Below are 217,295 nucleotides of genomic sequence, written 5' to 3'. Positions count from 1 at the left end.
AAACTCCATAATTCCCATTTTAGCCTCTTAGGGGTCTTAGCCCTCTAAATTTTCCAAAACTTAAGCTTTTTGAAAAATCACCCATCATTTAAAAATAATCTCCTGTACAAATTGACTAAAACAACCCTTTTTAATTTTCTGAAAGAGGCCTACATTTAGCAATTTTAACGCCTTATTAATCAACTGCCTAGGCTTCCAGTTATATTGACACATGTCCAGCAGGATTTTAAAAAATAATGCCACAATTAACTCCATCATATAAAAATTTCAACTGTATACATGACTGTACTTAGCACCCATTAAAATCTAGGATATACCTTTACGTAAGTTAACATAGGAAACCTTTTACATAGATTAATGATGAAAATGTATGTTAAGGTTAGTTATAGTATCGGAACGGATATCGGAACTAGTAGACTAATCTGGCCATAATTAAAAACATAAAACATAGCCAATTTACTCCATAAATTGAACGATAACATTTTATCTCAACACACCTTATATATTACGGAATACAATAACACATGGATTATTGCGTGTTTCTAAGCTCATACTTATTTTCACAAAAAAACCTTTTTTTATATGACTTCTAAAATATAAGAAATAACTTGGAAGTTTTTATACGAAGATAGAAGATGTTAGAGTAAAATAGGGAAGCCCGTTTATACTTTAAAAAAAAGCAAATTCAACTTATCATACATTTCTAATGGACAAATATAAGAAATGAAAAATACACTTATAAAATAATAAATGACATTAATAATATATTTTTTTTAATAAATTATTTTCAATTCACACTTTTTTTCATATACCTACATGAACCTTATAAACATGGATGAAGCAATCAAATGGACTCCTAATTTCGTATAAGACTTTGGTGATACATCAGTCAAATAGGTCTTATGTGTCTGTCACTCCACATATATTGATAAACATTATTTATATCAGTCAAATATTAAATTTGTATGAAAATTTAATAAAATTAGGAGTCCATTTGATTATTTCGTTTTTATAAATGAATATGATTTACAATGATTTTCTACACATATATTATTAAATAATATAGCATATTATTGCATATTTTTTAAACGTAGTTATAACAACCTATATAAAGCATAAACAAAAGTATATATAAACACATCTATGTTATTTTTATGTTTGTATGAAAAGAAAGGCTGATATGTTTTTGTATGTACTCATTTTCCAAAAACACTCAAAAAATTTTGAATTCAATTCTAATTTGATTTAACAAAATATAATTCAACAATTTATATGTTCTACTTATAAAGAGATTAATATAATAATATCAAATTATAAATACATACATATTACATATGTTTGTGCTTAAAAAGAAGAGCGTATTTATATGTAACTTCAACTTTAATATATTATATGCCTAGATCGTCAGTGAAAATAAACAATTGAATTTTTTTTTGTTCACATACACACGATTGTGTGTGTGTGAGAGAAAGAGAGTAGACTAGTCTAGACATATAGAATATCTAAGTTACAACCTATACATCAAAGTTTACAAGTGAATAATAGATACTTGGATTATGTTATACATAATAGAGATGTGTTATGAAGATAGTGTATTATAATCATTTAATAATCAAAGTTTTTAAAAGCAAATAAAAACCAAAGCAGTTTCATGGTTATACAACCAAGATTATAATGGTAGGATGTTTCATTATACAGTTCGCAATGAGTATTAATAATCTATCTATCCAATGTTTTCCTACCAGAGCTCGACATTAGTCAATTCTTCATACTAAACCTTGTCAAAATTCGATGTTAGGTCTGTAAATTCTATCCAGATTGATTATTAACAATAGGCATTATTTAAAAGTTGCAGAATTGTGTCGGTATATTACAGTGACCAGACCAAGATAAAATTGGTTGTATGACCACATATTGACTTTTAGTTACAGAATGTTTAATAATGCTATATAATAGTTATTATTGTACATAGCAAAACTTAACACATTTTTTTATTTTCAACAACAAATAAAGGTTAAATTTGATCACTAATTGTTTTAAGTATAAAACAGATTATAGATTATTAATTTCAAATAATATATGTATTACCTACTACCTAATATATGATGACATACAATAAATAATTAACATTTATATTTTTTCACATATAATTTTGAAAGTGACTAAAGCGAAAATCAAATTTAACCTCGTCGAATAATTCGGGAATATAGCCTTTAATGATTAGGTTGTTATAGCGAGACTATATTAGTGATAAGGAGTGTTTTTTATTCAGTTTTAATAATAATATTATAAAAATAATTTTAATCAGTTAGTGTATGATAAACAATTCCGTTTGAATTATTAGAGATGAAACTAATGTTGCCAGATTTACAATGTGGCTTTTTAATATTGCAATGTCTGCTAATATTATAAATTGCCAGTCAGATTATAAAATGTATAGATGCTTTAGAATTTGACAACAACTAAGGATACCATTTTTATATTAATTATTTTTATGCCAGAATTTTAAACCATCTACACACTCGCCAAACCATCACAAATTCATGTGGATAGTAATATTGACTTGGTTTGCGTATGTTTGCCAGATTTTTTTCCATAGGTTTAGTGACAAACACCATGCAGAATTTGTTGTGTCTGGTTAAATATAATTCTATGTATGGCTTTTCTAGACAATCTGGCAATGCTAGTTATAAAAAGCAATTATCTGGTAAGTAGTCATTATAGTATCCCATTGGATTGGGTTCTGAAAATTATCCAAATTATTATCCATTTCACTCCTTAATTATAATACATGTTTCTCAATATACCAATCCAATTAACAGACTTGACCGGCAACTTACAAATATACATCATGTGCTTAATTATTTACCGATGACCTGTTTATTAATAAATGGTGATGACAGAGATAGATGGAGAGATAGATAAAATATAAATACTGCTTACGTTTTAAGTATCATTATCTATATCTATCCGTATTTAATAGAATTTAATGTGTTTACCTTCAGTAAATATACACAGGTGGCAATCATATCATAGTGAGTAATGACAATTATCATTTAGTTCACAGTTAGAAACAGATTAGAATAATATACTTATATGTAACTAGTTCTTGCATCAACTCACACTTAAACCAGGCAGCCAAAATATGCCAATGATATGAAAGTTGAATATAAATCTTAGTTTTACCAGGCAAATTTCAAATTTTAAATTCTGCTATTTTTAAACACTTATTTCCTTATTCATAAGGAAATAAGTGTTTAAAAATAGCAGAATTCAGGTTATTCATAACCTTGATGTATCTTAGTACTTGACATTATGTTTACAGTCATCACGCAAGTTGCAGAATTATGTCCGGTAGTTATTTTTATGGCATTACTCATAGTCTCCACTTACTACTGACAAATTATGTTAGCATACAAAACTAGTAGATATTAATTGTACTGCATAAGTTAGTATGTTATGACATTTTTTGTAGAGAATTACTGTATAGTTCAAAATGTTGTAATCAATTGTCATAAGTGAATACAAGATTTGGAATTGTTTAATTTTGAAAAATGCTCTATTTATTTTTACTTAATTACAATGTAAAATTTCTTCTTTACAAGTCTCGAGAGAAGATATTATATGCAATGTTTTTATCCTACTTCGATCCTAGGATGTTTTAGATACTCATTATTTTAATAGTGCACAAAATTATTCGGTGTTAGCTTTTGTTAGTATTATAGGATAGTTGTTAAGTCCATGTTGTGATATAAAAATATTAATTCTTGATGTTATTGTAGGAGCACATAATGTAATTTGTGGTTGGGACATACTCGGTTATTTCATCTACTTCCTGGGCTGTTGGATGTGTGGGTTGGGTCTGTTATTGATGTGTGCGGGTGGCTTAGGGCTGTGGGCCACTTGGGCTGCCTCCGGAGTGAAGTCAGCATTACCTCTGTTTGGAGCACCGGATATGGAGACAGGGTTCGAGGGAACGGCAGATGGACCAGAGAGGCCGGTCAGGTCCTCGTTGGGTACTTCCTTGGTGTCCTTGGGGTGTGGCAGCTTGTGTTGAGTTATTCTCATGCCGCCCGCTTTAACTGTTTGAAAATTAAATATGTGAATATTTTGATGATTTATATATTTTGTTTTTGTGGTGTATGCAAATCTAGGCAAATTAGTCTCAAGTTCATATGTCTCTACGGCCACAAGGTAAATGTGGGTTGCGAAAAGTCTGTTCAACTATTTGCCTGGACAAATGTACTTACACATTATTGAGCCAAATAGTATTTGTGACATAACAGATTTATTTAATTGTTCCATTTTATTAGGAAAACTGACAATTGTTTAACACTTTTTGGACAAATTACATAAAAAATAACTTATTAGTGTAATCAATTATTGCATTATATTAATTAGCCCCAGAATGTGCATTCACTTAATCTGATTTCATATGTCAAGGGAATAAAAAGAGAAAAGTATAAAAATATTAAACTAGTTTTTAGTAAATATAACATTGTAATGGAAATAACATATCAACTTTCCAAACAAACAAAAGATTTGGGCTCTTGGACTAAAAACCGGTTTATTTTGTTGCCTCTGACGTTTTTATGACCTTCATACTATCGATCCTTTGTTTGAAAACATTAATTGCGTATGTATATAGATAGGTAGGTATATAATAATAAAAACAAAACATTTTCTTTAAAATTAATACTTTTTTACTAAATATAACCGATGTACGAGCGTCAATATGCACAAATTAACTTAATTCTATCCATATGCCGTGTCTGTCTCAATCAAAATAATAAAGAATAGTTGTAATTATAACAAAGGTAGTTAAATTAAAATTAAACAAAGAGTTTCCATACCAGCGGGGGGATGTCCAGCTTTAAGTTGCGAGCTTTCATCGGAGGACGACATTTTTCAAAAATTTAGTTTGATTTCACACAAATCTGATAAGATTATACTGTAAAAGTCTTATTGGTATACCAATTGCGGTGTCAACGTGTAAGCAGATTCGATGACATGGGCGCTTGAAGTGCACAGATAAGATAATATTTTTTTATATGAAACTAGATACAGATTATGTAGAGGAGTGAATCGTCTTGTACGTTCGGAAAATCGGATTTAAATTCAACCTTGTGATCATGAAATACATACATACATACCTTTTATTTATTTTTTTCTTTTTTTGGTTACCAGGGGGAAACCTTCAAAAGGTACCCTATGCCGTGGGAGCGACACGGGGTTATGTGGGATTCTTACCGCACTAAAACCCCTCAGGTGGCCGTCCTCGGCACTGCGTAGGGGACTCCGGGATCTCCAAAGGAACGCAACCGGAGTCCTCTTAGCGCGTTGCCCCGTCAGGCTCCGCCCAGGCGAGAGTGCTGCTCGCCACTCCGTCTGATGTGCACGACGGTATGCGACAACACATACCGCCGACCTTCCCGGGGTCGCTGGCCGGGCGGTTTGAGCTCCCACTTTCGCCACCCGCAACCCCGGAAGCCCCTTTTAGTCGCCTCTTACGACAGGCAGGGGATACCGTAGCCCTATTCTGGTCCCGGAACTACAGGGACACATACATACATACCTAGGTTATAATAATAGATGTAATCTATATTTATATATAATCTTTGGATGTAATATAGAAATATGTAGGGATAAAACAGTAGATAGCTAATTTTAATTTAGATGTAGAAATTTAGATTGTTTCGGACTAAATTTTTATGAACTCCCTGTAGAGTTTTATCTTGGATGAGTCTTCAAAACTAGACTGCCCACACAACTGCTTATTAGTAAGACCTTCAGAACTTCAAATAATAGCAGTTATTGTTTCAGTGAAATCATGTTTTACTTGTATCTGTTTATCTGTATTAAAAGGGTGTAAGGATAGGAATATAAATAAAATTAATGCCATTTATTTCCAAGCCTTTATTCTGAGTCTCCGTGCTGGCCGGATAACAACATCAGTGTCATCTCGGCCAGGCTTCACCATGTCTTTCTGAATCTCCATCACCATACGTAACATAAAATTCACCACTTGACTGCAAGTTCCATCTCTTAACCTAGCGAAGTCTCTCTGTGTTGGAAGAAAAGTACTGTTGATTGAAACTGTTTGGTGTGTTAATGAGGCGATTAGGCGTTTGATTATGTCAACTTTTTTGTTTGCCGCGAGAGGGCGTAAGCGTGTCACGAAGCGTAGCAGGTACTCGATGAGCATGACATCTTCCTGAAATAGAATAGTGTCAGATTTTGATGTACCAAAGGGATATGGATTAGCTCAAAGAGTATAGTAACCTATATAGCTAGCTGATGAAGGTTGGTATCAGTAAACAATACCCAGAGAAAATTGTAGTTCATCATTCCTTTATTTATTGATATAACATACATGTTTTGTCTCTATGAACTAATGTTGGAACGCCTTATTTTACTGTAGGTACTAAGTACTCTTCAAATAAGGTCAGAGTTACACTGCTTATAGCAGTCGCAATCAGTAAACGGTATTACGGCAGTGTCTTTGCACTCTAACATCAAAAAGTTCTATTGTCTTTTAATAGTTGTCTATCGACATTTACATGTGAGATGTAGGAGTTATATATTTACCATTTCTAAGGCCAGAACACAAGATTCCACATTTGTTGAGCGGCCAACTATGATAGACAAGTCACTTCTGTCTAGAACTGGCTGTTTTAAACCTTCCAGCCACTCGAAAAGTAAACCAGTCAGCATTGTTGGGTCTTCCTGAAAAGATGAACATATAGGTACTTAAATAGAAGCGTCTTGAAAAGGAAGTATTTTATAGTAAGCACCTATACAAGATTTAATATTTGCTTTTTAGGGTTCCGTAAGCAACGGATAAACTTGGACCCTATTATTAAGCCCCTTTTTTGTATACTATGAATGGCTGCTATAAAAATATAAAATAAACCGGTATTTACTGGCATTTGTTACGGAACCCTCTGTTTGCGAGTAGGCATGACTGACACTTTACAGACTTTAGAAAATAACTCTTAGTCAGTTAACTTTATTTTTCTTCTTTTAACCAAGAAATAAATAATTAATACTGTAAAACTTTTACAACAATCATTACTTTTATTATTTTCCCTCCATACCTCCTCATCAATTCTGGCCATTGCTTCTTTCCTCTGATTTATGTCATTGCGTAGCTGCTTTAAATATTTCTGCTTTTCATCTGGAAGACTACGGTGATCTATTATGAATGCCTGTAAATAAACATTGCTTATTAATATCTATATATAATTCAAATTTTAATTTGAAAATCACTAATATGTATAGTTCGCGCCAAACAGCTAGTCCGCTCTGAAGTTCTTGCGAGCTACTCATACAATTTGCTATGGCGACGCGATTCATTTCTATATTCAGAGCGGACTAGCTGTTTTACGCGGACTATACCTAATAAGATTTCAATGTTCAACTAGTATCCTGTGCGGTACTTTTTGGGGCGGCAAATTATTATTATTATTATAATTATTATATAAGATTTTTTATATGTTACATAGTGTTGATATTAATAATTAATTATATTTTAATTCGTGATAGTAGATTTTAAATAGTGTAATTATGATAATACTGCTCCTACAGCTATGTTACTCGTTTTCTGTATTTGCATGCTGTCTTCACCTTTATTGTAATGACACTAACCTCTTTTCTCTGTATTTATGATTGTTGCTTTTATTTGGTGTACATTATGTTGGTGATCATGAATAAATAAATAAATAATGCATTTGATACAAAAGTATACAGTTCTCAGGAGTCAATGCATATGTAATCCAGTTCAATCAAGTCTCTTCTTTTAGTTGTCTTTGGCGCCCCTTACAGACTTTCAGAATGCTAGTGACCAATTAACATTAGGTGGAGTAGATGTCCTACTACTATCAGATTAACTTCTTAGACATTAAATTCTATGTACCTCATGAATGTTTAAAGCAGGGATGACACCCCCATTGGAATTCCCAGTCAGTCTGCTCACAGATTCAAGATTTCTTTCAATGTCTTCTTCGATAGGATCTCGCCACTCCACCATGGGTAGATTCGTTACTTGGTCTACAAAATAATAATGTTTAAAACGGAAATTTTCGATTGTTACCACATTATCTAATATTAATACAGAAGTATTTTGTTTAAAGACGCTTTCTTCAATCACAGCCCCACACTACGATTGCTTTTGAAGTGGGTGCCGTGGACACAAACACAAATAAAGACACAAACACCCAGATTCCGAACATATATCTACATTTACATATCTGTCTGGCCGGGGATCGAACCCGGAATCCTCTGCGCGTCAGATCAGTACGGTGACCGCTCCGCAACGCGAATAACGATTAGAAATCAACTGCTATATAAATATTGAGAGGTAAATAGAAATGATCTAATACAAAAAATAAAGAAATACCTGATACAAGTTCCTCTGGTGTGGTTGGATCTGGTGGCTTGGCTTGTTTCAGTTTATAAGACAGGAAAGATTTGTAGAACGGTCTGTTCTTGATCCGGAAGTCTAGGCCTGCGCTCTGGTGGCTGCCACAAAGCTTCAGCAGACGCTCGCAGAGACAGTAGACTATCTGGAAAACAAGTGGATGCTCATACTGACTTTGATGACTTATTGGTCCATGTTTAGGTCATCTAATTAGTCATTTATCAAGATGTTTGTGCCTTCTACATAATAGGTAGGCTTTTTACTAAATTTCTGCGTTTTAATTAGGGTTTTCTTAACATGGTAATATCCTAAGTCTTCACAATCTTGCATCTAAAGTTTGAAGAGCCTCTGAGACTTTTCTAGAAAAAAATTGTAATCAATAAACTTTGAAAATGGTAACGACATTTTCTCGCTGATTAAAGTTTGTTTTATTGTCATTGATTTCAATCGTGGCTTTATTTTACGTTCAATAATGTAACTGAACATAGCCATCCTCTCAGAACTTTTATGAACTATGAAGATACCTTGGGCAGTTCCCGGAAGGCTCTCTCTTCAAGCCCGTGAAGAGTAGCTCGTTGCCTGTAGAGGTACTGCTTGAGCGTAAACTCCGCTGTTTTGTGGTCTTTCGTCAGCATTAGAGGTTCCCTGAAATTAATAATAATATTTTTTGGTTCCAATTGCGACTTTCCACTTCAAAACCTAACGCTATTCTTCAGTCATATTTTACATGTGTTTAACTTTGCTTGGTGTCTTGGTGTTAACTTTGAATGGTGGGTTAATCTTAATAAATAGGATAATCTTAATAATAGGATAGATGTATAAGATCTTAATTTTCACCACTTGTCAATTCTAGGGTTCTGGCTGACACACTAAAGCCTATTACTATTGTCAATTCGTCACTCACTTGGAGCTGAAGACAACAGTTTGCGGGAGGAGGTAATGCTCGAATTGCTGGACGCACAGGATCTGGCCGGAGGTCTGCACGGAGCGAGGCCTCTTCTTCCTCACCAGCCGGATGGCGTCGTTAGCTCGCACTCGCAAGGAGTACACCAGGTAGCAGGCTATTAGCACGCCGGTTCTGCCAAGACCTGCAAAAGATAGTCCTGCCAAATGAACTGGTTTTTAGACTTGTTACATAATATAGGAGAAGCAGACGAGCATGCAGTCCACCTGATGGTAAGTGGCTACTGCCGCCCATGCACATCTATAATGAACATCAAATACGATTAGATTCCTACTTAAGGTTGGGCACAGATACGCCGCTATCCCTGATAAGTAAGCTGGAATGCCCCGGAAAAGTATGTCTCCCTTACCACACCCTTGAAACCAGAACACAGCAGCACTTAACACTGTTGATATTAGGCAACAATAAATTGAATACGTTATTTACAATACAATACAATGATATTCAATGACATAGGTACATTGTCAATCCCCGAATGGTATGCACTAAAAATTTGCAAGTTAATTAGCTTGCTAATGCTAATGCACATATTCTGATATATTTGCAAATGCATATATTTCTACCTAAGTTCCGGATATGATGTAAAATGACAGATAAATTTTCAATATTAATTTATGTGATTTATCGCTTTTGGATACAGGCCAAAAGTGCCTTTAAAACGGCAATTAGCAAGCAACTCTGAAGTTATAAATGTGTAATACGTGTACCAATTTGATTGTGTGATTTATTAGTTAAAAAATCTATATATAAAGATGATTCTTCAACTTTGGTCATCGTTCACGGACAACTTCTTAAACACAAACATGATGTTTTTATACGAAATATTTTTGTCACTTCTGCTTATAATATTTTGTTTAATAATATTTTTTCTTGTGGTATGCATCTTTTTTCGACTATATTTCGAACCCATCAAAGGCGTGTGCAGATGTAAAACAAAACTTCACGGAAAAGTCGCCTTAGTGACCGGGGGAAGCTGCGGAATAGGATTGGAGACGGCCAGAGACTTGGCCAGGCGCGGCGCAAGAGTCATAATCGCCTGCAGAGACGCCAAGAAAGCCCAAGGCGCAATAGAAGACATTGTGCGAATGACAGGGAACCCTAACGTCGAGTTCCGGTTCTTAAACCTCTTCAAACCAAGCTCTATTCGAGAATTCGCTGCCGGCTTCATCAACACAGTGGACCGTTTGGACATCTTAGTTAACAACGCAGGTTGTTCTGGTGCCAAGTCACGTTTGGCTGATAATGGTGTCGACATTGTGATGCAAGTGAACCACATAGGACCATTTCTCCTCACTAAATTGTTGTTGGACAAGATTATCGCTTCGAAACCCAGCCGCATAATCATCGTGTCATCAATGTTGTACGGTATCGCTAGACTAGACATAAGAAACTTAGCTCAGACAAAATCTGATGGCCATATCTTGAATTACGCGAATAGCAAGCTTTGCAACGTTTTATGGGCGAAAGCCCTGGCGAAACGGTTGCCAGAAGGTGTCACGGTGAACTCCTTGCATCCTGGTGTAGTCCGCACGGATATCTTTCGAAGATTTGGCACTGTTCACATGATTTATGCCTTTAAAGTTATTCTTCGTTTGCTATTCAAGAGTCCTACAGAAGGTGCACAGACAACAATCCACTTGTGTGTGGCTCCAGAGCTACAGAACTGTTCAGGAGGGTACTATACTGACTGTAAGCTACGAGATTGCTACAAAGTAGCTCAAGATGAAGAATTGAGTGAAAAAGTTTGGTTGGAGAGCCTGCGTTTAAGTGAGAAATAAGTACATATTATACTTAAGACCGCCTGGTTGTTTTTATGCAGGAGCTGGTTATAATTTTACGGTAAAAACGGTATTTCAGCAATTTTGAAAGGATCTTAGTTGTCTAGCTTTGTGAAACGTACTTAAGTATGTATTACATACAATATGAACATTAAATGTATATAGTTTGTTTTGTTTTGTTTTGTTTTGTAAACAAAACAAAACAATTTATTTGCTTGGTTGACCTAAATGCTATGAGAGATATCATTTTGGTCGTAAGGTGCATTCTTGAACAATGCCAAACAAGAGATGAGAAATAAACCAAGAAAACGGGGAATGTCAATGATCTGTACCGCACTTAGTGATGGGACAAGCTAAAATAAAAGCTTATCGAAAATAGAAGAAAGAAATAAAAGGTGTATATTTAGTTTTAGTGGCTTCCTTCAAAACTTGTTTAGGCGACCCGTCGCCCAAACAAGTTTTGAAGGAAGCCGAGGAGCATAGGAGGCCGAAAGAGGCCTGCCCCAATGTATTGATGCCTTATATCTATATTACTCGTACAATTGTAGATTGGACTTCACACACCCATGAAATCATTTTTTTTAAAGATCTTCCAGGCCTGTAGGTTTCCTCAAGGTTCCCTTCAAGTTAAAGCAAGCGATTTATTATTTTAATCACTAATATACATGATTTTTAGGATACTTAATCATTTATAATATGTGTACATATTTACAAATGAAATTTTTATGTTAATTGGTGACAAGAATTAAATACTTTGAGAAAAACAACGTTTTGATAAAATTAATGGATTAAAATCTCATTTATTCGGAATGATATTATTAAAAATAGTATCACCAGATATAATTAAATTAATAGTAAAACTTATCTACTTATACAAATAGATAAAAATAGAGTGTACATTTTTAGAGTCAAAATAACAGCTTTTCCGTAAATAAATTTCAAAGTTTATACGGTAGGTATTAAAAACATAACACAAATATTAAATTTTTGTCTGTCTGTTTGTTTGCTTGTGCTCGCTAATCTCAGGAAATGGCTGAACGGATTTTGATAAGACTTTCACTGGCAATTAGGTCACATTATAACTTAGTAGTTTTATTTTAGGAAAGGATTTTTTGAAGGTGGTAGAACTCTGTGCATTGCAGTAATAACAGCAGTGTTAAGCCCTGCTGGGTTCTGGTTTGAAGCGTGTTGTAAGAGAGACATACTTGTCCGAGGCTTTCCAGCTTAGTCCTCAGAGGTAGCGGCGCATCTGTGGCCGACCTAAGGTAGGAATCTAATCCTATCTGGGGTTGATTACAGATCTCCATCAACGGCAGTAGCCATTTACCATCAGGTGGACTACATACTCGTCTGTTACTCCTATATTACAAAAACATAAAAAAGAATTAGGTTTCCAGGTACAAAATGTGTGTACCTATAAAATGTAATAAATATAAAAAGATAAATATAGATAAATGAGTATTTACACTTTAAAAAGCAGATAAAACCGTCATAGCTCATTTGTAATAAACTAATGATAATACAGAAGAATGTCGATTTCGCAATAACATTTTTATCAAACAATTCTGTTTACATAATCATTAATATTATTAGTATAATCTTTATCAGTATGGTAACCTATTTTTATACAGAAATAACATTTTATTTTTCTTAAATAAAAATAGTCTGAGTTACTCCTTATAATATCAACTATTTGCGACTGAAATACCCTTCAAAATGGGTCCAGCAGCTTGTAACATTACCCTGAACAAACAGACAAACAGAAGGAAAAGTTTATATAGTCACTGGCTGGTACGATTGTATGGGTTATAAAAAAGAAAAAGAACGCTCTTGACGTTGGAGTTGTATTTTGGGCGGGAATTAAAAAAGTTGTAAATTGGTTCAAGACATTTTATTCTCTCGGATGCTTTTGCAAGATCTTATTTAAATTTCGTATGTATGTTAGGATCAAAAGTTTTGTTATAAGTATCGTATATACTTTGATATGCATATAACAACATGCTGTAATTTGGGCATTAAAAACAAACACATGAAATTAATTTATTGTATATTATTTTGCTCTACTGCTTAAGATGATTATATCACTTATAAGAAAAGAAAGAAGACTAAATGGTGAATCATTTTTATTTACACATTTTCAATAATAAATAAAATATAAAACCAATTACCTAAATTATCATAAGTAAGTACCCTTTATCTTAATTAGGATGGCAACTAAGTTTACATTAAATATTTCACATTTAATAATAATCTTATATATAAAATTCTCGTGTCACAATGTTAGTTACCGTACTCCTCCGAAACGGCTTTACTGATTTTCCCCAAATTTTATATGCATATTCAGTAGGCCTGAGAATCGGCTACTATCTATTTTTCATACCCCTAAGTGATAAGGGTTGTTCACCCTTAACATTTTTTTTGGAGTTTACTCCTTAAGAAACGATTTGAGTTATAAGGCCCGGTACGGAAATTTTATGAGGAGTAAAATCAAGTGTAACACGAAAAGTTGAGGCGTAACGGAAACCAAAATATGAATCAAGAGTGCTTTTATTAATTTAAAATACAGTAAGTTCAAATCCCATATGAAAGTAATTATTACAATAAAAATAATTAGCAATATATAAAACATTAAAACGTCATTAACTAATTTGTTTACATTTTTGCATAAATTAAGTTATAGGTTTGATCATTTATAAACACTGTGAAAAATATGAACATTGGCGCCATAATATGATTAACAATCTTTTATGAACGTTTTTAATTCATCATTTTAGCAGATGCGTTCATTTACCTACCCTTTTTTCTATTCGATATATATCATAATTATCATTCGTAAGGAGTAAACTCCAATCGTGCGTCGTAGCTGACACACACACACTTTTTTTTAATTTTTGAACATGATTTTTGTTTTTATTTTTCTATAATGTGGCATTAAAAATACATACAACCCTAAATGTTTACTATTTTATCACCAACCCCTATTTTTTAATAGCCATTTCAGTAATTTAAATATTTTTTCATACTGCTCGATGTTAGAATTTTTAAATTATTTTATATGGCAACACAACATTTGCCGCATTATCGAATATTACCCATTTTTAATTTTTTATTTAATATCTGTCGCCTATTATTTTAAATAATATGTTGGACGTTTAGTTTTCCAAGAATTTATGTTACTTTGTTGTTCAAGTTAATTTATGGTAATATACTGTTAATTAAAATGGAATATAAAGTTTTATTCCATACCTACGAATTATAATTGGATCGAATCGGTGAAATTACGTTGACAAATCGAAACAAAGTAATTTCTGCCAAAGAGGTATTGAAAATCATGTTCAACGGAAATAAAAGTGTTAAATTGTAAATTTTTATAAGAAAATTAAATCTTAAGAAATCGGCGGGAACTTAGTTGCCACGAGATTATTTCCACTTACGAGTATCTACATTTCACTCAAACGCACAGCCTCTGTCCAAACCTTCTCCGTCAACTCTTCATCCTGGGCTATTTTGTAGTAGTCTCTCAACTTACACTCTGAATAGTAACCTCCCGAACAATTCTGGAGCTCTGGTGCGACACACAAATGGATTGTTGTTTGAGCACCCTTATCCGCAGTTTTGAATACCAACCTTGCAATCATAGTAACAAAATTCGTATAAATACCCATTCGTTTAAAAATATCCGTTTGGACGAAGCCAGGATGCAAGGAATTCACTGTTATACCTGCCGGCAATCTCTTAGCTAACGCTTTAGCCCACAGAACATTACAGAGCTTACTATTCGCGTACCTTATACAATGATAATTCGTTTTCACGCCCCTTAAGTCTTGTACGTCGATATTGCCGATGTAGTGCATCTTAGAAGACACTATCACTATGCGACTTGGTTTAGATGCTTTGAGCTTGTCTAATAGCAAGTTTGTGAGTAGAAATGGTCCTATGTGGTTCACTTGCATTACTATATCCACCCCATTGTCAGCTAAACGTAGCTTGGGTCCAGCACAACCTGCGTTGTTAACTAAGATGTCCAAACGGTCCACTGTGTTGTTGAAGTCGGCAGCGAATTCTCGAATAGAGCTCGGTTTGAAGAGGTCCAAGTACCGGAACTCGACGTTAGGGTTTCCTGTCGTTCGTGCGATGTCTTCAATTGCTTCTTGGGATCTCTTGGCGTCTCTGCACGCGATTATGACTCTTGCGCCGCGCCTGGCCATGTCTCTGGCCGTCTCCAACCCAATTCCAGAGTTTCCCCCGGTTACTAAGGCCACCTTTCCGTGCAACTTTGTTTTGCATCTACACACAGCATTGATCGGTTCGATATAAAGTCGCGCGAAGACTAACAACGAAATTAATAATAGAAATAAATAAAGGAATCCTTTGAGTAAGTAAATCAATGCGTAATATAAAAGAATCATGTTTACGGTTCAACTTTGTAGCGGCAAGTGGTTGTTGATTGAGAATTGGACCGGACCCACCATCGATATTATGCCGGCTTCCCACGGACCGCGATATTACGGACACACGACTGGCGATGCGTACGAGTACCTACATAGCGGTATACTAGATCCGTCGCGATTTGGTAAGAGCTTCAAATCAAATCAAATCAAATTATTTTTTTTTGTTATTCAAAATAGGTTCTTTACAGAGCACTTTTTGAATGTCAATACAACTACCACCACTTCACAAGGTGTTTCGTTATGGAGAAGAAGCGGCGAAAGAAACTGCATAACACATCTTTTAAAAAAAATTTTTTTTGGCAATATCAACTTAACGTAATGGTACATGTGGAGCTGGAGCTAATTCAGACCACACCGTTTTGTCAGTCAAATAATCACTTACTTTATAGTACACTTTTTTACATAGCGTTTGTTTAACTTCACCAGACATTCTAATCTTAGCATACGAAATCGACAATTTAAAGGCCTTTCGATCTACCTATTTGATTTAGATAACGCGTATCGCTAATGATATAAATAGATAGTGTACTAGAGTAGTGACTACAAAGTGCGTTATCACACTTCTAATCTTCTTCACTATGAATTTTCCAAATTATGAGACCGATAAAAATAGCTTCGACATCGACATGTCCATCTGAACGGCATTGTTGGAAGAATCTTAGTGTGGTCCTTGAATATCCTGTCATCAGCCGTCTGTGCATTCACGGACCGTGGGAAGCCGCCATTATAAATTATAAGGGCTCCGACACATAAACATTTCTCTAACGGAGGCGTTCCATGGACTTAGATGCAGCGCAGACAACGCTTCGGTATTATCGACAAAGTTGTGTCAAGTCAATAGTAATGTACGTTTTTCATTGTGGAAGGTTTTAAAAAAGAAAAGGTTTATTGCCTCGTGATAATGATAACATAACTTTAGATAATTTAGTTTGTACTTTTTAAAGCCAAACCTTATATATATATATATATATATATATATAACCTTATATATATATATATATATATATATATATATATATATATATATATATATATATATATATATATATATATATATATATATATATATATATATATATATATATATATATATATATATATATATATATATATAAGGTTTGGCTTATTATAAACTTACAAATGAAAACAAACTGAAAACCAGAGCTGTGGGTGTTTTTAACCGCTCATGGCATAATTCTGAGTTTGTTCCCTTTCGCGATTGTTGCAGCGCATAGTATTTTAACAGCGCTATATAGGTAATTTAACCTTCTTTGTTTTTTTATTGCCTTTTGATTGTTTTGTTAACGTATTTTTTTAATTATTATTTTTGTGTTATTTTGCGATTTTTGTTTTTTTCTTCAATTAATTTTATTTTTATTTTTGTACTTTTAGTTTTAAAAATTGTAGGTACTATGTGCTGCAGTTCTCTTGAATAAATGATATTATTATTATTATAAATAATACTAAGTTACTTCTGAAATATGACGATTTAGCGGATTCCGATGAATAGTTTTTGGCCTCGATTTTACATGCGATATTGTCGCGATGTCTATGCTCCATACGTACATACTCTACTCTGGATAGACGCTAATGTGTCGGCACCCTAAAACAACCGGACTGTTATGGTCACACACCTCATATAACATATATTATGATAATTATAGCATTGAAGTCGCTGGCAAGGTGAACAGCTGTCATTAAATGTTTCTTTTAACGGTAAATTTTCTTTTTAAATCATTCAATGTATTTTTTTTAGTTAAGAAATAACATCTTAATTTTAACACAATGAATAATTAATAATTAATTAATTAATTTGTGTTATTTTCATGGTGTTATTTTATAATAATATGTTCCCATTTATATAGTCACTGGCTGGTACGATTGTATGGGTTATAAAAAAGAAAAAGAATGTTCTTGACGTTGGAGTTGTATTTTGCGCGGGAATAAAAAAGTTGTATATTGGTTTAAGAAATATTTCAAGTTATTTCGTATGTTTGTGAGGATCAAACCTTGCACCTAATTTTAAACCGGTTAATCGCAACCGAATGATGTGGAATTTTACATACATGTTTGGTTTGGATGATAATGCATATGAAGTTTATTGACATCATTCTAATACGGCGGACGCCGCAATATGGCGGAACATTCTATTAATTTTCCACCCCAATGACATGGGTATCGAATAAAAGGGTTTTTGAGAAGAATACGAGAAAGGCGTTATAAAAAATCTTGTATTGTTTTTAATTTTATTTTACTTAATACAAATGTACCTACTACAAATTCGTGTACTTGTAATACACCAATCAACAGAATTTGGTGTGGAATTTGGAATAGGTATTTTAAATATATGAAAGGTCGTTTTTTTGTTGAAATTTCTACATCTTTTCAAAGCTGAAAAAAGTCATGAATTCTTGAATAGGTGAATACTTTATACTGGGTGAATTTTTCAAGTGCGTGGAAAGCCAAATTTGAAATATTCAAAAAATCATATTAAAAAAAGGTTTAAAAGAATCATGGGGCTGTTGTTAATTTAAAATGCATATGTACCTAATTTTATTTTAAAATCTGTTTTCTTGTTTCCTTAAGCAAGAGTAGAACGAGGTTATTTTGAAAAAGTAACTTTTGAAAATACAATACAATTATGTAATAAAAGATCAAAATTGTGGTAACTATAAATGATGAGTAGAGGATAAAGTTCATTCGTCTCATTATCAGCAATTCCTACAGGTGGTTACCAGTGGGAGGTGAGGAGGAGGTGGGCAACGGCCATACTACGTGGCCCGTTTTCTCTTACCTAATAATTGTTTTGTATATTATATCGATTCATTTTAAAACACAACAGCATTTTTCGTCTTAACTTCGAACCTGTAACTTTTTTGTCACTATTCCATAAAGTACTTACATGTTTATAAAAACTCGCCCTGTGTACCTTCTTAATTAGATAATTTACATACAATAATGTAGCGGAAACGAATTGAAGGTTAAGACGAAGGTCAAGTGTAAATTTTCACTGTATTCATTAGGCATGATGACAAAATTTGAAAATCCCTTCTATAATGTAGGTATACGTCTATTGATTCCAAAAATCGTATTATTTCGGCAATATTTCAGTCTCTGTATTAACGAAAACAATACTATATTTTAAAGCTATTTTGAATTAAGTGCGAAAACGCTCGTGGGTGTCATAACGTCCGTTGCTGACGTCACTCTAGAACAGTGACATACCCAAAAATTACGTCATTCGCGTCCCGATTAGCGTTTTAGACAAGATGGCCGACTGCAGTATTTTATACTTTTATTTTATTGAAAATATAATAAATCTTAAAGGCTTTTTAAAACTGGGTAATTTTTGAGAATCCTTTCAATATATTGTTTTTACTTAGATCATTTATTCTTTGATTTTTTAATATTGCCATCATGCCAATTCTATTGATTCACCCTTCCCCTTTCTATCTTTTGTATAATATTGAAGTAGCCAACAAGCATGTAGTGCATCTGATGGTAAGTGGCTAGTAACTGCCGCCTTTGGATATTTGTAATCAATTCTACATAGGATGCGAGCACCGTGGCTAACCTCAGGTAGGCTAACGTTGCCGCCCCTGAGGACTAAGTTATAACACCTTGAAAAACTGTGTCTTCCTTATCACCATAGATTAGTAAAGATTACTCTAACCTAACAAGAAAATGTAACCAGTTTTGACAATTGAAATTATCACTGTCATCTATTTTCGTGTTTGAAAAATATTAGTTTTTAAAGCATTTAAGAATGAAACGATACTTCTCCGCACTTTTTTTGTTCGATTTCATGTTTTTGCACCACTTTACTGCACAATGTACATGTTCCGCGACAGTCAGACAGTTAGACAGACGTAATAGGAATACAGTCAGCTATTTTACCATAAGTGGCTGTCTATGTGTCAGCCATTTAATGGCTTCCTTCAATTACAAGGCGGTGAGATATCTATACTTATCTATAATTATCACCTACAAACCAGAACACAGCAACGCTTAACACTGCTGTTATTAGGCAGAAAAAGGTGTGGCGGTGGTGCCGCCGGAGTCGAACGCCAAAGGGTTCTACCACCTTATGTGGTGTTTCAGTTACCTGCATGACAGTGTATTGCCACTCTCCCCTCTTGCAACGCGAAGGACAGGACCTTCGCCATATCGAGGAGGCCACTCAGGGTGGCCTCGCCGTAGTCCGGCCACGCAAAGTTGTAGTAATATACTGTAAAAAATGTTAAACAAAAAAATTAATTCTTATGGCGATTTTTTAGTATTCTACTAGAGATAAAAAAGGTGGTTCTACTAGAGAAAAAATCAATTGAGTATGCTTTACTCGAGGAGGTGGCACTGCTACAGCTATCTCTGGGATGAAGCAGTTCTGCAATGGAGCGGAATGTGGATACCGACTAACTTACATAAGTAATATGACGTAACCATTTTATTAAGTTAAGATTAAAACTACTTCGCAACAATCCGCTACAAATATGTATGATGGTATATATTTTAAACCATGCAGTATGTACCACCCTCCTTCCCTCAAAGGATGCGTGCAGATGCAAAAATTAAAAATATACACCACCATACATACCACCATCAACACGTGTTTCGCTCCAAAACGGAGCATCATCAGGGTAAGTTGACTCTACGGCGATTAAATTTTGCATCTGCACGCATCCTTTGAGGGAGGGAGGGTGGTACATACTGCATGGTTTAAAATATATACCATCATTAACTCATGTATGTATCATGTATGTATCAATTAACTATGTAACCGTTTTAATTCAGGAGGGGCAACACATCTGTGATCGGCTTCAAGTAGAGTCCCTGTTTTATATGGAGTTGGTTTTATAATTGTTCGTAGTCAAAATCACTTATCAGTAGGTGGACTGTAAGTTTTCCTGCTACGTATGAAAAAAGCTTTAGTTTTATCGCTCACATATACATACTATCATTAGCCATGAAGATATTGGGGTCGTAGGTGAACCCTGAGCTAGTGAGGGGCGGGCCGCAGCTCGCGTGCTCTCCCGGCGTCTGCAGGTTGATAACCGAACGGATACCCCAACTGGAACCAATAAAGTGTTACAAACCAAACGGTGAAGTTAGGATGAATTTACCTTGGTGAAGATTGAACGTGTCACCTGGGGCATGAAATGGATTTGAAATGAAATGAAATGAAATATATTTATTTTTTGTATAGGCCAACGGCGGCACTTACAAATATTGTAACTGACATTACAATATTTTCTTAAACTACTACCGGATCGGAACGCGACCTCTACTGAGAAGATCCGGTAAGAAACTCAGTGGGTTTGTCTTTTTTAATTTTAAAAATAATTATTCTCTTTTTCATTTTTTTTAAATGCCATTATTATTATTATTATTATTTTTTATTTCCCGCATTTATTTGCCGCAAAGCAGAGGATGAATTGTCCCATAAAGAGCATTGTCGATTTGCCGCCCGGGACGCAGGATCAATTAGCACTCTAGGGCACAGGATTAACTTGCCCCCAGAGATTAAGATATTAAAAATAATTTTCTAGAAATCATTGAACTATTATTACAAAAGAACTGTCAAATTTAGATTGTTTTTCAACGATTCGAGAGCAACGCTTTTTGATTTGTAAAATTTTGAATTCTTAGCCAAAATAGTAGTCTATACATTTGGAGCTTCCAACACACAAAAAAAGTTTAATGCGGATACTTACATGAGATTATTTAAATTTATTACCTGTGGAACTGCTGAATGATGTTCCTGGCTGCTATGTTGGCGGTGCTCGGTCGTGCCATCGCCAAAATGTCGTCTGTGACCCTAAACATGCGAACTTTATTGACAACTGGCTTTGCGATTTCGAATACTAGCCACATGACAATTTTGTATATCTGTGTCGTGTGATAAAGTTGTTAAATACTGCATTTTTGAAGGTCGTAGAACCCTTTGTGTTTCGACTCCGGCGGCACCACCGCCACACCTATTTCTACCTAATAACAGCAGTGATAGGCGCTGCTGTGTTCCGGTTTAAAGGGTGTGGTAAGGGAGACAGACTTTCTACAGACAGACCATCTCTATCCATACGAGCATGTAGTTCATCTGATGGTAAGAAGCTATTTCCGCCCACACTTGTAATCAACCCCCAAAAGATATGTATCCTACACCTAAGAACTATGTTAGATAGCCTCGGATAAGTACGTCCCTTACCACACCTTATACACCGCAATACAGCAAAAGGAGGAGGTTTCGCAATTCGATCGTATATACAGGGTGAATCTCTATAAAGTGCACATATTGAAACAGGTAAAATTAAACCGCATTTTGTCGACAAAAAAAATATTAAAAAAAATTATAAAAATTTTTTTTTGGGTTTTACGACCTTTCGAATTTTTTTTTGGGAATTGTGCACCTGAAGTAAATAAATCGCTATAACTTTTAAACTAAGAGGGTTATCAGGTTCAAACAAAAATAACAATGATTGCCAATGATAGGCCGTACTGATCCATGAAAAAAAAAACAAAAAAAAATCATCTTCCCAGGAAAAAAATGTCAGATTAGTGCAAGAAAGCACTTTTTTTAGGTAAAATTTTCAGTAATCATCAATTTCCTCAAAATAATCTAGGCATTTTATTTTTTTATTATTGTTTAATGCAATTCTACGTCGTATTAGCTTTCAAACACTAAAAAAACCACGCCTCTAACTCAAGTATAAAGTTTGTTAGGAACGTTTCAAAAAAGATACTCATGACGCGACGCACGTGCGCCCTAATAAAACTGGTATAGTCCGACCCATAATTAGATGTCCAAAATATAAACAAAGAAAACTATCAAAAATATGTTTCAATGGTAAATTCATGGTAGTTTCTTATTTTTGACGATATTAAAGTGATAAAACTGTAATAAAATAAATCTTTAATAATTAAAAAAAAAACACTAGTTTGTATTAAAAATGTTATTTATTACCAACACCCTTAAAAACTGCCTTTGTTTAAGCGCTCGTAGGAAAGTGTATACTTAAGTTACAGGCATGCTTTTTTTAGTGTTTGAAAGCTAATACGACGTAGAATTACATTAAATAATAAAAATAAAATAAAAAGCCTAGATTATTTTGAGGAAATTCACGATTACTGAAATTTAACCTAAAAAAATTGCTTTTTTCACACTAATCTGACTATTTTTTTCTGGGAAGATAAGCTTTTTTGTTTTGTTTTTTTCATGGATCAGTACCGCCTATAATTGGCATTCATTGTAATTTTTGTTTGAACATGATAACTCTTTTAGTTCAAAAGTTATAGCGATTTATTTACTTTAGGTGCACAATTCCAAAAAAAAAACTTGAAAAGGTCGTAAAACCCAAAAAAAATTTTTTTTATTATTTTTTTTGTCGATAAAATGCGGTTTAATTTTACCTGTTTCAATATGTGCACTTTATGGAGATTCACCCTGTATATTTATACTAATACTAATCTATACTAATATTATAAAGAGGAAAAATTTGTTTGTTTGTCTGATTGTAATGAATAGGGACAAAAACTATTGGACCGATTTTAAAAATTCTTTCACCATTCGAAAGCTACATTATCCACGAGTAACATAGGGTATATTTTATATGAAATATATTTGATAAATAGATTTGGAGGCGGTACAAAGTTTGCCGGGTCAGCTAGTTTTTAATAAGGGAGAAATAGACATGGCGGTGCCTAAATGTGTACTTTTGTACATCTAGTTTAAGTAAGAAGAGTAAAGTTTTGTGGTCTAATTTGGTGAGTTATTAGGATTAGGAGCAAAGGAACATGCAGTACACCTATGTAAGATGTCACAACCAGGGCGGTTACTACCATCTCTTAAAACAATATTATTTTAATCATACATTGAAATTTCGTACCACGGCGTCGTTAAAGTAAGGTTGTTTTATAATATTACAATAAGCAGTTTTGTATTATGTTGGTCGAAATTATTCTTTTTTTTTACAGGAATTGGTGCGAAAGAGATGACACTAGTTTCGATGTCTCGTTTTCTCTTAGACAAGAAACACAAATTACTAATTATTATACGTCGCTCGGCAGGAATAAAACAAAACTGTTTTAAGGAGGTCGTTGTACGAAACAAAATAATGTTGATACAATAGTATTTTTCCATTCTGACCCACCGCACGATATATTTCCGAACCGAACGTCGGGTTCTTCCGTTCGGAAAACGAACGTATGTGTGCGGCAGTTAAAACATTGAAAACGAATGTATGCGGGCAGCCTTAATCGTAACATAACTACAGTAATCAAACTACATGATGTAGTTATTAATGTAATTGCTGCAATCTAGTAGTTATAACTACTGATTATTTAATTTCTATGGACTTATATTTTGCAATTAAATAAAACGTGGAATAAGAGTACAGCCTGTACACAGAGTTAAAACCCGAAGGTGTGGGTTCGATTCCCGCCTATGGTCTGTTTTGTGGTAGGACTTTTACAGAGTCCTCCACTATTAAAATTAAAATATAACATATAACAATATAACATGTAAATGTACCATAATAGCTTTGGCAGTGTCCCGGAAAAATAATGATGTGGAAACCAGTAGACTTGAAATACAGGCTCAAAGATCAGAGGACTACAGTAGCGCATTGAGCGATGTTTCCTAATCAAGACGTGTCCTTCAATAGAATAAATAGACCATTCGAATATTTATCATATATTAATATTTTTTATGTTGATTGACTTACATGTAATAAAAAAATCAATATTACTCAGCATTATCAACTTAAGTAATTCAAATTATTTGCGAATGAAATAAAAAAAATATAAATAGGCTAATCAATCAAATTAGCCTTTAATACTACACGTTTCTCGAACATCTCATCTGATAGCTTGTGGGATTTCGGATGGTTTATCATAGTTGCGTAAGAAAATAGTCTTTCCACTGGAGGCGAAGGTAGAGGAGTATTGTATTTTATGAATACTTTTTTCACTTCTGGATATCTGTGAAGAGTATTTAGTTCTATTTCCATATCTGATAAATAACAGGAAACTATAAGATCTACTTTTGACGGTTGTACTCGGGATACATCTTCCTCAGTATCTGAACAGCTATCAAATTTAAAAAAGTCATCTTTAGTTTCTTTTTTGATTGCTGAACTCGATTCAGCATTTCTCGAAATTTCTTTAGCAATAGCTGCTTTGAAAACGTTTTCCAACATTTGATGTTCTTCTGTGGGAATACAAGCAAACCATTTGGTTTTAAATCGTGGTAAAGACATCGCAGCGATCGCAGCATTTTGTGCTTCGGAGATAGAAAAATCAAAAACGTCACTAAAACGGTTATTTAAGCTTTCCAAGTGTGTTCTTGTCAGATCGTTGCAGTAGATAAAGTTTTCATTGCACAGTTTTTGTAATTTTCTTCTCAGAGATAATAAACATGGAAGAAGCAAGCCATAGAACATATCCTTTTCACCTTGTAAAATGTCAAGTGCCTCAGCTATTGGTTTAGAACATTTTAAATATTCTTGCATGTAATTGAATTCGTTTTGCTGCAACTGGCTACTGCTGCTGATTTTTAAAGCATCATACAGCGGAATACTTTTATCTTTTATAGCATATATTTGTCCCAGTGCATCGTAAGTACTATTCCACCTAGTGTCTCGTGGCCTTGATAGCGTGTGTCCTAAAACTGTTTGGATTATTTCTGCTGATTTGGGCCGGCCGGCAGCATTCCATAGTTTATTGCATTTATTTAGTACTCGTTCATGCATTTTGGAAAGGGTGGTATTTTGATTTCGAAGCACTTTTCCAGCATCAGTGGTTGCACATAAGTTAAGTTTATGAGCAGAACATCTCAGGTGAGCTGGCAATTCAGGAGACACACGAACATTTTCAAGAGACAAGAGATCGCTTTCAGACTTATCATACGACGTCGTACTAACTTCTGACTGAATATCTTCTGAAACATTATAATTGTCTTCAACGTCTTTATCGTTTAGTTCAAATATTCCAATCGAATCACAAGACTCCATGTCCACACCAAACTCTTTAAGACCCTTTACAAAATTACTTCCGTTATCAGTAACCGTAGATAGCACTTTTCGCGAGTCAATTCCAAATTCGTTGTGGATATCTTCTAGTAGTAAAGCAATTCTATCGTAGCTATGCGTTCCTTTGAATCTTCGACATGCCAATGTCTTAGATATTCTTTGCAAATCAGATGTTATCCAATGTGCCGTTACGCCTATAAAACTTCTTTGTTTTCCACACCAAACCTCTGCTGTGGTACATACATATAAAGTATCTCGAAGCACGGTTTTTATCTCATTTATTTCTTTGATGTAGTAATCTTGCATAAAACTTCCCAAAGATCGTCGACTCATTAAGGTTAAGCCATTTTGACACATACCTGCATTTTCATACGTTTTTTTCAGGTAAGGATCTTCAATTGCTCTCAGGGGTATCATCGAATGTATGAAAAATTTGATAACGTTACCATTAAATTCTTCTTGTGATACCTTCTTAGCCTTTGGCTGTATTTCTGAAGTTGCTTTTTTCGCTTTTTTATTACTGGCAAAATATGTTTTATAGTCGTTGAGTGCACTTTCCCCATGTTTTCTTTTTAGGTGCGTGACAAAGTTAGACGTTGAAGGCAACGTTCCGGATATTTTCACGTGTTTTGGCAAGCACAAAGTACACAGTCCAACTCGTTTGCGATCCGTAGACTCTACTTCACAAAATTGAAAGAACTTGCCATCAAGGATACGTGGCAAGTTTTTGTCATTATTTTCCTCTAAGCTATTAGAACTTGATGCTGAATCTTCGTAGCAGAGTTGTAGAAAGAGAGACTTATCTAACTCGTTCATATTGCACAACTAACTAGTAGTACAATAAAATAACTGGCGCAAGCGCAGTAGCGTTTTCAAACTATAATTCTGTGATCGAACGTATACACTGTAAGACGCAATTGAATACACTGCAAACCAAACTAGTCAAATAACTACTCGTAACGATCATGCAGCGAGCGACTGCGAGAGCGTGCTATAACAAAATAATGGCTCGCTGCTCTCGCTCTAACAGTTGCGCGCGACGCTCTTAATAACTACCTAGCAAACGACAAGTAGGTACATGGACTCGCGCGCGTGTATGCGTTTTTAAAGGCGCAACATCATTATAATGTGTAGTTATGAAAAGTAATCTTGTAATCGTGATTGCAACTACAATTAGTAGTTAGTGGGTGTTCACGTTGACTCGCGGGCGCGTTCACGAAATATCAAACATATGACGTGATATCCAAGTGTTCACGTACGGACAGAGATTAGTAAAGATTACTCCTTTTTTTTTTGTTAACGATGGGGAAACGTTCAAAAGGTGCCGTGGGAGCGACACAGGGTTATGTGGGATTTTTACCGCACTAAAACCCCCCCGGTGGCCGTCCTCTACGTTGCCAAGAGGACTCTGGGATCTCTTACGGAACGCAACCGGAGTCCTCTTAGCGCTTAGCCCCGTCGGGTTCCGCCCAGGCGAGCGTGCCGCTCTCTCTCGTCTGGGGTACGCGACGGTATGCGACCACAAACCGCCGTTCTCCCGGGGTCGCTGGCCGGGCGGTTCGAGCTCCCACACTTGCCGCCCGCAACCCCCGAAGCCCCTTTCAGTCGCCTCTTGCGACAGGCAGGGGATACCGTAGCCCTATTCTGGTCCCGGAACTACAGGGACACGCGCTAACGCCTGGCTGCCAACGTGAACACGATCTCGCGACGTCTACCGCGCCCGCGCCCGCTTCCGCGCCCGCGCTCCAACGTGAACAAGCACTTAGTAATCAAAATGTTTAACTTTTTCCTACGATTACTTTGTGTAATTTGCAGTTATACTGATTATTATATGTAATCGTAGTTAGTAATCAGTAGTTAAATTAAATTTGCCCAACACTGGACAACTGCCTATGAACATCTGTAGTCAGCTCCATAATATAGATATAGACTAATGGAGGATCCGTGTCTTTATCTAAGGACTAAGATAGTTAATTAGTCGGCATCCACTTCTGTGGCGGACTAAGGTCGTCGGAGGCCCAGGGCGGAAAGTTGAGGAGGCCCCCAAAAGTGTAAAAAGTTTATTTGTTTTACAAAATGACAAATGTGTCATAGTTTTTTTTTTCGCTGAGAGACTATTCATAGATTGTTTGGGTCTTTTTTAGCAGCTCTATTTGGAGGCCTCCAGGATTGGAGGCCCGGGTCGGACCACCCCTTCCCTCTCCCCCTTAAGCTGCTAGAGATCCACACCCTTCCAAATAAAGAAGAATTGCTTCAAGCTAGATATATACCTGCATGATAGAATAATGAAACCTTGGGAACAATAAAATTAAAATTAAAAAACACACCATTCTTTATTGTCCGACTGCAGTAAAATGTAATTACCCCGACATTCCAAATGTAAGACTTATTTTAATAAGCAACGTTCTACCCCTTACTACCCCTCGGAAGTCACGCAAGTGTGGACATTCGGTTAAAAATTATAGCTAGCTTTTGTCCCCCGACTTGTCTACCTGCTGATAATGGTTTTTTAGATATTTTTAAATATGCTTTTCTGTGATTGTCAGGTGATGATTATTAAAGAATTTCCCAGTGATATACACATAAATAATAAATAAGTACTTAAGTTTGAAACAACACTTTTTATAGAATTTCAATATTATGTAAATTTAGACTTTGGAGGCTTGAGGATAAAAATATACATTACCCACTATAATTTTTGCTTATTAGAAATTATCAAATTTCGATTTTTGTAACGTTAAAATTGTGTATACGATTTATTTATTAATAATTACAGTCATGATGACTATTCGTCAAAGATGACTTTTACCTCAGATCCTATATGAATTAATTGAAGAGTTACCTATAATATGTTTGGTATAGAGAGACTTATTTTAATTACAGAAAGTGACATCTTAGTAAGGTCAGTGATTGTACCTCATCGCTTATAGAAATCCGGGTTTAAGAATACAAAGACAATTTTTAAATGTTTTACGTAAAACCAGAGACAATTTAGAGAAATATGTAACGTAGAAAATAGTACATTACAATACGAGGACGAAAAATTTTTTTCTGACAAGTGCGAGTTTGCAGGCCGAGCCGCAGGCGAGGACTGCAATCACACGAGTCAGAAAAACATTTTTCGTCCGCGTGTTGTATAAAATTTTATATTACGGGGTCGGAAATTGGGGTTTTGCGCACGCGAAGCGTGCGTAAAACGTCAATTTACGCACGCCGTGATATAAAATAATCTTTATATCACGGCGTGCGTAAATGGACGTTTTACGCACGCTTCGCGTGCGCAAAACCCCCATTTCCGACCCCGTAATATAAAATTTTATACAACACGCGGACGAAAAATGTTTTTCTGACTCGTGTGATTGCAGTCCTCGCCTGCGGCTCGGCCTGCAAACTCACACTTGTCAGAAAAAAATTTTTCGTCCTCGTATTGTAATGTACTATTTAATAAAGTCGTATTTTTAAATCACAAGCAGACAGATGTACCTTCTTATTGTAATATTTGAAGGGTGAAATTAAGGCTGTAATAAAAATAAAGCTAAACCTTGACCCAAAACGTAAAGTTGTTCGTAAACACGAAATAATTAAAATAATGTTTTTCTTTCACTCATAATTTAGTTAGAAATGGGACTGGGGGCCTACCACCATGTTTTAAAAACCATCATAGTTGAGGAATTTTTATTTCCTCCTTAAAACAGTAAAATATTCCGTCATACACAGTTGAACCACAGTATAAGGATATCTTTATACTGTGGTTGAACTAACTTAAACCCTTATTAATTTTTCGCTTATCCATTGTATAAAACCAACTGAAATTGTCATATTTTGCTTAAAAAATTAAATTTCCTGCAAAAAAAGTAAAAGTATGATTAAAATAATATTGTTTTAAGAGATGGTAGTAACCTCCCTGGACTTACCACCTTTACCTAAGTATGTAGTATTGTGATGGGTGTCAGACAAAAAAAACATAGATAAAGTTTTGGAATAAGATATTAAAACAGTAAATAATTAAAGCATGAATCGATCTCTCACACAGAGGGTTCTGTATTACTTTTTTTGGATATTTCGTTATTATGTTAGTCTTTATAGTAAATACATTGTGAAAATTAAAATTATCCTCTTATTACAGTTTAAAAACACCGGTATGAAAGTACGAATTAACCATTTTTATATTTAACTTTTTTATATTTGAAAATGCTATTAAAATACTATTTTGTATTTTACTAGAAAATTCGGCGAGGCGTTGTCTTACATTTCTTATCTGAGCGTAGAGTAAATAGGGTTTTCCATGGAATTACCTAATGAAATATTTATGTTGATATGATTTTATGCTTAATGTGTTCTGGTTTGAAGGGTGTGGTGAGGGAAACATACTTTTCCGAGGCCTTCCAGCTTAGTCCTTAGGGATAGCGGCGCAGCGGTCCACCTCAGGTAGGAAAATAATCTTATCCAGGGTTGATTACAGATGTGCATGGGCGGCAGTCACTTACCATCAGGTGGACTGCAAGTCGAACTCGCACACGGAGGGTTCCGTACCATCAAATTTCTTATGATTTTTTTAAGTATTTATTATTAAAGCAGCGAATGATGTAAAAACATTGTGAAATTTGAACTCTACCTATTACGGTTCAATAGATAAAGCGAAAAATGTCGAGAAATAGATATTGTATGGCAACGCCTATTTACTTTCAATTTTTTTTATTGTTAGTATTTGTTGTTATAGCGGCCCTTTATACATACTGTGTAAAAAAATCAGTTGGCTTATCTATTATGGTTAATGACATAGAGCCCTGTGACAGACGGACAGACAGCTGAGTCTTAGTAAGAGGGTTCCGTTTTTACCCTTTGGGTAAGGAACCCTAAAAGATAGTGGTATACTAACCAGTGTGAGTACAGCCCTTGCACAGCAGCAGAGCGTTGCTGCGGCAGCTCGTACCGGCAGCGCGCACCGCCGCAGAAGAGCGCGCATTGCAACGCAGCTGGTGCGCTGGTTCGCACGCGCTCGCTCAGCGCGCTGTATTGCGCTGAGGGCGGGTGGTTGATGCGCCGACGCGACTCCCGGCTCCTGAGGATGGTTTACACAGTTGAAGGTGGTAGAATCTTGTGATTCGACTCCGGCGGCATTACCGCCACATCTATTTCTGTATCATAACAGCTGCGTTAAACGCTGCTATGTTCTCGTTTGAAGGGTATGGTAAGGAAAACATACTTTTCCGCTCAGTCCTCACATCTGTGGCCGACCTTAGGTAGGAATATCTAATCCTATCTGGGGTTGATTACAATTGTCCATGGGCGGCAGTATCTACTTATCATCAGGTGGACTGCATGCTCGTCTGCTAATTCTATATTATGTAAAAAAAATGCTTTTAAGTATGTAATTAGGTATTGTCGTTGTTGTCGTCAACCTATTACTATCTCACTCCTAGGCACGATTCTACCCCGTCTCGATCGAAGTGTCCAAGATTCATCTCAGTCACCTCTAATTTTTCAAAGTTATGTGCTACACAGAAATTAATTATCATTTCTTTTAACGGTGAAGGAAAACATCGTGAGCGAATCGTTTTTGAGAATGCCACTAGGCATTAAGTTCGCCCTTTGTAACCACTAGGTTTACAATAAAGTTTAAATAAATAAAAAAATCTGGATACGTGTAACATATCTTTCAAAAATTTCAAAGGTATGTGAGGTCTACCAATACGCACTTGGCCAGCGCAGTGGACTATGGCCTAAGCCTTTTCATTCCGATCGGAGACCCGTGTCCAGCTGTGGGATGGTAATAGCTTGGTGATGAAGTAATTATATGAATAAATGAATGATTCTGATTGAATCGCATGCAAATTTATTAAATTGATTATGATTAGTCTGTTCCACAAGACCTTAAGTAAGCGACATGACTAATTTTTACTAATTTTCATTGACATGAATTCTGTTTGAAAATTAATAAACCATGCCCAAAGTGCACAATGGGTTAAGGGAGGAGGTAGGTAACAGTCATAGATCAAGCAATCTGTCAGACAAAGTAATTAATCACTAAACGTTTCTATTTTCTGCCATAAATCAAAAAGCTATTGAAATTATTCTAGGTTTGCATTCACGGTTCATGTAAGCTTGGTTTTTACGTCAAAATTGTTTTGTGACACGGTATTCTGTCGTTAGTGCTTAAGCAATCACATAATCTATTACTAGAACGCTAATTGCTAAAAATGTAGGCAGAGTTTTCAATGGAAAGCTATTTTTACCCTTTTTTATTGCAGAAGGTAATGTTTCTCGAGCGTACCTATGATGTATGTCTCATTCTTTGGTAAAACCTATAGCCTAAACGGCTTGACGCTTTTTAAATCACGGGTGTCGTTATCTTACCTTACCTTCCTTTCCTACCTTCCTTACCCTTCCTTCCTTACTTTTCCTTTACTTACTTACTTTTACTTTTCCTTTTACCTTACCTTATCTTACGTTACCCTTGTATCGCGAAATTTAAATTGTTCACCAAAATGAGTTTTTTTTTACTTTACAGATGCTAGGGGTTTTATTTTATTTAAATTATTTCTTCCAATCCCCAATATACTTAGTGTGTCAAATATAATTTCATTTTTCTATACCATCTGAAAATGAAAACTAACCTGTCCAAGAAGTGGAAGCGGCGAAAATTTTCAAAATTGATGCTCGATTTACGACGATCCTTGTTAAATTTCACTTTTGACATTATGTGACGATTAATTATAATTATTATTCTTAATTTAGTTTAAATTATAAGTATTAATTAATTAAGTAATTATTATACTTATATATTATTATATAAGTATAATAATTAGTTTCCAAAGTACATAAAAAACTCCATCAGAGTTCATAGCGCGGATACCGTAAGTAATTTTTTTTTTGTTTTTGTGGGAGAAACAACAATTTGTCTAATTCATTAAAAATTTGGTACTTTTTTCATATTTAGGGACCCGTGGTGGAAACTAAAATTCCCTGCGCGAGAAATCACAGGAATACAATAATATTAAACTGAGTTACACAAGACCGGTAAAGTTAAGAAGGAATATTTCACTGAATACTTTTTTCATTGTCCTTAAAATGTTTTTCGGTGGACTTACAGTCCAACACTGCTATGAATAAAAATTTATCAACCGCTCACATTAGTTGCAGTACGGTCTGCAAATAAATTGTAGGTTTTTCCCATTCCAAAAACAAAGAGTTTTATCTAATTATCATTTGACGTTTTTTAATGAAACAAAGAATAAAACTAACTATCATTGCTTTCAACAAGTAATTAATTAAAAAAAATCAAAAACCCGACTGCACCAAAAAGGCTGAAGTAGAATTTCCAAAAGCAGTGAAATGGGCATTTCATTATATTTATCCAGAAAGCCAAATACAAAGTTTCATAGTAGGTGTCTGCTTCAAAAACGAAAGATGTTCAAACAATATTATCCTATTTTATCCTCGTAGTGCTCATTTACGCTATATAAAGAACCTATGTCTAAAATTCCAGCACGCTTAAGTTCAGCGGTTTCCCTTTGCGTTGATCTCTGGCACAGCAACTCACTCATTTAGTCAGACAGTCATCTCGATGTGTATATAGAGTATACTAGCTGACCCCCAAACGTTGTGTTGCCATATAATAAAAAAATGTTAAGGGTGAACAACCCTTATCACTTAGGGGTAAAAAAAAATAGATAGTGGCCGATTCTCAGACCTACTAAATATGTATATAAAATTTGGTAAAAATCGGTGAAGCCGTTTCGGAGGAGTACGGTAACTAACATGAGAATTTTATATATAAGATATATTATATATTGTATGTGTAATCTCCCCTTAATTTCCTTTCTTTTGACACCCTACTCGATAGGTTTGGTTAACTTTTTATAAAACGCTTTTTTTAAAACTATTTCGCAAAAAAATCCACCATTTACGGTCTATAAAATATATAAATTCAGTAAATCAAAGTTTCGGTCATTATTTTACCTCGTTAGAGGTAGTATTTCATTATTTTTATCCAACAAGCCTGATACAAAATTTCATAGTGTTTGCTTCAAAATTGACGATCGTTCAAATGAACTTTTAACCCTTATTTTACCCTCTACGAGGTTGATTTTTCAGAGGGGGAAAAATAAGTGCGTCTTTGTTCCTATCCAGAAAGCCAAATACAAAATTTTATAGTAGTTGCTTCAAAATTAAAGGATTTCAAAATAACTGTTTTCCCCCATTTTACCCTCTTAAGGGTAGAATTTCCAAAAGGCCTTTCTTAGTACTTATTCACGCTATATAGAAAACCTATGTGCAAAATTTCAGAACTGTAAGGTCCTTGGTTTAGGCGGTACGTTGATTTCTGAAAAATGAAAAAGTCATTTAGTTAGTCAGTCACCTTGCTGTTTTATATATATACAAATATGTTTTTATAATCTCCGTTTAATTTCCTTTCATTTGGTATCCTACTCGATAGGTTCGGTTAACTTATTTTTTTAAATGTGTTACTATTTCGCGCCAAAAATCCGCCATTTTGATTTTTTTTACTAACACCTATCTAAGGACACTCGGGTCATTGAGACAAATATAAGGACACCTTAACTGTTGAAATTCATCCAGGCGTTTGTTAGATCGGATCAAATAAAGAAAGACAAACATACAAGATACGCGCGAAAAACATAACCCTTCCTTGGCAGTCGGGTAAAAAAGCTTTCATCTTATACTTTTTAATTTAAATTCATCTGCTCCTTCTCTTCTTCTCTTCTCTCTCTATTTTTCAAAAATATTTTTAGATTATACTTATATATTATTATTTATTTGTATTAAACGAGCATGCAGTCTTTCTGGTGGTAAGTGGTAATGTCGACAACAGATGTGTTACTTACTACTCCTGATGTCTAAGTTGAAACGCCTCAGATAGGTATGTCGCCTTTACAACACCTTTCTAACCAGAGCCATAGATTAGTAAAGATACTTCGCCGCCTTGAAATTGAATGAAGCCACAAACGGCTTATTTTAGTAAGTACTTTTTTTTTAATCCTGGCAAATAAAAACATTTTTAGAGAAAATTACGAATAAATAACGAATACTGCGTAATTTACGTAATAAATAAACAATTATTTCAAATATTTTAGGGACATTTTAGCACGGAGACGTGGCAAAACTTTTTTACGCAACTATTTCAATTCTCAAAACTGGGTACATTTTCTTGTGAGTAATCTTTACTAATCTATGATCAGAACAAATCGGGGCTTAACACTGCTGTTACTGCTGCTGGACTGAAATCTTGTTTCCTAAAATTGTGGAAAAAAGGCAGGGGTTGCTTGATTTTTTTTCACCAACCTCCCAAAAAAAATGTTTTTTTTTTCGTGCAGTACTTACGTGCATGAAGGACAGTAAACACAGCGTTGGTAAATACTGTCTATATGACAACCCATTAACAATTCGAATGGAGTGGCCATTTTGTTTCGTTCGCGCCATCACGCGATGACTATGACATTAAGGTACTTTGTTTAATAACTTATTATGTTTAATATTCCCTAGTTTAGGTAATGTTAGGGCCATTATTCTATCACGTTGAAGGTGGTAGAACCCTTTATGGTTCGACTCCGGCGGCACCACCGCTACACCTATTTCTACCTAATAGCAGCAGTGTTAGGTGCTGCTGTATTCCGTTTTGAAGGGTGTGGTAAGGGAGATAGACTTTTCCGAGGCGTTCCAGCTTAGCCCTCAGGGGTAGCGGCGCATTTGTGGCCGACCTCAGGGAGGAATATCTAATCCTATCTGGTGTTGATTACAGATGTCCATGGGCGGCAGTAGCACTTACCATCAGGTGGACTGCGTGCTCGTCTGCTATTCCTATATTATAAAAAAAAAACGTTGAAGGTGGGAGAACCCTTTGTACCTATTTCGACTCTCGCGGCACACTATTTTTGCCTCATAACAGCAGTATTAAGCGCTGTATTCTGATTTGAAGAGTGTGTTAGGGGATATGAACTTGCAACTTAGTCCTCAGGGGTAGCGTGCATCTGTCGACCTCAGGTAGGAATCTAATCTTATCTAGGGTTGACTACAGGTGTCCATAGTACCAGTACAGTACAAATCCTAGTAACGGGCAGAAATTGGAATCATTACCACGCTTTTATTAGCTTGACCATGTATGTATGTATGTAACGGAATCTTTGAACGATCCGATTAATTTAAAAATTTGAACACATGTCACAGACTTGTGACAATAAACGATTTTAATATTTTTCCCATTCTCCTCATTAAGATTTTCCTTGTGCGATTTTAGCGTGGTTTTTAGTTTTTAATCTATATTTTTATTTTTTAAATTAAAACCTGACATTTTAATTTACTATGCACAGATTAAACGTAAAGATGGCGTGCGTGAGCTCTTGTATTATTGTGAAAATTGGAAAAATTATACGAAATTAACTTGTTTCAATACAGATAGTAATTCAAAAGCGGCACTATCTCCTTCTCACTCATTCTCTATAACACGTGAGCGAGAAGCGTATACAAAAGCCGCCATTTTGGATTAATATCTTTATTGGAATTATAAATGGCACGCAATATGCGTGTTGCGTGTTGGCCACTGGGTCAAGTATGAAGAATTGGGACACATAATATTAATTGACAAACATTAACAACAAAATTTAAGATTTAAAGGACGATTAATAAACTGTAATGATTTTAAATTAAAATATTTCATATTATCTGTGAATTATTGATAAAAATATAAACTAAATTAGAGATTTAAGCAACGTGATTTAAAATTAAGTATCTGTGCAATAACATTATTTATAATCTTTTAATATTTTGAAATAAAATATCGCCATGACGACGCATGCATGCATGTTTACTATCTTTTACTTATAATAATCCTTACTAATATTATAAATCCGAAAGTAACTCTGTCTGTCTGGTTGTCTCTTCTTCACGCCTAAACCACTGTACCGATTTTAATGAAATTTTGTACAATAGACTATCTTTGTAACCCGAGAAAGGACATATGATAGTTTTTATGTCGGAAATCCCACGGGAACTAGGGATAGCGATCTAAGATCGATTAATCGGAGAATCGATCTTTTGGACCAAAAAGTCTATCCATTTGATCTTGAGTGATGAACGTGATGAAAGTGATGAACTTTAGCCAAGTGTTGTACATGAGCCCACGAATTTTTCAGAGTTCGTACGATTTTCGCCAGATGGCGCCACTGTCATTCCAATGAAGGTACGAATTATCAGTTTTATGTATGTTAGTATGCCATATTATTTCTTTTTGGGAAAAAAACTAGTAATTAATAAATGTCCAACCAATGCTATCAGATTTTTTGCAAACATAGGTACACGCTGCGAAACAAAACTCTTCAAAACAGAGCATATCAGCGTTTAACACTGTTGTTATGAATCAAAAATAGGCGTCGTGGTGCCTCCGGAGCCGAAAAACTAAAGACTTCCACTTTTAGGTTACTTCCATTAAGTACACAGATGAGTAAAAATACTTCGCCGCCTTGAAATTGAATGAAGCCACAAACAGCTTATTAGTAAGTTCTTTTTTTTTCTTGACTAATAAAAACATTTTTAGAGAAAATTTACGAATAAATAGCTAATACTGTGTAATTTACATAATAAATAAATAATTATTACAAATATTTCAGGGACATTTTAGCACGGAGACGTGGCAAAACTTTTTTACGCAACTATTTCAATTCTCAAAACTGGGTACATTTCCTTGTTAGGAGTGAGTAATCTTTACTAATCTATGGGTTTTGACGACCTTTTTTAGCAACTATATTTGGAGGCCCCCCAGGATCGGAGGCCCGGAGCGGACAGCCCTTCCACCCCCACCCCCTTAAGCCGCTAGAGGTTATACGGCAGAAATATATGGTGGTGCCTTTGGAGTTGAACAACGACTGGCTACCACCTTTAGATTACTTCCATTCTAACTTTTTTACATTAAAAAAAACGTACAATCTTCGCCAAACAATAACTTTCTTCTCTTTCCTAAGGTTAGCACGAAACATACATTTGTACTCTAATTATTACCCTCATTCTCAATTAAACGTGGTAGCTGATTTCGACGAATGTCGTGACGAAGATTAGTTTCCACGTAACCCGGAAACTATTACGAAAGTACCTCAGAATTACAGGGTGGGCTTTGTCCAAACAATATTTTTATTCAATATTAACTGATGCAGTGATTTCTTTATGTTGATTCTTTATTTTTCTGTATTACAAGGAGAAACGTAAGTAGTAAAAATGCATATTTTGGCAAAGGGAGATCTCCCGCCGGGCTAGGTGATCATGCCCGGGGAGCGGTCGAGCTCCGACAGTCTCAGTTCGGTGCTTGTATATATGCAAGATGTTTAAAAAACTTCGATAGCGTGATTCAGAATACTCGTGGCGCCATCTCTTGACGGGTAGCGGGAAGTCGCCACAGTACTAACATAGTTAACCTGATGGTAAATGGCTACCGCTGCCCATCTGTCATCAATCCCAAATAAGATTAGAACTCTACCTAAAGTCGGGCATAGATACGTCGCTACCTCTGAGGATTAATTTGGATTGCCTTGGATAAATATCTTCCTTACCACGCCCTTCAAACCAAAACCCAGCAGCGCTGAATACTGCTCTAATTAGGTAGAAATAAATAAGGAGGTAGTGCCTCCGAAGTCGAAACATAAACATTTCTATTTTACCATTATAAATTTCTTATTGATGCATTGATTCATTTATTCATTCAATTATTCAAATTCAAAATATTGTAGTTTGACTGTTCAATAGTTTAATCGATGGATTAAACTGTTAAAGAATAATAACCATTACATCGTTTAATTATTTATTATAATATATATTTTAATTGTTTATTTGTTAATTGAGTCATTTATTTTATTTTTGTTCAAACATTCGAATTTTTCGTATAAAAAGCATATTTTAAACTACTTTCTACAATTAACGTGCCCACATTCATACGACACATTTATATTTTTTCATTCATTCAACCATTCATACCTACTTACGAGTATATTCATTCATTCAGTCATTCGTTCTTTGTTTAAAAGTATAAAATAATCTTACCGCGTCTTCCCATTGTTCCCGAGTTCAGGTGCCACCTTCCGCCGCAGCCTTCGCCGGCACAACCTGGCGTAGAAGCGGCCGCACGTGAGCCTCTCCCATAGAGGACAAGGCCTCTCCTCTTCACTACTCTCTGTTACTTCTCCGTTCATTGTTTTATAAAGGCTTATTTCACACTAACTTTTAATATCAACTGTTCGTGGCTTGCCTGTTTTTATTAGCCTGAACTGTATGTATGTAGATATGTATGTATGTAACGGGATCTTTGAACCTGATTTATACCCACTTTGAACGGATGACAATATGCGATTTTACTAATTTGATCACATTCTCCTCATCAGGATCGCCAGTATTAACGATTTGTTTTGAGCAATTAAGCATGGTTTTTAATTGTTAAATTACTTATGATCATTAATGCAAAATCTCAATATTTTGACAAAAAATAATATTCATTTATACCACTAAATAAATAAACATTTGTTTTTCTTGGAGCAACATTTACTTCAAAGTTTACACGCTCGCTCAAATAAACAGAAAGAAAATTATTTTAAAAAGGAATCGAGCGAATCGAGCTTTGATATAATAAAAAATAAAAATAGCTTTAGAATAATCTATTTTTATCCTCAGGTTCTCCTTGTGGTGACAGTTTCGACTTTAATGATTGCTTTGCACATATTTGTTTATTACGGTCACGAACCGAACCGACTTTTTTACTTTTTTGGTAGTCTCGAGGGACGAAATTACCGAGTGTCATGGGACTGTGTTAGGGTTGCCACCCGTATACATATGTACTTAGTATTTTATGTGTTTTAGTCAAATGTACTAAATCTACTAATACAGTGGTTTCCAAAATTTCAAATTTCAAATTTTCCAACTGGGAACAAGAAATAAAAAAGTATTTAGAGCTGATATTTATGATTTGCAAAGTTTCTGTAAAAATACAATTTTTCTTAAGTGCCAAACCTAGATTGTGTTGAAGGGTCCGCCTATTATTTAGTTCTATTTACATTTACGGGTTACAGGTTACATGGACACCTATACAATATTGTAGATATCAACACAAAGGCATCGATCGAGACGATTGCTATAAATTATTTCTTATCAAGTTCCTTGCGCACGTGTTATTAATTAAAAATCATGTGTGCGTGAAAGGTACTGCCGACCCTTAGATATTAGGCTTTGGTCACAAGGGAACTGCTTAAATTGTTATTTTTATTAGGGTTTCGTATCCAGGAGGTAAAACGGAACCGTAATATTAAGTATCCGCTATTTGTCCGTCTATGACAGGTTATTACAGAGATTTTTCACAGTATGTAAATCCGTGTCGCTATAACAACAAATATCGTAAATAAAAAAGCTTGAAAATAAATACGGGTCGTCATACAAGAAACCGCCATTTTTGGACGTTTTTCGCTTTATCTGATGAATTGAACCGTAAGGTAAACAGTTCAAATTTTCACATTGCTTCTTCGTTATAATAATTCGTGGCGACGCATGCCGTCGCTACGAACGGTTTTCACATCTGCCAGGCGTCCCGTGACGGCTCACATTATTATTTTTTTATTTATTAACCTTTGTTACATCATGTTTGGTTCAATAAAGTATAAATAAATAGAATAAATAAATAAAAACTCGGGCCAGTTCGACTTGCACTTGGTCAATTACCTATCTAATCTTCAAAACGGTCCTCAGGGGAAGCAACCTTTACGATCGAGGTAATTTCTTGAATTGTTTAGATTATTATCAGGAAGACTCATATTTGCTTCTTTAAAAAGGCTAAGATTTTTATTATAAACAAGTATCAATTAAGCTTCCTGTCCAGCTGATGGTAATTGCCTGATGCCGCTTATGGACATCTGAGACCAATTCACCATTGAGGAGTGTGGTAAGTGAAAGCAAACTAATCCGAGATATCTCAACTTTGTGCTTAGGGGTAACAATGCACCTGTGGCCGACCTTTGGTAGGAATCTAACTAACCTAGATAGTATTATCTAGATTAGCTTCCTACCAGAGATAGGAGTAGCCATTTACCATCAGGTGGACTGTACTCGTATCGTGAGGAAACCAGCATACCTGAAAGATTTATAAAAAAAAAAATCTTAAAGGTATGTGAAGTCTACCAATACGCACTTGGCCAGCGCGGTGGACTATGGCCTAATCCTTCTCATTATGAGAGGAGACCCGTGCCCAGCAGTGGGACGGTAATGGGTTGATGATGATGATGATGATGGACTGTACGCATGCATGTCTGATACTCCTACATAATAAAAAATCACTTTCATGCACGACTTATTACCCAGGTTAAGTTAGCTTATAGCCCTATGTCCTATGTATTTAATCCATTTGTCCTCGAAGCTATACAATTTTAATGGATGATAGTCATGAAAATGACAGTCAGACATCAGAATATTGTAAATTGTGCATGTAAAGTGCTTTTGAATTTTAAATTTGAAACTGTTTTCATTGTTCTGTTAATTTCTGTTAATTCAAAATAAGTATATATTTTTCTCAAATTTAAAATAAGTAGTTACAGTAACTCGTGTATGTAAAATGCTTTTGAATTTTAAATCTGAAACTGTTTTCATTGTTCTGTTAAAATCCAAAATATATTAATTTTACTCAAATTCGAGACTTAAAATAAGTATTTTGTTGTAATCTTTGGTTGTGGATGTCGATTGACTTAGGTACATATGAGGCTATCATTTTAGGACTGGCAACCTGGTTTGATTGAGTTCAGTTATAACTCCTATTTTATAAGAAGTTGTTTACATACGACATAGATTAGTAAAGATTACTCACTCCTAACAAGAAAATGTACCCAGTTTTGAGAATTGAAATAGTTGCGTAAAAAAGTTTTGCCACGTCTCCGTGCTAAAATGTCCCTAAAATATTTGAAATAATTATTATAAATTATTTATTTATTATGTAAATTACGCAGTATTCGTTATTTATTCGTAAATTTTCTCTAAAAATTATTTTATTTGTCAATAATTCAAAAAAAGAACTTACTATAATAAGCCATTTGCGGCTTCATTCAATTTCAAGGCGGCGAAGTATCTTTACTAATCTATGACATACGAGTACATAGTCCATGCCTGGCAGTGACCACTGACCATCATGGGAACTGCATAAGTGGCATGCTAGCTTGTTACTTGAATCTTATAATATTCGCCAAGTATGAGTCGAACTCGCACATAGAGGCTTCTGTATCACTAAATGTTCATTATTTTTTACAGACGGACAGACAGCGAAGTCTTAGTAATAGGGTTCCGTTTTTACCCTTTGGGTTAGTTTTTTACCCTAAAAACATGGTAGGTATAAGTTAAGTTTTAAGGTGTTTTTTAAAGCCATTAAAGTATTAAATCATATTTAAAAAAAACATTAAAAATAAAGAAAAAAATCCTGAAATTCTTTACAGGTATCCTTCAAACAGTTTTTATAACTTGTAAAGCTGAAAGATCTGTCAAAAAATGCTCCGCTATTTCTAAAATTACCTAGAAGTGTCCGAACATAGGTTTCGTGTAGATTAGATAATGTTTTTTTTTGAATCACCACTTTTTAGATATTTATAAAATAGATTAATTTTATTAACGTTGAAACCGACTTTGTTAAATTATGTTTATATTGTTCTCTGGTTCTTACATTTAAAAGTTTTGATTCCACTTTGAAAATCACACTTTCCGAGGTACAAACAACTCACAACTCGTTAAAGTTAACTTTGCGAAAGCTACGCGCAATCTCAGTCAACGCTGCTCGGGTACTAAGAAATATTGACTACACAGCCCACAGCCCTGGTGGCAACCGCCCACTTCCCTTATAAAGGGGTGGGCACATTACCAGGACTGTTTTAGCCAAAGGGCCCTTGGGCATGCAAGGATTTGGGGCCCAGTTTGACAGTAATTTTGAACACAAAACTACGTTGCAGTTATTAGAAAATTTTGTTGATAGATTTAAATTTGTATGTTTAATAATAAACCAAACGTCACTAAATCATATTTTGGCTTTTCAGGGGTCCCGTGAGGTCGGCGGCCCTGGCCGTGGGCCCCAAGTGTCCTTATGGTAAATACTTAACTAATTACATTGTAAGAACAGAACTGTATATTTTTATTAGGATTTAATTTTATTTGGCGATCCGCCTGTCGGTGCGGTCACCATACCGGCCAGACAGATTTCTATATGATGAAATGATTTTTTCTGGGTTTGAGCGTTTGTCTATTCGTTTCTTAGTATGTCCATTGCACCGACGGCACAGTAAAAATATGGTGGGTATGAGTGTAGAAAACGTTATTCATTTATTATCAATATCCGTTCCTAGTTCTATAATGTTTTAATTAACCCGAAACTTATAAAAAATAACTTAACCCATATTGGGTTAAGTTATGTCATCGATATTATGTGATCGACCACAGGTAGAGCTCTAATTTTATCTGAAGCTGATTCTAAATGTCCAAGTTTGTTACTTGAATCTAATAGAATAAAACGATTTCGGCACAAAATACACAGCGTTATCCGAACTGCATTTCTTTTTCGGCAGAAATGAAAAGATTGGTATATTATTAAACTTTATTACAAAAAGTTTGCTTATCGTAAATAGAAGTAAAAAATAACAAAATGAGTAAGTATGAGTAGCACCAAAGATCTAGTACTATCTGAAGTTGCAGAAACTAACTTACTTTTAGTAAATAAAGAAATCAAATTCGGCGGTCTTTCTATTTACATATCTCATTCGCACATAATAGAAAAGGAGCGAGAGAAATGCTGCCTTTCTATTTGATGTTGGAATGCAATCTTTAGTGAAACTGTTGACACCTACCAATGTCCTCATTGTAGTTAAAATTCTTAGCTTGTCGGAGCACGGGCCCCTTTATCTGGGGCCCCTAGGATTTTGCCAGGGCCCTTCAACTATCAGTAAGCAAGTTAGTTCTATATCTCTACTTATTACTTATTTCAACATTTCAGATATGTCTTACAACTTCAGAGCGAACTAGAACTTAGGCATTAATATTAAGATTAGTTTAGAGTTTAAGCCCTCATACACTTCATCCTCTTGGTAGCAGGATCCATTTTGCAGACCTCAGAAGGCCTGCACTTTTCGTTATTGCAATACACGCCAGTGCCGCCAGCTGGAAATATGCAACATACGTGTGTTATTGAAAAAACAGTGGTAAAACATCAGTTGACAAAAAGCAAAAATGACATTGGCTTTGGCAGAACTATGATGAAGTTGGTTTTCTCGCAGATTGATCTGCGCCTTGCTTTTCTCTTCCATGGTCTGCGCACTACAAAATATTGGGTTTGATAAGATCTGATAGTCGAATATGAATCCTTTGTAGTTTAAGTTCGGAGGGATCACCGCCACATTATATACTGATCTGTCGCGTAGTTTCTGGGTTTGATCCCCGGATAGACAGATACCTGAATGATGAATTTAGATTTCTATTCTGGGTCTGGGTGTTTGTGTATTCGTATTTCTATTTGTGTGTATCCATGACACAGGGAATCTTTGAATGCCACAGGGCTTTTAAAAATATATAGATACATATTGCTTCTGCTTTATGTAGTAACTTACATTGTGAGTACTTATTGTTCCCGGTGCTAGCACTGCCGAAGGTAGCCAGGTCGACACAGGACTTCGCGTTGCAAGAGTTGGGGCAGCAGACCTTGCCGTTGCTGCAGTCGTACGTCTGGAGGCACTTCGGGCTGCAGCCGTAGATCTTGGAGGGGAGCGGGCAGCTGGCCGTACCAGCTGGAAGTGGAGAATGTTTTGTGAGAATTATTACTTGTGTTACAGTCACATCACACTGATTCTTGTACTGGTCGCCTAATTTCTGGTTATTGATAATTTACGTCACTTTTAAATACCTTTTTTATATATTTTTAGGTTTGGAATTGGCATAAGTCTTGCTTTGAGTTGTGGAATGTCGTCTGATTTTTACAATGTCTACTGTACAAAAGAAGAAAAAAAGAACAGATGTTACAAATTTAGATGACTGTGGAAGAATATATTGTATTTTAGGAATCACTAGGTATTTTAGTAGCATCAGAATGCTTGACTTATAATGGTCCATTTTGTCAACAGGATTGTCAGTGGCGGACTAAGTTCGTCGGAATCCCGGGACGAAAATGTTGAATGAGGCCCCTAGTCTAAGAAGTTGATTTAATTTTACAAGTTTTTACAAATGTTTACAAGGGAATTTGTAGACATTCGGAGGCGGACCAGAGGCCCGGGGCGCAAAGCCTCTGCCTTAAGTGTACCAACGAGGATTGCCTTACCAGCATCCACGGTGTTGACAATGACCACCACTGCAATGATTGACAGCACAATGGTAACGGAACCTGAAATTGAATATTAATTAAATATTATTAATGAAATTAACAATATACATATAGTGTACATGTCTTTTTTATAAAATACTAGTTATTGCCCGCGGCTTCGCCCGCGTTTAAAAGAAAATAATATAACATACTAACATACATAAAACTGAAAATTCGTACCTTCAAATTTGCTAAAGATCATTACTTGATAAAATGCATAGTTTACGATTCAATCCTTACTAATATCGATTAAAATAATCGATGTTTTGGGTCCAAAAGATCGATTCTCCGATTAATCGATCTTAGATCGCCGTCCCTAGTTCCCAGGGGATTTTCGGGATAAAAACTCTCCTATGTCCTTTCTCGGATCTCAGACTATCTTTGTACAAAATTTCATTAAAATCGGTTCAGTGGTTTGGGCGTGAAGAAGAGACAACCAGACAGACAGACAGAGTTACTTTCGGGTTTATAATATTAGTAAAGATTTTGTTTCTTGCCGCAATATTAAAGATTTAAGCCTTCGATCAACATTGATCGAAGATTTAAGCCGTTCAAAAAAAAAGGCGTTATAAGTTAGTTTGCGCGTCTGTATTTATACTTCCTAAGCAAATGAAACGATTTTGATTTATTTTTGTATTTGAATAGTGACTTGGTTAAAATTAGTCTTAGCTATGTTTAAAGAAAATCGATTCAGCTGCTTCAAATTTATCATGCTTTATTTCTGGTTGGGTGTTTGTGTATTTTTTTCTCAATTTAAAGTTAGTTTCTGTAAGTACACCAAAAAGTGAATGTTCCTTATGAGTTATGGTGCAATTCAAAGAAGAACATAGGTATAACATACTGTGATCCCTTCACACTTCCACTCGAAAGGTTGAAATAAAGATGCGTTCAATTCGACGGTTGGTTTATTAATACCTTACAAAAATGGCCGACACCCGTATTTATAATCTCGGATACAAATTATTAGTTAGTCATTTACAAAACAAATAAAATAAAGTTGGTGATCTAAATTATTATTATTAATTAAATTTAATATCAAATAAATATATTTTAATAAACAGACCGCTAGCGAAGCCCCGGAAGTGGAACTCATAATAATCAAATATTACTTGTAATTGGTTACAAAATTATACAATATAAATAAAATATAATAATCACTCTAAATTCTTATTACACAGTATTAAATACAGACGATTAAATATAAATACGTTAATATAAGATATGCTAGCGAGCTGCCGGAAGTGGAACTTGTAACAATACTGCTTTTATTAGGTAGAATAAGACAATAGAATATGTCGATGGTGCCGTTGTATAAGGAATATATATTTAGACACTAACTAAAGTAGGTACACAATGGATCCTAAATCTAGTTAATAACCATAAATACTAAACAATACGATCATCTTGACACCATGATCGATAGTTATTATACTTATTATTCAAGTCTTTCTCGTATTTACATTATACTGACTACAATACTCGTAAATTAAGTACATTATGTCAAACTTAACATAACTCTGAACTAAGTATGTTTGAATAACCAGTGTAGTACGCAGAGCTGCCAAGAAATGCCGGGCCCTTGAGCACATAATAATTCGAGTGCCCTAATGTGGTAGATAGTAAACGAAAAATTGAGTTAATTTAAAAATGTTGAACGAAAATCTTAGTGTGTCGTGTAAGTGAATATAGGTATTGGCTTATTGGGGCCCCTCTTATGTTGGGGCCCTGAGCATGGGCCCCTGTGCCCTTATGGTAAAGATCAAATAGGGAGTAGTGTACGCAGTAGAGTTATTAGTTTTTAGTTTTCATAACTTTTTATAGTGCATTTGCAGTAATGAAGATGTTGCAATAGAGATTATTGTTAATTGACGACTCTTGTGACGCAGTGGTCACTAGTTAGAAACGCAGGTCCCGGGTTCGATTCCCGGCCAGGCATACATCGAAATTATGCAATAAATTATATTCTCTGTTTGAATATGTATGAGCATATGGCTGTTATGACACATTCGTGGTTTTGTAGAAGCATTTATATCATTCTTGCACAATGTATTTTGTAAATTAAGTTATTTTTAATTAATTCCAAGACCTCCACAATCATCGTCCTTGACATGTGCTTACGTAGTAACTATTTATTAATCTGTGCATCTGCCGTTTCCCGCCATAATACCCTTTTGTTTTTTTTAATCACGAATACAGCGTTATACAATTAAATATGTGCCCAGCATTATTTTTCGAGTAAAAGGTTTTAAACTAATTTTAATTTTATTTATTTTTATAATGTTGAACTAACGCAGTAAGGTATAATAATAAATGTGACCTTACAGTAAGTTATACATATATAAATTACATAGATCATGTCTGGTTGATTGCAAAATTGATATAGCCATTACTTTTAGTAAGTAAGCACATAATGTACCCTTGACTTACTAACATTTTAACAAATTGAATTATAGATGGATCGATAATTAATTTACATTAGGATCCAGTTTGGCAAGATGGATTCGATGGATCATGTAACCCCAAATAAGATACCTTTTCGGTTTCTCTCAGAAGCTCTAAAAATATTCGGCATAAAACCTCATCAGTTATAGTTTGAAAGTGCTATCCGAATCAGTTCAATCATTTCAAAAATTTTAGACAAGTACTAGCTAACCCGGCAAACGTTGTGTTGCCATGTAAATAAAAAATATTAAGGGTGAACAACCCTTATCACTTAGGGGTATGAAAAATAGATAGTAGCCGATTCTCAGAGCTACTGAATATGCATATAATTTGGTGAAAATCGGTAAAGCCGTTTCGGAGGATTACGGTAACTAACATTGTGACACGAGAATTTTATATATAAAATTTTCCATAGTCTACATATGTAGTTCAAGGTAAGTAGGTATTGAAAAAAGTATTATTTCTACAGTAAGTAAGAAATTACTACATCAATGTTTTCCTCTTATTACTAGGTATCAAATGACTTCAATAAATTCTAAGTAAACTAGGTATTTCCTTTTTAAGCTCAATCATTTTTTTACTATGTGACTGTACATAATAAAGTGACAACATGTTTGTTCTTCCCCGTTATGACTACTTAATAAATATAAAATGATTTCAATATTAGTTTATTTTCCTTGGCACTACGAGATGATATCAAAAACCTACACCACCCTCGCACCTATTGCTGCCTAATAACAGCAGTGTTTGTAAGAAGGACATATCTCTGAGGCGTTTCAACTTAGTCCTCAGGGTAGCGACGCATCTGTTGTCTCAAACCCTATTTGGGGTTGATTACCAGTGCCACTTAAAGTCAGGCAGTCCGCCTGACGTGTTACGAAACTACAATAAAAACGACAAACTAAAAATACTGTAGGTACTACTCATACTGTTTTTGTAGTCTCGGGGCCAGAATAAAACGGTATCCCTTGCTTGTCGTAAGAGGAGACTGAAAGGGGACTTCCAGGGTTGTGGATGGCAAGAGTAGGAGCTCGAATCCGACGGGGCAACGGCGCACAGAGGACTCTGGTTACGTTCCTTTGGACATCCCAGGATCCTCCACGCAGCGCCAAGTATGACCACCATTGGTTAGTGGCGTAAAAATCCCACATAACCCCGTGTCGCTCCCACGGCCTCAGTGCCTTTTGAAGGATTCCCCTTCGTAATAAAAGTACTACCTATACCAGAGATTCTCAACCTTTTCTTGGTCAGGAACCACGTTTATGACATTCTTGTTAGCAGGGACCACTATATAGGTCAAATAAAAATAAACTGTAATAATCAGACTGAAACTTTAACTTTCAATGAAAACAATAGGAACATACATAAAAAGAAATAATAATATTATAGCATTAACTTTTGCAGTTTTGTATTAATGTAATTTCTTCATCTTTACAAGTTCAGCTATCCTAAGACTAACATTTTTAACAAAGTTACACGCAAGTCATCACTTACTTTCAAACCATAGATTAGTAAAGATACTTCGCCGCCTTGAAATTGAATGAAGCCACAAACGGCTTATTAGTAAGTTCTTATCTTGAATTCTTGACAAATAAAAACAGTTTTAGAGAAAATTTACGAATAAAAAAGTAATACTGCGTAATTTACATAATAAATAAATAATTATTTCAAATATTTTAGCACGGAGACGTGGCAAAACTTTTTTACGCAACTATTTCAATTGTCAAAACTGGGTACATTTTCTTGTTAGGAGTGAGTAATCTTTACTAATCTATGTTTCAAACGACTAATTTAAGATTTAAGAAACGGCTCGCTAAATTTAAAATCGTTTGCGGACCATAATTTGGCTTCTGCGGACCACTGGTTGGTAACCCCTGACCTATACAATAGCATTTATCAACTTCATGCAATTCCCTGAGATACTGCAAGTAGGTACCTATGACATACCATTAAACAAACAATGTATATTTAGTGAGGTCATGTTATCAATGAGGTTAAAGCAACAAGTTGACCTCTAATGGGTCTAGTGATACCGGTCAGTAGGCGTGCTTAATTAGTCCCATTAGTCGAACTAAAAATATATATGGTATCGTGTTATAATCTGATTTTTCAATGACATGTGCGTATTAGAAATTAATTATCATTTTAACCCCAAAGGAAAATATTGTGGGGAATTCTACACATTTGTCCTATTATATAGGAGTAGCAGACGAGCATGCAGTCCACCTGATGGTAAGTGTTCATGGAAATCTGTAATCAACCTTAGAAAGGATTAGATATTACTACCTGAGGTCGGCCACAGATAAGCCGCTACCCCTGAGGACTAAGCTGGAACGCCTCGGAAAAGTATGTCTACAACCTTCAAGTATGAAGACATTGTTTTAGGCAACACATTTTATAGATTGTTTATTTTATAGATTGTTTAAAATAATAAGTGGCGTTAGTTATCAAGAAAGATAGACGGCCAGAACATGTTCACCCACGCATAATCAGCATCACATATCTAAAGATATTAAAAATCCACCGCTATTTTTTCTATAGATCATGATTTATCTTCCTACTCGTTAACTTTGATTAAAACTGGTCTTACCTGTCTAGTTCAGATAATTTCATAAGTTCATTCTGACTATGTTACTATGTATGGAATAACCCCTGTGGCGGAGCGGTCACATACACAGATTTCCGGGTTCGATCCTCGGCCGTACAGATAAATAATTAATTCTTTTTTGGGTTGGCACAGGCACCGTCAAAACCATAGATGAAAAAATTCTCAGTCTATGGTCAAAACATGGCAACGCGTCTGGATTGTCGAATCCAGCTTCGGATAGAATCCGTTTTATACCTGGAAGGTGGTAGAACACGCCTATTTCAGCCTTATAACAGCAGCGTTAAGCGTTGCTGTGTCCTGGTTTGAAGGGTATAGTAATGATATTAAAAAGGAGACATAATTTTCCGAGGCGTTCCAGCTTAGTCCTCAGAGGTAGCGGCGCATCTGTGGCCGACCTCAGGTAGGAATATCTAATCCTATCTGGGGTTGATTACAGATATCCAAGGGCGGCAGTAGCCACTCACCATCAGGTGGACTGCATGCTCGTCTGTTACTTCAATATTTAAAAAATGACTTGCTAATTGCAATACGGTTTGTCGGTTGGATTGTGGTTAGACTAGCGAATATTCCAGGATTTTCCTGTATACGGTATGCTAAGGAGGACGTATTTCTTGCCAAGTGCCTATTATCTTAAACGATGAACTCATTCAGTAAATAATGCTAATACAATATGAGGAAACAGTTCGAATTACTTTAACCACAAATTATATACTTACGTGTTTTTATTTCGTTATTATTCACACTGCAGGGCTTTTAATACTCGTAATATATAAATTATGCTGACACAGAAGATAATATATCTTAATTAAAATAAAACAAATAGCCTAAACAAATAAAAAAGATACTCTGTAATGTAAAAATAGCAGATTTTATAACTTCGTATGAAAGTAGGTACCTATAGGTATACGGTACTTATTGATAAAAAAAATATTAAAATTTCTGTCTGTTTGTCGCGGCTAATCTTCGAAAAGGCTGGACTGATTTTGACAGAACTTTCACTAGCTGTAGCCGATGTTATAAGTAGACACCATTTGACCCCAAGAATATTAATCATAATATTTTATCTTATTTATCAATCTATCTATATTTTTATCTGAAAACATAATTTTCAATGTTTACACTTTTAAATGCGTGAAATGTCGAGTACAGCTTGTAAGTATATAAAACTGTTTACGATATATTACTTAGGGCACAGTACAAGAATCTAAAGTGGCTTTGTCCGTAACCCTGACCTCTATAGCAATCATCTTCGACTGAAGACTGAAGGTCGACTGGCCACTACTTTCGGAGTCAGACATTATCATCCTTGATAAAGACAAAGAATTATTTTCCTTATATGCAAGTTAATAGATTTGTTCATTTGATAACAATATTATTATGGAGTATTAATTATATACAAACCTACCTACTGTGTAAATTAAGAGATGGTAGATAATTTGGCTAAGATTTTTAAATTATAATAAAATATGATATGGTTAATACAATTTCCCTTTGTCCTTATTAGTGCATATGTATCTACTTATTCTTATTTATTGTCCTATTTATTATTTGAGACTCCTAAAACAATTTATTTTATTTATTTTTTAATTATAAAATAAAAATGTATAATTCAACAGAATAAACTAAAATTAGGTATTTAAAAGCAATATTGAATTATTTTTGTTTATCTATTATTTAATAGCTGACCAGGCAAACTTTGTATCGCTTCAAAATATATTTATCAAATATATTTCATATAAAATATATGTTACTCGTGCATGATGTAGCTTTCGAATGGTGAAAGAATTTTTAAAATCGGTCCAGTAGTTTTTGAGCCTATTCATTACAATCAAACAAACAAACATAGTTCTATAGATGTATTTTCACGAAACCGGTTAGAGGTAAAACCAAACAATTTCATATTTATTTATTTCCATTCTTAATACATTGTTTACTCTATAAATTACTAAATACTACCTACAAAGTGAATGTTATGTACACAAAAGACCTTTAATTAGTAATTCAACTTAAAAAATCAAAATATAACAAAAACTCACCCATTATTTATTATTAAAATTTAGTCTCTCAGTGCACTATCCAGCTACACGTTATGAACGTCGTAATAATACTAACATGGTCTACATTAGCTGCATGGAAATATACACATTATTACCGACTTCATACTATACGCGTATATTACCAATACGTATACTTAAACTTAAGCGAAGTGCTCACTGGAATCTTAAGAATTTTCTTAACTTTTAAATAAATATAATTTCGGGTTAATATTATTAATTTGAAGTCTAAATTCAGCTGTGTCCAAGTTAGTCTGTATTATATGTGCATACAATATTGAAAACGGTATTATTTGTATAACAAAAAATGGGTTAAGTTTTTAAATCGCTCGTATTCATGTAAATATAAATTAATAAGATAACCATAAGAAAATAAACTTATATTAACTTTCTCTACGTGTCTTATCCCTTTACACCCGAGATGATATGAGCGTGAGTTTCACTTTAAAAAAATTCCCACGTGATAGCTTCTTATTTTTCGAAACGCAACCGATGCCGATCGATCGTGAGGAGAGTATCGCACGTGATACCGGCTAAGTGAGCGGGGTGCAGGCGGTCAGTTGTGCTAGGGACTCGTCCAAAGATGGCAGATTTTTTCGACCCGCGCACTGTCACAGGTATATAATTATTTTTGGTATTAAATGTTAAGTATCTATTATTAATTATTGCTAATTTAAAAGCTAAAAGAACACTAAATACGTGGACTTTAGTAGTTTATTCGATTAACTTGCAATTTAGATACAATTAGGTTGCAAATCTCAACTGATACGATCGTGTGCCTTCGGGTGTTGGTGCAGAATAACGTTTGATGAAAATGCTTTTATTGCTATTACCAGTTATGTGTAAGTTTCGTCAATAACAATTTTGTTTGTTTCAATTTTAGGAATACATTTAAATGACAATCAGATTTTGCCAGTGCGGGGTGAGGAGAAATATATCGGACATTGAAGATCTTCATGAAAGTGAAGAGCTTCAACCAAATAGATTAGAAGAGTTTCAATTTAAAGAATTGTGCCCTGAAACAGATCCAGAAGCACATGCAGACCCTCAAATAGAAACTAACCTAGAATTGGATCTGGAACTTGAGCCTGAACCTCAACCATCTACTTCAAAATCATCCCTAGAAATTTCTCGCCGCCGAGCATCTTTACGTCCAACACATCGAAAAATAGCTTGGAAAAGAATACGTTTTCTGTCTTGAAAAGGTCTATACATCCCTACCAACATCTCCAGTAAAGTTTACAAAGAAATATTTTTATTAATATTTTAATTGTGAGGCTCTTGATATGTAACCAGATGCACAAATTTATATTATCTAAGAAGAACTGGTCGAAAACTTAATTTAATTGCAATAGATATGGCTAAAGTTTTCTCTATCTGAATTATCATTGGATGTATTCCCTAGCCAAGAATACCTACGCCTTGGAGACCTGGATTGAAGACGGAGGCAATAACAGAAGAAAGAAGAATGTTGATTTTCATAGAATTACGTAGTTTAGGTTTCATTGCCAAGACAGATTTTTTATAAAGACTAATGAAAATAAAGACAGTGATGTTAAATATCTCCAAATTGTTTTAAACTTGTAATATTTTTTGATAAAAAACTATTTTTTTTTGCAATTTTCACGATCGTGAGTGTGACAGTTCCCACCGGAGACTCACGATCGTGCGGGTCGATTTCTGGATTAAGTATAAACTCTGGATTTTTTTTCCTATTTTTTGTGGATCCCTTAAGCTATATAAAAAGCCGTAATAAACGTTTTGAATCGGAAATTGCGAAAAAAAATCTTCGGGTGTAAAGGGTTAATGTAGAAAGTTGTCTCCAAACACGTACAACTTCTAAAAAGCTGCAAAAAACTTCACGAACTTTAAACTTAGAAAACTTGTTTACGAACTACCGCTAGTGGACAACAGATGGCGTTATGATTACATTTATTCACAAAATGCATCTACTTTAAACTATTAACGGTCTTTTTATTTCATTTTATTCTATACACAAAAAAATGAAAATTGCTTGTTCACTGTAAACTCTGCTTTAGTGTGATAAATAAAATGAGTAATGGCCCTGTGACTTCATTAATTGAATTAGATGTCTACATGGAACAGAAAAAACAAGGATGTCTACTTCATATAGCCGTAGTTCCTGTAGTCTGTATATTGTTTTGGGAGGCGTTGTAATATTCTGACGACCTATTTTCGCACAACTCTGACGATTTTTCTTCGCCAAAGGGTTTGCACACACAAACTCCACTCCTGGCTACGGCTACAATAATTACAGACAATTTGCTTTTGGGGAAGTGTGAGTTTCAGCACTCTTTGTTCAAAACCTCTGAATCCTTTCCCTGGCTTCATGATTTTCTTCCTGTTAAGAGATAGAGGTGAAAATATTAAACATTTTAAATATTTATGAATACGCTTGCTTTTCTCTTCTATGTGAATACCTATATAGATTTAAAATAAAGCAAGCGGCAAACAAGCATGCATTAATGCAATCTGCTACAGAATAAGTGTTCGCCGTTCCAATCCAAAAGTCATGTCCTTGAGAAATAAGTTGAAGCACCTTTAATAGGCTTTAATTATCTTTGTGGCTAGTAAAGAGTTAAAAGTTAGATTGCCATCATCTTTATGTTAATTTTTATTTCAAAATACATTACAATCTAAATGAATAGTGGTATAGCAGACCACAGACCAGGATAAAATCGGTCGTATCCACGGAATACCTTGGTCGTATCATGTATATAATAATACTCTATGGTCGTATCCATCTAAAGGTTTGCGTACATCTCTTTATAGCCGCAGTATCACACACGTTGCAAAAAAATACCATAAATAAAAATAGGTATTTCTGTAAGATTCTCAGAGGCAAAATTACATAAAGTTAAATAGAATTCATAACGGTTAATGAAGTATACTACTTTAAAAAAATATAACGATTGTTATTTATAATTTAGAAATAATAATAACTTTAACCATAGACACAGATATCAACAGTAAACAGCGCCCTCCGCCGGATGTCGCGGGTACTCGATTCAAATATTTCGGTTTGTTGTGAATGTCAAACTTGCAACGGGTGAAATTTTCCCATAGGAGCACAATTATAATCATTGTTTGTGAAGTTTCGTGTTAGTTTGTGTAAAAAAGACTGATTGTGAACGTTCGTAATGCTAGTAGTGTTATTTGCGCCTCTTCTGTGATTGTTATACAATTTTGAATATGGATCCTTTCACTCAGGTAGGTTTTGGTATTCTCATAAATTAACGGCTTGCGAAGCCTTGAATTTTAATGTTCTATTAATAAATTTAAACGTATTCCAGCGTATGTTGGAAAGGGCACGGGCTAGGCAGGAGAAAATCGACCAGAAATTAGCAAATTCTGGGCAAACAGTGCCGAAAAGGAAGCCGTTAACAGAAAACATAGATATAATTAAATCGCAGGCGTCGCCCGTTAAATCTCCGAGTAAAGTTCCGCGGGAAAGCGTAATTTCACCCAAAAAAGGAATAAACAACTCCCCAGCGCGTAAAAGCTCTTTAAAATGTGACAAATTGGTGCAAAAATCTAATGTAGACGCAGGATCGCCGCAGAAAGTTCGTAACGACGTTGTAGTAACTAAAAGGGAGTTCAAGAGCCCTAGGAAAGGGAGTCTGACGAGGCGGAACTCTGATGTGTCCGTGGAAATCAATATATCTCACAGAAATGACATCCAAATTGAGGTGCAGGTTGAGGAAAGGGATGCTCCTATCAGCATCGTGTATGACCGGGGCCTGGAGAGCGGGAATAACGTGATAATTAAAGAAATTGAAGGTAAGCTCATTTGAACATCTATTAAACTCTAAAATGAGGATATTTACTTGAGAACTGTAACTAAGTTTTAACAATGTTACACATCATATTGAGGACATATTTTGTGATGTCTCTGAAAAATTATATCTTATGAATTAGTAGTCCAATTAGTTTTAGTAGTCCAAATGTCTTTAACCTGCATATCTCAACATGTCTCAGATTGAGATTTCATTTAGTAAACTAAAGGGATAAGATAAACTGTAGTAATATCCTAGTGGTTGAAAATGGGCCTCTCAATTAGGTAGTCCAAAGTTCCAATCCAAGTAACATAACATAACTTTCCTTTACATTTATTGTGTTCAAGTTATGTGTGTATCTATAACAGTGAAGGAAAATATTCTGAAGAAACCTACATTTAATTTGATTAAAGATCTTAAACTAACATACAAATAGAATTTAATCAACATTATTATAAGTTTATTAAGTTAATTAAGCTATCCCATTAAATTAATTGAAAACCACAATTTAAGCTATCCCATTACAATAGTTAAAAACCTCAATTAGCTTAATCTTGTGTGTTTACAGTTCTCGAAACTAAAGTACCCATAAATACAAAGGTCATTAACGAAGCCCTATTTTCCTCATTCAATTACTCACTCTAATGATAGCCATTCCACAAACCCTTATGTAAACAAAATTAAGATGATAGTTTTGACAACAATTAATAATTGTTTACGTTAAACGTTTGTCTTGGATTAGTCAAACATTGCAGTTTGATGCAGAATAGTCTTGTTTTTGGCTGTTTTAAAAAATAATTGCTCATTTTTTGCTGTGTAAAAAATTATTAGTTGTTTTTTTTATATTTGTTATTTTATGATGGAAATGGAGCAGAAATTGGGTAAACAACTTTAACTAATATAATATATTATGACTTTATATTTGGTTCTTATATTTTGATGATTATGTTTTTAAATATGTGTTAAATTTCAATTGTCAGTATGAATTATCAGTGTCAGTGATATGAATATCAATTAATTTATTAAATAAATACGTTAGTTGTGTCGCCGTGTCTTTGCGACACAAAGGCCTCCTCCAGCTCTTTTCAGTCTACTCTCGCCTGAGTAGTTCTGAACCACAGTGGACCTGCAATCTTTTTAATGTCGTCAGACCAACATATTCTCTGTCTTCCTGTTTTTCTCTTAGATTGGAATCAAGGGGTCCATTCTGTTATGTGTTTTGTCCATTTGTTATTAGACTCTCTCATCATGTGGCCTACCCATCTCATTAGTTGTTTAGCTTTGACTACGACATTTTCTATTTTCGTAATTTGTGTTATATCTACTGCTCTTTTTCTAACTCTTTTGATGTAATCTAACATACTTTGCTCCATGACTCTTTGGCATGTTAATGTTGTTGATATGAATATCAACCTAATTTTCTGATAATATTTGCACAATAGGAATTATTGTATTTTAAACTCTAATTGTGATAAATTCATAGGGAAATCTACATATTTGAGAGTTTTGCATAGAATAATTCAAAGGTGTATGGACTTTCTTATTCCATACTTAGCCAACTTGTGTTAGCTAGAGTCTTTGCACTCTGAGAGGAGACCCTTGCCCAGCAGTGGGGCAATACTGCTTCAATTCGAGATTGTCACAATTTATTCTGTTACTAACTTTTATAGTACATGTTACTGACATTTTATTAACTATTGTGTTACTTTTTACTGACATTTTAATTATAATGTTTTCCAGAGGACACATCTAAGGATCACTTAGAGAAAGAATCAAGCGAGATGACCGAGTGTAAGTCAGAGAGAGCTGGCCTTCGACATAATATCAAATCAAGATTGGATAGACTCGGGAATTTGTATTCTGGTAAGTTATACTTCATTTAATAGATGCTACCCTTTTGGGGTGCTGGAAAGATTCATGATAACAAGATACATGCTTTTCAAAAGATTTTTAAACAATAATCTATTTGCATTGAATTATGAAATTACTGGTATGAAAACCCATCAGCAGGATTGATTGCATACTTATTTTCTACTTTGCTTTTCGAATTAACATTATACTCTTCTATTTTAATGGTGTTCTTGTGATGACTTGCATGGTAAATCAGTCACTGTACAGGTCGGACACAGTGGGTTCTGGGTTTGATTCCCGGCCAGATAGATGTCTAAATGATGAATAAATTTGTTTTGTCTGGGTGTTAATGTTTGTCTGTATGTGTGTCCATAGCACACACTACCTGGTGTGGGGTTATGATTGAAGAAAGTGTTAATATAATAAATACCACACTGATAGTTATCACAGAATTTCAGAGCTGACTCAAATATCCTGTATTGATAAATTGCAAAACATTAATCTCTAAACAATAACAGGATATGATAACTGTATGCTATTGATAAAGATGCGTCATTTTCGAATAGAAAGTTTAAATATTACTAACTCCGAAATAATTACACCAGTGTCGATTTCAGTTTTGTTTCAATTAAAGTTTTTGGTTGGTCTTCGAAAACTTAACTGGTAAATTAATTAATTGGACTTTAATTACTTTTTTTTCTAAGAATGTAATATTTTATTTTTATGCTATGTCTATAGATGTTTTAAGCCAAAAACATGGACTATTCTGTCTCTTTTTTTTTGTTCCTTCCTAACGAAGCATGTAGATTAAATTTTCAGGTACAGATAAATAGGTGGGAATGGGTAGCAGATTTTTTAAGCAAATGAGCATAATGTGTTATTTGTAGATCCAATTGATTTTAATTATTTATAATGTTAACATTAAAAATTAATTGCCATTTTTCAAAATTATAAATAAAATATTATGTAAATATTCCAGTATAGTACCTACTCAAAATAACCAGAAGTCTATATTTAGGATTTAACGTCCCTCTTAGCGACGCCAAATAGTAAAAATTTAATGTGTAAGACAATTTTGGATCCCTTTGGGGGGTGGGGAATCGGCAGCTGATATAAATCCATGAATAAATCATTAACCAATTATATCTGTATGTATTCTTATTTCTAGACAAACCAAACCTCTCCTCACCGATACACCGCACGGAGTCAGAGTTCACCTCAGCAACACCACCGTTGGTTTGCGAGCAGCCTAAGCCCAGGGTTCAGGAGGGCAAGAAGAAGTTCGGTAGACTGGCAGCCCTCGCCGACCAGATCAACAACTGGGAGGATGATCTGAGCCATCATACTTATGTAAGTTGGAATATGTGCTAGCTACCTTTCATTATCATCATTAACCCATTATTGTCCCTCTGCTGGGCACAGGTCTCCTCTCAGAATGAGAATGATTAGGCCATAGTCTGCCGCGCTGACCAAGTGCATATTGGTAGACTTCCCTCAATTTTTTTTAAAGAAATTGCTGGTATGCAGTTTTCAGCTGTGTTTTTCTTCACTGTTAAAGCAAGTGATAGTGATAGTGCCTGACTGGGATTCCAATCTCAGACCCTTCAATTGAGAGGCCAAATTTCAACCACTAGGCTACCACTGCTTCAATAGAAAAAATAACTTTTTCCTTACTACACACAGAATGCATGGATGTCTGAGGCTTTGCAAATGGTAGCTAATGATGCATATGCATATAATATAGCATATGTGTATCTTTGACTCCTTAAGAGAGAGAGAGTAAATGTTAAAGTGTAGTGGACCTTGCTGAATAAACTTCTTTTTTAGATAAATGTAAAGCAAGATACTGGAGCTAGTGCTTTATTAATTATATGTAAACAATGATGGCATTTAAAAAAAGAGAAATAGAGTAAAAATTATTATTAAAAAAAGACAAACCCACTGAGTTTCTTACTGGATCTTCTCGCATTCTGATCCGGTAGTACTTTAACAAAAATATTCTAACTGACAATTTGTAAGTGCAGCCGTTGGCCTACAAAATAAATATATGACATTTCATTAACATCAATATGATTGCAAAAGACTTAATACTTTTTAATTTTACTCTTCACTGATGTATGTAACTCATAGACCTGACCATTTAAAAGATCTGCCCATTACTATTTTTAAAAAACGTTTAAATGAATGGCTTCTTTGTAGTAATTTCTACAGCCTAAACTATTTTTTGACAATATATGAATGCATTAATATTATATTAATTACATAACTGCATGTCAAAAAAATGTTTGACATTTATATGTAAATAATAATTATGATGTGTGTGTGAATATTATAAATAATCTTAGAAATAATTTTGTCATACCTGACTGTATATTTGCACGCCTTTAAGGCAAAACAAGAGGATATTATACATTATCTTAACACCTATTGTACCTTATTTAGCAAATAAAGATTATGATTATGATGATTATGATTATGATTAGAAAAATGCATTTATTTCCAGAATCCTGAACCCAAGAAGCCCACACATCGCAGAGACGAGAAGCACGACGCGTCCACGCTAGATATATCCATACACTCCATCAAGGACATTAATAAAGTACTGCAGACGGCTACTACTAAGTCTAGCAAGGTTGGTATCAGTTATATCATCATCAACCCATTACTATGCCAATATTGGGTACTAGAAGTATCAATAGCCTAGTGATTTTAAAAGCAAATGTTCTCAAAGAATGCAAAGTCTGCCAATATGCAATTGGCCAACTTGGTAGATCTTACATGTCTTTTTTTAAAAGAACGAGAAGAGAAAGTAGTGTTAGTTTCCTCACGATATTTTCCTTCCTATTAAAGCAAGTGATAATTGATTTCTAATATGCACATAACTTTGAAAACTCAGAGATGCGTGCCTGGGATTTGTACCCTGAATCCTCGAATGAGTGGATCCTAACTTATTCGAGGAAATCTAAGCTTCTAATATGCATATTATAACTTTAGAAAACTCAGATATTCATGCCTAGGATTCGAACCTCGGTCCCCCGGATGTGTGGCCGGCTATCTAACCACTGTGTCACTTATACACTGCATATGTAAGCTATATTTAATGATTTTTCATAAATTTCAGCCGACTGTAAACACGGGCACATTCAAGAAACCAACGATGAACGAGTGTCAACGACTCAACAAGCAGATTGTTGCAGAGCTGGTGAGTAATAGATATGTAAGATTGGCTACTACATATGTATGTTAATGTATGATTTTCTTTAATGGCAGTACCGCATCATTTATTTTATTTTATTTGTGTTACTATTGCGTTTGTGTGACATTGGCGCAAGATGTAATCTCGCAAACTGTATTTTAATAATTGATAAATAAATAAAGGGTAATTTACATGGAATTGAAATGTACATAGGTTTTTTTTTTTTATTGTTACAGAATTGCACTTGTAAAGTTATTTTATTGTTAAATACTTTAAAATTAGTTGTGTTTTAATTCTTACAAGTGGGGTAATGCGTATACAAAACAAATATATCTGTTTATTTAATAAGTCAATGTTATTAGTTTACAGATAACATCAAAGTCATATCCATCACGGGGTTGAGGGTTCGAATCCCGGTTAGGCTCACTTCTTGTAAGGAGATTTGAAGTAAAGCTTAATGTATGCAACCAACTGTGATATGTAAAGAAGCTTTCCTGTCTTACAGTAACCTGATATGAATAAGGCTTCTAATCCGTGGAATTTAAAATATCATATAACTAGATTATTTATTTTTTTGGTGAATGTTTAGTAGATAGCTATAAATAGAGACGTATAGGTACATAGAGAGTATGTATGTAGTGAGAAATATGTATATAATTTACTTCTAGAAGTCTACAATATGGTAGCTAAGATATAAAAATATGATATTTTGAGATACGATGTTGTGAAAAAAATATTATTGTTAATTTATTTAATTAAACAATATTAAGGTAAATGCGGTATTGCCATTAAAATATAGATATATGACGAGTTCGCACTGAGTTCTGAAAAATATTTTTATGCGCTCATAAAAAATAATTGACAAGTTTAAAATGTTACGAGAAGATTTCGATAACGAAAACCTAAAAGGTATTATACAATTTCTATAGTGGAATAAAGGAAAATTAAAAATATAAACCAACCATTTTGAAAAACAGGTAAGTAAGTGTATTTTTATGATAATTTTATTAAACAATTTTTATTTGTCACATTAAACTTGTCCCAATGTTATACATATAAATTATTTCACTACAATATTATTCTTTTTGAAGCATAATTCTATTAAAATATTTATATATTAATTCGAATACCTTTTTCATTATGATCGTTTCATCCGCGTAACGTAACAGTCACCATTGTATGACGTATAAAAGGATCCGGATTCGAATCCCGGCCGGGCAACCTTAAATTTTGTAATTCTGTTCTGGGTTCATTTTTGTACAGAATTTGGCAAGGCGACATCTATTATCAACTTAGTTATGTTATTTTTGTAGAATTATGCTCTAAAATATTATATTAGAAGATATTTATTATGATTATGTTTCAGTAAAGTTAAAAATGTTCTGTGAACATATTTTATTTTTGTTGTAATATTAAATAATTGACTAACCTTAGTCTATCCTACGATTGGGCAATAGAGGTGGTGGGACAAAAAATGGGTGACGGGTCTTGAAAATGTGATTTTTGGTAATAATAAATAGTAAGTAAGGATTTGAAAAACGGCGAAGTTGCATCTGTTTTCAAAACAATCGGCGGACAGTCGAAGTCATCATAATATTTCGATTTTTTTTAATGATATAGGCGTTTGACGGGGTTGATCTCCCTATCGGCTAGGTGAATTTGCCCGGGGAGCGAACGTGCTCCGACAGTTTTAATAAACTACATGTGACTACAATCTTAAAAAAAAAATCAGTCCCATGCTTCGTTCGTTCGACTCCATGTCGTCCATCTATTATTAAATTTTCTTCATACGATAATTGCGTTTATGAAAATGTTGTGTTCCTTTGAAAGTGTCATGTGTATCGCATATCGTCAAGGTCCGTAGAAATCAAAAGTGTGTGATATGCGAACGTGTGTATAGCAGACGAGCGTGTGGGAAGCCGGTGGCGCGTGATTTTTTTCCCCAGGATTAGGAACAGGGAATGCGTGGACAGTACCTTCGTTTATTTTATTGCTGTTTTAGAGCTTGTACACAAAACTGCAATGTGTCGTCGCATCGTAAAAAATTGCGAGCTCCCTTAACGCATCGCAAAAACTTGCGAATTGTTTAGCATCGCGCATTCCTGCGATGTTTCGTCACAGTTGTTGTTGTTGTTGGTCAGTCTGGGAGACGCTATGCCGCACGATATCGCATCGCAGCAATTCGTGTCGCAATTTTCTGCGTTGCGAATTTGCATCGCGTCGCATCGCAGTTTTGTGTACGAGCCCTTAAGTGGCGATTTCTGCCGTCATCGATTAGTAACGTGGATAACAAAATTTCAGACCAAAAATTTTCCAGCAATTACAATTATTAATTCATGTGAATTTGATACCTGTAAAAGATAACTTAATAAATTTTATTTTAGACGTGGTCAATTTATATGTGTATCCTTTAGTTTAATTATATTTAGACCATGCAGCTCCAAGTCTGTTGTTATTCTATTGTCTTATTAACCGATTGCATTAACGAGCATGTTATGACCCTTTCACAGCGTCGTGTGGAGTGTATTATCACTTATTCAATTAAATCTGTCTGCATTATATTTTATCCGTTATGTACCATACATAGTCTCAGTATAAAATAACTCAAGGTCCATAGAAATCAAAAGTGTGCGATATGCAAACGCGTGTACAGCAGACGAGCGTGTCGCCGGCATTAGTATTCGGGTCGGCGCGCTCGAATTGTCGCCGGCGCGTGAGCCTTAGCCGGGATTAGGGACAGGGAAATGTGTGGACACGACTTCGTGTAAGTAGTATTTATTTTTTATATTATCAATGTTTTATTGGTTTTATCACAGACCTGTGCTATTATTGTCGTGGATTTTTTTTGTTATATTTGATTTTAAACAAAAAGCTATCTCAAAGCAGCTTAGGAATTTCTTTCAGTTCTTTTCTTTTTATTTATTTCGTTTGCGCTTTTTTTAATAATTTTGAAATAACGGAGATTTATTTTCACACATTTTATTTTAATCACGTTCCGGCTGACTTTTAAAAGTATTACTTTTATTGACGATTGCACTACAAGATAAACGTTTTGTTAATTTCCAACGAATCTCAGATCAACGTAGGAGAACTAAGATGGAAACATTAAGTTTTAACATTAAATTACGTGCGACTATTGTGTTTTATATTATTACGCAGACGTAATTTTATTGATGACAACAAACGTTAAACTTTCCAAAAAAAAAAAAAGAAAATTAAAAGTATGTATAAAATACGAAATACAAAGTCTCAAGTATAAAATACGAAGTACTCCATACACGCCCCACGTCTCCAATCGACGAGGTATGTTTACAAAGGACGCCACACGTAATCACATTTGTTTGTCTACAAGTGAATACTACGATAATCTGACACCTCATTGCTATTGTGCTATAAACGGTATTCGTAAACACACTTACTTATGCTAAAATTAATCGTAATTATAATATAGATAGTTTTTGAAATTATTAGATTGATTCATATATATAAGTATAGACCGCGTAAAACTGTTAGTCCGCTCTGAATATAGAAATGAATCGCGTCGCCATAGCAAATTGTATGAGTAGCTCGCAAGAACTTCAGAGCGGACTAGCAATTTCGCACGAACTATACATATTATGTGATGCACATTGCACATATAAATAAAATACATCAGGGTTCTAATAGATGCGCCACTTTCAGCGTTGACCATCGACAATTCATGATTATTAATAATTAATTTATTCGATTTTTTACTAACATAGATTGAAATTTGACACTTTCCATTATGCATTTCCATTTCCATTTGAAGGTGGTAGAACCTTAGTGGTTCGACTCCGGCGGCACCACCGTCACACCTATTTCTACTTAATAACAGCAGTGTTAGGCGCTGCTGTGTTCCGGTTTGAAGGGTGTGGTAACGGAAATAGACTTTTCCGAGGCGTTCCAGCTTAGTCCTCGGGGGTAGTGGCGCATCTGTGGCCGACCACAGACCACAGGAATATCTAATCCTATCTGGGGTTGATTACAGATGTCCAAGGGCGGCAGGAGCCACCTTACCATCAGGTGGACTGCATGCTCGTCTGCTACTCTTATATTATAAAAAAAAAAAAACAGGAATTGGAAAACCTTGATTTTTGACAGAAAAACATTGGATAGATTGTTCATTAATACCTAATAGGTGTTAACTGGTTTAAGATTGGTAAAAAATCCTATAGAAATGTTTAAATTTCGGTATTTGATATGCAACAATTGCTTAAGAGGGTTTGTTCATTGACCAACGCAACAACAATATAAAATCGCCGACGCAAACATTGAAATAGGGATACTGCAATTGGTACAGGTCAGTGAGAAAACGTCCCAATAACAACGAATTTGGAAAGTCGCGATAAATTTCTGTTACGTTCCAAGAATCTGTAAACATTGTCACCGTGATCCTAACCGGATTTTATCAGGATATCTGCGGACATTTTAAAGCTTGCTATTCATTGAACGTCTAAACGATTTATTTAAATGAAGTCGCATCCGACAACACGTTTTTTTTATTTTATTGACTGCTTTGAGATGTGATAAGAAGTGCTTAATTTGCCGTCCCCTAAAATAATATCTCGGCGAAAGAAAAGGTCGTCAAGAATATGTCGTTTCTAAAATTTGTCGCCAAAAAAAAGCTCATATTTGCCAATTTTACCGCATTCTGTTACCGAAGGCCTAAGGCTGGCCATACGTATACGGGCATACCAGTACACTAGACTTGTGAACATGTAATTTCATACGGCATGGAAAAAAATCTTAAACTAAGGCGCAACGTTAATAAAACAGTTAATTTTTACATTTGACACTTTTAAGATTTATTGTCGTCATATGAACAGTAAGCTTTATTCTATAAAACCATACGGTTCGGCTAATGTATGTAAAACCTGTACGTCCACTTGGCAACCTAAGTTTATAATTTCACCGGTTTCATGTACATATGTGCACATGAGTTGAACGTATAATATATGTATTTAAGCTTTTATAAGTAAAATTTAAAATTTGCGTAGTTTGGGCAAAAAGATGATGATGTGATGTGTACCAGTGATACTTATTTTTAGCGTGAAGGAATTCTTACGATTCGGTGGAAATATGATTGTTAGATGACCTATATCGGTTATAGGTAGACCTCTGTCCTATATATTGAGCTGTTATTATGTTCCTGAGCGGCAGTAACCACTGTATGCTCTTCAGTGTAATAATTTATCTACCAATTATTATAAAAATAAAACCAGACTGCTCAAAACTATAGCCTATGGTCACTCCCACAATTGGATGAATCCAACGACAGATCATATCGTAAAATCATCAAGCCGTTTGGGCTAGAGAGCGTGCCAAAAAGACTGCGACATATGTATGCTCATGCTCGAAAAACATTCATCATCGTCATCATCGACCCATTACTGTCCCACTGCTGCGCACGGGTCTCCTCTCAGAATGAGAAGGATTAGGCCATAGTCCACCGCGCTGGCCAAGTGCGTATTGGTAGACTTCACATACCTTTGAGATTTTTTTTCTTTTTTTTTTTACGAAAAACATTACCATCCGCAATCAGGAAAATTCTAGTTAGTGGCCCTTTCCCAGCAGTGGGAGAGTAATGACTAAACTGACCAACATGAAAATGCATTGAAAGACGCCCATGTCGCTCGTAAAGTAAAACTATTTTAGTAGGAAGTTTAATAGTATTACTATCTTTACGATTAGCGAGAAAATACTTTGAACGTGTAAAGGTAGTCATTTTACAGCGCATTTTAGATTTTTACGGCCGCGCATAAACCTGGGACCGGCTGGCTTGGTGGTCTGGCATAACTGTAAAAGAAATATGGCTGGCTTTAATACTAAATGTATAATAACTAACAATATGACGCTATAACCAAGATTTTTGCCTTTTATATTAAGGACTAAGTTGGAACTCGACCCTGAGGCCTGAGGACTAAGTGGGAACGCTTCGGATAGGTGCCTATGTCTCCCGTACCACACCCTTAAAAGCAGAGCACAGAGCGCTTAACAGTGTTGTTATTATGCAGAATAAGGATTGACAGTGGGGCCGCTGCATTTGAACCACAAATGATTCGACACCTTCAACATTGTCAAAGTTCAATACATATTTTGCCCGCAAATAACATACGGTCTGCATATTCTAGTGGGCAAAAATTGACAAATTTCGGTTTTTTTCGTAGGCAAAAATTGGATAACTTGCATTGTTATCCAAAATCAAATGTCAATATGCCGTATCTAATAAGGCAAGTTAAGTAAAAGCTTGTAAAATGTAATATATCCATTCGTATAACATTACGGGTACGAAATCGTAATACCTATACATAAGTCATAATAGTCGTAGAACAAAGTCGGATTTAACAAATACCAAATTTTACAGGGCAGCCATTTCAAGTTATTCACAAACGTCATTTACTATGAGCGCATTTCAAGTCCGTCGTCATACCGACTGATTAATTTGAAAACTAAAATACATAGTTTTTTTTCTATAATACAGTTATAATATTTAGACAATATGATATCTAAATATGATAAAAAGTTAATTTCGCATTTTTGTCACATAAATGACATAATTATTTAAAATAATACAGAAACACGTATACATCAAAACATAAAATTTAAAAATCGGTATTTTATTTTTATATTCCGTTCCGGCGAATTTAATACATACACAATACACCTAAAATCGTAAAATTCGACGCGTGCGACCCTCCCGAAACAAAGCCGATTTAATTGTATGCGCTCGAGTGTTGCCCCATTCTTCTTTTGAAATTGTTTTACGATTTTTGAAGGTACTTCGAATTTTATTGTTACCCCACCCAAACCATTGTGTGGCATTCGACATGCCGTCTGTGTGTACGAGTATGCGGTTTTGGTGAATTATTGCCGGTAAACAGTGTTCTCGAACGAAAATAAAGGAAATCGGTGGAGTTGGCCCACTAAAGTCGGTATATTCGTACCCAAGATCGGTATATGACACAACAATAATAATATATTCAATTTTGGCGCCCGTTTTTTTTTGTTTTTAAATATAGGTAATATTTCACAGATAGCTAAACTGCTAGTGCGCTCGGAATATAGAAACGAGTCGCGTCGCAACAGCAAACTGTAGTTATAGCGGGACGAAGACAGCGCGGGACCGCTCCAGCACCCTCCCCTGCCCGCTCTCGCCCGCGGGTACATAGCTGCTTTAGTGTGCCCTTGCGTTACGGAGTATATGCTAACTAAACCTGCGCGCAACAACTTCAGAGCGGACTAGAAGTCACACACAGATTATTTCGTCCTCAAGAGCTTTCTTTTTTTCGCTGATACTTGACTATCTGTCGATATAGTACAATGACTTCATCCCAAAATAGTCTAAATTATCAGGAATGTCTTAATTTGTTAACAATTTCTTAAAATTCGCAACTCTGTATCAAAAATCGGTAAAAAAATCGGGACAATTTACATCCTCTAAAATCCTGGAAAAATCCTATTCGGTACGACAGGGCCAAAATCGTAGAAAAACCGAAAAATCGGTAGGTTCGAGAACACTGCCGGTAAATATAATTCTTTGTTACCGATTATCGGCAATTCGAGAAGTTACGTTTGCGCACTCTATATTTTTATTGATCGATGGTTTTGTACTGCTGTCAATTAACGTAATGCTACAAATGTTTGGCGAATCTCAACAATTGTCACGAACTCAAACGTGAGAATGGAGCGTTTGACTTGGTTTGTGTTTGTGGCCGATCCAATGGGTGACAGGTTTTTAAAAATCAAAAGGAATACTGAAATATATTTAAAGGGAATACATAATTTCTGATTGGAAACATCCAATAACGATATCTACGGTTTAACATACATTGGCCTACATAGTTGTATACAACTTTATTAAAAACTAGCTGACCCGGCAAACTTTGAACCGCCTTAAAATCTATTTATCAAATATATGTCATATAAAATATAGCCTATGTTACTCGTCGATAATGTAGCTTTCGAATGGTGAAAGAATTTTTAAAATCCGTCCAGTAGTTTTTGAGCCTATTCATTACAATCAAACAAACAAACAAAATTTTTCTCTTTATAATATTAGTACAGACAAATGTTATCCTACGTTATTTGTTGTCTTATGACGTCACTTCGCGATATAAATAAATCTGTTACCCGATAAAGATCCTTGACACAATAGAACACCATATATAGTGCAAGATTACCTACAGAGTCATGACATATGTGACTTTATTGCTTATTCCTAGGGTCAGATAACCTATTTTGCATACGTGACTGACAAAAACACTTCGTCACGTAGTCATACGTTATACCATAGAATGACGTCATGACAATTTTAATATACCATAAGGATAGTATTTTTTAAAAATATACTTCTATTTAACCCATGCACTAAAATCAAAGATATTAAATACCTACATAGAGTTATGTAGCGGACTGTGTCCAGATTTCCATACAAAATGTCACTGTTTCACACTTACAATTTCTTGAACGACCCGCGTGGCGGAGCGGTTACCATACCGGTCTGACGCGCAGAGGGTCCCGGGTTCGATCCCCAGCCAGACAGATATCTAAATGATGAATTTAGATTTCTGTTTCTGGGTCTGGGTGCTTGTGTATTCGTCTATGTGTGTGTCCAAGGCACCCACGACACAGGAAATCCTAGTTTGGGGCTCTGAGTGTAGAAAGTGTGTGTGTGTGTGTGTAATTGATTGACAGTTGACATGTATTTGATTATTTTTCTACATCGGTAGTAGCACCACCGCCATGCCTAATAACAGGAGTGTTAAGTTCCGCAGCATTCTGGTTTGAATGATGTGGTCGGTAAGAGGGACAAACGAATTGAAGAGCGCACGCGTTTGTTACCAGCCAGTGATAGGAATAGATAGTTTGTGGTAGAACCCTTAGTGGTTCGACTCCGGCGGCACCACCGCCACACCTAGTTCTGCCTTATAACAGCAATGTTAAGCGCTGCTGTGATCTGGTTTGAAGGGTGTGGTAAGGGAGACATACTTTTCCAAGGTGTTCCAGCTTAGTCCTCAGGGGTAGCTGCGCATCTGTGGCTGACCTCAGGTAGGAATATCTATTTTATCTGGGGTTGATTACAGATGTCCATGGGCGGCAGTAGCCACTTACCATCAGGTGGACTGCATGCTCGTCTGCTACTCCTATATTATATAAAAAAATACTACTAGTACTTCAATGTTATGTAGAAAAATTGCCAATATTTGATACTCAATTACCTTTCCAAACGGTACATACTAATCAGTTTGTTTTCACCGTACTTAAATATCTAATGACCGGCTATTAACTAAGTAGTAACCGCGTTTACTCTACCGTAGCGCACATTACTCGGATACTAGCTGACCAGTTTCTGTCTAGGTCTAGACGCATGTCGTGTCACCGGTGTGGATTTCCCGAGTTCGAATCTTGGGTGGGTAGTAACCGATTTGATATGCGGTTCCAGGTATGATGCTCAGCTCGGTATTTTGGCGGTTCTTGGTAGTGTAGTGGTCATTGTATTCTCGTATGTACGGTACCCGATTCGAACCCAGCTTATGTAGATAATATCTAAATATAGATAGATTATATCTGTCACCATATCGGTTTGATATGTTGGATATATTGCCACGGAGCGTGTGCGAATCTCGAACGATCTTTAAAGTTAAAAAACATCGATCGGTAGTTGGATGGGTGACCGCTAGTGGTTCAATTTCAGCGTTCTGTTGATTCGGAGGGCAAGATATGTCTTCTCTCTCGTTTATTATCACATTTGTCATCATAGCCATTGGAACAGCGTGGTGGAATATGTTTCAGACCTTCCCCCGTTGTTGGGAGACATGAAAAAGGATTTTTTATAATATAGAATTAGCAGAGGAGCATTTACTCCACTTGATTGTAAGTGGCTACTGTCATCCATACAGATAAGATTCCTACCTGAGATCAGTCACACATGCGCCACTACCCGTGAGGACTAAGCTGGAACGCCTCGGAAAATTATGTCTCCCTTACCACACCCTTGAAACCAGAACACTGCTGTTATTAAGCAGAAATTGGTGTGACGGTGGTACCGCCGGAATCGAACCACAGAGTTCTACCACCTTCGTACCTACATTCAAGTCATGTACCTAGTTTTCCAATGAAGAGTAACCTTATCACGTAATCTGTGACCTCCTTTAGTATTCATAGTACTCCTGAAAGTCGGTCATTTCATACAAAAATTGCATCACTCGCAAATCTTCACGGATAATCGCGTCCATCTTCCTACTGTCGCAACATCTTAGCTGGCATCACTCTTACGACATCCGCGCGATATAACACCCGACAAAATGCAATCGCCCTAGAACCCCTTTATTGAACCCTCCCCCGACTACCTCTACAATTCGGTCGGGTTATAACGTCTGGGCGGAATTGAAGAGTCGTCGTCTAGTGTCTTATACTTACATGAAGATGTACTTTTGTAGTTAGTCGCTTAACAGTTTGTTGAACTAAGTTTTTGCACGCCGGTTACCGGTTGTCGCGGATTCATACTGTTTTTAGATAGATTTGAAGGGGAAGACGAATTCTTTGCGACGTGGGTCGATGGCTCAGCTTACCGCCCGCGGGGACGCTAGCGTGTGCACCTATCGAATGATTGACGTGCGCTAATAAATGTATGTGTTTGCATCTGGGCTATACAGAGTAAATTCACCAAACATATTTCTAACACAATAATTTGATAATTTGATTACAAGTTACAACTCTTTTTCTATGCCATTGCTGGACATATGTAGGTATATATCTCCTTCGATTCGAATCTCGGACTCCCATTAAGTAGCTGAGTTTCTTACCACCATACTATGACTGCTTGTGTAGACTGAATCCTTATAATTATAGACCTTTAAATATATAAAGGTAAAAACAGTGATAGCCGAGTGGTTGAAACTCAGCCTCGATCGAAGGGTCCGACGTTCGAATCCCAGGCGACACGCCTCTGAATTTTTCAAAGTTATGTGGGTATTAGAAAAGAATTATCACTTGCTTTAGCGGTGAAGGAGGATACCTGAGAAGTCTTAAAAAAAGCGTTTTCGAAGGTATGTGAAGTCTACCAATTCGCACTTGGCCATCGGGTTGGACTATGGCCTAATCCTTCTCATTCTGAGAGGAGATCCGTGCCCAGCAGTGGGATAGTAATGGGGTGATGATGATGATGAACTTTAAAAAATTAGAAGTCGAGATTCGGACCTCGATCCTCCGAGGAAGTTAAGTTTCTAACCACCAGGCTATGATTGCTTGTGTTAAACATACAGAAAGCGCTCGACATATGCATATACTTAGAACTCACGACACCCAAATCCCCGTGTGACATTGGCCTTAATCTCTAGATGTTCGAAATTCGAATCTCGGTGCATTGACCCCGACATTGTTAACAACTCACGACTCGATAAACATCAAATTATCAATAATGTTTTTTGTTCGCATGTCGGACAGGTTTTAAACGCCGCGTGTGAGCTATTGTGGTGTTGATGCGAATTTATTAACGATAATACGATTTTGGTTGGACTATGAAGGCTATTCTGAAGTTAAGTTTTAAAATAAAAATATTTGAAAAGTTTTAAGTCAGACTTCGCTAAGAATCCCAAATCGATTATAATACGCTTACGCTTTCTACACTCACTGCCCCACACTAGGATTCCCTGTGTCATGGGTGCCATGGACACACACAGAGACAAATACACAAACATCCAGACCCAGAAACAGAAACCTAAATTCATCATTTAGATTTCTGTCTGGCCGGGGATCGAACTCGGGACCCTCTGCGCGTCAGACCGGTATGGTGACCGCTCCGCCACGCGGGTCGTCAATGTAACAGTAGTTTGTTAAAAATACAACGCAATTTGTGTATGTGTACGGGCCCGTACTTCGCGAGCCCGATTCGCGCTTGGCCGCTTATTGTGTTTATAATGGTAGTAATAGACTTTGCTCGGAACTTTGCGTGGGCTTGAAACGGAAGCATATGTTATTAAGAAAATCCTCTTCGTAGCCATCTTTTGAATATATCTTCAAACAGTCCTAGAGGTGGATCCCTGTGCTAGGGCTAAAGGGTTGAAGCTCTCCCTCAAAACTAATATACTCATTAAATCCATCCGTGATCTTTTAGCTTGATGAGATAATATTTCTTTTTTCGCTCGCTAATTTCGGAGATTGTATTATTTTGACTATTCTTCTACTTATGGAGATTTTTTGGCACCAACGCATCCTTTCGGTTGATTCGCATTTATTAATAACATTAAGCATTGAATAGTAACACGGGAATTTTAATCGGATTCAGGATTTTCGTTTGGGAGTGGTTGTGGGTCCAAAACCACTGGGGATTTGGACCCACAACCACTCCCAAACGAAAATCCTGGAGCCGATTAAAATTTCCGTGTTACTATTTAATGCTTAATGTTATTAATAAATCCTAACATCACTAATAGTAATTTGTTTAAAAATACATACAGGCAACTAAACTTCGCCTATTATCCATATAAATTAAACCCACACTACTAAAGAGATGAAAATAAAAATAAAACAATAACTCATTACAACGTTGTCAGTTTCTTTGTTCGTTATGACGTAGCCAATCTTGTTTCTTCGATTATGACACGGCTGCAGAACTCGAGATAAAGCTGCTGCGATCTTTACTAAATGTGTTTCTTTGTTGTGATTAAATCTTATAGAGTTGCGAATTCATGGCGTGGTTGGAAATCCTTTTGTGTTGTTGGTAATGGTGGTAGAAATAAGCGCATTTCTCCCCATAAATGACGGATTTGAGCTCTATAACTTCATATTGAGGTATGAACATTTGTAATCAACCGTCTGATTAGGTAAATCTTACCTATGGTCAGCCTCAGAGGCTTTGCTACCACGGAGAGCTAAGTTAGTATGCCTCGATTGAGTCTGTGTGTTAAGAGAGGCATATATTATCGATGCGTTGCAACTTAGTCTTCAGGATTGGTAACGCGTCCGTAGACGACCTTAAGTAGGACTCTTAATCTTATCTGGGGTTGATTACAAATATTCATCAGCGGTAGACGCCACTTACGATCAGGTGGACTGCACGCTCATTTGCAATTTTGATTAATCATGAAATATTTGATAGTCATAACCTCATACTTAAAACTGTGACAGATTTTTAAAGTCTATTAACTCCTCTATTTTGATCTAGTGTAACACTTTCTTAATTCCAAAATTTGATAACTGACAAGGTCATTGACTCGTAGGGGACGTCTATCTTAATTTGGATAGGCCCACAAATATTCAAGTAGGGGAATTGGTTAATGATCTGTTTAAATTTTGACTACGACGACCGTTGTTTTGTCTAGTTGACCTACCAGTGGTCTTGGCTATTGGCTGAAGTATTTTGACCTTAGGAAACAATCTACTACAACAATATTTTTTAGTATTTTATAATTTATTTGTACTGTAAAAACAAAACGATGTCATACATTTTCAGTTTTATTTGCGGTCGAGGATTCGAGGTCGATTGTAGCCACTAGTTAGGGTTGCCACCTTATTCCTGAGAGAAATAGTTTTACGCAAACATTAAAACACATTGTTAGAAATATTATAATTAACTTCTTATAAAGAGATTTCGGCGTAGGGTGCCAATACCATCATTAATACTGCTATTTATTTTTCTACGCAAGAACTAAACTATACAAAACTATTTTTTTGTCGATAATTTGTTAGAGTGGAACAAATTATATGTACATAAACGAGCTTTTGCCCGCGGCTTCGCTCGCGTTACGAAGTAATATTTTCATCCCCTATTTTATCCCCTTGGGGGTAGAATTGATCAACATCCTTTCATAGCGGATGCCTACGTCATAACGTCTACCTGCATGCCAAATTTCAGCCAGATCCGTCCAGTAGTTTGGGCTCTGCGTTGATAGATCACTACGTCAGTCAGTCACCTTTGAGTTATATATATTTAGATGTAGTTTTTCAAAATAATATTATAATATAGTTTGTTAGCTTTAAATTGTTTGCTGAGTCCTGCTATAATCCCATTTTTTTGGAAAACCTATGCCCAGCCGCGAAATAGTGCGTTGACGATACGCGAATTAAACCCCACAAAATTAAACTTGAAACTGATAATTAGGAATCGAGTTAATTACAACGTCGTGTTAACGTTCTCGTAACTCAAGGTTGCGCTTTGTTTACCGAAACCACAATGATTAACCTTTTCCGCGGAAAAAATCGCTATAAACCATTTAGGTAACAAGTTGAGGATTACACATTTTCGTAGATGACTGCTCGCTATATATAAACGTCTGTGGCTTCACGTTATGTTTTGTACTTTTCGTAGGTATTTTATTAAATAAAAGTGGCAGATGATCATGTATTTTATTTGTTTGAAATGTTATTAGTCCTGGTTTCGAGAGACCATTTAGGTGACAAATTGAAGATTACACAGATTTATAGAACTACTTGCTATATATTATCATGGGAAACTTCTATGGTTACAAGTATTGATATAATATATTTTGTTCTTTTAGTAGGACTTTTATAAAATAGAAGAAGTGACAGACGAGCAAAAAGTCGATCTGAAATAAATTAAATAATTAGTCCTGTATTCGAATGAAAAAAATGCGCTTAAATAGATTCACTTAAATTATTATTTCATGTTCTTTGGTGCCTCGAAGGACATATTAAACCACTTATGTGAAATAATTTTGAAATTTCCTATCCGTTAATTAAAATAAAAGTCATGAGCACACCTCCAAGTTTTTTTAAATAGAACTCGTTCTGAAGAATAACTTTTTGTTTGTATTTAGAGGTGGATTTTACAAAACCCTATATAGGACTTCGCAAAACTTTACATACCATACTCCATAGGTAGTTTAGTGCGAAATGTTACACATGGAAAAATACAATTTTAAAATAAAATGGAAAAAGCTGCACACTTCCAAAGCGAGTAATATAAACCAAAGCGAAAGTTATATCTTAAAACATCCCATTTATTCCACTCCGAACGTTATCTATACCAAAAAGGTGTTGGTTTGTTTTTTGTCCGTTTTAAAGAACATTCGAGGCATCCATTCCCGCGTTCACAGTTCACACCAGAACAAATAAATACGCTTTCTATTTCAACTGCCCTGTTTACGTTGGAGATCTCACGTTTTTATCCGAAAGAGGGGAATGTATTGTGGTGATGGAGTGAATTAAGTTGGTGGTGTTAAGTAGTTACTATACTAAAGTCTATAACGACTTCGACTTCGTTAGTTTACTATGAGTATTTTGGACATTTTAAATGTCTCAAATCCTCTCGATCGAGGGGTCCGAGGTTCAAATCCCAGGCACGCACCTCTGATTTTCAAATTTATGTGCGTATTAGAAATTAATTATCACTTGCTTAAACGGTGAAGGAAAACATCGTGAGGAAACCTGCATACCTGAGAGATTTATATAAAAAAAATCTTAAAGGTATGTGAAGTCTACCAATACGCACTTGGCCAGCGCGGTGGACTATGGCCTAATCCTTCTCATTCTGAGAGGAGACCCGTGCCCAGCAGTGGGACAGTAATGGGTTCATGATGAAATGTCTCAAGTGTGAGGATATTCTATCTGTATGTTGGTTTCAACTTATCTCCGAAATAGCTCGACCAATTTTGATAGGACTTTCAGAGGCACTTAAATGATTTTATAAGAAGTAAATTAGGCGACTTTTATTATAGAAAAAAAATGTAATAAAATAAATTATAATAAAAAAATAGGAATCCACGCAAAAAAAAACCCACAAAATATCCCAAGTATTCATACTTTTAAACGCAGTTGAAACCACTGGTACCGCTCCTACATAAAGTATCAATACCCCACAGATTTTAAACTAGTTTTTGTCCTTTATACAGAACATTAGTATTCACTTCCGAGGCGTGCTCCCATTCGGAACACGATCCCCATTCCATCTGCTCTGTTTACGTTATAGACTGTTTACCTTATCGATATGAATTTATTCTAGTTGACGATGTTTTTCTAGAATAGCCCACATATTTAAAACTAGTTTTCGCCCTTTATACAGAACATTTCTGCATTGGGAACTCGATTCCCATTCCATCTGCTCTGTTTACGTTACAGATCTCACAATACCGTACTTTGACCAGACTTTGACCCGCGGTTTACCTTATCGATATGTATTTATTCTTTGTTCACAATGTTTTTCTCGTTGATTCTAGGCGGAATCTTCCGTTTTCTTTGTACTTTTAAAAGGCAACATTTTTAATGAAAGTGTATTGTCTGATTCTTGAATTTTTAAAATAATTGTCATTTTCATTGTCAAAACCTATATACTTTTTAGTACGATTTTTTGTCTATGACCTCATCCAAAAATTTGTTGATAACGGATGGTACTTGTTCTGCATTGTAATATGGCTGTCTGAATTTAAGCAGAGTTTAAGCTATTAGTAAAATTGTAAATTTATGCGTAAATATGCGTCCTTAACGAAATCTATACTTAAAAGTAAATTACAAATCACAGACAAACAACAATTATGTTTCTATTTATTTTCTTGCGTCATAGTCGCAACAAAAACTCAACGCATGTATGCAAATGTGGTCATTAAAGTTAATATTACTACATGTGCACGGTGACGAGTTTCGTGTCACAAGTCATTAGCATTTCCTAGTGCTCGCATGAAATTGCAAAACGTTCTTCGTGTGCGCTCGCGTCAAAATAATTATCATCAGCGGCCCAGCAGGCCGGTTCCCGCACGTGTGGCGGTTAGTCCCGCCAACCGCCAGTCGTGTATACGTCGCCACCCGCGCATCACGCCCGCACGCTCCACGCAAACGTCGCGTCTTCACTCACGACGCCGAACAACCCCGCGCGAACCGCGAATCAACAACCCTGTCCGACCGACGCTCTAGAGATTTCCTCGCAACTAGATCCTAACTTACGCAACGGCCAACCGTCTCGAATCATGATGCAACTTCGCCACAAACCCTTTTAGCGCTACCTAACCCAGTTCTCGAGCGCGCTGCGGTCAAACCGTAAAACCGTTCCGCGCCGTCCCGTGTCGATACACGAAATGCACTCACGTGCTCACCCCGCGCCGCCTGCCGTTGTCCAATCGTAGGAGGGCGAGGGGTACCGGCGCGTCTCCGCGAGCCAATCGCGGCTCGTCTATGACTTCACCTCCACGAAAACGACCGATCCCGACCGACAGGATCCGAAGTGCGCATCGACAACCCCCAGTGCAGCTCCAGCCCCCAACATGGCGACTATGGTCGCCGCCACGCCGGCCGCGGCGGTCACGAAAAAACCCTCGATCAAAAAGTACAGAGCGCCGACGCCGCCGCGCAAGATCTCCACGGAGAATTGTGAAAGTGACAAAGACAAGGAGAACAATGCGGTCCAACCGGAGGAGAACGACAATGACGCAACGGAGAGTTGTATACAAACAAAGCCGGCTGACGACAAACCGGTGTCGGAGAAAAGTTCGCCGGTCGTCAAGAGATTGGCCAAGTTGAATGGCAACGTCGACAGGAACTCGGTGCTGTCGAAGGCGGCGATGTTCGAAGCGGGCAGTCCTAGGTCTAAGGACAAGGATCCCGCTGAGATGTCGCTGCGCGAACGGAAAGCGTTGTTCGAGAAGAACAAGGGAGCAGCTATAGTGCCGAAGGCGCCCTTCGGGCTGGCACCCTCCGTGAAAACACTGCACGGTGACAAGAAAGGTAAGCCCCTCTATTTATAGTTTCGGTGCTGACATACACACAAATAACTCACACACTCACACACACACATCACATGTCAAATAAAACGGTTATGGTTTATCTTGATGGTGATTATTGTCGAGTTTTGTATTTGTGTAGGGTATTATGTATTATGATTAATATTGTTTTGTATATCATCACGCCCGCGAGGTATGATCTGCAATACCACAAAACCTATACCAGTGTATCATGTGTCCATGTTTGTTGGAATATAGTGTGTCACGTACTGATGATGTACTTGTGGGTGAATTCTAATTTATTGTAAGAGGATTTTTGAAAAAGTTATTAGAAGTTTAGTTACTTTGGGATTGATAGCTATGTTTATTGTTATTGAATATAGATTAGGGTTTATAGCGTTTAAAGCATGTACTTTAAATAGGCGATCTATTTGTGTAGACTAAGGTCTAAATACTAAATACGAGTATTGGAACAATTTGGAGGCATATATAGGTTGAAGTTAAAATTGAAAAAAACTAGAAATTGTCTGATCTATTTATTATTGCAGTCTAAATTATTTATTTATTTATTTAATAAGGTTTGCCAACAATTGTTACACGAAATTAATTATAAATAATTACAAAACAATGGTCTTATGCTACGTGCACAACCTATTACAGGCAAACACAGCATGCACAACAATTTCAGATACACAAGTGCATTGGAAATTATGTTTTGGAAGGGTGGAAATGTTGCTTTTTCTGCTAGAACCATCGTTCTATATATATGCAAATTTTTGAAAAAAGTGTTCGATCAAACATAAGCATTTGTCCAATTTTAGGCAAAGTATACCTACCTAAGTAGATGTATTTACAACATTCAAAAAGAGCTCCGTAAAGAATCTATTTAAATAAAAATGATTTGATTTGAAAGTTAATACCTGCGGACAACGGCAACAGCTACGGTTCAGAAAAGTGTCAAAAATGACGCAATCGTGGGAATTTTTCTGTAAATAAGTTTTAAATACAATACCATTTTAAGATTTAATCTGGTATGGTAAAAGAGGAAAAAAATATAAGACTAAAACCAAATTTAAATATAACAGTTAATATTTAAGGAAAGAAACAAAAAAGAGTATGATAAAAAAAATGTAGGCACAGCGTATCCTCTTGTGTGACATCGGATGAAAGAAACCTTTTTGTGAAGTCGGTTAAAAAAGGTGGACATAAGTTAACACTTTAGCTAAAAGAAGGTGTGTGTTCTTATGAACGCGCGTAAGAAGTTACACTTCTTTGGCTTTTCTTTTTTTAAATAGTGTTTTTATCAAATGCGAAGTGAAACTGTTACAAAACAAAGAAAAATCAAAATGCATATTCTGTCGTGTCACATCATAATTATTATCATCTAACTAAAAATAAAATTATTTAAATTACTTTGTTGTTAGCTTTTTTTGAAAAACATGTAATATTTAACAGCCAACTTTATGGTGTCGATTTTAGATGTCGGTGTTGTAAAAAAAACCATCCACAAAGAAAATACAGAAACACCCAGACCCAGAGAAAATCATTCCCATCACATCGTCCAAAAATGCTAAAAGAAGTATAACTTCAAAATAAAAAATAATAAAGAAATAATAGAAGTTCTCAAAGGTACCTGAAGTCCAATTCGCACTTGGCCAGCGCGGTGGACTATGGCCTAATCCTTCTCATTTTGAGAGGAGACCCGTGCCCAGCAGTGGGACAGTAATGGGTTGGTGATGATTAGTCTATATCTATCAAAGGGGCAACTTTGGTGTTACATTTTTGGAATTTCCAGTGACGATATGTACCTACGTATTAGTTAATCAAATAATGACTATTTCAATTAATAGACAATCTTAAAACGTCAGTAACTATAAATAATAGTAAGGAAGTGGAGAATATACTGGTAGATGATGCTACAATTCAAGGTATTTGCGGTTTCCGTAAAGGATTCTTATTTACTCGTAGAAGCATCGAGGACGATAGTAAACAACTCAGGTAAGAAATGAGTGTTTAATAATACCGAGATACGGCCCGTATGACGGAGTGAGAGCCCGGGATTCCGGGTTCGATGCTCGGTTAGCCAGACGTTGGTATATTTAGATTTTTATATTGATATTGGGTCTGGGTGTTTTTACTCGTCTTTGTGTGTGTTCATGTTACTCGCGCCACTGAATCAGAGTGTCTTATCAGTATGGAAAACGTATTTTTAGAGATTTTTGATGAAACTGAAATAACCTTTAGATTATATAGAACCTAAGATTTATATTTAGGAATCAGTTTTTATAGAAATAAATCATAGTTTTAATAGAAACAGCTAATATTGAATGAATTGCATACATACCTATTCAACCTTATTGTAAGAACACAGTCCCGCAAGGATATCAAACCCAGATTTACCTGATAGTATTGAACTTGCAAAAGACATAGTGGCACGTCGTAATATATAGCCTTCGGGGTTAAACCCACCTATGTAAATGAAGTAACTAGATTTAAATTTCCACCAAAATCAGCGACGGATCAAGAGTTCTGACCGCCCTCAAAAGTAATATATTAGTTTTGACTTTGTTTACTAGCATGAAATTAAAAGTGTCGAAGACATAATTTTGACGCGCCCCCCCAATGCTCGCGCCCTAGGCTGCAGTCTAATTAGCCTAAGGGTTAATCATGCCCTGACCAAAATTAATCTCATTAGTAAAATAAAATATAAGTTGTTCTTATAAAGTAAATAGTTCATTCTCCAGTTCTATTACATAAAAATGTAAACTCCAGTTCTTATATGATTTATCTATTTTAGTTATAAAGTATAATAACTTATTTTTTGTTAAATATCCATTATATATTGCACTAACGAGCGTATTAATCTAAAATCAACATCACACGACAGTCCAAAAAAGGTCAAAAGATGACAAAAAAGGCTAAGTAATAATTCTACAACTGAAATCTACAGTTTTCAACCTTAAGCATCTGTAATAGTGGCTACAATTGCTTGTAACAATAGATCAGATAAAGATAAGACAAGTCTCTTGCATATTTTTTTGGGGTTCCCTGCCCTTAAACGGCATATCTGAAACTTGATTTTTTTTTGTCAAAGGTTTAAAATTTAGCAGTTTGTACAAAATTCTGTCGTGCATATAAATTAGTTCACCTAAATAGAGATCCTTAATAACTCCATACAGCATATCAACAAACTAAAACAACTAAATCAAAATCTGTTCATCCGCTTATTAGCTACGATGCGACAGACAGACGCAAATAAACACATTAAAGTTATGACACCCTTTGCTAAGGAGTAATAAAACACACCTGCTTCAGCTGGGCGTGTTGTTGACCACGATAGATGAATAACTTTATAAAGAAGGTTTCTTATCCAATGCCCTTTAGTCGTCGCCTACGACATCACCGGGAACGACTTATTACAGACACGATTTCCATGCGTCAGAACAAATACTTTTTTGTCTACACTCCAGAAGACACACCTATTTCTGCCTAATAACAGCAGTGTTAAGTGCCGCTGTTTCGCTTTGAAAGGTGTTGTAAGGTAGATATACTCGTACTTATCAGACGGCGTTCCAACTTAGTCCTCAGGGCTAGCAATGCACCTGTGGTCAATCTCAAGTAGGAATCAAATCTTATATGGGGTTGATTAACATGGCCATGGACGGCAGTTGCCCTTTGCTGACAGGTGTGTCATACTATTTTATATGTACAGAGATATTGCACGTGTCAATCACGGACTGTAGTAGACAAGATAATATTTTCGAGATAATATAAGACACCAATTTATTTAGATTTTTTAATTTCTACTATTTGGTCTAGAGTGCTCACCATTACATATGTTCTGTGAAAATTTCAAGTGTTTATCTATTATGCCTCTAGAGAAAGAGCCCTGTGACAGACATATAGACGGACAATCGGCTTAGTAATAGGGTGCCGTTTTACCCTTTGGGTACGGAACCCTAAAAACACCACACAAAACGGTGTACTGAACACTCTTACGTAAAACGAACTTGGCCGCTTTTTATCAGCTCCACAGTCTATTAATTATGTATGAGCTTATAACAGATAATACAAATGAAAAAACTAGTTGAATGGCTACAATTTTCTCCCTTCACAATGGCGGGTAAAGCGATTGTGTCATAAATTACCATTGTTTGTTGTAAAGGTAGAGTTGATAAATGTTGCATTCATCAAAATTATGATTTGTTTAATCGCAAGTGTGTAAATTAGGACTGAAGTAGTAAAAGAACTTGCAGTCCATCTGATCGTGGTTACTGCCGCCCGTAGCTGTAACCAACTTCAAAAAAAAGGCGAGAATCCCTTTTTCATATGATGGGCTTCAGGTAGAAACCTGAAGCCGATCACAGATGGTAGCAGTGATAGCCGATAGCAGTGATAGCCTAGTGGTTAAGAAACTCGGCCTCTCAATCGAGGGGTAAGAGGTTCAATTCCCAGGCACGCACCTCTGATCTTTCAAAGTTATGTGCGTATTAGAAATTAATTATCAGTTGCTAAAAAAATCGGTGAAGGAAAACATCGTGAGGAAACCTGCATACCTGAGAGATTTATAAAAAAAAAATCAAAGGTATGTGAAGTCTACCAATACGCACTTGGCCAGCGCGGTGGACTATGCCCTAATCTTTCTCATTATGAGAGGTGACCCGTGCCCAGCAGTGGGACAGTAATGGGTTGATGATGATGATGATGATCACAGATGCATTACCACTACCGAGGACTTAGATGTTCGCCTCATATGTAAGTCACCCTTCCACGGAAAAGTAGAACTACTTAACGTTAGAAATAGAAATAGCGGTAGTACTCTCAGATCCACCCTGTTGTAGAAGTTTCGTGATATTTTCGGCATAAAAAGTAGCATCAGTTACTGACTGTAAAATTTTCTATCTGCGGTGAAAGCCCCTTCCAAATCTATTTATTACTTTCCAATAATAAATTTTGTTGCTCGGTTTACGTTTTAAATGCTAGTGAATTGATATGCTAATTTATTTTATATTTTATCTATATAGATTCTGCCCGATGTCAGAATATGTCTGTGTATGTCATTGTTTTTTTAGATAAATGATAAGTTTTTATGCCTGAAGTAATACTTCTTATTTTTATTAGTCAACCCGCGTGGCGGAGCGGTCACCATACCGGTCTGAAGCGCAAAGGGTTCGATCCTCGGCGAGTCAAATATCTGATTGATTAATTTTGATATCTGTTCTGGGTCTGGGTGTTTTATATTCGTCTATGCTTGTGTCCACGGCACCCACGATACAGGGAATCCTAGTGTGCGTCTGTGAGTGTAGAAATAGCAGATTGTTGTGTCAAAATAATTATGACATCGTAATCAAAACATAATTAATTAATTCATATAGAACGTATCATATAAATCTTACATTACTGTATCATGTTTAAACTTTCAAATAAAATCTGATTAAGGATAAAATACATGATATGGTTTACGTGTTACGTTAAAATTGCATTCTCGAATTCCCGAACCTTAAAGAAGTTTAACTTCGCAGTCAACAAATCGATGCTAATAATTCACAGAACTCAAATTAATAAACAAAATGAAATTCGATTCATTATTGTTATTCTTCCTGTAAGAGCATTGGAAACTACATAATTACTTATAAACGAAAACCTTCGATTGGACTTCTGAGAACTATTTGTAATGCATAATTGTTGAGGAAAAATACTAAGTACGTATTGTTATTTATATTCCAGAAAAGTACCGCACCTACTTTGGTTGTGATTGACAGCTGAATTAAAATTGACGAGCTACGCAGACGGTATTGTCCCCAATTTTGGAAATTCTTAGTTATGTCATAGTTATCACTTCCTCCGTAACATAATTCCATACAATACAGGGTGGATTTTTCAATCGTACGTGGATGGCCAAATCCGAACCTATTATAAGTGAAAAATTCTAAAAGGACATACGGTGCCTATTTTGATAAAAACCAAAATGATTATGGAGTATGATTAGCTTTTAAAAAAATATGTTTCTCTAGCAGGGAATAAAAATTAAAAAGAAATTATTTTGAAAAAAATACTACCGTATTATTGAGAAAAGAGCGGAATGACATTGTCGCTTATAAGGTTCAAATATTTAGGAAGTACATTTATACTTTTTGCGTTATAAATAATCGGTCAAAAATACGAACAACAGATATTGACATCAATATTTGTCAATACTCTTTATCTAGGTTGAAACAGTTCAATTAACATACATGTTCATTTAGATAACTGAATGTTTTATACATCATGTAGGTCAATTATCACCTAATTTCCACTGTACGTAGTGTCATGTTTATTTGTACAATAAATTCGCACATCCTTTTACGGTAATTGTACTGTTAGTTTCATGTTAAATGGGACAAAGTGTGTAAAAACAGCTGAATGGCTCTAATTTGGCGAACGCATTCCGTGATATTTTTAAATCTTATATTTTTTTTATTTTGTTTACAAAGATGTTGTTCTAAGTCGTCTGTGTAGGTGTAATAGGAAAAAAAATAGTAATATATTTTAAATTGAATTTCCTTAATTTTGGATTTTTATTAAGTCGAAAAAATACTCATAGATGCCCTCGGGTATGTCGGACTCTTACCGTTTAAAACTCTGATTTGAAATACAATATTTTTATAAAAGAATATATAAATTTTAATGCATTTAAAATTTTCGCGTGTAATGCACAAAATAGCCACATGGTTATTGGTATTCCATCGTAAATAGTATTGAAATCCTACTTTCAGGATTAATTTGAATTCCTTTTCTACATGGATGCCTTGAACACTGCCTTCAACAAGAACACAGTAGCGCTTAACTCTGCTGTTATTAGGCAGAAATAGGTATGGCGGTGGTGCTGCCCGAGAATCAAATCAAATCATTTTTTTTTAATACAAAATAGGTTCTTTACAGGGCACTTTTTGAATATCAATACAACTACCACCAATTCACAAGGTGTTTCGTTCTGGAGAAGAAGCGGCGAAAGAAACTCCATAACACACATCATTTTAAAAAAATGTTTTTTACAATGTTAAACATAACCTAATGGTACATGTGGAGCTGGAACTACTTCAGACCACACCGTTTTGTCAGTCAAATAATCACGTAGTTTATAGTACGCATTTTTACATAGCGTTTGTTTTACGACATGTGGTCAGGTATTTTATTGTAGTAGCAAATACAGTTACCCATGAAAGATCTAGCCACCTTGCATATAATCTATGTTTAGGAATTGCTAATTTATTTCTATTTCTAGTATTAAAGTTATGGTGGTTACAAACATATCAGTGTGTTTTCTTATATACATAATATTTTCATAGAGGTATTGACTATAATATTAAAAGCAGTGATAGCCTAGTGGTTAAGAAACGCGGCCTCTCGATTGAGGGGTCCGAGGTTCAAATCCCAGGCACGCACGCACCTCTGATTTTCAAATTTATGTGCGAATTAGAAATTAATTATCACTTGCTTAAACGGTGAAGGAAAACATCGTGAGGAATGCTGCATACCTGAGAGATTTATATAAAAAAAAATCTTAAAGGTATGTGAAGTCTACCAATACGCACTTGGCCAGCGAGGTGGACTATGGCCTAATCCTTCTCATTATGAGAGGAGACCCGTGCCCAGCAGTGGGACAGTAATGGGTTGATGATGATGATGATGATTGACTATATACCGTCATATGTTAATAGTGGGAATTGTTCTACGATCATCCTAAATACATAGATTAGTAAAGATACTTCGCCGCCTTGAAATTGAATGAAGCCACAAATAGCTTATTTTAGTAAGTTCTTTTTTTGAATCCTTGACAAATAAAATCACTTTTAGAGAAAATTTACGAATAAATGACTAATTTACGTAATTTACGTAATAAATAAATAATTATTTCAAATATTTTAGGGACATTTTAGCACGGAGACGTGGCAAAACTTTTTTACGCAACTATTTCAATTCTCAAATCTGGGTACATTTTCTTGTTAGGCGTGAGTAATCTTTACTAATATATGCCTAAATATAACAATATTCGGCCAGACATATTTTCAAAAGGCTCGCCGACCTCGACCGCAACCAAAACATGAATTCTACCTATTTGTTGAACAAACAATAAAATACAAAATACATTATTTGTAAGTCCGAAACCACTTACATCAGCCATTGAGATGTTAATTCGTTAGTTACCTAAATCTGTGTTGACATTGCGCTGTAGGTACATAAAGACTCCGTAGGTACATAAAGACTCTCTGTAGTTAACGTCTTGGTAAATAGTTGGTATATATGTTAGAGTTGTATAGTCATCGCCAAGCTGCTAGTCCGCTCTGAAGTTGTTCCCAACATGTGTAGTCATACAATTTACTATGGCGACGCGATTCATTTCTATTTTCAGAGCGGACTAACAGTTTTACGCGGACCTTAGGTATAGTTCATAGCACCACCGTCACACCTATTTGTAACATATAGCAGCATCGTAGCGCTGGTATGTTTTGTTAGAAGAGTGTCGTAAACTGTCGTGAAACCTATACTTACATGAGTTGTTCTATTCTCAACAGTAGCGACATATTTGTGACGTTTTAAGGCTGTACTCCTTTGCTCATTAAAATTGTTTATTTTGTCTTAAATTGGACACGTTGTCCAACGAAATATATTGAGCGCCGACTTCAGAATTATGTGCTAAACCAACATTTATTTCATTTTTTTTTACTTTGTAGTGACTAGAAGTTGGTTGTATTTTCAAACAGAATCAAAAGGGCAATATCTTGTCGAGTAATCGAACCTGGAACCCTCTGCGTCAGGCCGATATCAAATTACCGTAGAGCCACGTGCATATTAATATGTGAGATTCGGCACGCTCGGTTTGTTTCCGCGAATACTGTAGATGTCATTGTGACCACTCGGTTAGCGACGTCTCACCTACTGACCTGGTAGTCCTGTTAGGACTTGAAATGTGGACCGAAATTCGTTGAACTGTATGACTAAGGTTTATTCTTCTCATATTGATATAGCAAACTAACATGCAGTGGGTGAGTGGCTACTGTGGACATCTGTAATCAACTTCAGATAAGATAAGGGTCCTTTCTTAGGTCGGCCATAGATGCGCCGCTACCCCTGAGGACTGTGCTAGAGTGCTTTGGAAAAAGATATTGCCCTTAACACACTTTTCAAAGCAGAACACAACAGCGTTAAACACTGGTGTTATTAGGCAGAAATAGGTGTGTCTGTGGTGCCGCTGGGGTCGAACAATAGAGGGTTCTACCACCTTCACCTCAATTCGACTAACAATTAGGTATGCACACCTACTTTAATTACGGTAAAAATAGTTTACAAACTATTTGAAAAGAAAAAAACTTTGTCATAGCACTATATTTAGTCATGAATAAAAATAGTTTAAAATGGAAAGAGGTACTTAAAACACTATAGGATTTCCCCATATTGCTCCAGTTAAAATAAAAGACCGCTAAAAACCTTCAGCAGTTCTTCAAAATAACCGTTACTTCCATCTCATGGTAAACGGTGCTATTTGCAAGACAATGACACGCCATGGCGTTGATGGGGAACGCTAGTAAATGCAAATCTTATGAGCAATTACCAGCAGATTTTGTTTTACATGGGCTCAGAACAAAAACGAAAGATAACACAACTCATAGAAACTCTAAAATGTATATGACGCCTTACGTAGTATTAGTAAATTTGTGATCCTTTTATTTGATATCAAATTATGTTTTCACCACGTTTTCATTCTTTTCCAACATTCTGCTATGCAATGTATGTATATTTTTGAGCTACTATGTTTCTTATGTTTTGGTCTAAGATAAAAGTCGAGCACTAAAGGTAGAGCTTTGTATGTTTTTGTAACTCATGTAGTCTTATGCAAAGCGTTCGTTTCAGAAAGTTTCCATTGAAAAGTGAACTAAGTTGTTAAAATACAATTGGATTTTTTTCATGTAACTGGAGCAACATAAAAACATGCTTTCCATCTTATTGCAAGTCCTATATGAACACTACATACATATCCATTATTTATATTATATGTAGACAGTAGAAGCTTCATGCCATCCCTGAAGCCCATGTTGTAACTTATGCCCTCCAGGAACTGGAACATAGCAAGGCTTAGCAACTCTGTTATAAGGCCAAGATAAATCTAATAGTGGTAGCAGTGCCACTTTCGAGCTAGGATTTTAATTTGGTAAATTTGAATTTACCATGGATACTTAGAATCCGAATGATTTTTATAAATTTTTCAAGCATTTTCTTCTATAGAAGCATTGGGGTTTGCCAAGGCACTACAATAGGTTCACACATTTACCATCTACTGTTCCCTTCTAAAGTAATGTCTATCAATTTTATTGCGAGGATCGCCCGTATAGCTACGAATTGCGCATATATTATCATATAAATGGGATACGTCCTTGTGTATACAACTTTAAAATGATGAGATTACATTTTTTTGTTACTGGTACGTTTTTTACATTTAAATTGCGTACTTGAGTCATAGGAAAAATAGGTCGATCTCAGATTAACACAAAACTCCATCTGTGGTTTAGGAATCCCCTTGCAATGTACCAGTCTCTAGATATACTAGATCTCCTCCCAAATCTAGACTCTTGGCAATATGAAGGCGTCTAGATTTTTTATTATTGGGTAATGCCCGTTATCAATTTTTCGACGCAAGAATTGTGGAATCTCGAAAATGATTCATTATTACTCACTACTAGTAACAGTAGGTTTAGTAAAGGGCTTTCGACCTTTTTGGAAACAAAACATAAAAAACAAGTTAAAATATCTTTCCTTTTAGGTATCGACCTCATTGGAAGTAACGTAGAGTCATATTACCTAGAAGGCATTCTTAAATCGAATGTCAACAGCGTCTAAACCTTTAGAAATGTTTCGGGGTCTAGATTTCGATTAAGTTCTGATTATTTATATACTCGTGGAGCAATAAACAGCCCATTATTAGCCCATTAGTAAGACAATGCTAATGGATCTGAGACCATGTATAGGTGAATCGATCTTACTAGTAATGAAGTTTACATTTTGGACATCTAATTATGAATCAGACTATAAGTTGACTTGATAATCTAGACCCCGAAACATTTCTAAAGGTTTAGACGCTGTTGACATTCGATTTAAGAATGCCTTCTAGGTAATATGACTATACGTTACTTCCAATGAGGTCGATACCTAAAAGGAAAGATATTTTAACTTGTTTTTTTTGTTTTGTTTAGGGATGGTGACGCATCCTACCTAATCGTGACCTAGTAGTACCGAAGTGGACCGCCAATGTGATTAGAATTGATAGTTGATTAGAGATGTCTTTAGACAACAGAGGCCACTTATCATTAAATAAACCGTATGCTTCAATTTCTTAAAATGAAAATTTTAAGTTCTTATCTATAACGGTTCCGGAGACAGAGCCCTGTGACAGACGGAGAGACGTCACGTCGAAGTCTTAGTAATAGGGTTCCGTTTTTACCCTTCGGGTGCGGAACCCTAAATACAGTGTCACAAAAGAAAACCAATCAACCCAATAGTGCTGTGGTGAAGTCAATAATAAATTCCAATTCTCAAAAGTATAATTAAAAAAAGTGAACTCATAACACCATCTGCCGGAAAAGCCAGAATGTTACCCTAATCAGCAGTTGGACAATCATTATCGTGACATTAAGACCCAGTTGACCTTTTCACTGGAAACTACTTTGCCACAACAACCCACTTGTCCAAGTTCCCATAGAAACAGATAGTTCTAATAATATACAATTCTACATGTCATTACATGCGTTTCACCTGGTCTCCATGTGTCTTGTGTGTCATTATTTATTACCGAACGGTCAAATACTGTCATTTTCTACAGTCGCGGACCTAACGGTTATTAAGTTGAACGAATGAGTTCTTAACGATACTCTCCATCCATTGTAAGTTTATGGTCATCTGACAAACTCTAGACTAAGTGCAAAGTTCCTTCTTTCCGTAATTTGTAAGAGATGCTCCTAGACTATGCTTCGATTCTTTCTCGTCGTTCACGCCAATCGCTTGATAGAATAAACGTATAACTAATAATAATTTGAAGGTGGTAAAACCCTTTGTGGCTCGACTTTATAGAGACGATTAGCTAATCGATATAATCGTTTGAAAATTTGTCGATCAATGATTGAGCGACACTGACATTTATGATTTTATTATGCTCTTGGTAATTTAGTATAAAATGTATTCCTTTGCATAATATTGTTGCTATAGAAAATATCCATACAATAAGCACCAGTGGCGATGACCATTAACACCATTTTACGCATCGTGACGTCAAGTAACAAGTTAGTTAATCATGATGATGGGTGAAAATTGACGCGGTGTGAATTTGCTTAGTGACATCATTATCCACAATCAAGGCTAGCCGGTCTGCCGTCGGCCTTGGTCTAGAGACGACTTTTGTGGGTACTGTGGCGAAAACTGGGACCCTTTGCGGTCGTTACACTGTCGTGTTTTAAAGAATCGTGCTGATGTTTTTGATGTAGATTTTGTCGCATCGTCATATACTGTTTTGGGGCTAGCAGATATTCTTTCCTATGGGGTTCTTATTTTATTCTAAAGATTAATGTCTACATCCAGGGTTACAGGCGGTAGTGCCCTCAGATAGACGTATCTACAGATAAATTAAGATTGTCTAAGATTCGCGGTCATCAAAAATCTATGTTTCTATTGCAGCAATGTAATGAGTTATGGTTTGAAGTATGCGGTATTTGAAGTATGTCGAAAAGTTGACACTTTTCTACGAGGTTTTCCAACTTGGTCTTTAGGTGTAGCACCGCATCCATGGCCTCAAGTACTACTGAAATCTTATTTGAGTTTCATATTTGCTCAATCATGAAAACAGTTAAGTTCCCAAGACTTTCTTCTATGTTATTTATTGATGAAGTCTGTAATTACTTGAATGATGAATATATTAAAGCAATGCATTGTTTGTTAATTTTATTAATAGTTACAAATCGCGAGGTAACTTTTTGTCAATGTTAGTCAAGTTAATTAGTTTCGCTGTTTTTTCCATGATTAGTAGGTATGTAACTTATTTTATTTTTAGGTCAAATGACTTAAAACTAAGATTAGGCATGTCCAATATTTTTCGTTTTATCGATATGTTATTTGTACCGATTGATTCTATATTTCGTCTTCAACCCATTACAGTTCCACAGCTGGGTACGAGTCTCTACTCAGAGTGATTGGTGTTGTAGGTTATAGGACATACTTCACCGCGCTGGTCGAGTGCGAAATGTTATAGTTTATGGAATTTCTAAATATAATAAAAAGAATAATTGGCAACTAAGTTGTCATCAAAAATATAAAATAAAAATGTTGCACTTTGTATAATAATATAATACTTTATTGCCTCAATATACAATACAATAAGAATTACAATTAAGATTTACAAAAAAAAGAAACAAACATAAAATTGTAGAGGCAAAAGGAGGTGGCTCAGCGTTTGCTGACACCGAGTCAGGGTTCCGTGCAGCGCTGTTTTTCAGCCACATCCTTGTCCCTCAGATGTTAAGCGGGAATAAGTGGCCGCCGCCTTTTCAAATACAGTATAAATGTTTTCGTCTCATAAATGTCACTGTTGGTATAATAATTCATTTTCCGTGTCAGTCCCACTTCCAAATAGCTTTTATAAGACGTGCGAAACGAAACTGCTTTCCAATAACGTTAATCTAAGAAACTGTAACTGAAAAACTTTAAAATTAGTTCATCCAAACGTAACGGTCGTGAATCTGGCAGCGAGTAGCGTAACAATGGTAACGGTGGCGCAGTTCCTTTGAAACCGATAGCCGGTTACGCGAGCGGCGGCCAGCGGAACCGAGCTCGGCGCTCGCGACCGGTCATGCGCGGATAGATGCTGACGATTGATTGGTTAGGCGGTTTGTGCACGTGCGATAATGTTTGGCAGATTACATTATGTATGTATAACGTAAGGACGTTAGTCTTTTTAGTATTTCTTACTGACTAAATGTATGAAGAGTTGTGAATGATGTTTTAAACTTGAGCTGAGTCATAGTCGTACTGTTTTTGCCCACATCTGAATTCAATCGATCATAACGCTTTAGGCACACATTTAATAGGACGTTAGTCTTGAGCCTTCATTGTATAGGCGACAAAAGATATGACGTCACTGCTCAAATGCTGCTCATTCAATGATATTCCTTCAAAAATTCACTCATCCAAACGTAACGGTCGTGAATCTGGCAGCGAGCAGCGTAACAATGGTAACGGTGGCGCAGTTCCTTTGAAACCGATAGCCGGTTACGCGAGCGGCGGCCAGCGGAACCGAGCTCGGCGCTGGCGACCGGTCATGCGCGGATAGATGCTGACGATTGATTGGTTAGGCGGTTTGTGCACTTGCGATGAGGATACACAAAGTATTGTATCTAATTTTAGGACATTAGTCTTCATATAATTTCTTCCTTATTAAATCTGAGCAAGATTTTTGGTCAAGTTTTTAGGCTTGGAGTAAGCCACAAATTCATTGTTCCGAATCACGCCTGAATTCCATAGATCATAACGCTTTAAGCACATATTAGACGAATGTTCTTCTTGAGCCTTTATTGTATAGACGACAATACTAATGACGTCACTGGTCAAATGCTGCTCAGTTGAATTGGATCATTCGAACTATATACAAATTAAAATTGGGTGATTTGAACAGTCTTAAGCTTTCATCCATGGGAAATGACAGTTGTGACGTCATTTCTGAAATGCGGCTTATTCCAATAAGATCTCTAATAAAATTCACTCATCAAAACGTAACGGTCGTGAATCTGGCAGCGAGCAGCGTAACAATGGTAACGGTGGCGCAGTTCCTTTGAAACCGATAGCCGGTTACGCGAGCGGCGGCCAGCGGAACCGAGCTCGGCGCTGGCGACCGGTCATGCGCGGATAGATGCTGACGATTGATTGATTAGGCGGTTTAAGCGCCTGCGATACTCGTGATGAAATAGTATACATAATGTAGTTATGCATAACTTCAGATTTCTGGGCGTCCGAGTTATATTAAAAACATAAGTCCTCATATAAATAATGGTTTTTGTCATCAATTTATCGTCATCTCTGTCTTATGAATAGTTTTCAAGTGTGAGCTCCATAGATCATGAAGCGCTTGTCGAAGAGCCATTAAAAGAATCATTAAGCTAAGTTACAGATGACGAGATGAAATGACGTGTTTTCCCAAATACTTATTTAATCGTTTCATTCCAATCGGATCGTCTTGTCAGCTGAGAAAATCCGCAGAAATAATCTGGAGTTTTATAAATATGTAGATTGTAGGTATATTAGCGAAATATATAACCACAGAAGGTTAAATATCATTCATTGTACTTATGAAGCATAGTACGAAAATATCTTTATTTTTTTTAGATCTTACTAATTTGACTTTAAAATTTAGGCAGATAAAGTAATTATAGCTAAATTACGACTGGTTTACCTTGAATACTAATAAATTAACATTTAATAGTACATATTATGAAAACTAGACGACACAATTGCCAAATTAGTCTATATTTATCACGCTAAGATATAACACGGGTTCGCTCGTATGTCGTCACAAAGTAGTTAGTGTGTGGCCCGCCTAACGGGCGTGGGACTCGGAAGTGTGTACACTATTGATAGGTGGCATCGAGTGGTGGTGGCGGTGGCCGCTGATCCGCGCTCGCCATTATGTCTTGCGCACGCGCATAGCTCGTCGCTCCATCGCTCTTGCAATTGCTAAAAATTTGAAAAAAAAAAAATTGTTTTTGTTTTTTTTTGTTATCGGTCGTGACTGGTCGTGTTTAGTCTGAATAGGTTTAAAAGAGAACTTCTTTTTTTTTTCAAAGTGCTCGTGGTTACCAAGTGGACACTTCTCGATTTTTTCTGCGAAAAAATCTGTAGATAGTGTCGATTCGTTGTGCTTTTTTTGGATTTTTTTGTAGGTAAGCAGTGTTCTTTGTTTTAAAGATATGTGCGTATTTAGAATTGATTTTCAGTATGACATATTTAAATAAATAAGAAAATTCTGAAAACCTGTCTAAAATATAGACTGTGGCACACCTATGTTGATCTCGTCATTGTCATCATTATCATCGTCATAAAATACAGCCATTTGGGCTGTAGGGCTTGCCAAAGAATGGGACATACATACTTTCATACACTTTAAGACATTACCCTCCGCAATCAGGTAAAAAGGAAAAGTTTTCAAATTCAATTATTTATTGCTCATGCATATATTACATATTTATGATATTACAAATAGCATATTCGGACATGCATACACCCTGCTATTGCAATGTAATAGCTATATATTAACTTATGTATATCTTAACTTAGTATCGTCATAGTTTATATAAAATGTAAAATACATACATCATTTAATCATAAGTTTTAAAATATATGTAACGTCTAACTACCCGCCCGCACATGGCCCTGGTAGACTACGTCTAAACCCTTATCAGTCTGAAAAGACATCCATTCATCCATCTATCATCCATTCTGAAAAGACAGCGTGAAACAGCAGCGGGACGTGATAACACAATGTGGTGTGACTAAATAAGATGAATAGTTATTGTCGTGAAGTTAACGTGTTTCTTGTAAGATGTCGGTATATTTGTTATGGGTTTTCCGCAATAAATTATAATATACTATGTTTACTATGTCGTCTATGTACATAGTATATATGAAATATGCGTAACTTTTTATATTGCGACATAATAGATACTCTTGCAATATACGAGTACATAGTAACATACATATTATGTTATGAATGTATGTTATACACATAATTATATTGATACTAGCAAACCCGGCGAACTCCGTTTCGCCTCCAGATGGCTTCGTTTTTTGTAACATTTCGTTTGGGGATTAAAAGATGAAGAAATTTTTTTTTGTTTTATATTTGAAAAGGATGTTATGAATGTATATTATACACATAATTATATTGATATAATACATATATTTGTAATATAGAATCATAACATTACATATTTTGTTAGAGAAAAACCCAAAAGCCCGATATCTAGAAATAAGAAATCTTAGGCGATGCCTTAAAAAGAAAAATATCTACCAACAGTTTCTTAAAGGTATTAAATACGGACTGAAAAGTTTAATGACATATTGTCAGGATTTAATTATTAATATCAGATGTTACCACAAGGAATTGCAAGCAAAAGCTACTTATTTATATTATTTTAAAACGACACATGTATATATGTTCATAGTTATTGCATTTTATAATAATCTATGCAATACTCACACATGCAAATGTACAATGTAATTGTCCAAGTGTGACCCGAACTCGCACATATAGGGTTACGTACCTCAGTGATATCATTAATATGACAGAAATGAATTGTGTAAATTAAAACTGTCTTCCTATTGAGGTTCTGATCAAGTAGTAGAATAGTTAGTAAGAAAAAATTGACCCAAACAAACAGTTTAAAAATGCTTGCTTCTTGTATGGGTTGTTATAGCGGCCATAGCAATGTATACTGAAAATTTCAAGTGACTATCAATAGATAGTCAATATAGTACCGTGAAGTGACTATCAATAGATAGTCACTTCACGGTACGAACGGTCAAGTACGGTCAAGTCACGGTACAAAATCAAGCCTTGTGACAGACAGATAAACAGCACAGACAGCGGCATCTTAGTAATAGTGAAGGGTTTTTACCCTTTTGTTATGGAACCCAAAAAATAAACGCACGAACTTAATTATACGTTCACGGCTGTTCTGTATAAGCGATTACGATTCGCCCGCATCGGTATTGTGTCTAATTTATTCCAGATTATGTATAAAATTAACCTTGTTTGTTCGAATCCGTTGTGTAATTTAGTTCGATGCTCTTAATTTTCGCGTAGCGGAATGATAAAGCCAACATTTTAAGTCATCTATTAAGTTTTAAACTGGTTTACGTGTTGACTAATTCAAACAGACCAGTACCTTAATAAGTTCCAAGTAAAATTGCAGATTGCTGCAACTAAAATGGTGAAATTGGTGAAAATTAAATTATAATATTAAATCTCTTAAACTGTCGTATAATCTCTTGAAAAACCGTTATCTTTAAACAAAAAAATCTGACTCAGGGTTAGTACAAAATGTTAAAAAATATATACGCGACGAATAAATAACCTCTTTTCCTTTGGGAAGTCTGTTAAAATGTAATGTAATAATCCGTTAGAATCTAGACATGTTGTCCAAATAAAGCTATGTTGTGGGTTTCGAGGCGGCACATAAGATTTTCAAACTTTCAATATAAAAGTGAACCAGTGTCTTCCGTTTAAGTTATCCATCTAGAATCTCGATCATCGATACTCGCAGCCAAGTGGTGACAGTAACAAAAACAAAGATATAATAGTCTTGCGTGATTTTTTTTGCTTACAGTTTGATTTTTAACGTATAGATTTTACGACAAAAATGTTATAAATGCAGTCATAAAAAATATGTTAAATTGAATATTTTACACATCCATTTATATTTATTTTTTGGATCGTATAGTAACAGATGGTACTGACGAGGTTGTGATAACCAGTTCACCTACAACAATTGTTTTCGATAAACGAGAACATAATGTGGTTAACCTTTTAAAATTATTGATTTTATTTTTATTAAAATTGATGAGTTCAGGGTTTTAACATTTTTCGTTAACAATATATTAATTGTTTATTTCACCCTAGTTCAACGTCTCCAAAATTATTTTACAATATACAGGCTGTACCAAAATCTATAAACAGAAAACAATAAAGAAATGTATGATATATGTAAACTAAATTAACTTGTATGTCCGTTTACTATATTAAGAGTGGAATGATGAATTAATCATATAAAAATTGAGTGTTACATAGTAAAACTGGGACAAACCCGTATAAACTGAACGTGATATAAGAACATGTGTTCGCCAAGGCTGTCCTACTAGACCACAGTTGTTGACCCATTTAGTTAATCCACTGGTTTTTACTATCTGTAATCTAGAATCTATTGCAAATTTATAAAATATACAAAAGGATTATATTAAAATAAAGTTGAGTTTTTTGGGTCATTTGATCAAAAACATTTTTTTTTTGCAGATCATTATTAGAAATCATTTAATTAATTAGAAAATTCATTAAAATTAATGGAAGAAGAATTCGTTGAAAAAATTTTCCGAATAAATTTGAAAAAATCATTGAATAAAAATACGTAGAAAAAATTACGTAGTAATTTTTTATTCAATGCAAATAAAGTAAAATATTTAAATCCTCAAAATTAAAATTATCACTCAATTTTGATGTGCACCACTATTAACAAGATTACTATAACAAGAAAACACACAAATAAACTAGGGAACAAACAAACGAAAGAGCAAACAAATATTAATATCTAGATTAACTGCGGATACAGCTGCTATCCGAGACCAGTTCAGCTGCTCCAGTAGGTCACCTGACAACGGTCGATCTATCGGCGCACCTTTATATTGTGTTGATTTAAAAAGGTGGTTTTACAATGAATGTATGGGCACGTATATATCGTGTATATAAATAGTAAAGGTTACACACATTGCGTTTATGTTCAACTGCGGCTTATGGCCTTAAGAGAAATAGTTTACGAGCATCCTATACATTCTTGTGCGAGAAATACTTGTGACAAATTCTTATTTTCCGTTAATACTTTGAATGAATATGTATTGCTTTACCTACTCATATGAAACTACTGCTCATCAAGTCATAATCATCAACCCATAACTGTCCCACTGCTGGCCACGGGTCTTCCCTCAGAATGAGAAGGATTAGGAGAAGTCCACCAGACTTCACATACCTTTGAAAACTTTTTTTTTAGATTTCTCAGCTATGCACGTTCCTCACGATGTTTTCCTTCGCCATTTTAGCAAGTGATAATAAATTTCTAATACGCACATAACTTTGAAAAATCAATCTGGGATTTCAGCCCCGGCCCCTCCGGTCGAGAGGCCCAGTTTATTAACCACTAGACTATCACTGCTTTTCAAATACTTGGTTTTAACTAAATTATAAACAATAACTATGGTTCTAAATTAGTGAATTTAGGCAGTAGACAAAAACTAAATTCATTAGTAGACAAACTAAGTCTACCGTGGGAACTAGAACTGTACAAATGATTTCGCATAAGGTCTAAATCAAAGGTACTAATTGGTCTAATCGAACATAATTGGAATATCGGTTGAGAACAACCTTGTCCCTATTTTCGTTTTGTAAGTAATTAGACAATGATTAGCACAGAATAGTCAAAATTATTTTAGTTTTATGGCGAAAAGATAATTAGAAGTAGGTTAAAACTGACTGACACAATACTCTGCGGAGATCGACTGCGGTAGCGTAGTCGCTGTTTCTACCTTATAACAAATATCTTAACTGCTTTGTTCTGATTATGAAGGGTGTATAAAGAAAGATGTATTAAACCAGGCATTCCAACTTAGTCCTCAGGGATAATAACGCGTCATTATCCGATGTTAGGTTCATACTTTTAGTATTTTTGAAATTTTTTTCACCGTGTTTCTTATCCGCCCAATGTTTCGGGATGCTTAAAGCTTTTGTTCGACGTCGACAGTGTAAATGATGGCAATCCTAGAACAAGCGACATATACAAATAAACGTCCAAATCGTATGCATAATAAAATATAAAATATAGACACACTGTACAACCGACACAATGCAAACAAAAAACACCACCACCGTTCCGTTGGCACCGAGAGATCGCTCGATACGTTGAACCCGACGAGTTCAATACTAAACTTTTTGCCCTCTTCCAGCTGACAAGAGTAAACCAGTCGTGCAACCGTGCAACAAATCCGCGAACAACTCGACCAACACGTCCGGGGACACGTCGAGGACCAGTTCGAAGGATAGTCTCCAAGAGGACACGATAAGCCAGAGTTCGGTCGGTGGCGGTATCAAGGACAAGCTGGCGGCCCTGTTCAACAGGGAGCAGACGATAAGCGAGACGACGATAGCGAACAGGGTGAAGTTGGAGAAGGACAGGGAGATGGAGATGCTCCAGAATAGATTTCATACTAAGGTGAGGTTGCTTTTTCGTTTTTCGTACTAAGTATAACTTGTTTCGGTGTAATTTGAAACCATAAATAGTGGTACTGTCTAACTTACACTACACTCACTCGTTTTGCATTCTCTATGACTATGAACAAGAAATTTGTAAAAGGTCGCCATTTTGGATTTTCTTACCGATAAAATTTTAAATCCAAAAAAGGACATTGTGAAACAATTACTGTTTGTTTGATTATAATCTTAATTGAAACGAATTATATAAAAACTGAAATAAAATTTACGTGACACATTTCACGTAAATTAATCGCAAAGAAAATAAACAGTAATCAATCAAGTAAATATCAACGGGAATCGAATACGGGACAATAAGCCTGGCACCCATTGTTTCATTACGGTCAGTCACGGATAAAACTCATTAGGACTCATTACTTAAATTAATTAACATAAAACATTGCAAAATTAAACTTCAAATTATACATAGGTATGGTATTCAAACGGTTTCGTATACTCATTTTATTAATTTATTATTAAATTTTAATAAAAAAAATATTATATACAGTTACCATATAAAGTAATTAGTATTTTGTCTTAAAATATTAACCCTGATTCTAAGCTAGTAGAATATTAATTAGCATTTATTTTAATATCTCAAGAACTTGTTAAAATATTAAAGTTAAATTTATTTTTGTTATCTCTCTAAGTTCGTAAGAATATACTAACATTTAATGGGCTTTGTCTAAGTGGTCAATTAAAGAAATTAATTGCAATTAGAGAGAATTTTAATAAGGCTTTAGTGAAAATAATGAGGCTTTAGTATAATTCATAGTGAAAACCTGTGAAAATTAAAATGAAAAATTTAGCGTTTTCTCTTAAGTTTATAATTAGTTTGTTGAAATATGTGACTTTGCCATGGGTAGAAGTTGCCGTATTCTCCAACAGTAAACAGCACAAAAACAATATCATATTTGATTAAATCTAGTATTGTTCTTAGATTCATTCAAAACACATCAGTTTTAACATATGTAGCTATAAGATTAATAAGGCGGCTTAATATTAAAAAATCCCTACTTATTCTAGAAACTATAACAGATTTTCTTTATTAATCATAGCTTAGAACTCGTTTAAGTATGTAATCTTCCAAAACAAAAAATTGAAATCGGCACATTCGTTTAAGAACCACAGGCGCACGATGACTATGATGCCACAGACAGACACACCACACCAAGATTAATTATAAAACTCTTTAAATAAAAAAACAAAATTACTTTCCATTAAAAAAAAAAATTACAAAGAGAATAATTATTTTTAAAATTAAAAAAGACAAACCCACTGAGTTTCTTACCGGATCTTCTCAGTAGAGGTCGCGTTCCGATCCGGTAGTAGTTTAAGAAAATATTGTAACTGACAATTTGTAAGTGCCGCCGTTGGCCTATACAAAAATAAAATATATTTCATTTCATTTCATTAAAAATGCAATGGGCCTTTACGTTTTTCGCAGAAATCTTATCCAGATCACGCTTTACTCATGACGTTAAGTCAGTGGTTTTTTGCGCCTGATGGCATTTTATCGTATTACCTAAACGCGCTGTTTAACAAGAACTCATATGAGTAATATGCAAATACGTTTTCACCGAACAACGTATCCGCAAACGAAATATTTCTTTTGTTTGATATACTCTTAAGATTTTCTTTGTTCAATCCTGGAATGTGGGAGAACCGTCTTCTTAGTTGAATTACAAAGACACTACCTCATTAAAATGTGCCCCATGAGACTAGTGTATTACCACCATCCTTCCCGTGGTTGCTGGCCGGAAGGTTCAACCTTTTACCACTTGCAACCCTGAAAGTCCACTTTTGCTTCTTACGATAGGCAAAGGTACATCATCAACCTCGTCCCACTGCTGGGTACAGGAAAATCCTCCCAAAATGAGAGGAATTAGGTCATAGCCAATTTATAGAATATCCAACGTGCTGGTCCAGTGTAAATTGGTAGACTTCACATATCCAGGCTTTTTTAATAATCTCAAGTATGCAAGTTTCAAGAGTATGATCAAGTAGATACAGTGAGACAGTCTAACTTAGTTTTTAAAGTTCATAAAGCATGGGAAGCATTGGGAAGGTGGTTCGACTCGCCTAATAACAGCAGTGTTAGCTGCTGTGTTCCGTTTTGAAGGGTGTGGTACGGGAGACATACTTTTCCGAGGCGTTCCAGCTAAGTCCTCAGGGGTAGCGGCGCATCTGTGGCCAACCTCAGGTAGGTATATCTAATCCTATCCTGGGTTGATTACTGATGTTCATGGGCGGCAGTAGCCACTTACCATCAGGTGGACTGCATGCTCGTCTGCTACTCCTATATAAAAAAATGTATGACCGACTTTAAGTAGGACTCGAATTCTACTTCCGCTTAATTAATAAATTCCTATGAATGGTAGTGGTAATGGTAGTATACTTCAATTTAATACACACCCCTTCACAAGTTATTCTCGGTCTAATGTCAACCGTTTTAATTTTATTGTGTTCGTGTCCAACCGAACGGTTCACCTTGCCCGCAGTCATTTTCCATTTTGTGTTTTTTCTTTTTGCGTAAATGCACTAACGCGGCTATAAAAAGCTAAAAAGCTTTGTTCGTTTGTATTAGTAATGCTATAAATAAAATATCGTAAGTTTATCTTTTAAGCAAGTATTGGAAATTTCCTTGTATTGATTATAGACTTTCAAAGTAAAGATTAATATTGAATGACTTAATCATTGTTTGTGGTTAAATTTCTCATGTGCTTCAAAAATTCGTTAAATCATCGGTTACAGTTGTTACAATAACAAAGTTAAACCTTGCTGGTGGAGGCCTTAGAGTTGTTTGAAAAAAATCAAATGATAAATCGTATATTCCTCCAGAGTAGAGATTTGTGGAATATGTGTCTTTGAAACAAAACACACAATACTCCTCTCACACCACTCTTATATAAAATATCTAGAATTTCCCTTACCTAAGTTACAAGGTAACTAGAGAAAACTTAACAAATTTCGAAGGGCTCGGTTAGGTCACCTCCCTTTCGTAACTATACTTGTGAAAAGGGGTATTGTGGCAATACCAACAGTAGCACCATTGTGGTGTAGCCGGAAAGTGTTAATTTTTACACCGAGTTAGTATTTAGTATGGCGTTGCGTTGTTTGCACTCAAATTTCTATTAGAATACTGTTTGTGAATTGATTTGGTAACTTCGCAATCCACTTATTTAACCTAAAAACTCACGGTCACATACTGTATCAGTGCCGTGAACACACAAATATACATAACCCACAACACCCAGAGCCTAATTAGGGATATAAATGTATTATTTAAAATTTACCGTACCGATATTTTTCCGCAGAATATCGGTACGGTCGTCAATATTACCACGGTCGCTAGTGTAACTGCAGCGCCACGATGGTGGCCAAAAGATTAGCTATATTAAATAAAATTTTACATCTTAATTCACTAAAATCCACACAACGTACAACTGTGAACACGTTCAAAAGTCCATGCAATAACCAGTTTCGTATTATTCCAGCCGAAACATGACAAAGGGGAGCACAATAACGACTCGGACGATGAGCAAAGCGATCACGATCCGTCGGAGAAAGCCCCGCTCATGGGCAGCACGACGAGCCTCGCTCAGGCGAACAAGAAACCTGAGATAATAGCGAACGTGCCCAAAGTCACGTTCGATGAGAAGACGAGAGAGGCGAAGGTCGACAAGGACGTGGATCGTGATAGAGTTGTTGGACCGCAACCGGTTAAACGAAGAAGTAAGTATCACTCAACAGAAATTTTGGAATAGTTTAGTGTACTCCTGACTCTGCTGCAGAACAAAGCGATCACGATCCACCAAGTAACCGGTTAATAGAAGTCGTAAATATTATACTACACGGACATTCATGTAGTTCGTAGTTTAGTAACATATAGTCAGTTCTGCCGATGAGCACAACGATCACGATCCGACGAAGAAAACCCCGCTCATGGGCAGCACGACGAGCCTCGCTCAGGCGAACAAGAAACCTGAGATAATAGCGAACGTGCCCCAAATCACGTATTTATGATTAAGTAACGTATCATACATAGTAGTTCCTAAAGGGACCCTAAGGATCCTGATCGTGATCGTGACCATAACATTGGCACGGTCCGATCACGATCCATTGAATAAAGCGCGCATGGTTAGCACCAAAGATCCTTATATCCATTATGCGGATTTAATACCTTAACTAGTAGCTGATTAACGGATTTTAAAATCAGACACATAACACTTTTATAATGTTCGATCATATACTTAATTTGGATTTTTTTCTGTTTCCAGGTTCACAGGATTCACCCGTGGTTCTATCAGTACTGGAAGACGTAAAGAGGATCAAAGTCAATAATAATACAAAGGAACCCAACGGTACCGTGGTACAGCAACCGACCAGCCTGTACCCCCACCTATCGGACATAGAAACGGACAATTCTAACACTCAAGAGGAATACTCCGACTGTGGAGGCTCTAGGTGCGGCCACTACGCTCTAGAATGCGTATTCTTCTTCCTGTGCATTTGAATCTCAATGGCGCTGTTTGGTCAAATGTTTGCACAAATGTTTGCCGACCATGACAGACATGTTAGCTTATTTCTGTATTAGAAATATTTGCCTATATCAGTAGTGTGAGTAGTGTCAATTTGGCAATGCTAGTGACAGATTTTCCTATGAGATATCCAAGGGTAGATATATATAAGCTTGAACCATATCGCGGCCATTTTGAATGACGTTTTATCAAAATGGCGTCGTTAATGAATTGTGAGAGGAGTTTTTATATTTGCACAACTTATGTTTAAAAAACATATTTATAAATGTATTGTGACCATGAACGTCGTTATACCAGTGACTGATTTTTTAATTAGAAAAGTGTCCTTAAATATTTCGATCGTGTTGGACCGCCATTTTAGGTGATATTCCTTCAACAAAATGGCGTCGTTGACGAAAAACGTAAACGTTAAATTCATTCATTTTTATACTTATTTGTAACTTAAAAATGTCAAATAAGAATTTGACGACTAGTGACTGATTTTTATATATATTTAAGTGTCAATGATATACTTATGCATGAAGTATAAAAAAAGTTAAATTTAACATCCACATTTATTGAAATTTACTAAACATTTATAAGAAAACATTTCGACCATAGACAAGCAATCGTATTAATAGTATTTATCAAAATGACGTAAAAAATAAGGTTTGAAACATTTCATTATTTAATGATCGACTAACATCTATTTTTATCGTTTACTAAACTTATAATAAAACAGATGACATTGAAATAAAATGGAAATATCCATACAAGTGGCATTTTGCTGACATTTTCATAATAACAAGATAACCTATTCACGGATCTGCTTTTAGCTCTTTGACATGCAAAGAAATGACAAAAAAAAAGTCTATTTCAACTTTAAAATAAAAAAGTTGCAGACTCGCTGTACAAAATATGACCCAAAAGTAATGTTCGCGCTGATTTAAATAATTTACTTATGAAAACGTATCTTCAAAAATTTTTAACAAACTAATACAACCAACTTCTATGTAACAACTTCAATAACTCGTAATTCAAATAAATGTTGGCTTAGTACATATTTCTGAAGTCGGCGCTCAATATGTTTCGTTGGATAACGATGTAAACAGCGTGTCCAACATGAGCGCTGACTTGCTTTGGGAAGTCTGTTAAAAAGAGTTAAAACAATTTTGTAATATTACAATTTATTAAAACAAAAATAAATAAAGAAAAAAACATTAGAATAAGTTTTTTAATGACGGCCATCTTTTGATAAGGGTCCAGCGTAACTGTATTTCTATGTTAATAATTATGTATATAAATATGTATGTATTTTGTAAATAGGCTTGAAGGTTTTTTTGATACTTGTAAAACGAATCCATGAAATTCATTCTTAAATTTCGTGTCTAACATTGAATGAATGCGTAAAAACAGTAGGTTTTTTTTATCGATTTTGCCTTTTTATGGCATTTTGTAAGGGAAAACTGACAAAGCGTGAAATCAGGCATGACGTCATATCGTGGTAATATTACGACACGTTACTTGAAGGCGAAAAAAAGATAAAAAAATATTACGACAAAAAGTAAAAAATTTAAAAAATTTTGAGACTAAAAGTAGTTAAGTCAATTTAGATTTAATTATTTGTGCCTAATTGAAAAATTCTGACTGATTTTCGAATAAGATTTTTGAGCTTTTTTAATAATTTGATGTCTTGTCAAAAATTAGACGTTTTGTCTTAAAAATCCAGAAGGATGTGTCGAAGTGTAATTTATGAATAGCCAGTTGCCTAAATATGATAATATTTTGGTCAAAGAACTGATGATGTATTCACTTTTGAAAATAAAACGGGAGTAACGGATTTAAGAAATTCAAATCTTAAAAAAGAATCTGCTCTTGGTCACATACTAAAATTCCTTGTAAGACTATATAAATGTATATGTTTAAAGTATACAGAGATGTTGAAATTAGTAATTGAATTGACCGGGTATCGAACCCACTCTCCGCATGGTAGACATACCCGTAATTTTGCGACACGCAAATCTAATGTAAAAAATAAATACATAAAGGAGACTTAGACCGAATCTTTTAAATTGATGACGTCGATACTAAACAATACTTAATATTAATCCTAAATTATTGACTAATATTATAAATGAAAATATGAGCTTGTATCTTTGTTATCCTTTCACGCCTCAACCGCCTAACCGCATAAGGGCTCGTACACAAAACTGGGACGCGATGCGATGCGAATTCGCAACGCGACACGTATTGCTGCGATGCGATTTCGTGCGGCAAGGCGTCTCCCAGGGTGACCATTCTTTCGACGACCGTCAACCGTACTGAACGTATTTTGAGAACTACGTCGTGACATGGATCGCAAAAAGAAGTGTGCACTTTTGTTATTAACAAGAGTAACAAAGAAGATTTTGGGTTCATCCATTTATCATATATCATTTATTTCATATACGTCCCAAAGAATTGGGTGCTCCTCAATTAGTAATATAAAAATATCAACGTCGTACTCTGTCATTTTTACAATAAAGTATACGTCTTCCAACCCAAAAAATACAGGTCCGTGCGTCTTCTCCATTCTCTGTCTCTGAGCGAACTAAAATGGCGTCAACAAGTGTGACGAAATATCGCAAGAATGTGCGATGCGAATCAATTCGCAAGTCCTTGCGATGCGTCGAGGGAGTTCGCAGATTTTTACGATGCATCGCAGTTTTGTGTACGAGCCCTATGGCGGAAAATTTTGGGGTTCAGAAAAGGTCATTGGGTACTTTTTATCCCGAAAAAATAACCTTTTACCGTAAGCGAAGCATGATGTTCCTCATATATGTTTAACGTCTAAATTCCCATACAGTGACGTGAAATCCAACACTCACTTCGCGCAAGTGAATTTCACGACGATTTGTAACTTAACCCTCAGTCGCGAGGGAAAGCGTTACATCTAATGTTACACCGTTTGTACATTTACATTTACGGGTTAGCCTTTTGTTGTAATAGCGGAAATAATTTGACATATCCCTTTCTCCCTCTAACAGTGACACGTGTAGGCAGATAACTGTTAATTGATATATCATCTGTACATTAGTAACTTATGCCCGTTATTAATAATCAATCTCTCCAATTTTTGCCTACATAAGTTTTTGACGAAATTTGATAACGTCTTGTATGAAGAAATCGTTAAATCGACTTCTTTTAAAGACAAAATACTGGATAGATTCGTTATTAATAACAGACAATATGTAATGAGATATTAAAACGATCTTTGATAGGTAAAAGTCGGATAGATTAAATATTTAAAACGGCCGTTAATTTATATATTTACTAGTTTTTGCCCGCGGCTTCACCCGCGTTAATAAATATAACATACTAACTTAGATAAAACTGAAAATTCGTACCTTCAATTTTGCTAAAGATCATCACTTGATCAAATGCATAGTTTACGATTCAATCCTTACTAATATCGATTAAAATAATCAATGTTTTGGGTCCAAAAGATCGACTCGCCGATTAATCGATCTTAGATCGCCATCCCTAGTTCCCGTGGGATTTCCGGGATAAAAACTATCCTATGTCCCTTCTCGGGTCTCAGACTTTTTTTACAAAATTTCATTAAAATCGGTTCAGTGGTTTAGGCGTGAAGAAGAGACAACCAGACAGACAGACAGAGTTACTTTCGGATTTATAATATTAGTAAGGATTAAAACATAATTTACGTGTCCATTTTGATTGACGCGGCTACCTAGTATATGTAGATTTTGGTAGCATACATTTTCTAAACACTACTTATTCAATATATACTTAAATAACTTAATTAATAAGACTGTAATGTTGCCTATAGTAGTTAGGTGTTGTTTTGTATATAATTCGAAATTTAGCTTATACCTATTCACATAGGATTTACTATTTATACTTAATTATAGTAGAAAGTACGTTAAGTTACTTAAGTTATATACTTTAGACTTTTTTTTGATAAATATAGTTTTTGTCACGTATTTCGAGTTTTGAAATCTTTTTGCTTATATGATAAAAAAATATATATTTATAAGCATAAATAAACCTGCAGTGTATGTTATAGAATAACTTTCGGATGGCCTTATGTGTTGCACCTGAAATTAGACATAAAATAAAATTGTTTCTGCTGAATATAGGATGGTAATCATTAGCCAAATGTATACCAAATTTTGGCCAGATAACTTTTTAAATTTTAAAAATATAATCCTGTAAATCGGAACAGCAGTTTTCGAGTTGGAAGACACAAACGGATTAAAAAACTAAATAGATGTGTATTACACATATACCTATAGGGAGAATTTGTTAAATGAGCCTTCAGGTTCAAATCTGAAACTATTCATTTCGTAAAAAAAAACACACCGTATTATTGCATCATCGGATAGTGTCGCTTATAAGGATCAAATTCTGGGAAGTAATGATATATAATAGACTAAAGGAAAAGGCGAATCTTGAATAAAATTACTATTTTACCAAAATTCACCCTGTATGTATACACGATACGATAGACCAGTGATTCAATAAAAAGCCTCAGAATCGAGTCCAGGTTGGGTAAACTCAAAGTATGTAACAAAAACTGTATTATTTTACTTCAGCTATATTTTTATTCTTAAAGATAATCGCACACACTTTCAAGTTGCCAATTTACGTTATAATATAGTTTTTGCTTTTGATACTTTTTATAAATACTTAAATATTAAGTTAAAATATTGTAATGGTCTAACTCATACAATTTTAATCACCTAAATGCATTTCTCTAATAGTAAATTAGCCTAAATATTGACAATATATTAGATTTTTAACCTTTGTAAAATACTACATAGCTACATTTTGTCAAATTTTCAATAAAATGAAATTTAACGTTAAAATCTCATTAGATCTTTAGATTTTTTTTTAAATATATTAAAATAACTATTAAATGTTGTAATAGCATAGATGAAATAATAATTTGATAAACTAGCTATGTCCTTTTAAATATATACTTGCCCTTTGATATATATAAATCTAAATATATAAAAAATAAATCGCATAATTATTTACACACAGACAAAACATTAGTAGATAGATCAATTATTTCTTAAGTTATAATTATCATAAAAATAATTAAGCCTGTTAATTATTTTTTAAAACACAAATTATCACGCACATAGTATTTATATTATTTAACTCAACACACACACATAGGTATATTCACTAACACCCAGACCCAGATGATATTAACCTAATTCTTTACCGGGAGTCGAATCGAGGACCGTCGGGGGTACCCGTTTAGTATTTATAATAGTTACCTTAAGTTTGTACAAGAATAATTTTTACTCGGAACGTTCATAGTTCTCAATTAGTTTTTACGTATGAGTACAATTTTTCATAGAATAAGGTTTAGGTTTTTTTGAAATATACAAAAATATATATTACACAGTTATTTAACATGTATAACTTGTTTTTATAAAGAATTAATTACAAAATTGCAGCTTTTGTATATGTTTCTCGCTCACACGTTATAGAGAACGAGCGAGAGGTAAATATAAATGATGTTATTTTAGATTACATTCTTTATTTAAAGTTATACATAATATTTCCTAATTCACCTATAAATATATGACTCAGTAAACTATAATAGAAAATTATTTATGAAAGATACTTTAAGATCTTAATTAGGTTTTATTTCTTCCTAATTTAGTATTTTTTGTCTTAACTCATTAAGTATACTTTGCATAATTTGCATTTGCATTATACTATTTTGAAAAATAGTCATAATAATTAAAATATACTTGATTAATATCTCGAAATATAAATGCTATATAATTAAAATTAAAAATGTAGATATTCATATGAAGATGACGAAGATAACGAAGGAAATAGAGCGCGCCATTGAGATTTAATATGCACAGAATAATTACATCTTAGAATAGACTGAGTTTGTCGTCTATTCAAGTAGACAAAGCATCTAAATAGACACCTAATCGATACCAATTTTTTCATATAAAATAGTCAGTAAAATAATCCAATGATTCGCTCAAACTGACTTTATATCAGATCTATTTGACAGACGCAGTACCATCTGATGAAAGTTTATATCATGGATAAGGAGTCTATTTTTTTCTTTGTCTGTAACAATTGCCCATAGACTAATAGATGTTTTTTCAGATCTTTTTCAGGTTGCTTAGAAATTTTAAGTTTATTGTCTGTGATAATAGGAACGTTTTTTCTATCGTATACATAATATTTGTAAAAATAAAAATATTAAATCTATTCACTGTGTTTCATTCGCATTGTTTTACTGTGTCACTTTCAGGTTTTTTCAGTGTGCGTTAGATAAATATTCAGTATATAAATAGTTCAGTTATGCCACAAAATTTGAGTTAAGGGCCAACCCTTCAAAAGTTTGACGAAGGTTTGATATTTAAACTTCCTGACCCTAAATTTGAAGTTTATAGCAATCGTCATATAAATAAATAACACTGTATTAGCACAACTATCTTAATGAATCTCTGTTGCACCACGTAAATAAATTAAGTTAGGAGACTATGAAATTCTTCATGAAAGACCATGTTAAAGTTGTTGATTCTTAAAGAAGTTAAATCAGCTTTGTGGTACCCTTTGTTTTACGAGCCTAGAGTCACCACAGCCACAGTTATTTCTACTTAATAACAGCAGTGTTAACCGATACTGTGTTCTGGTTTGAATGATGTAGCAAGGAAGACATACTTTTCAAGTCAAAGCGTAGTCTTCAGGGGGAGGCAACGCATCCGTCGCAACCTTGAGGCAAGAATCAAATATTATCTGGGGTTGATTATAGATGTTCACAGGCAGTAGGCACTTACTATCAGGTGGACTACATACTAATTTAGAGGTCTAGAGGCCTTGGGGCAACAAAGGAGTGGAGGCCCCCTGGCCCCAAATTATTTTCCGAATAAAATGAACAATTTTTTCAGTTGAGTTTTTCAATAAATATATTTGTTGTGAAACGCAGGTAGATTCTTCTAGTATTCATGTTTTTACAAAGTATTGTAGATAAAGGTAAAACAGCGAAAAAAAATATCAAAGGAAAAGATATATATATTTTTTACTAATGTAAATTACTACGGTATTAAAAAAATCCGTCGTTTCTATTGTGGAGGCCCCTCTTTTGTGGAGGCCCCGGGGCTGCCGTCCCGGTTGTCCTCCCTTAAATTCGGCCCTGCGTTTGCTACTGTAGCAGTTTTATAAGAAGGCCGTTTCTAAACGTACAACTCTATCGTAACTGATCGCGTCTGATCGCAATCGTATGACAGTTTTTATGAAAAATCATTTTGAAATGATCCAATAGAAAGTTAAGAATGGCGATCCTATTTGTTTCTCGTTACGATAACTCACGCACTATTTCATGTTATCATTGTAGTATTATATAATATTTTATTCATTTCTTAGAAGATAATGTCATTCGATTGTGGTAACTTCCCGCGACTCGTCAAGTCGCCTCTGGAAGTCGCCACGCACTAAATCATTTTATACAAATAGTCTTAATGTAAAATGGATAGGGTTGTGTACTTTCCATTAACGTTAAGATGCATTATCAAGAATAGTGTTTCTCAAAGTGTACAATAACAGCCCCCGTGGGCGCTGCAGGCCCGCAGGCGGGCGGAGGACTCAGAAAATATTGTGATTAGCGGTTTAGAGGGCAATGGATAGTGATATTCATTCGCCGATTAATTTGAGACACCATTTAAAGTTTTGTTACAGGTTTTTTTTAGTATTTTGAAAGAGCTCAACAGGCTCCGGCCTCGGTTATCATCAACGCCTAACGCTACTATTGTGGTTTTACAATTTTTGGGAGCTCCTATAAAATAATTGATTCTAAACGTATTCTAACGAATCTATCTTATATATAAAATTCTCGTGTCACAATGTTAGTTACCGTACTCCTCCGAAACGGCTTTACCGATTTTCACCAAATTTTATATGCATATTCAGTCTGAGAATCGGTTACTATCTATTTTTCATACACCTAAGATAAGGGTTGTTCACCCCTAACATTTTTTATTTATATGCCAACACAACGTTTGCCGGGTCAGCTAGTATTAGTATAGACGTAACAAACTGTCATGCAAAGGTACTGACGTCGGCTGTATTTTGGAACTAGAAACTTTCTCTGTTTCTGTTATTTTTAAAACTTAAAGTTGAAAACAAGCATGCAGTCCACCTGATAGTAAGAAGTGAACATCTGTAATCAACCTGAGATAAAATTGTTATTTTACCCAGGGCACGCCTCGGATAAGTAAGCCTCCCTTACCACATCCTTGTAACCAGAATATAGCAATGCATAGTACTGCTGTTATTTGGCAGGGGTTCTACCCCTTTCAAAAGGCCTAGTTACAACATCGACATCTGTAAGCTTCTGAAAATGACCTAAGAGCTACGTTAGTATGCTTATTATCTGTATGTGCCAACGAATTATAGATGAGGTCCTGTAAACTAGAAAACAGTTGTAGTACGCTACTACTATGTCTATGACGCAGAAATAGGTGTGGAGAGCAATAGGTATAGACGTAGACGTAGTAGATTATCTTAAACTTTTAATTTAATTACGAATCATGCAAAATCATTGCCTTGGATATTAAATGTATAATTAAGCTAATACTTAGGTAATAGGGCCGCGCAAAACTAGGAATTATTATACTAATAAAAAAGTCGCCAGCCTAAATATATAGCCTATTTCAATCTCATAATTCGCTACAGAACAAGGCATACATACGTTCGAATAACATTACCCTCCGCCATTGCGTAAAATATAACGCCATTGTGATATTTTTTAAGAAAATTTTAGATTTTCGATTATCGATAATGACAACTAATTAATTTGAACATCGTAGAAAAATATGTAGAATCACCACAACTGAAATAAGTTTAAATTAGTGATGTAATAAATAAGTAGACTTAAATAATTTCAAGAATGTTACCGTCCATTGAAACGCACACTGAAAAAACCTTATTATGCACAGTAAAATATTGCGAATGACTTTTACACGCTATTTAAAACACTATGTTAAGAAATAAGTGGCCTACCAGGTTCTATCCAAACTAATAAATTTTCCATTTCATTGTAGTTTGGAGAATATTCCGGAGACTATGAACAAATCCGACAACTGGGCGGAGACATCTTTTGGACGTGAAGTTATGAACGTAAGTAGAAAATTGTTTAAATTTTATATTGGTTTGAATTTTGTTATTTCTGTACAGAGACAGATTACACATAAATAGTACGCCTATACCAAACATATAGCAAGGTTTTATCTTAGTTCATGAAACCATTAAAATATGTTATTTCTGGATTGCAATTGTCACGCAATTTTATTTTGTGGATATTAAGGAGGAGGGATATTAAGGAGGAGGAAGGAGGGTTAGTATTAACCTAAATCTTTATTTGTGAGGTCATAATTTTTGTCCCTCCGCCACCATTTTGAAAAAGGTGTGCGTTTTCACGCTTTATCGGGTAAACTTTTCGTTTGCACATTTTTTTTTAAACATGTAAGGTCTCTTATTGATTTATCTACAATTTTGGATCTATATTTTTGTTGTAGAATCAAAATAACACAGTTAATAACGCAAATAGATTAAAATTTGCCATTGACAATTCTGCATACTAAAAGTTTCAAAGTTCTAAAAAATTTGATAGATTGAGTATTTATAAGGTGGGTTACGCCTTTATATCCAGGTCGTGAAGAAAAACAACGTGAGCTACAAGAAGGCGGTGCGCGAGAGCGACTCCGACGACTCGGAGAGCGGCTGCAACAGCGAGCTGGATGATCTGCTAGACGAGGCGCTGGAGGAGAACGAGGGGCCGACGCCGCCTAAAGTTAACAAGGTTAGCTTGGAAACTTATTTCTTTTCTGTAGTTTCTTTTTTTTATGTGCTGTATAGTCCGCGACAAACTGCTAGTCCGCTCTGAAGTTGTTGCGAGCAGGTATAGTCATACAATTTGCTATGGCGACGCGATTCGTTTCTATATTCAGAGCGGATTAGCAGTTTTACGCGGATTATACTTCAGTACAGATTATTTTTAAAATTTTATGTATCCAATGAGTATAGTACACCAGTTGTAACTGGTGCCGATGGACATCTGTAATCAACAATAAATAAAATATGATGAAAGTCCTAGTAAGGACGTCAGCCGCATATGCGTTGATACCGCTTACTAAACTAATCCCAGTTATTTTTAATCAATCTATCCAACATGTTGCCTATCAAAGATATTTCTGCCTACTAAAATACTGCTCTCTAATTTTGTTTAATTTTTGTTGTCAGTTTACTAGCCACGTTGTTAACTTACTGATAGTTAAACGATCTCTTTACACTCCAATTATAAGGCAGAACTAGAAATAAATGGTGTTTTCTCAAACAAACCACAATAACTACCAATTTACGTTTCTAATCCGAAGGCACCACCGCAACGCCTATATCTGTCCAATAACAGCAGTGCTAAGGACATCTATAACTCTAATCCTATCCTGGAGTGATTACAGATGTCAATGGGCGGTAGTAGCCACCTACCATCAGTTAGCACGCTCGTTCGCAACTACTATATTAAAAAAATATAACTACCTACATAAATTATCTACAAATAGCACTGCAGCCTATCATCAAGTTTCGTGTACCAGGAGAAGGCGCAGTTCAAGTCGCCGCTGAAAGTCCAGCCGGCGACACCGGCGCGACTCGACAGGGGCAACGAGCTGGTGCACAGTGTTAGCTTCTACCGTCGGATGCAGAATGCGGTGAGTGTACGAGTGTAAAGAGGTTGGTGTGATGTAGCGCTGTAGGGATAGATGGCGCTGTTTTCAATCACCAATGTTACGTGATTCACGAGCAATTCCATGTGTCGTAAAATTTGTCTTCACACTACACGATACAGCCAGGATACAATCTTGCAGCTTTGTAACATGGCGCTGATTTTGATAACCATTTCCTATAATAAGTTAATTAAGATTGCGTAACGTATTTTTCTAATATTATGATCTTAAGTTCATGTTACTCATTGCTATTACTGGTCTTTAATTCCCCATAGCTTTGCACAATAAGATCACACAGATTGGTAAAAGGCGACTCTGTATTGCACAATGATGTCAATAGATGGCGTTAATTTCGACAATCGCGGTTCTCAGGCAATGCATAATTCGTCAGAAACTAAAATTTACAGATAGTGTTGAATACCATCTTCAATACTATCTGTACTATAAAATCGATACGACTTTTATGCAAGAGTGTTTTTTGATTTATTTAACACCGTAAACTTTCATGGATACAAATAATATTACTTTACCATAACGACCTACTAATCATTGCATTTATTACCAGTCGAACCCAACCACGCCGGTCCGTATCGTCCGGCACGGCTCGCCGGAGCCGGACGTGCCGGCCACGCCGGAGCAGCCCGCCCACAGCGTCACCACGGTACGGCAGCGGATCAAGGAGCTGCAGAACGAGATCACGAAGCAACAGACCATCATATCCCAGGTAATCACTACAACCACGCCGGTCTGTGTCGTCCGGCAGTCACGCCGGAGCAGCCCGCCCACAGCATCACCACGGTGCGACAGCGGATCAAGGAGCTGCAGAATGAGATCACGAAGCAACAGACCATCATATCTCAGGTAATCAATTGTAGAAACTCGATTATCCTCCTCGGTTATCCGGATTCGCGATTATCCGGACCAACCGCAACCAAGTATGTATGTATATAATGTAAGAAAATATGCATATACGTAAATACATCTTATGTTGGAAAATGTATCTTAATATAATTTCGTGATTACAGGCGAGTCAAGCTCTCAATCTGTGCGCTGCTACAATTGAATTCAGTGGTTCCACTGAACAAGCGGAAGGAGAACGGCTTCTGCTGTTAGCAAGTGAGTGGGCAAAAATTAAAGTTAAATGTCGTTATTTCTATTGTGTTGTTCATCTGCATGAAATTTTGTAATTTCTACCGTTTCAATTTGTCGATGATCTTTATGATTTATTTTATTTAATAAATGACGAGGAGTGGATGGGATGAGGGGGACAGTAACTCCCCAGACACGACCACGTTGTCTAACGGGAAAGTTACACACACATCGATACACACATAAATTGGAAAAATCATATTCAATATTTGTCAACTAAACTATCTAGATTTACATACGCCCTTTATGAATTAAAAAAGGTCACAGATCTAAAAACAGCAAAGTCTGCCTATTACGGATATGCGCATGCTTGGCTCCAATACGGCATAGTACTCTGGGGTAATAGCACAGACACACACAAGGTGTTTACTTTACAAAAAAAATGCATACGAATACTAGCAAACATTAGACAAACAGAAAGTTGCAGAAAACATTTTACCAATTTAAACATATTAACGTTAACATCCATGTACATCCTGGAAACATGCATCTTTGGAAAGAAACATAACAATTTATTTGTCTATTCTATATTGTTCATTCTAAAGAAATGAATAAATATAGCTCACGAAACCCATATAAACTCGCAGTACCACCATCAAGACTGGCTATGTGTGGCTCAGGACCCTACTCCATGTGTGTAAAAATTTATAATAAAATTCCGAAAAATATTCAAAACGAAAACTTGGTACAATTTAAAAATAAACTAAAAAAACTATTAATTACCAAATGTTATTATTCCCTACAAGAGTTTTTCAAATGATTATCAAATGATTTCCTCTATTTAATGATTTCCTTTATTTGATTTTAACCAAATTGACAATTAAATAATATTATTAACATAAGAGACATTCTGACCTATACAAATAATTGACTAATTAACTATTATGATTATTACATTATATTAATTCTTTAAAATAATTGACATGTAAAATTAATTCTATCTCGACAATGTTACAATAGATATAATTTTTTCTATTAATTTTAAAAATTGTTTAATAATGATAAGACATTTCGTGTTAAAAAAATAAATTTGTAAATATTAAATTGCAATACCCTAGCAGGGTGCATGCTTGCACTATACTTAATTTGTAAGACCTATATAATAATAAGCATGAGCAATAAATAATTTGAATTTGAATTTGAAGTCTTCGTTGCAATTTTAAGTATATTTGCTTATATATTACATAAGCCCTACGAAGCTCTAATCTTTGTGACCGTTTCTCCCCAGCCCACCGTCGCCAGGCGTGCGTGCACGAGGCCCAGCGGCTGCAGGTGGAGGGGGCGGGGCCGGCGGCACGTGCCGGCATCGCGGCGCTGCACGTGCACAACCTGCGCGTGCCGCTGCGCAGGGACTACGTGCGCCAGCTGCACGCCGGTACGTAGCACGACACACTGGCTGCATGCCAGTACGTAGCGCGCGCGCATGACGCATGCATGCATAACACACTATAGTCTGATTCATAATTAGGTGTTCAAAATGTAAACAAACAAATGTCACTGTCAAAATTAACAAGAAACAAAAACTTTTAACAATTTCAACAAAAAATGACTTTAACAACTATTACAACACAATTTAACAAACGCGCCATGAAAACGATAAAACATTCAAGTTCGATCACAATCACGATAATTAATAATATCAGCTACGAAACTTAAAAATGACGGCACAAGAAATGTTTTGGATTCCGATTATGTTACCATTATCAAATTTTAATTATCTACCATAAACCTTGTTTTTTATTATTCTTACTGTATGGAACGAAATTGAGGTAATATAAATATTAGAAAATGAAAATTAATCTTAATTTATTTAGATTATTATTTTATTATTGTTGTATTACTTTAATATCGTCAAAAATAAGAAACTACAATTTGAAACGTATTTTCTTGATAGGTCAACACAACACCTTTGTTTACATTTTGAACACCTAATTATGAATCAGACTATAGCTGCATGCGGGTACGTACGCATGCATGCATGTGACGCTGGCGGTCCGCGCTGCATGCCGGTAAGTACGCATACTGGCAACCACCGCGTTGTACGCATACACGACCTGCGCCGATACGTACGTATGCACGCACGCATGCACGACACAGTAGCGGCTCACCGCGCTGCACAACGTTATGCTTGCCATACGCGACATTTACAAGTGGAAGATGACAGTATCTTTTGACGTAGCGTTGCACGGTAGTGCACCAGCAACACAACGTTGGAAGAATCCACATATACCTGCAATTTTGTCTAGGACACCAGACACAAATATCACCGCACATTGCTGGTTTTAACAATATATTCCTCTAATTAGCGCGATTCTCTAACAGCCGTGGAGCACATTAACTTGCTTACAGCATTATGTCCCAGACACTGCTCAGCGGCGTAACTGCGGCGGCAGTTAACTTTAGGTCGACTGCATGCTCGTCTGCTACTCTCATATTATAAAAAAACTCATAACTCAAATAGACTATGTCCTCTCCCACCACCAGACGGCGCGGTCGGCCACCACGCGGTCTGCCTGCTGAAGTGCCGCGATCGAGTATTGGCAACGAGCATGCAACTCACGAAGCCGAACGCGCCGCTCCACTTCCCCGACGAGATCCGCATGGACGGGCTGGCGAGCGACTTCAAGGTGGGTGGGTTGGTAATTGGGAGGGGGAGGGGGGGGGGAGGTATGTTGAGGTTGGCGATGGTATGGTTAAATCCATGTTGGTGATTAACTTAGTTTTCTATCGCTGTCGGTAGATTGCGTTGGTTTTAAATAATTACGTGATTTTTTTTCATGACCAATGCTTTAGATTTTACTCATGATATAGGAAGTCGATCATTACACGCCGTCGTCCTCTTAAAAAATATTATATAACTAAAATCAGAGCCGAACTCCTATAAAATAGGAAGAATTGTCATTTTTATATTACCAACCAACTAAAACTTGCCTTTAAGGACTGATAGACAAACTGCTTAAACTGGTGAGTGTAGACACAGTAAAAATGATTTTTTTAAAAATTCACCCTAAAAAGGTTAAGCAAGAAATGAAAGCTTGATGTTTCTTAGGAAATTTTATTTGTTATACGATATTTTATTTTGATTTTTCAGGTGACCGTGGAGGTGTACTTATTGCAAGCGTCAAAAGAAATTCTGCCGCACGAAGTCAAATATCACATTAGCAGTAAAAAGGTATATTCCGTATAAGAAATATTATGTTTAGTAAAGAAAGTAATAGTGAAGCATTTTCTCCATGGATAAAGTTATAGTTATTTATAAACTAAGAATTTAATAAATAGGAAATCCCAAATAAACAGCTTAACTAGATTTTAATTTGTATTTTTAATTACTGATCAATTTTTAATTTTTCTCATCTCATAGTAGATATGTGTCGTGTAGACAATTATATTATCTTTTCGGGGCCCTCTGAGATCAGGGTCCCTGGATAAAGGCCCCTGTCCCTATGGGGTAAAGACGGGAAATACTATACCTAATGCGGTTAGAGCTCTAACTGTTGTTCATGGACATAAAATAATTTATAAAGTGTATTTCAGGCGAACTCCAAGCTCCTCACGCCGAAATCCAAAGTGTCGGAGCTTAAAGCTCCCCGCGTGCAAAGCCCGGCCGGGCCGCTCTCCGTACGCAGCCCGCAGTTCCAACTGCATGGTTACTGTATATTCGCACTGCAGCAGGCAACTAGGACCACCTTCACACTCAACAAGGTGAGTTTTGTACTGAGATTTTGTTAAGACTTAGCAGACAGACGTGTAGTCGACCTAATGGTAAGTGATTTCACTCCTAAATTCAAATATTGAAGTAGGAAATAAGCAGGCAGCTCACTGAACAACTCCGCATAGGGTTCTATCTGAAGTCTATGACAGATGCGTTGCCACTTGAGGATTAAGATGGTCGCCTTATATGTGAGTCAGCTGGCATCCATATCCTTCCACCGAAACGCGGAACTACTTCAAAGCAGAAATAGGTGTGACGGTGGTGCCTCGTGGGAACATCACACCGGAGAAATCTTTATAAAAAAGTGTTCAAAGGTATGTGAAGACTACCAATGCGCACTTGGCTAATGTGGATGACCATCATCTAATCAGCTTTATTCTGTGAGGAGACCCATGTTTAGCAGTGGGACAGGAGTAGCTTGACTATGATGATGATTATATTATATTGTTTAATTACATTTCAGGTGCCCCACGGCAGCCCGCTGGACGGCTCCATCCACATCGACATCCGCGCTCGGGTCCGTGTGCCTCCCCCGGCGCCGCACGCGGCCTTCCTCACGGCCTTCGACGACGTGTCCGGCCTGGGCGCCTGGCACCGCCGCTGGTTCCAGCTGCAGGCGCCCCGCCTGTCCTACTGGAAGTACCCTGATGACGTGCAGAAGAAGGTATGCGAGAGTATAATCTTCATAGGTTTTAGGAAGTACCCTGATGATGTGCAGAAGAAGGTATTCAGAGTGCAAAAAAAAAATAAAAAAAATAATGGCATTTAAAAAATATGAAAAGGAGAATAATGATTTTTAAAATTAAAAAAGACGGTCCGATCCGTTAGTAGCTTAAGAAAATATTGTAACTGACAATTTGTAAGTGCCACCGTTGGCCTATACAAAATAATTATGAAAAAAATGTTTTAGTATATATTTGTTTTAATATTTTCGTATACACACAAGCGCACGCATACCTATATGTACACACACACACACACACACACACAGAAAGACAGACACACATACACATATAACGCAATTTATTATAGACTTATTTAAAAATGAACTCATTTGTCTGTCAAATCGGCAAAGTAACCGTTGGTTCACTATTGGCAAGAACTAATATTCTGAAAGCATACAATATTCTAAATTTCTATAACATCCAACATCATATTAAGCTGAGACTATTCCTACATTCGCAGATGCCGATCGGCGATATCGACCTAACAACAGTGGTATCAGAGAGGGTCGTGAAAGCCCCCCGGGACCTCTGCGCTCGGCCCAACACGTTACTGCTGGAGTCCTCTGTCCCCGCGGGTTTAGTGTCCCCAGACCCCGCGTCACTAGTCTACGTCAGAGGGGAGAGAGGGGTGCTAAGACGACATCTCCTAGCAGCCGATACTCCGCAAGAGAGGGACGCCTGGCTGCAATGCCTCAATGCGGCGCTGGAGTACGTCAGGTGTACTGCAGCTGATAGTGATGATTGAGGAGTGTGGGGTATCGGGTGGGATTGGACAAGTTGAGAGATTATGTGAGGATGGTACAGGATTAGGATTGTCGAGGAATTGATGCGTTTTTATATGTAACGGGTTATGAGACGTGGTTTTGATTTCTTTGAAACCAAATTATTATTTTATTTATCAGACACAGGATACAACTTGATGCTACGTGCCGCTCTAATGTAGCTAGTCATATTATGACGTACAAATAATATATAAAAATATAGAGTTATTGAAATTTTGGAATTTTCTATAAATCAAAACATATAATGGTCTTTAAATATTTCGATCCGGTTGCGGGGCACTAACTGGAAATATCCCCAATATTTATTAAACTCCAGGAGTTAAAAACGCGTATTGTTATTATCCATTACATATCTAAACATCTTAGTTTTTAATAAGGTATAGACCTGGCCAAATTGCTAGTCCGCTCTGAAGTTGTTGCGAGCAGGTGTAATCGTACAATTTGCTATGGCGACGCGATTCATTTGTATGTTCAGAGTGGACTAGCAGTTTCACGTGGACTATACATGTGTGTCGAGAGATTATGTGAGGATGATTTTGGATTATCATGCAGTTTAGAGAGATTATGTGAGGATGGATATTAGGATTATGTCGTAATTTTGAATGACGAGACGACTTCCCGCAACTCGACCAGAGATGGCGCGACTAGTATATCTGAAACACGCTATTAATTTAAATTCAAGGTCGCTGGCGCAGAAGAATTACAGTTTTCTAAAAAATGGGCATGATGACAGTATTAAAAAATCGAAGAATAAATGATTTACTTAAAAACAATATGTTGAAAGCATTCTCATAAATAGCCCAGTTTTAATAAAAACTTTAGGATTCATTATATTTTCAATAAAATAAAAGTATAAACAAAATAATGCAGTCGGCCATCTTGTCTAAAACGCTAATCGGGGCGAAATGACGTAATTTTTTTGGCGTGTCACCGTATTGCTTGAACTTTTCTATGGGATATTAAAGCGTTTTCGCGCTTAATTCAAAATTTGTTTTAAAAATGCTAATATTTCCGTTAATACTGAATTTATTGCCGAAATAACACGATTTTTGGAATCAGTACATGTACCTACATTATCGAAGGGGAGTTCAAAATTTGTCATCATGCCCATTTATTCAAATTGTATGCACTTGGTTTGATCGAACCCAATATGGAGGTGGATATGCCTCTACAAAAATTGAATATGTAATTAGTTTTAAATAACGGCTTTAATACTGAACATCAAAATAATTCGTATAAATAATAATTATTCAGTACAAAATTTGTTAATGGTCAACCAATGGCGTAACTATAGCTTATGAGTATGGCAAATTCATTGCTTACACCCTAAGAAAGCCCTCACGAATACGTACTTTACTGATTGTTGGTCCTGGCGACCTTTTTAAGGATAATTTGTTTTCGCTAATTTGTACATTTCGCAAATTTTGTATGGTCGATTGACCCCGTGGCAGTTTGTAAGTCATGTCACCCTATAATTACGGCACTGGGGCCACGCGTAGACTATGGCCTAAAACTCTCTCACTCTGAGAGGAGACCTGTGCCCAGCAGTGGGACAGAAAGGAATCGACAACAATTGCCCAATAACTATTAATTTTTCCCACCTGTATTTCAATTTTAACTCCTATTTAAGTTAATATTCACAAATACTGCTCATAAAATGTATTATTAAAATTTATAACAACATTTAATGTAATTTAGATTAAACTCCAATTATAATTTTGAATAACTTCAATAGAATTTTAATACGTATATAATTATTATATATAATTCGTACATAAATATAGTAAATATAGCTTTAAAATAATTATACTGATTTATTTTAGTACTAACATTTAAAAAAAATAATCAAACCGTATAATAATTATTCATGTATACATTGACGTAAGTATTTCATCTAGTTACATTTAATCCGTAAATAATATAATTTTAATTATTTTAACTATCTTTGAAAAAAATCATAGGGTAATTTAATATGTTGTATTTTAAGATGGTTGAATGTCAATAAAATTTGTGTGTGTGTTTGTAACTTTGTTCAAAGTTAAAAGTTGTTTATTTCGAAGTATATTTTCACATTCTGAAATAACAACATTTTTTTTGTTTAATGAATTTGTTTTGTTTATAATTATACAGTCCGACACACTTATGTGTGTGTGCCAGGGGCGCCACTATCTCAGTGCAACACGGAGATTTTATATAGACAAAGAAGTTGCTAATTTTAAACGATAAATTTACCATTTTTAGCATAAATATTACGCTTCTACGTGTAATGTAAAAGTTAATTATTCTAATTCACATAACATGTTATTTCTACAACGTATTTTTTGTAAATTTAACGTAAAAAATCTGTTTCTTTTTGGGACAATTGAAAGATTGCTAATCATTCTATGAACATGGCCATAGATAAATGAAGCATAAATAGAGCTGTTTCCGAATATCGCCCAATGCACAGATTAGTTCACAGATAATAATTTCAATGAATTCTGCACACATTTTAAAAGCATTCCTTATTTTTCCTCAACTTAAATAACCGAAAAAACTAAAATTAGAATGAGGAATATTTTTATGTATAACTTTAGTTTTATGTGTGATGACTGTGTAGCCAGCTATATACTTTAACTAGGTTATATATTATTAATTATTTAGCATTGAAAGCAAGTACCTATTGCAATATGTGTAGTGTGTAATTATGTAATGCTTGTGTACATAAAATCAATTTTATAATAATAAATGTAATGTAACTTTACTTGTCGTTTTATTTGTAATCTCATTTCTAGCATCGATTACCTTATAAAACTGATTTCTAATGCTTCGGTTCTTATTATTTTCTTATCTATATGCTTTCAATATGGACATAAAAATAATATAAAAATATCTAGATCGGAAAAAGTGGATGTGTAATGTACGCACGAAAGATATTGTAACTTATTTGGCGTAAATAATATTCGCATACCGATAGTGGCAATGTAAACATAATAAATACAACTGTTTTCAAACAAAATTTTCAACTTTCAAATATAAAACCCCATGCAACCCCCATAGATTATACACTATAACTAAACCCCATTTGCCCCCCAGTTGCCCATATACTTTTTTTTATAATATAGGAGTAGCAGACGAGCAATCCACCTGATGGTAAGTGGCTACTGACGCCCATGGACATCTGTAATCAACCCCAGATAGGATTAGATATTCATACCTGAGGTCGGCCACAGATGCGCCGCTACCCCTGAGGACTAAGCTAAAACGTCTCGGAAAAGTATGTCTGCCTTACCACACCCTTCAAACCAGAACACAGCAGCGCTTAACACTGCTGTTATGAGGCAGAAGTAGGTGTGGCGGTGGTGCCGCCGGAGTCGAACCACAAAGGGACCAATACGTGAGAAGTGTGCGGCAAAAGTTAGCAATATGCAATCCATTACTCAATTTACATTAGTAGTTTCATAATATAATCAAGGTATTATCAGAGAAATATAAAAATCACCCATGTCATTAAATTTACCGTGTGATATCATAAATCAGATAGGTGTTAATTACCGTTATTCAGTAATTATTGTGTAGATAACGTTTTTTTCTAGTCAAATAAATAAATAGAAATTGATGTGTACGTGTTTGTGTATAATAAATCCTATATTTTAGGGCAGGGCTTCTCGAACTTTAAGATCCACATACCCCTATTAGATTTTCAAACAACAACGAACTGTTATAAATTATCTGTAGAAAAAGAATATAACTATTGGGTTGTTCGGAAAGTAATTTCGTTTTATCCCGATAGAGGATTTCATTGTATTTTTTCACAGCTAACTTCACATTTAAGTCGCATTGTCATTATATGTTTTTACAGCTGATATAGCAAGGCTTGTGTGTGAATAAGTTCAATTGATTTTATGCAATAGTTTTTGGTGGGTGCCCTTTTAAATATGGAGAGCAATAAGCAGCATTTTCGTCATATTTTACTTTTTTACTAGAAAAGGTAAAAATACTGTTCAAGTCAGAAAATAATTAACTAATGGGTATGGAGTAGATGTTGTTGTCAGTACGCCAATGGCAGAACTGGTTTACAAAATTTAGATCTGGCAATTTTGAAGTCGAAGATGCACCACGTTCTGTTAGGCCGATTAAGGCTGATAAAGGCATTAGTTAATGCAAACCGGCCAATAACAATACGTGAGATCGGCCAGAGTTTAATTATTAGAAATAAACCGTTTATGACCACTTGAAAGGCCTGGATTTAAGCTTGAAGTTCGATATATGAGTTCCGCGATTTCTCACGATGAAAAATTTGCGTCCTCGCGTTGACGTCTATGATCTGCTCCCGAAACGTCACGAAATTGATCAATTTTTGAAGCGAATAAGTTACTCTATCCACACCTATCATATTCTCCAGATTCCACAGCCTTCAGATTATTATTTTTTCCGATCACTGCAATATTTTTTGGACAGTAAAACCTTTACTTGAAAGAAAGAGGTCAAAAATCACCTGCAGCAGTTTTTTGCAAGAATCGACCAAACAAATTAAGAACGTGGAATCACGCTCCTACCAGAAAGATAGCTTAAGGTGTTGGGCCAAAATGGCCGATATATAATTTTGTAAAATATTTATTCATTATACGAAAATTGTCTTTCATTTTCACAAAAATAAACGAAATGACTTTTCGAACGACCTAATATTTTACCAAAAAAGGAAATTTAGACACAAAGAACAAAAGATAAGGATTGTGTTTTTTGTCGTAACTTGAGTCGATTTTAGCAGCAATGTTACCTACATTAGCTTAGATTTAGGCGCGTTAGTACCATTATGCGTGTTACACCCGCCAACTAACCAGCTCCTCATACGTAAATTATCACGTATCCCTACGATTAACTGACATACCCCATACTTCACTTTGAAAAGCCCTGCTTTTTTTTAATAATATAGGAGTAGCAGACGAGCATGCAGTCCACCTGATGGTAAGTGGCTACTGCCGCCCATGGACATCTGTAATCGAGCCCAGATAGGATTAGATATTCCTACCTGAGGTCCGCCACAGATGCGCCACTAGCCCCGAGGACTATGCTGGAACGCCTCGGAAAAATCTGTCTCCCTTACCACACCCTTCAAAACGGAACACAGCAGCGCCTATCATTGCTGTTATTAGGTAGAAATAGGTGTGGCAGTGGTGCCGCCGGCGTCGAACCACAAAGGGCTCTACCACCTTCCAACCTTCCTGCTTGGTTTCTGATTAACAACAAAAATCTTGCCCTGAATAACACGCGGCAAAAGAAAAATAATACAGGTATAAATACTTACATATTTCGATATATGTAATCTACACTTTCATGTGTTTAACATGACTTTTAATTCTTGTCTAAGATAGTCTAGGATTGGGTTTGTTATCAGCTGTTGCGGAATAGAAATATTTATTAATAACCCTTCGCGCTAATGTTTATAATCTTATCAATTTATTGGTTTTCAATGAGATTCATATAATTATATTTGAATGACTTTGTTTATTCTGTCTCCGTAGTATGATTCATATAGGTTATGTAGGTATTAAAACGAAAATATTAAGTAAAATCATTAACAATGACTTTATTTAACAACTTACAATCAATTCAAAATAAAAAAATGCTTTAACATCATATAATTTTATAACCATCTACTAAATACCCAACATATATAAATGGTTATTATAACATTAAAAATGCACTTAATTACTAAATAGCATTAATACAAATTCTAGTAACTTAATCAGTAATAATTATAGTTTAAAAACTAAAAACCACGCTAAAATCGCACAAGGAAAATCGTTAATCCTGATTCCTGACGATTCTGATGAGGAAAATGGGATAAAATTATTAAAAATGGGATAAAATTATTAAAATCGTATATTGTCATCGGTTCTTGATAATTGTTCAAAATTTTCCGCAAAGTGGGTAAAAACCGAGTTCAAAGATTCCGTTACATACACACATACAGGTCATGCTAATAAAAGCGTGGTAAAACCATAGATTAGTAAAGATATACTCAGATGTACCCAGATACTTAGATGTACCCAGTTTTGAGATTTGAAATAGTTGCGTTAAAAAGTTTTGCCACGTCACCGTGCTAAAATTTCCCTAAAATATTTGAAATAATTATTTATTTATTACGTAAACTACGTAATTATTACGTAAATTAATTATTTATTCGTAAATTTTCTCTAAAAATGCTTTTATTTGTCAAGGATTCGAAAAAAGAACTTACTAAAATAAGCCATTTGTGGCTTCATTCAATTTCAAGGCGGCGAAGTATCTTTACTACTCTATGGGTAAAACATAGTTTACCAAAACCACGGTACAAATATCTATACAACTGCAAGAAGTGAACATTGTTTTTACGTTTTTACCCTACGACTATTATTTGTTATAGAGTATTTATATAAGGGTTGCAACTCATAATATAGTCTTTTTTAACCAAAGTAGAGTTTAATTTGTTTATAGTTTATTTTTTTTTTCTTATTCTCAATCTTATTTCTATTTTTTAGAGCATTGCCTACTTTTTTCTTGATGTCGACTTTTTTATTTTTTATTGAAGATTGAATACATTCTTTCCGAACTGAAGTCATGGTTAATCTTATAATTTATTAATTTTTATTGAGCATAATTGTAGAGCCAATGCAAATTTTCCGTTTACGTCCTAATACAAACAAGGTTAATTATTTCGTTGCATTTTTATTATGTGAAAGAAATCGATCCATGACAATTCCTTAAGTGTACCTACTGTAATGTTGTCTAAACATTAAAAACATATAATATAAATATCGTTAACTATACATATAACTACAAAAGCATTTTGACAACATTTGTAACATATAGTACCTAAAGTTTTTGTATTTTTGATTAACAAACAGTTTACAGAACATGAAACGAGTCAAATAAGTATTAAAACTATTAAGCCGAGTTTCAACACAATATTTCCTTTATAAGCCAATAATAAGTCAGTAGGACTATTTATCGTCGTCGTAAGCCAGCGCGGAGTCGTCGTCAGCTCTTCGATGCTTCTCCAGCTTATCGGTAGACATCGCCTGCTTAAATTCGTGCTACCGACAAAAGTATATGAGTAGTAGGCATGTGTAATACGTAGAGTATATAAAAATAACACCAGATTGGAACCTCTAAAGAGTCCTTTTGTTTATCATTTCAACAAGCAGTGCCTTTGTCACCATTGTGATTATTTAACCAATATTGTTCCACGGATAGGTATGGTTTCCTCTCAAAATTACAGGGATCAGGCCATAGATAGTCCGCCACGCTGGCCTAATGCGAGTTGATAGTATCACACACCTTTAAAAAATGTTTTTTATATCACTTTTATACAATTTTATACAACACGCGGACGAAAAATGTTTTTCTGACTCGTGTGATTGCAGTCGCTCGTATTGTAATGTACTATTTTAATGAACTCTGAGGTGAGTACTAGATTTGTCTTGGTCTCTCCAGCGGGGGCCCAAGGTTCGAATCCCAGGCACACAACTCTGATTTTTTAAAGTTATGTGCGTAGGATAAATTAATTATCCTGAAGAAACCTGCATCTTGAGATATCTCAAAAAATCAAAGGCATGTGAAATCTATCATTACTTACTTTGCCAGCACGGTATACTATGGCCTTATCATTCTTATTCGGAGAGGAGACCCGTGTCCAGCAGTGGAACGGTAATGGCGACGATTAAATTTGTCTCCATGTATAAGTTGGCCACTCACCACAAACTGACGGCAGAGTCTTGCAAACTGGCTACAGTCAAAAGCGGCTGGTGGGGCCCGCTTCCCACCAGACCAGTCCCGGCTGAAGGTCACCTGCGCGGAGACCAGCGCGCAAATCGCCAGCAACGTCATACTCCTGGAAATCAATCCTTATTACAAATTACGCAAAAATATAGGGGCAGGGATCGGTTGACCCTCCTCTAGATAGAACCCTCTGTGGTTCGACTCCGGCGGCACCACCGCCACACCTATTTTTGCCTTATAATCGCAGTGTTAAACGCTGCTGTGTTGTGGTTTAAAGGGTGTGACAAGGGATCCGCCATGCTACTCCAATCAGTTATAGAATAAATTTAAATAAGTTATTAGGTACATACATAAATGTTTTTAATAATATTGGAACCCTTCGTGGTTTGACTCTCCTATTTTTGCCTTATAAAATGGTAAAACGATGCTGTGTTCTAGTTTGACAACTGGAAAGGGAGAGATTTACTAGTATACCAACGTACTTCTTAGGAGTTAACGCATTTGCAGACGCATTCGTATTTGTGGTTACAGATATCCATGGACAGCAGTGACCACCAAATGTACTAATACTCGTTTAATGCATATTTTACTTTTAAACCTACAAATTTTCATTCTAAACTCCCTAATACCTATCTGAGTCGGAGAGTTCCCAAATTCTGTAGTTGCCTTGAACCAAAATAAACTCAAGTAAGTCGACAAAAACAAAATATGATGTAATAACAAAGCTCTAGCCGTAATGTATTATCACTGATACTTTGCCCTCTTCACTGGAGGTATAAACAGAAATCTGTTTGTGACTGCTTATAAACATTCTTATTTTGTTTAAAACATACTTACATGTAATGATGCTTATAGTGAGTGTGTATGTATATCACTTGGTAATTTATTGACTGTTGTAGTTTTAAACTTGTGCGAAAATTGTGACGAAAGAAAAGGAGATTCTATTTAATTTAAGAGGGAAAACCAAGAACTTCAAGATAAGGTCTTTTTTTTGCTTTTCGAGGGGGAAACCTTCAAAAGGTACCCGACGACGTGGGAGCGACGCCGGGTTATGTGGGATTTTTACCGCACTAAAACCCCCCCGGTGGCCGTCCTCGGCGCTTGAGAGCGAGTAGCAGCGTTGGAGAACTCCGGGATCTCCGACGGAACATAACCGGAGTCCTCCAAGCGCGATGCCCGGATTAGGCTCTGCCCTGGGGGAGCGTTCGCTCCTCCCACAACATCTGGTGATTACGACGATATGCGACCACACATACCGCCGTCCTTCCCGGGGTAGCATACTGGACGGTTCGAGCTCCCACTCCTGCCGCCCGCAAACCCGGAAGCCCCCTTTTACGACAGGCTGGGGATACCGTAGCCCTATTCTAAGATAAGAAGGCCTAGTGTGCTGCAGTGGCGGACTAAGGTCGGAGGCCCGGGGCGGAAAGTCGAATGGAGGCCCCCAGTGTAAAAAGTTCGCCTGTGATTCGGTGACCTTTTTTTTCGCTAACTGATACACATTTCATAGATTATTTGGTTGTGACGACCTTTTTTAGCAACTGTGTTTGGAGGCGCCCCAGGATCGGAAGCCCGAGGTGGACCTCCCCTTCCACCCCCCTCTTAAGCCGCTAGAGGTATGCTGGCCAAATAGTTGTCTATACTAAACAGACTAAACAAGAAAGTTATCTATCAATTAAGTAGGTATAATATTTTCACTGCTTTCATTGGGATGGTAGATTGGCACCCATTCAACGTGCCAAGTTCCCGGGAACGTTACCCCATTAGTATGTCAGTTGTGTATTGGCTAACGGGTCTTCAACAGTACTCACTATAATTAACCTGTGTTAACTACCAGTCGTTATTAATACGCAATCTATTCATTGATTATCAGAAATCGAAATTTGACGATTTGTAGTACGAAGAAATTGTTGATCTTTGGTTTAAACATTAGATTAATTAATAATAACTGGCGTAAGACACGTTGCACGTTACAGATTTTTTTTAAAGTTTTTAACTACGCCTAAAGTTTTAATTTTGTTAAATTTTGCCGATAAAAGTTTGTCTTAAGTTAAAAAAGTTTAAATTTTGATACAGTGTGGTGTGAATAAAATATTTTAAATAATGGTTATGGTATATTAAGTGCAATTGTGTTGGGATTAAAGATTATTCGTGAAGCAAGCAGGTTAGTAATCAAATGGAATTTTATGTCATCACTCATTATTTTAGACTAGAATACAAAGATTTTTTTTATATTTAAACCTAACGATAAGGCAGAAGGGCTACCTGATGGAAAGCAGTCACCATTGCTTATGGACATTTGCAACACCGGAGGAGTCAATGCATGTTACTCGTCTCCACAAAATAAGTAATAATAAGTTCTTTTGTGGGTCAATGTATACGTTTTTATAATAAACTTCCTATCAGAATCAGAAATTTGTCAATTAATAAATTTAAAGTCATTATCAAAAGCAAACTTAGTCGTAAAGCTTATTATAAAATTTCTGATTATATTAATGATAAAACAGCTTGGGACTGATCAATAACAAAATAATTAGTTAATTAAGAAAATGTCAAAGTGTAGCGAACTATCTTGCTGAATAAACTTCTTTTTTTAGATAAATGTGAAACAAGATACTGGAGCTAATGCTTTATTAATTACATGTAAAAATAATGGCATTTAAAAAAAAAGAAAAAGAGAATAATTATTTTTAAAATTAAAAAAGACAAACCCACGAGTTTCTTACCGGATTTTCTCAGTAGAGGTCGCGTTCCGATCCGGTAGTAGTTTAAGAAAATATTGTAACTGACAATTTGTAAGTGCCGCCGTTGGCCTATACAAAATAAATATATTTCATTTCATTTCATTTCATCGACGGCTTTAAAATGTAATGTAATGTAATCAATCTCTTCAAAATTATTGGTGTTTCTAATAAACTTGGCCGATATTTTCAATTTTTTTTACTTTAGGTATTTTAAAATTTGAATACTCAGAAAGTTACACACCTTTATTACCGTTTTCAAAACAACAAAAAAATAGCCAATTCTCCTAACTTTTGTGTTTTGTTTGTTTTGTTGTCATTTGTGTTTTTTTAATTATTAATTTCATATAATATGAAATCTAATTCTGAAATAAATTATTATTATTAATATTATTATTAATTAAAATTGTGTTTTACCACTGTTCCGAAAAGTGTGTATTTATTGTTTTCAGAGTGTATTAATCGTATGTAGTATGGCGATGAAAGTAACTTATATTTTCCATATATTATAAACGAATAGGTATGTATGAAAAAGACTTTTTCTTTTTTCGAAAAAAAAAACAATAATCTTAAAACTCACTTGCACGCGACGGAACTCATCTCACAATTGCACAGCGACCCTTAAACCACTAATACAAATTGCAAACAACCCTTAAATCTGCAACCCAGTTGCGTCCAATATACTCTAGGAATTTCAAACTGTATTGAGGGGGTGATCTCCGATCCTTATATATACCATGTCCAGTCTTGCGCATCTGAAGATCAGGATAGGTAGGGTAGCCATCCCAAAACTTTAAAAATCAGGATAGGATGGGAATACTAGGACATTTTCTATTTCACTTCAATATGTAGATAGATAGAACGTGACAATAACATAATGAAAGCAGTGTTTATAAGGTGGTAGAGCCCTCTGTGGTTCGACTCCAGCACCACCGCCACACCTATTTCTGCCTAATAACAGCGGGGTTTAGCGATGCTGTGTTCGGGTTTTAAGGGTGTGATAAGGGAGACATACTTTTTCCGAGGGATTCCAACTTAGTTCTCCGAGGTAGCGGCGCATTCGCTGCCGAAATCAGGTAGGTAGGTCAGGTGGACTGCATGCTGGTCTGCTACTTCTATATTAGAAAAAAAAATGTGCCCATCCTATTATTGCTGCTTAGGTCTCGTATAACAATAAGAAGGATTTTGGTCGTAGTTCACCACGTTGCCCAAGTGTGATGGTCCACTTTGTATACCTTTCAGCCCTACTTTATGAAGAAATCTCAGACATCAGGCAGACAGACAAGTAAGGAAATGTCCTGAGGAAACAGAATAGTTGGTAACTCTAAAGATAGGGCGTATGTGAGCTTAGATACGCCCTCTGTGGACACACCTGAAAGAAGCTTAAACCTTAATCTTTAAATAAATAAACTACACTATAGTGGTTCAAATAGTTCAATTATTATTATTTTTTTTTTATAATATAGAAGTAGCAGACGAGCATGCAGTCCACCTGATGGTAAGTGGCTACTGCCGCCCATGGACATTTGTAATCAACCGCAGGTAGGATTAGATAATCCTACCTGAGGTCGGCCACAGATGCGCCGCTACCCCTGAGGACTAAGCTGGAACGCCTCGAAAAAGTCTGTCTCCCTTACCACACCCTTCAAACCGGAACACAGCAGCGCCTAACACTGCTGTTATTAGGCAGAAATTAAATAAATTTCATTAATTATCACATGTAAGGTGCTAAATCATTCTTAAGCAAATCTTATTTTTATCTCTTCTTAACAAGTTCTTTATTCGACAAGAATGAATTGAATAAATAAAGAATGGTAGATCCTTTGTAATCCATGTTTGGTGGCACCATCCCCACAAATAAATTTTTAACAGCCGAGGTATAAAGGATGTAAAGGCCAGACACGAAATATTCTAGTCGTGAGTGGTCGTAAGGTAAGTAAGGTTCTTGTGTCAGGAAGGCAGGAAGGACTTCAGTTTTATTAAACGATGACCGATTGCAGAAGTCCATGGGCGGCAGTGTCCGAATACACCATATACCATTATTTACCTCATTCTCGTACCTTTATTTTTAGAAAATTAAACGAAATACAGTTTATTTTAAAAATACAGACAGACAGCTTTATGTTATTTGAACATAAATTCAGAGTTATTTTAAGTTCTTTGAGATATTTTCCTAAGAAGATGGACAATGGTATGGAATACTAAGCATACGTCACTTGGTGTTTTACTCCTTAGCACTCCCACAGCTGACTACTGCGACCATGATATATAGAAAAACAGGACAACACATGTGGAACACAACAAAAAAGCCAAGTTTTGAAATAGATCATTAAATACGCAACGCTTATAACGCTGTATAAAAATAAGAAATAAAAAGATATTATAAACTCGGAAATAAAAAAAAATTTAGCTTGAAATAGCAGCTGCAGATACACTTTTGGTCTATAAGTTAATATTTTACAAGAAAGTTTTATTGAAAGGACCGAAGACGTGTCTTAGGTCTGTACCTACCTGTAAGATACTCTGTAGTATCTTTTGCTGTTTCTTCTTCTTGAATGAAGGACCTTGCGAAGCGTTTTAGGATTTGAAGTTCAAAAATAATTCTGTAAAAAATAATCTTTCAAAAAAATATGATTTTATTTGATCCATTATTTTTTAACGGCCTTAGTACCTCTTTAAACATATAAGCTAGTGAGTTAGTGCGAGTGTAACTGACCTACAAAATTGAGCAACGACAGACGACGGCCGTTGGATGGGTGACCGCTAGTGGCTAAACACGCGCACTTACGTGTTATAAGGCAGATTGGCACTGTAAAACAGTCTGCACGCCTTATATTAATTTCTGATGTAACATGAAGTCCACCTTAGACAATACAAATGCGTTGCTTCGAACTAACAACTAAGTTGAAACGCCTCGTATAAGTGTATCCCTCACGCGCCCTTCAACCAAAACACAGCAGCCCTAAAACTGTTGACGTAAACTGTTGACGACCGTTGGCGTAAAGCAGAAATAGGTGTGGTGTTGGAGCCTCCAACAATGAACCACAAAAGACCTTAAAATATTAATTTTACATGCTACTGTTAAAACAAATAAATCATCAACGTATAACAGATATTACTGGATTCTGGCCTCGTGACGTCATAACAGTTTTGTAACGAAATTCTCGACTCCAGCCCACTGCCAGGCAAGTTATAACCAGTCCTTACGACACGACGGCACACACCCACCGATCTCGTCGCCCTTGGCTACTTGCTGTATTGCAATCAAACATAATTTTCACAAAATCAACATTTCATTTGCATCATTCGTTTATGCTAGTAGCGGTAATAGCTTAGCGGTTTGAGACTCGGTCAATTGGGAATCCGAGGTTGGAATCAAAGGCACACATCGCTTTTCCAAAGCTCATTTTAGTTATCAGCTCATTACTGTCCCACTTCTAGGCACTATCCTCTTTCTATTTCAAAATAAAAAAAAATACTGCCCCGCAGTACTGTTAATAATAAAAAGTGAGTTTGGAAAGTCAAAAAGTAAACATAGTAACTGACGCTGGACTTACATAATTATAAAGTCACCATTTTAGTCCTGTCGAGTGGCACCAAATCTGTAATTAGCTGCAGTCAGAACTCTAGTTCTAAGTATATGGATTTTGACTTATGGACTTTTATCATGAACAGCAATGGACTGTAAACTTTTGCTAATTAAAAATTCCAAAAAAGCTACATAGTTAAAAAAAAATAAAAAGTAAAGTACATGTACGAAATACAAAAGGACTCCTTTCAAATTACTATAATTTTAGGCAATGATCCAATTAATTATAATACGTTAAAATGTTCCATTGATACGGTGTAGGGCTCCAGGGCGCTGACCTCCGCAGAAATCCTCACAATTCCCGTTTGGTAGTAACTCCTTACTGGGTAACTAACCGGCTGACTATATGACTATATGTATGTAAGTATAGACTTGTAATTATACCCACAAAGAAGAGAGCTCAGATTTTGTATTGCATTTTTTCTTAGAATCTTATAGTAGCAGACGAGCAAGCAATCCACCTGATGGTAAGCAGCTACTGCCGCTCATAGACATCTGTAATCAACCCCAGATAGGATAAAATATTCCCACCTGAGGTCGGCTACAGATGCGCCGCTACCCCTGAGGACTATGCTGGAACGCCTCGGAAAAGTATATCTCCCTTACCACACCCTTCAAATCAGAACACAGCAGCGCTTAACACTTCTGCACTCTAGCTAATGTAGAAATAACTGTGACAGTGGTGCCGCCTTAGTCGAATTAAAGAAACCGCGACACCCCTTTCTAAGGTGAAGCAGTTCTGCCTTTCGTCCTCAACGCTACATGGAGGACTCCGGATCTCCAACAAATCACAAGGAGTCCCCCAAGGGTTTATTAGGCGCAATCCTCAGCTCATCGTGCACTTAAAAGAGTTTCCAACGGTATGGAGCCACATAGAGCGTCATTCATCTCGGGATCGCTAGCTGGACGGTTATAGCTCCAACTCTAGCCACCCAAAAACTGCAGAACTCCCCTTTTAGTCACCCTTTTCGACAATCAATATCGAAGCGCTATTCTGGTCCCGAAACTATAGAGACAAAATCTTGTCACCCTATTGCAAGAGAAATGTGAGACATAAATAAGTTCCTTTGATCGTTGAGCCCTTTGACAGTATGCAACAATACACGTGAGAACCGCCAGGTGGCGCTGTCCTATTCAAATAGTCCATTGTGGTCAGATATTTATGTCCATACGAGTCTTTTGCGCATACCAATATCAAAGATATGCGTCTTAAGGCTTTGTTACTCTTTCTTAGAAGTTTTCTTAGTAAACTTAAAGCATGTATAAAAATAGACACAAAAATACGTAAGAAGTAATTGTTTATTATTTAATAAAAACGCGCAAGATAATTATTTTTTAATATTATTTAATAAAATATACACTCGTAAGAAATGAAACTAATACAAAACTCTTTTTTTTTCAACATTATTTATTTGCAACATTAGTTTAATAAAACAATTGAATTTAGTCACAAGTTTATTTTCATTTCTACTATTTGCTTCTCTTTGGAGGTGGTTTGTTTAGTGCGTCTTAGAACTGCGAAAGTATACGGTGACTACGATTCAAATCTTTAGATATTTGGTCGTTGAACCCTTTGTGGTTCATCACTGGCGGCACCACAGCCTCACCTTATAACAGCAGTGTTAAGCGCTGCTATATTCTGGCTTGCAGGGATAAGGGAGACATACTTTTCTGAGGTATTCCAGTAGATAAGTAAGGGTAACGGCACATCTGTGGTCGGTCAGGTGGGAATATCTTGTATGTGTCTGATTGCAGATGTCCATGGGCGGCAATAGCTACTTAACATCAAGTGGATTGCATGCTCATCTGATACTTCTTTATTATATCTACTTATACAAAATATGCGCTTGTAACTTGTAACTTGCACTTGTAACCTGTAAAAAAGCAATTATCTACACTAATATTATAAAGAGGAAAACTTTGGTTGTTTGTTTGGTTGTAATGAATAGGCTCAAAAACTACTGGACCGATTTTAAAAATTCTTTCACCATTTGAAAGCTACATTATCCACGAGTATAACATAGGCTATATTTAATATGAAATATATTTGATAAATAGATTTTGAGGCGGTACAAAGTTTACCGGGTCAGCTAGTAATATATAATTTCTTTACTCATACTTAATCCACATGTGAATAATAAAGAACACAACAACATAGTAACACGGGTTGATCACTAATGGGATAATGGAATTGTACCAACGTGACAGAGTACAAGTTAATCCCACTCGTAGAGAGACTCATACCGGGACATATAAAAGGTTGCAGGCATAAATGACCATATTACTTTGAGACAATACGTTGACAAATCCTCTGGTTAGGTATATATTTTAGGAAACAGAGACCATGACCTGATGTCATACAATTGACCAGTCAACCTGTTTGGCAGCTTGTTATAAGAATTAATATGTAATTTTGTGAGAAAATGCGTGACAAACATATCGACAAATTCGATTATACATTTACGAGTTATATACCTAATTATGACGGAAATTTTCATATTGACCTCTTAGTAACATAAAGAGCCTATATCTTTCCTTAGAGTTTAAATTAAAATACTTAATAAATATTTTTTAAGACTTACATCAAGATTGTTTTAGCGATATTTTGTATCGACTGTCGAGCGTAAGTACCAAATAGAGTTAATTGTAGAATTTCCGTATAATTTTGATCAATTGCTCAAATATTGGGCAATTCATCGAAATTATGCTATAACCCGTTACCTAGTGAATTGCTCATCGTTCATAAACTAGTTATATTTTATTAGTAACTGAATAACTTTTACAAACCAGTCAGCCAGCAATGCAGCTTAAATTATAAAAGTGTCGTTCTAAATTATAGATAAGTATAGATATCTCACCGCCTTGTAATTGAAGGAAGCCATTAAATGGCTTAAACGGCTGACAATTCTGTCAGCCGTTTAATGGCTGTCATGGTGTTATTTGCGCGGAACAATGCCGACATGCGCAGTTGAGACACGAAATCGAAGAAAAAGTGCGAAGAAATATCGTTTCATTCGTAAATGATCTAAAAACTACATTTTTTTTTAATATTTTTCAAACACGAATATAGATGACAGTAACAATTGTCAAAAGGTTACATTTTCTTGTTAGGTGCGAGTAATCTTTACTAATCTATGTTCTAAATACACACATATCTAATACGAACACAGAGAACAAAGAATTGTATGAATCAAATCACTTAATTTTGGACATCAAACCTATGATCCACCCAGCTACCGCTATCCCTACTAAGGTGGAATGCCTTGGAAAAGTATGTCTCCCGTACCGTAGCAAAACAATCTAAGTCTATGCTCTTACCACATCCTTCAAACCAGAACACAGGAGCGCCTAACACTGTTGTCATTAGGCAAAAATAGGTATGGTAGTGGTGCCGCCGGAGTCAATCTACATAGGGTTCTACCACCTTATTTGCTAACGCCGTTAATATTTTACTCATTTAAAAGTTATGACACACATACAATGGCCATACTTCATCTCTGTACTATATTAGGCAAATGGCTAACGTCCTAAGAAGTTCTTAGTTCTAAGGGGTAGTAGCCTTTTTGACCAGTTAGTATTCCCATTCGAAATTTCTCTATTATGCTATGGCAACATTTTTTTATGAAATTGAAATAATTTAGTTGGAACGTCCCATGACTCTCTGCCTTAACACATCTTTAAACCATAATACAGCAACGCTTTACACGAATAATATAAGGAAGAAACAAGTATGGCGTCCAGAGTGGTACCATAAAGAGTTCTTTTATTTCTTTTTTTTATAATATAGGAGTAGCAGACGAGCATGCAGTCCACCTGATGTTAAGTAGCTACTGCCGCCCATGGACATCTGTAATCAACCCCAGATAGGATTGGATATTCCTACCTGAGGTCGGTCACAGATGCGCCGCTACCCCTGAGGAATAAGCTGGAACGCCTCGGAAAAGTCTGTCTCCCTTACCACACCCTTCAAAACGGAACACAGCAGCGCCTAACACTGCTGTTAGGTAGAAATAGGTGTGGCGGTGGTGCCGCCGGAGTCGGACCACAAAGGGTTCTACCACCTTTATTTGTAAGTTTATTTGTAGTTTGTTCTTTGTTTGTAAGTTTACGGTGGATTATTGTAAAGTTGGTAAAAACGGCTATAAAATGGTATGTCTTACAAAAACCCATATAATTCGGTAGATAAGTCGTCTAGTGTCTATACACTTTTATAATATTATGGCGCAATACGATAAAATAGAAAGAAAGACTCAATAATATTCGACATCGATCAAACCGTTTACCTTCGCGTCAGAAAATTTGAATACAGAACGAAACAATCAAACGATATCATAGAAAGAGTGTTGACTTCATCTCGAGTGGAAAATAACGCCAGTGTAATACCGGCGATTGTACGCAACACGCGTCAAGCCTGGTAACGTTGTAACATATGGTACTCGGAGCGTGGAGATTTCACTAGTACAGGAGGTGACTGACCCATTGACTGAAGGTGAGTTTTTTTTCACAATGGCGGCCTTTTCGCGCCATTGATTGTCTGTCAATTTTTTTTTAACTGCACATTGATATTGTTTGTATTCGGCCTGTCCAAAAACAATAAACTATTATTTCTTTGTTATACGTATAATATTTTTTGTGAATTACAATAAATAAAATAAATTTCTTAAATATGTATAAACCAATAAAAATAATAAGTAAAACTGTGCCGATAACAAGTAATTGTGCTTAATTTACTTTTGTGTTTAATTTTTAATTTTAATTGACGAAATGTTACACGTCATGTGTATCACAAGTTGTATTGACCGATTAATTAATAACATAATGATGTCGTATTTATAGGTAGTCGACTTGTATTTAATTATTATACGTATTTCTAAATAACATAGATAAGATATATATTGTGAGGTCTAATAAATAGGAAATTAGAAGTCATTTACCGTGTCTATATAGGTATTGTTATTTATTTTGTATTTCACAATGTGTCGTTAACATTGTGAAATACAAAAAAACATCCATTTGTTGTTATAATTGAATGAATAGTCTTAATGTATAAATAGTGTTATTTAATTACATTTACTAATAAAACAATGCCGTTATTAAGATTGACCTATAACAACTAAAAACACTGAAAAATGTTTCTTGTACGAGACCCCCTTTTCATTTTTTATTTTAACTTTATAAGAATTTCGAGTGTCTACCTATTACAGTTTAAGAGATACAGCTTATGGCAGACAGACGGACAGCAGACCTTAGCAATAGGGTTCCGTTGCCACCCTGTACAGAACCCTTACATGGAAAATTTGGGCAGAAGCGGTTTGCTTTATTTCAAGTACCAATTAGGTCACATGACTCAAGCCTAACATTTATTTTAATTTAAATTATCACACCGATATCCGCGTTACCATTAACATAACTGGATCTTCAAAATGTCACCAAAAGCAGGTTTTAATTATTTTTTGCTCTGACGTTTTATTGCCATGTCATATTTTAACAATATTTTACACTCTCGCTTAAATAGTAAAGTTTTCACTGTGAAGCCAACACCGCTACATATATTTCTACCTTAAAAAGTAATGTACCCGTCTTGTTCTGGTTTGAAATGTATGTTAAAGAAGGTATAATCCGCGCCAAACTGCTAGTCCGCTGTGAAGTTGTTGCGAGCAGGTGTAGTCATACAATCTGCTATGGCGACGCGACTAATTTCTATATTCAGAGCCGACTAGCACTTTGGTTCGGACTATACATGCACACAAGGCGTTTCAACTAAGTCTTTAATTGTAGCAACGCATCTGTGACCAACTTCATGATCAAACCCACTTGCGGAAGGCCAGCTGTGATCAGGTGGACTGCATACTCTCTTGGTACTTCAGTTTGACAACAAAACGTGGGTGTTACCGAAATATTTCACGCAATTAGCATTTGTTTTGTAATGCCAGCGCCATCTGGTGGAATATTGAGGTACCAGTATGACAGCTGTCACAACATTAGGTATATTATGTCATAACACTCATTAGCATTAGTTAGTGATTGTAATTAAATTTGTAGTGTTATTTAATTCTGCCTGATAACAAGACAAGTTTTAGATACTTAAAATTTTAGAAATTAGTTTTAATTCGATTTTTTTTATTTTAGCCTGTCTGTCTAATAATGGAGGGAAGCAATTAAACCGATTTTAACAGAACTTTTACACAAAATAAAAAGATATCAGAAACATTACTCGTTTCTATAATCATATTTAGATAAAATATTGCATGTAATGTACTTACGCAAGTGTTTTTATAATCAAATCAAATTAATGTAAAAGTCAGCTATAATTACATCAGTTAGATTTTATCACAATATTTATCGACACAAATTATAAGTACACGAAAATAATAAGTTTAATAAGTTATAGATTGTATCTTTAGTTGAAAGATAAATTTGATAATAATTCTGTATTGCGGCATTTGAAGTACCTACTTTATGTTTAATAATCTTCGATCACTAATAAGAACTGGTGATCGAAGTTAAAAATACATAATATTGCAAAAAAATAGGTATAAATTACTTATTTACATATCGCTTAAATTAAGACATGGGGAAAATATGAGGCTATCGGTCAGTAGGTATAACGCATAAAAACATTTATTTTATTTTTATAATTTATTTTATTTATATCTTTATATACAACCATGGATTAGTAAAGATACTTCGCCGCCTTGAAATTGAATGAAGCCACAAACGGCTTATTAGTAAGTTCTTTTTTGAATTCTTGACAAATAAAAACATTTTTGGAAAAAAATTACGAATAAATAACTAATACTGCGTAATTTACATAATAAATAAATAATTATTTCAAATATTTTAGGGACATTTTAGCACGGAGACGTGGTAAAACTTTTTTACGCAACTATTTCAATTCTCAAAACTGGGTTCATTTTCTTGTTAGGAGTGAGTAATCTTTACTTATCTATGTATACAACATGGATACCTATTTATAGATAAAGAATGAAAAAATGAGTATAGACAACATTGCTAATTTAGAAAAATATCCTACAAAAAGTCTTGTTTACATAAATTGAGCGAGTCTTAGCGAAAATTAATAATATACTTTACTGAACTGATTTACTGATAAAAAAACAATGTGAGCCGTCACGGGACGCCTGGCAGATGTGAAACATCGACATTATTTTGTAAAAGTAATATGCAGAAAAGAACATATTGTGATAGGAACTAAATATGTTATAATGATAAAATAAAATATTAGGATTTTTGCGCATGGCGACGCGTCGCCACACCGTACACACTACTGCATATAGACTGTATATATATACCATCGTATAGCGTGGCGACGCGTGCCACGGCATGCGTCGCCACGCCAGAAATCGGTTTTACGTGCGGCTATAGATGTTTCACTACAAAAAAAAATAAATTATGGCGTCAATATCGCATAATACCTATTTGTTTCGCATAAAACAAACGAGGAAAACAATTTAAAATGTAACAACAAAGTTACGGCCTCAGACCATAGCCTGAGACTATATCTTAGAATATGTCGTCAAAATGGCGAGATTGGTAACGCGGCAAAATATTTGTATTCTGTTGACGTGTGATCGATTATTGTCGTAAATTATATGCAAAATACGTCAGGCACAGATAAACGCAGAAAGTTATAGTGATGTGATGTAATTATTTGTGACGGACCCCCTCGACCTTCGGGTGATAAGATAATAGTCTTAGTAACTGCTATAGCAATTGTGCTATTAAACCAACGAGATCTGTACAAACGAATGATTACTGTGATTCCGATGCACCTCTCATTGTTCATTATTGTTGTCGTAACTTTGTTCGTTATGTTTAAAAAATATTATGGAATAGGCGGTAAAATACTTAAACAACACATAAACAATAAGTTTATTTTATCTGTGCTAGTTATATTTCTTCTATCTCACGAAGTCCGTTCGGGTTCCATACATGTCGTTGTAAATTAAACGCTAGCTAAGCTTCGTGATAAACGCTAGCTATCATTCTTCGGCCCTTAAACAAAATCAAAATAAGTAATTTATTAGACAATATCCCTATAAACTAATATGCATTAATTATTTATTATTATTATTGTCATCCCGTCACGCGTGGGGCTCGGACCGACTTCGTGAGGTAGAAAAACTATAAGAGCTCTCCGTAAAATATTGATATTTATCATGAATAAATGTGGACGTGAGTTCAAGATATAAAATATTTAGCAGTAAGCATATTCACTGAAATTTCATAGCGCTCAACACATTAGGCAAAAAGAGGTGTGGCCGTGGTGCCTCAGGTCGAACCCATAGATTTGTAAAGATTACTCACTCCTAACAAGAAAATGTACCCAGTTTTGAGAATTGAAATAGTTGCGTAAAAAAGTTTTGCCACGTCTCCTTGCTAAAATGTCCCTAAAATATTTGAAATAATTATTTATTTATTATGTAAATTACGCAGTATCAGTTATTTATTCGTAAATTTTCTCTAAAAATGTTTTTATTTGTCAATAATTCATAAAAATAACTCACTAATAAGCCGTTTGTGGTTTCATTCAATTTTAAGGCGGTGAAGTATCCTTCCTAATCTATGGTCGAACCATGAAAAGTTCTTAAACATTTACCGCCTTATAATTCACCTTGTTTCTAATAATAAAGGCACTGAATAATATATTATACATATATACTTGTTCAACAAGCAACGCTTATCTATATGTGCCTAGATACATTCTATTATTACTTACTTACTATCAGACTTCATAGAACATTGAAAATACTTCCGTCAAACAACTTTATTGATAGCATGGATAAATATCTGATAAGGAGAATTACTTATAATGTTTTGTTGCGAATAAATCCGAACCTTGTCATAAATATTTTTACCAGTCATAGTCAAGGGCATAGATAATGTATTGTTTTTAAATAAATCCAGGCTTGATAAAGATGATAGAGTGTTTTGCTTTTGCATTGCTTCAGATTATTATGCAAGTTATTCATTGGGGGCGCATATCTAAAAATAAGTAGGTAGGTAAACGTGGGGTCTACCTAATGTATACGTATGCTGAAATTTTTATTCAAATAAATCAATATCGATATTTTAATCAATAATTTTAAATGATGACATTTTGACGCAACGAATGCAATAATTTCCGTTTCGTAAGTCTGTTGCTTTTAAAAAATGCTCATTAGAAATGAATATTGGAAAAGTCTATTGCTTTTAAATAAATGCTCATTAGAAATGAATTACACCGCAGATTTTTTGAAATCATTTGCGTATATGAAATTAATTATAACTCAAAGACAATCTTAAAACCTTCATGCCTTAGAGAAACTCTATTGAAATAGCTTTAATTTACTAAATCATCTTTGTCCAGCGTTGTGGACTATGGTGGCTGACCTATATGGATTAATTAATACAATTTATTACAATGATGATTACTACTGCAGTAGAATTAATAATTTTTGATTAATTCAGTATCTAATAACCTCTTTATACTTTCGTGTTACTCTTCACAATTGATAGAAATTGACATAAAAATACAATTTTAAGTGATAATTTTGAGTTTCATTCTGTCCGTACGAGTCCAAGAATGTTGTAAAGCCACTTTCACGCCCTAGGTTGAAAAAGCTGGATAATTTGTGGATTTGGTCGTGGTCCATGCTCCGTTATGAGCATAACATCGAATATTACTTTTAAATTATCGAAAATTCTCGGGCTGGAAATTTAGATTGAAAATAATACAGTTATTCTCATGATATTTTAGATTTAGTAAATTAGTACAATAAGTAAGGAAATTTTCGTAATTTCGTAATAATCTTAACATTATTTTCTTTCGAAAAAAATTCGATTTACTCTAAGTTTTAACGAAATTTTATGTCATCATCATCATCGACCCATTACTGTCCCACTGCTGGGCACGGGTCTCCTCTCAGAATGAGAAGGATTAGGCCATAGTCCACCGCGCTGGTCAAGTGCGTATTGGTAGACTTCACATACCTTTAAGATTTTTTTTTATAATTCTCTCAGGTATGCAGGTTTCCTCACGATGGTTTCCTTCACCGTTTTAAGCAAGTGATAATTAATTTCTAATATGCACGTAAATTTGAAAATCAGAGGTGCCTGGGATTTGTACCTCGGACACCTCGATCGAGAGGCCTCATTTCTTAACCACTAGGCTATCACTGCAAATTTTATGTAAAAAAACGTTGACCATGCTTAGTTGTGCTTTTGCCGGAAAAATCAATTTAATAAACTATTTACCAATTTATTTATAATAATAAATGTATGTTGTTATTGTAAAGTGGCCTTTTACGCTATTACAGCTTAAACACCGAAATGAACGTAATGAAACCTAAAAATAAAATAATTTAAGACTTAGTACTATACTAGGCTATTTTATAAAAGTCAACTTTTACGGAGTTCTAAAACATTTAAAAACATAGGTATGCGCCAAAGTAAAACCGTATTTATAAATCCGTTAAATAGAGTCACAAATAAGACCAAACCTAACTTAGCAACACACAAAATAAACATCGGCATACTCCAACTGAAAACACAATATTTTGTTTTTCTTGCATTATTTGGGTCGAGTGCTTGAAGGTCGATACCGATGAAGTAATCAATAAGATTAATCCGTTTGGTATCTTCGGAGTGGCAATAACTTTCTTCTCGAACTCGTAAATAAGTAAGAGATTAAAATAAAATCTTGGAGACCATTATCTATTTTGAAAATGGACACTTCGTGGTTTGTTATAAATAATATACAGATAGCTGCAGTTAAGTAACTTCTGCCACCCATAACCATCAACAATATACCCCAGACAAGACTAGATTCCTACCTGATGTCGGCCACAGATGCGCCTCCCTTAAAGACTAAGCTGGAATGCCTTGGAAAATTATGTCTCCCTTACCGCACCCTAGAATAGAACACAGCAGCGCTTAACACTGATGTTACTAGACATAAAAAGATGTTCTTTTTATAATATTCCTATATTATAAAAATATTATCTGGATGATTTAATTATGTCCTAATTTTTAATCTCTTTGTTACAGATATTCGAAAAACTAGAAACATAATCCAAGAAAATGGTGTTTTACTTTTCACGAATAACAAAAAAGTAAGTATTGAATGTGCATTTCATTCGGAACATAGTTACTTAAAAATATGGATTAAAAAATCAAATCCAAGCCGGGATCTGGCGAATATAGTGCCGAATGCCGAATAAACCCGACTGATATATTTACATAGAGTACTCGCGCCTGTTCGTCCCTACTCGGCGAGTATGTAAACCAGGCATTAGTCTATGATAGGGACTTGACGTAATTTACGTCATACACTCTGACGTACTCGTCTGATTGGTTCACGCGGAATTAATTAATTCTGCGTTAATATGAATTCCCTGACAACTTGGCGCCTGCTAATATTATAATCGTGCGTTCACGTTAAAATACTAATAATCGATATTGCGATAAAGATATTGTCAGGCGCTTGTCCGCTGAATTAATAATTATATCATTATTTAACTGATATAACATTCTGATTTAATATATTGGCTATATGTCATTTCGTACAGTTTTTATAAATGGAAGCAACAATTGAGCAAGAAAACTGCATCGTTGTACCAGTCATTGTAAGGGGTGACGATAGCATTATATTTAACAGTTTAATTCCCAGTTAAATGGCCAACAATTAATATAATATCATAACATTAGTAACTAATAGTTAATGGATAAATAAGTTCGAGCAATATTTTAATAAACTACATTTAAAATTTAAATAATTTATACAAGCGCGATTTAAGACTTCTAGGGTCGACTCTGAACCTGAGCCATACCTATTTCTGAGTTATGCCAGCTGTGTATACTGCTGTGTTCTTGGTTCAAAGGCCTTTAATTAAGACCACCTTTTTATAATATGATTGTAGCAGACGAGCATGCAGTCCACCTGATGGTAAGTGGCTACTGCCGCCCATGGACATCTGTAATCAACCCCAGATAGTTTTAGATATTCTTACCTGAGGTCGGCCACAGATGCGCCGCTACCCCTGAGGACTAAGCTGGAACGCCTCGCAAAAGTCTGTCATACTACAGCGGTTTCAACTTAGTCCTCTGACTGCAATTGATACAGATGTCCATTGGCGACTAGAGCCACTTTTCATCAGATTTCACCGCATGCTCGTCTGCCGTATTATACAAAAAAGATAGAAAAATCTAACAACACGCCTCATAATTTAAAATCGTCAAGCCGTTGTAGAGTATACCAAAGAATGAGACACACCTACATAAATACGTTCAAAAAACAATCATTAAAAAGAGAGATACTTTTAAGAGTTACGTCTACTTATATTATTTTAACGATAATTTGCATGTGTGGAGTTTGATTTCTTCGAAATATAGCAACAGATATGAGGATCAGAGGCCATGGAGGCACGGTCGTGCGTGTTTCATCATTATATTATTATTATCACTAATTATAATTATAACAAGTAATTATGATGGAGCTGTTTGAATCATAAACATTATGAAGGAATTTGTAGATAAGTGCTGATAAATGTTGTCACGTTTTAAAGGTTATTTGCCACACCTATTTCTGGCGTGAAAAGGTTCTGCGTTTTTGTGGAAAGTGAGGCAATCTTACATATATTATTATATAATAGTTATTGTATATACTTACATATATTATTATATACGTATACTCTTCCTAGACATTTGAATACCGCCTTGCATGTTTTCTGCTTAGCCTAAAGGTAGACTGGCAGAGAATGCTTCTAGCATTAAGTCCGCCTTTTATACCAGTGTTAGTTAAGGTATAATAAAGTATAATAAGGTATAATAAGGTATAAGGTATAATAAATAAATAAATAAAATAAATCTTAGTCCAGAAGCGCCTCTTGGCATCAGTGAATGAATGAGGACGCTTACTATACTCATAGCCTCACACTGGGATTCCCTTGTTCTTGTACGCGTCGGACTATGGACACACACAGAGACGAATACGCAAACACTCAGACCCAAAACAGATATCTAAATTCATCATTTAAATATCTGTCTGGCCGGGGATCGAACCCGGAACCCTCTGCGCATTAGGGTCGTTCATCAATCCTTCCTCATCATTGTTACAACATAGATTTATTTACAAGGATTGGAGAAGTAAAGAAGTTTGTAGTCCACCTGTTTATTTTGACTAGCACCTTATAGAACAGGTGGTAGCTGAAGCCGATAACAGTGCGTTGCAACTCCTAAAACTAAGGTTGCCTTATATACAAGTCAGCTGACATCCTCACCTCACCCTTCCACCGAAACGCAGAACATGCTTATGAACATTGCTTCATGCTTAACAGATATGGCGGTGGTACCCCGGTCATTCCATATTGACTGTACCACCCTTCAAAGTTAGCTCTAAACTCTACATCTTTGAACAAAAATCTGTTATAGAAATATTTGAAACCAATCTACTTAAGTTGTGATTTTCTTTATCGTCTTCTTTTTTAATTGGTTATCTAGTGCTTTAATCATTTTTTTAAAAACCATGGACCATAGACAATAGTCTATGACTCTCTAAAATCTTAAAAATTTTACAGATAATAAATATTCAAATACATATTTATTTAACCGTAATAAACTTTAAGAAACCACTTTAACAAATTGGCTATATTTATTAGCATTCGTTTAGCAAAACATTTAGCAAACCAGTTAAGTAATAAAATCATAGTTTAATGGAAAATTTAGGAGTTGCTAATTATCTTGAGTCGTGACCCCGGCAGGACCAATTAAATAATAAGTATAAACTGGATACCGGCAGTTCAATTATAATAGTTATAAATATTATGCGTAATACATATTTATTATTATTTATTTGTTTATTACAGACGAGACAAGATTACTCAATTGCGGAAATAAGTAACTAAACAACAATATTTATTGATTTGTGTGTATGTAAGCTTAAAGTAACATAATAACAAACTCTAAGTCACAGATTTTTTTTTATACTATAGTAGTAGCAGACGAGACGAGTCCACCTGATAGTGAGTGGCTACTGCCGCCCATGTAGAGGTGAGGCGTATATACTGGAACAGGTTCAGGGACTAGGTATTTTACCGGGTCGGATCTAGTCCAACTTTTAATATGTACCTAGTCCAAGAATAAGTACCTAGTCCAAGACCAAGTTTTCTTTTTTTGGACGCCGCGCCGGCTCAGGAAACCTTTAAGGCATGAACGAACTAGCTTCCTAGTCCAAGAATAAGTACCTAGTCCACACCAAATTGTACTTACTAATGAGACTTTATGGGACTAGGTGGAAGAGGTTTCTGTATCACGTATTTTTAAATATTAGGAACAGGCATACCTAGTCCCACATTTACCTAGTACAACCCATCTCTACGCCCATGGACATCTGTAATCAATTCCAGATAGGATTAGATTTCTACCTAAGGTGGGCCAATGATGCGCCGCTATCCCTGAGGACTAAGTTGAAACACCTCGTATAAATATGTCTTCCTTACTCCCTTTAAACACACACAGTCGCGCTTAACACTGCTGTTATTAGGTTGAAATAGCTGTTCCGGGGTTAAAATAGGGCTACGGTATCCCCTGCCTGTCGTAAGAGGCGACTAAAAGGGGACTTCCGGGCTCGCGGGCGGCAAGAGTGGGAGCTCAAACTCTCAAACTTGGAGGACTCCGGTTGTGTTCCGTTGGAGATCCCGGAGTTCTCCAACAAGCGCCGAGGACGGCCACCGGGGGGGTTTTAGTGCGGTAAAAATCCCACATAACCCGGCGTCGATCCCACGTCGTCGGGTACCTTTTGAAGGTTTCCCCAATTCGAAAAGAAAAAAAAAAGGTTGAAATAGCTGGCCGTGTGCATTGTGTTCGTTTCCGAACATAACCCCGTGTCTTCGGAATCGAACACAATGGGTTCTTCCATCTTCGACGCTTTGCTAATAGAACCTACTCCAGATTACATGAAGCATCTCCCAGAAAAAAAGTTTTAACTTATTATTAAAGAAATGCTGTATTAAAAAAGCGTATTAAACAAGTGATTATTTGACCGACACAATTATGTGGTTTGAAATAGCTTCAGCTCCATATCGATACCTTAATTCGCAAATCAGCCAACTCCACTTTTTTTCAAAATCTTTTTTTTAGTATTTTGATTTCGTTCAACGCCATTTATTATCAAAATAAATATAAATCGATATGCTCCATTAATACCTATAAGTTGTCATTGAGTATTTTTTTTATGTAAATGTACATTTTATGGAGTTTCTTTCTCCGCTTCTTCTCCATAACGAAACACCTTCGAAGTAGTGATAGATTATTTTTGATGTACAAAAATAATTTTGTAAAAAATACTACTTTGGTTAAACAATTGATTTGTTCTATATCTTGTTAACCGACTTCAACAAAGGTCCTTTCAAAAAAGGTCCTGTATTCGACCGCTATGTATCTATGTATATACTCAGGGCCGGATTTAAGGGAGGGCAACCGGGACGGCGGCCCCGGGGCCTCCACAAAAGAGGGGCCCCTACAATAGAGACGTCGGTTTTTTTTAATTCCAACTAGCAAACACTAGTAAAAAAAAATATATCTTTTCCTTTTATATTTTTTTTCGCTGTTTTACCTTTATCTACAGTACTTTGTACAAACATGAATACTAGAAGAATCTACCTGCGTTTCACAATAAAATATTTATTGAAAAACTCAACTGAAAAAATTGTTCATTTTATTCGGGAAATAATTTGGGGCCAGGGGGCCTCCACTTTGTTCCTTTGTTGCCCCAAGGCCTCTACACCTCTAAATCCGGCCCTGTATATACTACGTAAGTTAATATGTCCGCGATATTTTCAAAAACTACTACTCAAATTTGAATGTGATTTTCTATTTTTCTTTTTGATATCACTCAGACACGTTCGCTATATTATATTTATCTTTAGACATACATACTTCAGACATATATATTTTATCTGAAGGTAATCTTGCAAAATCTTCAGATATGCTATCTCAAGATTTGACAGTAAGATGGTATTAAAGTGGATCGCTCTCGTCTTTCAATAACATGTGATTACTTTAAGATGAATCACGCCGAAGGATTACTCTTATCATGTTATCAGCATCCTCTGCTGTCAGTCACAATTTCCCAAACATGGTTTTACGTTCAATTTTTGGAATAATAGAAACCAAATGAAAATTATTAAATTAAAAATAAAAAAATTGAAAAATCCCTCGGCTTTAAGTAGAAAAGAACTGATGATCTTCAAATAACTGAAATGTTTTTTTTCATCAAAGGTACTTAAAAATAGTCTCGATCAAGACAGATTTCACACAAAAAAGTAAATCAAAATCGGTTTATCCAATTTATAGACAGATACGCTGATATACGCAATTACGCATGCTTATAACAAAATTTAGTTTTAACCGACTTCAAAAAGGAGGTGGTTATCAATTCGGCCGGTATCTTTTTTTTTTGACTTATTACATCTAACTTTTATCGATAGGATGTGAAATTGTGAAAAACGATGTTCTATCTTTCAAGTTCATCCCATTTCACCCTTATAGCCCTGATAGAGTCACATCTTATATTTTAGTTTAAAGGTGGTAGAGCTCTTTGTGTTTCCACTCCGGCGGCATTACCGTCACACCTATTTTCTCAGCATAGTCATAGTCCTCAGGGATAGCGACCTGTGGCCGACAACAGGTCAGATGGTAAGTGGCTACTGCCGCCCATGGACATCTGTAATCAACCCCAGATAGGATTAGATATTCCTACCTGAGGTCGTCCACAGATGCGCCGCTACCCCTGAGGACTAAGCTGGAACGCCTCGTAAAAGTATTTCTCCCTTACCACACCCTTCAAAACGGAACACAGTGCCTAACACTGTTGTTATTAGACAGAAATAGGTGTGGCGGTGGTGCCGCCGGAGTCGAACCACAAAGGGTTCTACCACGTTCAAATTTTGCATGCATGCTCGTCTGCTACTCCTATATTACATACTCCTATAAAGAAAACCTTGTAGCTCTGTAAAGAATAATAATTCTTCTTTCCTTTCAATTTCGTCGCATTTTCTTCCCTTTCCAACAATTTTTATAATGTTATCAATTATTTATTTCTATTTATTATACTTAGTTATATATTGAAACCACAAAACACAAAACTTATGTAACAACACATAAAATAAATAAGTAGGTATACCTACCTTATCATATTATTGCTAAAGTTATGATAACACCGGTTGAGTGATCCCATTTTTTTTTAGTTTACACTGACCTTTTGAACCATCATTTTATGCGATTCATTCTAATTGGGGATATTCCTGAAACTTTGTAATGCTTACTAAATATTATTTTTTATATTATGTAATGGTTAATTAATTATAATATTTTGTCGTTTTGATATGTATTACGGGAGATTAAACTTTATAAAATATCTGTTTAAAATATGTTTTTGTCTGGGTACCTACTTAATCAAAGGTAGTAGATACATCGTGGATTCACCACCGCTACACCTATATCTGCCTCATAACAGCAGCGTTAAGCGCTGTTGTGTTCTGGTTTGAAGGGTGTGGTAAGGGAGACATACTTTTCCCAGGCATTCCAGTTTAGTCCTCAAGGATAACGGTGCATCTGTGGCCAACCTCAGCTAGGAATATCTAATCCTATCTGGGGTTAATTACAGATGTCCATGGGCGGCAGTAGCCACTTACGAGTACCATCAGGTGGACTGCATGCTCGCCTGCTACTCCTATATTATAAAAAACCTATCTCTACCTAATAACAAAGGAGAGATGTTTGGCGGGAAAAGTAACGCATCTATGATCGAGCTCGAGGTTTTAAGAACATTAGTAATTCTTGAATTTTCAGTAAAATATCTTACTGGAAATAGGTGTGACGGTGGTACGACCCCCGTTCACTTTCCACAACTTTCAGTTGGTGTATTTATAAAATTTCAATTAAATTTCGTCCAAAAGTGTTATTTTAATTTACAATTTCAGTTAAAAATTGCCGACTGCGCAGGGTAATCTTTTGTTTGTATTTTTGTTTGTATTTTTGGCAAGACATGCAGCCCAAACGATTAGATTTTAACACATGAGATTAAAAAATGAAAGTCTCCAGGCTACATCTTTAAGCAGTCGGGTTTTTTGTTAAAAAAATAAAAATAATAATTTACATACAATATGTAGGTACCTATATAAAAACTTTTTACTGCGAACAACAGTCAATTTCTAATGACGAGTAACGCCGCGGGCGCATACTTGTGCCGTAGTGAATGTGATCTAGGATAACTTCCTGATCCGCGATAAAGGAAGCCGTGACCTTCAGGACCGGTCGCACAGGTGGCCACCAAACAAAGAAACCAGGAAAATATTTCATACCGATCTGGATTGCTAAGATGTAAATGCCGAAGACTATTAACAGTATTACCATTTAAGAAGATATTCACAAGAGTAGTTTAACAATAGATTTTTTTCTAATTTTATTATTAGCTGTCAATTGTTGCCAAATGATTGGAGGTAAGTGGATTCTTTATAATGTTATGCTTCGACAATCATGGATAACAACCAAACAATGTTCAATATTTGATAAAAAAAAATCTTGCTATTTTATAACATAATATGATTATAACATGATATAAAATTTTAATAAGTCTTGATATTAAAAATTTTACGATAAATATTTTCTAATTATATTTCCTATAACGTTTTTGTTCAAAACATTTAGAGCCATCTAGCGGACAGTAGCAGAACTAAAATTGGATGGTGTTATGCATAGAAAAGAAAATCAAGTAGAAGTGGTAAGTACGAGCGAATGTATCGGAACCGTTGTCCCCAAACTCACACTTGCGTTTTTCTTGTTACATATAACACTACTAAAGTAAATATCATTTTATTGGTCGTTTATAGTTAACTCGAAACTATTCTAAAATATACAGAATGAATATGTAAAAACAACTTAGGCGCACATTATATTAAGGTTTATTTTGCTACAACATTTAAAAGCATTTACATCATTTAGTATTTGAAAATGTAGTTCCGCTAATTGACCGTAGATGGCATTGATTGGGCTTAATGCAATTATAGCCCTAAGCTCATTAAACTTACGGACCAAAATTGCGTAATATTTCTCCTACTGGAATAGAGAGTTTATTGACGATAAAATTATCGATACTCATCGATCTACTGTGAGCTATAAATGTGGAATAGAATTAAAATTAAACAAGGATTAATTATGAAGAAGTAAAACAAAAAAAAATAAGTATTACCTACATAGGTAGGTTAAGTGTCATGAACGTAGGTTACGTAAATAGAAGTCCTAAAAATGAATGCACGAAACGAAAATGTTCCCGAAAGCAGACAATTATGTGTCATTTTTTATGACACAGTAATTTCTATGAAATTACTGTGTCATAAAAAATGAGCAGTAAGGTTGATTTTAGCATGACTATATGGGAATTATTTATAAATTTGATATTTTTAAGATTTTAGGAAAAATAAACTAAAATTGTACTCAGTGATGGTACGAAACACCTCCATTTTTAATTGTCTTCTTTCTGCTATCATTTTTACATTCCAAAATAGCAGAATATGTCTTAAAAAAATTATTTTATATCACGGCGTGCGTAAATTGACGTTTTACGCACGCTTCGCGTGCGCAAAACCCCCATTTCCGACCCCGTTATATAAAATTTTATACAACACGCGGACGAAAAATGTTTTTCTGACTCGTATTGTAATGTACTATTATTGAATTTGACTAACATCTGTCTCGGACCGATGCTCAAACATGAGTAGACTCGTTTGAAGGCAAGTGAGAGTAACACCGCCTAGTAGTGGAGCCCCGCGCCACGCCTACTTTGCACTTCCACTTGTTTTTTCTGTTCCATGGTGTTATGCCTCTGTTCACAAATACAACTGAAAGTGGTTTAGTTTGATAAAACTATTATTTAAATAAAGGAATTAAATGGGTTATGTTCTTCCCCTAATAAATAAATACATTATTATATTCTGTCGAGTTATATCTATTACATGATATGTATGATTTAAATGAATAATTTTCCTATGATATAGGCATATAAATAAAATTTCTGTATAAATTTCATGTAAAGATTTATATTGTCGTTCATTTTATATTTCTACGACAACATTTTAAGAATATAAATAAATGAAACAGTAGTATACCTGCTAAAGGAAGTATATCTATATTTACTATTTTTTGTATAATAAATAGTTAAAGTTTATTACCTTATTTATATGCCCTTGAAAGGTTCTACGAATGATTAAATATTAATATTAACTGTGTACTGCATTCATAATAATATCCAAACATATTTTAATAACTTCCTATTGCTAATTTAAATAAAAAAGAACTGAATGTATTGATCGTATCACTTATATGTTATGTAATAGACATACATAAAATACCTATAATAATTGTGGTATGTGCTAACACAATTCCGTATTCAAATAAGTATCAGTGGCAAACAAGTTTTGGAGTCTGTAGTCATTATTATTATCGACACTTGGTATATAAAGTGGCTGCACAGTTTCAACCTCTTTATGCTTGACGTAGTTTGTTGAGAAAAGGTTGAGAAGCGGCGGTACGCAGTGTTGAATAAAGGTAAAAGGAAAAGTATAAAGAAAATTGTGTATAGTTAGTATTCAAGTTGGTTTCCATAAAATATAGTAACCAGATAGAAGGAATACCTTAAATTCATTCATTTCGAGAATAAAGTGTATAAAGCAGATTACGTAGGGTTTAAAAACTTGACATTCTCAGTTAAGTACCTATACATTATGTACGATATGTCGAGTATGTGATATAAATGTCGAGTATACATGTACCTTAAATCGAAAATAATTTAAATGTGACGATCAAAATGTGATTTTAAGTTACATTTATAAAACGATTTGAGATTTGAGAAATGACTCCATCATTTCTTATATCGAAGGAAAATATAAATAGAATATGCCGATATGCATTTATAATTAAAGATAAGGGTAAGGGGGATAGGGTTTTTGCCAATATTTTACGTTAAATTTTATCCTCATGTGAAAAAAATCACGCCCGTCATCGTTTTAAATTGGTTCAATTATACGAATAGTTCAAATTCAGCCCAGTGGTTGAAATTCGGTGCAAAATACCTTCTCTATTCATAAGACTCGCCAATAGTTATCAAAAAGACATAAAAGGTTCACGTAAAAATGAGGAAATTTTTCATAAGTCTTTTTTTTTCAAAAGGCCAAAACAGCTTAAGTAAATTATAACTTCATTAACTCTATTATTTTAATTATTTATAAAATGATGACCATAAAAAAGGTAAATCAAAACATTTTCGCTATCAATCCGTGGCTTAAAATAGATTAAAAAAAAACCAAGCTACCTGACATTAACCTACCTATGCCTCCACAACAAACTTGATCCTATCGAGACAGATTTTTTTCACAATGACATTCACTTTAGATTAGCAACAGATCTAAAAATACAAACACTCAATGCTCTTGACATTTGAGCGCTATCGGCATAGCGATAGGAGTTTCCAAGTGGCTTAATCAAGAAGCCATCCAAAATTTATTAACCCGAATGTTTACTACAAAAGAAAGATATGGTATCTTTCATTGTGAGTTAAATTGTTTATCTTATAAAAGCAAATATATGTTTGTAGTTATTGCTAAATGGCTCTTGTCGCTAGGAGTCTCAAGTGGGACTGTAATCTACGTTCCGATCCTTAAGGGCTAAATTGGAATGCCTCATATTAGTTTAGTACATATTAGCATCTAACGTAACTTTTCTTAAAAGGTATTCAGTCCAGAAAATAGTAAGCTAAATTATAAGTTAGAACAATCAAACCTCAAATAACATTCAAAATAATAAATTAAAGTATTAAATATTGAATATCTACCGAACAGAACTGAAAACTATTAAAAAAACATTTTTTAGTAACGTAGGTACTTAAATAATTAGTAATTCATGTGTTAATAAAGAAATTTAAAACGAAAAAATAGTAAAATAAATTTACAGAAATAGTAATAAAATAATATATTTTACACCAAATAATTAAGTTTTGACGATAACAATAAATTATTTAATCGTTAATTTTATTTAAAAGCATATTCATGTATAACAAGTATTAGTATTTAAAAATATTAGATCCTATATCGAAGGCTGACGTAACACCAAAAACATGTATACATATATTATCCGTCTATATTTATATAACAAAAAGGCACGCCCCAACCGGATTCTAGACGACGACATTTAATATGTTAATGACACAAGAATATCCAGAAACCTTTACTTCTCAAGTGAATTTACAAAAAGCAATAACTTTTGACCTTAAAGAATAAATGATTGAATATACAATGTATATAAGTGGGTTTTTAAGAATATTTTGTTATACTTTAACAGCGAAATACATGTCTGTTAATTTCTTTAAGATTTTTTTTGTTATACCCAAATTTACCTATATTGTTAGTGCAATATGAAGCCATATTCATATTTCATTTGGTTATTTATTTTAATGTGTATCTGAGGTTAACTCAGGGCAGCAGTAACTTACCAGCAGGTGCATTCTCGATTGGTATTTCTTCTATATTATAAAAAAAAACAATTAGTTTATACTTTACTTATAAAAATATTTATCCCTTTAAAATCAAAATTACATTATTGCCTTAAATTTATATAAATATAAATTGTAATGAAATGAAATTTGTCAGCTGGTTGCTAGCTATATAGATAGTAGTTTAGAAAAATGTGTTCTTTTGTTTTAACAGCAAGGTCAATATCAAGATCAAGTGAATAGTGAGTGTACAGTACTGTAATAACTTTTATTTGTTGCATGTAACTGACAACACCAAAAAAAATTATAATACAAAGATGATGGTAGATGCATTCGTGGCTCTACTCTGAAGGTCGTAGAACCCTTTATGATTTGACTCCGGTGGGATCACCGCCACACCTATTTATGCCGAATAACAATGGTGTTAAGTGCTGCTGTGTTCTCGTTATAGGGTTTGGTAAGGGATGCATACTTTTCCAAAGCGTTCCAGTCTAGTCCTCAGGGATAGCGGCGCATCTGTGGACGACCTCAGTTAGGAATCTAGTCCTATCTTACAGATGTCCATGGGCGGCAGTAGTCACTTACCATCAGGTGCACTGCATGCTCGTCTGCTACTCCTATATTATAAAAAAAACTAATGGCTTTTTACAATCAGGTGGACTGCATGTGTTTTTTCTTCTATATTATATAAGAAAAATACTGGGTGCCCACAATATCCAATGTTTCTTATTCTTGTTCTAAGCCCAAGTATGTTTTTGTTATTTAATAAGTCACTAAAGGTTTGATTTGTTTACAAACAGATTTCATTCTCATTATGACATATGTTTGCTTGACGAGGTTGTTTACAGTGCCAATTAATATGAAATGATCAATTAACAATGTTTACGATCTTTGTAAAATTCCATAATATGTCACTCTTGATTTGTCTATCAATTGCCTTATTTTGATTTATTCAAAACAACTAAATTGGTATACTTTAGTTTTCCTATCTGCTATTATAACAGGAAAACAGACCACTTTATTCTAAGCAACCAATATTGCTATAGATCTCTATAATCAACAGAAGATAGAAGTAGAGTTCTGAAGTCAGCCAAAGATTCGTTATTAGCCATAGATTAATTAATCAATGTTAATTGTCCTTAGGATTAATTTTGAACTCCTTGTTTAAGAGTCTTTCTACCATCATACTAGAACACAGCAGCACACAACAGCGCTGTTATAACAGAAATAGATGTGACAGCGATGCCTATCAAGGCGATATATTTCTTTACTAGCTTTTATCGCACCTTTCTCACAGTTAAAGGTTTTATCAATCCCTTGGGAACAGTATTTTTTTCTTATAGAAGGTACCAAATGCCGCTTTCTGAATCCCTGAAAACCAACAAAATTTCATGACTATTGCTTGTGTAGTTAAGACGCGAAAGAGTAGTAAACAAACTCACATTCACATTTACAATATTAGTTGTTACGATATCATTATTTTTATACACAGCATTGTTACCATGTTTGCCGTCATGAATGAATCATTGTTGTGTACCTGAATACCTCATTCAATAGTACTCTGGACATTGCTATGTTCGACCATGTTCGACGATGACTGACAAAGAAAGGCTTTGGGTATTCGTTCCCCTTGCTTACGCAATATCACCTTGAGCTTTAACCAGATTCTGATGAAATGACTGCGTTCAATTTCAAACCACATTCGTTTAAACGTGCATGTCATGATAAATTACGAGCAGCGAAAACAAACTTGTTTTTATCGCATGGAGACGTTTTATTATTAGTATTAATAAGTTGATACGTAGGTGACCCGCCCGCGATTTGGGCCAATCACAGCGCGCGATACAAACACTCCCTCGCTATATATACTGTTCGCGCGCGGTAACAAACATTCGCGCTTCTAAAGCCTAGTTTTCAACTCCTAACTAATAAATGGGTGATAGATTCCATATTAAAACTTATAGGTGGCTCATATTCCTGTTCAGTTTCAGTAATTTTGATAAAATTTAGAACATTTTGGTTGCAGAATCTTACACGATAGTATTATTTTTGTATTTCCTTTAATTTAAATTTATGAGATTTTTAAAAATGTTGCATTTTAAAACCGTCCCCGAAGACTACGTGAAGAAGACGGCACAGTAAGTATTTAAAAAAATATAATAAGAAAGGAGAATGCCCATTCTTGGTACTGATTTTTCTCATGCGTCAAAATGAAAGTAATATTAAAATTATTTTTTGATTTTTTTACATAATTTGTCGATCAGAATAGTTTCTTTGAACAGGGGATTCCATTTTAGATAAAATAAGACGAAATGTTGATTGTTGTTCTTAAAAATTAAAATGGCGGAATTTTATACTCGGAATTCAATAAGATTCTATTAGTTCTATTAGTGTTTTGATTAATGATTTTTCTCAGGCATCAAAATGAAAGTAATATTAAAATTATTTTTTGATTTTTTTACATAGTTTGTCGATCAGAATAGTTTCTTTGAACAAGGGGATTCCATTTAAGAAAAAATAAGATGAAATGTTGATTGTTGTTCTTAAAAATTAAAATGGCGGTATTTTATACTCGGAATTCATTATTTTAGGTTTTTAGGATTATTTTAGGTTTTTTTACCTACTACCTTTAAAAGTAAATGGAATATGTTAGTCGAACTACATTATAGATACCTACTATCAGTTAAAACCGACCATCAATCTTTCGTCGGATATTTTCGATTTTGAGGTTATGTAACATTTCGGTAAATAACTTCAGAGCCCGGGTGCTGATCTAAAAAATAATTATTGGTGGTAGTATTTGGTTAATTATACATCGTCCACAACAAGTTTCAATTTGATGCAACTCTGGACGGCGGTCCATACTTTCATGGGCATTGTCCTTTACATTATTTATATATTTTTAATTTTTATAATTATTCATTATTATTATACAACTTCGTTTTCAACTTCAACTTCAATTTCAGCACAAACTTTCATCATCCAATTCTGGTCTCTATTATTGGGCACTAAATTCGCCCTTTTTATTTTTAAGCAAATAAACCCAATAACTAATTTCGAATAGTTATATTAATAATATATTAACGTTATTTACGAAAAAATAAAATAATATTAGTAAAATATAATAAACAATTATAATTTATATTATGACTAATAATATAAAATTATTACAATTCAATTACTAAAAAAAGCATCAGAAAGAAAAGTCATTAACGTAATATTAGTTTTAATTGTTTACAACATATTGATAAACTAAACACCACCTGTCTTCAACAGTCAAAAAAATATTTTTCCAAAAAAAAAATGTTTTGCAATCTTTCTTGTTGTGAAAACCATTTTTTTTTTCATAAAGTGTACGTTATCGTTAAGTGTAGCCTAATTATTTTAACGAGTTCTGAACAAGGTTAATTGTTAGATATACCTAACCAATAAACGATTTATAATGCTACTGATAGTCTATTTTAATAGGCTAGTCCAAAGATCACAAACACAGTACATTCGAAATATGTGTTATCAATATAAACTTCATTAACTATGAAAATTAATTCGAAGGCGACATTTATCTATAGGTTCGCTATCGAGTATTATTTGTATGTATGAAGGTAATGAGTAGGATACCATATGTGTAAAATACCTACTTATGTTATAATTTTAACGCCAATCATAGAGGCAGTTTTTTTAAAACATTTTAAATTCTATGTTAAGGTTTTCCAATGTTTTATAAAAAAGATTCCAGATAGTGATGAAAACCAGACTAACTCTAAAAATAGCTTTAATTAGTTGGTCTATTTAACTTTTCTACATAAAAAAAAACAAAGCAAGAGCCGTACTTTCCTATGAAAAACTATGTTTGTAAGTAACACCATAAAATAATTACATCATAAAAACTAGCGGACAATTTTTTGGGATTATTACTGAAAAACCCAACAAACTAAACCGAAGAATAGGAAAATCTACAGCTATATTTGTAAATATAATATATAATAAGATTAACAAATTCCCTTTGTCATCAGATGTGCGCAAGTGGCGCTGAGCTGCAGCCGTGCTGCCCACCAGGCTGCTCTCCGTGGTGTGGTCAAACCAACCCCCCAACTCGCCACCCTTACACCGAAGGTAAGATTTAAGTAGATATTAGTGTTATTTTACAGAAATAATTTATTGTTAAAATCCCATTGAAGGGAAATTAGGTTCAGGTTAATTAAGAAATTAAACATAAGTTCTAAATTAAAAACTTACATTTTCTTAGTAAGAAATAATAAAATAATGAATTATTATTATTTATGAGTGTCATAAGTGTTATTTAATTATTTATAAATTCTCTGACAAAATTAACTTTTTAAAAGGATAGTTCATTATTGCATTGCCTGTCCCATAAATAGACATACTTGTAGTCACTAGATGTCACTGTATTCATTTTAACTACGCGGCAATATTGTTGTTTTCTTTCTATCTCTATAAACTTAGTAAAATACCAAAACTATATAATAATCATGAATTTAGATTCTTATATCCTTCAATGTATCTACGTCACTTATAACACAAAATAGTCTAGAAAAATTATAAATACTCGTATGTGCAGCTGAAGCATTTAATCTAGACTTATTTTACCTGTTAGATAAGAAACCTATCATCACTCGCTCATGGACAAATATCTCGAAAACCTACTTGTGTTCTTTATTATTTATTACTTTCTCAATTATAATCTTTATTTGCTAAATAAGGTACAACAGGTAGACAAAGTATAATATCCTCTTAACAATATCTTGACAGTGTATAATATAAGGATTTGCCTTTAGTGCGTGTTAGTAGACTTCACATACCTTTGAAAACTTTTTTATTTTTTATTTTCTTAGGTACATTTTTTTTTTTATAATATAGGAGTAGCAGACGAGCATGCAGTCCACCTGATGGTAAGTGGCTACTGCCGCCCATGGACATTTATAATCAACCCCAGATAGGATTAGATATTCCTACCTGAGGTCGGCCTCAGATGCGCCGCTACCCCTGAGGACTAAGCTGGAACACCTCCGAAAAGTCAGTCTCCCTTACCACACCCTTCAAACCGGACAGCAGCCAACAGCAGCGCCTTACACTGATGTTATTAGGTAGAAATAGGTGTGGCGGTAGTGCCGCCGGGGTCGAACCGCAAAGGGTTCTACCACCTTTAACTACATACGCAGGTTTCCTCGCGATGATTTCCTACACCGCTTAAGCAAGTGCTAATTAATTTCTAATACGCACATAACTTTGAAAAATCAGAGGTGCGTGCCTGGGATTTGAACCTCAGACCTCGATTAAGAGGCCGAGTTTCTTAACCACTAGGCTATCACTCCTCAGAGCTTCTCTAACGTCTTGTTTTTACAGGTGCGAGCCTTCGTAGAACGCAGCGTGGCGTTATGCGAGCCTGAGCATGTCCATGTGTGTGATGGGTCGGAGGCCGAAGCCAGCGCGCTGCTGCAGCTCATGCAACAGCAGGGCACCCTGAGGCAGCTACCCAAGTATGAGAACTGGTGAGTTATGTTTTTTTTTTACACTCACAGCCCTTACATTAGGATTCCTGTGATACACAAAAAGACACAAACACCCAGACCCAGAAACCTAAATTTATCATTTAGATATGTCTGAGCCGGGATCGAACCCGAGTCCCTCTGCGCGTCAGACCGGTATGGTGACTGCTCCGCGACGCGCGTCGTCTGTTAGAAGTTACAAGTCATATCTGATAACATTTTAAATATTGATTGCATAATGTACCTATACCTTAGCATGTCCTACAGCCCAAGCGGATTTATAATGTAGGAGTAGCAGACAAGCATGCAGTCCACCTCATGGTAAGTGGCTACTGCCACCCATGAACATGTAATCAACCCCGGATAGGATTAAATTGATACCTGAGTTCGGCCACAAATGCGCCGCTACCCTAGAGGAGTAAGCTGGAACGCGTCCGAAAATGTTTCTCTTACCACACCCTTCAAACCAGAACACAGCAGCGTTTAACACTGCTGTTATTAGATAGAAATAGGTATGGTTTGACTGATGTTAACATATGAGGTGTCGTTGGATTCGTCTAAATTAGATGTAGCATATGCTATAATTTTAAGCTGTGGTGTTTATGTAATGATTACTAGTTCAATTGATCTTATTACGAGCTAAATATGAGATGAATATTTTACAACAAATATTCACTCAATATTTATATTTATTTAATGAAATTATCTAGTTGTATTTGATAATATAGTTAGGTACCTACGCAGTTCATGTTCAATTATATAAAAGGAAGGAAAAATTGATTAGGGAAACCCACACATTACAAAGTCAAAAAACCGCTATAAAAATTATAATACACATTTTAATAATTTAAGGAAAGATACGGTCAGCACAATTTTATATGCTTCGAAAATACAGTTAAAAATTTGTTGAATCATGATGATATCTGGGTTTAGTCCTAAATACCTTCGTAATTTTGCAGGTAATGTTCATACCCGTATTTCTAATTACTTGATTATTTATTATCATTTGCTAAACAAATCGTGACAGACATGCACTTAGAGCTTAAAGTTCTAAAAAAAGGTTCTAGTACACTATTTGTAAAGTGTATGATTTCGTACTTGACTAAGGCCTATTCCTCTCTCTACCTGAGAGGAGGCCCAGTAGGGCCCAGAGATTGAAGTACAGTCACTTCGAATTATAAAAAAGGTGAAGATAGTAGAACCTTCTATGGTGCGACTCCGGCAGAACCACCGCCACACCTGTTTCTGTCTAATAACCACAGTGTTAAGCACAGCTGCGTTCTGGTTTAAAGGCTATGCTAAGAGAGATACTTTTCCGAGCCATTATCTACAACTTAATCCGTTAAAGAGGAACATCTGTGACCGACTTCAATAGCTAGTCTCTAATCTGGAGGTCGATGTCTATCACAGTAGGTACTTACCATCAGGTGGACTGCATGCTTGTCTGCTACTCCTATATTAAAACACCATCCTTCCCCAGTTGGCTGGCGCGCACGGACCCAGCAGACGTGGCCCGTGTGGAGTCCCGGACCTTCATCTGTTCGGAGAAGGAGCGTGATGTGGTCCCCGTCGCCCGCGCTGGACAGAAGTCAGCCCTTGGGAACTACATCGCACCGCTGGACTATGATAAGGCGGTCGCTGAGAGATTCCCTGGATGTATGCGAGGTAAGTCTTATAACAACAGTGTTAAGTGCTACTGTGTTCTGGTTTGAAGTGTGGTACAGGAGACGTAATTTTCCGAGGCGTTCCAGCTTAGTCTTCAAGGGTAGCGGCGCATCTGTGGCCGACATCAGGTAGGAATATCTAATCCTATCTGGGGTTACAGATGTCCATAAGCGGCAGTAGCCACTTACCATCAGGAGGACTGCAATCTCGCCTGCTACACATGTATTATATAAGGAATTTTAAGGGCTGCCGAGTTCTGGTTTGAAGTGTAGTAAGGAGGACACACATATTTGAGGCGTTTCAACTTAGTCCTCACATCGCTCTAGAATTACGATAAGTGTTCCGCGTAGGCCGTGGCGGTCACTGGTGTCCGCCATTGCTTTTTTTTATCAATACACTGTATTTTTTTACTGGAACCTCGGCCAATATAATATTTTTGTCCTCTTTTATCAAAAAAACTAATAAATCACGAACATCAATTTGTGCCATTTTATTATTTTTTAAAGCCTGGACGGCTAATTCGACGTTGTCGAACAACTGGTGTTCGCCATGGCGTTCAACGTGTTAAGAAGTTCTACAATATGTAGTGTTATTCTTATTCCAGGTCGCACGATGTATGTGATCCCGTTCTCTATGGGTCCCGTGGGCTCCCCCCTCTCCAAGATCGGAGTGGAGGTAACCGACTCCCCCTACGTGGTGTACTCCATGCGCACCATGACTAGGATGGGTAAGTTAGTTGAATTTAGAAGCTATTTCATCAAACGGAACCATAAATACCATAGTATTGTCGGAGTCATATCAGAGTTTTAAAACTTTATTAAACTTCAAAGTTTCAGTATCTTCCAAATCCTTACAAAATAAAAGCTTAGTCAATGCTGGCCTGATGATTGTGGCTTGAACATCTTATAGAACATGAAGAAGTCATTGTTACCTCACGATGATTTATTAACTGGCATAATGATATAAGATAAATAAATTTTCTTCTAATTTATCTTATATCATTACATCCCAGAATTTGATCCTTATAAGCGACTTAAAGACACTATCTGATTATAGAATAATAGTGTTATTTTTTTTTCTAAAATAACTTGTTCGATTTATGACTAGCAGTTTTACGCGGACTATACATAAATAATTTTCAATGATCTGATCCAGGTGCGTCAGTTCTGGATGCGTTGCGCAAGGACGAGCACTTTGTCCATTGCTTACACTCTGTGGGGCGGCATATGACTGCCAAAAATCTGCTTCAGAAGCTTTAGTTCGCTCAAACACTTAACCTAACTTATTACATTTGTAGCATTAATTTAGGGCGTATTTAATTCAATTCAATTCAATTCAATTCAATTCATTTATTTATTGCAGGATAAGGTGAAATACATTATAGATATATGGAATACATTAGTTTTGTGCTCCTATCCTAACCCAAAGGGTATGCAAATATGTCATAGGTAATAATTCTAATTAAAATTAAATTAAAATTAAGCTGAGCTTTTCAATCCAGGTGCTTCAGTCGTGGACGCGCTGCGCAAGGACGAGCACTTCGTCCGCTGCCTGCACGCTGTGGGGCGGCCCGCGGGCGCCGCCACGCCGGGCTGGCCCTGCGACCCGCCGCGGACCATCATCCTGCACCGGCCCGCTGATAACGAGATTATTAGCTATGGTAAGACGATTACTTCAACTCTTTTGTGGATTTAAACCTTATTTTTTCCTAGGGGGAAACCTTCGAAAGGTTACCCGACGACGTAGGAGCGACGTCGGGTTATGTGGGATTTTTACCGCACTAAAACCCCCCCGGTGGATCCTCAACGCTTGTTGGAGAACTCCGGGACCTCCGACGGAACACGCGATGCCCCGATCGGGCTCTGCCCTGGGGGAGCAGTTTTCGCTCCTCCCACACCATCTGGTGTTCACGACGGTATACGACCACACATACCGCCGTCTTTCCCGGGGTCGCTTACTGGACGGTTCCAAATTGTGGATTTAAACCTATTTATCCCAGAGTTGGACACGACTCTTTTCAAATTACAAAGTTCTAATTAATTAAGTAAATAAATAAAGCGTACTCCACCTCACTATTGCCATGTCATACTGACAATGGTTTTTAAATATGGATGAATCTCTATGTCCTTCTGATAAAAATAAAAAAAAACTATCCAAATCCATATCGTATTACATTCTTCATATTTCATTTCTTCAACCGTTCGTCTTTTCTAGGTAGTGGATACGGTGGTAACAGCTTGCTCGGCAAGAAGTGCTTCGCTCTGCGACTTGGCTCTGTCCTCGCTCGCCGGGAAGGCTGGCTGGCCGAACACATGCTGGTATGTACTCCCTACCCTTTATTATGTACACAAAAACACGCAAGGTCAACCCTTCAACCATGGACATCTACTGCCGAACTTATTACAGCTACTATTCATGAGGCCAAAGATAAAACGCCTCAAAAATGAATCTATCCAAGTAGTTATGGCTCATAAAAATTACTTATTACGACAAACTTAAAAAAAAAATAACAATTTTATTTATTTCTCCACAATGTTTTTCCTTATATATAAAGTTATTGGAGCCCACCTGATAAACAACTACAATTTTTTAACATATTGCAGTATACTGAAGCATAAATAAAAAAACTGTTATGGTAGTACCATCACCATTTTACCATCACAGCTCCACAGTACTAATTATGTAACACATGTCCCATTACTTATATACCTATTACTTACACAATATTTATATAGGTACTATGAATATCCCTGAGAACCCGCGTGACGGAGCGGTCACCATACCAGTCTGACGCGAAAAGGGTTCCGGGTTCGATCCCCGGCCTGACAGATATTAGAACGATGAATGTAGATATCTGGCCTGGGTCTGGGTGTTTGTGTATTCATCTTTGTGTGTCCATGGCGTCCACGATACAGGGAATCCTAGTGTGGGGCTGTGAGTGTAGAAAGCTTTTACGTTTTGTTTTATCCTTGACCAAAATCCTGATCCAGTAGATGAAATGAAATGAAATGAAATATGTTTATTTTGTATAGGCCAACGACGGCACTTACAAATTGTCAGGTACAATATTTTCAATATAACTACTACCGGATCGGAACGCGACCTCTACTGAGAAGATCCGGTAAGAAACTCAGTGGGTTTGTCTTTTCTATATTACTACCCTCATCCCCAGATCGTAGGCATCACAGACCCTAAGGGCAGGAAGCGGTACATCGCGGCCGCCTTCCCCTCCGCCTGCGGGAAGACCAACCTCGCCATGATGACTCCCTCCCTGCCAGGGTACAAGGTGGAGTGTGTGGGAGACGACATCGCCTGGATGAAGTTTGATGATAAGGGCGTCTTGAGGGCTATTAACCCTGAGAATGGGTTCTTTGGAGTGGCACCAGGTAAGCATTCTTATTTTTTTTTATTTAGGTTTAAGGTAGCCTAAAGACTTGTGTAAACTATGTAGATAGAAATTGATATATTAATTTGATCTTGATGGTTAGGTTAGTTAGTTTCAGAATTATATACCAATCATTTCTTTAAAATAAACACATTAATGTTTCACTGCTGGGTATGAATCTTCACTGAACATCGGGGAATGAAGGCTATAGTCCACCAAACTGAGCATGTGGGAATCTTAAGATGTCGCACACCTTAGGACCCATTTTTTGAGAAGTCAACTAATAAATGACTTTTCTAATATTTTTCTTCTCTGTTAAAGCAATATTATTTTATTTATTTGATTTTTATTTGATTTTTAGTATAAAATTACGGACATGTATGTCAATAACCGTAAGAAAATATCTAACCTAACCTAACCTAAATTACCTTACTTTTATAATGTTCAATCCATCATCATTGTTTATCACCAGGTACCTCAGAAGCCACGAACCCCATCGCAATGGCGTCGGTATTCCGTAACACAGTGTTCACGAACGTCGCGGAGACGGCCGACGGCGGGGTCTGGTGGGAGGGCATGGGGGACGCGCCCCAAGCCCTCATCGACTGGAAGGGCCAGCCCTGGGACCCGTCTAAGAAGACACCCGCTGCGCATCCTAACTCTAGGTACTGATTGATGTACATTTGTTAAGGTCTATTCATCTTTTTCTGACACCACCATATTCATTTTTGATTTGTTATAAATTGTCATCAAATGTTAATAAGACAAGTCTTAGCTGAAGACAATGTTGAAGATTAAGTTACCTACCTCTCTCATCATACCTCAAACCTTTTCATTTTTGTCGCACGATGGGGCAACTTTCAAAAGGTACCCGACGCCGTGGAAGCGACCGGGTTATGTGGATTTTTACCGCACTCAATTAAAGCTCCTCCCGCACATTTGGGATTTACAACGGTATGCGACCACACCTTCGACCTTCCCGGAGTCGCTTGCTGGACGATTCGAGCTCCCACTCTTGCCGCACGCAATCCCGGAAGCCCCCTTTTAGTCGCCTCTTACAACAGACACCTTAGCCCTATTCTAGTCCTAGGACTTACCTCACAACACCTTACCTCAGTACTTATTAATTTACCACCCTTTAAACCAGAAGTAATGTTGGAACCTTTACTGTAACTTAGTAACTATTTTTCTCAGGTATTTTACCACCCTTTAAACCAGAAGTAACCCTTAAACCTTTACATCAGTGTTACTTTGACAATGTTCTTATAAAAATCTTTTTTCAGATTCTGCACCCCAGCAGACCAGTGCCCCATCATCGATGGAGATTGGGAAAGCGCGGAGGGCGTACCCATCTCCGCCATCCTGCTCGGTGGTCGGCGACCAGCTGGAGTGCCCTTAGTGGTGGAGGCTAGGGACTGGAACCATGGGGTCTTCATGGGCGCCACCATGAGGTCTGAGGCCACTGCTGCTGCTGAACATGCTGTAAGTTCACAAGCTTTAAAGTATATCATATTGATCACATGTTGCCTCATATTAAATATGGTAGTGATAGTTGTTGAGACACACCCTCTCAATCAAGGGAAATCCGAAGCGCGTATTTAATTTTTTTCTAAATATTCGAAACATTGTGAGGGTACACGCCTAATAATTTTATTTAAAAAAAAAAAACTCAAAAGTGTGTGTAGTCCAATTGGCACTTGGGTTGTTCGGTGAACTATGCCCTAAACCCCTTTCACACTGAGAAAAGGTCCTTGCCCTGCAAAGTTGCAGTAGGTTGCCAACAACGACAAAGAAAAAGAACATATACAGAAAATAAATCCATTCAACAAATCTTTAAATCCATCCAACAGATCAATAAATCCAACCAATAACTCAATAAATCCATCCAATAACTTAATAAATCCATCCAATAACTCAATATATCCATCCAATAACCCAATAAATCCATCCAATAACTCAATGAATCAAAAAAAATAAAAAAAAAAAATTTATTTGTTCACAATGTTTTACATTGCATTAAAGTTACTGAGGCACACCTGTTAAGCAATATTACATGCTTGTGTTAGGTACGCCCCGACCTTCCAACATCGTACATTGAAAACATTGGATACAAAAATAATACACAGTGTGTATGTGTGTGTGCATGTGTGTGCATAAATAAATCCATCCAATAAGTCAACAAATCCATCCAATAACTCAATAAATCCCAATAAACACATAAATTCCTTCACCCCCAGGGCAAGGTGGTGATGCACGATCCGTTCGCGATGCGTCCGTTCTTCGGGTACAACTTCGGGGAGTACGTGCGGCACTGGCTCGCCATGCCGCGCGCTGGGCGGCAGCTGCCCAAGGTCTTTCACGTCAACTGGTTCAGGAAGGATCAGCAGGTTGGTCACATATACATAACATTTACAACTTAAATACAGTAGTAATAGCGTTCCCTATATACATGCCAACTGACGGCAGCTGCCCAAGGTCTTCCACGTCAACTGGTTCAGGAAGGATCAGCAGGTTGGTGACATTTTCTGCGACGCTTTCTATACTCATATTGGCCTTGTGACCTTGTCGCTTGTTGGGCTCATGATATTTGTGGAATTAAGCTATTGATCCAGGAACAGCACATAAAATTATGTTGGAACAAGTTGTATACTTATTCTATTTTACTATCCTCGTCAGATGATAAATCACCAAATCGTAAGGGGTTCTACCCAAAATACAATCCAAATGTTTATTTTTTGTAAATAAGACGGCGTAATAATTGTAAATAATATCCATCAAAGACAACCCGAATAGCTTCCTCCAACAACATCAATAAAATTTACGTCACAATATTAGTAATGGCTTTCGACGACATTAACCTAATATTATTTCCAGGGCAAGTTCCTCTGGCCGGGCTTCGGCGACAACGCCCGCGTGCTGGACTGGGTGCTCCGCCGCTGCGACGGGGAGCCCTGCCACCAAGACACACCCCTCGGCCTCCTGCCCGCGCCCGGAGCCCTCAACACTGAGGGACTCGGCCCCCTCAACATGGAGGAGCTGTTCAGCATACCTAGGGACTTCTGGATGCAAGAGGTAAGTTAGTTACGACATAAGGATAGATTCTTTTTATAATATAGGAGTAGCAGACGAGCATGCAGTCCACCTGATGGTAAGTGGGTACTGCCGCCCATGGACAACTGTAATCAACCCCAGATAGGTTTGATTCCTAACAGAGGTCTGTCACAGATGCGCTACCCCTGAGGACTAAGCTGGAACGCCTCGAAAATGTATGACTCCCTTATTCCCTGAAGGGTGCTCCAAACTAGAACACAGCAGCGCTTAACACTGCTGATGAAATATGTGGCGGTGGTGACCAACGGAGGATATTTTGCCACTCCTAAATCTAATTGGAACGTCTTGCGTACTCTGTTATCTCACAAACAAACTAGAGCACTAAAGGTGGTAGAATAAATATGATTTGACCGTTGAAATACCACTGATACACCCATTTCTAGCATAAAGCCTTTTTATATCTCAGTAGTATGTAACATCACCACCTTTAGTCTATAGGCACGGCAACACCTGTACAGGCTACAGATACAGGTACAGATAGGCTACAGATAGAACACTTACTCTATATGGAATTGGTTACAGATGTAATAATTAAATTATTTTTAACGTTCTACCAACAATCTTGAATTCTTACACCTAAAATTAACGTTTTTGAATACTTTACTTAGTACTTAGATAACTTACAGTGGCATTATTTTGGAATCATTACAGTTAAATAACTTACAATGTTTTTATTTGTGACAGGCCGACTGCATAGAGAAATACTTCACGGAGGAAGTCGGCGAGGATCTCCCCCAGGAGATGTGGGAAGAGCTGAGCAAACTCAGGAACAACATCCAACAGTCATAAACACCAAAGATTCACGATAAACGAAAACTAGTTTAAATAAACATTTTGCAAGATTACGTCAGTTGCAATGCTGGTAAATCGAAATGACCGAAAATCTTTTACCTGTAAAGGTGTAACAGAGACATTTTAAAAGGATAGGGTAATCTTATGAGCTGTATAGATGGCGCCACCAAGGCATATGTCAATGTACAACTTTTATTTTCAAACTCAGTTGTAAAGCGTTGGGGGCGCCACTAGTAGACATAATTAAAATAATAAAATCTACCCTCATTCAAAAAAAATATTGCCAATTTTATTAAAAATTTGACAGAATGTATTCTTATGAAATTAATGATATGTCAATTGAAAAAATACATAATATGGCTAATATAGTCATAATATGGCTTATGCATATTAAGAATTGTGTTAATAAAATATTTCACTAGCTACATCTTGTTACGCTCTGTGGCTTATTCTGATATTCTCTTTGTGATATCAAGATAAAAATATGTCAAACCCATTATAATGCAATTATTGTAAAAAAATCAAGTCAGTCCGTTCATCACTATTCCAGTTTTAGGGATATAAACATTGTATACGGAAACGGATTTTATGTAATGATTGTCAAATGTAATCTTGTAAATTAAACATTCCGTTTGGGGTTATTCAAGTATTATGTAATCAGAATTTTAGTAATTTTAAACCACCCCCCCATCCCCCCCGCTTCCCCCTAGTAAGCAAAATTGCCGCCTCCCCTATGCCCAAATAATATTTTAAATTTATTAATGAATTTTACTTCTTTATTGCTAGTCATGAGTGCATATTATTGGTTAAAGAAAATTTTAACATTATTAAAAATATTAAAATATCAGTGAGATAGGGTTGCCGTATTCGAAATAAAAGCTATAAAATTTTACAATAAAATGTAAATAATTAACAAAACTGACGTAACAATCATCTCTCTCACGCCACGTCATCAAAAATATGAACCCCTCCCTTGCTGCTTACGTAATTCTTGAGTATTTCCCCTTCCACTAAAATACTTATATTATCCATATGTAAGTGCCTAAAATAATATTATATTTAAAAAAAGGAACGCTAATCGTATATCGGTTGCAAGGATGTTCACGTGAACAATTTTATTGCTGGCAACATTTTGATTACGTATTAAAATACGATGGCTGTGTTAGATAAGTTTGTATGTGTGTATATAATTTGTATCGTTGTAATTGTAAATAGAATAATGTAAAATAAAAAGTATGATGTAATAACATTGTTTTCTTTATAAATATATAAGTAGGTAATACGTTTTAGTCGCAAAGAACCTACTCGACTTTGGTAAATTTTTAGGGTTCCGTACCCAAAGGGTAAAAACGGAACCCTATTACTAAGACTTCACTGTCTGTCCGTCTGTCACAGGGCTATATCTCCGGAACCGTAAGAGATAGAGACATGAACTTTTTACAGAGGATGCATAACGGTGGCCGCTATAACAACAAATACTAAAAATAAAATAAAGTTGAACATTAAAGGGGGGGTTAATCGCTATACAACAAACCGGTATTTTTCGGCATTTTTCGATCTAATTGTTAAACCGTACTAGGGAAACGGTTGATTGTTTTACAATCCGTTGACTACTATAACTGGTATTATAATAAATACAAATTAGAAGCATAAAATATATTTTAATATAGTTATTTAAAATTTTATTATACGTTATTTACGTATTGATTGATCATCACCCAAATGCCATCTATTTTTGTGTAATATAACTAAATATTGTTGAAAATTTAGTATCATTCATCATCACCGCAACAGATGGCGTTTGTTGTTGTTGTCTGATATAATTAAATATCGTTGAAAATAATAAAATGAATAAAAATAAGTAAAAAATAATGAAAATTTGGTGGCACTGAAGCCTCCATGTGCGAATTCGTCTCGTACTTGGCGAATTATTATTAGCTTCACCTGTATGTGTGTAAGCAGTGATAGCCTAGTGGTTAAGAAACTCGGCCTTTCGATCGAGGGGTCCGAGGTTCAAATCCCAGGCACGCACCTCTGATTTTTCAAAGTTATGTGCGTATTAGAAATTAATTATCACTTGCTAAACGGTGAAGGAAAACGTCGTGAGGAAACCTGCATACCTGAGAGATTTATAAAAAAAAAAATCTTAAAGGTATGTGAAGTCTACCAATGCGCACTTGGCCAGCGCGGTGGAGTATGGCCTAATCCTTCTCATTCTGAGAGGAGACACGTGCTCAGCAGTGGGACAGTAATGGGTTGTTGATGATGATGATGATGATGTATGTGTGTAATGTATTATGTATCTGTGTATATAACAGAATGTTCGAACACGATTTTACCCACTTCTATTGTAATGTAGATTGCATGAAACAGTAATTGTGTCATTTGAAAAATTAATAACGATATACTTAAGCTTATTTTTTTCCATAAATTGCTATCGAATTTTCTCCGATCTACTTGTAAAGATTTGGGGGGTTTTATATATCTCTTATATTTCTGAAATTACGAGTATATGTAGCAGTATTCATACGCTAAAATCCTATAATAATACTGCAGTCTTAAAAACAATCAAACTTTTATAGTTTATCATATTTTTACTGTAAGTACAGTAAGAGATACATTTATTTTATTAAACTTTACAACATTCTTAACGACGCATGTACAAGAAATACGATAATAAAAAATGCTAGTTATAATAAAAATGTTTATGGCGACTTATTTTCAATTCAATCAAATACCTGTTCACTGTTCAGATGAAGTGATGGAAAATGTGTTATTATAATAATTGATTTTGATAAAGCGGACTACCAATTGAAATAAAGTACAGATTTATAATTTGTAAATTTGATATGTATATTAATCGCCTGTTATATATTTAAAACAAATTTATAAGAAACTATAAAATTATATAGGTTAATTTAACGGTGTTTTTCAAAAAATGCTTTTGGTAAGCAGTTTTTGAAAAACACCGTTAAATAATAGTGATAAGGTTGATTTTGCATTAATTTTAGATTCTGTCGCTTAGAATTTTATAAACACGTTTGACGCCACTTTTTAAGTTCATTTTTGTATGGGATTGTGTATCTAGTTCTTATTAGTGATCGAAGGTAGGTATAGATAAGAACTTGGCATTTATGAAAGAAAATTTCTATTACCAGCTTAGTAGTAGTGTACGACGTACGTGTGTGTAATAGTTTTTAATAGAAAACTATTTTCTATATAATAGTATAGTCCGCGTAAAACTGCTGGTCCGCTCTGAATATAGAAATGAATCGCGTCGCCACAGTAAATTATATGACTACACCTGCTCGCAACAACTTCAGAGCGGACTAGCAGTTTGGCGCTAACTATATCACAATCATTGTTTCAGATGGCGCCAAAATATAAAGACATATTAACCTTACAAATCATTTTATTTCTAATTCCAATCGTCATAGCAGCGAAATATTCGGACGAGACAACAAACAATAAACCAATTTTCAGATATATAATGGACAATTTAAAAAGAGATTGTAACTGGTGCAATATGAAACAAGAAATCATCAAAATGAAAAAAAATAAAATGATGTCAAAAAATCAGAACAGATTAAATATGGAATTTATTAAAGCACCAAAAATCGTCGACTTATTCGATATTCCGATTCACGCGGCAATTGTGACTAAAAACAAAAAGGTTGACAAAAAAACCTTAAAGGATATAATCAACAAGTTATGGAAGTAAACAAAAATAAAAATACATAATAAAAAATATTTCGCTTAATTTTTTCTTGTTTATTTTATCAATTAAAGAAAGTTTTGAAGTTCTAAGACTAGTAATTTAGATCATTTAAATTCATAAAAATAAAATATTATATTTATTTGAGACTATTGTTTCAATGTACTTATGAAAATATGAGCCGCTGAAAGACTTTCTGACGCTGATTCCAACGCATCCGAATTTAATTTTTACTCAAGAGCCCTGAATATAAAATTCGGTCTAAAAGATAGTAGGTATAGTCCGCGCCAAACTGCTAGTCCCCTCTGAAGTTGTTGCGAGCAGGTGTAATCATACAATTTGCTATGGCGACGCGATTCATTTCTATATATATTCAGAGCGGACTAGCAGTTTTACGCGGACTATACCAATTACTGTTTCATATGGGTTTGTGTGTATGTGTAACAATAAAAACGTAGTAGTGTGCGCACATTTTTCCTACTATTTTTTTCTGGTTCCCAAAAAAGAGACAAAATCTTTAAATGGTTAACAACTGAAAAAGTTTGTTGTACTCTTGTTTTTGATAAAAGACCTTTAAAAAACTTCCAACAGACAGCGCAACATTATGTAATTTTGTCTTTATAAGAAACTTTATTTATAATCATGTGTTTTATGTTTACGTGTAAACTTTATGATTTATTACAATTGCCAATTACATGCTTGAAATATTAATCTTCATTCAAGGATTTAATTATCGAAATTAACTGAGAAAACTATTATTTTCTATGTAACAATGAATTCGGGTAAAATCATAACTGTACTTTTTCTTATAGACTCAGTTTTAAGTATAACAGATGTAAATCTAAATAACGTACCGCTTCAAACTGCATCGTTACTTCTAAATACACTCGGTAAATACGGTAATGATGTGAAATATGTTGAAATACAGCCAAATATTAAGAAAAAAGGAACTAAAAACGATATTGGGAATACGCTATTCAAGAAACAAATTTTATCTGATGATTACGTGAGCTTAGATGAAAAAATCATAAAACAAAATCGACTCCACAAGATATTAATAAAACGGCTAATACCCCATGGCTTACCGACTTCGGCATTAGAATTTGACGCCAAATATAAGTCGTTTTATAAGCCATTAGTAAGAGTTCATAAACGGAAACCGTTACCAAAGATTGGAACCATTTTGAATATTGGAAATAATATCGGAGTGGATAAATATGGAATTGATATACACGATTACTATGATAATGATGAAGATGTTGTAAATTTTGTCACAACTAAAGAATTGGATAGTTTGAAAAATGATCGCATTAAGATCTTAACTGGAAATTCTGATGTTAATGAAGTATTATTGCAACCGTTTGAAATAAATCTAGAAAATAATTCAGGACAAGATTCTCCATCGCAATTGGGGATTTTGGAGAAAATAAAAATGTTAATCAAGGATAGTCGATCTGTGTAGGTCTTATTTAATACCATTTATTTTTTTATAATATAGGAGTAGCAGACGAGCATGCAGTCCACCTGATGGAAAGTGAGTTCGGCGACAGATGCGCTGCCCTTGAGGATAAGGCTGGAATGCCATGGCAAAGTATGTCTCCCTTTAACACAGCAATGTTTAACACTGCTGTTAGGCAGAAGTACATGCGGCATTTGTGTGCCGCCATAGTCGAATCACAAAGGGTTCTTGCCTAAAAATAAGGTATATAATAGAAATAAATTTTCATGCAGTTCCCAGAGGTTATATGGTCCCCTCAGGCCTATGAACATTTTAAAAGAAAATTCCCATCTTAAATTTCCTACAGTTTGTATCAACTTTAGAATATTGAAAGAAAGAACTTTGATAAGTATTTTATTGTCTATTAAAAAGTACATTTTTAGTCTATTAAAAATTACAGACCAAAAAAATTAAAGACCGACTACATTAGGAACATTTTGGATAAAATGGTAATCCTACGGGCTCAGGACAAGTCTGGTGAAGTGATCAATCCTATGCTACCTGGCGCTGCATTTCACCATACGGAAGACGTTACAGAAAAGCCGAAGAAGTACATACCACATTACCCTCCCTGGAATTACTGGACTGTACGTATTTCTTACTTGTACTTGCCCGCGACTTCGAGTAAATTATAAAATTAAATATTAATGCTAACTTTTATTATAATATAGGAGTAGCAGACGACCCCCCCGAACGGGCTGCCACCTTGTCGTGGTGGGGGGGCTTGTGTGTCCTAATGATCCCGGAGGCTATACGGCAGAGTTACTCATACCGGAAGGCAAAGGGTGAAGGACCAGACTAAGAGCGGCCCAGGGGAGCTCACCCCTTAAAAAAGATGCGAAAATGGATAAGGCTAGTTGTAAAAGTAGTCCCCAGGTGGGTACCCGAAAGGGAGAATCCCACCCCTCTGCTACGGCGGAGGGCAGCCCCTCGTACTCTGGGGGGGGCAGCAACTGCCTCGTAGGTCGGCAATCCGCCGACCTCCGTCAACACAACCCATGCATTCCCACACTGGACTCTGAATTAGCTTGCGAGAAGAACACATTGCCTGCTACACAAGCGGCGAGGAGGAAAACGCGGCGCGGTAGGGCAGTAGCTCCACCTACACCAGCCATCTCGTCAGAAGCAGATGAGTTGTCGGACTGTTCTCTTTTGTCAGGAGTATCTGAACAGTCCACAGCCATGTCGGCAGGTGCCCGTAAAAGGGCGCTTACGGCGACAAGTAGCGGAAGCGAACGGCCAACTAAGAAGCCGATGAAAACCCAGTCGGCAGGAGATGGCGATTTTAGGATCCCAATGGCCAAGAACAATTTGAAGGCTTCCCTGCCTAGTGCGGAGGAACTAGGTAAAGATATGACCCAGCAGCCTACTGGAGACCTAGGTTCTCGAATAATCGAAAACCTAGAGGTAATAGAAAAGGCGGCAAACAGTTCCCGCAATCTAAAAGGGGACTTGGTGCGAACCATCCGTTTGGCCGTACGCCACGTGCATGCAGCAACGACAGAGGTAGTGCAGCGGGCAACCACTGCACACCTGGAACAGGAGAATGCGATGCTGCGTTCCGAGCTTGCTGGTCTGCACGGGAAGTTTGACGCCCTTACGGCGGAGCTGAACGAGTTGCGCCGTAAGAACGCCCCAAATAGGCCAGAGCTGCCTCGCCCCTCAGAGACGAGGAGAGCCGTAACCAGAGAGGATGCTCTAATGGAAAAGATTGGGCACATAATGGACCAGAAGCTGGCCTCCTTTAGGGACGAATTGTTCCCGGGCAGAGCGGTCCGGCCCCCCTTGATGCAGAAAGCCACACCCGTTGTGCCTTCGCACCTACCAGTGGCCTCAACGCTGGTGCGGCCTCCAGTTGTTTCGACTTCGGCCGCGCAGGAGGGTACCTGGGCCACAGTCGTGGGGCGCAAATCCCGAGCAAAGGAGCGACCCTCGGCCCATTTGCAACCAAATCGGAGGCAATTCCCGAGCCTCGGACGAGGTAGGAACGTCACCCGACGGCGTCGGTCTGTGACCAAACCAGCACAGCCGTCAGCAGCCCGAGCAACCGAGCCAGCGCGGGCCAGCAAAAAGAAGGCGGTTAAGAGGCTTCCGCGAGTTCCGAAGTCGGCGGCCGTGGCAGTCACGGTACCTGAGGGGTCGGACATCACCTATGCGGAGGTGATGAAGACCGCGAAAGGCCAGATCCAACTTGCCGACCTAGGCATTCCTGCGTTGCGGCAGAAGAAGGCCATAAACGGCGGTCTTCTCCTGGAGGTTTCTGGCGAGGATTGCGCTGGGAAAGCCGACGCCCTGGCACGAAAGTTGCAGGAGGCTGTCGCGGAGTTAGGCGTCAGGGTGGTCAGGCCCACGAAGCAAGGGGAGGCCAGGGTGATGGATCTGGACGATTCCGTCACCCAACAAGACGTCGCCAACGCAGTCGCCGAGGCCTGCGGTTGCATTGCTAGCGACGTTAGGGTCGGAGAGATCCGGAGAAGACCTTCGGCGTTGGGGACGGCCTGGATACGCTGTCCCCTTACGGCTATCCACAAGCTGGCTGCAGCCAAGCGACTCCTCGTCGGCTGGGTGTCCGCGAGAGTGGAGGTGCTGCCTGCTAGGTCGCTCCAATGTTTCCGGTGCTTTGAGATGGGTCACGCACGGCACCAATGCACCAGCACGAAAGACAGGAGTGCATTGTGTGATGTATGTGGTGAGTCTGGGCACAAGGCGAGCCAATGCGTAGCACAGTCGCCAAAATGCGCCCTGTGTGCTGACCTTGGTCGCCCAGCTGACCATCGGCTCGGTGGGAGAAGGTGTACGCCGCCAAAGCGAAGGCGCCGGGGCATCGGAGTGAGCGAGACAGCGGTCATGGCTGCCGGCTCAACACGGACAGATGGGCCTGCGCGTTCAAGCGCTTCGTCCCATTGTCCAACAGTGGAAGCGATGGACTCTTGATGGATAGGTCTCCGTCACTTAAGATCCTCCAGGGGAACCTGAACCACTGCCGCGGGGCGCAGGACTTGCTCCAGCAATGCCTCGTGGACCGTTTGGTTGCCTTGGCAGTGGTGGCGGAGCCCTATAGAGTTCCAGAGCATCCGCGATGGGTCGGAGACGATGTGCAGTCCGTCGCCGTGTACTGGGCAGGTGGCGTGGGTGATCCTCCATGCTCCAAACTTCACTCCGAGCGGGGCATAGTCGCGGTGGAGTGGGGTCCCCTCGCGGTGTTGGGGTGTTATGTTTCCCCCAATTGTAGTCTGGCGGCATACTAGACGTTTCTCGACCGTTTGACAAGCTGTGTACGCTCCTGTCTTCCCCGCCCTGTGATCGTGCTTGGCGATTTTAACGCTCATTCGAGGGCCTGGGGAAACAGGCGCGATAGCGTCAGAGGACGGGCAACGCTCGAGTGGGCGGCCGGGTTGGACCTGCGTCTGCTTAATCGTGGCTCGGTCAGCACGTGTGTGCGCTGGCAGGGAGAGTCGATTGTTGATCTTTCGTGGGCGACTCTTTCTGCCGAGCGCTTGGTCACGGATTGGAGAGTGGCCGAAGATCTCGTCACGTTGTCTGACCATCGCCACATATTGCTAGACGTAGTTTTGCAGCTCCCGGCTGCTGACACACGCCGCCAGGCTAACGACCATCCACGTCGGTGGGCACGAAAGCGTCTCAACCGGGACTTGCTCGTCGCTGCTGCCCATGTCGTGGACTGGTCCAACACCGCTGAGGGGGATACCCAGGTCGATCCCGAAGAGGAGGCGATCCGGCTCAGGGATGACATGACGGCCATCTGCGATTCCGCGATGCCGCGGGTCAGACCTGGCTGGAGACGCCCTGTGTACTGGTGGACGGAGCGCATCGCACGGTTGCGCGCAGCCTGCCTGCAAGCTCGACGCCAGTACACTCGGGCTCGACGACGCCGAACGGCTAGCGCCGCGGAACGGCAGGAGAAGTACGTAGAGTACCGGGCCGCAACAACACTGCTTCAGGGCGCTATCGCCGACAGCAAGGCCCGGAACTGGAGCGCACTCGTGGAGGGGCTGGACCGAGACCCATGGGGGCGCCCTTATAAGATGGTGCTCGGTAGGCTACGTCCATGGGTGCCTCCACTGACGGAAACCCTCGACCCGATTTTCGTCGACACAGTGGTGGACAGCCTGTTCCCAGGAACCACTGACGAGTCGGGTTTCTCCGCGGCGCTGCCGGATCTCCCCGCCTGGTCTGAGGAGCTGGCGGTGACGGAGAGCGAGCTCGACGGTGCCGTTAAGCGCATGTCGAAGCGAAATACTGCGCCGGGGCCGGACGGAATCCCATGGCAGGCTTGGGTCTTAGCGCTGACAGTGCTGGAGGGGAGGCTGCGAAGACTGTTCACCGCCTGCTTCCAGTACGGAAGTTTTCCGTCAGAGTGGAGGCGGGCGAGGTTAGTACTATTGCACAAACGGGACAAGCCTCGAGACTCTCCATCAGCGTACAGACCCATTTGCCTGTTGGACGAGGCGGGCAAGCTATTCGAGCGGATCATCTCCGCCCGGATTAGCCAGCATCTTGTATGCCACGGCCTGGACCTGTCCGAAAACCAGTTCGGCTTCCGGCAGCAGCGCTCGACTGTCGACGCGATCCTCCGAGTCCGCACGCTCTCAGAGCAGGCCATCTCCCAGGGTAGAGTAGTCTTGGCGGTTAGCCTTGATATAGTCAACGCTTTTAACTCTCTACCCTGGAGTGCGATTATGGACGGGCTGTCTGTCCATCAGGTGCCTTCCTATTTGCGGAATGTCCTGAAGGCGTATCTGTCGGACAGACGCGTCAGCTTCCCAGGCCGCTATGGGAGCGTTCGCGGGAGGAGCGTCGTGCGCGGGGTACCGCAGGGTTCGGTACTGGGGCCATTGCTGTGGAATATCGCTTACGACGCGGTGCTGAGAACGGTGCTCCCGGATGGAGTGAGCATCGTCTGCTATGCCGACGACACCCTCGTCCTCACCGAAGGGGAGTGTTTCAGCAGGACAGCTCGGCTAGCAGAGCTCGGGGTGGCACGCGTCGTAGAGAACATCCACAGGTTGGGCCTCCAGATAGCGTCCCATAAAACCGAGGCGATGTGGTTCCACGGCCGCAGGCCGAGTATCGTACCAGCTGAGACCTCAGTGCGTGTCGGTGATACGGACGTCCGGATAGGCAGGTACATGAAGTACCTTGGCCTAACACTGGACGGCCGCTGGCGCTTCAACGAGCACTTTGACCGTCTCGTCCCCCGGATTCATAAGGTAGCGGGTGCTATGCACAGACTGCTGCCAAATCTCGGGGGACCAAGGGAAGAAGTCCGCCGCCTCTACGCGGGTGTGATACGCTCGATCGCCCTCTACGGGGCGCCGGTATGGTCGGACAGGTTGTCTGGCTGCCGGCGTCTTGCGCGGAAACTTAACTCCGCGCAACGTACGATCGCGATCAGAGTCGCCCGGGGATATCGTACCATATCGTACGAGGCGGCGACAGTCCTGGGGCGGTTTCCGCCCCTAGACATTCTGGCGGATATGGATGCTCGGGTCTTTAATAAGATCCGCTTCCTCCGTCAGAGGACTGAACCCTTCACGGAAGAAACGGTCGAAGTGCTTCGGAGGAGAGCCAGGTGGCGCGCTCTGAGGTGCTGGCGAGATCGGCTATTGGAACCGCGTAACATACGCCAACGGGTGGTCGATGCTATCGTACCGAACTTTCGGGCTTGGCTCATTGCCAAAGGTCGTGTCACCTTCAGGTTGACCCAGATACTCACCGGACATGGCTGTTTCGGTGAGTATCTGAACAGGATACAGAGGGAGGAGACTGCCCAGTGCCATCATTGCGGGCACCACGAGGATTCCGCACAGCACACGCTGCAGTACTGCCCAGCGTGGGAGTCTCAGCGGCGGATCCTCGTGTCAAAAGTGGGACCGGACCTGTCTCCAGCCGCCATTGTTGGAGCGATGGTTCAGCGCAGCGAAGCCTGGGAAGGCATGATCACCTTCTGCGACATAGTCATGTCCGCGAAGGAAGACGCCGAGCGAGCTAGGGAGCGCGCTGAACCCGCTCGGAGGAGGAGTCGCCGCGGGCGTAGATAACGTCCACCGGCGCGGTGTCCCTGTAGTTCCGGGACCAGAATAGGGCTACGGTATCCCCTGCCTGTCGTAAGAGGCGACTAAAAGGGGCTTCCGGGGTTGCGGGCGGCAAGAGTGGGAGCTCGAACTGCCCGGCTAGTGACCCCGGGAAGGACGGCGGTATGTGTGGCCGCATACCGTCGTGCCCACCAAACGGTGTGGCGAGCGTCAAGCTCACCTGAGCAGAGCCCGATGGGGCAACGCGCTAAGAGGACTCCGGTTGCGTTCCTTTGGAGATCCCGGAGTTCTCTACGCAGCGCCGAGGACGGCCACGGGGGGGGTTTTAGTGCGGTAAGAATCCCACATAACCCCGTACCGCTCCCACGGCATAGGGTACCTTTTGAAGGTTTCCCCCTCGTAACCAAAAAAAAAAAAAAAAAAAAAAAAAAAAAAAAAAAAAAAAAGGAGTAGCAGACGAGCATGCAGTCCACCTGATGGTAAGGCTACTGCCGCCCATGGACATCTGTAATCAACCCCAGATAGGATTAGATGTTCCTACCTGAGGTCGGCCATAGATGTGTCGCTACTTACGTAATTAAAGGTAGTATAAAAAAGTGGTTATATCTAACCAGAAAGCCAAATACAATATTTCATAGTTTGCTTTAAAATTGACGGATTTTTAAACTTAACCCCTAGTACCCCTTAGGAGTGGAACAGTCAAATCATCAAACCAGAACACAGCATCGCTTAAACCTGCTTTAGATTCTCAGACACAGATGCGCCGCTACCTAAAGACTAAGCTGGAACGCCTCGGAAATGTATGTCTCCCTTATCACACCCTTCAAACCAGAGCACAGCAGCGCTTAACACTGCTGTTATAAGGCAGAAATAGGCGTGGCGGTGGTGCCGTCGGAGTTGAACCACAGAGGGTTCTACCACATTCACATACCTCCTATACTAGATCTATACATTTATCCAAACTACTATTTCCAGTACAACAAATCAATTCATCAGGATATGTGTCCACGCGGCCAAGTCAAGATTGCTAACCGATGTATATGGTATCCGCCGCATTAAGAAAAAAAAATCATATAATATATTGTTAAAAATCTAAATCGTTATCCTGACGATCCTGATGAGGAGAATGGGACAAAATTATAATAATCACGTATTGTCATCGGGTCTTGATAATTGTTCAAAATTTTAAATTAATCGGACCGTTCAAAGTGGATAAAAATCGAGTTCAAAGATTACGTTACATACATACATACATACATACAAGTCAAGCTAATAAAAGCGTGGAAAATTCTAAAATAAAAACTTTAAAAAGAAAATTTAAAAATAAAACAGTTTTTTATTTTAAATTACTTTATTATATTTAAAACCTTACATAATCTCTCCGATCTTTGACGTTCCTATAGTTAAACCAACTCTACAAATTCCTTCTTTTACTTAAATTAATATAATTTTCATTTTATTTTCTTTCTAGAGAATAAATTGCACGAATATAGCAAAGGCATATTAAGCGATGCTTAGCAGCTTATAAGCAAATGACATACGAATAATTGCTCATTTATATTTAAAAGTGCATATTATGAATCACAGACCAAAGGGAAAATATAAGTTAAAAAACATTGAATAAAATCTTGAAGTACATATTTCATTTACAAAAACGGTTTTGTTTTACAGAAATTTCGGTTTCATTTTAACAAAAACACTACTATTTCAAATTTTATTTCTTTGAAAATATCATAAAAATAAGCAGTTTCAATCTACTTGGAGAACCTTGCTTAGCCTACCTACGCTCTAGTTCCCACTAACAGTATCTTTAGTATGAGTTTTTCCTTTTACTCGAAAACGTTCAACATTTACGTTTTCGCTCGCACAGCGCCCCCGTGGACCGTATCGGAACTAAAATGCCACAATAATTCAAAAATGCAACAATAACGCTATTAAAATTAAATTAAAAATGTAAAAATAAATGCATTCTAATTATATTTTCAAAATTAAATGTGGTTTCAATAGATCATTCAGTTTTTTAAAATTCATAATGCGAAATTTTGTTCCGATACGGTCCACGGGGGCGCTGTATGTCTAGAAACGTAAACGGTTAACGTTTTTGGGCAAACGTAAAAACTCATACTAAGGGCACAGTAGTGGGCCTTCCCAGTGCTGGGCAAAACCAGGCCCAGCAGTGGGACGTGGTTACAGACAATAGTGAGAATATTAAACTTATTATAGTTATTATTACCTTAATAGAATATTTACTTCTACGAGAACTATTACTTAAAATAACGCTTTTTGACCTTTCAATATATTTCTAGCTTATTTTTATATAAAATTTGAGTATATTACTAATATATTTGTCATGTTTATCTCCGTAACTACAATATACATTAAAATTATGTTTTAAACATATATTAATATACTAAGTTGAGTGAATATTATATGTAGAAAGAAATCTGTTAAAATGTGAGATTCTATTTTTTTTCTTTAACTTTACTTTGTGTAACTATTTAAGGCAAAAAACCATTTTAATTCTAACCAAAAGCCGTATTTTTCAAAATAACGTAATAAGAAACAGTCTCTCAAAGAGATTTTTATCAATATTTCTAGATATTTAATTTTTTTTACTAACAAAATCCCGAATTTTATCGGACTATAAAAGGGTCAATTCCCTTTTAGTAATCCTGGATTATTTATATATTTTAAAGAAACTCCACGACGAGTTTCAGCAATATTTTTGACTATTTCAATTTTTTTAAAATAAAAAAATCCCCCGAGTATATCAAAAACAAATAATCCCAAAAGAGTTTCAGAAATATTTCTGTATATATTTATATTTTTTTTTTAATGAAAAATGCCCTCATAATTTTATCAAACAAAGCTTACCCTATACTTTCCGCAATATTTATGGAACTTTTTTACTAACATAATCCTCTGAGTATATAAACCAAATCTCACCCTCTCCGACACTAAACCTTCCATCCTTCCACCCTTACATAAGAACATATGTGGGTGCAGTCTCCACTCCACAGTTATTGTCCCTGCTGGACATGAGCACATAGCCATCATTCCCCCACATGTTAGACCAAGAGTTCTTGACTAGCCAGTACTTCTGCCCGTTGAGGACCCCGAAGCCAACCGCCAAGACGGCATGGTCCAACTCGTCAATCTTGTTTTTGCTGAAAAAAAATAAATATTTTAAATATAAATCGAATAATCTAAAGGTGGTAGGTAGTAGTAGTAGTGGTGGTGGTAGTTCTTGCTGAAAAAAATAAAAAAATAATATGTAGAGCAAAAATAATCCGAAGGTGGTAGAACACTTTGTGATTCGGTTACAGCGGCACCACCGCCACGCCTATTTCTGCCTCATAACAGCAGTGTTAAGCGCTGCTGTGTTATGGTTTGAGGGGTGGGTAAGAGAGACATACTTTTCCGAGGCGTTCCAGCTTAGACCTCAGGGGTAGCGGCGCATCTGTGGCCGACCTCAGGTAGGAATATCTAATCCTATCTGGGGTTGATTACAGATGTCCAAGGGCTGCATTAGCCACTTACCATCAGATGGACTGCATGCTTGTCTGCTACTCCTATATTATATAAAAAAGATGTAACAACTGTATCCAACCTCAGGTAGGACTTTTATCTTTCTAGGGTTGAATACAGATGTCCATAGGCGAGAGTAGCCACCTACCATCAGATGGCATGCTCGTTTGTTAATTAAATATTGATTTAACTCACCACTGGGGTTCGAAGTAAACGCCATTGGAGTAGAAACTGAAGCTCTTGTGAGACGCGTCGATCGCCACGGATATAGGGCCGTGCTTGAATATAGCCAACTGAAAGAATAAGACACTATTATTAATGTATATACACAAAGGATAATGTAGAATCTTATATATAAAATTCTCGTGTCAAAATGTCAGTTACCGTACTCCTCCGAAACGGCTTTACCGATTTTCACCAAATTTTGTATGCCTATTCAGTAGGTCTGAGAATCGGCTACTATCTATTTTTGATACCCCTAAGTGATAAGGGTTGTTCACCCTTAACATTTTTTTATTTATATAGCAACACAACGTTTGCCGGGTCAGCTGGTAATATATACGTTTAAGTTTTGTACAAAAATTCCAAGTACAAGAGTTTGTGATAAGAATTTTTTTTAGATATGAATATTATAAATGAAAAATTTAAAATTGTATATTGTATTTCATTTTATTATTATGATTTTAACTGACATTTGCTGTTATTGTGTAATTATTAATGTTAATATAACTATAGGTTAAAACAAAGTATGTTAAAAATAGATTAAGCTTGTAAAAACCAATTTGCACACCGAAATGGTGAAATAAGAGGATTCTTGTATCTGGACACATTTCTACAGAGTTTTGCACCTTAGTTTCGTAAATAAAGATGTTTGATTGATTGATTGATACTCTAAAGTCTGACCATGAAGAGGTATGAATTGTGCAATCAGTCTTTAGGAGAGCGTAACAGAAAGTTAACTTCATAAGGTTTTTTTTTTTATAATATAAGAGTAGCAGACGAGCATGCAGTCCACCTGATGGTAAGTGGCTACTGCCGCCCATGGACATCTGTAATCAACCCCAGATAGGATTAGATATTCCTACCTGAGGTCGGCCACAGATGCGCCGCTACCCCTGAGGACTAAGCTGGAACGCCTCGGAAAAGTCTGTCTCCCTTACCACACCCTTCAAACCGGAACACTGCAGCGCGTAACACTGCTGTTATTAGGTAGAAATAGGTGTGGCGGTGGTGCCGCCGGAGTCGAACCACAAAGGGTTCTACCACCTTCAAAAATTTTTTTTTTTTAATATTACTTACACGTAGAGCCTTCTCGTCGCCGGATGTGACGTTGACCCAGCCTTTCATAGATGTCGCTACCGTCACGTTATCGATGTGGCAATAACCGTCCTGGGAAAAAACAAAATAATAAAAAAAAAAAAAAACGGATAATTTATTTGCGGGAACCATAGCTAAGTATAGATATATCACCGCCTTGTAATTGAAGGAAGCCATTAAATGGCTTAAACGGCTGACAAATGTGTCAGCCGTTTAATGGCTTTCATGGTGTAGTTTACGCGGAACAATGCCGACATGTGCAGTTAAGTGGTGCAAAAACACGAAATCGAAGAAAAAGTGCCATGAAGTATCGTTTCATTCGTAAATGATCTAAAAACAACATTTTTTTTTTTTATATTTTTCAAACACGAAAATAGATGTACAGTGACAATTTAAATTGCCAAAACTGGTTACATTTACTTGTTAGGAGTGAGTAATCTTTACTAATCGATGGCGGGAACATTATTTTTTACAAGGATCTTAAGTGTATAGTGAGTATGTTCCACCACAAATCTGCGAATGCGCATATGGCGGCCAAAGATCCCTCTGTGGGCTAGGTGTTTATGCTCGGACAGTGGCCCTGCTTCAACAATCTCAGTTCGGAACTTGCATATGTTCAAGATGTTGAGAAAACTTCAATAGCGTGATTCAGAAACATGTAGCGCCATCTCTTGACGACAGTTAGACACACAACTATTACATGGTAGTCATAGATTAGTGAATTCATGACAAATAAAAACATTTTTAGAGAAAATTTACGAATAAATAATTAATACTGCGTAATTTACATAATAAATAAGTATTTCAAATATTTTAGGGACATTTTAGCACGGAGACGTAGCAAAACTTTTTTACGCAACTATTTCAATTCTCAAAACTGGGTACATTTTTTTGTTAGGAGTGAGTAATCTTTACTAATCTATGATGGTAGTTATCAGATGTGGAAAAGTTATTATACCTGTCCCAAGTAGCCACCGTAGTCTTCCTCGGTAGGGAGACCATGCTTCATAATCCATTGGTACGCGCGGAAGTCCTCACCACCATCACAGCCGTTGTTACCGAAACTATCGAAGATTTAATTAAGGATGGATTAGTGTGAAAATGTATTTTCTTTAAAATTAGCCTATTCTTTTAGTTTAATTTACATTGACTTCCCAGAATTGCGTCCTTATGACTGATACTATCTGATGGTGAATTAATACAGGTTTTTTTTTTTAATTTAAAATTAACTTGTATAATATTGGCTAGGTAAATGATTTAAAAAATTAATGACACAGCTTTAGTATATAAAAATCGACCTTCATACAAAACCATCCATCCATCAGCCTTTTGAGGTCCACTGCTGGACATAGGCCTCCCCTAATTGGCGCCACTCCACCCGGTCCCGTGCTCTTTAAATCCAGCGGTTTCCCGTTGTCTTGAAGTCATCGGTCCACCTGAGCTTTTGCCTTTTCCTTTTGCCCACACGTGGTCGCCACTCGAGGACCATTCTGACGACCCGCGTGGCGGAGCGATCACCATACCGGTCTGACGCGCAGAGGGTCCCAGGTTCGATCCCCGGCCAGACAGATTTCTAAATGATGAATTTAGATTTCTGTTTCTGGGTCTGGGCGTTTGTGTATTTGTCTCTGTGTGTGTCCATAGTACCCACGAAACAGGGAATCCTAGTGTGGGGCTGTGAGTGTAGAAAGCGTTTTTTTTCTTCCCCATCGGTTATCGGTCCTGCGAGCGATGCGACCAGCCCAAAACGTACAAAAGCGAGCTAGTAATAATAAATAGTGGGAACTCACCCCCAAGAGCAATCCACGAGCGCCTGTTGGCTGAGCCTAACTAAATGCCCTCCGTTGTGCAGGAACAGAGCGCCCTCTACCGCACCAACGGTACCGAACGACCAACACGATCCGCACACGGACTGATCTGCAAACACGTTGTAGGATTAGTTTAACGGATCAAATACTACTACAGACATATAGTCTGATTCATAATTAGGTGTCCAAAATGTAAACAAAGAAATGTCACTGTCAAAATTAACAAGAAACAAAAACTTTAACAAACTCAACAAAAAAACGAAAATTTAACAAATATACACAATTTAGCAAACGCGTTATGTAAACGAGAAAACATTCGAATTCGATCACAATCACGAAAATTAATAATATCAGTTACGAAACTTAAAAATGACAGCACAAGAAATGTCTTGGATTTCGGTTGTGTTACCATTATCACATTTTAATTTTCTACCATAAACTTTGTTTTTTATTATTATTACTGTATGGATCGAAATTGAGGTGATATAAATATTAGAAAATGTGAATTAATCTTAATTATATTTTATTATGACAACAATAATAAAATAATAATCTACATAAGATTATTATTTTATTATTGTTGTCTTATTTTAATATCGACAAAAATAAGAAACTACCATTTCTAACTTATTTTCTTGATAGGTCAACACCTTTGTTTACATTTTGGACACCTAATTATGAATCAGACTATAGAGTGTACCATGGTAGATAAAATATTTTTTTTAATTTATTAACTTTTTCTAGCATAATATGTATGTATGTTCATCCTTTGACACATTCTACAGACCCCACTGATTGACAAATATGTTAAAAACATAGTAAGATAATGTAACATGTTGTTTGATTCGCTATATTTTGAAACAGTTGGTTATTTTGATATTATAATAATTACTATTTTTATTTTGGACAAGTAAAGCTGGGTCTGCACGATATTTTTACGATATTTTAAACACGACAACACACAAAAAATATATAAGTTTTGATTTGAATGTGCAATATTAAAAACAAGATGTTTATAAGCAGGCGTTAAAAAAAGTTACCTTAAGGTTAAGCCAAAAATTAAAATGATAAATTTTTGACAATACACTGAAATACACAATTTATATTGTTTCTAAAATGCTAAAGACATTTTCAAAAGGTTTAAAAATAATGTTCTGCCTACCCTTAACAGGTGTGACAGCTCCAAACAGCCTCCAATCATGTTCGGGGGGTACTTTGACACTCATCTCCTCCAGATCAGCCTGGCCGTAGGGGAAGGGCAGTCCTACGATTTTAAAATATTATCTTTATTAATTAAATTCATAAATATATAAAAAGAAAAAAGTTTTTTAGAAACTTTCTAAGTTTCTTAATGAAGTAACTGCATTCTAGTGACACACTAGAATTTAGTCATGTAATAATTCCTCCTCTTCCTCCCGCGGCCCCGACGTGAGCGGACGTGTTTCTTGTGCAGTGCTACGCATTATTAATTAATTCAGTAAACAATTTTTTATCCCGCTCCGTCCCGCCGTAATACTGAGTGCTCGGCGCCATATTTTGTCTCATTCTTGCATCGCATCGCAGACCGTTCGTGATACCTACCGCTTACGTCACAGAAACGCATAAGAAATATTTTTTGCTAACTGCAGCCGGCCTCACCTATGCGTAGACGATCGTTTCTTGCTACGCTCCGTGTCGTACCTTGTGCTACGTAATAAGCTACGTTCTACGGACACTATTATCTGCTACGCCAGTGTTATTGTCTACCAGAAGTATTTCGTAATCCTTTTTTACAAATATAATCATGTATCGCTCACCTGGTAAATCGGGCTCCGATTCGAATTTGCGACAAGCCGCAACAAACCTGCAAACGCCACCATCAGCGAGTTTTGTCAGTACGCGCACCAAGCGTATGCGCACAGAAGACTTGGTTACTGACCTCTCCCAATTCAAAGATGAGATGAGGGATATGTTTTCATCGTGGATGTCACAACAGAAAAATGAAACGGCTAAAATTACGTCCAGTCTAAAAACGATAGAAGAATCAATGAATTTTTTATCAAACCAAATTGAAGACGTGAAGAAGAAAGTTACTGATATAGAAATTGACAGACAGAAAGATAAGGACTACATATTGCTATTGGAAAATAAAATTGAAGATCTCGAAAAGTCCCGGCGTAAATGCTCTTTTGAGATAAAGAACGTACCCAAGGTAGAAACTGAAACAAAAACTTCCTTACTTAATATGGTCACCCAGTTAGCTTCAACACTCAAAATTGACCTTAAACAAAACGACATAAAGGATATTTATAGAACCTCATCTAAAATTGATAAAAGACCGATTGTAGTGAAACTTGTAACTTATATACAAAAATCAAACATCATATCAGCAGCAAAAAAATACAATTTCCAGAATAAAAACAATAAATTAAATTCCACTCATCTGGGCTTAAAGTGTTCTAATACACCAATCTTTCTATCGGACCACTTGACGCAAAAAGGAAACCGACTATTTTACCTTGCAAGAGAATTAGCCAGAACAAGAAAATATAAATTCTGTTGGACGTCCCTTGGAGATGTCTTGGTGAGGAAGGACGAAAACTCTCCCATCGTTAAAATAATAAGTGAATCACAAATAAAAACCCTCAGTGATTGTGATATTAACACGTGACTATTTTTGGTAAAATTTAATAGGTATTTTTGTTATAATTATTATGTGATGTTAATGTTACACTTACACTCATACACTACTCACACACTCTTACACTATAACGACACAAAAATTATCAGTACACACTTGGATATAAAACTTTACACACAATTTATTTCACAACACAACATTATAATAACATCTTGTTGCCGTCTTTCTACTATTACTTATATTGACACAAATCATTATCTAAAAGTTTCCTATAATCAACTAAAACTAACATCGAATTTTGCGTGTATTTTTAATTTGGCAAAAGTCAATTCCGATTATTTTTTCCCTGGTTACACTAATAAGACCATTTATACCAGTGTGTTAAGTGAAACGATACCCTCTCCCTTCTTGTTTCATAATGGATAGTACGGCCCAAACTAGTGCAGATTTAGACAAAATTGAGGTGGCACAGGCTCTTATGTGCAGGCCTGAGGACTGTTATATTCATCTTGAACATTCGACGAGTTATCTTACCGTCCTCACCCAAAACATAAGGAGCATTTACAAAAATTTAGACGCTTTCCAAGTGACTCTTGACTCACTTAAGTTTGATAGCGACATACTAGTCATGACGGAATGCCACATCACAGATAACAAATCTATCCCTATTCTTAACAGTAATTATAACACACATTATACAACTAAAAATCAAAATCGATGCGACGGGGTTATCCTTTATGTTAAAAAATCTCTTAGCTACAAAGTCACAGAACCTTATATTTCTAATGCTTCTTGTCTTGCTATTACGTTCAAAGATGTTATTTTAATCGGAATCTATCGAACTCCATCTATAAGATCCACGCAGGACTTCACAGAATCACTTCAAAAATTATTGCATTCATATAAAAATTACAAAAATGTCATTATAACGGGGGATATAAATATTGACATCAAAGATAATAGTATTGACCCTAACTGCTCCCACTATTTAACATCACTTTCTTACTTTGGCTTACTCCCTGCACATAGACTTGATACACGTAATGATAAGTGTTATGACCACTTTATGTTAAAAACGGTTTATCCGGCTAAATGTCTTGTACTTACGAATGCACCCACTGATCATTCTACGGTCATTTTAAATTTAATGATGAACCTTAAACGTAACGCCGTCTCGTGCTACAAAATCTCTTTCAACTATGACGCCACCATTGCCGATATTAAAAATAACCTCTGTGATATTCTGGACATACAAGACCCGAATTTAGCAGTTAGTCTCCTTTCAACTAGAATCTCTGAAGCAATGAACAAACACAAAACCGTAAGTTCGATCCCTAGAAGGAAACGATGTATACAACCGTGGATTACTCCTGGAGTGCTACGTTGTATCCGTAACCGCGATAAATTACATCTCAAAGTAAAAAAGCACGCTGACGATCAAATACTGAAAATAACTTATACACGATATCGGAACTTTTGTCACAACTTAATCTGTAAACTCAAAAATAATTATGATAAAAATAAATTAGAAAACTCTAACAAAAACTGCAAAACATTATGGAAGTCTATAAAATCTATCTGTAATTTGACTAATAATAAATCTGTTGACTCACACAAACTTGAAAACATATCGTCATCGCCCGTTGAATCTGCTAATCTCATTAATTATCATTTTGCAAATATAGGTAGATCGCTAGCCGAAAACATTAATAAACCGCCATTTCCTACAATAAATCCTAACCTTAATAAAATTTCACCTGCTAATTCATTTGTCCTCTTAAACACTGACGCCTCTGAAGTAAACTATGTTATAACTAATCTTTCTAATGACTCTGCTCCTGGATCAGACAATATTCCAAATTCATTTATCAAAAGAGCCAGCCATATCTTAACGCCGATTCTCTGCCATATTTATAATCTTTGTTTTGAAAAGGGTATATTTCCTTCTGTTTTTAAAATAGCCATCGTTACCCCCATTTATAAGAGTGGGAATAAAGAGGACGTAAATAACTATAGGCCCATTTCGGTACTTCCCGCACTATCTAAAATATTGGAAAAGTTAATTAATTACCGCTTACGTAAGTTCTTCGCTGATAACGATCTCCTATCTAAAAATCAATTTGGTTTTAGGAACGGTATCTCTTCAGAGGACGCTGTTTTAGCCCTAACCGAGGAGATTTGTTACCAACTTGATTCTGGTAATAAATGCCTTGGCGTCTTTTTGGACTTATCCAAAGCCTTCGACACAGTTTCTATCCCCATTCTCTTAGAAAAACTGTATCATTTTGGTATAAGAGGTGTTCCACACTCTTTTCTTTCAGACTATCTTACAGACCGTCAGCAACAATTAAAACTTGGCCAAATTATAAGTAGCCCGATGAATATCTCCTATGGCATTCCTCAAGGTAGTGTTTTAGGCCCTACCTTATTTCTCATATACGTAAATGAGCTCTGTAACTTTAACCTCCCAAATTGCAAAATTTTCACCTATGCTGATGACACTGCACTTGTTTTTAACGCAAATTCTTGGGAAAATATTAAGGTTCTCGCCGAATCTGGAATGCATTATATCTCTAGTTGGTTAAGAGGCAATCTTCTAACGCTAAACATTAGCAAAACTAAGTTCGTTCCATTCTCCATACGTAAAACATCTTTGCCACCTTCTAACTTTTCCTTAGTTGCACACAGTTGCTTAAACCCAACTTCTAATACCTGTCTATGTAATGAACTAACACAATCTAATAATATAAAATACCTCGGAGTCTTTATAGACCAACACCTCACCTGGAATATTCACATTAACAGTATTGCTGACAGAATTAGAAAGCTGATCTGGATTTTCAAAAAACTTAGGCATGTGGCCAGCAAAGATATCCTCATCATGACTTACAAAGCGTTAGCACAATCAATAATAAGCTATGGTATACCGGTGTGGGGTGGAGCAGCTAAATCACACCTAATTATTCTTGAAAGAGCTCAAAGAGCACTACTAAAAGTAATGTTTTTCAAACCCATTCGTTACCCGACGTTTGAACTTTATAACTCGCTAGAACTGCTTACGACACGCCAAATGTATATCTTAAATTGTATTATGAAAACACATCAACAATTACCGTATACTCCTCAACTTGCATCTAAACGTAGAAAATTCGCAATCTGTAGCGCACAAAACAAGAAAACTAAATTTAGGCATATACAATTTACATCCCAATCTAGTCATCTTTATAACTCTCTGAATAGCAGACTCAACGTTTACCCACTGACACGTATAAAATTAAGACACTATATAACAAAATATCTACTAAGTTTAAATTACAGTGAAACTGAAAATCTAATTTATTAACTATATATAATGATATAAAATAATCACTATCTACTAATAAGAAACGGCAACAAATTAGTTAACGTTAGGTACACAATCTTACACACACACACCCATACACACAAAACACATCACTCAAACACACATCCTCACACACACACACACACACACACACACACACACACACACACACGCACATTCAAACATCACAAACGCACAGTGGATATATCAAACTTTGTTATTGTTTTCTACATAATATATTATAAGTTGATTCAATTGTATTCTAGGAGGTTTGAGCGGGGTACCCAGTAATACGAGTTGTACTCAGTACAGGGGCCCTGGCAACGTTTTGTAATGTATCTGTGAATCAATAAATCATTTTTTCATTTTTCATTTTTTTTCATTTTTCATAATTAATAGACATATGTGACCAATTGCAAAAAAAACAATAATTCTAACTGAGAACTAAGGTCCACACCCTACCACTGACACGCAGACTCGCTACACGCCAAACGTATACTTTAAACACCTTTCATTAAGTTTCTTTTTATTTTTTTAAATATAAAAGTTGAATGTAAGTTGAGCATGCAATTCACTTAATAGTGGCTACTGCCGCCCATAGATATATATAATCAACCCCAGGTAAGATTAGATTGTGTGTGGCAATGACGTCTTCCCGGTTGAACTTTACTAGTTCAACCACCTTTCTAAAACTTTTCTGCCACTTTGTGAAACGCTTTCTACACTCACAGCCCCACACTTGGATTCCCTGTATCGTGGGTGCCATAGACACACACATATTTATCTACACAAACACCCAGACCAGACCAGAATTCATCATTTAGATATTTGTCTGTCCGGGGATCGAACCCGGGACCCTTTGCGCGTCAGACCGGTATGGTGGCCGCTCCGCCACGCGGGTCGTCTAGGAGAAAAGGAGATAACATACCCAAAGCATTAGGTCCGCTGTACCGACGACCCCGGAGCGCGGCTAACTCGTCATCAGTACGATCGGCGAGGTGGTTCACCGACATAGTGAAGCCACGACGGGCTCTGTTGTTAGAGTGGATGAACCTGTAACACATAAATATATTAGAGTTGATTTACATCCGTCTACAGTAAAAAATTCTAATCTAATCATCATCATCAACAACAACCCATTACTGTCCCACTGCTGTGCACGGGTCTCCTCTCAGATTGAGAAGGATTAGGCCATAGTCCACCGCGCTGGCCAAGTGCGTATTGGTAGACTTCACATACCTTTGTGTTTTCTTTTTTTTATAAATCTCTCAGGTATGCAGGTTTCCTCACGATGTTTTCCTTCATTGTTAAGCAAGTGATAATTAATTTCTAATACGCACATAACTTTGAAAATTCAGAGGTGCGTGCCTGGGATTTGAACCTCGAACCCCTCGATCGAGAGGCCGCGTTTCTTAACCACTAGTCTATCACTGCTACTGCTGCCCTAATCGACCCACCAATACCATCAAATCGACTCAATCAAACTTAAAACACTCATACTAAGGGTACAGTACCTATTTTAATTGAAAGTATTTTATCTTACCTGAGATTCTGCCTGAAGATGTTCAGCCTCTTGGCGTGTTCCACTTCACTGATATACTGCTTGTTGTGCTTTATTTTGAACCTGCCGAAACCAAAATAATTATAAAAAAAATAAAACATCATCACGAAACTTTTTCTATATTATAAATGTAATGTAAGTATGAAGTCCATCTGATGGTAAGCTACTACTACCCTTGGACATATGCAATCAACCCCAGATAAATTAGAGTACCGCCTAAAAAAAAACAACTGTGGCTACTACAAATTGGACAAATTCTATCCTATTCCTGACTACTACAAATTGGACAATTTCTAGCCCATTTCTGACTACTACAAATTGAACAATTTCTATCCTATTCTTGACTACTACAAATTGGACAATTTCTATCCTATTTCTGACTACTACAAATTGAACAATTTCTATCCTATTTCTGACTACTACAAATTGAACAATTTCTATCCTATTTCTGACTACTACAAATTGGACAAATTCTAGCCTATTTCTGACTACTAAAAATTGGACGATTTCTAGCCTATTTCTGACTACTACAAATTGGACAATTTCTAGCCTATTCCTGACTACTAAAAATTGGATAATTTCTATCCTATTTCTGACTACTACAAATTGGACAATTTCTAGCCTATTTCTGACTACTACAAATTGGACAATTTCTAGCCTATTTCTGACTGCCATAAATTAGACAATTTCTATTTTATCTCTGACTACTACAAGTTTAAAATTTCTAATAGGCAAAAATTGGCAAATGTCAACATTTAATAGACATGATATTGGACAGATTGCTTATTAACCACGGACATATATAACAATTGTATAACGTAACATAACTCACCTGTCAAACTCATTGTCGACGTGTGCGTCGTGGACCGGGTGCACGAACTCCTTCATCGGGTTGAAGGTGGCGTAGTGCCGGGAGCCGGGGCCCGGGAATGACGTGCACTGGAGACCTGGGAGGAAGTTATCATTACCATTTCGACATCTTGTATAATATATAATACTTTTATATAATACGACTGCGATTATAGATGCAGCAATAAAAATATTTATAACTGTAAATAATTTTATATTTATGACAAACTACTGCTACCAGATAGAAATTGTCGACTAGGTTATATTCTAGAGCAGTCAAGTTCAATATACCCTTTTTTTTTCGAGGGGGAAACCTTCAAAAGGTACCCTACGACGAGGGAGCGACGTCGGGTTATGTGGGATTTTTACCGCACTAAAACCCCCCCGGTGGCCGTCTTCAGCGCCTGGTGGAGAACCCCGGGATCTCTAATGGAACACAACCGGAGTCCTCTGAGCGCGGTGCCCGGTCGGGCTCCGCCCCGGGGGGAGCACCTCACGCTCCTCCCGCACACATGGTGTTTACGACGGCATGCGACCACACATGCCGCCGTCCTTCCCGGGGTTGCTCTCCGGACGGGGTGGCTCCCACTCTTGCCACAGGCAACCCTAGAAGCCCCCTTTTAGTCGCCTCTTACGACAGTCAGGGGATACCGTAGCCCTATTCTAGTCCCAGAACTACAGGGACAAAGTTCAATATACCCGAGATCAACTACATCCTTGTTGTTTCCGACAACATATTATTTTACAAAACAACCAACAACATAATATTTGCTAAAGAGGAGGTGCGGCACACCCCACCTTCTTAGCAAATAACAAAGACACTCAAACATCCTAACCTAAATTAAAATTAATTGGGATTTTAGTGTTAACTTCCGGGCATCGAACCCGGAATCGCAAGCCCCCGAAAATGGAAGCTAATAACGTAATCGCTGCCCTATATGATTTGTCAAAATTTTACTAACCTAACCTAACCTCACTTACCTTCTATTTCAAAACATAATATAAAAAGCACTCACTGGAGTCAATAGTGAAGACCTCTGGGTCAATGTCCTCCACATCATAGTTCTTGTAGTCGATGTAGTAGTGGTCGTAGTGGGAGCCCAGCAGAGAGTTGTAGCCCTTCATCTCGTATCTGTTGATAAAACACATTCATCTATACTATAGTATAGGATAGTATAGTATAGTATAGTATAGTATAGGATAGTATAGTATAGTATAGTATAGTATAGTATAGTATAGTATAGTATAGTATAGTATAGTATAGTATAGTATAGTATAGTATAGTATAGTATAGTATAGTATAGTATAGTATAGTATAGTATAGTATTAGTATAGTATAGTATAGTAGTGTGATAAAACCCTTCGTTGTTCTAAGGTCTGACAAACCCAATTCTTGATTACAGATCCCATGAAAATAATGAAAAAGCACTATACATATGAACCCTTTGTGGTTCGAGTCTGAAGGCACCACCGACACACCGATGTCTGGCTAGTAACAGCAGTGTTAAGTACTGCTGTGTTCTGGTTTGAAAGGTGTGGTAAGGGAGATATATGTATTACATAGATACATACAGATATGTATCTGTCATCAAACCCAGATAGATTCCTACCTGAGGTCGGCCACAGATGCACCGCTACACCTGAGGACTAAGCTGGCACGCCTTAGACAATTATGCCTTCCTTACCACACCCTTCAAACCAGAACACAGCAGCACTTAACACTGCTGTGATTAGGCATAAATAGGGGAGAAGCTTTTGGTGGTGCTTCCGGAGTCAAAACACAAAGGTTCTACCACCCTCAAAAGATTTTATGATGATAATGACTATGTTATGGTGATGATGATGAAGATAAAGTACTAACCTGACGGGAATAGGGATAGCGTCTCCCCTCAGCGTCTTCTTGTACTTCACCCACATTGTGTATTTGTTAATCTTGTCACCGACCGTCATTACCATCCGCCATTTTGACGTGTCGGAATCTTTCATTGTTTCTGTGCCTAGAAGATGTTAATAAATTATAGTTAAAAAAACTAAGAACCACGCTCAAATCGCACAAGAAAAATCGTTAATCCTGATTCCTGACGATCCTGATGAGGAGAATGGTATAAAATTATTAAAATCGTGTACTGTCAGGTTCTTGATAAGTGTTCAAAATTTTAAATTCATCGGACCCTTCAATACATAGATACAAGCCAAGCTAATAAAAGCGTGGTAAAAAAGGAAGTTCAATAATTTGTTTATAAGATTAAATTAGCAAACGATGCAGTCTTCTTGATGATAAGTGGATTGACACGTCATAGATATATTTAACAAACTCCATACAGAAGAAAGGTTCCGCTTAAAGCCGATCACAGATGTGTTGCCTCTTGTAGAGTGAAATGGTCGCTTCATATGGAAGTTAACCGGCATACACACACTCCCACCAAAATGCTGAATTACTTCATGCTAGCAACATTTACCTACCTATTGCTGCCCATGGGCATCTTTAATTAACACCAGATAAGATTAGAATCCTACCCGAGGTCAGCCATAGATGTGCCGCTTCTCCTGAGGTGTTTAACATCAGATAAGATTAGTTTGCTATCCGAGGTCGGCCACAAATGTGTCGCTTCTACTGAGGAGTAAGCTGGAATGGAAGCTTTCCACACCCTTCAAACCAGAACAAAGCCGTGCTTAACACTTCTGTTATTAGGCAGAAATAGGTGTGACGATGATGCCGGCGGGGTCGGACCACTGAGAGGGAACCATTACATTTATTTAATTAATATCACACTCACCAACAAACTTGAAATCGGACATATCTGGCAACACAGACTGAATGGAAATGAGCTGCTCAGTCGTTCCGTTCACTTGGAGGCAGGTCTGCTGGTTCAGCACCTCCTCGGTCGTCACTGGTGCTATCTGGAAAAATATGACAGTATATGAAGTTTAATAATATTTTTACAGTGATAGCCTAGTGGTTAAGAAACTCGGCCGCTCGATCGAGGGGTCCGAGATTCAAATCCCATGCACACACCTCTGATTTTTCAAAAGTTATGTGCGTATTAGAAAATAATTATCACTTGCTAAACGGTGAAGTAAAACATCGTGAGGAAACCTGAATACCTATGATTTAAAAAAAAATCTCAAAGGTATGTGAAGTCTACCAATACGCACTTGGCCAGCGCAGTGGACTATGGCCTAGTCCTTCTCATTCTGAGAGGAGACCCGTGCCCAGCAGTCGGACAGCATTGGGTTAATGATGATGAATATTTTTACCTGAGAGCTGAGAAAGGGTCATATATTCCGTGCGTATCTTATATGTTCGTAAATTTCTTTGTATCTTCGAAACTGTTAATAGGCGGAAATAGGCGTGGCTGTGTTGCCAACGCGCAACACTCATCACTTTCAATCATTCTAGTCCATTGAATATGGTTTGTAAGCTCGCAACTCTTGTCACCGTTTGAAAAAGGGGCGCAAAACTTTTTCACGCTCTATCAGGTAATGTATTCTTGGCACATAAAATTCTCTAATGTAATTTTTCTATAAAAGTCTATAAAAAATGTTGTAAATGAAAATTACAGCGATTTAGACTGTATGGATCAATAAACTTATCGCCTCGGGCCTCATTCAACATTTTCGCCCCTGGCCTTCGACGAGCTTAGTCCGCCACTATCATATGCCAATTCATTTTTATAAAAGAAAATACATACAGACTACGAGGATTTGCCGAAATTTTACCCCTAAAGGTCTAAAAATCGATAAAGTTTGTTTTATCGATTTTATATCCATTACAATCGAGAATTGAGTCAAAACGCAGTTTTAATAAAAGATTAATAACATACATTCATACACGCAAACATACTATGAAATCATAACCAGAAAACTTATTTTCGAAAATCGTTTGAAAATAGCCAAATTTGCTAAAACGCATCTTCGCCGCGGTGAAGTATATAATATAGTCGTATATTGTTTACGTTTCTACAGCTACTATGTATTCTATATAATACTAGCTGACCCGGCAAACGTTGTGTTGCCATTTAAATAAAAAAAACGTTAAGGGTGAACAACCCTTATCAATTAGGGGTATAAAATATAGATAGTAGCCGATTCTCAGACCTAATAAATACGCATATAAAATTTGGTGAAAATTAGTAAAGCCATTTCGGTGGAGTACGGTAACTAACATTGTGACACGAGAATTTTATATATAAGATTATTATTGTTTATAATGCCACCACTATCATCTGCGGTTTTACTGAATAACAATAACAATTATGCGAACACACAGATAAACATATATTTTATTATTATTAGTCACACTCATACTGTAATTACAGACAAAGTATAATTATATGTATTATAATGTATGTCAGTTGTATGTAAACAAAGTGTGCCTTCTAGAATCATTACTGCTGTTTTCTGGTTTGAAACGTGTGGTAAGGGATATATGAGGCGTTCCAGCTTAGTCCTCAGGGGTAACAACGTATCTGAAGTAGCAGACGAGCGTGCAGTCCACCTGATGGTAAGTGGCTAATGCCGCCCATGGACATCCGTAATCAACCCCAGATAGGATTAGATATTCTTAACTGAGGTCGGCCACTGATGCACCGCTACCCCTGAGGACAAAGCAGGAACGCCTCGGAAAAGTCTGTCTCCCTTACCACACCCTTCAAACCAGAACACAGCAGCGCTTGACACTGCTGTTGTTAGGGTTCTACCAATTCTATGGAATTTAGACATTGATATATGTAATTATTAGCTAGAAGGTTTATTCATGTCCGTTATTACTTTTAATAGGGGTACAAAAAATACATAGTAATTTGGCACAGGGAGATCTCCCGCTGGGCTAGGTGATCATGCCCGGGGAGCGCTCCAACAGTCTCAGTTCGGAACTTGTATATATACCAGATGTTTAGTAAACTTCGATAGCGTGATTCAGAATACTCGTGGCGCCATCTCTTGACGAGTAGCGGGAGATCGCCACAGTAAACTTGATATTTAAATCAAACAATATAATAAAAATCTGTCTTATTACATGCAGGTCGTAGGTATACTGAAGGCCAAGTAGACCAATAGTAGACGCAAAGTAGTGTAGTGAGCGTAAAACTGCTCGTCCGCTCTGAATATAGAAATAAATCGCGTCGCTATAGCAAATTGCATGACTACACCTGGTTGTAACAGAGCGGACTAGCAGTTAGGCACAAACTATACAGCCCAACTCAATCCTAAACTTTAATTTCCAATGAATGTATAGTTCTACTAAGGTTAAGCCGATGTTTAGCAGAAACTTGGCGGAAACCGAAACGCTGTTTTAGCTTAAACTTGACCGATACAAATACTTCGTTCGGTTACTTCAACGTGATGATGTGGTGGAAATTATGCACATAATCACGATTCACATTCCATAATTTATAACACATATAATATGTGCTAGAAATTATGGATCGATCACAGAAGATCTGTTGTTGAACCTAATTAAATAAGTAAATAACCTATACCTCCGCCACGATGCGAAGAGAATTCATGTAAACAAACCGATATTAGGGTCATCAAAATTTTGGTACTGTAAAAATTACTATTATCCTTGTTTTCATTTTTAATTCAACAAAAAACTTCACAATTAAATTGTATCCATTATTTCTATACCTTATTACATGCAAAGTACTCTCACAACATTCATATTGTTGCGTATAGACAAAGATGAATAAAATATCCTTATCAGTAAGTAAGTGAAAACCCTGTAAATAAGCGTATGCCAGGTAATAAGAACTTTTGGTTACGATTTTGAAAAATCGAAACAGTCCATCAAAAAAAAAGAGTACGTAAATTTCTTTACAACCCCACTTTTACTGCTTCATTTTAAATTAGCTGCATAATAATTGCTTTATAATCCGACTATTTAAAAAACACAATTGCGTTTCGTTTTATTTAAAGTAGCAAATAATATTTTTTGAAGTGTAAGCTGACATTTTAATTTATCCACTATTTTCGTAGTATATGATTAAATTATTATTTGAAAATAATTTTATTTATACTAATGTATAATATTTTAAATATAACTTTATAATAATAGTTCATTGTTACAAATACAAAAAAAAACATTTTGTTTACATTGACTGCTTAGCTATAACGAAACGCACTCTCCGAATTTGGTCGTGTTACAATGATGTTTAATTGTTTACAACATGGCTGCTTACGATTACGAGTACTGTGCGTGTTAATATCTCTGTTATCCATTGTTATTTGTTTGTTAAATATTCCTGTTATAGTGTTGTTCTGTTATTTTGTTGAGTTTTTTTTTTGTTTGTTTTGTTGTTCTTGTTATAATGAGTGATTCCCAACCGGGTCCGAGTGGCCTGCAGAAGTTTTCTTCTCCAAAGAAGAAACGAGCGAGGTGTTCACTCAGTTCTTCGGAGAAAACAGTTATATGTAACATTTATAAAACTATCGAAGAAATGTGGCCAAAAGATAGTTTTATATACAGTAAAGATGTCGCAAAAAAAACTGCAGAAACTGCCGGCGTACATTTGAGTACTGTGTACCGAATAATAAAAGAATATCGAACTCATAAACGAGTTTCGTCACCGACTCCAGCTCCTAAAAAGGGGACAATAATGGACCTTGAGTGGAATTCGTAGGAAGGTGCACATGTTATTCTTTGATAACGATCCACCAACAATTGAAAAAGTTTTAAATTTAGTGAACGAGGACGACAGCTTACCAAGCTTTAAAAGAACTACCTTTCAAAAAGTTTTAAATAAACTAAAGATTAAATATTTGAAACGGTTGAGACGAAGTGTTCTCATTGAAAAGGAAGAAATTGTGCGATGGCGCTTCTATTATCTTCAAAAAATGTTAAGGATGAGAGAACAAAGACGCAAAATTTATTATTTGGATGAGACTTGGGTTAACGAAGGTACATAAACAATTTTAACTTATTTTTTATATAGAATCAATCATTCCTATATACTTATTGATCTTTATTTAAACAGTAACCATATAAATTATTATTAATAAGTAGAATTTAAGTGTCATAATCAATATTTTATCACATCTTTGGCACACACTGTGTATAAAATTATTTATATTAAAATAATTTAAAGCAATAATATATTATTTGGTTTCAGGACATACAAGAAGTAAAATATGGCAAGACCTTTCCATTGAGTCTGCTCGACAAGCCTATCAGGAGGGACTCTCAACTGGCTTGAAAGCTCCATCGGGAAAAGGGAAGCGCTTGATAGTTGTACACATTGGTATGTTATCATCCTAATATTGTTAGCTTAAGATCACATAATTTTAGATGTGTGTTATCATGGAATTGAAAAAAGTTTTGTAAAAAAATAAACTCATGCATAGCTAATCAGGTTAACGTAAAAGTATAGTTTCTATGCCATATAGTCAATATATGATCACTAGACTGCTACATGTACTTTTCACATTTTAATATTTATCATTTTTTTATAGGCAACGAGGATGGATTTGTGGAAAATGCAGACTTAATTTTCGAAAGTAAAAAAGGTGAAGGCGACTATCATAGAGAGATGAACTCAAAGGTGTTTGAAGAGTGGTTCTCTAGAACTCTAGAAAAATTAGAACCAAACTCCATAATTGTAATGGACAATGCCCCATATCATTCTCGACGCTTGGAACGAGTTCCTTCTATGAATTGGTTAAAAAAAGACATACAAAGTTGGCTAACAAAAAAAGGTATCTCGTTCCAAGCAGAGATGATAAAAGCACAGCTTATCGACTTGGTAACACCTGAACGGGAAAAATACTCAGCATTTGTATGCGATACAATGGCGAAGCAGCACAACATTGAGGTATTAAGATTACCACCGTACCATTGCGATTTAAATCCTATCGAGTTGATATGGGGCCAAGTACAAGGCCATGTCGCAGAAAAAAACAAAACATTTAAAATAATTGATTTAAAAAAATATTAAGTGAAGCAATTAAATCTATAACTTCTGCGGCATGGCAACAATGTGTCAATCATGTAATTAAAGAGGAAAAGAAAATGGCAGAACTTGACGGCATTTCAGATAATGTAATTGACAATTTTATTATTCGAGTTCAACAAGTCCATCAAGTTCTGCCAGTGATGAAGAAGATGAATAATTTATTTATGATGGTATTCTTTCCCGTTTGGTGTAATTCCCGTTTGACGTAAATTTGATGAATAATAACAACATGTCTGTAATTTTGAACAAGACTCTTACAAACTATAATAATTACAATCTGGAGTTTACTAATATCTGCATTCTCTTTATATATAAAAGTACTAACTGGACTAACCTTCGAAATTTCTTCAGGAGTCTTATTCAAAATCTATAATGGGCGGCCAAAAAACCTTAAGGATTTGTATTTTTACATGATGTATTACATACTTGTAATTTGTGCTATTTAATTTAATCATTTTAACCCGTTCATACATGTAATAATAGCTAAATAAATATGTACAAAACTCCAAGTTTTTATTTTTATTTTTAGTTACTACTAAACCAATTTCAATTTTATTTTCCAATCTACTCTGGGAATAGAGTATTTACTAACTTACAGTCTATTTATTCTCTTAGAGTCCAAATACGAGACGTGTACATATTGCCATGGAGGATATTAAACTACCATTACTCTAAATTACATTATTTTATTCATTCTGATTAAAATAGAATATCACACAGCATAATATCTAAGAAAATTGTATAAATTCACTTAATACGCATTTAAATGCTGATTTAAAATATATCTTGCGAGATTATTCTCGAAATCTAATTAAACTCAAGGTCAAATATTTATTCACAATATTTAATTCAAACCAGACATTAGGTATAGTGTATAGAATAGGATAGAAAATAACGGAAATTTTCTTTTATTTTACATAATATTATACATTAATAAATTGTGCTAATGAAAAAAGGTTATTGTTATATGCCCGTTATCGGTTGCTAAGCGACGATTGTTGGTAAACATTCTTCTTCCAATTTGGCTGGAGTATAAGGAAAACTGTACTATAAACTGTACTGTAAATTAAGAACCAATACGCGTTATGTACTTACTCTTTTATTGGCGGAAGTATGTGGTCAACTTCATCCTTATCCGTGACGACCTTCCTTCTGAATAGCAATGGAGCAACGTGGTGGAGCAAGGTCACTCAAACCTAAACACTCAAATTTTGTAGGGATATTCGTGCGCTTCATAAAAGGAATATTTTGGACAAATAAAAATAAATAAGCAGCGAAAGCCCTTAAATGTTTTCCGAATAAAAGGAACATTATTTTCCGTTGAATCCTAAAGATTGATTACCAAAAAATAAAACTATTTCAACATGGAATCTAATACTAATTAGTAAAGTGCAAGTATTGTCGGTAAAATTACTATTATTGAAAAAATATCGTAAACGTTATAACCCGACGATATTTGGATTTTTTCTCTATTGTGAATGCCTCTCTCCTGAGGGGCCGCCTGAGGGCTGTAGTTCATCCTGCGCTTATTAAAACCGGCCCTACTCTGAAGGTTGGATGCTCACCTTGATAGAAGTCCCGAACTGCGGGTATACGGAGGCAGATAGCTGGTAAGTCTTGACCATAGCGCCGTAGTAGTCGATACGGGATTTTCCATTTTTGTTGTCGTACCTAAAAAACAAAAATTCGAGTTTTAAAATTAAGATTTCACAATTTAAATTTGTTTTTCTGACTTTCGAATTGCATTAGCTTTATCTACTGCAATGGGGCCGTTCAAGTATTACGTAAGCAGATTTATTACAATTATTTACCCCCCCATCCTCCTTGTCAGCAAAAGTAAGAAAAGCTCTTACACCCTCCCCCATGCTTATGTAAACATTTTTCAATTAACTTTTCAATTTTTTTATATTATAATTATAATGTTATAAATTTATAATTATAATTTTAAAAATGCCCCCCGCCCCTCTAAAATTGCTTACGTAATACTTGAATGACCCCAATGATAATGGTAGAAGCAATATGGTTCGACCAGGAAGCTACCACCGACACAACTTGAACTATATATGTCTAGCGTGAAGGAGTTCTTCTGTAGGAATCTTAGGAAGTAGGAGCCGCTGCGGATTTACATATTGAATTAGATGGTCCCCTCACGTATGAGGAGTGGCCCTCATATGTGAGGTATCCCCAAGATTGGTAATGCATCTATGATTGAAACCATCCCCCTCCCCGCTCCTAGTGAAACCACTGATGTATTTGACTAGTGCCCCATGGTACATCATGAACTCCCAACTACACAGAGACCTAAAAATAACAACCTAAAAATCCTCCTTAGGTTACAACTATACTCAAATCATACTCTCAATGTATAAAGAGACACCCCAATGTGCTTGCCAGTGAGCTAATGAAGTACACTACTTTAAACGCATCAAAAGGAGAGCTCACCAGGACCTTCTCCCTTCTTAGAAATTACCTCCAAGGATATACTTATAAATGGGTGCACCACTGGGCGTAAGCCATGCATGCCTACTAGAAACCACATAACCTCCAGCTAAATGCCTTGAGAGGCAGATTGCAGGACAATAGGAGTTAAAAAATATATGTATATATATGTCCATGGACGACAGTGACCATTTATATGGAAAGCATAATTATTTCCTTTTTCAATCAATTTCATTTCAAACTTCAATTTCAAGAACACAGATGTATATAGGTGTCCAAATTTTTACATTATCAACATGAGTATTTTAGTCAATTAAAAACATATGTATTTTTCATATACATTATATGCATTAATTTGTATTTAAACTAGCCCATTATAAAAGTAGAAATATAAAAATAAGATTTTTTATCCCAACATGCTTATAAAACAGTAATGTCATATGACCACTCTTTGACCCCTGATAAACTTATTGACAAACGGTTCCAATGAATATTATCTGTAGAATAAATAATATCTACGACTAATAATATAAATTATTGTTTGTCTACGCAGAAAGAAACTATATTTAAGGTCATTCACATTGGAATGAAATAGGACAAAGTCAGACATATGTAGAAAACTGGCATCAATTTTTTTTATTTATTTAAATCATCATCTTCATCATCATCATCAACCCATTACTGTCCCACTGCTGAGCACAGGTCTCCTCTCAGAATGAGAAGGATAAGGCCATAGTCCACCACGCTGGCCAAGTGCGTATTGGTAGACTTCACATACCTTTGAGATTTTTTTTTATATAAATCTCTCAGGTATTTACGATTTCCTCACGATGTTTTTCTTCACCGTTTAAGCAAGTCATAATTAATTTCTAATACGCACATAAATTTGAAATTCAGAGGTTCATGCCTAGGATTTGAACCTCGGACCCCTCGATCGAGAGGCCGCGTTTCTTAACCACTAGGCTATCACTTCTATTTATTTAAAACAGAACACAATCTCGCAGAGTTGTGATTTTTCCTTAAGTGTATGTACTCATTGGCAATTTTACACTTGCTTGGCTAAAATCAGGTTGAACCACACCCTTAATACCACCTATCACACCAATCCTCAGGATGCAGCAACATGTCTGTGACTAGCTTTATGCAGACCTCCAATCCTATTTGCAGTGGATTACAAATGTCCTTAAAAAAATAAATAAACATACTATATTGTTGGATTAAAAAATATTTGTCTGTTAAAATCATTTCAATCCAAAAATTGGGTGAGTTTATTTCTTTATAATGGAAATAAATATTTCAACTTTAAATCTCTCCTTACTTTGCATAGATAAGTAAAAAATACTCACTCCTAACAAGAAAATGTACCTAGTTTTGAGAATTGAAATAGTTGCATTAAAAAGTTTTGCCACATCTCCGTGCTAAAATGTCCCTAAAATATTCGAAGTAATTATTTATTTATTATGTAAATTACGCAGTATTAGTTATTTATTCGTAAATTTTCTCTAACAATGTTTTTATTTGTCAAGAATTCAAAAAAGAACTTACTAATAAGCCGTTTGTAGCTTCATTCAATTTCAAGGCGACGAAGTATCTTTACTAATCTATGTTACTTTGCTTAACCTCGCTTAACAATGTCCTTAGACCATAAATGGACTGCCTGCCACATTTGCTACACCAAGCATCATAATAAAAAAATACTCTAACAGAATAAAGTCTGTACATAATGTATTAGTTTAAGTGAATAAGTTTCGCAATAATGCATAGGTATTTATTTCTGAATCAGCATAACATTTGACCTATATGCAACCTAACAAGACCTTGTTACTGCAAAACTGATTCGTTAATCAGAAATTAATTGTGTACAGTGAATAATTTGATGCCTAAATAAAAACATAAGTAAATATAAATATATGTTTAAACATACAATATATTTGATTAAATAATAATAAGTTTATATACATTAAAATATTCGAAACAATAAAAAATACTGATTAAACTAGAAAATCTAATTAAATTACACATTACAAACTTATTTACAAAATGTACACATATAGTCAAAAAATAAATATACATTTATATTTTAATATTAAAATTTTAGATTTTGTTTAGTTCATATTACATTAAATTAAATTACTTATAGTATTGTACAAAACAATTAAATTAGCTATGTAAAATAATTTAAAATTAAGTCAGTAATGTTTGTCTTATTTATGTTTTAGTAAATAAGTATAATATAAGTATAAGTATAAAGTATGTAATACTGTTGGTGTGTCTCATAATAAAAAATAAGTAACATATATGTAACTTTCTACACTCAAAACACTTTCTACACTAGGATTCACTGTCGTGGGTGCAATGGACACACAAACATGAATTCACAAATATGCAGACCTAAAACAGTAATCTAAATTTATCATTTAGATATTTGTCTGGCCAAGGATCGAACCCGAAACCCACCCTTTTAAGACAGGTATGGTGACTGCACTGCCACATCAAAATCTTATAAATTATTTGCAATTAGAGAACATTTTTTAATCATGTCTATTTAAAGTATTGGAAATGGCTCCACCTATTTTGATGCAACTTTCAATATAGATTACTTTCAATAATAAAAAAAATATATACATTGACAAAAAAAATTCAAGACATAAATGCAACCCTCATACTCTTTATTCATAGTAAAGTTGAACTACGAAAACTTGGAATAAACTTGCATTACCATAGTAGCAATATGAATAATAATATAAATATACGCAATAATAATAACATATTATAACTATGTATTTTGACATTTTTTCTTACCATGCATAGAAGGGTTCATGTAGTTCAGCATAGGGGATGTTTAGCATCCCCTTAACGGTGTATACGTCATTCCATTGTGGAGGCGTATCTGAAAAAATAAGGTAGATTGAAAAAAAAAACTCCAATTTTAATAAATTTTCTCCTATTCAAACTGTAATCTAAAACGAACAGTAAATAGTGAAAAGATCTTTAACTTTTTTGCAAGAAACTAGCGATAAAATGATATAAAAACAAAAATAAATAATTGCAAACACTGAACAAAGTCGCTGAATCATTTTCAGAGGTTTTCTCAAAAATACATTTCATTACGTTCCAAATATAAAAAGAAAGAGGAGTAGAGACAAAATAAAACAAATATTCACCTTTATCTACGTATCCTAGCGCAGAACCGAGGAAAAAGCACAAAATAAAGTGCTCGAACATTTTGTACATACACCCGGTCTCAAGATTCAAAACCGAATGAGGAATTGACAATTTGATTTGACACTTAAATATTTTAATTGCACATCTTTGTCAAAGTATTCCAAACGTGCAGCCAACCGCTGATAAGGCAAAAGAATTCAGAACACCTGCCGCGTAATGCTTTTCTTAGAAATTCATGCACAGCTATTCAAATAATGCTGACTATTTACTAATTATGGGTCTGGTTTTCTTTTATGAAACTAAAACAATAAATGTAGTTTTGTTTGCATTTCCGTCATTGAATTGTTTTTAAATAGAGCGTATTAATCATAATTATTTAATCATGATTCATTAAAAATGTACATAACGCAATAGCATTGAATACACCCTCACGCCCTAACACATAAGTCTCATAGTATGTGTGTAGGATAAACAGGATATATAGGATATACAGGAAAGGTTGTTTCGCCTGTATTTATAGTCCATATCTTTACGAAAATAATGTTTGTACCGTGTTATTTTGTTAATCCAAAATTCGATCATAACTAGATCGTAAAGTTTGCTCATGGAGGATTCGGATACAGGTCAACAAATACGTATCTAACGTATCTATCCGCTCCGGACCTACAATCTCTATTGACAAATGACAGATGAAGACTGATGTTGACATTTTACAATTTGACAATCTAATCATATTCTATGTTTTTGTAATTTTGTATTACAGAAATAAGATAAATAAAATAAAATAGCGTGTTTAGCACGGCATGTGTCTATAATCTATTTATTTTTAACATTATGATAATTACTTGATAAACTGGTAGGCTTACAAAATGAGTAAAAAGCCGATATCATTCGGAAAAATCAGTTTTAACCTGAGCACAGCGGCGGAAACCGAGAAAGATGCTCCGACGACCGGCTTCGGGACTTTCGGGCGCACTCCAATCCAGGAACAGAAGGAAATAGAGGAAATAGCTGATGATCTTGAAAGCCAACATGTCCATCAGGTGATGGGTATACGGAATTTTGGGAAAAAAGCTAAGAACTTCAACGTTGAAGACATGATAGAGCAAGCTAAGAAGAATGCACAAGAAGTGAACAAACGGAAAGAAGAAACGAAGAGTGTAGAGACAACGGAGTCAATTGATGATGATGAAGATGAGCTGATAGGGCCACCAATACCACCTCAGCTGTTAGCTCCAGGACCAGAGAAGCCGAAGGACGTAAAGGACCAAAGACCAGATAGTACTGAGGTAAAATATTATGTATCATTAAAAATTAAATGGTCTTTGTACAATTAAGATCTTTTAAACAACCTTTCAAGCATGTAGGTTTTATTACAGTGTTTTCCTTTGCCATTATAGCAAGTGATGCAATTTCTAATACATACAATTTTGAAAAATCATTAGTAAGAGTCAATTAATTTCAATGAGGCCTGTGATTTGAACCTCAGACCCCCTACTTAGAAGCCAAGATTCATTGTTTTAATCTAATAAAACTAATATTTCACAATTTCCTATAGTAGATAAAAAGGTACTACAATTAAATGTATTTTAAATTACTATATTGTTTTCCTAATAAAAAATGATCTTAATTTTTAAGGAGGAAAAGAAGTCAGGTGATGACAGCTACGATGAGCTCAGTGGCTCTGATGATGAAGAATTGACCTTGGAGAAACGCATACCAAACACACATGAGGTAATTAATCTATTTCTAAAGGTTTTTCATTCAATGACATAGAAAATTGGCTTGCAGTTGATACTATGGAAGTTAACAACATTAAAATAATAATGTTTAATTAAGGTGTAGCTTGCTAAGGTGGTAGGACCATTTGTGGTACAACTCCGGAGGCACGACAGCCACATATTTTTGCCCAATAACAGCAGTATTCAGTGCTGCTGTGTTCTGGTTTGAAGTGGTGAGGGTCATACTTATAAGGGGTTCCAACTTACTCAGGGGTAGCAATGCATCTGTGGATAACCTTAGGTAGGAATAACAGTATTTCAAATTGATTATGAATGCCGTCCATCAATAATATACTCTACCTGAGTATATTATGCTGAGTATATGTTGCATTTTTTTGTAGTATAGGAGTAGCAGACGAGCATGCAGTCCACCTGATGGTAAGTGGCTACTGCCGCCCATGGACATCTGTAATCAACCCCAGATAGGATTAGATATTGCTACATGTGGTCATCCACAGATGCGCCGCTATCCCCGAGGACTAAGCTAGAACGCCTAGGAAAAGATTGCATTGCATGCTTGTTTAATACTTCAATTTTATAAAAATCAAACAAATCAACTTGTTATACCACTTCTTCATAATGCAATATTTTTTGTGGTAGGTGGAGATGCATCATGGCACAAAAGCGGTGGTAGCGCTGGCAGTAGATCCATCCGGTGCTCGACTGGCCACTGGATCTGTTGACTATGATGTCTCCTTCTGGGATTTTGCTGGTGAGTAACAGATTTCCATAAAGGTCATTTTTTTTATTACTTATCTGTTTGTGCTTGTAGGGCATTTCAAATATAATAAAATAAAAATTCCTGTGAAGATTAGATATGTATTTGTGTCAAGAAGATGTGTAAAGACAAATAACAGGTGCAGTTATTACTGCACTTTTTTAAAGTATGATTTATTTTGAAGTCAAATTGCAATAAAAAACAACAAACCAAAATTTATTTCACCACAGGTATGGACGCTGGGATGAGGTCATTCCGCACCCTCCAACCGTGTGAAAACCATCCGATCAGAGCTCTGCAGTACTCCATGACCGGTGATGCTATCCTGGTGGTCAGTGGGGCCTCGCAAGCCAAGGTGCTCGACCGAGATGGGTTTGAAGTGCTCGAATGTGTGAAGGGGGATCAGTATATTAATGATATGGCGAGGTAAGCTTTGTCATGTATGTTTGCATGTAGAAATACTAATTAAATGTTTTCCTAGACTTAGTAATTAAGGATTTAAGGTGGTAAAATACTTTGTGGTTCGATACCTGTAGGACTACCACCACTCCTATTTCTATGTTTAATGAATGCAGTGATGTCATGAAAATACTAATAAAATGTTATCTAAGACCTAGAAATCAAGGTCATGATGTCATGGGGCCAAATGATTTTATATGGAGCAATACATTTGTAGCCAAGATTAGGTACGACTTTAATCCTATTTAAGATGGATGACCGATGTCTATGGTTGGTGGTACAATATTTACACATAGATAGTGCATGTTTGTATGTTATTTATGTTTCATCAAAATAAATTTTAACAGTCCTTTGAGTAAAAAATCCTCAGTGATTCATCTTCCAATCTTTTTCAGGACAAAAGGCCATGTTGCAGCACTGAACAGCGGTTGTTGGCATCCCCACATTAGAGACGAGTTCATGACGTGCTCCCAGGACGGCACCCTCAGGATATGGCTCACAGAGAACCCCAGGCAGCATAAATCAGTCATCAAACCTCGACAGCAAGGCGGCCTGAAGACAAACCCAACGTCTTGTGCGTTTTCCAGAGATGGCAACACGGTAGCCTGTGGGTGCTTCGATGGGTCTATCCAAATGTGGGATCACAGGAAGAACTTTGTCAACACGACAGCGTTGCTCCGTGATGCGCATCAAAAACAGTCAGAAATTACCAGCATAGCGTATTCTTACCTAGGGTCATATGTAGCCAGTAGGAGTAACGATGAAACAATGAAATTATGGGATCTAAGACAGTTCAAAAAGCCACTAAATGTCTTCGGTAACCTCTTCTCAAGGTACGAGCAGACAGATTGTGGCTTCAGTCCAGACGATGGTATAGTTTACACCGGAGTATCGTTAGAACGGAATCAGGATGTGGGGAAACTGATTTTCTACAACACAAGCACGTTTGAACAAGTCTCCGAGATCGGGGTAACAAAGTCACATGTAATCAAAGCAGTATGGCATGCTAAATTAAATCAGCTGTTTGTTGGTTGTGGCAATGGGGTAGTGAAGTGTTATTATGATAATAAGAGGAGTCTCCGAGGAGCCAAGTTGTGTATCGTTAAGACGAGTAGAAAGAAAGCAGCGCATGATGTTGTTAGCTCCCAACAAATCATAACCCCACACGCCTTGCCTCTGTTCAGGCAAGAGAAGCTAAGAACTAGTAAGAAGAGAATGGAGAAGGATAGGCTAGATCCAGTGAAGTCTCATCGACCAGACTTACCCATCACGTCTGGTCAAGGTGGACGGGTAGCGGCATCAGGCAGTACTCTCAGCTCCTTTGTTATCAGAAACTTGGGCTTAAGTAAGCGTGTTAATGATGAACAGGATCCTAGGGAGGCTATCCTGAAGTATGCGAAGGATGCTGAGGAGAATCCCTTCTGGGTGGCTCCGGCGTACAAGAAAACTCAGCCGAAGCCCATTTTTCAGAATGATGGTGATGATGATGGACCATCGGATGCTAAGAAGCAGAAGTCGTGACAGAAGTAAAATAAAAGACAAGTCTGAGGGAAATATGTCTAGATTCTGTCAGCAGAATTGAGTCACATGTACATGTGAAATGAAGTTGTTAGGTGAACATTTATAAATATGTGAGCCCTTTATTGCACAACTAACCGGTTACATAATAATTGGCCAAGTGCAAGTCGAACTCGCACTCAAGAGCTTTCGGTAGAAACAACATTTTTATTTTTAGTATTTTATATTATAGCAACCCTTGAAGTATGTGCATTGTGATGTTATTTTGTATGACCCCTGTTTATTTTAAACTTTTTTATTTTCATTATGTATTGTTATAGCAGCCACCATTATACATACTCCGTGAAAAAATCAATTGTCTATCTATTACGGTTTAGGAGATAGAGTTCTGTGACAGACGAACAGATAGTGGAGGCGTAGTAATAGGGTCCCGTTTTTACCCTTTGGGTACAGAACCCTAAAAATGATAATTTTTTCACAATAACTTCTTGGCTATTCCATCTCATAAATTTTATATACTTTTAGATGAAAGC

At 36.2% G+C, this 217,295-nt stretch overlaps 11 protein-coding genes across 13 annotated transcripts; 6 read left to right on the top strand and 5 right to left on the bottom strand.

Moving 5' to 3' along the window:
* Positions 1–3,530: 3,530 nt before the first annotated feature.
* Drp (death-related protein) lies at positions 3,531–5,030 on the bottom strand. Its single transcript, XM_073091804.1, has 2 exons — positions 4,854–5,030; positions 3,531–4,082 (listed from the first exon to the last, which is right to left on the bottom strand). Exons 1-2 carry the CDS (start codon positions 4,903–4,905, stop codon positions 3,829–3,831), a joined length of 306 nt encoding a protein of 101 aa, XP_072947905.1. The 5' UTR covers positions 4,906–5,030; the 3' UTR covers positions 3,531–3,828.
* Positions 5,031–5,901: 871 nt separating this feature from the next.
* Positions 5,902–38,830, bottom strand: LOC140756706 (uncharacterized). The gene is made up of 13 exons (XM_073092260.1): positions 38,682–38,830; positions 30,514–30,708; positions 21,347–21,427; positions 20,565–20,680; positions 19,718–19,840; positions 14,715–15,491; positions 9,324–9,507; positions 8,944–9,064; positions 8,399–8,564; positions 7,916–8,049; positions 7,098–7,208; positions 6,589–6,726; positions 5,902–6,214 (listed from the first exon to the last, which is right to left on the bottom strand). The coding sequence occupies exons 1-13, from the start codon at positions 38,828–38,830 to the stop codon at positions 5,903–5,905; spliced, it is 2,607 nt and encodes an 868-aa protein (XP_072948361.1). The 3' UTR covers position 5,902.
* On the top strand, positions 10,136–11,161 carry LOC140756687 (retinol dehydrogenase 13). The gene has a single exon (XM_083059030.1). It carries the CDS (start codon positions 10,136–10,138, stop codon positions 11,159–11,161), a length of 1,026 nt encoding a protein of 341 aa, XP_082915156.1.
* Positions 38,831–43,228: 4,398 nt separating the features above from the next.
* LOC140756544 (waprin-Thr1) lies at positions 43,229–52,206 on the bottom strand. The gene is made up of 4 exons (XM_073092066.1): positions 52,081–52,206; positions 44,953–45,015; positions 44,249–44,425; positions 43,229–43,802 (listed from the first exon to the last, which is right to left on the bottom strand). The coding sequence occupies exons 1-4, from the start codon at positions 52,082–52,084 to the stop codon at positions 43,702–43,704; spliced, it is 345 nt and encodes a 114-aa protein (XP_072948167.1). The 5' UTR covers positions 52,085–52,206; the 3' UTR covers positions 43,229–43,701.
* Positions 52,207–55,139: 2,933 nt separating this feature from the next.
* On the top strand, positions 55,140–124,111 carry scra (anillin, actin binding protein). Its single transcript, XM_073092061.1, has 21 exons — positions 55,140–55,329; positions 55,413–55,899; positions 57,636–57,758; positions 58,915–59,096; positions 60,250–60,378; positions 60,868–60,948; positions 78,039–78,636; positions 99,411–99,676; positions 103,212–103,449; positions 103,995–104,181; positions 113,321–113,396; positions 113,929–114,078; positions 114,839–114,985; positions 115,566–115,724; positions 116,026–116,116; positions 117,378–117,524; positions 118,634–118,776; positions 119,241–119,321; positions 119,684–119,851; positions 120,325–120,525; positions 121,047–124,111. The coding sequence occupies exons 1-21, from the start codon at positions 55,312–55,314 to the stop codon at positions 121,329–121,331; spliced, it is 3,957 nt and encodes a 1,318-aa protein (XP_072948162.1). The 5' UTR covers positions 55,140–55,311; the 3' UTR covers positions 121,332–124,111.
* Positions 124,112–127,660: 3,549 nt separating this feature from the next.
* Positions 127,661–129,223, bottom strand: AKH3 (adipokinetic hormone 3). Its single transcript, XM_073092065.1, has 2 exons — positions 129,088–129,223; positions 127,661–128,426 (listed from the first exon to the last, which is right to left on the bottom strand). Exons 1-2 carry the CDS (start codon positions 129,217–129,219, stop codon positions 128,334–128,336), a joined length of 225 nt encoding a protein of 74 aa, XP_072948166.1. The 5' UTR covers positions 129,220–129,223; the 3' UTR covers positions 127,661–128,333.
* Positions 129,224–139,773: 10,550 nt separating this feature from the next.
* LOC140756369 (phosphoenolpyruvate carboxykinase [GTP]) lies at positions 139,774–173,685 on the top strand. 3 transcript variants are annotated; one of them, XM_073091845.1, is made up of 15 exons: positions 139,774–139,927; positions 146,485–146,549; positions 161,992–162,091; positions 163,343–163,488; positions 164,966–165,150; positions 165,755–165,877; positions 166,652–166,810; positions 167,365–167,468; positions 168,323–168,536; positions 169,008–169,200; positions 169,819–170,017; positions 170,773–170,886; positions 171,011–171,046; positions 171,410–171,607; positions 172,331–173,685. In XM_073091845.1, the coding sequence occupies exons 2-15, from the start codon at positions 146,518–146,520 to the stop codon at positions 172,433–172,435; spliced, it is 1,908 nt and encodes a 635-aa protein (XP_072947946.1). In that variant the 5' UTR covers positions 139,774–139,927; positions 146,485–146,517; the 3' UTR covers positions 172,436–173,685. The 3 variants fall into 3 exon arrangements, with proteins under 3 accessions (XP_072947946.1, XP_072947944.1, XP_072947945.1); XM_073091843.1 differs by lacking the exons at positions 139,774–139,927; positions 146,485–146,549 and adding an exon at positions 159,861–160,116; XM_073091844.1 differs by lacking the exons at positions 139,774–139,927; positions 146,485–146,549; positions 171,011–171,046 and adding an exon at positions 159,861–160,116 and having other exon boundaries at positions 170,773–170,922.
* Positions 173,686–178,494: 4,809 nt separating this feature from the next.
* LOC140756705 (uncharacterized) lies at positions 178,495–184,738 on the top strand. The gene is made up of 4 exons (XM_073092259.1): positions 178,495–180,333; positions 180,444–180,859; positions 181,001–182,772; positions 184,683–184,738. Exons 1-4 carry the CDS (start codon positions 178,495–178,497, stop codon positions 184,736–184,738), a joined length of 4,083 nt encoding a protein of 1,360 aa, XP_072948360.1.
* Positions 184,739–185,039: 301 nt separating this feature from the next.
* Positions 185,040–212,457, bottom strand: 26-29-p (C1 family peptidase 26-29-p). The gene is made up of 15 exons (XM_073092040.1): positions 212,286–212,457; positions 211,924–212,011; positions 208,248–208,353; positions 201,511–201,634; positions 200,595–200,730; positions 199,750–199,865; positions 198,717–198,831; positions 197,867–197,947; positions 197,252–197,376; positions 191,523–191,624; positions 190,343–190,469; positions 189,511–189,616; positions 188,535–188,624; positions 187,431–187,528; positions 185,040–186,874 (listed from the first exon to the last, which is right to left on the bottom strand). The coding sequence occupies exons 1-15, from the start codon at positions 212,353–212,355 to the stop codon at positions 186,688–186,690; spliced, it is 1,671 nt and encodes a 556-aa protein (XP_072948141.1). The 5' UTR covers positions 212,356–212,457; the 3' UTR covers positions 185,040–186,687.
* On the top strand, positions 191,789–196,695 carry LOC140756520 (uncharacterized). The gene has a single exon (XM_073092039.1). The coding sequence runs from the start codon at positions 193,399–193,401 to the stop codon at positions 196,321–196,323; it is 2,925 nt and encodes a 974-aa protein (XP_072948140.1). The 5' UTR covers positions 191,789–193,398; the 3' UTR covers positions 196,324–196,695.
* Positions 212,458–212,876: 419 nt separating the features above from the next.
* LOC140756607 (gastrulation defective protein 1 homolog) lies at positions 212,877–217,014 on the top strand. The gene is made up of 5 exons (XM_073092140.1): positions 212,877–213,575; positions 213,925–214,020; positions 214,668–214,779; positions 215,016–215,211; positions 215,640–217,014. Exons 1-5 carry the CDS (start codon positions 213,156–213,158, stop codon positions 216,763–216,765), a joined length of 1,950 nt encoding a protein of 649 aa, XP_072948241.1. The 5' UTR covers positions 212,877–213,155; the 3' UTR covers positions 216,766–217,014.
* The last annotated feature ends 281 nt before the right edge of the window (positions 217,015–217,295 follow it).

Source organism: Epargyreus clarus, unplaced genomic scaffold (genome assembly GCF_041222505.1).
Source record: "Epargyreus clarus isolate Ecla_fem2 unplaced genomic scaffold, WU_Ecla_fem_2.2 ptg000035l, whole genome shotgun sequence".
Classification (NCBI taxonomy): Eukaryota; Metazoa; Arthropoda; class Insecta; order Lepidoptera; family Hesperiidae; genus Epargyreus; species Epargyreus clarus.
This window is presented reverse-complemented; position numbering and strand designations above follow the sequence as displayed.

Excerpts from the sequence above, each read along its gene's own strand:
- 26-29-p (XM_073092040.1), bottom strand. The coding sequence starts at position 212,355 with ATGTACAAAATGTTCGAGCACTTTATTTTGTGCTTTTTCCTCGGTTCT. Across the intron at positions 198,832-199,749 it reads GGTCTTCACTATTGACTCCA|GTCTCCAGTGCACGTCATTC; the intron begins GTGAGTGCTTTT and ends ACTTCCTCCCAG. Across the intron at positions 186,875-187,430 it reads GTTTACTTCGAACCCCAGTG|CAAAAACAAGATTGACGAGT; the intron begins GTGAGTTAAATC and ends ATTTTTTTTCAG.
- LOC140756369 (XM_073091843.1), top strand. The coding sequence starts at position 160,052 with ATGAGATTTTTAAAAATGTTGCATTTTAAAACCGTCCCCGAAGACTAC. Across the intron at positions 165,151-165,754 it reads ATTCCCTGGATGTATGCGAG|GTCGCACGATGTATGTGATC; the intron begins GTAAGTCTTATA and ends TTCTTATTCCAG. Across the intron at positions 168,537-169,007 it reads GTTCTTTGGAGTGGCACCAG|GTACCTCAGAAGCCACGAAC; the intron begins GTAAGCATTCTT and ends GTTTATCACCAG.
- scra (XM_073092061.1), top strand. Across the intron at positions 60,949-78,038 it reads AGCAGATTGTTGCAGAGCTG|GAGGGCGAGGGGTACCGGCG; the intron begins GTGAGTAATAGA and ends GTCCAATCGTAG. Across the intron at positions 116,117-117,377 it reads ACGGCTTCTGCTGTTAGCAA|CCCACCGTCGCCAGGCGTGC; the intron begins GTGAGTGGGCAA and ends GTTTCTCCCCAG.
- LOC140756705 (XM_073092259.1), top strand. The coding sequence starts at position 178,495 with ATGGATAAGGCTAGTTGTAAAAGTAGTCCCCAGGTGGGTACCCGAAAG. Across the intron at positions 180,334-180,443 it reads ACAGGAGTGCATTGTGTGAT|GTGTACGCCGCCAAAGCGAA; the intron begins GTATGTGGTGAG and ends CGGTGGGAGAAG. Across the intron at positions 182,773-184,682 it reads TGAGACCTCAGTGCGTGTCG|TACAACAAATCAATTCATCA; the intron begins GTGATACGGACG and ends TACTATTTCCAG.
- LOC140756544 (XM_073092066.1), bottom strand. Across the intron at positions 44,426-44,952 it reads TGTCAACACCGTGGATGCTG|CTGGTACGGCCAGCTGCCCG; the intron begins GTAAGGCAATCC and ends CTCCACTTCCAG. Across the intron at positions 43,803-44,248 it reads GAACAATAAGTACTCACAAT|CTGGCGGCACTGGCGTGTAT; the intron begins GTAAGTTACTAC and ends GCATATTTCCAG.
- Drp (XM_073091804.1), bottom strand. The coding sequence starts at position 4,905 with ATGTCGTCCTCCGATGAAAGCTCGCAACTTAAAGCTGGACATCCCCCC. Across the intron at positions 4,083-4,853 it reads AGCTGGACATCCCCCCGCTG|TTAAAGCGGGCGGCATGAGA; the intron begins GTATGGAAACTC and ends ATTTTCAAACAG.
- LOC140756706 (XM_073092260.1), bottom strand. The coding sequence starts at position 38,830 with ATGAACGGAGAAGTAACAGAGAGTAGTGAAGAGGAGAGGCCTTGTCCT. Across the intron at positions 19,841-20,564 it reads TATCTTCATGGCTAATGATA|TATATTACTACAACTTTGCG; the intron begins GTATGTATATGT and ends CATTTTTTACAG. Across the intron at positions 9,065-9,323 it reads ACTGTTGTCTTCAGCTCCAA|GGAACCTCTAATGCTGACGA; the intron begins GTGAGTGACGAA and ends TATTAATTTCAG.
- LOC140756520 (XM_073092039.1), top strand. The coding sequence starts at position 193,399 with ATGGATAGTACGGCCCAAACTAGTGCAGATTTAGACAAAATTGAGGTG.
- LOC140756607 (XM_073092140.1), top strand. The coding sequence starts at position 213,156 with ATGAGTAAAAAGCCGATATCATTCGGAAAAATCAGTTTTAACCTGAGC. Across the intron at positions 213,576-213,924 it reads AAAGACCAGATAGTACTGAG|GAGGAAAAGAAGTCAGGTGA; the intron begins GTAAAATATTAT and ends TTAATTTTTAAG. Across the intron at positions 214,021-214,667 it reads GCATACCAAACACACATGAG|GTGGAGATGCATCATGGCAC; the intron begins GTAATTAATCTA and ends TTTTTGTGGTAG.
- AKH3 (XM_073092065.1), bottom strand. The coding sequence starts at position 129,219 with ATGACGTTGCTGGCGATTTGCGCGCTGGTCTCCGCGCAGGTGACCTTC. Across the intron at positions 128,427-129,087 it reads GACTCTGCCGTCAGTTTGTG|CACGAATTTAAGCAGGCGAT; the intron begins GTGAGTGGCCAA and ends TTTTGTCGGTAG.
- LOC140756687 (XM_083059030.1), top strand. The coding sequence starts at position 10,136 with ATGATTCTTCAACTTTGGTCATCGTTCACGGACAACTTCTTAAACACA.